This window comes from Idiotropiscis lumnitzeri, chromosome 4, assembly GCF_059441095.1.
Source record: "Idiotropiscis lumnitzeri isolate Australia: NSW breed Sydney's pygmy pipehorse chromosome 4, RoL_Ilum_1.0, whole genome shotgun sequence".
In the NCBI taxonomy this organism is placed as follows: domain Eukaryota; kingdom Metazoa; phylum Chordata; class Actinopteri; order Syngnathiformes; family Syngnathidae; genus Idiotropiscis; species Idiotropiscis lumnitzeri.
The window spans coordinates 22,881,554-23,168,778 of NC_142394.1; the positions used below are offsets into that span (position 1 = coordinate 22,881,554).

Sequence of the window (287,225 nt, forward strand, 5' to 3'; positions counted from 1 at the left end):
GCGGTCCTAAAATGTAGTCGAAGTAGAACATTTGTCGTTATTGGGTCTGTGCACTTTCTTTTTGCACTCCTCCAATTCCCCCAACTCCTTCTTTACCTTGGAGTTTTCTCTCTGAGTCGGATGGCTTTATCGCGCTCGGGCTCCCACAAGTAGTTTGAAGCCGAAGCAAAGATACGAGAGCAGCAGAGGCGGTCGCGAGTGTCACGCTCGCCTGTGCGACAACAGCCCCTCCAAGCCCATCACATTTCCTCAAAGGTTACAGCGAGTCGCGGTGGGGGTGAAAGAGTTTCTTAAGAACAGGCCACGCCAATCAATCCCTAACATCTGTTCTCAATGGGAAGCAATATTTCCCCTTTTACCTCGCGATAATTGCGCTTAATGCCGTGAAGTACCTTATCATGGAGCCAACGGCAAAAGACAGGCCTGTTGCCGTGGCGACGCCGAAAGCCATTGGTTTCCTTTTCAGACGGATAATGAACTTCCCTCCGCGCCGTGTCACTCCCTGCACTCCGCCACCGCATTCAGCCGAGCTCCGGGCGTCCTTGAGATGCCTCGTCTCATCCGCCTCAACCCTGGAGTCGGGAGAATAAATAAATAAATAAATGAAAGAGAGGAAAAATGTCCAATAAATGCATCACTTAAGGCCAAGGTGTGGGCTTTTTCAATATCATTACAGTGTCGTTTTTATTAATAGGATTACCTGATTTCTCAGGGAAACATGCAATTAGAAGCGCTGCTTCATGATAAAAAAAAAAAAAAAAAAGAAAAAAAAAAAGGAAATGCTCTCAGCCCAATAATGCATTGCCGGATTTTCGATTTGAAGAAATAAAATCACTCTCTGTCATATTTGTTAACACTGCCAGAATTATCTTGACAGCAGAACATTGTGATTTAAAAAGATCTGTGAAAAAATATTCTTTGTATCTCTAATTTGATTTTTACGAAACCACTAAGCCTGAGGAAAAACTACCAATTAGATATTAGAAGGCAGCCGTGCACTTGCCGGCACATCAATTGCCGGTCGCGGGGACAACCCCGGGGCCTCGCCCTAACCTGTTACCTTGTTCCTCCGGAAAATGGAGTGTTACGATAACACTTGGATGCGATCTCTTTGAAGTTGATTTACAACCCGTAAGTGATGCCTTCTTTCTGTGATTGGTTGTTTTTCTTCGAGCACTGTTTTATTTCCCAGCAGAGTCACAAATTCACTTACTGGTGGAGTTTGGGTTTTTTTTTGTACCTGAAGCATGTTTTTTGCAGAAACTCAGGTTTGTTCACTTTTTTTTTTCAACTTGATCGCATTCTTATGTTTCATGGCACTTATAAGGGAGCGCCATTTTTTCCCGTAGATTTTTTTTTTATTCATAGACCATATTTATCATGTACTACGGTCAAGGCATGATTGTTTTAACAAAGATCACCCGAAAGAAAAACAAATAAAACAAAAAAAAAACATTTTGGGGTAAATTGAAAACCCGCTAATAACAGATTATTAGAAATCAGAATTTTTTTAACACAAGGAAGTAACCTTTAAATGTTTTATTGATCGATGAAAAAACTTTTATTTTCTTGTATGAATTCTATGAATTTATCTTACTGTCAAATGGATGGACTCGAAATCTCCAGCAACAAACTTTGATCAATTTTAAAGAGGGGAAATTTAACTAAAATTAAACCAATTCAAAGATGTAAATGAAAGTATTGACATGTGGACAAATTTGTTTGATTTGTTGTGTTGAGTCAAATTATTGACATAACTATCAACACTTTAGATTTTAACGTTTTCGCACCTTAAATTGTGTTACGCCAACATTTTTTATTTTTTTTATTTTTATTTTTTTTTTACCGTGTGTAATAATAATGCAGAGGATGGCATCTGTGTTCAAATATGAAAATAAAGTATATTTACTTGCACAATCTAATATGACTTAATTTAATTTTTTGAAAAAAAAAACATTTAATGTAATGTAATGTACATTTCCATGTTCATAAAATGACATTGGCCGCATTATAGTTGACAATGATTACATGATTTCTTCTCATTACATAAAATACAGACAATAAAATAATAATAATAATACAAATAAAATAGATATTTTCTGACGGAGTTCACAACATAATTGACATTTATTGGCATTTCTGTAGCATAAAAAAAGTGAAAATGCATCTTGAAGGTCCTTTGACAAAATGGACTTAAAGCTGATGGAAATGTATTTTGCTGTGAATACAGTGCTGCGCGGCGAGGCGAGGCTATTTGCGATGAATAGATGTGTGACACGTCCTCCGCACAGCCAATTTATTTTCTCATACTCGTGTAAGGACACAAAAAGGAAACATGTTTTTTTTTCCCGCAAATGTCACGAATCAAGTTTTTTATCATAATAGCCCTTCATGTCCTTGAGCGCAGAAATCTGAGAACATCACATCCTTTTCTCACTGCCATCTACAGAATAATAACAAAATACTAATACTAAAGACCAATGAGAATCCAAAACTGAGCCTTAAAGAAAAACACTAATTAAAGAGAGTTATCTCGATTTTCTAGCATTCAACAGTTTATTAATGTGTGATTACGCATCTACAGTACAGTCTAAAACCATTCAAATCACCTGAGTGAGATTAAAGTGTGTTTGTGGATTATTAAAATGCATTTAATGGTTATATCCTGCCTATTATTAAGAATAACTGTAATTATATAGTAATATATGTGTAATAACATATTCAGTAACAAAGTATTTGATTTGAAGAATCATTTGAAAATTTAATAACACCTGCATTCTGTAACAGCCAAGGAAAAAATAATTAATTGATTCAGAACAATACAAAATACTACTAATAAAGATGAATGTGAAACCAAAAGGATATACTGAAGAAAATGAATGAAAGAACAGTAATTTAATATCAAGTTAATCAGTTCATGTAGAATTTTAGAAGATCCGAGACTGGATTCAGCAACAAGTGACCTAGAATGTATTTCAATTTTATTTTTTATAAGGCACCAATAAATTCATCTTGTAATGTGCCGACATGTTGTGATGAAATGTAAATGAGCAATTGCACCTTGGTCTACAAAGATCCCCATCTCTGACATTGTTTCCAAATGTGTAATTACACAGTAGTACAGGTGTAGTTACCCAATCAGAAACAAGGTATTGGATTTAAGTATCATTTGACCATTTTAATGACATGGTATTTTATGCATTCATGTCAAATCATAGATCCACATGCAAAGGCAGTACTCACTTGTGATTGACACTGGTATGGAGGCATTTATTGAATAAAACGTGTATCATTGGGGTTGTGACTGCTGTTCTACCCAACATGTTGCTCACTGTATTTCAGTTTTCAGCTACATAAGTGGAAACAATATTACCAACATACGAAAAGTGTGACCCTTGGAAAAAAAATGTGTGCTTGGTAGAGAAGTAAGCTGCTTGTGTATGATAAGGTTTGACTTACAACAAAACTTGTGTTAAAACTCAAAACAACATACACGTGTATGGTGCAAGTCACACTATGGCAATAAATTTGTGCCATCTATGTTTTAATTTTAAATTCCACCGCTGCTTTATATTTTTAAACCATCAAATGTCAAACACTCTGTGTAAAAATCCACTGTATTAAATTTAACGCCTTAAATTCAAATGTTTTCTTTCTTTCTTTCGTTCTGGCATTTCCATTTTTCATGGTGAAAAAAAAAAACAATGTCAAATTGTGGTTGAATTAGAATTTATAATGTCTCTTTTTTGGTGGTCACTTTTTGAAAGTGCAGGAAATTTGATGGTTAAAAAAAGACCCTCACCATCTTAAATTAAAATTAAATTGTGACGGCACAAAAATAACTCAAAATAAAAACAGTATGTTTTCCACATGAATTAGATTTTTTAATTAAAAAAAAAAAGCAGTGTTAGATCTCGTGATATTTTTGACCCATTTTAGCGTGAGGTGAGGGGTGGAGTAATCACTGTAAAAAAAAAAAAATCTTACATTGAATTAGAACTTAATTGACAAAAGAAAAACAATCACATGATCCATCACTGAGTCGTTCACCATCCACAAATTCAGATAATTCATATAGTACATGTACTTCTACATCACACCACAAGGGGGTGGGGCTGAGCTGCTATTGCATCCATCCATCTGGAGAATTTCTTAGAGAATTTCAAATAGTGAAGACAGTGACTGTGTAAGGGAAATTCACGCAGACAATATATTGGAATACATTTGTCCAGGTCCTATCAAGAAACATCTTGGATAATCAACTTTTTGAGACAGAAATAATTTATTGGGAAAATGTCTGAGGATGTGTCACATCTGATGTCAGTTCAGAAAAAGTTAGAGTGAATAAATTACTGTCCTGATGTATATCTTTTTTTCAAGTCAACGATTAGTAGATCCGTTTTATTCATCTCTGTTGTCTGATTTCTTGACGTACTTACGATCTGGGGCGCTCAAATATTTACCCATTTTTTCGCACATCATATAACTGGAATACAGTCAAGACCATCACAAGATGCAAATTTGCAACCTTAAGGTCAGCCATTCAAAACCAAAAGGTTTATTAGGTGAATTTTCTCATGTAAAAAACATATTTGCAGAGATTGGCCAAATACTGATATTTCAACACTGCTTTCCCGAGCAATTTCAAGTCCCAAAGCTAATAGAGGAATCGTGTGTGTGTGTGTGTGTGTGTGTGTAGGCGGTTTGGAGGAGTCAGTTCCACATACTCGATGTTCCAACCCCCGTTTGCGCCCCTCGACGAGAGAGGAAATGAACAGATGTCGAAAGTGAAAGACAAAAACAGCTGGCAGCTGTGCAGCAAGCATTTTGTGCGGTTCACAGGTCACAGCATTAGGTACACCTGCAAAATATGTTCCATCCAAAAATCAAGTCATTACAAATGTATTTATGTTCTGACACAGTCAGGGCGGTGTTCGGTTAAATATATGATTATTATTGTGGTTGCATTCTAATGAGATGTGCCGCGGCGTTTTCGTTACCAGCTTCAGCTACAAGAGGATGGGAAACTGCGAGAAAGTGAGATTAATGGCTGGATGGAGAATCAAATAAAACCAAAATAAATCATTTCAAATCAATGCATGAAGCTTGTGAAATAAATTGGCAAAAGTGAAAATGAAGGACATTTGACACATTTGTTTTGGTTTTGTGAACTTACAAAGTAGTTTGAGTTATTTTTTCCATGTCTTGTGTTCAATTTCATTTCAGTTGACCAAAAATGTTACTTTTCATTCGGTTATATTACAGTCCGGTGCAAACTGAAAATCAACATGTCTTGTAAAATTGACACAACGCACAGTAGTGCTAGCAACTGCGCCAAATTTGAATGATTAAAAACATTATCAAGTTTTAAAAAAAAGTTTCAAAATCATGAAGAAAAAAAAAAATATATTGTCTCTGCTCTCAAATTCTGTGCAATGAATACATAAAAGCACAACCTGCTGAACTAGCAACAGTCCATCAACTAGCACTAATACCATCTGGAAAAATCTTAAGCCTTCGCATAACGACATGTTTGAGCTGCAAAAATACGCCCAATTCAAGTCTTTGGCGGCTAGAAATTCCACCACTGGTTCCTTGTGACAACGAGGCACTCGAAAGTCACCACGCCGTTTCAAAGCCCTGGTTTACACTGCCATATGGGGACCAAGGGAAAATGTATCTTTGATGTGCAGGCATAGCTAGCTAGCAAACTGCAACGGGGGCGGAGACTCATAATGGGACCCAGTTGTGTCTTTGCTCCATTTAGCACAGCCCCAAAAATCAGCAAAACTTAAATGATGCATCCGTGATCTGAATCGCTTCTCCTCACGAGGGTCGCGGGGTGCTTCAAACTACTGAGTCAAAAGCAAACTAAATTGGGTGAAATAGCGAACCGAGCGCTGGAGCCAAAAGTATGGCCAGCACATTGAGTTGAGGAATTCACCAAGAACGCAAGGTCAGGATTTGGATTTAACAAGGTCAAGACACAACAATTTGGGATCACACAGACCATATTCCAGAAGGTCAAGCTTGGAACCAGACGGGGATCAACTTCCAGAAGATAACCAACCTCGGGATGACCTGCCCTTGGACGTGGCCCCGTGCGAGGGGAGGGAGCGAGGAAGACTGATTTCAACCTACATGAGCTCTCGCAGGAAAAACCTGTCTCGTGAAATGCTATATATGTAAGGACGGCATTTTAAAAAAATTTTCAACTGTACACGCTTGAATACAGTTCCTCGTGAGGATAAGATATCTGACGTGTACAATTTCCTGAACTCCAGAGAATTTGAGAAACTATCGGAACAAAACTTGGATCAGTTGTTGAGTGTTTATTTAAGATCTTATATCTTGAATCTAAAAAAACAAACACGCATTGAGTACATTTAGTTATTAAGGGTTTATTACCTAGTAATTAGCATCTATTTGGCGATTAATTCCAACATTAGCAAGAAATGGGTTACCAAGTTATTAGTGTAACTTGGCTAAAAATATAATACCCATTTTATTACGAAAAGAAGCAACTTTCTCCTTTTAGGGGTTACCACAGGAAGTCACTTGTAGGATTTGGTTGGCACAGTTTTGATACGAGATGCCCGTCCAGACACAGCCCATCCATTTTTATCCAGGGGTGAAAGCAGGTGTGCCCACGTCCAGTCCTCGAGAACCCCGTTAGATGTCTCTCGCCTCAAACACACCTGCTTTGAATGATCCACTCGTCAGCAAGCTTCACCGAAGCCAGATAACAATCCCTGTGTGTGAAGTTGACGATGTCGCCCGCCCACTGAGTCATCCATCTGCCACCAATGTTTTCAAAAAAATGTTACATTAAATTGACTTCAACTGCAGTTCACAAAACTGTCCAAATCCAAATTTCAACAAAATCTGCTGGGTTAAAAAAATTAACCCAAGCTTGGGTAAAAGTAACCCAATCTGTTCAAAATCCAGAGCGAACTTGCGACCTTGCCAGGGTAACTGCAGTCTATCCTAGCTGGTTACTCGGCTGTCAGTGCAGAACAAAAACTCACATCTCCATTTTCTACAAGATCCGTGCTTCGCTGTTGACTTTAGCGTCCATGCTCTTGTAGACCAGAGCGATGCTCGTGTTGTTATTGGCCGGAGCCTGAGCGGGCGCTTGGCTCCTGGTCGTCTGACTTCTCCCCGTCAGCGCTGAGAACAGCTTGGCGCGGTAGTGGTCGCCGGCCAGGAAGTACAAAATGGGGTCGATGCAGCTGTTGACGCTGGCGAGCGGCCTGGTGATCTTGTAGGTGAAGTTGACGATGTTGAGAGTGTGGCAATCAAGCTTCAGCACGCGGGCGTAGTAGTAGACGGTGCGCGTGACGTGGAAGGGCACAAAGCTGACGGCGAAGACGATGAGCACCACCACGATGAGCTTGACGGACTTCTGCCGCGACGCCGGGTTGGCCGACAAACCCCGCCTGGGTCGGCACAAGGTGCGCGCCATTTGGCAGTAGCACGCTACGATGACCAAGAAGGGCACGCCGAAAAGGAGCGCCATGACGGCCGAGCTGTAGTCCACGTACTCCTCAAAGGAATCCTGACTGGTGGTGTCGTGGCAGAGCGTGTCGTTGTCTCGCCTGGACGTGGTGACGAACACCAAGTTGGGCACCAGGCAAACGACCACCACCGCCCACACGGCGGCGCATGCCAGGTGGGCGTGGCGGGGTTTGACCAGGCTGAGCGCCTTGATGGGGTGGCAGATGCCCACGTAGCGATGCAAACTGATGCACGTGAGCAACAGGATGCTGCAGTAGAGGTTGGCGTAGAACAGGAAGCGCACCATTTTGCACGCCGCCACACCGAAGGGCCAGTGGCTGCGGTTGGCGTAGTAATAGATGAGCGTGGGCAGCGACAGCACGTATAGGAAGTCAGAGAGCGCCAGGTGGAACATGAAGACGGCGCTGGGGTTCCACGGGCGCATCTTGACGAAGGTCCACAGGGCGGTGGCATTGAGCGCCAAGCCCACCACGAAGACCAGCGAGTAGGAGACGGGCAGCAGGATGTATTTGAACTCCTCGTCAAAGCGGCAGCTGGCGTTGAAGACGGACGTGAAGGTCACAGACTCGTTGAACGCCGTCGGGATGTATGCCGGCGTTGCCATGGTGACCGCTGGTGTCCCGCATCAGTTAGGAGGTGGTGAGGGAAACATCCGAGGATGAGGAGGCTCTGAGGTGTGCACACGGAGAAAATGTTTGCGTGGATTGGATCAAAGTTATTAAAGTTAAAGAAAACTAACGAAATACTGCAACTAAAGTTAAAAGTGAAGAATCATATCGTGCTTTTTACAACATGAAAAATAACAAACTACATTTTGTTTATAAAAAAATAAAATAATTCTATATAATTATAGCAAAAGTAGACTGTTTTTAATATAATCATATTAAATCCAAAATGAGAGAGAAAATAGCTACAATGAAAATGAAAGTATTATAATCCTTTATTGGGCTGGATAAACCAGTATGCCTTTTTGTTATTCTTTCAAAATCTCTTTGCCATTGACATGGCTCAACCTTTTAGCCTACATTTTAACACATCTAAGGAGATTGAAAAATTTACAACATAGCTGAAAATACCTGATGAGGATCACACAGAAAGAAAACTAGTAGAAACAGTCTACAAGTCTTTTTGTCACCCATCTCCATGTCCAACATGGTGGACGAAAATAAATAAATAAATACAATAAAACAGTCACGTGATCAAAAACTAACGGTAAGATGTGAGCAGTTTTAACAATACTGGTCTTGGAATTCTCCGGAATTTAATCAGAAACCACTCAGAATGGAAAAACTCAAATAATGTAAGTATCTTTACTTATACCTGGTTTTAAAATGTCTTAATATAAGTAACGTGATGAGGTAACAAATTTTAAATAATGGAAACAGTTTTATTTAACCGCGCAACTCCGCATGCCCCGTGAATATCTGTTTGACTGCGCCAATCAAAATCGCATTATAATATATGTTTTCAATGGCTTATCAATTGCAACAAATCTCGTATTGTAACTTGTTTATAACGCAGGTGTTACCAATGGACTGCTCGTGATTGAAAACCAAACTAGGCGACAACTTTAAAACAATATGCCACTTATTTCATGTCGAACTGTAGTTTTGAAATATGACTGTGTATAAAATAACTGTAATCCGAAAAGTAAGTCCACGTAACTTCTCATCATTAGTACAAAATGTCCATGTTCCAAAAACTACCCCGAGATTGTTCCGTACATTCCACGTGTATAAACACGGTGACAAATTTAAGTCCGACTGAGAGCGTGAGTCTTAACGCGAAACCGTGAAAAGGTTTTGCTTGTTCATCGAGTGCTGGGAAAGAGTTGTACCTGCACAATTCGGAGTTGGTGCTTTCCATGAAGTCCTCGTCACTTGGGATGATGGCAGGGGACCTCCACAGGCGCCCTGTGGTGCTCCTTGACATAATCGTTCTTTTTTTCCGCCCCGATCACTGTTCCGTGCAAAAGTCAAGAGCTGATGTTCGCAGGCCTGGCTGGAGTGTATTAGTCACGCCGCAAAGTTATTTGGGGGGGGTGGGTGCGGGTGGGTGTTTGTATGCGCGCTCTTGTTGCAGAGGAAGGCGCCCCGTGCGCGCTCACGCAGGAGCTGTGGAAGTGCTGATAGGACAAAAAAAGAACACGCAATTATTTGACTCACTTTTTTTAAATGAGCATCTCGGCGTTGTTCTTATATATGCTGTAGATTTTCAAACTCATCGTGTATTGCTAGAAAGTGGAGCTCAATAAGAGTAGTATGGGGAATAAACAACGAATACTGGAGATTAGCTGTAATTATCTTGTGTATTTATGTTTCTGAAGTATTACTAATTTTGCCATGGAATTAACGAAAAATTGGACAATGGCAAAGAGAAAGTTGTACTCCATTTTTAAGTGTGAACAAATGTCATCTGGAATGGTGTTAAATTCAACTCTCAAAGATGTAAACTGTATACATACATTTGCACAGTGAGTACAACTCATCTTCAGAAATGTTTCCATGTGCAACACTGCAAACTACACGTTTTATGTAATCCTTGATAGAGAGGCGTCCAAGTAGAGACATATTGAAACCGCATAAGAATAGAACTTTGGGATCATGTCCAGAGGTCATCTACTTGAAAGGCAACGTGAATGCAACAGGGTGACTTACGTTGTCATGGTCTTCCTCATCGTCGTACAAGAACGTCCAAAAGCTCCCCAAAGGCGTTGAGTAATATATTTGCACAGCTGCAACATTTCCGTCTTTAAAGTCTATTGTAAAGTATGTCCTCAGTGGCCAGTCCATTTTTGTTTCACCTGTTTTGTTCTCATCACGAGTCATGAGAGAGTAATGTATGATCGTAAAGACATAACTGTATAAAGACTCCTCTTAATAAGTTACCGCAAACTTACTTTAAGTGTCTCTTTGGCCCACATGAGATGACAACGAGCATAAAGCCAAAGCCAATAAAACCAAAATTGAGCACGATAATCTGTGTAGACAGAATGCCGGTTGTAGGATGTGCAGGTGTATCTACTAAAGCAGGTGTGGGCAAACTATGGCTCGGGGGCCACATGCGGCCCGTTAAACGTTTTAATCCGGCCCGCCGACTTGACAAAAAAAATAAATGAGTAAACCTTGTTAATGTTTTGTTTTTTAAATACTGTGGTGTGTCAAAGACATATATTTTATTGTAACTCGTTTGCTCACTTTCATTTAAAATGAAATGTTTTTTTTGTTTGTTTTTTTTATTCAAAACACTCCATCCATCTGCTCCTGGTCCGACCCCTTTGTCAAATTTTAGAACCCGTTGTGGCCCGCCAATCAAAAGGTTTGCCCACCTCTGTACTAAAGTGTCTGTTGAGCGTTTACAGTATTGCACTGGTTTACAAAAAGAGATTAGAGGGAATATTTTGTGATGCGTTCTCCCCTTTAGACTTTAGTATACGTGCTACCAAAAAAAAAAAAAAAATCACGTCCAGGTGATGACTTCACGGCCAAAGCAGCTAGAGGTCAGTAAACAGACAAGATTTGTTTGGCTGTGCCTTAATCAGTAACTACAGCAGCAAAGTACACACAGTCACACACTGAGGGAAAATGTGGAAAGCAGCAGTGAGGACTTATTTCACAGCCAGACAAAAAAAAAATACAATCGAGACAAGAAAATCTGTCAAATTGAGTTATGGTGTGTCGCCTAGTGTTGTGCGATATGGTACTTTGCTCACTCAAATGGAAGAAACATTATCTTCTGCCCCTACTGGTCAACTACAAGACAGACAAATGAGATCTCTTACTGGAGGTCATCTTATGCACTTTACTTGTGGACAGACAGCGGTCACGAGCGCTGATTAAGTGACATGATAGAAAGAGTACGAGATGGTAAACAGAGCTGAATTCACTTGACGACGTATGTACAGTATGGATTGGAGACCACTATGTTCGTTTATTTGTGTGCTTTTACAAGCTCGGACGCAGGCTCGATAGTAGCAGTAAGAACACTCAGTGGGGCGAGGGTGGATGAAGAGTAAACACTTTTCTTAGGATAATGCAGATCACTGGCGGGGCTAGAAGGGGGGCCGTAGGGGCACTGCCACGCCGACCGCCCCGTACCCCGTAGGGGTAACATCTAATGAATGTTTATCAGCGTTTTCTGAAGAATTTTGGGGGTTTGTAATTATTTTGGGGGAGGGTTACAGACTCCCGGAGAGCTCCTTGCCCCCACAAGGAAAATATCCTAGCTCTGCCAGTGATGCAAACAAAATGAATGAGACCTGGAAACAAGAATGGTTCACACTTTTGCATGGAATGACTCCACCCAACATTACGACTTCAAACGCAATTAATTCCAAAGGGGATCATTTAAACTTAATTACAATGTTATCCCACATAATCGTGATTTGACTAAATTTTAGAACTTATTTTCCATTCATTGCTCCTATGTGGGTGCAGTAAAAGTAGAGCTTTGGCACCAGTTTGTGGTATTTTGGTGCCAAGGAACTATGTTGAAATGACTTGAGGAGCTTCATTTCGGCATAAGTAGCGCTTTTGCCGCGATCTTGTGTCCTCTCAGTCCCAAGGGACTACTTTGAAGTAATGTGAGGAGCTTTATTTAGATAAAAGTAGTTCTTTGCTGCCAATTTGTGGCATCTATTGTCGATGATGAACTTTTTTGGGTGGGCAGGGAGGTGGACATCATTCGCGCTTTTCAACTATTGTCAGGTCTTGTCCGGAACTGTTGCATATAACGGGAACACTACAATCCAATTAAGGGCTTAACATTCACTCAAAAAACTTTAAAGTAACATTTTTCCTTGCTGTCAACACAACAAAATGTAGCAAGGATTATATTTTGATGGTTAGTCCTCATTTTAGTTGCATCAATGCTATAAGCATTTTCCTCAGGCTTGTTATCACTGCCATTTTTTATGGGTATAATTCACAGACTGTAAAAGAAAAAGAAAAAACACAGTGGTAAAAATATGAATTGGAAAACAAGTGAGATTGTTTTTATCACCATCTGTTTTCGAGCATATTTTGAATTGTTCTTTGATTCTTGCACCATATTTTTGATCGGATTTTGGGTTGTTTGACTATCGATGCAACGGATATACAAGTGGCCGAATGTTGATGACAAAAAATGCAAAACCCGACTTGGTTCTGATTCAGTGAAGAGAAAAGCACAAAGCGATCATCGACGCGCAGCAAGGAACATTAGTAGAGCTATGGAAGAAAAGTGTATTGGAAGCAGATGTCTTTTCCTTGACTTGTTGCTGCTTTATAGAGCAGCGGTTCTTGAAAAACTGAAGAAAATCATCCCAAAATTGCACACGACAGACATCTGGAAATCAAGATGTCGCTACTTACTGTTCCTCAAAAACTCTTGCTGGACGGAGGCATTCATATCAAGTCAAGACAAAATCCCTGAAAAACTGAAGCTGGCTCCACAATTGCCACGAGTGAAGTGCTGAAATGAAACCTGACTGATGTCGTACTTTTGGAGCAAAATGTGTTTTCTTCCTGTCCATGTTTTTTTTTTTTTAATTGAGCGTATGTCAGTTCCAGTTCCTGGGCAGGTTCTCCAAGATCCTCCGTCGGTGGGAAGAGTTGGTCACTCCAGCCGCACGCAGGTCATCTTCTGTGATGCCGCTGTGGAGTAGACAAATGCTACTGTAGCACTTTGGACACAACAAGCTTCTTTTTTTTTTTTGTCTAAATGAAAGTCAAATGCTGATCGGCTTTGCCACGCAATACGTAATTTGGTTTTCTGGTGGGAGGTAAATGGGATTTGGTGCACTGCCATGTAATATTTTTAAACAAGAAAAGGACACAAAGGGACCACACAGTTACACAATATGCTTAATGACATTTTCATAAAAATATTTTTTTTTAGGAAAAAAATAGACTAATGACAATAATTCTTAAGATAAACAAAATTGTCTGTCAACAGAACAAGAACATTTTACGATTTTGAAATATAAGAAAATAATACCAGGCTCATATCAACCACAGCAGTGTTGTAATGAGTATTTTTAAACTTAATACAAGTAATATTGACATTTTCCAAGCTGTAATATTTAGAAACTTTCTTAAAATAAAGAAATATCCACTAGTATTTGTTTAACTTAGATCACATGACAAGAACATGACATCTAAATGACTGGTTAACCCTGAGTTTTGTATGATTGCATTCTTCTATTTATCTAATTACTAGATAATGCAAAATCCTAAAATACAAAAAATTGATTTATGAAACCCCACTTCAGGTCCTTTGATTGTTGGTTAGTCATCTTAAAATGTTGAAAGCGTTTGTTTTAAGCCTCAAAATGACTAAAATAAAAATAAGACAATTAACAAGTGTCTTTAAAGAAACAAAATGTATTTGTTTGGCAATTTCATTTTAAGCAAAAAAAAAAATGCCAAAACAATCACATATTGGTTACATTAAAAAAAAAAAACTATATCTTACTTTTAAAATTAAGTTTTTGCAGTGTGAAGTCAAGGAAATTACTGAGACATGTTGGGGACATTTAAAACAAATGTGATGATGTGAATGTGTTAGTGCAGCTAACTAAAATAAACAGAGACACTGAGTGCAAAGTGGCTAACGTGGGAATACTTGCGGAGACCGAGCAAGTTTGTACGACTTGATTGATGACTTGTTTAACCCAACACATGATTGTACCCAACTTGCTTGAAATTTAGTTGGGGCTCGTCTTGACTTGCTCGAAACTCAAATTTTAAGACTTTTGAAACAGCTAAGTTGCGCATGTGTGACTTCTTCCCACCTCTTAATATAAACATCTGATGATTCATGAATCGCATCACCTAGTGGTAAACGTGGCTGTCGTGCAACAGTCGCATTGTAAGAGCTTCCCTACGTTAGTGAAAGAAAAGTGGCAGTGTTACCTGAAGTAATCCAGATCATCCCAGCCATTAAGGCTGAGCCCAAGTGTGTATTTCTGAAGGCCCAGGGCACTGAGCAGCTCACAGACGGTCTCGGGAGCTCCTTGGAGCACAGATACCTGCGTTGATGAGAAACAGACATTCTTTTATTCCTTTTTTTTATGCATATTTCTCAGGTCAAATTTGACCTGTTTTGACAGCAATAAAAATATCCTCAATGTCATCCTTTCCACATGGAATTTGATGACCTTTAAAAATGAGACTCAAAGGTAAAGGTGGGGATCGAAAAGTGGTTCTTTTTAAGAACCCGTTTTTATTCAAATTGATTCCTTGTAATTTGTTTGTTCGTGTGCCGTACAGTTTCACTTTGATTCATTTTATGTCACAAATGAGTAAATTGCGCCACATGCAAGAAGTCTATTTTGGTTCTGAACTTTTTCCAACGTGGTCCTGCCACACGATATATAACCCATAACATTATTTTTAATGTGTGGGGTTCTGAGTCAGGGCTGTTGCTACTCTAATAGAACAGTCACTTTTCTATTATGTCATCTGACTGATTCTGACTCATTCTCCAGGCATGACCAATCAAAAAAAAAAAAAGTGATCTGACAGCCTCAACATAAAGCCAATAAGAATGAGCAATCATACATACTCAATATTAAAAGGAGTAGTAGGATTAATCACCTGTTTATTAGTGTCAAAAAGTTCATTAGCACGTTTTGAGAATATATTCAATACCGAGGTCAAAATAGAAGAAATACAGTTAAAAAAAAAAAAAAAAAAACTTTCCACAAGTGTGGTACCTCATTCTCCCAGCTTTGGCGCCTCTCCATGTGCAACGCGGGACCATTCCTGTAGGCCGACCTCTGGCTCGGATAGGACGGAGCGCCCTGCTTTGAGGGGAAGAAGTCAACCTCACTGAGCGATTTGGCAATCTGCAGAGCGGTGAGGGAGTTGTCTCCCATCCGACCGGGATGCTGCTGCTGCGTCTGCTGCGTCTGCTGCTCCGTCACCCAAGGAGCAGGCCGACAGTGTCCCAAAGGAACGGGAACGGGTGTGAATTGGAAAACGGGCGGGGCTTTTGTTTTCCTGATGGGATCGCTCCTCTCCGGGAGATCCCTCCTGGATTTTTGCCGCATGATGGCGGATTGATTCATGTACAGGTTCCTCAGGTTCTTCTCTGGTAATATGGAATCGTGGCAAATGTTTTTAACGTGATATTTAGGCTTTGACAAGTGCTCCGAACACTGGGAGATACTTTTACTGGAGGGCGGAGATATGGGAGAAGGCTTTTTGGCGGGGAAAAGCTCATAGGAGGAGTTGGGTGGAGGCGTCTGAAGTTGAGTGGACGCAGCGTACTGGGGAAGGACGGCAGGAATTTCGATCTCGGTAAAGTCTGATCGGCGACAGGGTCTCGTGTTGAAGACGTGCCTCCCTGAGATTTTGGGGAGCTGCAGAGCCTCGTTCCCGGCCCAGATCACCTGTGGGTCACTTCGCTGGGGGAGAGCCTCTTCTATGCCGCGGACCACCGACACGCCTTCGAAGATGAAGTAGGCCGGGTTGGTGTAGCTGCTTGGAGTTGGCTTGGGAGGAGCTGCCAAGGACCTGCAACACGAGAATGCTCAAGTTACTTTCTGTACAAGGGAAGTTATTACTTCCTTCCTAACATGGGTTTGGATTCGTCAGAAAAAAAATTAAGTCTGGCAGTCTTGGCATCTATTCTACTCAATATAATGAATGACACATTCATTATTGTTCGTTTTTATATCATTTTACTTTTCCTTTTTTTTTTTAATTCTGTTCATTTTAATTATGTCTTTAACATGTTTTTATTTGTTTTATTAGTTTTTTAAATGTGTCATTTTACTTAGGTTTTACTAGTCATAGTTTATATATAAATGTACAATTTATTGAATGCAATATAAAAAAAAATAAAAAACAAAAGTATTCTGTAGTATACCGTTAGTTTCATGAACATAAAATTTAATTTTAGTTAGTTGTATTTTTTTTCAAGAACTCTTATGTATTTTTTTAATTTTAGTTTTAGATATTTTGTTAGTTTCCATGACCTATAATAATCTTGGTAGTGACATTATTCCTGTACTCATTGTAGCTTCCTCAAGCTGTCGGGACATAATCACCATCTTATTACCACATGACTGGACACCTTAGACGTTCTACATCATTTGTTGCACACTTGTTGTATCAGTATCACTAAACAACTGGAAACTTCATATTGCTAAATGACTCATTGTACGGTACCGTGACTTTGTCCAAAATTTATATTTCGTTATAGTGGGTTGTTTGTTATAAAAAAGTAGCTCCTACTACTAGAGACTAATTATTTTGTTTTTTTTACATACATCGCCAATAAACGTTCATTCTGATTTTGAATATGGACGTTTTAAAAGCCTTTTTCAATTCTGAAATCACAAATACATCATCGTGCCTTGGCTCACTCCAAATTGATTTATGTGATTGCATGAAAATTTGTAGTGCGAAATGGTCCCCAAAAGAAAATGATTACATTTAAATCCAGATCCACATACAGTAGTGGAAAAACACCGTGTAAATCACAGAATGACAACATACATCCTCACCTGTCATGAATTGTATTTGTTATTTTTGGTTTCGTATTTGGTTTCATGTTTTGGCCTTGTATATGTGTCTTGTCTCGTCTTGTCTATTGTGTCCACCTGTGCTCGTTTACCCAAGCCCTAGTGTCAACCAATCCGGTCCTTCCAACCCTCCATGTCTTGTCCAGGTGCTCCTCGTTGTCTCGTCAATTTGTGTGTATTTAGTTCCCTGGTTGCTTTCAGTTCTTGTTGGTTCATTGTCATTTTAAGTGTCGCTTGTCCCTGTCGCTTGTCCCGGTTGCCTGTCCCTGTTGCCAGTTCCTGTCGCCTCTCCCTGTAGTTGGTTTCCTGTCGTTAAGTTTTTCCAAGTTCCTTGTTTGCCTTAGTTTTCTGTTTAATAAATGCCCTTTAAGTTACCCCTGCCTGGCTTCCCTGCGTTTGGGTCCTCATCTTCCTCAACTCTGACAGAATGAACCAACCAATACTGGACCCAGCAGGAAGCTCACGGCGACGAGTTCGCCGTCGCCGCCCAAGCTGGTACCCCCCTCAGCCTGCCGACCAACCCCTTCGTGTGAGTTCCATATGTTCCGCCAAGCCAGTTTGCCACTCTTCTTCGTCTTGTGTTAACATCTTTGATTACGACACCATTTTGTCCCCCCATGTTTTTGTTAATTCAGATTTAGATGATGACCCCTATTTTCAGTTGTCTGATTCCGAGTTTGACCCAGATTTTGATTTTTCTCATGAGTTTTCTTCTCCCAGTCAGTTTTTGTCACGGTTTCCTTTCGAGTCCTTTGAGTCCACACCTGAATCACACCCATCAGACCTTTACTTGGGCACCCGGTTGGCCATCTATCCTGGACCTCCGCGAGGTGGTCAACGACGGCGCCCGAGTAAAGGATCTGCCACCTCTCGTAATAGCACCCACTTTTTACACCCTGAGTCACGTTTTTCCAATTCACTTAGTTCACTTCGTCCGTCTGTTTCTGTACCTCGTCCACAGTCGGTTTCTGCACCACCTTCCGTTCGACCCACGTTTTGTAGCGCACGTTCACCAGCCCCTCTAGTCCCGGTCCCTCGTGTCCTTCGCGTCTCCCGTTCCCCTGAATCCCTATGGCGGCAGGCTGATAGGGATCCGGCCCCCGACCCAGCTCCTCACGAGCTGCAGCCTCCAGTGCCGGCCCCTCGCCAGCTGCAGCGTCCCGTCCCGGCTCCTCGCCAGCTGCAGCGTCCCGTCCCGGCTCCTTGCCAGCTGCAGCGTCCCGCCCCGGCTCCTCGCCAGCTGCAGCGTCCCGTCCCGGCTCCTCGCCAGCTGCAGCGTCCCGTCCCGGCTCCTCGCCAGCTGCAGCGTCCCGTCCCGGCTCCGCGCCAGCTGCAGCGTCCCGTCCCGGCTCCTCGCCAGCTGCAGCGTCCCGTCCCGGCTCCTTGCCAGCTGCAGCGTCCCCTCCCGGCTCCTCGCCAGCTGCAGCGTCCCCTCCCGGCTCCTTGCCAGCTGAAGCCTCCCGTCCCGGCTCCTCGCCAGCTGGGGCCTCCCGTCCCGGCTCCTCGCCAGCTGGAGCCTCCCGTCCCGGCTCCTCGCCAGCTGCAGCGTCCCGTCCCGGCTCCTCGCCAGCTGCAGCAAACCACGCAGCCTCCAGAGTCCCACTCGGGCTCACCGCCAGCTGCTGAACCCTGTTCCGGCTCCTCCCCAGCTGCTGAGCCCCGTCCCGGCTCCCCGCCAGCTGCTGAGCCCCGTTCCGGCTCCCCGCCAGCGGATGAGCCCCGTTCCGGCTCCCCGCCAGCGGATGAGCCCCGTTCCGGCTCCCCGCCAGCGGATGAGTCCCGTTCCGGCTCCCCGCCAGCTGATAAGCCCCGTCCCGGTTCCCCCCGAGCTGCTGGGGCCCGTTCTGGCCTCCCGAGAGCTGCTGACCCCCGTTCCGGCGCCTCGCCAGTGCTTCAAGTCCCTGTTCCGGCGGAGTACGTCCTGCGTCCGCCACAAGTCCCTGTTCCGGCGGAGCACGTCCTGCGTCCGCCACCAGTCCCGGCGGAGCACGCCACGCGTCCGCCACAAGTCCCTGTTCCAGCGGAGCACGTTCTGCGTCCGCCACAAGTTCCTATTCCGGCGGAGCACGTTCTGCGTCCGCCACCAGTCCCTGTTCCGGCGGAGCACGCCCTGCGTCCGCCACAAGTCCCTGGTCCGGCGGAGCACGCCCTGCGTCCGCCACCAGTCCCTGTTCCGGCGGAGCACGTCCTGCGTCCGCCACAAGTCCCTGTTCCGGCGGAGCACGTCCTGCGTCCGCCACCAGTCCCGGCGGAGCACGCCACGCGTCCGCCACAAGTCCCTGTTCTGGCGGAGCACGTCCTGCGTCCGCCACAAGTCCCTATTCCGGCGGAGCACGTTCTGCGTCCGCCACCAGTCCCTGTTCCGGCGGAGCACGCCCTGCGTCCGCCACAAGTCCCTGGTCCGGCGGAGCACGCCCTGCGTCCGCCACAAGTCCCTGTTCCGGCGGAGCACGTCCTGCGTCCGCCACCAGTCCCTGTTCCGGCGGAGCACGTCCTGCGTCCGCCACCAGTCCCTGTTCCGGCGGAGTATGCCCTGCGTCCGCCACAAGTCCCTCTTCCGGCGGAGCACGTCCTGCGTCTGCCACAAGTCCCTGTTCCGGCGGAGCACGTCCTGCGTCCGTCACCAGTCCTGGTTCCGGCGGAGCACGCCACGCGTCCGCCACAAGTCCCTGTTCCGGCGGAGCACGTTCTGCGTCCGCCACAAGTCCCTGTTCCGGCGGAGCACGTTCTGCGTCCGCCACCAGTCCCTGTCCCCGCTGCGCCCGGCCCGCCGCCGCTCCAAGTCCCGGCCTCTGGTGCGCCCGGCCCGCCGCCGCTCCAAATCCCTGCCTCGGCGGTGCCAGACGGCCCGCCGCCACCCCAGTTCCCTGTCCCGGCGGCGCCCGAGGACACGCCGTCGCTTCCCGTCGCTGCCTCGGCGGTGCTCAACGATCCGCCGTCGCCCCAAGCTCCTTTTTCGGCGGGACTCGACGATCCGCCGGCGCTCCAGGTTCCTGCCTGGGCGGTGGATGACGACCCGCCGTCGCTTCTCGTCTCTGCCACAGCGGCGCCCGACGAAGCGCCGCCGCTCCCGGTGCCTGTCTCGGCGGGGTTCGACGACCAGCCGCCGCTCCACGTTCCAGTCTCGGCGGCATTCGACGATCGGCCGCCGCTCCACGTTCCTGTCTCGGCGGGGTTCGACGACCAGCCGCCGCTCCACGTTCCTGTCTCGGCGGGGTTCGACGACCAGCCGCCGTTCCACGTTCCTGTATCGGCGGGGTTCGACGAACAGCCGCCGCTCCACGTTCCATTCTCGGCGGCGTTCGACGACCGGCCGCCGCTCCACGTTCCTGTCTCGGCGGGGCTCGACGACCAGCCGCCGCTCCAAGTGCCTGCCTCGGCTGCGCCCGCCCCGTCGCTGCTCCAAGCTCCGGTCTCGGCTGCATCCGGCGTCCAGCCGCCGCGTCTCGTCTCAGCCTCGTCAGCGGACTCCATGCGGTGTTCGGGTCATCCTGGACGTCCGCCTGAATGGCCGCCCTTGGACTTATGCGTCTGTCCTCCCGGACGCCCGCCTGAATGGCCACGGCTAGACTCCCTGGTCTGGTTTCCCGGACGGCCGCCTGAAGGGCCATGGCTGGACTCGCTGGTCTGGCCTCCCGGACGCCCGCCTGACCAGCCTTGATTGCGGACTGTGGTCCCGCCTCCTGGCCCCCTTCCGCCCACCCTGATTTTGGACAATTTTCTTTTGTTTGTGTTTGGGACGTCTGGGATCCGTCCCTTAAGGGGGGGGTACTGTCATGAATTGTATTTGTTATTTTTGGTTTCGTATTTGGTTTCATGTTTTGGCCTTGTATATGTGTCTTGTCTCGTCTTGTCTATTGTGTCCACCTGTGCTCGTTTACCCAAGCCCTAGTGTCAACCAATCCGGTCCTTCCAACCCTCCATGTCTTGTCCAGGTGCTCCTCGTTGTCTCGTCAATTTGTGTGTATTTAGTTCCCTGGTTGCTTTCAGTTCTTGTTGGTTCATTGTCATTTTAAGTGTCGCTTGTCCCTGTCGCTTGTCCCGGTTGCCTGTCCCTGTTGCCAGTTCCTGTCGCCTCTCCCTGTAGTTGGTTTCCTGTCGTTAAGTTTTTCCAAGTTCCTTGTTTGCCTTAGTTTTCTGTTTAATAAATGCCCTTTAAGTTACCCCTGCCTGGCTTCCCTGCGTTTGGGTCCTCATCTTCCTCAACTCTGACACTCACCTATTTATTTGGACTCGTGTGGATGCAGGAGACATGTGTCCCCTGCTGGGACCTTTATCGTCTTTCTCAAAACGAAACCACTCTGAAAAAAACAAAACAAATGCCATAAAGTGACAAAATCAGTGATTGTGTTTCCAAATCTGCTTCCGCAACATGTGCAAGACAGTTTCGTTTTGAGCATGTATAGCGTTCCAGCACAGTGGAGTTGAATGAAGTATGCTGACCTGGAGGTATGATACCCATGTGTTCCGTTTCACTGTCTCAGGATGCATCTGGTCAGGGTCAGTCAATCGGGAGCCAAAAGAGGAAGCGGAAGTGCAAAGCTAAGCCGGGGGAGAGTCATTGAGGAACCAAATAGAGGAAGCAATGTGAGACTGACAGGAGAGACCGAGAAAGGCAGTGCCAGTGCAGCTAAAAGCTGAGAAGGAAGAGAGCGTGCAAGGAGGGCAGAGGGTGCAGGGAGGCGGAACTGTTCCGTCTGACCCACCGTAGGTCTTCTCACGGGTTCCTCGTCGGTCCTTTGGCACGTGAATGCGGACCCGCCCTCTGATGGAGCCGATTTCCTCACCCCGGTGGCTCAGGAACGTCTCAAATTGTTCCGATGCACCGACAAGAGAGCGGAGAGCGACACAGCATTCACCTGGAAGAACAAAACACAGGCTGATTTTAAGGTGCATTTTAGTACAATAACATTTACAGATCAACATAATAATGTCTTAGGGATTGGATGGATTTTTTTAGATTTTTTGTTTGTTTGTCGATAATCATGTTTAAATCAATTAAGATAAAAGGCTCATTGAGATATTGCAGGCCCACTCAAGGCTGACGACAACACACTCTGAAGGTACTTCACCAGCCCAAAGACTCAGTACACTCTCAGGCTGTCATGTAGGACGACTGTAGTATCACATTCATCCCGCAAAGGCAACATGGTTTGGACGTTATGAAGGAAAACATAACTTTACCGTACGACTCAAAACCATCGCACGACTTGACAGAGAGAAGCAGGTGTTGATCCTGGAGGTAGTCCATGTCAGACCTGTATGGGAGAAGCTAACACAAAGACACACGTGTCACGAGTTAGTTAACGGCGGTGCAAGCAGCCACAAACAGGCATGCTAGCATCTGAAAGTCGCTCACCTTGGGTAGCTGTTTGAAGGACCAGGCCAGTTTGAGAAAGCCGGGCACGTCACAGCTTTGCGAGTCGTTCTCACTTGAACGTCGTGTCTCTGAGAAGGGAACCAGCATGTTGATAAACAGCTGACAGAAACACATCATGGACATCTGGGTATCTGCAAGCTGTGGCTTGAAGGTCCGCGAAAAAATTCGCAATACACCATGTTGTATAATTTGTCTTTTTTTTTTTTTTTGCAAAGTAAAATGTGTGCAGTAAACAAACCTCATCTTAGTCGCAAAATAACATAAGGGCTCCAAAATGTTTAAGACAAGCTGCTTTATATATAGCACATTTTTATCAATTAACATACCTTCGAGACAAGAAGAAGAAAAGTCAATGAAGAACTTTTCTTTGCTGGCCGTCTTCACAATGGCCTCGATGCCTTCCAGCTCAACCCAGGCCCTCTCCACACCCGCACCCGGATCTGTTTGGCATGAAAGACGAAACTGTTCACGTGACGAGGAGAGCAGCTGGAATTCCAACCATGTGACACACGTCTTCAACAGCGTACCTGCTTTGGAGCTAAAATGAGATGTCACGCCCACTTGAAAGGTGGCAAAAACAGGTGAGTGGTCACTGGTGAAAATGTCATCTGTGCACCCTATTAGGGAAACACATTTTCCCCACTTTTTAGCCTTACAGGTTTGTGATCACACTTTTGAAGTAATGCCTTCAAAATTGCAATTCTTACCATATGCCGTGCACATTACGTGCGTGTCAGGGTAAGACTTCCACAAAATCCTGTCGCACCAAGACGGCACATTGACTCGCACCTACGGGGAAAAAAAATTAAAAGTAGTAGTAAGTGGTACACGAGTCAAGAAATAAAGCATCCTTTTTGGTTGTCTTATTTTGCAGTATGGCAATGGAAGATATTTCCAACTATGCCAGGCATTTCTGTTTGAACTCATTTAAATGCTATTTTTAGAAGTTGCGGCAGCTGCTGTTCAATTCACGTCCCGTCACTGGGATTATGTTACACGCAAAATAGTCCGAGAAGCGAGTCCGTGGTATTTTGTAATTGAGTTGTGTTTGTAGTTTTTGCAAGGACTCTTTAAGCCGGAACTCAGAATTCTCTAAGTGGGATATTTAGATCGAAATCTTGCTTACTCACCCCTGAAGTCTTGTACTTTTGCCACAAGTAGCAGTCTCTCGAGCCTCTTTCGTACCGGTAGGTGGGTGGAAATGCAATCTTCTCTTCCTCTTAAAAAATAAGGATAATATGAAGAAAAAAAAGGAAGAAAGGATTATAAATAATAAAAAATAATTCCGGAATTAATGCAATACAATCTGTGGCACAAAGTTAAAAATTCCACAGCAATTATCCATCCCACCATCTTCTATTGCTTTTTTTCTATTCGTTTAATCTACAAGATAACAGGATTGTTTTTTTTATTGCATCATAGCCTTGTGTAAAACAATCACATTTAGAGCAAATTCAGTTGAATTTTTATGATGCAATCAATGAAGGAGGCAGCTAGTCGCAGAGTTCTGGGGTTTTCAGCTAAATAAAAGTACGACTCACTAAAATACAGAAAGCCTTTCCTCTTGTGTCTCTCTCGGGTCAGTTGGTCCGCACACATGAGCTCCTCAAACTCCCTCTTAGATACATGCTTCAAAATGTCCTGCAGGCAAGAGACGCAGTGAAAAAGTGTCATTGTGTGCAATCATTATTTATTTTGGGACCATTATGTCAGAGGCAAAACAGTCACAACTGTAAAATAAGCAGAATTTGTGTTGGGATGTTGAACTCATGCAGAGATTTCAGCGGCACCTGAACGTCCAGGTCCAGCCGGTAGTTGAGGTCTCCGCACCAGAAGAGGTGAGTGAAGCGCAAGCTGATGTCGAAGGCACCGAGATGTTTGTCGCCGAGCGAAAGCAACCTGAGGATGTCCACAAAGTTCTGGTTCCGCCTGAAAGACATGGGCGAGGTGAATACAAAATGCAAATTTTAGAATGAACCTAAATTTTACTTTAACCTTCACAGGTGAACCTACTTTGACCTCGAAACTTTTGAACTCATGCTCCAACTGTTCATTGTTTCAGGACTTTGTGCACAATTTGTTCAGAGACAAAGCGCGAAGGGCAACGTTCATGTACCTCAGAACTTTCTCACTTCCTGAGGTCAGGTGGCAGTTGACAAACCCAAAAGATGTTCCGTTGAAGTGAAATGACACACCGACCGCTCCCTTGTTCCCTGCCGCAATGCAAAAGCTTCCTTGCAAACTTCCATTTTCAGATTAATTGTATGGAATGTTGTGTAAAAATAAATTAGTGGCGGCAGGTAGTTTACCCAAAGTGTTGCCCAGGCCGGTCTTCACACTGGCAGTGCTCACATTTCTGATACGGCTCTCATGCTCTGGCTTGACGAACACAGCCAGGCGCATGTTCCAGAGGGACTGCACTGCCACCTAGAGGAAAACTCGCAGCTTTACAACCAGGGCCAACATTGGCTTGAAGAAGAACCCAACCAAACAAAGTGTTGGCGGATTCTATTTTAATATGTGTGTTGATCGAACAATCTATATTGTAGCATTAGGTTGCTCGCTCATCACATAACATACTTGTTTGAATTCAATCTGTGTTTGGCTGCGAAGGGTTGCTTTAATATGTTCCGCCCACTCCTTCTCTCCCTGAGGGTTTTCCTGCGTGCCCAAGGCGTAGATGTCATGAGGCAGTGACGCCGTAGACTCGTCGGGGATGTGCCCCAAACCGCAGCAGGTGACCCACGACTGGAGGCTGCGAGGCGGAGGGGAAGCGCCTGCGGACGCAAAGCAGTGAAATTAACAACCCAGATGACAACGCCACTTAAATGAAGCCTGTTCGCGAGAGGTCGAGGATTACCCATATTCCAGGTGCCGACGAAAACAGAGATGACGTCAGGCTCGCTTAGTTTGGAGTGCCTTGTTTTCATCAGCTGGATGAGTTGGCAGAAGGCATCGCCCTTCTGAAAGGGAAAACAGAATTGTGGGTTTTGAAATCAGAATGAAACTGAGAATTTGGTGAGCTGCTGACTCAAGTCAGGGTAAATGTTTCAGGTTCAACACAATAAATAAACTATCATCTCATAATATTTACCCGTGTACTCGCAAATATCATCTCCCGTGGTGCATTGTGGTGGCTGTCGATCACCACGCGTACCTTGGCGGGACTACTCTGGTACTTGACAACCTGAAGGACTGACGCATAAAATGACGTAAGCCATTTGACAAGCGACCAAGCGGCGCAATTCCGCGTGAGCACACAATGATACCTCTGTCATGCGAGACCCGCTCGACATCCAACGAGGAGGCCTTCCTGTCAAAGACGAGCACGCCCGCATCCACATCCACGGAGACGGTCTGCCTGCCGTAGCGCAGCATCTTCACCTATAAACACAAACACGTAACTGACACAGTTTGGCGTATTGTTGGGAAGGTTAGAGTAATTCAGTGATTGTGTTTTTCATCTGGTTGTGAGACGACCTGTTTCGTTGGCTTGAATGTACCTTGTACACTGTTAACAGTGAAAGTGAAAATAGGTGACATAATAAGATTCGCTCGTTTTCGTTCAAATGTCAAAAAGAGTATTTCATGACGGTTTGTGTTAAGTGCTTCTTCTTCCTAAAAAATAAAAATAAAAAGTGCTTCTACTACCTCACATATTTAATATTTAAAAACAGTCTTTAATGGAAACAAACAAATGCCAGACATTCTTCTTCCGCTTATTTGCACAAGCATCTTCCCCGCTGCCAATCAAGCTGTCAACGCCGAAGATCTACGCAGCCTCCTCACACTTGAAACTGACGCTGACTGACACGGTTAAGCCGCTGAGCACACAACAACCCTCGTGTTGGGAATTGCACATTTATTTGATAGCCTTGATATCCAGCTTAAGAGCGATGAACACTAGTATGCTTTTTCTCCTCGCGAGTAACAAAATTCAGCACTAATATACTGTGAGGTGTTATGAAGGCCATTTTCCCCACAACTAGTGGCACATTTGGCTTACTAGTACACAACCTAACTAGTAAACTACTGTGCTACACGAGGAACAAAATTTGGTCCAACTAACAGGCATGTGTCAAGCTGCTATTGAAAGCAGTTTTAGTATTTTCTTTTGGTCATCACTGGCAGGAGAACATTGGCATACTAGTAGAAGAACTAGTGAGGCAAAACCATGCACTAGTGGACTTCTTAAAGGGAGGCGCATGAGGTTTATGAGAAGAATTTTATGTCGCTATTGGTCACACACAGTTGTAATTTAGAGTAGATTTTTGTCTTACTAGTAACATGCCGTTACGCTACTAGTAAGGCCAAGTTCTCCTACTAGTGAAGTCAAACAGCTTACTGGTACATGGACCTTAACCAGGATGTCAAGGATATTAAAGAAATGCTCAAATGGAATTTCATATTGCACTTGTCTCAGATTAGTATATATCACATGTGTCAAACTCAAGGCCCGGGGGCCAGATCTGGCCCACAACCTCATTTTATGTGGCCCGCAAAGGGCAAATCATCTGCAGCAACTTCCTGTTTCTAGCATATTTTCTTCACTTTTAACAACACTGAGACATGAGATATTGCCATTTGTTTCTTACCAATCCTCCCCTTTTAAAATAAATTGAAAAATTGTTGAACAATTACTTACTGGCTTCTGATTTCAACACTGGCTTTCCAATCAATTTATATGGGTTCACAGTCATACCGGCCCTCTGAGGGAAACCACAACTACGATGTGGCCCGTCCACAAAAATGAGTTTGACACCCCTGGTATATATCATACATGCAAGAAAGGTTACCTGAAAGGAGTGGACCGGCAGTTGACGACATCCGAAGCTCTTGCCAGAAATCGGAACGGCGGGCGTCGGTTCCGGAGGAGGCGGGTTCGGCTGCGCAGCCAAATTGTGATTGGTGACTGCATCTTGTAGAGCCTTGAGTACCTGCACACACACAAGTCATCCATGGGTTGAGTCAACATTGTTAGCAACAATATATTTCTGTTATGCGTCAGTGGTAGAACATCAAAAGTGCAAACCTTTTTCTCCAAGGACGAAAGGAGGCTGACCAAGGCGGAAATCTTACACAGTAAGGTGTCCATCTCCATCTCGGGGCCCTTGTTGCATGCAGACGTGACAGTTAATCAGATGGAAACGTCACAAAAGGGCAAAAAGTCACTGTACCTTTGAATTTGTGCACGATAACGAGCAGCTGGGGTGGTCAAAAACCTTGGCCAAGGTTTCCAGACTTGAAAGAGTCAGGTCAATCTCGCTGCGGATCAGAACCACGTTACTACTACTACTACTACTACAATAATAACTCACAGATTGTTAAGTTACAGCCTCAAACTAAAATGAAATCATTTATTTTTCCCCTAAAATTGTACAAACATCACCCCAAAATGACGAAACTTTTTCTTAAATTGCAAATGCAAAAACCGAGATGTTGAAAATTGGAATAAGGCTTGTTCTGGAACAAAATAGCAAAAAGTGAACCGCTGAATACTTTCTTCATTCGCACCTCCCAAAAATAACCGAGCATCATTGTCTTTGCAAATTCTCAAAGTTCTCGTGCAGCTCTGAATTTGTACTTGTACAATAAACACAAAAGTTAACAGTGTGTCTGGCATTTTTTCCTGCCGCAACAAACGCTAACCTGCTGAGGCCCTGGCAGGCAAGACCCAGAGTCCGCCTCAGGTGGGAGAGGCTCGTCGCTCCTTTGTACACGTCTTCAATGTCCAGTGGCAGTTGGCTGAAGAGATAGTCGTTGAGCAGTCCGATCACATCACTGGCAGTACTGGAAAAACAGAGCGAGAGATGTCGGACATTTTGTGCTCCTCTATCCTCTTCTGTGAGGTGCTATGAAGGCCAAAAATAACAATTATCTCTCACATTTATTGTTTTTTTTTTTCCTCTCTGGGAGGGTATTTTTGGTTTAGTAAGAAGGATCATGGTGACTAAAATAACTTTTTGATGTGTCTGATAGAATTTTGATTAGCATGAGATATTTTTTTTGAGTGTGTGTGAGATTTTTTGGGGTGAGAATGTATCAGTGGTTTTGGTTCATGATAGAGGTTATTTGGAGTGAATAAGGGTTCTTTTGTGCAAATGAGAAGCTTTGGCGTTGTGTGGGTGTATGTTTTTTTTTGGGGGGGGGGTTGTGAGTGAGTTTTTGATCATGCGAGTGTGGTTTTTTTTTTGGTGCATGTGAGATATCTCTTGGTGTGCGTTGACTGCACGAGATATTCGTTTGGTTAGTGTTTTGGGGTGTGAGTGAGACGATGTTTGTCAAGCGAGATGGTTAGTAGGGGAGTGAGAGAGGTTTTTGCAGTGTGTGAGATATTTTGGTTGTGCCTGGGAGGTTGTTTGATGTGAGTCAGAGTATTTTTGTGAGTGTGCGGGTTTCTTTGACGTGTGTGAGACCTTTTTTGTTGTGTGTCCTTTTTGGTTGTGCCTGGGAGGTTTTTTCTTTTGGTTACAGAGGATTTTGGTCATGTGGGAAAGGTTTTTGGTGAGTGAGGCAGTATACTGTATTTTTTTGCGTGACTATTTGTTTGTGTTTAAATTTTTTTTTTGCATGTGTGAGAAAGATATGTTATATTGGATGTGCCATATATGCCATCTCATACTATTTCCTTTCATCTTTCACATGCTCAAGTAAAAAATGAATGATACCTGGATGTGTTGAGCTCCTGTAACTTATTCAGGAATAACGCATGGGGCTCTGGTTTTGCCGGAGGTGTTGCGAAGGTGACCGTGGTGACAGGAGCTAAACTTTGAGGCGTCTTCTCATCATCTGCGCACGCATACACACAATCAATCAGAAACATTTAGCTCTCTGTGCCACATTGCATTCATTCCATTTCGAAGGCTGTCATTTCTCGTAAGTTTCAACATTGCTGAGTTCAAATCTCGAGGGCCCACCTGAGCTCTCATCACCGGTGTCGGCGTCACGAGGAACCGGGTAAAGCAAAGGGGTGACCAAGCCTTTGTGCGGGTGCTGGTATCCCAGAACGAGGTCCTCCAGTGTCCGAAAACAGTTGACTTGCACTCCCTGTGTGGTCTGCTTACACACAATCGAACACAAACGTCGTCATCGTTCATGTTTGTCATTAATTACCTTTGTTTTTTTAAGTCACCCTGTACTTATGTGCAAAGACAATCAATAGTGATATGGTCCATTCTTTTTATATTGCTCCAAGTGAGCTGGAGCCTATACCAGCTGACTATGGACTCGTCGCTACACGACATATGCTGTATAAACAAAGAACCATTGACGCTCATATTTACACCTAGCAGTTAAGAGTCGTCAATGAACCTAATGCATGTTCATGGAATGCGGGAGGAAACAGGAGGACCTGAAAGGAACTCACACAAGGAAGGGGGGAAAATGAGTTGAGATTCAAACCTGGGATCTACTGACTATGCAGAAGTGATAACCACTTGAAAACAAAAAATATTATAAATTGAACTTTTTAATTCTGGTGTGGAATTGCATCAATCAGTCAGTTGAACAAGGTCAGTAAATGAAACCATAATCGCAGACCGTTTTTTTTCTTCTGGTCTCTTTTAAGTTGGTAAAATAAATTGATCTTTTGGTCTGAGTGGTCTGGCTACAAATAGTATTTCATCCCACAAAGATATCTTGAAACACAATTAAACAGATTTGAAGAGTAATACGAGACTGGGCCCAAAATAGCTCAGCCGTTCACTCGGAAAAATGAAAAAAAAAAAAAAAAAAGGAAAGCATGGGGCTTGCGAGTTAAAGGAGCAAAATCAGGGAGAGAGAAAAGAATGTCTGGGAGCTTTGTATCGATGCAATGGAAAAACTGAAGCAGCAACAAAGTTTTTGGTCATCACAGAAAATGACTGCCAGGGATTTTCTTAAAAGTATGTTTGTCTATAAAAGGGTTAATTTCAGACAAGATGCTCCGAATTTGTGAAGAGACTCATTTATGTGGAGTGCGCACTGCGTTGTATAACAATAACAATACATAAGCACACACGCCCACCAGTCATTGACCTCGTGTGGGGGTAGAATTTGTGACACATGAAAACAAGTCTTCACTGAGCTGCTGAGCTCATCCGACAAGCATGCGGCCACACGGCGGAGATGCCGTCGAAACAACGGAGCTACTGCCAGGCCACACAGAGAGGAAACACAACGTGTTCCTGTTCTCCTTACAAAAGGCGTAACAAACCATTGTTTTATGAAATACAGTACATTTATTTTCTCACTCGTGACAGTTTCGACACTGGGGGACGATGCTTTTTCCGTGGTCAAGTACGCTGCGGGTGGAGAAATCACGAGAACGGGGCAATGATGTCACTCACCTGGACTGCAAGGAGGCCATCTCCATCAGGGAGGATGCGATATGTATGAACATGGCGTTGAAACCTAGAGATGAACGAAAACAAGAAACAATTAGGACCAGATGACATGAAGCTGTAAAAAAACAACGGAGACTTTATCGAAAACAAAGACAAATGTGCTTTGTGTGTGCTAATGAAAGTATGTGAAGGTTTAGATTGACTGTGGCTTCTGTGCTAATTTAGGCAAGCCTGTCTATGGCGTTTCACAGTATTTGTTAGCATTGAGCTAGCAGAGTGCCAAATGAACATCTTGAAACAAGTACACTCTTAACTTCTTTGGAAATCTGTGCAAGCCAGAGATTGAAACGGTGCTTAGTAAGACTTTAAATTTTTTGTTTAAAAAAAATATATATATATACTATATATATATTTTTTTTTTCTTTTTTTTCTAATAAACTTTGTGACAGGATAGGCAGTTCAGAAAATGGATGGATGGATGGATGGATGAAATTGTGACAGTAAGCTATTAGCTACTCTTAATGACTGTATATTGTCTCACTACTGTTTACTGTGGATTTTCGCCAATTGCTGGTCTTGAAAGCATCCTCCACGATAAACAGGAATCACTGTAGAACAAAAATGCTATCAGTATATATAATGCTCAGCTTTTATTGACAGTCAGTCATTAACATGTTTATTATTATGGATGTAGTTTGCACTAGGTGATCGATATCAATTTAATTTATTTGGACATCAGAAAAGAAAAGGTGGTGTTTTTTTTTAAAAACGGTATCATGTAAGCTATTCCTCGAATACTTTGGTTGCCTTAGTTAGCTACATGAGAGAGATCATCTCTATTCATTATGACGCAGTGCAGTTCCACAACACTGGAAACAACCACCACGGTCACAAACACATTATTAAATGATAATCTTCGCGACAGATCTGTACTGTTTCATTTCTTTGGGGTGATCCAATACCCAAAATTAGCTAGATGAGAGAATACAGAGGAAAGGGGGGCGGACAAGGGAGCGGTGCAGGCGGATCGGCTCAGTTTTCAGGAATGCGTCTGGCGCAGGCTGAAGACCAGTCAGCATAGTGTGGTCACTGGAGCTCCCGCCCTCCTCCATGAGGCCCGAGGAAAGAAAGAAGCAGTATGATGGGAAAAGGGGAATCTTTTGCCAGCGTTTAAAAGCGGCTGACGTTGACAGTGATGATCTTGTAGTTGTCGTGGGAGTGACGTCTCTGAATTATTTTGTAATTGGGGTCAGTGGATGAGTGGTTTTGAATCTTTACAGCTTTACAAGTTCTTGGTACATTAGCTTACTACCTCCGCTTTGAAAGTGGGGCGGTTTTATGTGGGTCGTGTTATGTATTCAAAAATCTCTGACAGCCAGTGGAATAATACAATAGTTAACCCTAATGAGGAAAGCATTTTGGGGCAAGCCTGTTTATAAATAACCTTAAAAAAAAATAATGGAATAAAAAAAAAATTTAAGACAGCAAGCATATGACCGCATTTGTTTTGCCTGAATATAAGACCTGTTGCATTTGTTGACTGGCAAAATGTCTTCGGATAATCTGAATGTTTGCATGTATTTATCAAAGGCTACAAATCCATAATATCAACACTAAAAATAATTGTAGCTGGAAACTGGAAAATTACAAGATAAATTCACATAAACAGCCTATAATGAAAAGTTGATGCGAGGCAACCACACAGTTCAGTTAGTAAGCCAACTTCACCTGTACTAACATTAGCTTGGGCCTTTGGATTGGAATGAATAATAAAGTACATGAACATTTTTTTTTTAAATTCAATTTTTTTAGAATGTACATTTTTAAGATCTTTTCAGTCTTCACATAATACCACCATTTTGCTGGAGTTACACTTGAGTCACAGTAGCATTCAGGTGAGTTGTTTTAGCTAGTTAGCATCAGGCCAAGACTGCTCAACTTCAAGAACCAACCGCAACCTGAAATAATGTCACTGTTTGACTCAAGACCTTGAGTTTGTAAACACAGGTGAGTGTTTGAACTGGATGGAATATGTACCCTCGGGTCACGCGTCAAATCAAACAAATACATTAAAACCGAAATATTTACGCCATATAGGGGCCGAGCCCGACCAGAAAAACAGTGACTAATTTACAGAATACTCTCAAAATTTTCGTAATTGTCTTAAATAATTATTAATCACGTTTGTATGATCCCATGTTCGGCTGAGGTTTTTAAGAACCGAATGAGAACACATAAACCAGGCTAAACTTAACTCCTCCCTGATTTACTATGATCTTAAATAATCATGAAGTAAAACTTCAAAATACTTCCTTGATAAGAATTATTACTTTCTGATTAGCCTGAGGTTGTGCAGCATCTTGTGGAATTAAAAATACAGTCGAATGCCACAAATTGGTGAAATTTTCAGCAAAGAGCTAAAGATAGGTTTCACAGGGAAACAAATGCTAATTAGTGAATTTGTGTTAATGGTACAAAGCAAATGATTGAAAGTAACCCTCTGACTTTTTTTTCTGTACCGGATGTATTATGAGAGAATTCCATGTACTACATACATAATTGACATCTGAATATTTAAGCAGTTTAATATTATAAAACAAATAATATTATACTTCCACATTTTGCTCACATGATGCCATCATAGCATTTTGGGCACATTGTTTACATTCAAACTGATCCGTATCTTGCCTCCAACCGTCTAAAATAGAACCAATCTTCAGAGCCACACCTCACAAAACTAGTCGCATGAACGTACAATTTAGCAGTCGTCATTCAGGTGATTCTAAGTATGTGATGTACTCACAGGAGGCACAGAGCAAAGGCTTCCGGCACAGATTCACTGTCTCTGACCAGGAAGCTTCCATCCCTCCCGGCTCGTGCCAGCAAGTCCTCTGCGTGCACGCGGCTGATGTCACGGTGATACCATGCAGCTGTCGCCATGGCAACCGATGTTAAGAGACAGTCTAATGAAGGAGATCCACATGAGGAGAGAGTATTGACAGTAAAGCGTCTTCAAAGTCTGTCACTCTGGTACCGCGTCAATCCAGTCTGTGTTGACAAGTACTTCCGAGGTCCCCGTTTGCTCCCAAAAACATTGGCTGCATGGGAATGAAATATCAACCAATGATGGATGTTCAGATGGATCTCAAAGTCGTCTTTGTATAGAGAGGCTGTTCCGCTTCTTGGCTGCCAGGTGTGCGTTTGCCTATTCCAGGCGCGAGGAAGAGGGAAAAAACAGCAGGAGCTGCCAACCACAAACACAAGCCCTCCTCTTGTTGTCCCAAAACAAAACCTCCGCATGCAAACAGGAAAAGAAGCACCAAGAATGGCAAAACAAACAAACCAGGCCTCATACACACAGACAGCCAGAAAGCGCCCACACACTCCCAAGAAAAGAGCAGCGGCGGAACCGTCCCAGATGCAACTCAGTCAGCACTAAAAGCAGACAGGCAGGCATACAACCAGAATCCAGACTAATTCAAATGATTTCCCAGCTCTGTTGCCATATAAGGGAAAAGGAACAGCCTCCAAAATGTTCAGCTGATGACTGGACTCCTCGTTTTCCAGATCCAGATTCCATTTAGAGGCAGTCTGGTCAGATGTGGCTTCCTTGTAGGATCTCACTTTCATTCCGGCGTGTGTCACAAGTGTCCTGTCCGCACTGGTTGTGTCGTCCAGTGGTTCTGCAGTTGTGTCGACAGAGCAGGCGGGAGGTGAGGAAGGGGGTGGCGGTTGAAGACAGGAAGAGACGATCTCTTTGGAGCGTAGCGTAGTCGGAGGAGGTGACTTTGCATTCCAGATGACCGAGACCGTAGTCGGGAGCTGAACTTCACCAGCGGTGTGTGAAATAGCAGATCACTTCCTCTGCCTCAGGCCCTGCCCAGTCTCTTTCCTGACATTCAAACAGAAAAATAAGTTTGCAGATGTGCTGCCTGGCAAGCCCTCACTTTTGTTCAATGTTCATTCAAGGATTTCATTTATGGATTTGTCCTTACTTCATATTTTCGTTTTGTTTGTTTGAAGTCTCCCAAAAGGTCCTGTCCCTTATTGCTTTTCACTTTAGGGGAAAATAGCAGCCAGCATATGGTTATGATCAACCCTGACATTTCTTATTTTTGCCCGCCTTGAACGTTGCCCATTCAGCCCTCCTACTTTCCTCCTCCTCCGCGAGTCGGAGTGCAGAACTCAGTGGGACGCTACTTGGCTTCATATTTGCTCTTCAGACTCGTGCTGTACTCAGCAGAAATACGGCGACCGCCAACACCAGCCCCCCACATAAAACAAAATAGACATGGGCCCCTGCCAATGTAAAACATCGCGTCCTCTGACATTCGCGAGAAATGCATTTCCATGTGCTCAACCTGGCAACCTTGTATTGTTTATAATACTCTATATCTGGGAATCTGTTTGAAGAAGATTTAATTGTTCTGCTTGTCACTATACATCACTGGCACAAATGGATAATAAATATTAAAAATATTAAAAAATATATTAAAAATAGTATATATATATATATATATATATATATATATATATATATATATATATATATATATATATATATATATATATATATATTATTTTTTGGGGGGGGCGGTGGGGTACTAAACCAATTAAGTGAAAGTGGATGATTTCCCGCAACGCACCACATTATCTCTTTGGATTATACAATTAATGCAAATTTCCGGTATGGATTTGAAATTGTTCTCTCGCATTTCCATTGTGCAAGATTATAAAGTTGAGTCGATTTGATAAGTATGTATGTATTATGTGTTGTTTCTGTGACTTTCAGTTCAGATACCAACTTTAGTTGTATTACAAAATGGAAAATGATTACACGGCTCACCAAATGTCAGTGATTCATGTTTACGGGAATGAATTCACATCAAGCCGTCGTGCTCTTTATCAGTTTATATGCCGATGCGGTGGCAATACATGATGTAATTTACTTGTGGTTTGACTCTTGTGGAGGAAGCAAATTTCTAATTTGGGTCTTGAGCTGAGAAGGCGTGGGAAAGACTGGTACGACGGAAACCGACAATTCTGTGGTTTAAATGAGACATTGTTTTGACCACACCAAGTTCATTGTCTTACATTATGATAAGTGATCATTAGAAAAGACCCCTTAGTCTAGACTATCTTGAGTGAATGCTCAAAATCCAGAATACATAACAGTCTCGATGTATGAGAAAGTGAGTATCTTTTCTCTGCAAACAATACAAGTGCATAAGTGTGAGGCCCTTGGGGAGAGCCGAGCAAGAGGAACAGTAGTCCATAGTCTTGAGACAACAGACAGGCGTTCATCGAGCAGATTTCTTAAACTTAGCTCAACCCAAAAAGATTTTTCAAAACATTAAAGATTTTTTTTTAAATTTGTGACAGACCTAAGATGGGAAGATAATAAGGCATTTAATAGGTTTGGCTTGATCCGATAATCTCAAGAAAGAACACCAAACACAAAGATTCCGACTCACAATTGAGCTCCAAACTTCCTCAGAGACAGAAATCACATGTTTTTCTCCAAAACGAACTTGAACAGAAACTATGCACTGATGTTATCCGAGTGTTTCTGAAAAGAACCAGAAGCGGGAATTTTATAACGTGGCGATGCCATCAAGAAAGGACTGACTTTGGAAGATTTTTGACACACTTTTACAAACAAATAAATAAATAACATTAGATAGCACTTATTTAGTTTAATTTACCACCACTTCCTTGTTTAACGGACAGTGCGCTTCTCTGATTGGCTAAAGCCACAGAATCAAATGACTGGAGAGTTGTTGGCTTTCACCGCACACAAACGTTTTTGGTCGCAAATATTGAACATTGAACACAAATAATAATATTTAATTTTGTCAGCCAAGACTCATTTTGGACCCTTTTATCAGGACAAATCCAGTCTTAACACACCTCAGAAATAAGGATAATCTTATCAGAAAATCTTACAAGATACAAGATAGACGGACATTTACGTCCTTGGTTGTGTTCACGGTTTTAAATGCAACTCACGATTACCAGCCTGAATAATAGTGAAAAGTAATTCAAGAATTGTAATTTACACTATTTATCGCAAATAATAAAGAAGAACACTTTGGTTTAGTGTAGCAACAGAATTTGTTCCTTTTATAGTAACAAAAGCTACATGACCGCCTAAATTCAACATGCTGAAGACCGTGCTTACGAAGTAAGACAAGATCATTCCACTCGTCTGAAATGTGTTGGGAACACCCAGCAAAGTTGACGTCTAAATTCAGCGTCAACCTAAAAGAGCACCGGCTTAACCATAAGGGGATTAAAGGACTATATGTGACCTCGTGCAGGCACACCAAGGGAAAGCAAATTCAAACAAAACAGCAGGAAGGATACTATTAAAAAGACATACTTTGCGTAACACTTATACCTCCTCCTGAACACAAATATTCTTTTATTTTGGGAAAAAAAAAAATCTTTCCCAAGAGAAGTAAAGAGACTTCTTGGAAAAGACTGACTGACAGTTTTAAATTTAGGTAACAGCCTGTCTGCTGTTTTTCTGGCAAACTGTACACAAGACTTCAGTTTGGTAAACGCCTCATGCGGTGAAATGTTAAAAGGCTTCCACTTGAAATTGTGATTAAACAAGGAAGAGCTTTGCTTTGCATAACAATTTGTCTGCAAAGAGAAGGCTTCTCTTGCTTTCCAGGGCTTCATAATCGCCCAATGTTCCACATTCAGCAGCCAAAATGAACGATTTGCCTTCAGGTTTCTGAAATTCTCACTGCTTTGGAATTGAACGCAAAGTGTTCCTTGGCTTGAAGATTTGGATCGCATATATGGTGAGCAGTTCAAACGACCCTGCTCCACTGTATGTTTCTCACTTCAAGCAGCTCGCAAGCCTTGTTGCTGCAAATCAGCGGAATGGTGGCCAACATTTTCATTATCTTCGACTGTCAGGGTGTTAAAATCTTCCACGCAATCCACCTCAGTCATTAATCAATCCATTACACTTGGCTGAATAAGTGTGAAAATCCGGCACCGATCCACCCACAGATTTACCCCAGCGGCCTTGCGCCAAGTAAAACAGCTGATGCACGGGCGGATCACAAGAGGCGAAAATGGGCCCTACTGATATGTAGCTATCAAATCGAATGATTTCGCAAATCACAACGGTATATTGTGCCTACATCAAGACAACAACTAATTATTACATTTGTGTTAAACACTGGTTTGATGATCAGACAAATTCAACACAATTTAAATTTCAGTGTTTGTGGGAGGTTTCATGTATAGATTTATGCTATCAGACTTGTACTCTAAAAATAAAATTTGAAAAAATGTCATATATTAGGACGGAGAAAGGAAAAACAATTGATTTGGGCATTTTTAACACGATGACTTCTGTAAGCGGCATTTCACAAATATATCTATTTTTATGGATAATAATTGCAAATATTTACTTATATTTTGCTATTTGTATGTTTGTGATAAGAAATTATACATTTTTTTTGTCTTTTTAATTATTTAGATTTTTGGATTGAAATGTGTCAACTGTAGAGGGCGCAATTCTTTATTTACTGTTTTTCCACGAAGAAGAAAGTGTTGTTTTGTCGGAAAAGAAATAAAAACGATGGCGGAGGAGCAACACGGTCTTTTTACCGTGCTGCGACCATCAGTGTTTGTTCACGCGTAAAAAGTTGTTTTTTGTCCGTCATTACGTGAAGAGGTTGAACAACGAAAATAATAAGCAACTAAAGAAATCAAAAATAGCCGCTACAACTTCCATCTCAAAGCATTATCATATTTTATTTACATTGTGGCTCTTTGATTCCCTCGTGATGAACGTCAAACACCATCAATTGCGGCGTTGTGGAATGAAAATATTGCAGACTGAATTATATGAGTTGCAGAGTCTCGGTACAGAGCATTTATTTCTTTAAATATGGGCACAGATTGTCCGCAGCTTGGTCAAGAAGCCATCTGTTGCTTTGGCTGGCATAACAACCAAATCCACCTAATACCGCTCTTAAAAGAAGTCCTTATTCCAGTCACAATCTTTGAAGGGTAAGCGCTCGTAGCGCTTAAAAAGTCCTCAATAAATGCGAGGATTAGAATTACATCTATAAATGATCTCAGAGTATTTTTTTTCTTGCATTATTGTTATCGTTATTGAGAAATAATGACAGAATAATTTAAAATGTGTGCCATAGAATTGAGCAGCACAATTAAGCTTCAGAAAATCCCAGCCATAACCAGGTAACCAACATCTTAAGAAGAGGAATTGGCTGTTAACCAAAAGGAAAGTCCAGGCAGGGCCTTTTCTTTGGAAGTCACATAACTCGTAAATTATTTTTACACCCAGCGAGCACCAAAACCGCAGCGTTGTAATCAATTAATCAGATTTAGTCGAAAACAACCTTCTTTAAAACACGCTTTAAGCTGACGAGAGGGCTGTGGAGGTCAGAGGTCAAACTATAAAGGCGACAGGCAGGGAGTGACCGACTCACACTTGCACACTGTTAACAGACGACGACAGAGGAGAAGACTGACAGCGGTGAGTGAAGCGCTGCGATGAGGAAATGATCATTAAATGTCATAATGTGGGAGAGACTGATATTTGATACCATCTTTTTTTCCATGTACAGACTGTTTTTTTTTTCACCTTCAACATGTCAAAGTAAGTTTTTTTGCTAATGCTAATGGTCATGATTATCTTCTTAATATATTGCATTGCTTGAGACATTTTTACCAGCCGCTCATCCAGTTTAATGATGCATACCGTTTAATTAAAGGAACTAGGGGTGCGCAACTCTCCTCAGAAGACGATTCGACACGATTCGTGATATATGGGCTGCGATAAGATTCAAGGATATAACGATTTGAAAATGTAACGATTGAATTTGGTTTGATTCAGTGGAATTGATTTGATTCAATATATGGCTGTAGATTTCGTCAATAAGCAACATGTAAAAGATCTCCAAAACCCAAAGTAATTTTAGTTCACTAAAATCAAAGAAACGACAAATCATCTACAAGATCAGACTGATTTGTATCTGGTTCACATCTCTCGTAAAAGAATTTGATATCTTGATAGATGGGGTGCAAAAGCAAAATCATTTTCCGATTTAAATTGTTATTTTTGTTACACACCTCAAAGGAACCAAACATGGTAAATTACATGACCCTTTGGGAATGGACACAAATATAATGCGATATAGGTTTCCAGTATGAAAACATTGTCTGTAAAAAAGGGTTGAAAGCAAACCAAGTAAGCTTCATCCAAGATCTGTTTTCAGATTAACATGTTGACTCGTGGATGTTACTGCAATTGAATCAGAAATTCCTTCACAAGAATAAGCGGATCTGTTCCAGGATTAAACACCTCTGTGTTGCCAATCTAACACCCTGGTGCTCTCGAATATGGATTAATCCTGATTACGTTGGATTGTGGCCATTTGATTGATTTCACCGGACATGTTTACAATACAGCGGGAAAAGTTTTAACTCGATTAAACGGCACACAACAGACAAGAAGACCGCGCACAAAAGATTGCCTTGTAAGGTTATGTCATAATCTTTATAGTAGGGTGATATTGAGGAATAATAATAAAAAAACAAAAAAAAACGGGTATTCAATTTCCATTAAAACAAGATAGCTCTGCACAATGATTTGAAGACAAATGATTTAAAGGATTGCATTGGTCGTTATAAAAGTGTTTTGAATAACTCTGTTTCCTTCTGCTCCAGAGTTTTCAAGAAGACCAGCGGCAACGGACATGTAAGTGGCCTCTGTCAGATAATTATTACTGAGCACTCTTGGGGATAGGAGAAGTGCCGTTGCACTTTTGCAGCTCCTTAAAATAACCTGAAAAGTCTTGCGACCTAGTAGAGTAGGAACTTTTGTTTTTCCATTTCCCTCAGATTGCCTTGTACTTGGGGAAGAGAGACTTTGTGGACAATGTGGATTCGGTGGAAGTGGTTGGTGGGTGTCAAAGTTTGTACGGGGTCACTTTACCTCCCTGGAGTCTAATGTCAGTTCATCTTTTCTCAATCCCAGACGGAGTTGTTAAAGTGGATCCCTCTGGACTCGATGGCAAAAAAGGTACTTCATTACGACGGGCCGTACTTCCAGAAGCGGCGCTCTAGATTGTGTGTCTCTCTTTTGTAGTATTCGTATACCTTGCTTGTGCCTTCCGCTACGGAAGTGAAGACTTGGACGTGATTGGGCTGTCCTGCAGGAAAGACATCTGGATAAATCGCGTTCAGGTGTATCCGCCCACAGAAGGCAATGCAACAAAATCACCAATGCAGGAATCCCTCCTGAAGAAAGTCGGAGAGCAAGGGTGTCCCTTCGCCTTCCAGGTGACGGTGCATTTTACTCTCGTAAACCGTCAATCACAACTTAATTTCGTCATCGTCTTGACGTGTCTTGTTCTTCTTGGTTTCAGATGCCAACCAACCTCCCCTGCTCCGTTGCCTTACAACCTGGGCCGAATGATGCCGGCAAGGTACTGAAGTTGACGTCTTGGTTTTCACTGGCATTCCCCGTTTCAAACTTCACTCCGACTTCCTCCCTTTCAGGCTTGCGGGGTGGACTTTGAGGTCAAAGCGTACATGGCCAACGAAGCAAACAATGCTAATGAAACCATTGAGAAGAAGTACGTATGCCCGGAGTTGCCCAATCAAGACAGGATTGTGATAAATTAAAGAGAACTACATCTGCCATAGGGACACCTGTCGGTTGATGATTCGAAAAATCCAGTTTGCACCAGCCAAAAACAACGCCGGACCGAGGGCGGATATCACCAAGCAGTTCATGATGTCGGACAAACCCATTCACCTGGAAGGCTCCCTTGACAAAGAGGTGGCTGCAAATGATTTGAACACCTGAACCTGATGAGAACATTCAGTCAGGGTGTTCATAAATCTGATGGTGTTTCTGTTTACAGGTCTATTACCACGGAGATCCCATCACTGTTAATGTAAAAATCAACAATGAAACCACTAAAGTTGTGAAGAAAATCCAAGTCATAGGTGAGGAGAAGGAATTTGTTAAGCCTAAACACGCATTGGACTCCAACCATCACCCACAATTGCCGATGCAGCAGTTTTATTGACGACTCTGTGATCAATGTCTGCTCTACTTTTGGTCGATCTGTTCAATGTCTTGCCACAAACGACTAGAACACGCTGTCACAAAACAGCGCATTTATTCCACTATGATTGTTCAAAAAGTTGAGGATGTATCTTTCATTCAACATGTTCTATCATTTAACATAATGTAAATATCTGATTATATCACATGCATTTATTTTTGCTTTGTTTTATTCTGCAGCCAGGTCGGCATTGCCAATCCTAAACTGTTCTTGATTGCCTAACCAGGCAAAATATTGGTTTAAGAAAAAAAATTGAATTTGATCCTTGAAGGAAAGGCAAGAAAGCCCAGGGACAATAATCATAAATTTATGTTTTGCGTTTTTTTGGGTTTTTTTTTTTTTAGTTGAGCAGCTGACAAATGTGGTGCTGTATTCTTCTGACACTTACACAAAGCCAGTCTGCATAGAGGACTTTGGGTAAAGCTTGCTCACGCAATCCCATCACATCTTAAAATGAAAATATCGTTTTATCCACATCCTATGTTTATCCTACACTGTGCTCCACTTTTCAAACACACAGGGAGACAATTAACGCCAACTCCACATTGGAGAAATCCTTCAAAGTGACCCCACTGCTGTCCAACAACAAGGAGAAGCGAGGACTGTCAGTGGACGGACGGCTAAAAGACGAGGACACAAACCTGGCGTCCACTACCTTGTAAGCCACATCACAGAGCTTTGGGCTGAGGGATTACGCTGAGCTCAGGACAGTCTTTTCATCCTCTTATTGGGTGGCGGTGATACAACGCCACCTTGTGTCATCCACTTATCGGGTCTTAAGAGTAAATCCTCACGGTGTAAAAGGTCAGCTATTTCTGTCTTCCCGCAGGAGTCAGGATAATAAGGAGATGCAAGGAATTCTCGTATCCTACAAAGTCAAAGTCAACCTAATGGTGTCTGGAGGAGGGTAAGAATTTATGGTTTGTGATGTAAATTGATTAAGGCTGTGCCTCACTATGAAAATGTGATTGTTTGTTTCCACAAAAGCCTACTGGGAGGCCTGACATCAAGGTATATATATAACTCGGCTTCATTTCTGAACATAAATACTTGCATATGCATTTTTACTGATTTACATAACTTGTTTTCTAGTGACGTCACAGTGGAGCTCCCTTTGACGCTGATGTCCCCAAAGCCAGCAGGTGAGCTCAGCTTCAATCTTCCCATTTTCTCATTAAAATACATATCCATCACAATTCATTGTCTGATTTTTTTTGCCAATGCTGCGCATGGCAGAAGTGTAAGTTAATCCCGAACACGTCCACGCGGTATTTTGATGCTTGCGATGCGTTGTTTGATACATTTTCTCTTGTGTGTTTGTGCATTTTATGAACCACAGCCAATTGGAGTAAAGGCCTCTTTAGTTCAGGTGAGGTCATCATAGGTGTCGTGCATTCTGCTACAGTGCCAAATATCCAATTTTCGATCTATCTGTTTAACAACACAGCACTCATTAGTTAGATAATCTATCTGGCGACCAATCTGTTGATGCTCATGTTTTTAATGGTCATACAAGACCAAAAATAAACATACTACAGTTGATTATAAAACAGTAACAAAGTCTCAATATGAGAGGCAACTAGCAAAGGTGTTTTGCGATGTACAGCACAAAAATGAGTCTCATTTGCCCATCAGGTTTTTGTAATAAACACAAGTTCTACAATTCCTGGTTTCCAAGTTCAATGTATTTGATGCTTGTGACTCAAAACGCTTGCATCTCAAATCATCTTTCCCCTTTGGAATGAATGGAAATGCCATTTTTCCATTCCAGCCCACATTGTGCCTACTCTGGTGTGTATAGGTTTCACAAGTGACTCAGTAAGCTGCAGTATACTTACTCATTTGTTGAAAGAACTTGTGAAAGTTTTCTTATAGTCTGTCTCCATGTGCTGCTGCACCTTTTGTGCTTAAATGCCCGCAGCTTCAAGAGTTTAATTTGTAGATAGCGTAACAACACGGGCACCGTCTTGAAACATTTCAAGCGTAGACAGATTAACAATTACAGTACCTTGGTGTGGACTCCAAAAAGGCTTAGTATGCCATTATTGTGATCACAGAACGGATGTCGCCATCGAGCCAATGGACGAATAAGACGTCGCCAAGATACAAACAGCAGAACAACAATGGAACTCGACAACAGTGAAGGACAAACGATACTGTGCCCTCACTTCCTGCGCACACATATACAGTATTTTCCTAGAGGTATTTATCTGCGTGACATTTGATAGCTTTGGACAGAAATAAACACATTCAATGTTACTTTGATTCTGGAAATGTCTCCTAGTACAGAATGTGAACTTTCGTTTCAAATTGTTGTGACTTCAAAATATGTTCTTTAGCACATAAAGACAAATATGATGAGTGAACGCTCATGTGGAAATGAATGCACGGATGTTTTTCTAGAGAGACAATTTTAGGAAATAAAACAAAAGTTTCCCCATTACCAATCTTGCTGCCTGTTTTCTGTTGTCTACACAGCTACTGTTTTAAAGGTCATGTGACTTTGTACAATAGTTGGGTCTTTGGAGTGTCTGCGAACCAATTAAGCATAAAACTAAACAAATACGCACATTTTTACCTGCCCAATTATAAAAACACGTCGGTGAGTGAGTTGTTCTGCCCTTCTGTCCCACTGTTAAGTAACGAATATTTAAAATTAGACATTGGTGTGTTCGTGGAAGGTACGAAGATCTCCACAGTGAGTTTTGCTGCATGTACTGATCAGAATTACCGAACAGGTTTTAGCATACAAGTGTATAAATAGGTTAAACACTTACACTGGCTCATTTCCATATTGCTCATTTGCGTGATTGGAAGTTGGGTCTCTAGTCACTGCAGACAGCTATCACTCACAGCGAGACGGCAGCAGTCCGAAACTCTGAGCAGAGCGAAAAGGGGAGATGGAGCAGAGTCGAGATTCAACTAGATATATTTTATATTTCAGGGGGCAAGCAAGACATTGATACAGTAAGAAGTGGAGTGGAGTAGAGAGCCCTAAAATTTGAAAAATATGTCAAATATAATATATTTTGTGGGATTTAGTTCGGGGGCACAAAATTTATTCGAGGGGGCCAGACCCCCTCTTGCCCTTGCCTAGACCTGGCCCTCTGTGGCTACTTGATCCGGTTAAGGACGATTAAAGGTTTGGACGAAAAAACACTTCCGTCCTTGCTTATTCCATCCATTCATTATCTGTACAGTTGTCTCCGTCCTTTAAAAAAACTTCCCGTCCTCCGGCCGTTCCAAATGGTAGGAAAGCGTTGCCCATTCTTCTCCAAAACCTCGTGGTTGCGCTGTTTCACCTTTGTTAAGTATGAGGGAGTTTAAAAAAAAACGAAAGCAGAGGGCTGTAGTGAGGGGATGACGATCCACTGCTGTGCTGTGCCTGCTCTCCTCTCTCGAGTCTAGACATCACATCACAACCCAAAGCCGGATAGTTAGCTGCTTCTTATTTGGTTTGGGCCAACATGTCGACAACAACCGGCGGCGGGGAGTTCGGCAACCCTCTACGGAAGTTTAAACTCGTCTTCCTAGGCGAGCAGAGCGGTGAGTTTGGTCGCCGTTTGCCAGAGTTGGTGATCGGTAACTGGAATGTGGAGGAGACTCATGCTAGCAGCCGGCTAACTCGCTCGTCGAGTTAGCTTGCGGCCCAATGAGAGAAAATGAACTGTAGTCATACACGGCAACAATTCCAAATGTGTGCATTTATTGGTTTGAAGGAGACAGCAATGTCTGATTTTAAGTTTATCTCGAATTGTGATGATGTCATCGGACACTCAAAGCTACCGAGTCGCTTTTCACATTTGAGCCAACTGTGATTTCAAATGACATCACTAAACAGTGGTACCAATTAATAATCCAGACTTACCTTCAAATGAGTGAAGAGGACATTAAGCGTCTTGGTGTGTGTGATTCGTGTCTACATTGACATTAATGAATGTGAAATGTTAGCCAACAGTAGCTAGTAGCTGTTGACTTTCTGCTATGCGAGCTGTACATTTTTAGCTGGAATTCTCTTTTATTGACACTCAAGATACCGAATTGACACCGCGATATTAAACCGGAATACTGTAAAATAATATTGCATGCAGGAAAGGAACCGTGTAAAAACACCCCGCGTTGTTACCTCCCTTAACGGCTGGACCTTGCTTAGCCACGTCGGCCAGTCGAGGTTAGGACCAGCCAGCCGGCCTTCCTCGACAATTTCACACAGTTGTACATTAAAGACGAAAATAAACGGATTATTCTAACATGGTTATAAACTGTGTTTATGTGCCAGACATGAAACACAAAACAATCTAACTTGTAAGGCAATTTGGCGACAATTTGAATGTCTTTTTTCGTCCATTTTAGTGGCTCCACCCATATTGCCAGCTCAGCTTGTGGGCTCGACAGTTCACAACAGTGAATCACGTCTTTGTCCCATTAAAAACCGATTGAGCCTTCAGTCAGAATTCTTGAACTCTTCTTAAAATTCCGCATACTAGTACACATTTTGACTTAACTGGTAAGACAATTCAGTGCGCAAGTAGAGCGAGTGTGTCGAACCAATGACGTTTCCACTATAAGTGGAGTGACGAGTACACAATTCTTACTAGTAAGCTACAATGCTGTACTAGTAACATTTACTATGCTCAACTAGTCGGCATGGCAAGCACTAGTAACACTCCGATGAAGAATGTTAACTAAATAAGCCTTTTGAACATTTTATTCAATATATCATATTTAAGGTGCATGCACTAGTGCTCTCATTTGGCTCACTATTAAGACAATCTTGCACACTAGTCGTACGACTTGGACCAACATGCAGTAGCGGAAGTCAGTAGTTGGCAGTGGGGGTGATGTCACTACTAGAATACAATTGCTGCTATTACACTTTTAATTGCTCTACCTGTGCATCAGTTGTGTCACGAGTAGTGGTAATAGCATCCAGTTGTCAACCAGCGCAGTTTTGTCTCACTAGAAATGTGTGGCATTCCTAAAAGTATGCTGTTGTAAATTGATTTACAGAAAGATGATAGATTATTCGTTATCCTTGATATCAAGTTAATCAACAGTGTAGCACTACTAATATTACAATCTACAGTGTAGCACTACTAATATTACGAGGCCCAACTAGTAGACGTGTCACTCACTCTTAGCCTCTTTATCAAGCATATGAACTAAATGACCTTTGGAGCATTTATTCAATATCCTTCATAGCTATGTACCGTATTAGTACACTCTTTGTCTTCACGAGTAAGATAATCCTGTGCACTATTAAAACAACTGTTGTCTTACTAGTAATAACTTATCAACATACTTCTGCTTCCCTTTTGGCCTTATAATGTTACTCGTGCAGCACAGTTGTTTACTAGTCAGGTTTAAACATGCACTAGTAGACCGAAAGGGGCACATTACATACATAATTTTGTTTTAGGTTCACATTGGGTACTATAAAAAATGCAAAACAAACTGCTTAGCTATCTATTGTGCAAACAGTTTTTCTGACATTTCAACAAAGCACAAACAGAATCACGCTTTTCTTTTGTGGGCAAAGTGCCACATCCGAAGTATGTCTTCTGTTTAGGGAAATGAAGGTGCAGAGGAGTGCAACCGTAACAGTTTAAAAAGTCACTATAATTGCGGCATTAATAAAGATGTTAAATTGTTAGCATTTTTATGGCTCCTTGGAGGAGAAGTCAATGAAAAATTATGGCAAGCTTTTGCACGCTGCGTAATACAACACGGTGGGCTGTGTTCTACGCTTTTACTCACTTTGGTGCTTATCTCCCATCTATGCATTGCTGACATATTTGGTGTGAGTTTCTTCGTAATTACAACTGAACTCTTGCGTCTTTGTTACAGTGGGAAAGACCTCGCTCATCACCAGGTTTATGTATGACAGCTTTGACAACACCTATCAGGTAATTAAATACGAGCAGTGGCTGAGTACAGTGGAAGACAGTGATTTTGATACACATGTTCCCATCGGAAAGAATGGATAAGTTGGAAGAATTGGCGGACAGCTACAATTACTGCAGTACTCTTACATGTCATCTCTCCTCTGTTACGACGCCGATGCGACCGATTGGAGGCTAGACGTGCCGTTTATACAGGATGGCGACGCATAAAAAGCTTTTACAAGCAGTGTAAAAAGGGTCTCAATGGAGCTGAGCTGTAAAAGCAAAGCGCTGCTGATTGCATGCGTTTCAGAGTTGTGTATTATTTGTTCTTTTCATTTTCAATTGGTAATTGAAAATCAAAACACAAAAGCCATTGATTATTTTGCTATCCCACCTGTCATCTTCGATATCACATATCGTCACAGAGGCCACAGGAATTTTGATTCCAAAAACTTCTTTATCCTCTAGGGCAGGGGTGGGCAAACTTTTTGATTGGCGGGCCACAATGGGTTCTAAAATTTGACAGAGGTGCCGGACCAGGAGCAGATGGATGGAGTGTTTTGGGAACCTCACCTCATATGAGAATAAAAATACATTTAATTTTAAATGAACATGAACAAAAGCATTACAACAAAATATCTGGGTTTGACACACCAGAGTATTTAGAAAATAAAACATTAACAAATGTTTATTCATTTAATTTTTTCAAGTTCGGCGGGCCGGATTAAAACATGTAATGGGCCGCATGTGGCCCCCGGGCCTTAGTTTGCCCACGCCTGCTCTTGGGGGGATATTATGTCTCGCTTGACGGGTCATAGCTAATATCTTCACTTGTGCTCTTGAGCAAACCTCAGTGAAACATAAACACAGCCAATTACATTTTAAAGTCAAACTCCTTCTTGTGACCTGTTTTTAAATTTGCTATTTTGGATCCCAGCATTAAATTGGTCAATGTTTTTTTTTTTATTATTATAGTTAAACCCAAATAAAACAATGAGTCACTTTTTTGATTGCCAACTAAAAATAAAATGGAATGATTTAATAATGCACTGACTATGATGAATCATGCTTTATGACATTGGTATATTTAGCACTGACTGAGCAACGATGCATTTTTGTAACGCTTTTTTGTTTGCATTTTGTGTTGCCTCCTGTTGCTGAGATGTCAGAGTTTTGATCCAGTGATTGTTTTGCAGGCAACAATTGGTATTGACTTTTTGTCAAAAACCATGTACCTCGAAGATCGTACGGTAAGCCATACTGTTCTTAAATATTTTTAAAAGGATTATTAAACCTAGAATGCTTAAAGCATGTTTTGGCTTATTATATATAGCACCCATCATTTCCACATTTTTTTACCCAATCCTACAGTGTCAACATTAATTTTTTTATCAGTCATGGTCATACTTTCAGTTCCCTTTTTTTTTTCCTCCCTTTTCATCCTCTGTTTGGGTCACGAATTCCCTCCCTCCTGTTCCCTACGCGTGCGCATATGTGTCACGGGCGTTCAAAGATTCGGCTGCAGCTCTGGGACACGGCAGGACAGGAGCGTTTCCGCAGCCTCATCCCGAGTTACATCCGAGACTCGGCCGCCGCAGTTGTGGTTTATGACATAGCCAGTAGGTATCACGGCCTTGCCTCGCCTCCTTGTCCTCTGCTTGTACAGTACCGCGTGCAAGGGCATACGATGCAAGAGCATTTGGTGGTGTGGAAGCCCCACTGGACGCCACAGTGAGAGCGTCTCGCAGCATGGCTGCAAAGCATTTCACCGGTAGTGCCCAGCGGGGTGTCCACGCTCTTTAGATGCTCTTTTATGAGAGGCTGCATTGAAAATAAGAGGCTGATGGAATGAATCATGCAACATTTCTTCCGATGTCTCCTTGTGGGCTGAGATCCTCTGAATGGGATGTGACTCAAGAATGATTCAGCAGGGCCTCCTTTTTTTTTCTTTTCTTGCATTAAGCTGCTCACCTCCACTTCATCGTTTCAATTATTTCTCCCTTCATTCCTTTATTTAAAAAAAAAGCTTGGCTTGCAGTTAGTCTTCTATTCCTAGCTCCCCTTTCTTATTCTGCCCCCCCCCCCCTCTTTATCTCCCATCTCCCTCCCCTACCGTTCCAACCCCGCAGGTGCGACTCCAGCTTTGGGACACTGCTGGACAGGAGCGCTTTCGTAGCCTAATTCCCAGCTACATCCGTGACTCTACCATTGCTGTGGTTGTGTATGACATCACCAGTGAGTCAGGGCTGTTCACTAACATTGCTTTTTAGGTGCCGGGAGACGCTTAAGATACATTAGGTACACCTGTGCAATCGAAAGTGAGATGCGTGCATAACATTTTTTAATATCTTTACTGTTTTTTAAAATATAATACACCACCACACGATGGAAAACAAAATCACTGTGGGTACTGACTGCTGTTATGGTGCGTGGACTATTCCAGGTGACCAACACAGCACACCAAACACAAAAATTACCACGATGTGACAGTAACAAGACTGACCTGTGGAGGCAGCACAGTGCCACAGGCGATCCAGACTACCAGAAAATGCAAAGAAGAAAGAAAGAATAGTTGGAGAAGAGGCTAACTTACTGTATCTGCAAACTCAGTTGCCATTAAAAAGCCAGCAGCCAGCAGTTTTGCTGCAATTCGGAATTTGAATTGCCGGCTCATGGTGTCCAAATGTCGCAGATACGTTTATGGATCTTCAAAGTGAGCCAAACTTAAGTCGACTGGTAATGCCACCAAGCTGTAAAAACATTACATACTATCTTGTATTGTGTTTTTATTCAGAATATTGGATAACTCTTTTTAATTTCATATGCACTGGTAGCTAAACAGGAAAGTCGAAATGCACTAATGCAGTCAGTGAATGGGGCGATCAATCATTACCGCCCCTCAAGAGATCCACTTTCCCGCCTTTATTCTAGCTAATTTCCTCTCTTTGTGGCAACCCACATCGAACATAACGGGGGAAAAATACAATTGTTGTGGCCTACAGTATATTAATGTGGAGCCTCAAAGCCAGATACAAGATTGCATTTTTCAACCTAAATCTACGCTGGTCACACACAACGATCAGATTTATTGTCGCCTCTGACAGTTGTCCGAGCACAACTAATAATCGGGCCTTTTCTGACTTTGAGCACGAGCTGTAAATGTTGAAGAGGTTGCCTGATCATTTCTATGTGTGAACACCACTTCGGTGGGATCCGATTGAAGGGCTGTATTTACAATTCTGGAAACTGTCCAATGCTGCTTATTCATATTATTAAATCCATTTAATGATATGCTTATTTTTGTGATAATGCATTCAAATCAGGAAACCAAAATATTTGACCGAGTGCAGTTCTCCACAAATGAAAACTACAACCACAAGGGTAGACATATTGCTAAATGAGCTCCTTTTAAAGCTCTCGGATTGATGTTGCTGGTGTACCTAATGTTGTGTCCACTTGGTGTATTGTCGCTTGGAATTCTTCCGAAATTGTAGAACCAACTTTTTCATTTCCATTTTCCAACTCTGAATACTTTTGCTCACTAACACAAGTAGCCAATCGGACATATGTGAAACTAATATTTGCTTTAAAGCAGCTTTAAAATATTTAGAGGGCTACATGCATCTTATGTGCGTGTACTGACGTCTGTCATTTCCTTTTACTTTCAGATCTCAACTCCTTCCAACAAACCTCAAAGTGGATCGATGACGTACGGACGGAGCGAGGAAGTGATGTCATTATCATGCTCGTTGGGAACAAAACAGACCTGGCCGACAAACGGTATGACCTTGTGTTGTATGTGTGGATGGCGTTGACGTAACATTAGAATCAGAATGCCCTTTATTGTCATTGTTCATTAGAGTCTTGGTGAGAATTATTATTTTACATTGGGTTCAAATAATGTGCGGTGGAGCCTTTGGTCAAGCACACTCCGTTCAACTTCCATTATGTTCAGAATTGAAGACACTTTTCCCCATAAGGAAGCACTGCTCGTCTACTGTGAAGTCCCATAAAAAATGTTTTTATTTTAACAACACCCACCAAATTCAAGCTGGTGCATGTTTCGGAACAAATATTGCAAATAAAACCTCACAAAGTCAAATAAAAAGCAGAAACCACGGAACGCTCATTCCCAGAGGCTCCACTGTTGTTAATTTTTGTGAAACCTCTGCCAGAGCGTCGAATCCCACATTTCCCCCTGAAAGTGCACCTCATTCATCTTTGTTTGTCTTTATAATTTGCCACTTTGAATATGAGTCAGTACTTTTTACAGTGAACCCCCGTTATATCGCAGTTGATTTTTCCCACCTGTGTTATAATAGATTTATAAGTTATTGTTCTTTTTTTATTTTTTTTATTTTATTTTTTTATGGCTTTCTGCAGAATACAAGCTAGTCTGAATTCAGAGTTGCATGCCTTTGCGTAGTAGTAGTTGTCATTCCCGCGGAACAAAGAGAATATTTGCCCGTGACTTTTGTTGTATGCTTTGTACGTGTTGCTGCGCCGTTTGTTTTTAAAATAGCATTTATGATTACTTTAACATCGTTAAATCCTGTTGGCCCGTCTAGCATTTTACATTAGCATTAAGCTACCGGACCTTTGCCAGATAAAATTAAATGGTTTGGTTGGTGTTGATATTTAATTGTAATTAGTTTTACAGTAAACTCTAACTGGAGTTGTCGTTTCCCATTTCTTGATGTGAGTGTCAGAACAGGTGTGAAAATCCTTTTCACACTGCACTTAGCAAAGAGCAGCATGTCATCAATGAGCACATTTGCTGTGACAGCGCAAAGACACAACAAAATTTAATGTTGCACTTAGTGGGCAATTGGTTGAAAAACGTTCAATACAAGAGCGTCGTCGCTGTGACGTCAGACGACGGCTCCTACAGCAAAGGCGTGATTTCAGAGTGCAAAAAGAAAAAGATCTTGGCTGACTTGTACAGTAAACGGCATTGAGAAAATGGAGTAAAGATACATGTGGTGTCCCAAGCTTTGGAACAAAGTACGTCATGTTGAAACAAATGGGAAAAGCCACCAGGCTACTTCCTGGTAGGCTGGGAGCTAACCACTTCCAAATATGGGCAATCTTGTGCATGCGCCCTGACGCTCAGTGACTACCAAGAAAACCAAATGGATTAGCTACAGAACTTTCTTCTTTTAATAGTTGCTCTATATTGTAATCGTTCACCTACTGTGGGTGGATCTGGAACATATTCCCCTTGATAAACGGGGGTTCACAGTTTTTTTTCTTTGCTTCAGATTTGGGTTATTTCCTCAGTTTCATTACATCATTTTGATTTGATTTCATTTCTGCGTGTGTGTTTGCATGTTTTTTGGATTCTCCACCTTGTCTTCTCCCCACCCACCACCTTCCTACACCCCACCACCTCCACCACCACCTTTCCCGGGACCACGGGCAGACAAGTCTCTGTTGAGGCGGCAGAGAGGAAAGCTCGAGAGCTCAATGTGATGTACATAGAGACCAGCGCCAAGGCTGGCTATAACGTCAAACAGGTTGGTGGTGGCTGGCAAAGCGGCCATGTTGTCTTTCATTGTCAGGGAGAGCGACTCCTCCATGTAGTCATTCCCTGGATCGCAACTTAATCAATGCAATGAGTCATTTTCCTGCAAGCCAGCTTAGCGTCGTCTTCGCGCTTGCTTTCTGTCTGTTCTACTCAAACTAACCTCTCTTCCCTTTCAAACAAAAACTCAGCAAGCGTCTTCTCTTTTCTCTCTGCCCTCTCCTTTTGGGTCTGGTTTCTTTGCAATGTTTCTCCCTACCCGTATCTTCCTCTCGGTCCGTGTGGCCTCCACCCGAGCAGACAGATCACCACGGAGGAAGGCGAGCAGAGAGCTAAGGAACTCAATGTCATGTTCATTGAAACCAGCGCAAAGACTGGCTACAATGTCAAACAGGTAGAGATTCCGCTTTCTCTGGCTACTCACTAACTAAATTCTGATTCTGCCCTTTAGCTTCCGACTTTCCTCTTTTATTCCCCTTTTCACTGACTCTCCCTGCGATAAACACAAATTCTCTGCTGGTGGCTTTGTTGTCCTCTAAATCAAAGTTTCTTCAACTGGAACACAAACTCGAGCTCACCTGTTTTCTTAAGCAGAACCATGATTGGTCGTTATCTGAGCCCTGAGAGACTTTGATGTCATTTTCAGTCGACATAAGTGATAAAATGGCCGCCCAGTGAGATCACAAAAAAAACGGGTGGATTTTTTTGCTGCTTAACTCGTATTCCACAAACACAATATTAATCAGAATGTCATTATTTGGATTAGTGAAGGCGCATAGAACATTTTATTGCAAATAATTATTTTGGGGTTGATTTCAACTTTAAAAATGATAACAATGACATACTAAATCAAAATTATAAAATATCGCAATTATAAATTACCATCTCATAATACTAAGATAATAAAGTATGTATTACGACTCAGTATCACATAATTCTGACTCCTCTCCTCATTTTTTATGACTAAGTATCTCATAATAACGACTTAACTTTTTTTTTTATTTCTTAACTCATATTTTTTAACGGACTGAAATGGGTCTATATAGTATTCTTACATAATTTTTATCCCTCAAAAAATGGGAATTTATTAATTACTTTACGCCGCTTTATCGTGAGATTCGCTTCTATATAGATTTTGGATAACGTCACTGCCCAATAAACGAACAACTCTGTAAACCAGTGGTCTCCAACCCTTTTTCCACCGCGGACCGGTTCATACAAGTTCGTTTGCAGAACGCCAACGGGGGTGGGATGGCGGTTGGGGGGTAGTGCTCGCCGCATATTGTGCAGAGCGAGCATTGTAGTCTGCTAGTTTGTGGGTTAAACATTAGCATCATGCGACCGAGAGAATTAGCATCTTGACGTGCGTCAAGAGTCAGATGTGAGAGGGAGAGAGAAAGTTCCCGGTGACTCTTGACTAAAAACGGTTGTTGCTCTGTTGTTGGCGTCAGCGACGGCCCGCAGTAGTGTTATAATAATAAAAGAGAGATAATACTAAACTAACATCTTCATCGTCTTTGGAAGACATTGATCAGCCTTAAATAATAAATAAACCACAAGTACTGCAAGTTTGTTTTTTTTCCGCGACCTGATCCAAAGTGGCCCATGGACCCGTTCCCGGCCCACTGCCCGGTGGTTGGGGACCACTGCTGTAAACCACAGGATGGCCGAGTGGCTGCCAGGATGGCCGAGTGGTCTAAGGCGCCGCGTTCAGGACCCAGTCTCCCCAGGAGGCCTGGGTTCGAATCTCGAATTTCCCCATTGTGGGACTAATAAAGGCAATATTATTATTATTATTATTAAACCCATTGCCTGACTAAACTGTGATACATTTCTCTAAAATCTGAATATGTTTTGGTTTGAAATGCTTTTTATGGTTATGGTATATTTATTTCTGCATCCTGTTCTTAGCTAATTCTTGCGTATTTTGTTTTGCAGCTGTTCCGTCGTGTTGCGGCTGCATTACCTGGAATGGACAGCACAGCGGAGAAAAGCAAAGAAGACAGTATCCTTTAAAAGTGACAGTGGCTCTCAAACTGGCGTCTGACATTTGCACCTTGGCGGTCGGCAAAATAATTTGCCATGAATGATGTTTTGTAATTACGGCAATAAATACACATGGTAGTCATGTTTAATTGCTGTAAGTATTATTAGGGGGACCTTGAATATTTTGTGATATTAGAAGTTTTGTTCATGAAATTCAAACTATGACTATTATGTTGAACTTTGATCTTAATATAATATTACAACTTTACCTTGATAAAGTTACAACTGTATCATCGTAAGATTACATTTTATCTTGACAAAAAATTCTCTTCTACAAAAAAAAATATTTAGAAAAACTGAAATTGAATTAGTATTAATAGACCTCAACATTTTGAGAACCCCTGGTAGAACATAATGTTTTCTTATCCGTTTAAAAAAAAAAAAAGCCAACTTACGGCGGACATTGCTTAACTCCAACTCCCCTCAGTGATCGACATCAAACTGGAGAAGCAGCCAGAGATGACTGTCACCGAGAGCAGCTGCTCGTGCTAGTACACGACACTCAAAGCCAGCCCATCAAGCCTGTCTCAACCACCGCCCGCCCACTCCCACCCCCCTCCCGCCACCTCCCTCCACCAACAGCTTGTCTCTCAGTGGCCACTCGGGGAACAAACACTGGAGAGTTAGCGCGTGGATGTGCGTTACTGAATCCAAACAGTCCACGTTGAAATCAAAGGGATACGTGAGCCAATGCGCGTTTTCTGTTTGATGACTTGCATGGCATTAAAGTAAATTCATAGAAGCGCAGACTGACTTAGCTAACGGCTTTTTGGGTTATCGCACAACCTCAGAGTCTTTGTGCTGTGACTATTTTTTTATTTACGTTTCTTTTGTCATTGCTGTCACGTAAAACTGCTTCGGATTGTTTAGGTCACTCTACAAGTTTTACAATAGAGAAGTTCTAAGATGGCTGCTTATTTCTTCACTGATGTATTTTAAGGAAGTAAAGACAGGATCTTACTAATTGTCACACAAACTTCACACTTCAAATTTTTGCCACATATTAACACAACACAGCAGGAGGCATCATTAGGTGTGTGATTAAGCTTTGACATTTATTCCATATCCTTTCTATCTAACGTAAGGTCCATGTACTATTCTGCTCTTTATCCTCACTAGTAGGACAATTTAGCACACTAATAGAGTGACTATGTTACTGGTCATGTTTTTGTTTTTTTTCACTAGTAGTGCCACATTTAGCCTACTTGGTCCCAGTTAAACCTTATTAGTAATCTACTGTACTGCACTAGTAACATTACTCAGTAGAACTAGTAGGCATGTGTCACACACTAGTATCCTACTAGTATATCAAATATAAGCAAAAATGGCTTTCCACAAAACCGTTTGAGCATGTATTTGATATAGTAGAACAACTGTGTCGTGTTTTATTCCTCTACTAGTATGCAACTAAACCTTATTGATAAATTATTGTGCTGCACTGTGAAAAACTAGGTGATAATGACTAGAAATTCATAGTCAGTCGGAGTACTATTAGTCAATTAGTGCACAGTTTTGACTCACTAATAACATAGTTGTCCTAACTGGAATGCCAAATTTAGTCTTACTAGTTAGGACGGAGCATGCAAGTACATATTGGACAAAAGCTTGTGGAGTTTTCAATATCCTGGTGAAAAAGGCTACTAGTGCCTAATAATGCTTGTTTGGCCTAGTAAGGCAGCACAGTACTTCACTAGTATGTTCTATTTGCTTATTAGGAGGCCGAAAGTGACAGTCGTTCTGGAAAAAATACTACTCAGACAATGGTTTTACTAGTGCGCTGAATTGTCTTACTAGTGAGGACAGAGCATACTACTAGATTGATCTTACGATGACTATCAAAGAAATGGAATAAATGCGTAAACAGATTAATGGTCTGAAGATCTGCAAAATGTATTGACAAACTTGAGATTTTTTTTTTTTTCGTCCAATCGCAGAGTGAGCAAAGCAGTCCCAAACTGCGATTCACTCTCCACCACATCTTATTGCACTGTGTACGTGTGCATCACTTTAGACCAAGCGATTTTGTCAAAGTAAAGCTATCTCACGTAAACCCAAGCTGTCCTGATAACACCCATAAGCACCTAAATGCTAATTTCACCATACTAACAAGGACGTGAGGACTAGTTACTCTGTAGGTTACACTTTCCCACACAATTGCCATGCCATCGATCCTCCGCGTTGTGTTTATCACACTTCCATCGCAGCGCATGCTCGCCATGCAGGATTTCTACGGACGACGACACAGATGCCTTGCTTGTTTTGTTCACCAACGTTGTGCACTGAATCAAGCCACAAATATTGTAAAATAGATGAAAAGGGAAGCCGGCAGACAGGTTGGTGGCTTCGACTCGTTGTTTTCTAGAGCCGGTCGACGAGAGCATGTCCTCCAAAAAAAAAAAAAAAATGCTTACTAACACTCCCGCTGTAAAAAGGCCACGTTAGTCGCAGTATCCTTCGCTGTATTGCTCTTATTGCTTGTGTAGGACTGGTGTTTTTATGTGATTATTTATTCAGTAACTTGGACATACACATGAAAATTGTTCGCTTGACCAAAAGTGCAAATGCTGAGGCGCATGTCAAAAAGCAGTTTTATTTATTTGCGTGTCTGCCGAGTAGCCTCACTCTTTCTTCATGGCATTCTCGTACAGCTAGAAAGGACTTGGTCACACTGTTTACAGTCAAGGCCATAAAGGCTGCACACACACAAACACACAGAGTGAACCACAAACCAATTCTTTAGCCATAGCGTAAATGAACACATTGGTCCTTCTTGGCTGTCGCTGATTTTAAAAGTATATGTCGATATTTTAAGGAAAAAAATGGATTTAGAGCTCTTCTATGACTTGCCACAACTTAATACTCAGCTTTGTGCTCTTCGGAATCGTGTCTGTCCACTTGAACTATGCTGTCTACTCGTGTTTAGCAATGTTGTGTGAATACTATTACTATCTGGTGTGTAAAAAGGAGAGTTAAAGGCACACAAGTGTAGGCCTATCACATGGAATACAATAAAGATTATTTCACCAATGAGTGTTCTTGGAGCTTCATTTTAGTTTTTTAATGTTTTGTACCCCAAAAAAAAACACGTGCTACTCTAACCCATTGGAATTACAGCACGGCGTATTAAATTGAATGAAAAGGGTTTGTTTGGCTCCCTCTTGTGGCATGTATTGGAATTTTTTTATAGCGCGTAAATTGTACTCAAATTTGGCTAACTCGTAACTTGGTTTAGCTCTTGGAAAATACATTAACCTAAGGAGTCATTTTCCACCTAGAATCTTTTTTTTTTTTTTTTTTTTACAAGGTGTGCAATTGGCCAAAAAAAAGGGACTTCATCACATCGAGCTCTGGTACTGATTGTCAATAGCAACGCTGTTCTTTTTTTTAGCCCCATTCATTCATTCAATGGAATGTTAGATTTCATCATGACGGTTTCAGCACTTAAGTTATGGGGAGTTCGTTACACACTGTTCATGCGTGTCACAATGACAAATCATAGACCGAAACTACTGAAAACTTAAACACTATGTAACACTATTACGGAGTGAAGGTGTGGCCAGGTGAGAAGGTTACAGTGACTAAGCAAAAAGCATCGATGGCAAAAGTAATCATACTACTTATTTAGACGTACTAAAGAAATAATCTGGTAGAAGGACTGATTTGACTCCTTAAGTAAAAGCAAAGAAAAGGACAGGTGTGTGTGGGGGGGGGGGGGTCCCACTTTGGGACAAATCCGAAAGGCCTAAACAAAGATAATGTGTTATTTCAGTTTTGTATTTTACATTTTTATAATTCATTGAATTTCACACTGCTATGGAGACTCGGATATGACATGGATATGGAAATAAATAGTGGCTACAAAGAAAAGGATACAGCATAATTGGTAAATTTACGATGATATCCATTAGCAATTTTGGTCGGCAAATGGAGCACACCTTGGCTAGAAACTACGCCGTTGTGTCCCACCTGGCAAGTTGTAAGAAAAAGGTGCGCTCGATTTGTGTACCCAGAAGAAAATAATATTACACGTACTAAATCATTCATTTGTACTTTTGACGCGTTTTCCAAAGTACCTACTTAATGGCTATTATTAATATTCCATGCAAATTTTATTTCAAATACGTCGACATAAATTAACACTGTGCCAACGAGAGAGACCTACTCGAGTGGGGTGGGTGGGTACGTAAAATGGTAAATATATAGGCTTGCACAAAGTATTTATATTCAAGTTGAGTTTGTGCGTTTTGGAGGGTGGTGCCTTTTTTTTTGTACTTGCAGGTGTTACGACGTCACCAATGGAGGTGTGTTACGAGTTCCTCTTCGAGTGCGTGCGTGAGTCATGGCAGGGCTCAGGAATTTGGCTTCAAGAATCCTGCTCGACTCGATCGGCGATTCACTTCTCTTTATATTCAGACAGCAACCCGCAAAAAGCTCAACTTGACTTTGGAGAACTTTCAATAGAAAAGACACCTCGTCCGTTCTCTTCTTCTTCTTTTGTGCTTGCGTGCTTGTTGGGAAATCGGCAGCATGTCTTTTGCTAGCATCCTACCGGACGACTCTGCGTTTGCTGCTTTCAAGGATCAGTGTTTGTCTACCGCGGGGAATTGGCACAAAAAGTACGACAAACATGGGATGCAAGTGTGGATGGAAATCCCAACGGACACGGGGAACAGCTCCGGGCCGAAAGTGCACAAGATCAAGGTAAAATGAAAAAAAAAAACACACACGTGTACACTCTACGACATTAGAATGTTTTTTTTTTTACACCAGCACATTAAAACGAATTTCCAGCTCTCTCAGTACCACCATCATGGCCAACATGAAAATGCAGTGGTAGGCCTTCGTAGTCTTCATCAAAAGTAGCAGTTAAGGACTACTTTTTGAAATATTATTCTGAGACATTGTAACGTTATAACACGTACTGCGCTTAATTATCGTGTACAGTATGTATTTCCTTCCCAAAATGTTACCGACAATTAAAAACAAACCAAGCAACTCAAAAAGATTAAAAGCAAATATATTGTAGTTCAATGTTAAATACAACTGAACTGTGCTAAACAAATTTACTGCAATGGATTTTAAAAAGGGGGAGGCAGCATACCACATTTTAAGAAACACTGCATCAAAATATGGTTATTCGTTTCATTTGGTGAATGAATAAATAGTTCACGTCAAAAAACAAAACTCTGACGTTATACATAATAATTTAACATAGGGAGAGATACTTTCAAGAAGATCAATTCCCCGTAGTTTAGCAGTAGTATTTGAATGTCTGGTTGCAGTTGAACAAACGATGTTACGAGGTCAATTGCTTCCAAGGGAATCGGAATACCAGTTGTAGTTTATATAATATGTAAAAGTGGAGTGTCGCAGGGTATACGTGTGTGTTGGATTTTCTTTTTTTAAATATTTTTCATTTTGTTTTTAACATTTGTTTTTAAAAATCAGTCAGTTTTAATTCATTTTTAGGGCATGTTTGTTCGTTTTAGTATTTGAATTGTTTTACTATATGATGTAATAGTCACATGCAAGATTAAAAAAAGTCACAGTTATGTGTAATTAAGTAATCTACAATTATTAAACAATTTCCTCCTTCTGGACAGACAATAATACAAAACAAATAATTTTAGATAAACCCTGAAAGCTTATGTATGATATTAATTGACAAAGATAAAAATAAAGTAGATTTTCGGTACAGTTAGTTTTATTAATTTCAGTTATTTTTCATTTTTAAAATAATTTTATTTTATTTAATTTATTGTGTTAACTAATATATTTTTACTATTTTAGTTGTAGTTGTTTCCCTTCATTTTCGTTTACTATACTAACCTTGGTGTGTCTTCCAGTGTAAACTCACAACCAAAGAAGTCTCTGCAGAGACCATGTACGACGTCATCCACGACAGCACGTATCGGCAGAAGTGGGACTCCAACATGGTCGAAGGCAAAGACATCGCCCGTGTCTCTGACTGCGCCGATGTTGGCTACTACGCATGTGAGTGGGCTTATCTTTCCTGGACTGACAAACAACCTTCCATCTATCCAACCATTTTCGACAGAGCTTGTACTTAGTCGTGTAGTGTGTTAAGTGGAGCTGGATACACTCTGGTTTGGTCACCAGACAATCACATGTGACATACAATAGACCAGGGGTGTCCAAGCTACAGCTCAGGGGCCATTTGTGACCCCTGCTCCATTTGTAAGTGGCCCACAGTCTATACTAAAAATGACATTTCACACGACTTGCAAGCCTAGATTAAAACAAAAGGTTTTGGTGGGCAGAGTGAGAAGGCAAGGTGTCAAAAAAATAAATGTCACTACTAATAATGAATTACTCATATACTGCAGGGCTTTACTAAATATACTAAGACAAGTAAACTACTTACATCCACATTAATAACACAATTTCCCTTCAAAACACTGGTGAATAAAGATAATTGAATTTTAGAAACAAAAATACCGTAGTTTCTTCTGACTTTCTGCTCTTTAAAGGTCCAATTTACGAAGATTATCACACAGTCATAGTCGTCTTACGACAGTTTCTAAATGTGGAGATGGAATTTGTTAGCTGTTCACTGCAGGGGCGGATCTAGTGCAGTTGGACACAGGGCCGTTGGCCACCCCAAAAACTTGAAATATCCATTTGCTATATCACCTTTAACATAAGGCTGTTACGTAACATTTTGTCAAATTAAGTAGAAAATATAAACACTATTTCGCAACTGACTTTTGGTGAAAGGGGTAGACCCTGGTTTTGCGTGGCGAATCCTGAAGCCTTGTAAGGAAGTCCCTGATCAGTTCAAGTCATGGGATTCATGTTGACACAATGAAGAGGATGCAGGAGGCCCCTGAGTCGCGTCCAGTGTGTTTGTCGTCATAACAAGGCCGACTTCGAGAAAGACAATTTTAGGGGAAACCCACAAAACATCTCTAAGATCGCCCTGTCTCATTTGTCCCGTGCAGGGAAATGTCCAAAGCCGATTATGGAACGGGATGTGGTGACCCTGCGCTCGTGGCGAGTGACAGACGACGAGTACATCATCATGAACTTCTCCGTTAAACATCCGGTACGTACTCACCCAAAAAATTCTTTGGAGTGTGGTGTAAAACTGAATTTGTTTCAGGAGTTCCATTCAACGAGGGGAATGTGTATAAAACAAATTCATTAGACACAGAGTGGAATATTTAATTCCGTTCATAATTTAGGAACAAGAAATAAAACTGCTTAAATTATGAGTCAGTAGTATTGAAGACATAATTAAATATAAAATGTGCTTAAATCTGTTTTTAAAAACAAGTCTTCAACATTAAATGCAAATGCTTTGTACTAAAAAGTTAAATACAACTGAACTGTACTTATGGCAGTAATTAATGTCACAAAAGCACATTTTAAGAATTACTAAGAGCAAAAACAAAGTAAAGAATTCCTGGATAAGAAACTAAGTGATTTTCAAAGCCGAAAAGTTCCCTGGGAGGTCATTTGAAATTTTGGGCCCTGTGACAGAAAACACCCTCTCTCTTCTGATCTTTCGTTTACACTTCGGTACTTCCACAAGCAGCAGAGCAAGGCCATTTGGATATTTAAGATTGAATGAACTCTTGAGGGCACATGATGCCAGTGGAGGTAGGCCAGAATAGGAGTCATGTTCCAGTTTAGAAGCAAGCAGCAGCATTTTGAACCCACTTGGACACGTTTGAGGGGGGGCTGGCTGGCTCCAAAGTACATTGGATTCTTGTAATCCAGCTGGGATATTCGACACTCTGCTAATTTTTCTATGATGCCTCCAATGAAGATTAGTTATTTGAATTGTGACACATTCTCCATTCCGTTCCAGAATTTCCCTCCTCGCAAAGACAGGGTGCGAGCCGTTTCCATCCTCACTGGTTATTACATCAAGGCTACAGGGCCCAGCAGCTGCATTTTCCTTTATTTGTCACAAGCCGACCCAAAAGGTGAGAAAGACTTCCGACACAAATGAGTCAACCTTTGTTGTGTTTGTTTCGACCCCGTGAAGTGAATGCGGAGATGTATTTCCAAAGACGTTATAAACGTTTGAAGATGAGCGGCGCAATGTGCGACTGGTTAGCACATCCACCTCACAGCTCAAAAGTCGTGGGTTAGATTCTGGCTACGACCTTCCTTGCGTGGAGTTCGGATGTTCTTCCCTCGCCTGCGTGGGTTTTACTCTGGCTTCGTTCCAAAAACACGCATGTTCAGTTATTGAAAATTTGTAGAATGTCCCGAGGGTGTGACTGGTTGTTTATCTATGTGTGCCCTGCGATTGGGCGAGAACTCGATACTACTCAATTATGGGGCAACAATGTTACACTGAGGCATGTCAAATTCGCCCCACGTCAAATACTTTGAACGGCCATAGGGAAATGTCAAACAAGTGAAACAGCAAAAGATTGACTGTTATTTTTTGTATGTATTTTAAAATGAACGTCTGTAAAGATTAAGTTGCATATTTTGCACTATTCTCCTTCCAGGTTCTCTTCCAAAGTGGTTAGTAAACAAAGCATCTGAAGTCTTGGCGCCGAGGGTAAGTCGTGACACGAGCGGAGCTACATCAGGGGTGTACAAAGATTTTTTCCGAATCACATTACTCGGTTTGCGAGCAAAAAAATACAGTACAGTGTTCAAAAAAAAAAAAAAAAAAAGAGAGATTTGAATATCCGAATCACAAACATGTCCTAAGGCAGGAAAAACAAATCAGCTTTGTGTTGAAGAAAAAAAAAAAGTAAATTTGTTTATGAAATTTTTCCTTTGTGCTTCGCGTGAGTACAGTAGTTGTAAAAAAATACTGAATAAAAACCGTTTTTGTCACACGTTTCCCTCGTCTTGGCTAGCCGGGGTAAGTTTAAGACAGACATAAATTTAGTGTATCGTAGTCGTAGGTTTGTGTCTGTGTGTAAAAAAAAAAAAAGAAACTGAAAGGTTTTGTGTGTCTCAAAGGACAATGGTAACCATAGAAACTGTTTTGAAGGGCCTGTTCTTGCTGACAAAAGAGCTGTTGACGTCTCAGCCGGCGCAACTCGTTCACCCAGTTTCACATGCGCATGCCGCACTCTCAAACTGTTCGCGTGAGGGCAAACGCGTATGCGTGTGCGCGCGTGTGTGGCAATGCGCGTGTACACTTCTGAGAAGCACACAGTTACAAAGTTAAAGGGATTTGTCGGGACTGAGACATGAAAGGTTTCCAAGGGCGTGCCTCGGTAAACGTTGACGGCAAATTAGGTAATGACAAAGACGAGATGACTGAATTTTGAACTTTTCTTTTGTGAGAATAGACGATTTTCCTGGAGGGGGCAAAGTAGGTCACAAATAGGCAGCCGTGCATTTACTTTCTCGAGAGTCCTGTAATTAGAAGTAATTAACCTGACTTTTATAGTGTGGGACAAATTGACCCATGTGGAAATTTAAAATGATGAAGTAAATATTTTTAAAATATATTAATAAGAATAATAATTAAGTAGGACAGCCTTTTTTTGTGGCGGGATTTATGTATTTTATTTCATTACTCTACTATTTTTGCATTTCGCTTGAGTCTCGCCAAAATGTCACATTTTGGTGAATTTCTTATTTTTCAAAAATCGATACATTGGTCAGTCCACAACCGTGGGAGTTGCTTTTACTCATTATTGACCAATCTACAGTGTTGAAAATGGCTTGCTCTCGCTCAAGAAGCAAAGCTCTCTTTTTGGGGTCTCCTGAAAAGTGACTATTTCTGAGGTTTTGGCACGACTCCAGAAATTTACATGAACTATTGAATTTACTGACCCCGCAATGACACAAGGGACTAAAATTGGGTCTTAAATGTCAAATTAACATTTTTCTAAAAACACAGTAGGTCTTATCGACCCATGAGAATGTGTGACGTAGGGCAAATACAATTTTAAAGATACTTGGAATACAAATTGCTAAAAGAATATATGTAATAAAGTTTATTAGTAAAATAATCCATTTTATATTTACACTTTTTTAACCTCATCTCCAAATGCCCATTTGTCAATTTTTATTTGAAACATTTTCCCACCCCTGCCACAGACAATAGACAAAAAGGTATTTCATGTTTCCAGTTCCGACTGTTTGAACAAAGCGACTTCTGCTCACAAAGAAATAAACTGCTGCCAAAAGGAGACAAATACAATAGTGCAATCATAGAACGGTGTCAGATGCTTATTCATATCTGCTGCAATTATGAGGTTGCCACGGTGATGCAATGACAAGGATTGTGCTCTGAAACACTTTTCAGAATTAACCACTCAGCTATAGAGACCTCCGAAAAAATATTGAACTACTACCCCTTCCCTCACACTGGAAACACATTTAACTTAATAAAAGACCATTTTTAAAGCATGTCCACGCACCTATTTTTACTATATTGCTTTCAGGAGACGATTATATAACATCACTTAAAGGAAAGAAGACCGGCTCGCACAGTTCCCCAAATAATTATTTGCCACTCCCAGATGAAGAATTAAACAACAAAATGTTCAACCTACCAAACCATTGTCAATAATTCCAAAAGTCAATTAGCTTAATGCTAACGTCAAATACGAAAACCCATAGACAAGCTAACGGAAATGAGTAACGATGTATTTGAAAACATGTCCCTTTTTGTGAGCAGTGTTGATTTTAAAATGACTAATGATTGTCCCACCACGTCCAGGTGTTGAAGAACGTGCTCAAAGCGGGTCAGGACTACCCAAAGTGGAAGGAACAGAACAAACCGGATAACAAGCCGTGGCTGTATCCCGATCAATGCATGCTGCCCAAGATGAACCCGGACAATCTGGCCATCCAGCGGGGCGACTCGCTTGAGAACATGGACGAAAGTGCCATGGATGAGGATGAGACGTCGCAGAATAAAAAATGAGCTGTCCCTCACAAATGACGTGTTTACATATTTTTAAATCACCCAGAAGGTGCTCTAATAAGCTCAATTCAAGTCTTTTTTTAATTATTTTATTTTCTAAACCTGCAGCACACCGGTTAGACACTGTTTTTTTTTTTACAAAGGTTTTTTTTGTCAGGCCGTTTCATTGCTTTTGTTTATGAAAGTTTATTAATTAAAGAAAATACAAAAAATATTTTTTTAAGGTTTTTATTTTTGGTGACGCACTAGCTTTTTTTAAACACACTACTGGAGGATTGTTTATGCAGTTGAGTAATTACATTTTTTTTGGTACTGTGTTATTTTAATATTTGCTTACCTGATTGATTAATGTCTTTCACAGCTGTTTTATTTATTTAACGTTTGTGATTGAGGAAAAGAAATGAAGCCTGCTGCCAGACGGATTTTTTTTATGATGCTCAGCTGATGTCTACTTGTGAATTTTGGGAGGGAGAAAAAAATTAAACTTAGGTTTAAACCAAGATTAAGTTTTGTGGTCATTTGTGTTTTCCATACAAACATTGACTTGGATTGTGACATCCTTAGACAGGATAGCAAACTATATTCAAAACTCAGTGGCGGGCCGTGCGTTTCACACGTGGGCCTTCAGTAAAGACTACTTAGTCTGACTTGAATAAATCCCTCTCATATTGCCATCTTTTATGACGCTACAGCTGGAGAAATAATATACAGAAAGACTTACACAATGAGTGTTGGACGACCTAGCTTCTCTTGAAAGCTCCGTCTTGAAAATGGCCTCACAAGTGTATCGCCAGTTAAAACCACTTTTCCCTCCTTCAGTCATTATGGTTTAAAAAAGCAAGTATATATTTTAGATTTTCGAACGGTCGCCAGTTACAACTTCCCGGTGTGTTGATTGCGCATAGGGCAGCCCCCTCACGAATGGGTGTCCAATCACAAGCCGCGTTCATCGCCTTCGGCGTAAGGCCAGCGAGAAGGCTCACAGTAACCGACTCGTGATCTGATTGGCTAACGCAATTGTTTATCAACTGTAAACATCCCGCACGCAAACAGAATCGACGCCCGCACGATTGTATCTGAGGACCTCCGAATAGTGCGTGGCACTGGTATTATGAAATCTGCCTGGCAACACGAGCTAGCTGAATTTTGATTGGATAAAAACTCTAACCTACAAATTCAACACTCGGATATAACATGACATCAATGTGAAGACTATGATCATGATTTTTTTTTATTATGGTTCGGCCAGCAAGAAGACCTTGACGTCCAACTACTGTCAAAACTCATTTGGAGCCTTTATTTGTTACCCTACTAGTGCGCATTTCGCCGCTTGCTGTCAACTGGCTTAGTGAATGGCAAAAACTTCTGAACAGTGTGTACATAGAGTACTTCATAGATTTACAAATTTCACACCAATGGGAACATTGAATCCACACAGAAAGCTGACATTAGAAAATGCATTTTGTATATATATATATATATATATATATTTTGAAGAGAACTAGAACAAGGGAAAATCATTATATGAGGGGTTAAAAAGAAAAGGTGGTACAGCAACAAGACAGAATCTGTAAAAAAATATCCAGTGGCATATCAATCAAATGTGACATGACAATTCATAAATATTTATAATCATGTATTAAAGCTGTCATCTATTTACAATACATAAAAACTGGATGTAGAAGAGCAACGTGCTTGACATATTGGATTAGTTGACTTTCACAGAAAGCTCCTGCTGTCTTTCTTTACATATTTTTGTGCGTGACATCTTGATATTTCCCCACACACATGCATTTCTACATAGACATTTCTGCAAATATGAGTGAGTCTAAAACTGCAAACTTCTTTTGACTTAAGTGACGCTATTTGACTTCATCCATTTGTGTGAGTACGTATATGCAAATGAGCTACATTAACTGCACCAGTGAAACGGAGTCAGTGTTAAGATGACTGACAAAGGCTGTGAGTCACAAAAAGATTTTTTGTGTGTGTGTTGAGGGGAAGGAGGTGTCAATGGCGTCAAAGTGACATCTCCTGCCACAGTCCATCTTTTTTGTGTCTTCGATGCCACCTAGTGGACAGTCCTCTCCTTCTGCCTCTGGTAGTCTGCAAGGATTACGACAGAACTTTTGTCATTCATTTAGAACACTGACAATTAAGCTAATTGCATCTATGTATGACAATTTAAACAAAAGTCATTGGAATGTACACAATAGGACAAAGAACCTCTACTTTTCGGTCTTGCATAAAGAAAGACAATTTAAATTAAAAAAAAAAAAGCAGGCTCTACTGTTATAGGGCAAAATATTGTGCAATTTTATCAGGTATAATATTTATTAACATCAGCAGGATCCATGATGACTGTTTTGTTTTTTTGTGTAAATGTAGTATCTTCAAATTAGATTTGTAATTGTCCTTTGGCATGAGGCATGTCAGACAACTTACTGTATGGGAAGAAGCGGACCCTCATCAGGATTTCTCGCGCAGTCTTTAGAATATCCACAGCCTGAAAACAAGCGCAAACACACGCGCATGCACGCACACACAATTCGGCTAAGTGAAGACTTCTTCAAAATGGTCAGTGATGAACTAAATACAGTGTACCCCTGCTTTACTTTAAAATTTTACATCTCCTACCCCTTGTAGCCTGTGAAAATTGAATACATATCGGGCTCTAAGTGGTCCTCATGGCTTAAAAAAATAAAAATTTAGATATTCATATAGACTACTTTTACACTTAATTTCATTATAAATTATATACAATACCTAAAAAAAAACTGATGCTACAGCAATTTCAATATTATCAGACACAATATAACATTGCTCCCCGTATATATTTTGTGAAGAACTACTGCTATTACTGCTAAGGTATACGAGGCCTGGGAAACTTTGTCGTAATACAGAAGACATTTAATAAAAAAAAAATAATAATAATAATTTTAAATACAGATCATCTGCACCTGCTATCAAAAACAGCAGTTAGACTTCCACCAAGGAAAAATTAACGTCAACTTACTCTGGAATGTTCAATGTCTTGGAAGTCCACCTCATTGACGGAAAGAACTTGGTCGCCTTCCTGTAGTCCTGCTCGGTGGGCGTCAGAATCCGGAACCACCTGACAACACAAACAGAGAAATGCAATTGCAATGCAATTAAGTTGAGTTTTCCAGGAGTTTTTTTTTTTTTTTAGCAGCTTCCATAGTTCCAAAATTAGGCTCCATACAGCAACCTGAATGTACTCGATATTGTAGAGAACATGCAATATGCAAACTTGAAAAGCCTGTGTTTGGATGAGATCTAAAGCGAAACTAAATACTTGTTTTGAAACATTACAGTGCCTTTTGCTTTCTCCTTTTATTGAAAGTTGAAAAAATATATTGTTTAAAATTTTAAATGGGATTTTTGTAAAAACTCTGTTTCTATTTTAAAGCCAGTGAAACACACGCACGCACACACACACACAGGTTGAGGGATGCTCACCTTGGATATGAAGATTCCCAGCTGCGAGGCCTTGCCACCGCGGATGTTGAAGCCTAACTGAGCTCCCGGAGGTTTCTTCAAGACCACCGTGCGAGGGAGGAACTGGGTCAGCTCATTGTTGTAGTCGGGGTGGCGGACCCGCTGAAACAACACAAAATTAAAAACAGTTAAATATGACGCAATATTTATTTGGAATGCACTAACTCAGGAGTTGTTGACTCCAATTGGTGGATTACATTGTATTGGATTGTATTGACGATTGGCACGGTGGGCGACTGGTTGTTGTTCGCCCTGCGTTTGGCTGGCAACCACTTCATGGTAAACCTTGCCTACTGCTCAAAGACAGCTGGGCTAGGCTCCAGCACCCCTACGACTCTTGTGAGGAGACGCGGCTTGGATACTGGATGGATATAATCATGACCGCACTACAGTGGCATACAAAAGTGTGGACACCCCAAAGGTTTTGTGAATGTGAATATTTCAGCAAGTGGACAATGAAATGAAGTTACAGATTATAAAGTCCCTTTATATCTTAAATATTTTTTTCATCATTTACATTTCCAAATCACAGAAAAGGAAAAAGGACCATGGCAAAAAGTTTGTGCAGCCTTTATACTTAATATCTAAGATATTAAGTTATTTTAAAAAGTGTTAGTCTCTCTGGCAAGTAGCATACTTACTTTACTGCCCTCGCATGCGGGATAGGATTGACAGAGTGGCTCGCCATTTATTAAATAGTTTTTTTTAAAATAAATGTCTTCGTCAAAGAGCAATAAAATGCATGTAAAATATTGCGTTTGTTTGAGCCAATGGGGAAGCACAGCATTCACACGCATGCCAATGAGCAGCTATAATTTGTTCCAGGAAAAAATTGCATTCAGTGTTGATTATTTTACAATCTCGCAAGTGGAACATACAAACGGTAACTTGCCTCTTGATGAGGAATCCATGCTGGTGGGTTCTCATAAGAGGGAAGGAAGACCACGGGGAGCTGGTAGTCGTCATAGGGAATCTTCTGATCCATTGTCGCTGCTCAACACATATAATGGATTAGATAGCATTTCAAAGTTAGCGTTAAGGTTTTAAAATAGGGTTTGTAGTCAAGACCGGTGATTGGGTTTCAAGTGTATTGCGCTCTCCTCCTCCATACCTCCTTCCTTCTTTAACTTTTTTGTTCATTTCATACATCTTTCCTTTCATATATTCTTGTTTCATCTTTCTCACATCTTTCCTGCTTTTTGTCAAGTCTATTTTTCCTTCAAACTTCCTTGTTTCCTTCCTTCCTTCCATACGTCCTCATGAACTTCCTTCCTTCCTTCCATCCCTGCCTTTTGTTCGTCTTTTTCCTCGGATCTTCATTTCGTAAAATCTGTTTGTTTCCTTCCTTCATTCTACAACAACATTGTGTCCTTCCGTCTTTCCTAAATCATTCCCCTTGTCCTCACATGCTTGTGGCATTCCAAACCCATTTCCCGTGTTCTACTTTCCAACCTTTTTCATTTCGCTGTTCCGTTCTTAAATGAGGTTATTTTTTAAAGGTGGTAGCATTTTGTATGCAATCAAGTGAAGACGATCGAAACAAACAAAACGACCCTTACATCACATCGTCAGCAACGTTAAATGACAGATCGACTCAAATCGGGGAATTTGATAGTTTCGTAGTTTGGGTGCAACACGAACGAAACAAAACAAAAACCTTGGCGTATCACTTGTAAACAAGACCACAGACAGCGCTAATGTTAGCTTAGCTGCTAGACGCAGCTGGAAAACAAACGACAAACAATCGCGCTTTGTCGGATTTAAAACACTTTAATTCACTAGCATAATCACCGGAAATGATACACGTGACAACAGCGCATATATAAATCGTGTAAAACGAATAAAAGCTGTCAATATCCACGTATGCTCTCACCCAATGGCTCTGCCGCCGAGTGACCAGCACTGTCTTCCTTTGACGTTATAATCGGGCGTCACGCCGAGTATTTCCCCCTGTTGACTGGAGGGAGAATTGCATAAACGTCACCATTCACGAGGACGACAGTCCGGTGGAAACTGGGACCACGATGAGGTATACTCGAAACAAACATGACAACAACGCCCTTGAACTACGTCCCTTCGGTGATGCTAAAATTGGGAACCTGTTAATCTTTGGGACACTTGAAACATAATTCCTGCACAATGCACGTTGTGCTTAATAGTTGCAGTCGGGGGCGTTTCTAGGCACATAGTTGCCCTATCGCCCCCCCCCCCCCAAAAAAAAAAAAAAAACAAGATCATCATTCAATCCAGAAATATTTTATTTTAAATAACACAAGTGCTCAGTCATGTAAGAAAATTGAAATACAATAAAACATAACAAACGTAACTGAAATATGGAATATTTGAATGGCAAAAACACAAGCAAAGAATAACAACATTAAAAATAGATACATAAAAAGTGTAGTAGTGGTTATCTTACTGTATAGCCTAAGCAGGTGCAGTCAACACGTCATGTTCAGTTGTGCTTCGAGAGACTATACTACAAACTGGGACAAAGTAGTCATGATTAAAAATAATGTCAGATTATACAAGTTTTGACTTAGCACTTTGCCGCTGTCTTTTTTTTTCTATTTGCATGCCCTGACAGACACGCTCGCTTCATTTTTCCTTGACAAGTAGTACCGCAGAAAGCGAACCAAGGGCAGTCGGGGCCTCTTTAAGGGGGTTTTCAACATGTCGCTGCGGCGTCTATGGAGCTTTCAGTTTACATGTGTCATCTATACGGATCGATATTGGCCGTGTCTTGGCCTTAACACACTCGGCAGTAACAGCTAACGGGGGCTACGTGCGTTTTTTCCAATGTGTCGACGTTACATGTCTAACATTTCTGTCATTTTGTCACTGACATAAGGACCGATGTTGGCGCTGTTCTGGGGGCCCCTTCCAGTTCGGGGCCCTAGCCAATTGCCTAATTTGCATGTCAGGTTGCTGTCTCTGCTTGTGAGGTGTGATTAAAGAAAAAAAAGTGGTATCAAAGTTTCTAGCGATCCTCCCTCCCTGTCTTAGGTTACATTCCTCCCTTGCCAAACTGCACCTATTCATCGGAGACTTCCCATTCTCTTCACGGGTACATGCAAAAAAAGTGCTGAAAAACACAGAGTGAGTCAGACACTTTTCACAGATTTGTGAAAGCCAGGTGGGATTGATGGTGAGTACATGGCATATTCAACTTTAAAATGAAAAATTAATGGAATTGCTGCATAGTTGAAAATCTTTTTAGAGATCAGTGTGCGCGTGCACATGTGCATATTAACAGCAGTCTGTCTTGTGGTATAGTCCAACAACATTTTAAAAATGCCAAATATGGGTTAAGAAACCTGGCCTTGATCATGTTTTGTCAAATATGCAGATTGCCGTTTATTTCTAAAATTCTGGAAAAGGTGGTGTACATGCAGTTAAGATCTTTCTCGAATGAACACAATGTCGTGGAGGTTTTCCAGTCAGGTTTCACAAAAATGCATCGCACAGAATCAGCCCTGCTATGAGTTTTTAATGATATCCTCCTGGCAAACGACGCTGGTGACTATGTGTGACTTGTCTTGTTGGATCGAACTGCATCGTTTGATACGGTGGACCACAGTATGCTTCTGGCTCCTTTTCAGCATCAGGTGGGCATAATTGGTAGCACTCTAGAGTAGTTTGGATCGTATTTGACTGTCAGCACCATTTGTATTTGTCTAGGTTGCTCTGAGTCCCGCATGTCCTCCTCTTTCGTATGGTGTTCCACAAGGTTCTTTTTTGAACCCATTGTTTTTTTCGTTTTACTTTGCTGCCACTAGGTTCCATCCAACGAAAACATGGAATTTCCTTCCATTCCTACGCGGATGACAGTCAGATGTATGTCTTGCTGAGCAAAATAGACCTCCGCCCCGTGACCACTTTTGTCCTGTCTCTGGGAAATCAAGATCTGGATGTCAATTAATTTCTTGTATTTCAATCAAAAGAAAACAGAAGTTATACTTGAAGTTGATTTGTTGTTCAGTCGTTGTAAAAAATATATTTGGGTGACAGACCAAATCAATTCCTCCAAAAAATTGACCATATTTGGACAATAAACGGGGTTTCTGCCGGACAGCGACAAAATGTAGGTCAGTGCAAGTTGTGATAGTGTTTATTTAGGCCAGCAGAGAAGGCCTGACTGGCCCTCGGTTTGTGCTGTGACATCATTGTGCACTCTCAAAGCTCCCGTGGAGATTCCATTGTCAGTTCAGCGAATGGCTCTCACTTACAGCCCGGTTCTATTGACGGCCTTATTAAGCACGGATTGCCCTGAAACCTCTCAAATCCTCATTGGCTCTCCCCCACTTTTTTTCCTCCTGCTCGCTGCCGATAGGGCCATGCCGTGAATGGAGGCTCAGTTCCCATTGTGGGTAGCAAGCAAGTGAAAATGCTTTGCGATCCCTCGCCATCCTCTTCGTCCACTTGCTTGCCTGCGAATGAGGAGGAGGAGGAGATGTCTCTGTTCACCGCTTGCTGCCGAGGCTTTTACAGCTGCCGATGGAAGCGATTGAGGAAAGGCGGAGAAAGTAAAGTGAGGCACTTTTATCATTACTTTTGTCATGATAGCTACTATATTTTGCATGTTTACGACATATTTAACTCATTCACTACCAACTGAGTAAAAAAAAAAAGACGTATTTAGCCGTCAATGGTATTGAATCAGATAAGCAGAATTGAGTATGCAGTGAACGGTTTTGGGTAACGCGTTATCAATTTCATAATCTTAACATAAATTTAATCAAATACTTTGAAAGGAAGTGTAACTTACCTCCAGACTTACTGGGTAAGCTACGAAGTGAAGCAATCGGCACAATCAGACTTCCTTGACACCCTGCAATCGTGTTGGGTCGTTCGCCAACGATTCGTTCTAAAAGAATCTTTTCAGTGCACGTGAGTGAATGGAATACTTTGTGAAGTGATTCGTTCTTTTCTCATTTCGATTGAGCTCAGCCACGCTCACCTCGTCAATATTTGCGAACGACCAATCAGCAGTCAGCGTCCGATGTCAGTGTCAATGATTGTGAACTAAGTGAGCGAAAGCACGTCCAGGGGGTGAAATTAACAAAGATGGTCACTTCAATTTCAAAAAGTATCAAAATATTTATTATATTTTAGATATTACAGAAATTTTGCATCGCGACAACCCTACAACCATTGTGTTTATTACGTAGTACTACATAGTTCTCCCGTTTGTTCGATACGACACTTCTGTTTCTCATATAGTGTAATGTACCAGTTGTATTGTTTAGCATTATTCTGAAATTTTTAAAAAGTAAAAGCTTCGCAATGGCCAAACCACGACATTCCCCACTTTTTTTCTGTAGCGCTACTATAATTTGACTCCAATAATAATTTGGAGTGCTTTTGAAAAATCCCTGTATTGCAATAATATTGAGAATTTGACAACAAAATATTTTAAAAAAAATTTTTTAAACTGTGTTTTAACTATTTCAGAAATAGCCAAAACATATTTTTTATCATAACTAAGCTGATGATTTAATCCATCTGTGTCACCTTTGAGGCTGAACTCATATATTTGGTCATCACTGTACATGTTAATGTAATACTTTTCTTTTTTTAAACTTCCCTGTCAAAATAGATGCTAAATAACAATGAATAGATGTCTTAAGTTAACCAGGTCCTGGTGAAGTTTAGAAAGTTTTGCTCAAAGTGTCCTCATTGTGGCAAACGGCGGCTCGGATAATGGATGGATGGATGGGCTTGTTATTGTTTGTGTGCGTAGTGCCTGCCCAGCCATAAAACCACTTACTGGGTTTTCCTTGCTTTTCCCACCACAGCAACCGTTGGAAATCTACCGGCATGTAATCACAGATTAACATTCCAGCCTGTCCAACTAAATCATGTAGTGACTTTTGCCAAAGAACAACTTTGCGCTATAAAGTTTAACATTTAGTGGGAGACTTCGGAAATGGAAAAAAAAAAAATAATAATAATCTGCATTTAGGTGTGCCGGTTGTATAATTTCATCTCAGGTTTGTCTAGGGTGGGGAACATTTTGAGGCAAATACGATATTTACAAAAAAGGAACATAAAACTAATGCTTGAATTTTTCTGCTGCTGCAATTAAATCCAGATATTTTGAACTTGGTAGTTTCAACTACAGTTTACAGTTTACAGTCTCTTTCCCCCCCAAAAAATAATCACCACAAAAGTTGATTATTTGTTTCAATGACATATTTACAGTTTTATCTGGTATTTCGGGTTAGGGTGGTTGCCCGGGAGATGTTTTATAACATGTTTGTGGAATGATAACAAACATCCTCAGAATGAAAGGGCAATGGAATTTTCTTTCTGACTTTTTTTTAAGTCAAGTGAGCATTTTTGTGTGCAGTCTATTTGTCTTAAAAGAAATCCGAACATAACAAAGCAGTTTTGTTATCATTTTCTTTACATGATGTTACTCATTACATTCCTATACCTCGCTCAAATTCTGCTTTTTGACTCATGATATAATAAATAGTGTTGCACACCACTAATGATTACAAAGAAGCAATCATGTGTTCTTTTGATGGGAATATTTTTATCATCAACAGTGGTGGAAAGTAACAAAATACTTTGTTTCTGTACTTTTGTAATTTTTCCGCAAACTGTATATTTATGACACCTTTTACTTTTACTGCCTTTAAAAACAGGATCACCTTAGCTCTTGTCCTCCAAACAGATGGATAGGTGTGATACATAGTAGTCATCCGATTGCCCTTTCCTCCACTTTAGTGTGCGTGCTGGTGGTTTTCATTCCTCACTCTGATCACCCTGCTGTCGGTGTCCTGGATGTACATCTGTCTGGTCACTTCAAATGACCAAGAGGATGTCAACTGGTAAACAAAATTGAGCACGCTTGAACTTTCTTGTTTTTTTTTGGCTATATTGCGCTGTTGTTCTTCCTCTAAGGAATGGCTTTGTCAAACTGAAGCGCTGGGTGAACTGGTTCATGGTGTTGATAATCATCTCGGCGGTTTTAACCAGTTATTGTGTGCTGCTGCTGGTGAGAATACCATTAATCATTAATTAAAAAGAAAGGGCCCCAGTTAAGATCCCTGGGGTACCCCGTTTTTATATTGCTGTATAAATATGATATAATTGTATTTCCAAGCTGACACTTTAACTATAATTTCATTTTTTAGCTGTTTGCTTTGTTCCAAGTTGCCTTGAGAGAACCACTCAACTTACATTGGCTGCATAAGGTAAGTTGATTTTTTTATTTGCTCCTAATTAGATTGCGTTATTTACATTACAGCAAGTCATTTTTATCTGCTTTTTTTTCCCCCTTAAAGTGCCTCCTTTTCCTCGGTTTAATTTTTATCTCTTTTGGAATCATCGGAATAAGTCTCCAGTGGAAGCGAGAATGGCCAACTGTTCTTCTCTCACTCCAAGTCGGTACACCTTTAACGGAATTCACAATGTCTTGGACACCAATCCCAATAGCCAGATCGCAACTGTATGTTTTATGTGTTGCAATTAATGCGGTTAATTTGCTTTATGCTTTGGAAGGCGACTGCTCCTTTCCTGCAGTTTGGTGCTGTTGGAGGTTTGGTTCTACTGAGTCCATTTGTCTTCGAGGGATTGCACGTGGCCAAAACCAAATGTATGCGATGCAAATCATTAAATTATCAAATCACACAAAAGAAATGTATTATTAGTTAATTTTGTATGTGGGGAAACACTTAAATTAGTCAAATATTAATCAATACAAAAATAAAACCTTGAAAGCATAACAACGAATTGTGGCTTCAGTGAGATGTGGAGCCTCATTAAGTCAAAAGTTCAAAAGCGGTGCTTTTTGTGACCTTTTTGTGTTTTTTTTTTTTTTTTTTATGTAAAATATGCGCTATAAATCAATTAAGGTTGGCAAACAAAAAAATGCATCAATCCAGAGAGTCAGATTATTGCTTGGCTCTTTTTTTCCCCTTTGTCCAGGCTCCTGCTTCCTGATGGCGTCGTTGTACACCGCAGTGTCCGCAGCCGTCCTCTTGTGCCCTTTACTCATCCACTCACCTTGTCTGATCGACCACAGCGACTTGCCTCCAAAGCCAAAGCTCATCGGCCACCGAGGCGCGCCAATGGTAAGCGTGCGTCCTTGAGTTTTCTCTGGATGTAGAAAGCAGAGTGACCAAATATCGGCCTGCACACTTGCCACACAATGTCCTCCAATCCTGGCTCAGGTGTGAAACCCCCAATGTGAGATTATGCATGGGGGTGTATTAAACACAATGGCGGGTGTGTTTGCTGTTTGCTCACAAACAAGCTCAGATGAACACGCCGCATGGCGTTGTGTTCCTTGGCACAGCTTCTTTGTGTGGGCGTGTGTGCGCAGGCGTGTATCTCACCATGTGTGATGTTTGCGTTCAGCTGGCTCCCGAGAACACGATGATGTCGTTCCAGAGGAGTCTTCAATGTGGCGTCACTGCCTTTGAGACAGACGTGCAGATCAGGTACTGATCAGCAGAGCAGAACGTTGTTATATAATTGGAGCTTTAACTATTATTTAGGAATCTTGTTTTTTTCCAAACATAATTGAGCACATATATGTGGTTGGGATTCCGTTATTTTATTTTATTTTATTTTATTTTATTTTATTTTATTTTATTTTATTTTATTTTATTTTATTTTATTTTATTTTATTTTATTTTATTTTATTTTATTTTTCTAAATTTCATTGTATTTAAAAATATATTTAAGAATGTATTGGCCATTTCTTGAACAAATGATCTAATAAAAATTTGAACTATACTGTGCAATATTTTTATCTTTGTAATCCACCTCACTCGAATGTTTACACTGTGCAATACCTTTGCAACCTGCAATACTCAAATAGCCGCCAACCTGTTTTTTTTTTCATTAAATTTTAAACAGTAATTATTCTTATGTTCATTTCCTATTCCCTTTTTTTCTTCAGTATTTATTTGTCATTTTCATTATTTAAAATTGCACATCAAACATCTTGTATCTTGAATATAATTTGTGCCTATTAACACCAATGCATCATTCTGATTCTTTTTCTAATTCTGTTTTGTAAATTAGTAAGGACAGAATTCCATTCCTAATGCACGATCAACACTTGGGCTTCCTAAGGAGAACGACAGATGTCCAAAAGAAGTTTCCGCACAAAGATTTCAACGTAAGCACCGAGCTGACCTGGAACGACTTGCAAAGTCTGAACGCAGGTGAATGGTTCCTACAGGTGAGTGCTCACCTTTAAAGCAAATGTAATGCACAGTTGGGTTAAACATACCAAGTGAGTCCATAAATGTCATAGGGATGAAAAAGTTCACTGTTTTTTCAAAAGAAAAAAAAATCAAGACGTGAAGCTGATAAATTCGTATTTTGGAGCAAAAAAGATCCAAACAGATTGTGTCTTAAAAAAAAATTGCAAACCACTGTTACACATCTGCATTTAATGTTTTCCAGATGGATCCTTTCCGCTCATTGTCCCAGCTCTCTGCAGAGGATAAAGAAGAGGCTCGGAATCAGAGCATTGCATCTTTACAGCAGCTCCTGCAGCTCGCCAAGAGCCACAACGTCTCGGTTATATTTGACCTGTACAGTCCCGAGCAGGAGACCGACACGGTGGATGTGGTCAGAACCATCCTGATGTCTGACGTGGACCCAAGCCTGGTTGGCCTCGCGCTCATTTTGCCCTCACACTTGGAATTATGCAAACGCCTATTTTTCCACCTGCGTCCTTGACAAACCTGAGACTATGGTAACAATTTCATATGTGATTGTCTTGTATGTTTGTACAGGTCTTGTGGCTTCCTCCTGCAGAGCGAGACTATGTGAAAACAGCCGCTCCGGGCTTCATCCACGTCTATAACAATGAACACGACATGTTTCAAGACGGAGGCAACCATCTTAATCTGCCCTACAACAAGTTGAACACAGCACAAATCAGGTAACTGATGACTGGAAGCCTTCATCAAAGTTTTTGTAAATCATAACATGATGTCATGAGTAAAATAATTTATTTCATAATTATTTTGATGATCAATTCATCGTTTAGACCAGGGGCGGGCAAACCTTTTGATTGGTGGGGTTCAAAAATTTGGGGCCAGACCAGGAGCAGATAGATGGAGTGTTTTGGTAACCTCACCTCATCTGAGAAAAGAAAATGTATTTAATCTTAAATGAAAGTGAACAGAAGCATTACAACAAAATATATGTCTTTGAAAAACCACAGTTTTTACAAAATAGAACATTGACAAGGTTTATTCATTTAATTTATTTCAAGTTCGGCGGGCCGGATTAAAACGTTTAACGGGCCGCATGTGGCCCCCGGGCCGTAGTTTGCCCACGCCTGGTTTAGAGACTTTGTTGAACTTAAAATTGTCCAAATTGTCTGATTCAAGCCCGTCAACAGAAAATCCGCTTTGATTTCTGCAGTACTACATGAAATTAGACATTTGTTGTGTTGAAATAAACGTCTGCTTTTAATTTGGAAAATAATGAATGTTTTTTTTTCCAATTTTGACATGTTACAGAGTAAGCCACTATCTAAATCTTAATTGATTTGTTTGTGAATTTTCCACTCTGTCAATTTGAAATAATGTCCTATTTTTCAACATAGGGATCAAAATATGTATCCGATTCATTGATCATTTGAAATATAATTTGATATTTGAATCGATGATCGAAATCATAATTAGTTGCAGCCCGAATATTTTATGGAATATGGAAATTACAGAATAATTATGAAAAATACACCGTAAAAAAAATTAAAGAAAAATAAAATTTTTACAAAATATACCTTTTCTCAAATTTTAAACTATTTGATCTTCAAGATAAAAGGACAATGAATGGAAACATCGCAAACTGAAATATTATTGAGCCAAACACTGTGAATTGCAACCACAATCCTTTTGACGTTTTCTCTTTTTGGTCCACAACAGGGATCTCGTGGGTCGAAACGTGACGGTGAACACGTGGGTGGTCAACGAGTCGTGGCTCTTCTCGCTAATGTGGTGCGCGGGGGTCAGCTCCGTCACCACCAACGCTTGCCACCTGCTCAGGGACGTGCAGCGGCCCGACTGGACCATGGTACGAGTACTTGTGCGCCTTTCGGTCACGCCTCCAGCAGCAGATTGCAACAGAGAGACTTGAGGAGTCACAGAAAGGCACATTGCACTTGAATGGCTTGGAAATAGATGTGGCGGTAATCCTAATCTGTGTGTTTCAGCCCCATCGAATGTACACAATCTTGTGGATTACAGTGGATGTTGTTTCTATTGTGTTGATCATTGGAGTCTACTTCCTCCATCGGTAAGCAAATAAATGCAAAATTTATGTGGATATGATTAATTCCGTTGTCTCTCTCTCTCTCTCTCACAGGAAAAGTCATTGCTGCCAAAGGAAAGGTAACATTTGTTAACAATTTTCACTTTTGTTTGTTCAAAGAAAATCGAAGCAATTATCATACTTATGAAATTACCATTACAAAATGTGAAAGACTGTAAATATAAATGCTTCATGACTGCTTAACATATTGTCGCTGTCCTGCGAAAATAACGCACGTCCACTATTGTACATTTTTTTTTTCTTTATTTTCACATTAATGAGATGTCTGTAACGCAGAAAGCACATTCACGTAAAAATAAAAACTTCTCCTGCTCCTTTTGCCAGTGTCCAAGAAAGATCAGGAGAACTTGTTGGCCTGGAATGCGAAGGAACTGTCACCCTTCTTACCAACCGTGTAGTCGCGCTACGACAACTACAACCCAAAAACTGTACTATTGTGCTGCAAGTGATGAAGAAAAGCACAGATGTCGTCAATCCAGATGCTTCCCCACAGTCTCATTGTCATCCCGCAACATACTGCAGTTGATCCTGCATACAAAACACGACAAATATGTTTTGTGTTGTTGTCTTTTTGTTTTTGCTCCAATGAGGTTGCATAAACTAATGTCGTCACAACCGAGCAAGCTCAACCTGCCTGACCGGTTCACCTAATACTGCCTTAGATTAATTCTCTCGCCAACTGTTGACATGATATCTCATTGTGATGACTTTAATTGCATCCCGTTGATTTTAAATGTTTTTTTTTTTTAATTCTCTCACTGAGGCATGATTGAGTTGAACGTATTTGTGTGATGTGATTCAAAAGTATTCATGTCCATGAATTACTCAAGTAAGAGATTAAGATATTTGGGTTGAAGAAAAGGCGGCACTGATCTTCATTTGCCATTCAAAGGGCAAATATTGCTCGTTTGTATTAAACAGGTGTTCAAATAAGTAACATGTTAAAGATTATTCATTTATTTGTTTTTTTTTTTCAATCTTGATGTTGAATGACACAAATGAAAACAGTCATCCGAGGTCAGCCTGTGAGAATTTAAAGGCCAGTGAGTTCCTATCCAACATCGCCACTCTTCGTCCATTTAATTTCATAACACCAAAGACGTCAAAGCTGTGAATGACTTTATGAGGTTAAAATGTCCAGTAAAACAGGTAAACCAGCTGTGGATATTTTTCGAATGAGGCTTGGCGTTAATGTATTTTTAGGTGTGGTTTAACTGATTGTAGGCGCAAGAGTCTTCATGTGCAATTGGAAACCTGTTTACTCGCTTACAAAGTGTCAAACATCACCGCACAAAATAATCCTTACGCAGATGCTAACTCGTATCATACTTGAGTTGATACCAATTAGATGTTGATAGTTAAATTTAAGAGGGGGAGGAAAATCAGTCGTTTCAGTTAAATGTGGAAACTGGTGATAAGCAAGGAGGGAAGTGTTATGAAAGGACGATCATCGACTAGTTTCTAATAATACAAAATATAAAGACAGGGATGATGAGGGAAGGGTCACAGGTAAAGTGCCAATCTGGTCACGTGACATCACGCATGTTCTTGCAGCACGTTGCAGGCGGAAAGAAGTCAGCGGGCAATCCACGGCAAACAACATTCATGCTTCGCGTGCGTGCACTTTTTTTTCTATCTTCACCTCTTGAATGTATTATTTAACGAGTGGACACGTTTTCATTAAATGTTGAGTTTTTCAGTATTTTATGTTTTGTGGCGTGTACCTTTAAGAGGGCACAAAATATTTTCAACTATAAAATGAACAATGAAGCATGTATTCATTGTAAGATCCTTTATTCATTGAGGTAGTTTTAGATGTGGGCAGTCTCCATCGTCATATCATTTGTTATACATTTCTGTAGTGTGTATATACCGCTATGTTTAGGATTCCCGGAAGTTGTTACCTTACAGCATTTCTCATAAAGACCAGGAGATGGCGCCTAAAGACTATGTAGTGTTTTGTCACGCGCCATCCATCTATCCATCCTTAACGCCACAACCTGGTTTACAGGTGTGGTTGCACCGAAGCTTTTCTCTTAAATGGGACAACGTCCGTGACTATCAGAGCAAGCTGATCACGTTCGAGGTCATCATGAAAGACCCCGACGTCAAGGTGGTGTACCTCTTCTTTTTCCAAGACCGGAGGGAAGCATCTACGATGCAATGACGCGCAGACCTTCCCGTCCGAGTGCCGTCCCAAAAAGAACACGTGTGGTCGCCTGATGAATCGTTCCAGGAAACGGCACAATCTGAAGCCCCAGCAGTGAACGCTCACAGTGGATGGCGAGGAAGGACCCTCCATCCTCTTCAAAGCCTTGAAAGACATCAAGGTGGATGGAGAGCTTTTGTTTGACTATGGTAGAAATAGAAAGCCCGGAGTGGATCTTGAGGACTAGAATGCCATTCGCTACATATTTTTAAGCAAATAGTGTGTTATTGAGATAATTTCTTTTCTGTACAAAATAAATCACAGATTCCACTCCTGGTATTGCCCTCCCACCAATTCATTTAAGTTTCATCTTTGCAAGTGACTGAAGAATTATCCGAAGACACACAAAGGTTGCAGGGACTGACTGGCACACAACTCGGCATAACACAGCAAGCCAACTTCACCATGCAGCAACCGAGTTCTTTTTTTAACTCATTACTGGTGGCGCACTTGCAACCACTGTCTACTAGTGATGGGATGAGCAACACAGGTGCGTCAGTGGCGGCCCATGCATTTCACACCTCTGCCTTCAGTGAAGTCCTAATTAGTCAGACTTGAATAAATCCCCCTCATATTGCCATCATTTATGACACCACAGCAGGAGACATAATATACAGAAACATGCTTATGCAGTACTGAGTGCGTGTTGGACGACCTAGCTTCTCTTGAATTGGCCGTCTTGAAAATGGTCTCGCAAGTGTATCGGCAAATAAATCCACGGCCATTGTGGTATAAAAAAACAAGAATATAACTGTGAGCGCCCCCTGTTATTCTGAAATCTGCCTGCCAACACAAGCTAGCTGAATTCTGATTGGATAACATTTCTAACCTAAAATTTCAACACTTGGATATAATACGACGTCAATGTGAATAATATGATCATGGTTTCTTAATTATGTTAGACCAGCAGAGAAGGATTTGGATGCCTTGACCGCTCACCACTGCTGTGCCAAGTGCGCAAGTATGAAACCGCGTGTCGTTGAGTACCGCGTGAAAAAAAAATCACGAGACCATTACAGGAAGTGTGTCGTTTGGATGTGCAGCACCTTTGGAAAAACAAACTATTTATACGTTGTGGGGTTGTGTCAATTTAGAACTGCTTGCTGTTACTACACTTGTGTCATACCTACCTTTTGTCTGTGTCTGTGACACCGGCCCTCGAGCAACAGGATTGAGGACCCCTGATTTAAAGCATAATCAAAAGGAAGCCTAAAAATGTCCCCTTTAGGCTACGTGGTTCCCTCTTGGTGGAAATGTGACGACGCCCAAGTCCACTCTATGATAGGTACGAGGGAACACGAACTCACGCACACGCACGAACACACGCCCACACACTTCCTCGCACACACACAAAAGACAGTTCGTATTATGCCTCCAGACATTCATACTCTTTAGAATGTGAGTCACCGCAATCAAGCATTGTTTTATAATCCTGATTGCAATGGTGCCAGAGATCACAATAACAGAAAGACAAATGTCGAATACCTAATTTGTAAATGCAATTGCATGATGATGCTACCATTTGTTACAAACGAATACAGCAAAAAAAACAACAAAAAGCTTTTCTCAGGAAAATGCTCATTCCAAAAGACACAATAAATACATTAATAATTAGTCATTTATTTATTAGGGAAATTATATCACAAAATAAAAACTGTAACATAAAATAATCAAATACAATATCCAATTTAATAATTTGGATGGCTTTGCAAAACCACCACCAAAAAAATGAACAGACTAACCCAGTAAAATACACAAATGATAACATGAATTAAAACAACAAACACAGTATATAGTAAAGAAGATATAATAATTAATGAAACATAATAAAATGCACTTTTGACTAACATGGGGAAAAGCTTTCATACAGAGGTTACACCCAAAAAAATAGGGAAAACAAATAAAATCGAAAAATATAATGAAACACTTTCAGACTATATGAACTAATATAATATGCACATATTTTTGATTTGTTAAATAAAAAGATTTTTCACAGGAAATTTCATACAGATACAAACCACAGAACCAAATATAAAAAAGACGTAATATATAAATAAATAACCAAATATAATGGACAAACATGTAGAACAATTGAATATAGCATACATTAATATATAATTTTGGCAGATTTTAAAGCTTTTCGCTGAAAGTTGCACCCCCCTAAAAAATGAAAACATGAACCAAATAAATTGGAAAGAATGTTATAGTTAAAGAAATTAGTCATGTAATACAGTATATTGTGCAACATAATACATCAATTGCAAACTTTGACGAATTGAACAATTGAACACAACCACAAACCATTCGCGAAGCCTGACATAATGCAGCGTAATATTGTACAGTATAATCCATAAAACCCTGAACAGATTAATCAAATAAATGACACAACATAGCCCATACATAATTAAAAAATGACCAATTTAAAGCAGCCCAGACATTCCAAAGCCTTTCCCAATCTCTCCTTTAGAGGGCGCCAAAGTCAGCCATCAGTTCAACTCCAACGCTGAGGAGGATTGCGACAGGGAGTGGGTGGGGGGGAAGCCTTCATTGGACAAAAAAGGGGAAAAACACATTGGAGCTGCATGCCGTAACAAGAGATCTTCTTTGCGGTCTGTCGACGACGACGTGTCGGCGTGGGGCTCCACCACCACAAGGGCTGCTGCGGAGGAAGGTGTGGACCCGTTAGGACCGGGCAGGATCGAAATCCTCTCCCACGGAGGCGCGGCATGACGAGGAGGAGGAAGAGGAGGGGGGAAGAGGAGGGAGAGGTGGAGGAGGAGGAGGAGGAGGAACGCTATCGCACAACAACTCCCAGGCGGTCTCTCTGGTCACAAACTTAGGCAAAAAGTTGACATAAGCTCAATTCCTCTCAATTGTTATAAGAGGACGTCTGCACCAGCGAGTCACGTTTTTTTGGAGCGGAAAGAAGAAAGAGATCTTTTGTGACTTGTCTGCGTAAGCTAGCGACCGTTACTGACTCATTTTGGACTCCTAAAAGAAAAAAAAATCAAAAATTTGACGCGTGGGGATTCATGAAGTTGGAGACGGCATGGTGCACAAATACGGTTAGTGGCGGTTGACAACTTTTATGACAGGTTAACTAGTTTTTTGTTGTTGTTGCTTTTCTCGTCCAAACTAGAAATGTTTATAGACAAGATGGTGATGCGTTCAGGTGTTTCGGTAATGCGTTCAGGTGTTTTGGTGGTGCGTTCAGGTATGCTCTACGCAAGTAAGTGAAGTGGAGGGAAAAGTGCGGAATCTGCCGATGGAGTTCACAGCTACTGAGTTCTACAAGCAGATGTGTACTTTTATGTTGATTCTTTTGTGGGGATATATAGACTGTGTGGCAATATACCGGTATATATCCACAAATTACACCGCTAATGAGGCGTCAACAAGTTGGTCTTTTTTGTGTTTGTTTTTTGTTGGTCTTTGTCCAAACTTTTGGAAACGTTTAAAGACATGCTAGTGATGGTTGTGGTAATGGTGCGTTCAAGTGTGCTCCGTGCAAATATGACAGGTGAAGGGAAAACGTGTGGAATTTCCCGATGGATTTCACAGCCTTTGGTTTCTACAAACAGATGTGTACTACCCTGCTTTTTTTGTCTTTGTGGAGGTGTATATAAATATTCCGTCTGCTAATCTACAGGGATATTTTAGTAGATTGGAACTTTAATGACGTGTGAACAAACCCAAACTTTAGATATGTTTAATAACAGGACTACTTGCAGTAGTAGTAGTGGTGTGTTCAGCTGCGTTCAGTACTGTGGTTGTCATGGCGCATTCATGTTAGAGATGTATACCGTTATATTTTTCAATTGCAGGTACCAACTATTAGTGGTCAACAGGCCAACATCCCTTTTCAGTAAAAGGGAAAATATTGGTCAAACAACAACTCTTAGCTTTGTTGAAAGGCCTTACATATACTGAAGGTTGAACATTTGTTCAGGTTTGCAAAATGTTATTTTTTTTTCAATTGTAGGCAATAGACTTTTAACAAAAATGAGCATATCTTCAAACGTTAAATGAAAACTTAAAGCAGTATAAATATTGCCCTTTGTTTTTCTACAACTTTCACTTGCCTTTGTTTTACTTTAAAACACAAACGAAGGGTGCAGAGAGTTCCTAGTTTCAGTAGCATCTCTTAAATTAACTGAAAAGTTAAATAAATAGTTCCTAGAAGCTAACACAGTTTTAAATTGATCTCTTATCGGCCGTCAGATTTTGTAGAAAGGCGGATGCTGATATTTGTCAAAATGCAGAATATCAGTCCCGATGATCGGCCCAGTGGTGCTTTCAGGTACTACAGTGGTGGCACTTGAAGTCCTGGAAGTGGTGCGTTCAAGTGTTGTAGTGGTAGTGGTGGATTTAACTACTGTAGTTGTGGTGCAGATTTAATCTTTTTAAGTGGGATAATTTGTATTCCTAATAGGAATATGTTAATATACAGTTGCATCGACAAAATTACTGAAAGGTTAACAAACACATAATAGGAATTGCAACTCTCCCCCAAAGGAACAATGCTAACTCTGAACTTCAATTTACAGTTAATTTAAAGTTAACTGTAAAAAATGTCAATGTATGTATTATTGCAACATTTCAACAGTTCTCTCTAAAATAGGCTATTTTTAATCCCATTTGGGATTACACATTTTAGGTATGCTTCAGTGACGTGAGGGTTGTGTAATTTTATGTGACTTTTGTTTTGTTGCTGTAGACACCGAGCGAGCAGCAGGTCTTCTCAGACGCTACCAGGCCAGCTTGACCAGTCCTGACGAGCAGGCCCTCAAGACCAGCGTGGGCAAAGTGTCCGCCATCCTAGGCAGCCAACTCTTCCAAGCACTTCTTGGTAAGGAGGAAAAAAAACCCATCACATAAACACATCACTGTCCTGAGAAGTCATGCAAAAAACTGCAGCAGTTCTTCCCAAACTTTATTGAGCCAAGGCACTTTTTAGAATATTCCTTTACCGTAATAGTATTAATAATATAATGAGTAGGATTTTTTTAAAGCATTAATTAGTACTCGAGTCCTCACTCGCATAATTCTTTTTTGTTAATCCTTGCTGAACCTTCCTGTAAAACTGACACATGAAACAAAATAAAATTTAAGTTTGTCGATTTAAGCAGCAAACTATTCAACGAAACAATCTAATAAAATAAACCTACTAGCTGGCTTACAATGCGAAAGTCAATCGACAGGCTAAATGAGATGACCTTAGATGTAATGACAATTTTAAACCTTCGAAAACTGCTATTTCAAAACAGGCGGCGCAGCAACGCATACAAGCACAGCATAAAGCAACACTTATTGCCGTTGGGTTTGGATTATTATTCCCCGCAGGGGTCACAGTCAGTAAAGTGTAAAACTGTGAGGGCACGCTTCCTTGATATGGGCAGTCACAGGATGTCAACGGGGGTTACATAAAGTTAGTCTACATGTCTTAACCTTTCTGAAAGAGACCATTCACAAGATTGTACAAAGCCTATGTGTATGTGCATTGCCAATTAACGCAGTCTATCTATAGAATAAGCTCAGACTTTTCACGTCATGATTTTTTTTCTTTCCTGGACTGGGTGGTGGACAACAATCGACCTACTTTGTCGGACCACAGTGTTGACTCACCAACTTCCAGAAAGCGATAGTCATCCTTTTGATTAAATGTGACTAATCGCTCATATGCATATGAAGAGCTTCTACAGAGGGCTTCTTTTAATATCCAACATTTTTCTTACAAGGGCTGACATTTGTCACCTTTGATTTATTGAACACGCTGAAATCAATCCGTCTGTTTTGGTGAATGAATGCAAGCCAAGCAATTACGCATTTGTATATTTATTTTGAAAACGGTGATAAAGCAAATATTTCTGAAACTGAATCTGAACCAGAACTAAACCAGAAACAATCGTGAATTGAAAATCTGCAAGTTGGTGCAATAGCCGCAAGCCAGGAGGAAAGGGTCCATAACAGACAGAGAATGTCTAACGTTTGGACTTATTTGGCACTAAACATGGAAGATAAAGTGCACACAAGTGTAACACAACACCGCAAAGTTGCGCAGGGATGTTAGATGATTAAATATATCCTATTGTTGCTAATCAGGATGCATTGTGACGTTCCTGTAAGTGGTCTACACATTTACTCATTGACACCCACGTCACTCACCAGGAAAATCTGTAACTTTTAAAGCCATACACTCCTAAAGTCACAGATATGCGGATGGTGACAAAGTGGACAAGTTCTAAAATATTCGCTAGTTGTTGCCCTTCATGAGGGTGAGCGATATGTTTCGGACCTCAACACTAAGCAGAAAGGCAAATAAACAATCGCGATTTACATTTCAACTAAATTGTCTTTATTCATCGAGGCAGTATGAAGAGAAACGGTGATTCTACAATGGTACCTTGACTTATTAATCGGTTATCAGAATTTTACTCGCCAAATATTGGCTTTGTATTGTCTGTAATATGAGCAGACGTAAGTGGCAAATAGCGCCCGTTGGATTTAACCAACAGTCAAGCAATCTTTTTGTAATTGCTCCTCAGTCGACTAATGTTCCGCCTTGGGCTTTGCTGCGTTTGACTCATCGCTTCTCAACATTCCTCGTCATTACTACTGACTGTCCACACTCAAGTTTTTCAGACTCGACAGATTTACGCTAACATGATTTAAAATGATGCGTTACACGTGGTCGGCAGCCGTTGGGAGCAAGTGGGTTGAAACGAAGGCGCCCACTGCTTTCCAAAGAATTCCTTCATTGTGCTCTGTGTTCGCTAGAGTAGAATTGTAATTGATTTTTGACTTGTCCCATTGGGGGGTTGCCACATTGATAATAATTGAAATAATTGGCTTATTTTCATTCAGATACGTCAAGATTTCTTTATGGATTGATCATGTATGAATTTTCTAGCGTCACCTTGTGTTTGTAACAGTAGTTCAGCCAAAAATTGAGAATGTGACTTGAAGTGATGTTGGTTCATTCAGCATCATGGAGTCGTGGTTTTTGCACATCTGTCTTGCTACAGTGAGGTTCTGGGTTCAACAATTCTCACGATAAGAATTACAATGACAATAGATATGCTGATATAAAGATGAGCTTGGAACAAAGCCCAGTTGTGAACAGCAAAATATTATCCACTTGCTTGAAGTAATGATTCAAATAAACGTGTAAATAAACCAGAAACTATGATTCCAAAACCCTTTGATATAATTTCAAACTCCTCTTAAAATCTTACCCTGAATAATAAATGCATGTCTACATGCCCACGTGACTTACTGACTAACTGATTTAATAAATAAATACTTTAATCTGTTGAGCATACTACCGTGACACCAATTTACTACTTTCTTTTTGGACAAGTGCTTTGACTCCTTCTTCTGGCATCTTAGGGCAAAGGATATGTTGTGATATCTTACAAGTATGCATTTGCACCGTGTGTGTGTGTGTGTGTGTTTTTTTTTGTCTGCAGTGTTTCTTTTTTTGCCACTCATACTGTTGCTACATTTGCTAAACAAAATATTGTTAATTTCCTTCCTTGAAATGTTCAAAACTGGAAGTTAGACAAAAAGCTTGTGTGCTCACCTTGACCGTGTTGGCGCGTTTTTTTTTTTTTTTTTTTTTTCACCATTCGTGCCACATTGGCTGAAGTGTTTTGCTTAAATATTATGCTTCAATTCAAAATCAAATTTTCACTTTCATTAATTGCCTGCCAACAAACTAATACAGAAACATGGCACAGCATAATTATTTTCTTTTTGCAGCATTGTCGTTATTTTTTTCTCCACTTTTTTGGTCAGAAACTAACCCTCTCATCACATTAAAAACAGTAAGGTAAAAAAATCGTGTAAAAAGGGTCAACTGAACCTACACTTTTGAGGGGTTAGGTTTATGTAAAACACATTCTTTTTTTGGAGTTGTGGGATTCCTTTTTTATCGAATTTCAGTTAGTTTTGGCCAACTGTTTTAGCGGTGCTTTTTCTCCTGCTGTTTCCCAAAGAAGGCAAAAGGCTAGCTTTTGCTTCTGGTAAAAGAAGAGAGTCTTCTGTATCTTTTGGGAGGATTCATGTTGATATTGTCCCAAAACACAATCATTTGTCGGTCTAAATATTATTTTTGAGTTGCACCTGTTTTTATTTATTTAGAACGAGCAGATTTCAAGTTTCTCTATTGGATCTCACATTCAGTTGCGCAGGTGTACCCACTGATGCATTCAGGGAGGGTGAACAGCGATTTTTAAAACTCCCATTTAATAGTAAAAAGTCTGTTTTTGTATCTTAAGCCTTAACTTCCTGTCCTGCCTTTTTTTTAATTTTTTTTTATTGACACCCGTGGCAAAGATTTGGGTTCCCATCTAGGATTCCAAACATTCTTGACCAAGAATGTTTCATTAGAGAACAGCCCAAGGCAGGCAGATAGACAAAAATAAATATACCAGTTTTTGGCAGCTGTGCCAATCACTGCCAGGGCTCCGGTTTTGGCCTGCTTGGGTCGTCCGGTTCTGTGTGAGGACCTTGCGGTGGCATCTTCTCTTGACTTGCTAGACTTCAATGAGCTTATTCCTTTTAATGGACATGTGGTTTGCCACGTGGGGCGGCTCTGTTTCAACTGCTTCCCGTTGCTTTTGGCGCCAACTGATAGCAGGGTGGTTTAGATTTGCCATTGTTTCTTGATGTGAAATTATATTTCAGTGCAGTATATATTCACGATTTATTCATCACAAATTCACTAATTTGCAAAAAATATACTTCCAAAGCTATGTTTACCCACATTTTTTTGCTCCATATGTGACACTTATCAAATTGTTTTTTTTTGGTGTCTGAAGAGTGCAACTTTTGTTCGCGGTTAGAAGTCATGGTGGTGATAGTCGTGGTTCAGCCACGCAGACGTTTCATTTATTATGAGTGGCAATGATGTGATGTCATCTTCAGTAAACGTCTCCATTAAATGAGGAGATCAAGGAGCTCTGCTTCATATGCCCAAAATATTTCTACCTCCTCCCGTCTTCCCACTCTAGCGATATGAAATGATTTCTGCGCATGCATGTTACATCACGCTGGAGCTGAGTACACTTTAGAAGTCGAATTTGGTTTTGTAATGTCAACGATTACATAAAAATATCGGATTTAACAAAAAATCCAAATTGGCTTTCACACCCTGCAGTGGCCCGAAATTGGTGTCAAGGAAGTACATTGAAGTGACTCGTTTTCGACTGAAAGATTGCGTGGCAAGGAGGAGCCAAGTTTAGCCTGCGTTGTTTTTACAAGTCTTTAATGCAAGTGTGTGTACGCACACAATTCTGGAGTATTTTTTTCAAAATTAAATCATCTCTAAGTCTATATTTTGGGGGGGCTTCTCGTGGCATCCTCATGAGGTTAAGCGGATTGGATAATGAATGGATGGATGCTTTATCATTAATAGTTTTAAAATTTCTGGTATTATTCCTTTATATTCATTGAGTTGTTTTAATTGTGTAACTTTTATATTTTATATACTTACTGCATTTATTTTGAAATGCTTTATGCATTTTTTTCAAGATTATTTTATGAATACATTTTGATATTTCTCAAAGATAAAAAAAACATTCCATGTTATTCATTGTTTTTATTGTTTTTTTTTTCCCTCCTGTTTTTGTCAGATATTTATTTTTTTTCAAATATATTTCGTTGTGAAACGAGTGCGCGCCGTGTGGGAGGCAGCACTTGTCCACTTGTTGCATGGTTGCACTGTCAGGAACAAAAGCTGCCTTAACTGTGCATACACTCTTTTGTTCCGGCAAAAGTGTGGAGGGAGGGAACGATGCTTGGGGGATACCCAAGTTAAATTACTCAGGACCCTCAATGTCCCAGGGAATACTTTATTGAGGGGGTGGGTGGGTTGCCTGGTTTGTCCTGGCTTGTATTTGTGACCTAGTTTTCCATTGAATGTGTTACTCCAGTAAGCTCCGTTATATACGTAGAGGACGGGGTCACATTTTTGTTTGTGTAATTCCTCCCTAACAAGCAAAAGAGAGTTCATTCCAAATGAACAGACACACGACAACAAGTGGAGGCCCAGTACATGCAAACGCGCTAATCCTGCTTGTAACGTCTTTCTGAGGAAACTCTTAGCCCTGACTGCCCTCCTCATGACTGCGTGTCAACAACTTTTCACCAGTCGTTGCCCTAAACATCAAAAAGGTCTTCTGGCTAAGATGATGTTATTTTTCCTCCATGGAAAGGAATGCATGTGGTCTGTTGGGTTTGGGAGGCTTCCCGTTTATTTGGGAAAGTTTGTACTGTATGTGCTTTCTGATGTCGACGCATGTGGCGATAACCAGAAAGAGTACTCCCACTCTCTTCAGAAGGTGACGTGCAGTACAGATACTTGTAGAGTTGTTAGGGTACCAAAATTCAGACTTGGATAGATACCTTTTTTACTATTTAGTATTTACGTACCTCTCTGCTGGTTCCTGTTAGGTCCACTAGCACAGACCATGCAGCATCAGGATGAGAGACAATATAACTGCTCACAGTCATATATTCTTTATCCTCTTAGTAGAATGGAAAATAATAGTGCTGCTCTGACGAGCTGAGAGGAGTTGGGATGTGTAAAAAAACATTTTTATTGTCGGCAGAAGGTTGACTTGGTTGAATTGATCATTTTCCTGTATAAACAACACAAATTTTAACCCTTAGAGGTTCGTATCAAAATCCTCTTTTACGTTAACCTGTGAAAGCTGCCCTTCCATTATTGAAGCGGACCCATCTGAAGCATTATATAAAGCCTTGGCCTGACATTGAACTTTTGGAAAAAGTTGACGTGGTCTCCCGCTAACCTCTTTATGTCAGCGCCGTAACGGCTCCCGTGTGTGACATCAGCAAAATTGTCCGAGTGCGTTCATATCAAAGGACTGCCACTCACCGGCCAGGCTGCTCATTGAGCCAAGTACTGATGCACACCAATAATGGCCTCCGTAAGAAAGAAAAAAAATTACAATTCTTGCAAAAAAGTACACCAATGACATCAGTCTCATTGTCATTTGTCTCGTGGCTTGTTCAGCTGCCCACAAGCAAGAATTCTGGGTTTGAATCTCTTTATTTACTAATTAAGTTATTGAATGCCAAGTCGTTCGAGATATTAGCAGTTTTTTTGGGGGGGTAGTGCTGAAACTACGAAAAGGAATAGTCATCTCTTCTTTCACCACATTAAAAAAAAAGGTTTGCTTCCAGTTTTTTTATTCTTTGGAACATGGCTTGGGTTCACCAATCAAAAATCTGCATATAATTGGGATCCATTGAAAAAATTTGACTTGGGGTAAAAAAAATTCATTTTTAAAATAAATAGGCCGATTATTCCGTAACGATATTTTTTCCTGCCAAAAAAAGGCATCGGCCTTGGCCTTAAAAAAGCCATATTGGCCGAGTTTTACTTTCTACTACCTACGCCGACATATATTCCATTCATACCATACATAACTTTACATACTCTGTTCAGGTGTGATTTGCCTTAACATGTCTGTCTCCCAACATGTTAAAATTTCTCAGCCTCATAATCGACGTGACAAACCAAGATCTATTACCTAATCTTTATCTTCTACTCAAAAGCTGTGCTGATCTCGAATCCCAAGTGATACACGCGGCTCCTGACTGGCGTCCCTTCGTTATTACAGTGGTTTACAAACGTGAATTTCTCGCTGCACTTTGCAGCTGAGTCATCTCATTCAACAAGCCAGATAAGAGTGGCTCTTGATATTGTGGAACAACAGAATCCACGTAAGCTCCCACTTGTACGCTTGCAAAAAAAAAGAAAGACTAACGTCATGTCTTGCTTGACGCGTGAACTATAACTTCTCTGTTAAAAAGTGTACATGTGTAATGTTGTTATATAGAGACTACAAAGGTTTTTTTCCCCCTCTCTTCTCATAGATATTCAAGAGTGTTACGAGGTGACCTTGCAGCTGAATGCACAACAAAGTGCGCTGAAGGAAGAGGAAGAAAGCGACAAGGAAGTGTGGGAGGTACGTTTGCTGCCACCTGTTGCAGTTGGGAGCAAAACACGCTTAAATGTTTACATCTGCTGCCACATGTGGTGCCTGCGCTACCTGCGCCTCTCGCTCACTCCTACGAGGCGAGCCGAGTGGGACAGCCGTTTTCTCGTGGTTATGAAGTCAGCCAGGCCTTTCATTAAGACTCGGTGTATTTTTAGCTTGGTTCACACATGCACGCACCGGCACGCACGTGAAGAGTTGTGGATTTAAAGAGAAAGACTGCATGTTGGCTAGATACTTGACAGAATGCGTCTGCACGGTTCTTTGAAACACACCACCAAATAAGAATGTTACGAAACGTGTACACTGTATCTCCGCGGTTTGGCATTCGCTAATGTTTTTGCAATCTATCCTCTGTTATTTGTTGCGAAAGACTCAACAATTTGCTCATTTTGAAGTCAGCTGCAGAGCTTCATTCAGACAAAACGGATGCTCTGCCGCCATTTGTAGCATTTTGGTACCCAGGAAATATGTTGACGTCAATTGAGGATTTTCACTCTGACAAATGTAATACTTTGTTGCCATCGAGTTGTATCGTGCTACCCAGGGAATAGTTGTAAGTCAATTGAGGAGTTTCAGCAGGACGATAGTGGTTTGATACCAATTGGTACCAAGGAAGGAGATTGGGGAGCTTTATTTAGACAAAAGCGTTTTGCCACGATCTCGTGGCATGTTGGTACCATGGAACTTTGGTGAAGTCATTTGGACAAAACCATGTTGTGGCATCTTTGTACCAAGGAAATATGTTCAAGTAAATTGTCTGGATAAAAGTATTGCTGTGTTGGTATTTTGTGGAATCCAGGTGCCAAGGAACTGTTAAAAAAATGAGTAGTAATTAATTTCGAGAGAATTAGCAGTTTGGCACCATTCAACTTCGCTGAAATAAATCGAATACATTCTTTGAGACAAGTGTACAGTAGCTATTAGCTGCCATCTTGTGGCATTTTGGTGCCGAAGAACTGTAATGGAAGAGTTTCTTGAGCCGTTTAATGGACATGGAAATTTTATTTTATCTTCACTGCAAATTTCCAAAGTACACAGCAGCGAAATTAATTTCACAATTTTAACCTGTCAAAGAAGAATCATTTAGACAAAAGTAGTGCTTTTCTAGAGGCATTTATAAACCTTCTTTTCCCCAAAGTCAATCGGTAAGATAAGAAATATATGGATGGATAGGTGGACCAATCAGGAAGCGGGCACGAATTGAATTTGACGGCCTCTGTGCTGGACCGTGTGAGGCATTTTATGTCAATCCAAATCGGGCTTTTATGTTGATCATGTAAAGGTGACGGCGAATGACGTGTAGACCGAGAGCTCAAACTTCAGTCTGACGTAATTCTTCCGTGCTTCACCCCCCCCCGCCCCCGTCTGCCAATCACTTAATGGCAATATGTTGTTTGACTTTCATGTGCTAAATCGCAGCTGGATTATGTTCAGTGTTGTTGTTTGTTTTTCTGCATTACAGTGGAAAGTAAAAATTAAACTACTGGGAATCGAACTTGAACTTCTGTAAGCTTGAACAGCACAAAATGTTGTTCACTTCATAAAAGCATCTTATTTAGTAAGATCCTCTTTTATTCCATTTTTATGTAACGCTGTGCTATTTTTATTTACTAAAAACTATCCACCAGCTTGTTGGCCCATAACGTCAGAGAAAATCCTGTGCCGCTAAGTTTGACTAGAAATATACATATACATATTTTACTATATGCAAAATATATTACAAACTGGTTTACCTTTGTTCCCATCTTCCGTAATCAGCCGTATAACGTATATAACAACAGTTTGTGAGCAAAAAGCAGAGAAAACAAACTTTAGTGAAATGAAACATCAAGCAGCACCGTGACTTTGCTGCTGATATTTTGATCTTCTGGAACACCTCTAAGAAAGGGCTTTTGATGTCAAGGTAATAAGTTATTATACCAGCCGTAAGCACTTGGTCTGAACAAATAATGAAATTCGAATTGATATTGCAATGTAGTAGAATGAATGCTATTTTCAAATTGCAAGGAGTATAATTTTGGGGAAAAGAAGCAACAACCTTTGCTTCATTTTGGTCGGTTGTTAAAATGTATTATTTATTTTTTTAGTGTTTTAAGAAGTGGAGTCGAGTCCGCATTTTTATTTCATGCAAAGTTGAAGTGAAGAAGCCGCAAATGTGTGCGCATTATTTTTGTAATTGATTTATGATTTATTTATAAACTGATTTCTGTCTTATGTTGGCACCACTCTTGTTTTGTTGACTTTTGTGACGATGTCATAACGAACACTTAACAGACTGTGAGTCAAAGTGTTTAGTAAGTTAACAACACTAATTGAAGTCATATGATAAAGTCTCTTTCATGGTTCATTTGCCTTTATTTTAGCATAAGCCTATCCTGTAAAAGTTTTTTTTTTTTTAAATCTGATTTTGCTGGCAATATTTTATTGGGTGTGTTTGTTAAAAAAATAATCGAAATAGGGCCCGGAAAAAAAGATCATATTAAAGTGCAGTATTGACGGGGAAAATATATATATAATTAGATTATCTTTCAAAGTCATTCATCCTCGCTGGAGCCAATCAGGGGCTGCGCGTGCGGCTCATTTCTTCCGCGCCAGTCATCCGCCTAAGATTGGAACCATGTCAACCACCCAAACTCGAAGTGCGCCTTCATTCTGCCTCGCTAAGCTTTTTTCTCCCGGCTTCCTTGTGATCTGCCCTGTTTGCCGCCTAATTCGCTGCATCCATCCATCCATCCATCCATTCCCGGCTCAGTCTCTGGATCCCATCTGCTGCTTGTGGGGGCCCAGGCAGCGCCAGGCTGATAAGAAGCGATGCAGCAGTGCTGGTGGGATGCCGGAGATGGAGAGCAAGCGAGAGACGGTAGAGAGAGCGGGCTGCTTAATGGGCACCCAGCGAGCAGCTCATCATTATTCCGGCCGTGTCGTCACCTGGGTGGAGGATGGGAGGGAAACCAAATGAGTCTGCACATTCCTTGGTGTGCTACAAAGAGAGGCAAATAGCTGTGCTGCTTTCAAATGCAACATCAGGCCTTTTCCTACCTCAAATGGCGCTACGAGAGTTGCAAGGGGAGCTAGGAGCGAGGAGGAAGCGATTATTCAGTTTTATGAATGGCAGCAGGTGGACTCACAGGTTCATTGTAGCTTCTGACGTCTAATGGAAGATGTTCTGCCTGTCATTATATGTCACTGGCATGGATAGATACTAGATGAACTAGGAACTTGAGCCCGAAAGGTATGGATTTTCGAGGCGGATACAGATTCTAAGATTTGGGAAAATAAAATTGCGATTACTGATTAATGAAAACTATATAATAAATCAAACAACTTTCACTCACTTAATGCTCACCACAACAAACATTTAAATTACAGACTGGAGATTTGTCTGCTTTATACTACTTTGTCACCAAGTTAACTGTTTAGTTCTCATGTTTTGTGACAATTGTTTCATCTTAATTTACAAAATTCTAAATTCCCCTTTTACATTTTTCCATATCTTTCCAAACATTCCAACACCAAAATACATGTTCACTTCAGTCAAGACCTAAAAGGTTTTTTTGAGATTTCAACATAATAATCTTTGCGTCAATTCCATACTTTCCATGATAAAATTCCCCAACGAATGTCGACAGTTTAGCAATTCAATCAATTCCGCATTAGTTTTCAATGGAAATTTCACACCCTTCATTTTCATGCAAACACCCAAGAATTTTAAAAGAGCAAGCACAGATGGAAATCTCTTTGGTTGAGAAAATAGTATTCACACTGTGACACACTCCTGGCTTGCCTTGCTTTGTCTTTGTGTAAATACACACTCCCCCTCTTTTCCACTTCCAAAAGGCACCTTCAACTCTCATGTCAGCACACATGAGCGAGCGCCTCACCCAGGGGCCACTTTGGCTTTTTTCCTAAACACTGCCCTCTGCTGTGCTTTAAAGGGCATTGTTGTTAATTATTACATTAATGAGCCCAAGTAATGTTAATGAAGGTACTGCGTCTTTATGAGAACAGTAGATTTTGGAAAATGAAAAATAGATAGCTTTGTACGATTGCTGTAGAACTGTAAAAAGAAAACATAAAAGACCGATTGCTTAAAAAATTGCACTGTAGCGGAAGTGTGAATCATGAAACGTGTTATAATGTCATTTAAAAAAATGGGGAAAAATGATAAGTTGGATCCACATAAGGAACACATCCAAAAATTGTTTATATTAAGGGGAAAAAATAAACAGAGGTTAAACTGAAAGGATTATTTAAATAATGAAACCAACTTGTTTTTTTTTTCTCAATTTTGGACCACTTTAATTATTTTGAGACATCTTACGAAATTAGTTTAAAAATTACAAGATGCCCTACATTAATAGTTACATGAGTTGAAGCTGAAATATTAGGTGTGACTGATCACCCACTTCCCCCCCCCCCTAAATTCATCCATTTTTTTTTTTTTTGCAGTGTAGTTAATCCAGTCATGCTAATGCAATCACGTGTGATTTCTTATCCTTTGTGACTCACTGCAACGAAGCTAACATGTTTATTTCTCCAAATTCCCCCAAAACGTTTATTGATTTCTTGGTTAGGTTCAATCACATTTTATTTGTCTTCTCTAAGAAACCGGAGGAAGCGGGTGAGAAGAATGATCAAGAGGAAGGCGTTACCCGTGTCAGAGTGACATGCAGAGGAAGTGATCACAAGGTGGAGCGAGTGTGTGGCCTGGTGACTCGATCACATGTTGACGCGCCAACGGTGAGTTGCCAGCTTAAATTGTTATTTTTTTTGTTAAATGTTGATGACGAAGATGATGATGGTGATGATGATGGTCCCCGCTCTTGTGGTGCTTGGAAAATGAATTAAATGTTCAAACTGGGTGTAATGTTACAGTTGGGATAGACCCGGCAGTTGATCAACACCAATAATCAGAAATTTGACACATGTGGGCCTAAAAAAAAAAAAAAAAAAATCCAACTCTCAATAAGCAACCAGTTTCAAACTGCGCTGTTGTAGCTGTCGAAGCTGAAATGTGATTTAGTTCAAATATTCTAATTAAAGAATTTCTGAATTAATTATAATCATTTAAATTATTAATGATATCATGAACATGAGGATGGCTCATTTATCATACAATAAACTATTTTATGTTTTAATGCAATCATTTTATAAAACATACAATTCCAATTTTTTAAAAACGTTTTCAAGTAATTGCTTTATTACTAGCAATTATATTGATTATAAAAAATATTTTAAATGAGCATGGATTACTATTTTGCTTTCAAAATGAACAATTTAACTAAAAAAATACCCAAACGTAAGTAAAATAAGAAATTTACAATTAAAATTTAACAGTTTAATAATTTAATAATCAGATATTTGTTTAAAGAATTAAAACTGCTTCATATTCTACTACTCAAAGCACATGTTTATAAAAATAAAAAAATTCATACAAAATTTAAAAAAAAAAAACAACAATTACCTTATCAATTATATGTAATAATAACATAGGAATTGAGAATGGATCATTCATTCGTTCAAATAAAGTCTTCTATCTACGCAAATATTGACAGTGTGTGTAGCGGGGTTCGAATGTACTATAAATAAAAAAGTTGTTTAAATAAATATATCGGTCCAGCTTCTGATCGGATCGGTGATTGGTTGCTGTTTTTTTTTTTTTTTTTAAACTCACTTGACGTTGATTGAATTTGATCGTGTAAAGCTCACAAAATACACAAATGTACTGCCTCTTTTTTAGAGTATCAAAAAAGCCCCGCCCAAATGGGTTCCGGCTACATTTGTGTGAATTTTTGTTTTTATATTGCACCAAAGACATGATGAGGATGAAGACCTTTTTTTAAAATTTTTTTTTTCCTGTTTAGTGGTGTTAAAAGGCAACGCCACACGTGACTCATTGCACATTGTACACGCTTACATTCCTAGATGGATGTGCTTGATAGTGAGGCGCTGGATTGGGGTGTGTGTGTGTGTGTGTGCGTGTGTGTGTGGGGGTGTGTAGGTGTGCGTGCGTGCATACATGCATGCTTGTGTATGAGTGAGACTCCCTTCTATCGCGTGAAGGAGGGAGTGGAGGATGAGCAGGCAGTGAATGGGATGGAGGGATGGAATGGGGGAGTCTGAAAAGTGAGAGAGAGAGAGAGAGAGAGAGTGGGTGCAGTGCGGAGCTGGAACGGACAGTCGGCGTTACCATGGAAACCACATTCCTCCCCCGCCTGCATCCCCACTGACTGCTCTACCTCTCGAGCTGGCTTTCTGTGCTTCCTTCTTCGTTTTGCTTGTTTTTTTTTTTCTTTCTTTTTTTTAATGCGTGTGCTTATTTGTCCGAACCTCCACCTTTGTCGGCCCCGCATTTCATCAGGTTATTTGTCTGAGCCTCCGCCAAAATAGTACCCCCGCATCGCATCAGGCATGCGTCCAGGCGCTTGCAGGCGGTGCAAGGTGAACGCACAGAACAGAGTTTGTTCTTTTGCCTTCTCGTGCACCGACAGGCACATTTTGTTTTCTCTGCGTCTCGTCTATTTTCTTCTCTCTATTTTTACTCCCCCCATCCCGCCCTCCCCCTTCTTGCTTCTGTTGAGCAGCATGCTTCACTGATGCCCCCTCTAGTCATCGCCATTCTGCCCACACACAGGGCACCTTTTTTTTTCCCACCTCACTTATGGCGACTTTTAGCATGTTTATTAGGAGGGGTCCGATGTAAAGGGGGGGACGTGGTTTCTGGTGAATTTCCATGAAAAGTTACACTGGGAATTTTGTGGTTTAAATTCAATCGGAATGGAGGTGAAAAGTGGGTTCGGGAATGGATATTTTAAGATTCGGACCCAACATCAACCTACCATGCATGTTTTTGGAATGTGGGAGGAAACCGGAGTACCCGGAGAAAATCCACGCAGGCATAGTGGGAACATGCAAACTCCACACAGGAAGGCCGCAACCGGAATCGAACCTTGCACCTCTGAACTGTGAGGCCATCATGCTCACAAGTTTCCACCCTCAGCCATAACGTAATGTCTTTAATTCAATGATCAATTAATGATGTCATTGATGACGCTTGCATTGTTTCCCACATATCCACTTACCTTAGGAGGGCTTCCACAATTTAATTTTGGCTACTACTAAAAGATTTTGGTGCAAACTGTCTGTGGTTAGAATATGTAACTGTTCATTGCTGCGCGGACAAGCCACTCTGCTGCTTGTGTCAGTCTTCTAATCAATATAATGATTTCCTTTGTGATACCATACAGCATATACATTGCCTCAGATCCCTCATCAACTGTATTGATGTTTAAAGTTTGGGATTCAATCTTAGTGGTATCAGCTCAAACAAAGAAAAAACAAGCAAGTAGTTTACTGACTGGTTGCAGAGAATTTATTTTTTAGTTTTCAGAGCATTGTAGCAGCTTATATGCAAGTTGGTTTCTTTCAGTAGAGAAAAGTGACGATTGTGTTGGGCTCTCTCCTGCTTGCGACACCTCCTTAGACACACATTTACAGCTTGGCAAGACGTGTGAAGACTTCTCCCAGAAAAACGTTATTTGGACCACTTCTCTATCTGCCTGCGCGGTATCCAAAACCCTTTAACTTTCAGCATTTAGTCTATATCCATCATAATGTCCAGGTACTAGCTTGCTCGTAGTCCTCACTATTAAGACATTTCAGCACTCTAATAAAATGTCTAGTGCTAGTATGATTAGTATATGAGTGCGTCTTAGTTGTGATGTTTTTTGATGTCTAGATGTTAACTACTATAATTTTATCTTGCTACTAGTGCTAGTAGCAGGCAATTGTCACTCAGTGCACACTTTTGCTTCACTAGTAACTTGTTGTCCAACGAGTATGATTTTCTATAATGTGATCAGTAGTACTAGTTTGGAGTGGGAGGATAAATTTACCTCCAGATTAATCACAATAGTTGAGTGACGATTAGATTTACATCTCGATTATTGATTATACTGCGATTTGCCATTAAATATCACGATTATAGCGATTTTTCCCAAACATTGTTTTGTTATATTGTAACATTCATAACTATCTGTTTTGCTCGGCTGCGTGGCTCAGACACTGGCTCATTCAGATGACGTAGTGTGACTGCTGGATGCTAAAGCCCGCTAACTCGCCACAAAAAAAATAAAAAGTTTCAGTGCTGCCATCTGCTGGTGGAAGGTGGTAGCTTCGCCTTTGCTTTTTGAAAAATTGTGAAAATCAATTATGAACTTTGACATTGGTTTATTGAATCTTAGCATATAAAATCCAGATAGTGAATTGAATTTATTTTTTTTTGCACACTCCTTGTACTAAAAGCATGCAATTCTCAACGAATGCCCAGTTTTGGCTTCCTACTAAGATGTAGTCCTACTAGTATGCCAGTTGTTTTATTTGATGTAGAGGTGCAACAATTCATTGATTAATTGAGAATTAATCAATTACCTAATTAATTGATAATTATTTTGATAATCTATTAATGGTTTTGAGACTTTTGAAAATTGTGCAAACCCTCAGAATTTCAGCGAAAACAGACTGATTATGTTTGTGGTTTTTCAAAGTAAGACAATTAAAAGCATTTTTGACGATGTTACGGACCAAACCAGTAACTGATTTAAAATAATGTCTTGTTTGTGAAGGCTGGAAATATTTCAATTAATCGGCAAAAATAATTTACAGATTAACCGATTATTGAAATAATATTGACGTTGCAAACCTTTTTAAATGTTGATTAGTAGTTTTTTTTATGTCACTTGTCCTACATTTAACATGCAGATAAGTAATGCTCGGTTTTGCCTTTACCAGTAACACGTAGTTACCCTGTTAATGAAGATAGAGTTTACTACTCCTTGGATCTAGAGCTGGAAAGCAACAATTTCAAACAAATGCTCGAACGGCATTGTGGAAAAGCCATTTGAGCATTTATTAGTCTCGCTTCACAAGGAGGCTACTAGTATATGTATGACACGTGCCTACTAGAGGGACCTAGAAGTGTTACTAAAGCATCAGAGTAGTTTACTAGTAAGATGTGATTGTATACTAGTAGGCAAACAGTGGCACTAGTAGTGACAAAACCTGTGTAGTAAGGTAGTAAGACAGTCATTCTTTTAGGGAGTGCAAGTTGTTTTATTAGCTTGTTGAATTGTCTTACTAGTCAAGACGATGCGCTGACTAGTTCCAGGATCTTAAAAAGGATAACAAGAATGTGGAATAACTGCTCAAATGGCCTTCCATACTTGCGAGTCTTGCATCCTCAACCGTCTCCCTGCTCCCCACTTTTTTTTTCTTTTCGCTGCAAGTGAACTGCCCCTTTAAGCCCCCCCCTCACTACCGACTTGCCTTATAAGGTGTCGCATCCGGTCAGGTGACAAAGGAGTAGTCACATGGCTTGTCATAGAAATGCCTCGAAATGACTCAATGCAAAGGTCTGCATCGGTTGGGGGGGTGGGGGGCAGCAACGCTCATTACGATACCCGTGCGTGCGTGCGTGTGCGTACGAGCGTGCGTGTGTTCCATCCAGGGTGTCCAGGTGGGTTTACGTAATAAGGCAAGCTGATGCTGAGCGGATTGTGCGGAGCTTTGCCCGCCAGGCAACGAATGCAGAAAGAGAAAGAGAAGGAGAAACGTCTCTGCTGAAGAGCGGCTAGATAATTCTGTCCGCCTTGTGCCATAAATCACACGCCAAAGTCTTTTCCCCTCGGATCAGAGGTCACCGCTTTCATTTTGCCAAGATAAATCACCTAGCGCTCGCCCTCCCGCGTCCCCAATCCAAGGTGTTTAATTGGGCGCAGTGATCATCAAGGTTTGTGTGCACGTAAAAAAAAAAAAGAAAAAAAAAAGAGGAAGCGACTGCAGTCTTGCAGATTGTGCAGAAAAGCGCGTGAGGTGACTGCTGTGAACATTTCTCAAACCTGTTGTGAGTCACACAGGAGGATTTTCATCATAAAAAAGCGTAGGATCATCGTGCGTCTGCATACACATTAGTCACTCGGAATCATCCTAGCCGTCGAATGCAATTGGGAAGGGTTTCAGTTCACCTGGCTAGCTAGCCGGCATGTGAATCTTATTTCTGCCATTCATGAAACCAGCGATCATCAACTGGTGGGTTGGGACCCGAAAATGCGTCACAGTACAAGTGGTAAAAAAAACTACAGGGGGTCTTCGGTTTACGATGGTACTGATATATCGTCACCCTCTTATAATAATGGCCGAAGACAAAATTGATTTGCCTTAAAGGGGAAGTCAATTAAAAAATTTGCTTGACAAGAATGTATTCTATGCAGCTCCTCGAGTCTAAACACGGCTTTCTGATTAATATTGCCTTTGTGGAATATGACTTAAGCATTAAAATCCACCTGTTTTTGTCCATCTCAGGTGGCGGCCATTTTGCCACTTGCTGTCGACTGAAGATGACATCACAGTTGCTCAGTGCTCAGGACCAACGACCAATCATGGCAAAGCGTCAGAAAACAGGTGAGCCATGATTGGTCGTTAGCTGAGCCCTGAGCAACTGTGATGTCATTTTCATCTGACAGAAAGTGGCAAAACGGCCGCCTTCTAAAATGGTTAAAAATGGCTGGATTTTTCAGTTTAAGTCATAATCCACAAAAGCATTATTAATCACCAAGCAGTGTTTAGACGAGTGGAGAATAACACATACAACACGTATTCGGGTGCCTGAGTCACAACCGTTGACATTGAATTGAGGATTTGACCCAGCATGTTGGTTATGATATTTATTCGATAAGGGGGTAAAAACGACCCATACTGATGAGTTAAAGCCACCAAGAAATGGGTTACCAAGTTTTCACACATGAGCTGGTCCTCGTCGCTCCTGACACAGAGTCACTTAACGTTCAGATTGGCTAACAGGTTAACACGCCGCCGACTTTACGCTCTCATTTGTTGACCAGCCGCCACCTTTTAAAATGTGAGGATGGCGACCCCAAGTAGACAAAAATCATGTATACACCTCACATGCACATTTGTATTGGTATTATGCATCAAGTTTTAAAGTCTATATACATATATATATACATATATATATATATATATATATATATATTCTAAAATAAATATATGGTTGCTACTATGTGGATTTTTTTAACTATGTTTTATTTATTTGTGTTTGTAATTTGCATCACTGTTTATTTTTAGTCTTGATTTATGATTTTTTATTTTATTATTTTCATCTCTCTATTTAGCATGCAGTTTTTATGCTAATGATTCTGATACTCATCATCCATTAATGAGATCGGCCAGTACTGATTCGGATACGGATCACATGGAATAGCTGCACATTCTTAAATTTTAGAAGTACTCACCAACAATTATTATAATAATATATTAATCTGTCAATTATTTTTTTGGACTAATCAAATTAAAAATCAAAACAGTTTTGCCTCAGCCAAGGCATATTTTGAATTTAACGACAAATTTAGACGCTGCGCTCTAATGCGTCTTTGCCTCCTTTTATTACGTAACCCCGAGACTATTGTACCGCTGTGCTTCTTCATCTGACTGCATTGAGTGGTAAATTCACAAGAGCATAGAACATTCCAGATCCAGGCCAAGACATCCAGTGTTGCAACATGTGCTCGCTCATGTGTGCCGTGATCAATATGCTTACATCTTCCTCTCAAGCTGCTTTGCAAGCCCCGCCCCAGTCCCGCTCTGATTGGCTCCAATGGAGCTTTGTGGATTGCCATCCTGCAAATCCACGCACTCAAGGCTAGATTGTGCTCTCTTGATTTTTAGTTCCACTCTCGCTACTTGGTAAACCTCTGTAGGTTGTAGTGAGAGCATATCATTAATAGGAGGTGCGCTATTCTTGCATGTAATTAAGTGTGGCGGAGCTTGCTGTGTGTGCCTCCTGGACGGACTGCAACGCATTGCAGATACTGCTCGCTTATAGCAGTTGTTGCACCTGTTTAATTGGTTTATGATGTTTGTATTATTGACACGCGGGTCCCCATAAATAGGAACGCGCCATTTAAATTAATGCATACGACATATTAATTTAGTGGGAATTATTATTTACAATTTTTTTTTGTTAAGTATCAGCTAGTGATCTTTCCATGCAGACAAGGTTTAGTACTTATATCTGCCTCCTTCACATTTCTGACAAACCCAGATCTACCTCTGTCAGATTCTATTAATAATGCATACATGCAGGGCTTTAATGGTGTCATTCCCTCTCTTTTAAAAAAAACAAAAAAAAAAAAACAATGTGTCGTGTGTATGTAACTCATGAGCGCTTCACAAGCAGTGTCATTGCATTACTGCAAAAAAAAAAATAAACGGCTGGCTGGCCAAGATTCACCGAGCGCATTTCTCTCTCTCTCTCACACACTACATCCATCCATCCAGCCGTCCGTCCGACCACCCACTCCAGAGCGTGTAATCTTGTTGCTTTGTTACACGTGTGTTGATGTCATCACTGTAAAGCGAAGATATCCTACCCACTCGCTTCACTGCGTATCTTCAAGCAGGCTTCGGAATACTCAATTTTGGCACATATTTGATGCAATCGCGTACGCAAGCAGAAATCTGATTTTATTGCAGTGCAGCTTTGCAGTCCTTAACTAGTTATGTAGATTATTTACACGTGGCATGTTCACATCCTCATCATCACGTTCATTTTTTTGGACCCACAAATAAAGTGTGTCATGTTTCTTCCTGCCAAGTGGATTTATTTTCAATTGTTCGGCACTCTTTTACAATTGTTACAAACATTTTTCCAGACGAAATCCCTTCTTAAATAGATAAATAATGTGAAAAAAATGTTTAACTTCTACTAAAATGTGGTTCATCATGCAGTATATTGCCTATTTTTGTGTGAATGCTTCGATGGGGTTTGAACAATAAAGTGTAGTACCACAATTGGCCACAACATGCCTAGCAGCACTGAGCCTTCCTGTATGTGGATGATCTACAATCTTAGTTGTTACCAGAGAGAGAGAAGATAGTGGTGCCCCATCTGCAAAAATCCATACATAATTGACATTTTTTCCCACAAAATTTGTGAATAATTTTGGGGATCCAGTTAAAAAAAATGCGAGTAAGCAGAGGTTTTGCACGAACAAATGCCGGATCGTAAAAAAGAAAAGTAAAGAAGTTGAAGTTTGTGCACATTCTACACTCGACACTACGAGATGACTACGGAGGTGAGATGCAACCAGTCAAGGGGGCGGGGTTCTTTCCTAGGCACACTGAGTTGGAGTTTGGCCGCATCTATAGTGTGGACTACAAGGCTTAGTTTTAGCAATTAGCGGATTGCGCAAGGGAGAGTCTGATTTGTCTTGCCTTCGGTAAAACTGGTTAACAGGTTGTTTTAAGTAGATGTATTTTTAAGAGTGGCTTAAAACAAAAACAACAAACAAAAATGTGCTTTGCATTTCCACTGCAGCACTGATTAAAAATTGTTCATCCATTTATTAATTTAGACAGGCTATTTTTACACTTTCAAAAGTAATTAGTTCATAATTTGGTAAAGACAATTATTAACAAATTGCAAATGAACACTTTGGTACAGTATTAAGAGGCATCCTTTCTTTTTTGGGGGGGAAATTCCTGGTTCCTTCTTATGAATCCCCCTGTAAGGTTTCTTCTTTCAAGCCCCCCCAGAATCATTTTGCCTGTGTGCGTTTACGTGTGTGAGCCTTTTTCAGTCATAGCAGTGACGTTAAGGTGCGCCTGTCCCTTTAAGAGCAACTAGCGGATGCTCTCTGCTGCTGCCACTGCTGCTGATGGCTGCACTTGCATCTGATTGGCTGAGGCCGTGGGGGTGGGGGGAGGGTGAGAAGGATGCTGCTACGTAGTTGAACCTCCCCCACCCCCTCCTACCCTCCCTCCTGGCTCTCTCGCTCTCTCTCTCCCTCGTCACAATCTCCTCCCTTGCTCGCTCGCATCCTCGGAATAATCCACATCTAGGGCAAGCTGGCTGAGAGGCGATCACAGCTCAGCTCCTCTCTGCAGCCTGGGAGAAGAAGAGGCGGCACTAACCCTTTTCAACGCAGGGGGAGAAAAGAAGAGCAAATTTTGAGCGCACCGGCAGACACGGAGAGTCGAAGAGCAAGATTTTTCCATCAGAGGACACTGTTTATTTATACATATTGTTTATATAGCTATATATATTTGTACACACGCTTATAGATATTTATATATAGATTCAATTATCCTTGTACATATCCGTATTTGTGCTCGTCTGTTTATATTAATATTTTTATATGTATTTGTGTGTGTAAATATATATAATGTATAAGCAAATCATATATATCCATATATATGTCCATATATATGAATTTATATGCGCATCACTGTGAACCAAGAGGATTCTCATCTCATCGGGGCTGGTCTCTGATTGTGATCGTATACAATATTTTCGCTATTTGATCTTCTACGTCAAGAGGACAAAGACGCCGTGCCCATTTTGTATTTTTTCTGTTGCTGCATCCCGTCTCCCTCTCCATCTCCATTTTTCCCCCCCTTTGCTTCGCATCCGAGAAGCCGAGAGCGACGGGATTTGACAAAAGAGGGCGGTAAAAAGTCTCTCGAAAATTCCTGTGATTAGTGCGCTTTTCCGCTGGCATCTGCGCTCCGTTTAGCTCATCGCGGCGCCGTGTGACATCAGCCCAGCGTCCGCCCAGCCAGCATGCACAAACACCACCACTGCTGCAAGTGCCCAGAATGTTATGAGGTGACCCGCATGGCGGCCCTGCGCAGGATGGACGCCCCGGCCTACGGAGGAGACTGGCAGGCCGAGCCCTATGGATACCCGCCCGGGTACGGAGGAGGCCAAACCTTACCCGCTCCGGCCTCGGGGGGAGGAGGCAACATGGGTGGAGGAGGAGGAGTAGGCGGCGGAGGAGGCGGTGGTGGAGGAGGGGGCACCTTAGGAAGAAGTAAGGGCAAGATGATGTCTAGCGGTGGGCCTGGAGGCCCCAATCCAAAGGGCCAATCCAAAGGGGGGCCCAAAGTCAATGGCAACAACTCAAGTGGACAAGGAGGATGGTGGCCTGAGTGCACCTGCACCAATCGCGAGTGGTATGACCAGGTAAGATATGCTTGGGGTCCTGATACCTATTCATTAACACGCCTTCAATCCAAACAAGCTTAGATTGAGGTCTTTGGGTCCTGGCGTAGGGAATGGTTCTGATCCAGAGTCATTGACACTTTTTCAAACTGAACAATATGAAAAGCGGAGTAGGGTTGGTTGGTTGGTTCTGACTCGCTAAGATTGGGGTTTTTCTTTGGGTCTATGTGTAGGGTAGGGTCCTGATTCTTGCTCTTTAGCCCTTTTCGCATTGAGGCTAGGTGAAATTAGGTTTTGAAGTTGAGAATAATGGTTTTATGATACTTGTTCGTTAAGACTCTTCACATCTAGACTAACTAAGGTTTTTTTTGGGGGGGGGGGTCTTTGCGTGGAGAATAGTTCTGATAGCGATTCGTTAACCCTCTTCAAATCAAGACTAGCTAAGCTTGAGGGATGTTTTGGGCCTTGCTTTTGGGAATGATTTTGATACCTAATCATTAACCCACTTCAAACGCAGACTAGCTAACTCTGAGGTTTTCTTTGGACCTTGGCATAAGGAATAGTTCCGGAACCCATTCATTAACCCTCCTCAGTTCTAGATTAGCTAAAATTGAGTTTGTCTTTGGGCCTTGATGGGGAATTTCAAAACATACTTATTCCTACGACGTAATGCCATTTATTATAGCTCACTGTTGCGCATCTTTTTTGGCCTACGTAAAATTGTCCATGTATTATTATTATCCCTCCAGTAAACAGAACATAAACGAACTCTCGTCCTTCCAGTTTGTTATCACTTTAGCCTTCCCGTTGATTGTGACTGTGGAAGGCAGCAGTGTGGGAAGGACAGAACAGGACTGATCCAGTTTGAGTGCACACATGGAGATCATGTTTGTGCATTTGATGACTAATGCTTATAGATTGGAACACGCCTTGGCTTCTGTTGCTGATTCAGGTGTCGTAGGCCCCAAAAGAAAATGGTGCATTTTTGTCAAGAATGCAGTTATATAAAGATGTCTCATCATAAGGTGAGAAACAGAAACACTTGACTGTCGCCCCGTGTCTGGTTTTGATGAGATGATGAAAACGCCATCGCTTGCATTCGGATTGATGGACTCCATTTTATACAGCACGGATCCCGATTTAATGAACGTGTCCTCTGCAATGCTCACGCCTGTAAGCCTGTCATGCATCCAGCACAGATTATGAATGAAATCGCCGCGTTACATGCGTTACATTTTGGGTCAGGGTGTATTTACATGAATGACATTACAGTAGAGGGGCGGTCGAGGGGATTAAAAAAAAAAACAGTCGACGCTGCCTCTGAAGCGTTAATTAAACAAGGTGCACGTATGTGAGCTCCAGTGGGGGGAAGGGCCGCGCTTGTTGAGCATGAGATTCAAGGAACGGCTCCTTGCCATGCATGAGTATGTGGCAACGTTGTGTGGAGCCGCCGCATCGTCCGTGTTTTTTTTTTTTTTTTTTCATCCTTCGCCGCATTTTAAGCTGTGTGTGCGAGGCAGTAGGAGCAAGGAGGTGAGGAGAAGACGAAGAAGAAGAAGCAGCAGCACAGGGGCAAAATGGAGGCTGAGTTTTTCAATGATGCCCCTGAGCAGAGACGCAGCCTGGATAGAGATAAGGAAATGCAGTGCCTTTTCCCCCCTCTCCCCATCTATATACTCTGCTTTCATTTCACACAGTCGCCACAGTGTGCGATTATGTAAGCAATTACTGTCACTTTAGTCAAATCTATAACTAATGTCTATTGCTCGTTTCAAGCCAACATTATCAAAAAAATTTTAGTGACAAATATTTATCCTAATTCACCTCAGACATTTTATCTGTTCTCAAAACCAACAAGTAAACATTCAAATATCCTCCTAATTTCTTACACATTTAAAACATAACCTACCAAAATAACTTTCTTTGCCAAATCCTGATCCTTGTGATCATAAACATACGCTATCAAGCTTTACCCATTGTAAAAAAAAACAAAAAAATACAGCAATCAGACTACATTTAAAAGCTCAGTTTTCATTCAACATATCTATATCGTCGGAATTCATTCAGGATATCTGTAAACCTAGTCGGATTTTTCAGGATTTAATTGTTACTTGTCGGAATTTCATTCAGGATGTCTGTAGCGTAATTGTGTCTCGTCTGAATTTTCATTCAGCATATCCGTCCGAGAATTTTCATTCAAGAATATCTGTAACGAAAGTGTCGAATTATCATTCACGATATGTGTGACGTAATTGTGACTAGTCGGAATTTTAATTCCTGTCATGTAATTGTGACTACTACTAATATTGTTGTGTGTAAGTAACAAAACAAACGGAATTAAATTTTTCATTCGAGATATCTGTTACGTAATTGTGACGAGACGAAACGTCAGTTGGAATTTATTTCCATTCAAGGAAGGAAACAAATATGACTCGATGAATCGACAACTTTAAAACATCTCTAATTCTGTTTCAGACATCCTGATTTCCAGACATCTGCTACACCATTGTAACGGATTACTATGGTTTTGACTTGGTAAACTACGTTACATGGATGCATTTAAAAATTTCCAATGTTTTTATTATGGCTTGCCACAAATCTGCCATTGAATTGTAGCTATCGGTAATTCATCCTTTGCAAAATTACATCATATCTGAAATAACAATTGTGAATAGGGAAAAAAATATTACGCATATCTGTAGTCATGCAGTAATAAGCCAACCCAACTATCTTGCATTAGCCATTTAAAGAATACCCTATAAAAATGTTTCTTTAGCATAATCCTTATGTTGGTGTGGAATATTCTATCCACTTTCTAAAATGCATATAGCAATGCCAACTTGAGGATATAAGTCAAGTACGTTGGACTAAAGCGTGTTGGAATTGTGTGTTGATAGGAGGTTGGAAACAAGAGAAATAAGCCAATAAAGGCAGGCAGTGTGGCGAGGGGGAGGCGTTGGCGGCGGTGGCGGTGGTTGTGGTGGATGGGGGGTGTTGGGTTACGTAAGAGGAGGGAGTCGGTGGTGCTGTCAGAGAGGAAGAAGGCCTCTGACAGCGTGGACGAGCATCTGTCCCTCCATCCCTTCAAACCAAGCCAACCGTGTACGAGCGGGATGAACCCGCCCCGACAAACTGCTCATCCTTGGGAAATGTGGCGAAGAAGGACCCCTCCCCCCTTCTTCCACGGCTAACCTATACCAAGCCTGGAGAGTGAGCTCAAAATCAAACACGCCCGGGCACATCGAGTGCGCTTTGGCTTTCATAACAAGTCGTGTGGCGAATGCGATAGGAGGTAATAACCTTGCACCACCATTCCCAACCTTTAGAGCAAGACGTTGATAACATCATTGTTGTTGTGTTCCGTCGTTTGTACATACTGTAAAATGAACAGTGAAGCCCTCTACCATTCCCACATGCTAATAGACATGATTTTTTTTTTATTTCATGAGGTTTTTTTTTCATCAAATAGTCCGTTTTGAAAAAAAAAAAATCTTCACACCTTTTCTCACTCTTACGCTATTAAGAGTTGCATAACATCTTTCTCATTTGCGCAGTTCTTCAAATAACAGGCAAAGTGTACTTGCTTACTGTAAACAGTGACATAATAGGAAAAGCTAGCTTGATGCTGATATATTCCGTAATACGAAACACCAAAGACAGGCTCACGGAAATTAGGATGGATAACGATTCGTCTAAACCTTCAATCAACATACATGGCTCAGCTCAGCTTTCCACAAAAGAGAATTAAACATTTTATAAACTCCCACGTTTTCAAGCAAACAATAGAGTAACATAAATCCACTGGCTCGATGCTAACATCAAGCTAAGCTAAATTACGCTAATTCTCAAACTTCAACCAACTGCTATTGAAGACATACGGCAAAGCATTGCTTGTATAGGTATAATCCTTCAAATAACAGCTTTGCAGCGGCAACAGCATATGCAAACAAAGCATATCACATTGTTCATTTTTTTCAGCGTATCCAAGTCTTGTTTGAAGCAAAATAAATTTACCGAGCAGCACTGAGCAAAAAATCGTCGCTATGTACCTTGTGTACCTTGACCACTCTGGAGCTGGTGCACTCATCAGTCAAGGTACGGCTGTGTATAAAAGAATAAAATAAGCCGACAAACTAGCAAAAATTTGTAATAAAATAAATATGGGTATATGGCTACAGGTGATTCTGGCGCACCAAGTCCACTTTGCTTACAAAACGTCAACAGGCTTACAAATGAAGTCATGTGAGGCTTTTAGGGTTATAAAAATAATAATAGGGTTGTGTTCATAATTTAAATCAAGGCGGAATATCCAGAAGTTGCCAAAAAAAAGCAAATAATTCCTTTCTCCCATTTCCATTTGGTAAGCAGGATTTTCTGCAATAAGCAAAACAAAATGGGAGTAGAGAGTGCACTCGATATAAGAAACAAACTTTAGTTGTCATTGTCTGTCTTTACCCAAACATTGGCCCGGCTAATCTAAACAACAACCAACTACATTCAGCATAATGGTTTCATGATTTCATTCCTTTTCTTCTATTTGTTTCAGTGCCGGTCTGTTAATTTATTGCTTTACACAATACCGGTCCATGGTGCAAAAATGGGTGGGGTGCTTGGATTGCTGATTCAAAAGACAGGCTTTTTGAATGTAAATTGAGACTCTATCTGCAGCTTCAGTTCGAAATCTCCCCTCGTTTCCCCCCGCGGCCGCCAATCTGTCTTTGTGCAGCTCTGTAGCCATGATTGCCTTTAAACATTCATGAGATTTTACTTTATTTATAACCAGCCAGGCTCATTCTCTCCTCCAAAATCCTCTTTTGTTTATTACAGGTCCTCCGTAGTGTTTGCACGTGGCTTGGTTTTCGATTAATTCACAGGCACAGTGGGCGTTCCGTGTCGAACACTCCCATAGGTGATTACCACTTGAAAGCCTGGAGGCCTTGATCAGAAATGCTTGTGCGCGCGCGCGCCTCTTCCACAGTCACATTGAGTTATCATGTCACTGGTGCGTACATCCATCTGATGAGATTTTGTCCGCACTGATGCCATTTGCCCTTCCTTGTAACAGCATCCGGGGGTATTAACAAACGGGCTTGTCGTGTGCTAAATGTGCCGACGTCTTGCGCTTCCTGCTATCTTGAAAACGGCCATTTGTATTGTTTTCTCTTTCCATGGCATGAGCAGATAATACGGATGTGTGCTGTAATTTAATATTTAATCACAGCTTCGGAGCTGATTTGATTAAATATATAATATCAGTATTTATAGTCGTTATTAATTCTGCTCTTTTACAACCCTATACAGACGTATCATCTTGGCATACCTTTTATTTAAATGGGAAAAAAAATTTGGGTATGGTCTCCCTTCTCTACTCGAGAGCAAAAATTAAAATTGGGATCATCCCGAGTATATATATCGAGGCTCACGAAACTAGCATCAATATTCCGCTTTTGAATAATTATTATTAGTGAAATATTTGAACACAAACAGGGCAGGAACACATGTAGACAGACATTATAACAATCTAATACTCACAGGCATATATTCTTTATGCTCTGTTAAGTCGGCCTTGATTGATTTATGCACTTTTGTTTTAGTATTGTATTTTTTATTTATTTTTTGACACTTTCCTGATTTGTTTGCGTTATTTGGGGATTGAACCTCATGCTGGTGTTCTATGGCCAAGGTGGCATCCTGTAAATACAACCATAGTCATAGTATGGAAAGCTATTTTGCCATTTATTCTATACCCTTGACATCTTGGCATAATTGTACTTGTCTTAACGAGTAAAGCAATGTCAAGTATATTGAATAAATGTTGAAAAAGCTTTTCATAAAATGAGGCGGCACCACACTAGTTGATATCTGTGTGCTACGAGTCTGCCTACTTCTAAAATACTACTCCTTCAACTTCACTATTAATACAGGCAGCACATAGTTTTGCCGATTGTCCTACTTGTATGCCAAAGTCATTGTACCAATACCTTCAGTTGAGGACACCGAGCATGCTAGTGTAGTCGAATGACGAAGGAGCACTAACAGAACTGTGTCTTACCAGTAATGCCTTGTCTACTATTCAGCCTTACGCGTTTGAGAATATGCTAAACTCGTCGTGACACTAGGCTCAACTAGCACGCATGTCATGCCCTAGTAGCCTCCTGGACCCAACCAATTGGACCAAAATATCCGCTAGTAGTTTTGCTTCACAAGTAATGTAGTTGTCGTAGTAGTGTGCCAATGTTGTCCTTCCAACAATTGATCGATTTGAGTGATCTTATTGCTGACATCTGATGTGAAATGCAAATCAGCTTCCAACCATTCAATAGACTGCAGCACATATATGCGGGCATTTACTCGCTCTGTCCTGTGGGAACTATTACTATTGGGGACTAAAGTATTAATCTAGTTACTCAGAATGTGGTGTCAATTTAATTGGAGAAATATGGTATTTTGTGTACATTTATAATTTTCTCATCTCGACTACTGCAAATATTACCTTCGCCTCAATGGGGACCCTCACACACACACACAGACATTGATGCCCGACAGTGACCTTTAGCTAAAACCAAAGTGTTCCAGACCCACGAGAATAAAGAGAAGCGGCAGAATAATGGTGAGGCAAATGCACTGTGAAACAAGGGAGACAAGACACTCTGCAATATTTATTTGCACTTTGACAAAGGTTTGCTTTTTGTGTACTGTAAGTGAGCCAGTGACCATGAAAAAAAAGAAAAATAGTCAGACGTACAGTACGTGGTCGGCGCCGCCATTACGTGAGAAAGATGGCCACTGACCCGAGCGGCGTTCAAACTCCCACGTCGCACCTCTGCAGTGCTAGCGCGGAGGTGGCTGTGCGGCGAAAAAGCAGGAGTTCCACGGCTCTGCCGCGACGTTCTCTTTGCTCATTAGCAGAAGTGGCCAATGTACTCACACTTAGGGCTGGACAGTTATAGAAAAAAATATAATGGCAATTTTTTTTGATTGAGTTTAAAATCATGAATATTGCGATTATTGAACACATTGAAACCACAATATCAGTTGATGCAGAAAAGTGCACCTGTTGGTCTCTCGTGATATATGGAAGAATCTCAAAACAATAAAAAGTCCAAATCCGGTATGTTTGTGATCATGGGACAGTTTGAAACAGTCCGTGAATTCTCTTGTACTAGTGCGCTTACCAGTTCCACTAGTGCTCACTCGTCATTCTACTCTTGTGGCCGAGTCTTTCCACTGTGCAGAAAAGTGATACCTAGTCATTCTACTGGTGCACAGAAATGTCAAACAGTAAATAAAGCAAGTGGTGGGAAAAAAAGCATCAACAGTTAAATAGTCATTTGTACTGGTGTGTCTTAGCTGTTTCACTAGTGCTCACGAGAGTTTTTTCAAATGTGCCATACTCTAGTTTGTGAGAGGTCGTGTTGGAAAAACATTCACTTGTATGACAGTCATTTTACTAGTGTACCCGAGTTGATCTACTAGTCTCCCATACTCATGCTACTAGTGTGTGAAATTTAGTAGTGGAAACACACTCCACTAGTAAGACACAGTCCTTCTACTAGTATGCCTTAGTCGTTCCACTCGTGCTAGTAGGGTGTGGAATAATTGCTTTGTGTGATCATATGGTGGCCCTCCTCCCTGCCAGAAATGAGAAGGGAGGGCAGCACTGCTGTTTGTTTGCTTGCCGCCTTTGTTTTATGATTTTTTTTTTTTTTTTGCTGATCACAGTAGCGACTGGCCTAGAAAAATGACAGCACGCCGGACTCCTGAATCAGCGATGGAGGTGGCAGGAATACGAGCTGCACACAAGGGACATTGGGTGAAATTGTGGGACAGCGTTAAATAAAATGTGACTATTAATTAAAAGAAACTCAAATAATTGCTTATTGGGCAATAAAAAAAAAAAAGTAGGGTACACAATTGGACTCAACTAAAGCTTGTTACCTTGGCACGATTCTTGGATTTGTCTGCGAGAGATTATTGTGAGCCATTATGCTGTGAGTTGACAATCTTAAATGTTCTACCTTTTTTAAGTAAGCTTGGCACACACATGAAGATACAAAAAACACATTTCTCTTTTCCTGCTAATGTCAACAAAAGCCCAGTTGCCAGACGTTTTTGACAGGTTTTTCTTCATGATGATCCTGTGGTGTGTTTATATATTTTCTTTTTTTCCCCCCTCTCCACTCTCCTTGGAAAATTTTCACTCCCGACAATTGTCGATGATTGTGACGCAAGGCAGCTAAATGACCGCGATACGCACGTCATGAAAATCTGGCCAAATTTGAGCTTTTTCCCAATTTGTGATTCTTGAAAGATTATAGATGATTATTCTGATTGATTATCATCTGGTTTCAATTGTGTTGAGAGGTTTTTTGCTAGGCCGGCAATCATAAATGTTAAACCAGTTAAATGTCTATGGTTGCAAGTTTTTAAATGTGTGGTCATCGCTGAGTTTGACCAATCAACAGACTGCGTGACGTAATGACAGCCACTTAGGAAGCAGCATGAAGCCACTTCGCTTTACGACTCTTTCGTCTTAGTATTTTCTGAATTCCCTGAGGTACTACGCTGCCTCTCGCTGGTCAGTCCCGGTACTACAACAGACGCGCTTTCCCAAGGACTCACGACTGCGTTGGCGATATGGTTCTGTGTGTGTGCTCTGTTGCCATTTGAAGAACTTCACATATGATCAGCGATGTCACTTATTCACCGATGATTTTCCTCACGGTGTGCAAGGTGTGTCGCGTTTGAAAAATCACCCGAGATGTTAAAAGTCGCTACACGTTCTGTTCCAGCAAGCCAAACGTGAGCATCCTCTGCATGGTAACATCCCCCACATGTTACCAGGGCTTGCATGGAGATCACAATCGATACGAGTGGAGAGCTCCTGAAGCTTTCTGACTCCTCTTCATTTCTGTGGGGGTGTGTGGGTGCTTTCAGAGCGGCTTGTGCTTTTATTGCTTTCATCCAGCCATTTTATCCGCTCGTATTTCGGTCACAGCGCAACATCAAGAAGAAACATCTTATGATCGCAGCTTCTGGTTCATTCCAAGCAAACTATTTGTTTTTTTCCCCCCATGACTAATATTAACATTTTAATTATGATCAGTCTTGCATTTCCAATGTGTAAAACATAAATAGTGAGCTATATCATATTTATGACCTCACATTTATTCCACACATCTTCATTTAAACTGCGCCATCACTTAAAACATCTCAGAAATGCTGTTACAAGTTGCAAAGTTGAATCCAAGTTGAATGTTGTATCGTCTTATTAATGTCTACATACCTTAAAGAATTCAAGCTGTAAACTAATTATGGTTATATAAGAGCAGCTGCTTGCTGGTGCGACATGCCACAATTTACATCTGATCCGATTAGTCGACTAATCGTGACTTCTCTTCTATTTTGCTCGTTTACTAATCACCGTTTGTGGCTGCCTGAATTCGCAGCGGGATTTCGTCTTCCGAATGGAAATAACTATTTGGTCATACAATTACAAATAGAAATAATAAAACTGTTTCGCCATATTTTTTGCTTCAGTTCAATAGACACTCTGCTGCTCCTTCTGATGTATGATGTCCGTATAACACATGAAATCGTCATTCAGTGAGCTTCAGTGAGATTAGTTGTTCTACGCGGATGAATAAAAATTAAATGCATGAGCTCTGTTAACTGTCTACATGTGTTGCTCCATCATTTGTGTTTAAATATCTGTTGCTTGCAATGATTCTATTCTTAAACCCATCTATGTTGCTTCACATTAAGCTAAACAAATTTACTAGCCGAAACTGTGGTGAAGTGATTGTTTTAAATACACAAAGTGTAATATTCTTTTCTTATGTTTAATTTGAGAGTGAACTTCAGATGGGATTAACATTTAACCTAAAACCTCTTTTTGGAATAATTGCTCACTGAGTTCATTGCCACCATACAGCGCGTGTGTCTTGGATTTTCACGGCAAAGAAATTGACCAAACAACAGTTCGCATTTCAAATAACTTGTCAGGCAGGTCACTTGTATCTCAAAGCACCCTTGTGTGCACCTTTATCCCGATCTGCACCAAAATGTAATGGCTTCTTTCTTTGCAAATGACTCCTCCACAGTTTCACAGATGTCCATTTGTTGTCTTTGTTGTGTAATCCTGTTAACAAGAAAAATAAGAATGAATGAAACAGAAGCGCATATCTGTTTGCCAAGTTTGTTACTCACCAAATTATGCAAGTAACAGTATTTCGCTTCAATATTTCTCTCGTGTCATAACATGTGAAGTACATTTCTCAAATTCATGCTTTGGCAAGTGAGCGTTCAGCAGTTTAGCCTCCATGAAAATGTAAATGGATGGGTTCTATTTTTAATGCTGTCACATCCACCTGTGACGAATAAAAGAATGAAAGAAGAAAGAGCTTTTAGGGCCCCGTCACACAAAAGTGCTTACTTGCTTTCCATCAGCGCGCTGGAATATTCCGCAATATTGTGACTGGAAAAAGGAAAAATGTGAAAAAGCTTAAATGTTTACCGTCATCCACAATTAAATGTAAGAGATTGTTGCAAAGCTGTATAAAGTTTAACATGAAGAAAATTACAAATCACCTGCATGTGGCCGAAACCTCTTATGTCACAATTTGGTGCGTTTGACATTTTTCCCACAAATCCATAGTATGGGTCAGTTCACACGTGTGAGTTTTTTTTAATTAAATTAAATTTTTTACTTATTATTGACTAATCCAAGGCGTTGAAAACGGCTTGCTCTCTTTGATAATTTAATTTTCATGGTTGAACAACAACATCCATTTTCTTCAACTTATCCAGGGTCCGATCGCCGGGACACCAGCTATAGCACGGAAGTAAGGCCAAACTTCCCCAAGAAGGCTCCCTAAAAAGACACTAGATAGTGGCACAGCACTCCTTCAACTCCTCAATTGACTACTAGACAGTTCCTTTGCACCATGATGATCACAGATGTCATCACAACACTACTTTTGTCTCAGTGAAGCTCCTCAACTCACAATCCCTTATCACCAAGATGCCACTAGATGGCAGTAAAGTAATACTTCGTGCACATCTATCCATCCATCCAAAAACAAATGGCAGAGAAAATGTCCTAGCTATGACGATTTTCGAGCGAGCAGGGACGGCTTGGGAATGTCTAAACCTATGTTTGCAATCTCCCCACTGCATTTTTCATGTCTTGCTGCAAGTGTACAGTACATGACACACATTTCAACATTCGCCGTGAACTCATGCACACATCTTTAATTCAATGGAGCATGTGCGGTGCGCTATTCTGGTTCAAGAACATTGGCTTGGATGGGACCAACATGTACTTATTTTAGGGTAAATATTTGTACGTTGAGTGAAGGTGGCTGAATGTGTGTGTGTGTGTCAGAAGAGGACATTTGGCGTGGCTGTTTTGAGTGCCATCTCTGTCTAATGCATTATCCAAGCAGCCCTTCAGCCATTTGGTCTGGCCTCTCATTTGTGTGTGTGTGTGTGTTTTAGAGTTCTTCCTTTCTGTCATCTTCCTCCTGTCTCCCACTGCCCTCCTCCTTCTAACCACCCTCCGCCCCCCTCCTACATTTTTTATACTTGGTCTGGATTCAGGAGAGGAATCGGCAGCCGCGGCAACATGCTGCGTTCAGGGTGATTTTGACGTTTTATAATATATGCATGTCAGGGTGTAACGCTTTTACACTGATGTACTTGTGTATCAGTTTTAATGAGAAGCACTTTAATTCTGTAGTTTTTGTTAGATGTAGAAAATACAGGGTACAATGAACCGTGGTTTATCGTGCAGATTTATTGCAGACGATTCACGATATAGCTCTCACAAGCTTAAAACATACTTAAATATATTAAACCACTCTTTTCTAAATGTTCCTTATTGTTTGTTCTTTGTCATTGTCAATAAATGGCAGATAATCACACAGTCTTTCGGATAAGATGTTTGCTGTAAAACTGACGCATCAAAGTGAATAATATTTAAGTCAATATTAGTCATCAGTGCGACAGCAAGCGAAGAAATTGCCGATGCGATGAAAGGTCACAAAGCTAGTTTCATCATTTCATTGTTTTGTTTTAAGGTGCTGAAATGTGTCCGATGCTAGTTTGGTATTTCTTACGTTACGTTGCAGCTGTTATGAAAACCTCAAGTTTATTTTGGGTTCTATCTTTACAAAATACTTTGCGTGTTGAACAGGTTTTGAAATAATGTGTTTGGAATGTTCATATTTTGATTTGCATGTTAGATATGTAGAGGTATTCATTGCTATTGTTGACAAAATCAGAATGCAAAATACACGTTTTGTTTAAAAAATGTTTTTGGGACTTTTTTTTTTATAGCTGTGCTGACCTCTTATTAAAGGTTAAATACTGGATTTAAAAATAAAATTACATATGTTAAGCCCAGCCCCAAGATATCGATCAATATTCAAACACAAAATATGTACTGTAAAAAACAATTAAAAAAAAAAAAAAACCTTGATTAAAATATCTGCGACATATCAAAGACATGAATGACCAACTGCGATACAGCACGGCTACACCTAATCTGGAAACCTAAAAACAACCACATCTCATTTCTGTTGTTTGGGTTAGAAAATAGAAGCAATCCCAGTTTAATACCATGCACGATTACACCCATGATAGTCTCTGTCTGGACATGGCTTTTGCGGGGTTATTGCCTTTTTATCCTTTGCTTGCCACTCAATGCTGGACGTACATCAAGAAGGCTCTCAGTACTAGTGACATTTGCTGACTGTATTTAGGTTGGATCTTTAAAATCGACGAGTCACCAGAGCTATGATATATATTTTCCACTACGGGATCTAGGGCTGGGCGATAAACCAAAAATTTACCGTTACCGAAATGTATTACAATGACCGACATCATTTTGCCCATGTCGGTAAATTCGGTGTCTAAAAAAAAAAAAAAAAAGAAGTCTTTTCTGTCTGCGGCGATGTTCATGCCTCTTTAAGACGGCTCCAGCGCATGTAGTCACGTGACTCATGCGCTGTAGAAGAATGTAAACAAGACGCGTTCGTAGCTGTCGATTCAAATCCTGAAGCGGCTGACACGGCTGCAGACGAAGTAACGTTAGTTGAAATTGTTCCTGTCGCGCTTGTCCCGAAAAGAAATTCGACATCTGTCGTTTGGAAATGTTTTGGGTTCCATAAAGACGATGTTTGAGTAAAAGAACATGAGCTACAAAGTGCGTCGTAAGCACCTGGAACAGCGCGTCCAACCTTTTCTTTTTCACCACCCACAACACAACCATGCTGTTGACTTGAAGCTTGTGCTAAAAGTTCAAAGTGAGGAGCAAGTTTGGACAAGTGACAACAGCCCATAACGGAGGCGACACCATACGAGAGAACGTCTCAGTGGTGGACGCGATAGCCGAGCACATAGCTCGAAAGATAGAGCTCCTCTAGTTACAGTGGAGCGCACAGGATTGAAACGCCTCATGAACCTAGCCGACAAGAGGTACGAAAACATTTGTTGCAAACCCTACTTCCCGATATGGACAACATCGCGCACCAGAGTACTCGAGACAGCACATTTGCCTGATGAAGCATACTTGTTTATTTGGCATTGGCATTCCATTGACATTTTTTTCATTTTATTTAGCATTTTGTTTGCAGGCGACTAGCTCCTTTGCACATGGCATTATTTATATTGTTTACAAGATACCTTTGCACAAATCTAGGCCTTTGCAAATGGCATTACAGCATCTCGGCATAATGTATTTACATAAAAAGATTTTGTGAGAGGTACCCTTTTTCTCCTGTTCTTTGTGACATTGTTCAAGTCATGCAAAGCATGCTATTTTGAATGTTTATTCAAATGATTTTTGTACTTCTATTTTTCATTGAAAGTAATGTGTACCAGTTGGTCAATAAAAAAAAAGCAGTTAATATGCATTTCCTGCATTTATTTTGATTTTGGTCCTCAGGGGGAATTTATCGTGCATTTATCGTTATCGAGGTAAAACTGCCCAATTTATCGCAATATTGATTTTAGGTCATATCGCCCAGCCCTAACGATATCATAATATTGCACCAGTAATGAAAAAAATGTTCAACTGACCGCGTCAGTTCTATCCGCGATGAGGAGTGTTGTGATCCTGAAGTCGAGCTTCTGACGTAGGCTGCAGTGACGTCACAGGGTGCCTGTCAAAGAGATTTTGGATAAATGTGAGCTTGACTGACAGACAATTTGGCTGTGGGATGTCCAGCACACTGGGCCAGAAGCACATAGTTGGATTCATGGGATACCATTTTTTTTCAAACTGCGGTAAAATAAGATTGGAGGCTGGGCTAAAGTCATAAGTAACTTAGTTGTTTTTTAAAGGCTTCAGTATAACAAATGACTTGAGGTGCTGTTGTTTTTGTTTCTTACCTTTGAGTTGCACTTTCAGTGCGTTGAATTGATTTCAACTGCACTGTCCAGGTTGTCTTAGCTAGGACTTTGCTCGTCTTTGAGCATGAGCGGATGTTCATGTTGTCTGTTGAGAGGTGAAAACGACACGTGAGACAGTTGCGCTCGAGTATGCCATGACTTGGATGATGAACGGCAATTTCCGCAGACCAACCTTGCATGTTGCCATTCTCATTATCGAAAACATAATTCAAGTGTGATAATCGTGGGAGCTGCCACCATGGCCTCTTTAAATGTGCGCCGTAACATTGTGGGAACTACACAGATATTATTTAAAGTTTTCTCTCCCAAAAAAAAAAAAAAAACAATCATTCACCCTCACGGAAATACAGATTTTCTCATGTCAAGTCCAATGACACAAATATCAAGTCCAACTCCAGTTGAGTCTCTTATTTTCAGTTTTAGCTAATCGAGATTTAAAATAGGTGATTTAAGTCTGTCTAGAGTACATCTCCGAGTTTTGGGCTGTTTTACTCTTATATATCATGGAGATGAGTAAAATGAGTAAATCTTTAACCAGAGGTTTTTTTTTCCCTTTTTTTTTTTGCACAAGTGCACTTTTGCAAGCCATGGCGGAAACAGGAAGGAATGAATAAAATGGAGGTGTGGAGAACGGAAATGGGTGAGCTGCAGTAATTACCCATAGACTTCGATGTGGGTTTGTGAGAGATGTTGTGCTGACATGTCATTGCACATTTCTGCCTCTCATGGGGTCAAATGTGCTGGCAGATCCATGCTGAACAACACTATGAAGCACAGTAGTGGGCCTCTTGTATATCAAGAGCTTCATTGTCACTACACTGCGAGCTGAGAGCCCGTAGATCCCGATCAGCCTGCTTATAAAACCCAATATGGGCCGTTGCGGATTAATATTCGCCATTAAAATGTCCAATTATGTAATCAGCCAAATCCAAGCTGTGCATGTGCTCAGTGGAATATCTCATCAGCCGGCAATGATCGAAAAGGACTGACTTGGTCTGATTTGCAAGAACCGTTTGAAGATATTTTGACTTACATTTATTCCAATGCCGTGTTGATTTTTCCCTCTCACACATCATGCAAATGAATCCATCCAAAATCTGTGAGAACGTGCGGACATGTCGTGCAAATCAGGGCTTCCCAACTTTTATTGAGGCAAGGCATGTTTTTTAAGGTAGAAAAATCTCACGCTCTACCACCCTCAAAAATAAAACTTATAAAAATAGATTTATTGAAATAATGAATAATTTCATTTTACTCCTCTCACACACTTAAAATACATTTTAACTTATTTGTGACGATCTACACAGACATAAGGTATATAAACTATAATTGTGATAAGCATATTGAATTATTATTATTTTTTGATATTGTGTCAGTAAGTTAAAGGTGATATAGGCAATTGCACTTTCACACGAATGAAATCTAAAAATGCAACGAAGAAGTCTTGTTCGGTCATGCAGTTCAAGTTAAGGCTCGTGTTTGTTTCGGGTTCCAAGTCCTAAAACCGGCAATGTAAGTCTGACTCGAGTCAAGTCATGTGACTGGAGACGAACACTGCGAGGTAGTTGACCCTGCCGCGCTGACCTCCCATGTTGGCGAGGGCGGAATGGCGTGACGTCATGAGTGTCTCGCCGCGTTGATGTGCTAACTTTCGCTGGAGCTGTTATTTTGTGACTCACTGTCCTGGCTGTGGATGTGCCTTCTGCATAAACACTGATTGATCAGCAGCATTGTACTTGATGGCCGCACTATTTGGGTTTCTTCAAATGCAACAAGGATGAGTTAGTTCAAGTGGTAAAAATGCCTGGCTCACATTTTTGAGGTTCGGGGTTTGTTTGCATGTCTGCTATCCAGTGGAAGAGATTTATTTGTACTTCTCCTCACTATATGTCACTGGCATAGATTGATGAACAAAGAGAAAAACAATACTTTCACACCAAGTAAGTACAATTGGATATTTTTTCACAACATACATATTGCAGGGGGGGGAAAAAAGTCTCATCTTTCCTTTTTCTCCTTTTCTCTTTCCCTTGGAGGTGACATTTGCTACCCAGTAAGCCACAGCGTGCGTTTGCCACGCCGCATGAAGATGAGGGCGTCTTGCCAACAGCTGTGACAGACTATTAATTAATTACGCTCTTGCCGATGTGTGGTGTGTTGGGGAAGACAAGGTGTGGGTTTGGGGGGGGGTTGGGGTCAATGAGGGGCGGGCTACAGTCACAGTCACAATGCTCAATCACGGCCACACTATCGGAGAACTTTAGCGCTTTAATGGAGCAGTTTTACGGGCGTAGTAATTAATTTCAGCGCGGCTGCTTATTGGAATAAATAAATGGCTGATTTGCGCACGTGTTGCAGCGGCAGAGACGGACGGGAAGGGAGCCGGTGACCTTTATGGTGAAGAGATTCTCGGCCTATCATCTCATTAGTGCGCCTTTTGTTCTTGACAACCGACACATGGTTGTTCACCCATCCTATTGCGAGGCGTCCTCCGCCGCACACCGGCCTCCACGCCTCATCATGAATGAGATGTTTGCTGCATGGTAATTGATTGGACTGCAGCGTGGCGTGCAATGGGCCAATGACAGCCAGAGGAATCGAGCGAGCAACGCTGACTGCATACTGTCGTAAATCAGTGTTTCCCAACCTTTATTGAGCCAAGTCGCATACTGTATTTTACTGGAGGAAAAAAAAATCTCACGTGGATTGAGAAGTGGGTTTGAGCCCATCCCAGCTATCTTCGGGCAGTAGGCGGGGTACACCCGGAACTGGTTTCCAGCCAATCGCAGTTGTTCAACTATTTAGTCTTTTGATTCTCATTTGTTGCTCTGTGTATGTTTAAGTAACACTTGTTTAAAGTTTTATCGTTAACCTATATGTTAGCTTTAGCGTAATGGACTTTTGTTCTTGTATGGTTCAATTTAACATGTTGTTTCAATGCACACGATAATTTGTTTAGAATTTGTTTGTCGTATGTGCCACTTGGACCGTAATCTTCTAATTGGGGTGTCAAATGTATTGCTTGAAACACGGTGATGTTATACAGAAGCCTCGCATTTTTTGACAGTAAGATATGATATGGTTGCTGTATCGCAATTAGGTCTGAAATGGTTATTGTATATTAAGATATAAAACAACTTAAAAGCATGTTTCAAATGGAACAGTGAAGTTAGTCACAATGATGAGGAGACATCAGAGCAGGAATGGGGAGAATCAATTACTCCAAAATAAAAGCAGACTTGATAGCTTGGCAGAACTAAAAAAAAAACAAAACAAAACAAAAAAACAAGCAGAACTTCTTGTCGGTGACCTGACTTAACATATAAGGCCTAGCAGTGTTTTCAATTTAAGTATCGTTTCTACAGACTTCACTATTTCATGAGCAAAGTTCGTAAAGCGACAACTTCTTGTCCTACAACTTGTGAAACCTCGTGCGATTTGTTCTTGCTTGGTCCAACCTCACAAGTTTAGTTGCAGATTTCATGTCCTATTTCCTTGGAAAATGTTGATTCTCAAATTGCTGTCAATCATTTGGGCTTTGGGTTGTATTGGAATCGCACAACACCGCCGCTACGCTTCTGGTTGACTCATCCGCTATCAGCTGTGACTTTCTGGCCGTTTGGCTTCATTCCTTCAGCGTCGCTTGCATCATCTGTGATGGTCCGACTGTCATGTTTGGCAACACTGGAGACAGAGTTGCCATGTTGAGGGGCTCCCAGCTCCACTCTTTGTGGTTTTGGTTCCTCGCTGGGCTCTACTTATGAAGAAGGAGCAGCAGGTTAATGAACAATGTGGCCGTGCGGGACGAATTTGACACTGTTTCTGTTTATTGTAGCAGCAGTTTACAGTAGTGTGAGCGTGAGAGGCGTTGTGTGCAATACTGCCGTTATTTCATTTATCAAGCGTAAAAGGAGTAAGAACACCTTCCTACTATCTTGACTGCAGTTTTTGAATTTTCAATGCTCACTCGGCGGCTATTGCAGCTTGGTCATCCTGGAAGGGAGATGCCACCCGTCTATAGTGCCTTCTCAAGTTTTCTTCTTCTTTGGTAATATCATCAACGAGGATCAATGAAAAATTTGGGCTGAATTTGAAGTCGGAAATGTTTGAATGACTGACGATTGGAAGGCTTAGGTCACCATGTAAACTGTGTGCATTGATTTATGAACGTTGTCACGGTAAATGTCGATGACATTCAAACGTGTTGAGATTGGGAATTTGAAAAATAATTTCTTTGCTAAAATGTCCCGAATGAGCTGAACAATAAAGTTGAAATGGTTTGCAGTAGGAATGGTTCGACTGACTTGAAAAATGTTGAAGGAGGAGGTCGATATATAAAATGTCTGCCTTGGTTTGCGACTGTTGTCATGGCAAATATGGAACACCAAAAAAGCACAGACATTATTGATATGAAAATTCCTGTGCTTTCTCAGATGTCCTGAATGAGCTTAATAGTTTCAAGTGTGCGTGATTTTAAACAGTTGAGAATTAGGGAAAGCTGAATTATATTTGAGAAAAAGTCGCCATTCATTTTAATGGGAATTATACACGGAAAATGTGGAATTCCGGGAAGAGTCGGAGTTCAATTGAATCAGCTTGACTCTTTTGAAATGTGGACGGACGTAGGGTTGGTATTGATCTGAAGGTTTTGTGTAATAAAGCTAAATAAGTGTTGGATGTGTGAAGAGGAAACACAGGCAAGGCGAAAAGATGCGCTGCGAGCGGCGAGGTGCAGCAGGGGGATGCTGCAAAGTAGGCCTGCTGGCCAATGCTGTGAGCAGGCAGCGGTTGCCATGGCAACGCATTGATTATTTAACAATTGGGGCGAAGCTTGTGCCCTGCATTCGCTTCTGGGGGTGGCGTCACTGTCTCCAGAGTCAACCACACATTTTCCACACATTCACCATCTTAACGCGATGGAAGGTTGAACGTGTCGATTACTTCTTTATCATTGTGAATTTCCGGGTTGTCACTGCCTGCTCATGAGGCTTGTGGAGTTACTCACGGTATGTACAATTTGTTTCATGGCGGATTTCAGTGCGTGGGAGCAAAGCTTTTGGGCTTGCGTACGATTGGCCTTTAGCATTTTGTCATTTTTTAATGTTGTATTGCCCTGACAAGCTCTGCTTTCTACCGTAGATGCTAGTGTGCCAATTATTATTTTTAATTTAGAAAATAGTCAAAGAAATAGCACAGTTAACACAAACCATTTGTCAGAGCAACAGTACAACATATTTTTTTCTCCCTTTTAATTCTATTGCTAGCCAGAGTTTATTCGGCTTATTCTTAACTAATATATACATATACATAGTAAAACAATTATATGCTATTCATGCCCACAGACTTCAAGAAGTTTATCCTGTGTACAATCCATTTCAAGGTTTACAAATTCCCATAAAATCAATGATAATTTCCAATTTGCCGTTTCACTTGATATATTAGCTAGCGGTCTTGCTTTATTAGACGTTTTGGTCGAACAGTTCGATGTTTAATATTCGGTGTTTAATTATTATTTGTTGTATCCTCATTAATATGTGCTGCGACTATGTGTGTTAAAGTAGCAGTTGTTTGAATCTTTATAACATTAGCATATATGCTAATTTCTGTTAGCCTATCAATGGTGTTTCACATTATATGTTAGCATGAAATTAGCATATTTTCATTGTTTCATTGTTTATCCCGTGTGATGAACGGCGTTCAGTATATATCGATTGAAGAAAAATTTTGATTTGGGATGTTGTGTCCAAGCTCTTCATTATGTATTTTAGTTGCAGTGTTGGGGGATTAAATTTATAGGATAACTTTCTTGGCAATAATCGATATTCTTCAACAAAAATAAACAAATTAATTTGAGGTTTATTGATCAATGTCTCCAGCCTGAGGAGTGTGTGTGGCCAGGCGCATGTGCAACCTGGATTGCCATCAATCTGTGAAATGCCGTTGACTTGACCTCTGTAATCCGTAACCTACTTCCCATCAAAGGATTATCCAGATGCCTTAAATTGCTATTTGGCCTTCCACGGCCTTTCTGGTGCACAGACAGCCAAAAATGTGCGCTAAGATTTAGTGCTTCACCACGCACATGCTCTCAAATTGAGCGTATTCGTCTTCCTCGAGGCGGCCCACAGATAAAAGTGGATGACCGTTCTAGGAATTGAGGGGGGAGGAGGGTGCTAATCCGGTCTAATCCCAGGTACTTGACTTGTTTGCTCAATGTTAAACAAACGCATGTTGAGATTACTTGGATTGAGATTATCTTGTTTTGTTTTTTTTGTTTGCTTCTGTCATGTCAGATGGCGATAGGCCGCTTATAAGACTGCTGTTTTATACCACTTGTGGACTGATTTAGTACCTTACAGTCACCTTTCTGGGTTTATTGATTTGTTCGTTTCTTGACTCCAAATCTCATGATGCAACTGGTGCTGTGACAGCAAACATACAATTTGTTGCAGTAATTCTTTCTCGGAACATCAAAAAAAAAAAAAACTTTTTTTCTGATCAGTTAATATTTCATCTTCATTCTTGTAAAAATGTACTTCTTTCCTGTTTCATGGTGTAGTCTAATTCTATTTTTCATGTTAATATTCAGTTGTTTTTTTTCTTATCTTTTAGGATTACCATTTATGATTACAAAAAAAAATGTAACTTTAATCTTGCCAATGGCTTTTTTTGTCTCGGGACATAATGTTGCGTTGTGGATTGCGTTAAATTTAAATTATATTTTGACATTGGAAGTGGGCCGGGGTCATTGCACATCAACTCAGAGTGGCTCCCCTTTTTGTCAACCTAAACAATCAAATCTGGAGGAAACGTGTTGACCTCTGGCCATAAATAATGTGACCTCTGTCATCTTTGACTTTTGATGAGTTTATTACTTCAACTGCAGACACACGTGCGAGTCAAACATTTTCTCGTGCATTTAAATGAGGAGCTGTATCACTTTTGAATGCTACTCATCATTAGTTGATTGATTATTTCTAGATCCCGTTACTTTCAATACAATGACAAAGTAATTATTTTTATATTCATTCATACTTTATATGATATTATATGATATGATATGATATGATATGATATTATATTATATTATATTATATTATAGTGAGGTGAAAGGAAGCTTGCTTAAAAATCATCATCATCATCACATCATTGTCATGATCATTTTCAGTGTGAATATTACTAATCAAGTCAATTTTAAAAATGTTACTGGTAAATGTATGTGCAAAATGTTCATTTTAACTATATTAATCAAATGATTTAATGACAAATATTAGATTTGCTTAATTTTATTATTTATGAGAACAATATTTACAATAGATTTGATCACTCTCTAAATATAAATATTGATTGAATGAACTGTGCTGTAGTTGATTTTAATTTACATTTTTTTGTTTAATTATTAAACAATAAAATGAAAAAGTTAATTTATCATTCATCAGATTCTTTTAAATCAATGAAAAATTATATATTTTCTTAGTATTTTTTATTATTTCCAATAACTTAACCAAATATTTAATAACATTCCATTTTATATTTTATTAAGATTTATGTTTTGTAACATTTTGCGTGCAATATTTTGGATTCAATTAGACAATTATTTGATTTAAAAAAAAAAAAAAACAATTCCAAATTGTTAAATATTCATGTGACATTCTTTTAAGCTATTATTTTGCTAAAAAGCGCAACTGCTTTCCCCGTCGTTAAGTGTGTACGCCTGTGCGTGTTTTTTCGTTGGTGGTCTCTGGGCACCTGTGGTCATTTTCAGCCCCTCACACCTTCCCGTCTTCACTTGGCTCCCACGTGATAATGTGTGTGCGTGCGCATCCACCATCATCAGCCGAGATAATGTGTATCTCTTCATATTCACAGGCCAACCCTCCCCCCATCATTGTCAACGCAGACTCACTAGATGCAGGCCCTTATGTAAGTATCTCCTCCCTCTCTCACTCTCTCTCTTCTCACACGCCCTCTGTTTCCACTTGCGAGTGTGTGCGTGTGTGTGCATGCGTGTGTGTGTAGATGTTTGCCATGTGGACATCCACATCCATTATCCATTTGACCTTTGACCCGGCCTTTTCTTTTGCCCTGGCGCCGCAGTGCACATTTAGTGTCTCGGTCAAAATAAACTCAAATTGGGTTTTACTTGAGTGTGAACTGAAATATAAAGGTTGTCATTAGGAAGTCAAATCAAGCCCAAATTTTTTTTTTTCAGAATGATAAATGATTTTCCTATTTTGAATTAACCCGCAAATGCAGGTGTGTTTGTGTGTTGAATACGAGCCGACCATTCTAAGCAGCTATTGTCTTCTTGTGTGACAGGTGAATGGCAGCGATGGCATGTACAAGTATGAGGAGATCATCTTGGAGAGGGTAAGGCAACATGATTTTTCTTAGCAGATAGCGCTATATCCTCTTAGCAGTCTTCCAACTTTGGAATTTTTCAAGATGTACGCGGACTAATGTGTTGTTATTTTTGAAAAAAACACACATTAATTTCTACTCCTATCTCATATTGTTTTTCTTGCTGAAAAATACAAATTACATTTGTTGTTATTTACTATTTACACATTTATCGTTGTAAAAAAATAAAATAAAAATCCTTACAAGTTTGTCTTTTTTTGTGTAATATTGCAACATTGATTTCCTAAATTTTCAGGGGAACTCAGGCTTGGGCTTCAGCATCGCAGGAGGCATCGATAATCCGCACATTCCCGACGATCCGGGCATCTTTATCACCAAAATTATTCCGGGAGGAGCGGCTGCCATGGACGGAAGGCTCGGGTAATGGCTCCATTAATTTACTCATATTGTAATTCATTTTTCTTAAATTATGTCTTCTGCTATCAAAGAAATTTGATTTTCCCGCTTATGATGCAACTTTGCCTTAAAAATATGTATTCATTGTAAAATTAGAACCATCTTATCATGAAGTTACTATTTTTTTTGGGCATGTTATTGTAAATTGAGTCGACTGATGTTTTTCATGATCATATTTTTTTTATTTTGCTAACTATTCGAAGATGAAATTCTGAATTTGTTTGCTTAATATTATTTTTTTCTATTAATATTTCAACTTAATTGTATAATACTTTCTCTCCACTTTATAACTTCTTTTCTTAAATGCTACGCTCTAAAAATATTTGAGCTACTTTCTCAAATATTACAAAATTTTTCTACTAACATTGCATCATTGGTATCATAAAATGACGTCTCCATGCAGGGGTGCGCGTGTCCTTGAGACCCTTTGCATTTTCCTAGTAATGCTGAAAACTAAAGCGAGGCTGGAACATTTGTAGTAATGATACGATGACGTTGCGCACCCCCGTACGCTTCCGCAGGGTTAACGACTGCGTACTGCGTGTGAACGATGTGGACGTGTCGGAGGTGGTCCACAGCCGGGCAGTGGAGGCCCTGAAGGAGGCGGGGCCGGTGGTGCGCCTGCTGGTGAGGCGGAGGCAGGCCCCGCCTGAGACCATCCTGGAGGTCAACCTGCTCAAAGGGCCCAAAGGTAACGTACACGCCACCACTTTAGGAATGCAAATATCAAGAAAGTTCCCAAGGCTGGTAACTTTAGCCCTTTAAATATGTCAATAATATACAGTTTGCATCAAATTTAGATAGATTTCCGTTATTGTATCACTTTCACTTGGACCGTTTACCTGGTTAAATGTCTATAATCAAAAACTAATAATCCATAGTAATAATTAATTAACAATTAATGATTATGTTCCCGCAAGTGATGTCATAGGTGTTTGGTGCTTTGTGTTTTCCACTTCTCATCTGACACAATTTCCATGTCAATGTTACAGGACTCGGATTCAGCATTGCCGGAGGAATCGGCAATCAGCACATCCCGGGCGACAACAGCATTTACATCACCAAGATCATCGAAGGGGGAGCCGCCCAAAAAGATGGACGCCTGCAGACGGGAGACCGCCTGCTCGCTGTGAGACCCGCTTCATAGTTCTTGTACAGTTGAACTTTGACTCATCCAGAAAATGGTGCAGTTAAAGAAAAGAATCATGGATGCACTTTTGGCAGTTTAATGAAATGAGCAAATGGTCAAACCCACAAATACAAAATGAAAACACAGACAAGGACCTGCTGTATGACGCAAGCCACAACCAGATACTGAAACCACAGTCTTGTATAATGTAAAAGTATTGGTATGGTGCCATCTTGCAGCGTCCTGGTGCCAAGGACCTAATTTGAAGTGAGGGGAGGGGCTTCATTTAGTCAGATCACAGCCAAAAGGAGTGCTTGGCCACAGTCATTGTGCTATCTCGAGACACTTACAGTTCAGCAAAACCATTTTAAGTTGCACCAATGACTTGTGGTTGGCTAGGACATATTGATGACATGTCAATTCATTTCAATGAGCAATATTGATTTGCTGCGCATGTAAATTGGGTTACTGACTTAGTCCCGGACGGAATAAAGTCGTAAGTCAAGGTACTCCGAGGCTACCTACTGCTTTTGACATCACTACTCACCACTCACGCACCAACAGAGGCAACCTTGGGCTTCTCTCACACGGTTACAATATGCCCAAATCTCACTTCATCCTCCGAGCTGTGATCGCGTTGGCTGGTGCGTCACACGAATGCCACATTATTTTTTTCGTTTACATCTTCACTAATTGTTTTTTTTAACGTGAGAGACCCCACACGCCTGACATGAAGAAAAAGTGAAAGTCCCCCCCCCCTTGTGCGTAAGTGATAAAAGGCTAATAATATTGTGGACTATCAAATGTATATTGAGAGACTGAACAAAAAAATTGTAGTAAGCGCTGTAAAGCCTTGCAGCAGGAATATTTATTGGCTGATTATGTTGGCTCACCTACAACTAATCGCTCAGGATAATCTTTCAGAGTAAGATAATCAGGTATTTGCTGGATCTGATCAGAAGGGAAGTAAAATACAAAAAAGTAGAAACATTATCGGTATGTATGTATCCCGCTTAACGATTATCGGCCCTGACTTTATACACCCCGCACCAAATCACAGGTTAATTTTTCAGAGAAATCCAATTGAGCTTCTCGCTTTGATCTGAATTGAGGTAAGAGGCTCAGATTCGGCCCGATTGTCAATGCATGCACCGCGCTTAACGATTGTCAACCCTGACTGTTTTCTGAGCAAATCCCGAAGGAAAAATACAGTAACTCTTCACACCCCGCATCATAGGATGGTCACTCAGGGTAATCCTGGCCCGTTTATCGGCATGTGTGTAGCTTGCTGTCTGGCTGTCATTCTGCCATCATAAATTTGGAACAGGTATCAAATTTACTTTTGTTTGATTTGTGTCACTGGCCATCTTCGGGTAAGAAAATTCCCTTTTTACGCACGCCACACCACAAAGATAATCACTCAGGATAATCTTATCGTTCTGCCTTCATGAATACTGAACAGGCTACGAAAGACAGCAAAAACCGATTATCACATGCCTCAAAAATATTATCCGGAGTCATTATCCTGTGGTGTGGGTGTTGAGAGTGATCGTTCCTCTTTAAACACAGTCTGGCTCAAATAACACACTTCCCACACCCCACATCAAAGGATAATGGTTCGGGAAAATCTTTCAGAGACATCCAACAATCGGGGTCTTGAATTAAGGGAAGAAAACTGGACAAATGTAGAGATCGATTGACAGATTATTGGTGAGTCACGACTTGTTTCTTGTTTCAGGTGAACAACATCGTGCTTCAGGATGTGCGTCACGAGGAGGCGGTGGCCGCCCTGAAGAACACGTCCGATATGGTTTACCTCAAGGTGGCCAAGCCAGGACCCGTGCACCTCAATGACATGTATGCCCCGCCCGACTATTCCAGCAGTACGTATTTACTTCTTCTTCTCTTATGCAACTTACTGGCGATAGTCACAATACTAATAGATTGTTCCATCGTTGATTTTGTAGAATTAACTCCTTATCTTTTTTCTATGCTGATTATAAAATTAATAAAATGTCATATTAAATGGCCACATGGAAACGGTTGTTCAGAACTTTGAAAGAAATCCCAACCTTACAAATAATGTCAAATTACATTCACATATTTATATTTTTTTTTATAAAATATATGGTAGGGGAGCACTATGAATGTTATGAACTCCTTTTTCCACACCAATGTTGTGTGCACATTTCAATTGGGGAAAAAAACTGCCAGTTTTTCAAGATACAAACTGTCGTTTTGCCATTTTTTGCTTTGACTTACGAATACAAATTCAAAACCAAACCACAAAACTTTGCATTAGTAAAGTTCACTAGCTTAATGGTAATATGTAATGCAAAATGCCATGGAGAAACATTGTCGAGTGTTTACCATTTCTGCAGAATATTTAAACACAAACAGTGGTGAATCACTTGTAGATAGTACTCACGCCATATATTGTTTATCCTCCCCAAAGAACAACTAAAACTACTGCGGCTTACTGAAGAATTGCGATTGTCTGACTGTATATCTATATGTCTGTATTATACTGCACAGAAATGCGTCAAAAACTCTTCAGTTATGGTCACAATAAAGTCATTATTTTTTTATGAAGTTGAATATCATAACAGTAGTTTTCTTATTAAAAACAGAATTCAAAATTGGATTTTTCAGCCTTGCTGAATGTCTGACTTGTACGTTATTCCACCTAGAATAAGTAATTGCAAATTTAGAATATTGCCAACTAAGGGAAGAGTCTTTGATTATCATGATAGTTTCTATACAAAGCTGGCATAGAAATATGAACAAAGCTACTTTATTTATAATGAAATAATTTTTGGACCAATTAAGTGAGATTGTATTGGCACTTTGTTAACCAAGTGGTGGAAAATAAATATATATTAGCTCCAAATGTGTTCCTCCTAAAACAAAGACTCACTTCTGTACAAATACACTTTACATAAATCTAACATTACATAACACAATGGGGTGATTCTTCTAAATAATATAATACTGTCTTTTTTATCTTGAGGAGTGATGAACCTGCATGAATGTCTTGCATTGGATCACTGCTCTCTTGCCCAAAAATGCTCGAGACACCCACATCGTGACTACTACGCACACACGCACACACACGCAAAACAGGCATACTCACGCACACAGGCAATTCTTCCCACAGAAACAACAAGCTTAGTTCTCTGCCTCCCACTGAGTGTGGCCGGTTTCTCACATCCCACCTGCGCATGGGAGCCCACAATCTCGAGGCAAAGTGTCTCCAAATTCTTCTTAGACAAGCCATTTAATAACCACGTTGGCTTTTCAACTCCGTTTTTTTTTTTTTTCGCCTTTGCCTCCGTGTCACATGCTCGCATGATCAGGATTTAAAGTGGATTTAATAGTGGATGAGGGTTTTTTTTTTTCAAGCTTGTCTATTATGAAGTCTTCATGTGAAAATCATGGATGTGGAAAGTTAAAAATGAATAGAATGAAAATTAAATAAAAACTTGGAACTTCTCCATTATTCACCATGGAAAGAATGAAACAATTTTGGCATGATATGAGTTCTTGCTTCAATTCAATGAACATTGTGACACTCCTTCTGCCACCAGGGGGCACTATAATACCTACTGACATACAATATAATTAAATTGATGATGATGAAGAAGAAAATTGTAGCTAAACTGCAGTAACTTTTGTCGTTTTCTGAAGGATAAAGAATATATACCTGTAAATGTTATATGCTCTGTATACATGCCTTGCTCCAGTTCATGTTCAAATCGAAGTTGATTCATATTATAGAAGTACGGCTATAGCAATAATAGTTCCGTTATCACCTCTATGGCGTTTTCCATTAAGTCTTCGAATTAAGCTGGTAGACTTCCACAAGACAGTTATGCGGTTTGGTTAGATAGATAATGTGTGATTCCTTTTTATTTTTGGTTATTACTTGGATTGGAACCAGCTGTGATTATTCTTATTATTTCTTTCTCTTTTTCACTAACTTCCTGTGTCCTCTATGGTTTAATCATTCTTGCTTTCCCCCCTACTGGCCTGGCCCTCCCTCCAGCCTTCCCCACCATGGTGGACAACCACGTGGGCCATAACTACATGGGCGCCATGGAGCCCAAGCCGCCCTACCCGCCGCCCCAGGTCACCCCGTCCAGGTACTCACCCGTCCCCCGCCACATGCTCGGGGAGGAAGACTTCACCAGGTATGTCGCAGACCATAGAAAGCACTTATTCCATTCTCATTATCTAGCTTTAGGTCCATATGCTGGTACGCTCTTTGTATTTCAATAGTGAGACAATTCAGCATACTGGTAGAATGACTAGGATGCACTAGTGGAACTTTGTCGTTTTAGTAATATTTCTTCCTCTGACGTATAACATTACTGCACACTAGTAGGACAAATTTGGCACATTAGAATGAAAACTCCACGTTAATAGAAAGGCTAAACTACTTGTGAACATGTAGGTGCTACTAACGGGGTCCTGTTACATTTGCCTACTAGTTGGGCCTAGTAGTGTCACTTGTGCAGCACAGTTGTTTATTAGTAAGGTTTAATTGCATGCTAGTAGGCCAAAAGTGTCACCATTTGTAGGGAAAAAAAACATACAGTAGTGGGAGGCAGTAGGATACATAGTGTTCTACTAGTGTGACCTAGTTGTTGTACGAGTGCGCCCTAGTCATTCTACTCATGCACAGAAATGTCATTCGCTAATGGAAGACAATAGTTGACAAAATGTTGCTAGTACGACAGCCATTCTTCTCGTAGACCGTCGGCTTTCTACTATTTAAGCTTTAAGTCCTAGTTCTTTGCACTACACTCTTGGGAAAAAAATCGATGCACTAGTGGGATGACTTGCACTAGTAACTTTTTAATTACTGTATGAGTATGACATTTCTGCTCACTGGCAGGAAATCTTTTGTCCTTAACTAGTAAGGCAAGTCAGCAAACTGGTCGAACAATCATCTTACTCGTTATGTTTTTGTTTTTTTTACAACTACTAGTGCCGCTATAGTTTGACAATTCTGCACTCCACCATTGTAGAACATGTATTAGCAACGGAAAACTGTGTTCTAGTTTACATCTATGTGAAGCTAGTATTAGTATTACTAATGAAACACTTATGACACTAGTAATACCTATAGTGCAGTTTTACCTCACTAGCAAAATGCTGCCGTACCACTAGGATGCCGAAATTGTCCTGCTAATGAGGATAAAGAGCGCACTAGTACATCGACCATGACTGGATGACTCCCACCTACCCTCCCTTTGCATTATTTGATACTCACAGTCATTTTGTTCCGTCTTCAAAGATTCAAGCACATAAATTGCATGGAGACAGAGGCAGAGGGTCTTTTTTGTTTAGTTTTGTTTTTTTTCTTTGAGGGGCGGGGGGTGTTGTGGAACAAACATGTCTCAATACGTACTGTAAAAGCACTTTCTCTACCCTTACATACTGTTCCTTTTCCATGCACATTGTATGTATTGGTCAATTTTGACCCAGGCAAAGAATATTCTCTTGTCTGTGTCAGATTATGGGCTACAGACATCCTTACTAAATGAAATTTTAAACACTAAGTTTCAGAGAAAAGGAAAATGACCTTTTTTTTTTTGCAAGTGTAGATCTTGCACCTGTTCCAAGGCACCCTCTGACCTCTGTATGACTGCACGTCCTTACGTTTAGTCTCTACAACCATTCTTATGCTGTTTTACTGTTTCCAGATCCCCACCCCCCCATGACCCTTCAAAGACCAACAGGTCAATTGTGGTGGGAACTCATACAGTTCTCAGACTGTTTCAAATTCCCCAGTGAACACGTACATGACTTGGACTATTACTGTTTCGAGATTTCCCCCCATGGCCCGTCAAAGACTGGCAGGTGCATGTTTCTGTCGATACCTGTGCAAATGTGGTGGTTACACAGACAGTTCCCTGGACTGTTTCAAGCTGCAACTGTCCCATAAATTGTATGCATATTTATAATATGTACAGTTTCAACTTTATTCTCACCATTGTCACCATTTTCCTCGATTTAACACATACTGGTGAATCACTGTACAAAAATGTAACAAAAGAAAGAATTGCATTTACATTATCTTTGGGGCTATTTTGATTGCTGGAAAACATCAAAATGGGTCAAATTAGACCCGGAAAGTATGTAAGGGTTAGGAGTTTGAGTCCTGCATGGGTTTTCTTTTTCGTTGCCGTCGTCCAGGTCTTGTCACCGTGTGGTTGGCGTGAACACAAGACACACATGTTCAGTCACCTCGTGAAGCCGAACAAATGTGGATTTACATTTCTAAGCTCATCGCGGGGAATTGACACTGAGTTAAAACTGGACAGTGTGTGGTGCCTTTGACCTCCTATCCCAAGAACTGAAAGTAGCGTCGTGGGGGGGGTGGAGAGTGTCCCGCGAGGCCTTGAGTCATCTTAACCCACAGCTCTGGGGAGGAGGCCCCCTGTGTGTGTGTGTGCGTGTGTGTGTGTGTGTGTGTGTGCGTGTTTCTGGGGTGTTCTTGTCCCGTGGCCCTGTAATGTCCTTTTGTGCAAACTGTCTACATTGTATGTCGCATCTTTTGTTGGTATACGTCAGAGGTGGGGGGGGCTCTTGAGTCACATGACTTGACTCAAATCGGATTCAAGTCACAAATCGTGGGACTTGGGACTTGCTTGACTAAAATGTACGATATGACATGACATGAAAGTCTTGACTTTGACTTAGTATTTCATTCATGACTTGAAAATCAAGATTGTTAGTTTTGTTGTTGAAATAAAACATTTTTGTGTTGTGCGCAAAATAAATCTCTGATATAAAGACCTAAAAATCCCTCACACATGTTTTGTTTAAACGTAACTTACGGTTATGTAACATCTGATTCATTTTTTTTAATGTATAATAGGGTCATTTAGCTGAAATGGGTAACTATAGAGTTATATGTAATTTGATTATATTAAACTTGAATCGATTTACCTGCTGATATCTGTTTGATTACTCCAAAAAAAAAAATAATTCTGACAGCTTACATACATTGTGGATTGCGTGCAACTCTTTCTACGGCAAGGAACATAGAACTCAAACTGAGCAGGAAGGTTGAACTGCGACCACGGCAGTCTCTTGTTATTTCTCAAATTCCAGTTGGAGTTCTTGTAGGCTGACATGTCTTTTTTTTTTTTAGTCCGTCCAACTAGTTCTGGAGTCTAACTTCCTTGCTTCTGTGTCGGATCTTGGCGATGTGACTGCCTAGCTTCGATTGATGACTAAAATGCAATCAAACGTTTCACGTAGCAAAATTAAACACCTGTGGAAAAAGTAGCAAGCCGAAGGTATGTCAATCGGACATTGTAAAACTGTGGTTTCGTCTCAGAAATTATGTAAAATTTAAAAAAAAAAAAAGATAGGAGTAAATGTAGCCGAATAAATGTAGCACCTACGACTTGAAACTCATTTCTGACTTTGCACATGCGTGACTTACTCCCACCTCTGGTAAGCGTGCTTTTCTTCCTGTCCTACACTTTGTCCCGTTCACTGTGATTCCTGTACCCCCACAGCCGGGCTGAGCCAATTTACAGTGTCATCCACAAACCTGGGGAGGGCAAAGGTCCCCAGGCTCTCTTCAGAGGCTTCTGTCCTTCCCCTGCACCCTTGTGCCAAGCTCCACTCCCCCTCTCTGGCAGGTACTAACCTAGTCTGTCACGCCTTGCTCAGCTAACCCTCCTCTCCTGAAAACAAGACAACAGACCTTTTCACCATGACGTCACACTTAACTTCCGTTGGCGAAAGCAGTCGTGTTCTCTGATGCCACCACTCGTAAACAACGTTTATATATATATATATTTTTTTTTTTGGGGAGAGTTGGTGATGCAGAAATTACTCAAAAAAAGCCTTTCACAAAAGGACACACGCAGAGTTGAGGTCTGCTAAATGACATAATATAAACAGTGCGTAACATTTGTGCGACTAGAGGGGTTTTTTGACTTGAAAGGTTTCACTATTCAACGATGAAAAAGACACTCCAAAAGGAGCGCCTTTTCCCCTTTCGTCTCATATTTTTTTTTCATAAAAGCAAGCCGTACCCGCTCTTGGCAAGCACATCTCCGCGGGAGGAGTGCAGCCGAAAGGGCTTTCGCACTCCCACAAGCTGCTCCTTTCCATCTGTCAGGAGGCGTTGATAAACCTAAAGCCTCTGTCTCTGGCCAAGTTCCCTACTGAAGGGGGAAAGATAATATTCAACTGAATTCTACTTCATATCTGCAGCAGTTCCTACCTGAGTTTGACGTTAACAAACGTTTGTACATTAAATTGCATGAAGTCATTTTTCATCCCTTTTGTAAACCTGATGTCTCTCTTTGTCTGTGTGTGCATATATGCGTGTGTGTGTGTGTATGTGTGCGTGTGAATGTGTGAACCTTAGCTTTAATAAAATATGTCTCAAAGTATGTAGAGCTGCATGGAAAAACGTTTGAGCAGTCACTTTTTTTTCCCCCTAAAAAAAAAGACAATGCACTCAACCGTTGGGGCATTTATGCCACATTTTTGATGTTCAGCCGAAGTCACATGTACTAGTGCACTCTTTGTCCTTACTAGTAAGACAATTCTGCGCCATTAGAATGAATTGGTGCTCCTAGTGGAGCACACACGGGTAACATGAAGTTGCCATCCTACCAGTATGCCAGACTTATGCTAGTACATAGACCTTAAGATGGTTATCAAATAACTCAAACAGCTTTATGGAAAGTTGTTTCGGTTCAAAATGTTTGATTAGTACAACACAATACAATTTTATTTATATAGCGCATATCACTAGTGTACACTAGTGCCTGATAGTGTTACTAGTAGTTTAGTCGTAAGGGTTAATTGCAGACTACTAGTGCCACAAGTGGCGATGAACGATGTCACAAGAAAGATCGTCATTCTACTAGTTCACCCTACTCATTCTACTTGTGCGTTGAATTGTCTTACTAGTGAGGACAAAGACTGTGCAAGGGTTTAATTAATATATTGGAGTCTATTTGTCAGTCCCCTGTTATTCACTGAAAAACTCACCCATTCCCTGTTTTTCATGCTGAGTCCAAAGCAATAAAAATGTTGCTTTGACGCCATCTTTTTGCATCGTAATGCTAAGCGACTATGTTAAAGTGAGTTGATGAGCTTCATTTAGGCAAATGTGGTGCTTTGTCACCATCTTGTGGCCTCTTAATGCAAAGCAACTATATTGAAGTGAGTTGTTTCTGTCGTCTTGTGGGGGTGGAGTTGATCACTGGTAGATTTCATAAAGCTTGAAACCTACAGCCGCAACAGTCCATCATACGGCGTATAGTTGGCTGTAAGGGTACATGCAGCAGATGAGCAGCGGCCTCCATCTCGGTACAAGCCCACAGTGGCGACTCTCAGAGCTGAGAGGCTAATTTTAGATGCCTGCTATAGTAAGCGCTCAAGTGGAGCAGGCTGATTGTGACGGCTGAGTCAGAGTTTATAGAAGCCTTCTTCCCATCTTTGTACCATCCTGACACAGTCCAACGTTGTCGTCGCCCACACGTGACCCTTCTGAAAAGGATGTTACCCCCTTGTGGACTGGAGACTACTGTTGATACAATGAAGGCCTGTTTATCGCCGGGGATATGTTCCAGACCCACCCGAGATAGGTGAAATCCACAAGATAGAAAGACAGTGTAAAGAAAAAAACTTAAATTCATTTAAACATATTAAAAAACACTTAAACATATTCAAATATTTTTGGGGAAGTATTACTTTACTGTTATCGTTCATTTGCTGTCAATAAAAAAAATGAGAGACTGAGGTATAACATCCCTTTAAGAAAATGAAATGAAGATTTGCACAGTTATCCAACTGGAAAGCAAAGCATGTTTATTTGTCTCTACCAGTTGAGGTTTACTGTTAAACCGCCTCATACGACAAAAGAGAATTAAACATTGCATATAAACATCAAAATGTTCAAACAAATCATGGAACAAAAGCCCATTAGGCTAGTGCTAACATATAATGAGAAATGCCATAGACAGGCTAATGCAAATTAGCATTGTTGTCGCGGTAATTCTAAACCTTGAAACAAGTGCTACTTTCATACTCAAAGAGCAGCAACACATACAAATAGAGCATACAACAAAAGAGACTAAAAAAATGTTTTTATAAACAACAAAAGCCAAAGATTTAATCAACGAAATTGTTGCTCCAAACCATTTAACTTTGTCAAATGAAAGTCTGCTTTCCTAATGCTAACGTATAATACGAAAAACCCTAAACGGGCTAACGGACGTAATCATCGATTATTTGGATGGTACATGGGGGGGAAAAGTTTCGTTATTTAGCCTGTTTGGTCAGGCTCAAATCACAAGAAGCACTCAGATTGCGGCAGCGGGTGAGCTAATCAGTAACTTTAAGCGCCTCGCATCCGCACAAACACAAAAAGCTTTGACTCGACAAATTCATGCGTGGATAACGAGGAACACTTTGACCTTTTGCTTGGCGTTTGAAAAGATGGAAAAGGTGGGAAAAAAAAGAGGCGCCGAAATGAACGAAATCACAGCAAATTAAGCCGAGCCCTCGTCTGAGGTGTTAATCAGCCATCGCGCGATATTTTTAGTCACAGCGAGAAGCCTGAAATGTAAATTAGTCAAATGTCAAATTAGAAGAAGAAGAAGAAGAAAATGGCACACTCCTAAGGAAAGCCTTTTGAGTATTTATTTGATATTTTGATATCCAGCTAAGGTCAATGTACTGGCAGACGGAACTAGAGTAGCCACAGATTGTAGTCAAGAAAGAAAACTGTTTTTGTAGAATAATCAAAGTAAAACGTAGTTCACAAAATACTTACTTAAGTACATTCAGTGAAAAAATACAAAAAAAATACTCAAGTAATTATGAATAACTTCAGATGTATTGAAATTAAACATTGAATTCTTTATTTTGCTCTTCGTTGCCACTTGTTAAACAATTTTGGGATATTAGTCAGCCATGTTACTAGTGAAGCAAAACTGTGCACTAGTTGGCAACTGTGCTATTAGTACTACTAGTGACAGAACATTCTCTTAGTTGACATCTAGTGCTTCCTTAGCTTCTCTAGCAGTGTGTAGATGACAACTAGTGCAGAACTTTGCCACACTAGTAACTTGTAGCTGTCCAATGAGTATGTACAGTGCACCCTAGTAAGTCTTTCTACTAGTGCAGTGAATTGTCTTGCTTACAAAGCCTGCAATTGTACAGGAAGAAGGCAAATATCCTTAATATCCCATTCAGTATTCTTGATATAGCCCAAGATTCATGTACTAGTAACCTCTTTGTTGCTCTTTAGGACAATTCAGTGCAGTTGTAAAACGACCAACTGGTGCACACTAGAATATAACTTCGTACAATCTTAGAACAATTACTATTACTGGTGAGGCAAAACCGGACTAGTTTAAATCTATGTGCTACTAACGAGTAGAATTTTATAATGCAAACTGGTGTCAACCTGTTGTTAACGAGTGCACAGTTTTGGCATTCGGCATTCTAGTAAGACAACTACAAAGTGAGGCAGAACCGCACTAATTCTACTGTCTGTGCATTACTAGTACTGACATAACAAAATTGTACAAGTTAACAGCCAGTGCTTCACTAGCGGTGCTCTCAAAAGCATTTATTCGATATGTGTGATATTGGCCATAAGGATGTGCTAATACGCTCTTTGTCCTCACTAGAAGGACAACTTGGGCATACTGGTAGAATAACTACATGCTGATAACAAATTTTTGATGACCAAGATGCGCTAGTTGAAATCTGCCTGCTACTATTACTGCTAGTCAAGCATTAGATGTTGACTAGTAGAATTTGAAAATGCCATTAATACTACTAATAGCATCTACGGAAAGCACCGATGCACAGTTTTGCCCGTTGAGTTCTTCCTCGGTTGTTTGATGACACCCTAATTATTTATTTGTTTACATATAATAAAAGTCATGTTTAGCATAGCGCCGCAAAGTGTAAAAGTGTCACATTAAAGGTCTTAAAATTAGTGAGCGTTGTTTACACACTTAGCAAAGGAGCTTCTGGGAATCTGCCCACCTGCCTAGTCTCATTTCTTTTTCTCTTTTGACATGACAGATATTTTGTGGTTATAGTCCAGCTACCACAGGGTATAATCGGATACATTTTTTTTGTGGTATTTAATTGACAGTTTGCATTCAGTTGATTTTATTTTTTTTTTGTAAGCCTCACTTGGTATGCTTGATGATTTTTTTTTTTGTTAACAACACATCTGTGCGGGGCGTCATATTCACAAGACATTTATTTTCACTTGACAAGGAACTTTTAAGTACAGTAAAAAAGTATCTGCATTTGGTTACTTTCCTCCACGGGTGTTAGGGTTAAATGTTAAGCCTCTCTGGTAATGATGATGGGCAGCGAGTGTTTGGAGCTGGTTCCTATCACACAACACGGTCGTGAGATACAGCCGGGACTAGTGAAAGTGACGCGCCTCCGAGAGGAAAGCCAGATCGCAAGAAGGCGAGCTACCGCCGCCATGTTCACCGTCAACATCTCGTCCTCCATGTCGCTGAGGAGGAGACTGCCTCCAAAATGCTCCTCCACAACCGGCCGTCAGATCGGAAGCCGAAGGTAACGCGCGTTGAATCTGGATTACGACGATGAAGTCACATCAGTCTCGTTTGAGGGCTCTGCTGGGTAATTGATTCGATGAGTTTTTCAAGTTGCGAGCCGTCACTTGGTCTTTTTTTTTTTTTTTTTTTTTATACTTGTGTGCTTAGATTTGAAGTACGAAAAAAATTCTGCCATTTCATAATTGACCCTTTTATTATGATTTCTATGATGGATAACCAAAAAATCTAAACAAAATATCAGTATCACAAAAAGGTTTTTTTTGCACCAATTTTAATAGATGTGTCAAAATTAATTCCTTAATTGACAACTAATCTATTATCAAAGCAATCAACTATTATAAAATTCTGAATCGTTTCAAATCATCTGATGTCAGCCTTTTAAAAGTAATTCTCTGATTTCAGTAGTCCTTCATGAAATTGTTATTTGGGCTGATTCAAAATAAGACATTTGCAAACATCTGTTTTTACTTCAAAAAACAAACAAATAGCAAATTACAACAACCGGTTACTGAATCGCTTTCCAAACTTTGTTGATTCAAACATCAATCCCTCTTCTGCGATTTTGCTTAACTCCTTTTTTAGTTGTGTTATTTTTTTATCACTGAACAATACTAAATTAAATAACAATGATTGCTCAAGTAAACAGTAGAAGGGGAAAATGGATTTGTAATACACTTAAATGCAAAATACTTTTTTTTTTATCCGATTATCATATTAAACGATGGAATAATCAATAAAATAATTGATTCTAAATGCTGTACTAGACGACTACGATACTATACTACTGCAACTGCTTATGCCTGAGTTTGACACATGTAGTCGACTAGACTTCCTGTCCATCTATAACTCGTCCTTTCCACACACAATTTGTACTCTTTTCTCTGAATCTCTTTGGCGTGACATAATCGAGGCTTTTCCCCAGCATAAACCTTAAAATTGTGGAATGCTGTCTCAGTGGCAGGGGGGGGGGATAAAATGGCCTTAATCGCAACTTAGAGCGCAGCCAGGCGGGATGGAGATGGAATTGTTCCTGTCGACTGCAGGCAAAACCACTAATGGGAACCATGCAGTGTTTTTTGTAGCGGAAGGAATGCACATTTTGCGTGTGCATGCATACAAAGGAGCATGAATGTATGTTGTTTTCATTGCCGTCGCTTATTAAGTGAGTGCGTGCAAGGACAGCATTGCAGGGGCCTCCTTAATATTTCTGCGTGCATGTGTGTTTGTGTTTGACAGCAGCGGCGCTCCAAAGCGCCCTAAAATGGAGGCCGTTCGAAAAGCCTATCTGGAAACTGAGTCATCGCAGTTATTGTAAAAAGCGGAGATTGAGTGGGGGAGGGATAGGATGGCGGTGGTCTATGGAGTAGGATATGTGTTATTCTGTCCGCATACGTTCTTTTGAGTGGGTGGTGACGTGCGTGCGTCCAGCCAGTGGATTTTAAAGCGCTTGTGTGGCATCTTGTGCAATTATGTATGTCAAAAAAAAAATAAAAAGACAAACGCATTGTAATCCAACATCAAGATGAAGTGGAACGTGATCGACTTTCCAATTCCCAGTTCAGATCAATTGTATTTGGAAATATTCATCCCAGGCAATGTTTCACATAGAATTCTAACATTATAAACCGTCATAAGTATTATAAATTAATACTGTCACACTGGAAGGGAAAAGAAAAATACACACTTCTCTTTATTAATGATGTACAGTAAAGTCCCATTTATGGCCGGGATACTTTCCAGACTCACCCACTATACTTGGAAATTTGCAACATATCAAAACATTTTCTTATCGGCTGATATGCTTTGAACTCATTTCAACTCATTATAATACATTTAATGTATTAAGAGGCACTTTTACACAAGTATTTAAAAAGTCAAGAAAAAGAGGCTTTGTCACGCTCATTTGAGGTTTAGTATAAAACTGACATATACAACAAAAAAGTAAAAACATTGTATCGCAATACCAGCATGTTCAACGAAATCATAAAATTTTGTCCAAAAAAAAAATCTGTTCTCGTAATGCAAAATGACATAGACAGGCTAACAGACATTTGCATGGATGATGTGATGATTTAAACCTTAAAACAACTGCGACTTTAACGGAACAGCAACACGTATTCTCTAATCGAAACAAAAAAATGATTAAAATTGTATATTTATACACCGAAATGTTCAAACAAACCATGAAACAAAAGTCTTTTATCTTATTGCTGACATATAATGTGAAATGAAACGACTATTACTGCAGCTTAGTAGGGGACCTTCTCTGCCTCTTCCTCTCTTCTTCTATTCCACTGCATGTGTTCCATTGTAGCTCAGTGCTAAACGGAATGTTGTGGTACTCCAGTGAACGTGTGAAACTCTGAATTCGATCTTGCTTGTTTACTGTAAAGACGCTCAAAAGCAATCATCTAAAAAATTTGCAATACAGCGAGGGGTTCACTCTAGTGCCGTATCAACACAAGTTTTGCAAATTAAGTGCATCATGTTTCATGTTTTATATTTTTATTGCTCCATTATGTGAACTTGTATTGTCAATTCAAAGATGGCTGTCCTGGAGACCCTTCTTTATTTTCATTTTTTGTCATTATCAGCCTGACACTGTGGCTCTTCTCGTTTTTTTGTCTTGGCAGGGAGCCGAGAAAGGTGTTGCTACACAAGGGCTCCACTGGGCTGGGCTTCAACATCGTGGGTGGGGAGGACGGCGAGGGCATCTTTGTCTCCTTCATCCTGGCCGGGGGGCCGGCTGACCTGAGCGGCGAGCTGAGGAGAGGCGACCGCATTCTGTCTGTGAGTACACGCACACTGAAGCTCTCTGATTGTCTGCCTGTCACAAACATAACAACTAGCCAAAGTACTCAGACTCTGTACTTAAGTAGAGGTACAAATACAATTCAAGTGATAAATATAAATATAATAATGAAGGAAAAGTACAAGACCATTTAATGGCAACAAAATTCTAGTGAATCGAAATGATGTGAATGATCCATTGAAATCTTTATTTTGGTCGCAGGTGAACGGTGTGAATCTAAGGAACGCGACGCACGAGCAGGCGGCCGCCGCCCTGAAGAGAGCTGGACAGACCGTCACCATCATTGCTCAGTACAGACCTGAAGGTGAGCCTTGAGTTCTTCCTGTTTCTACATCACTGGAATGCGAAGTGGGCAATGCAGGGGGAAACCAAGAAAACGGTTGGGTGCATAACTGTATTGTTGGGCTGCATGGTGGACTAATGTAATGGTTGAACAAAGGCACACACTCTAAATCTGAAAATATCTAATTGCATGTATTTTTGTGTGTGATGATGCATATGCCAATTGTTTCACTTGGACCATTTAGTGTAAATGCAGCCAAATCCAAGGTGGCATGTTTTTTTGGGGGGCTTCGTGTTCCCCGAATTCTGCCCGGCGACTAGTGACTTAAACGTGTAAAGTGAAGCTGAACTTTTTACGTAGTTTTAAAATGAATAACTATTGTCTGTGTGATTTAGTGCAGATGATCTTATTTTTTTTTTTTCACAAATTTACTTCATGTGAGATGTGGTTTTATTCATGGTATTATTCGTTAGTATTAGCTGCTAAATCAGCTAAATGTATTGGCAAAATGATGATATAATGGCCAAATGCATTGAAACGTCATTCTTAAGTCAGCAAATGAATGAGCCTTCCTCAACCATCACTCTACTTTCCACATTCAATATGGTGGCGAAGTCTAAGTACAGTTGTGCCCGAAGGCGGGCAGGCTCTTTTTACAGTTCTCTTTGTTGGTCACTACTGGCACTTTTTGTCAGTGGATAAATTGAAGGTACTAAATAGGGTATTACGCCATGATGTTGCATGTTCTCCAAGGTGGCAAAAGCCAACGCTTCTCCGATGCACCACTAATAAGCAAACACTTCCTTGACTTTTGACCAAGGCAGAATCATTGAGAAAACAGGACAAAAACACTTAATCCTCACAGCATACTAGTAAAATGACTACTTGGGCATGCTTATGATATTTTTCTCCAACTACTGCCACTTTCAGTATACCATTATGCGATGCAACCTTACTCGTAAACTACTGTACAAATACTGAGCAGTTCGACAGCTTTATGGAAAGCCGTTTGTGCATTTATTTAATATCTTGAAAGTTAGGCTACTAGTGGATGACACATGCCCTCTAGTTGGGCCTAGTGGCATTACTAGTGTAGGACAGTAGTTTACTATTCATGTTTAATTGCATACTAGTAGGCCAAAATTAGCACTTAAGAGTCGTGGAAACATTTTACCAGTAAGCTATTTTTCTTTATGGAAAGCGATTTAAGCTTTTACTCGATATACTTGATAAGGAGACCATTAATATTTAAAGCATGCCTCCCATTTAGTTTTAGTCGTGTTTCCATTGCTGCACTATTAAGAATTAATTGCGTACTAGTGGGCCAAAACTGGCACAAGTAGTTGAGGGGGGACTTTACTGTTACGACACATTTGTTCTAAGACTGCGGCAGTCTTTTTCATTGGCAATAGTTCTACCTGGCTTGGCCGCGGAAGTGCGCTCGTCTCTGGTATGACGAGCTCCCAATAGGCTCGCGCGGACGGATATTGAATACGAGAGGGGGCGGTGCCACGACTAGCATGCAGCCGGGTTAGCCTCATGTAAGGCGGGCAAACCAACCGCGGTTGGCCGGTCGTTTCCCCGCTCTCACTGTCGACTGGCTCCCCCGGTGAACACTCACACCAGGGCAGACCACCGCGAGAAGAGCGACTAAACTCAAGGAGGGAAACGTTTATACGTCAAAGCCTGAAGGAAGAAAAGAGGTGGAAATAGGCCAAGTGAGCAAGTTTAATCGGACTGCCAGCCCGGTTGAGAGGATGGGGGATGGGCTAGTGCACAACAGCAACAGCCCAGTACAAGCCGCGTGAAGTCGCTCATGGCCGGCTGAAGACCCGACAAAACACCGGGGGAGAACAGCGAAACTTCCGTCCTTTTGAGGTGAGACGACGCGACGTTTTAACACTCAAAAGGGAAAAAAAAAACATCAAAAGAGTCCTGTGCTTATAGAGGCGCTTAACAAGTGTATTTCGGGAGCCCGGTACTCTATGCGCTACTAACCTGTCGTCTGTCCACTTCCTCGGTCAATGGAGTTTAAAGCTAGTTAGCCACTAAAACACTTAAATTACCTCCTTAGTCCGGTTTAAACACACGTTTTCGGTACTAAGGTGTCATATTGTTAATAATCACCCAATTATCAGTTTTGCCCAAGTTAGTGTATTAATGCCTGCCACTTGTTTGTGATTAAACCACATCGATTGGATTTTAATCTTCTTAATTTGGTAGTTACTCGACACGGTTGAGGCTGGATTAACTCGTGCTATGTAGTAGGACACGGCGGGGTGCATTGTTATGTGGCTAAAACTCACTTCTGTGTGGCTCTTATGTAACGCCAAGACTTGAGGTGGGGACGCACAGGTGTGGTCCAACAGGTGTGTATGCAAAGACGTTTGAGCATTTATGCCATATCTTTGCTATCCAGTTGAAGGGCCATACACTTGTACGCCCTACGTATGAACTAGTAAAACCATTCAGATCACTATTAGGATGTCATAGTCTTACTAGTAATGGTATTTGTGTAGCACAAATTGTGCCACTTTTGGCTTGGTAGAATGCTATTAAACTTTAAAACTGAACTAGTGTACTGTAGTAGTAACAATAGGCCAACTAGTAGGCATGTGTCAAACACTAGTAGTTTCCTGGAGCCTATTCATATCTCCAAGAAGCTCACCACCTTGTGCCCCCACTAACGGTCGTCCTACAATTATGCCAAGGTGTCTTACGAGTGTGCAGAAAGGTCACACAGTAGTGGAAAGCAGTAGCAAAGGTTATTTTTTTCTCCCGAGTAACTCATAGTTGTCTTACGAGTATCCCAGAGTTTACTTTATTTGTGAGGACGGCAATATAAATGGACATTAAACAGGGTTTATTCTTTTTTTATTTTATTTTATTTATTTATTTATTTTTTTTACATAAAATTTCCCTTACAACAGACTTAAATGCTGACAAATAAATGCAAACACACCTGACGTGTTGTCACGACTTCTGCTTTGCGATAACACAGTATGACATGTTTACTTTCTAGTTTTTCTAGTTTTTGTGTGCGTGTTTTCAGCATGCCACGATGACATAATGACAAAGAAGATATTGTGAGCTCCCGTCAATAGGCACAAGTTCAACCAGTAGCCCCACTTGTTTATCCTGGAGCTTGATTTATTACTTTACAAAGGCTTTTTTACTAAAGTCTTCAACCGGTTAAGGTTTAAAAAAATATGATCAGGTGTGTTGATTTGATGACGGTACAACCTAATCTGAGATTATCTACTGTTGAGAGGCTGAAAAAAGGATCTGGGCAATTCTGAGTTTAATAAGTTCTCTAAACAATGAATCCATAATAAAGATAGATTATAGTAGTTATTATTCGCTATATAATTCAAGTAATTTGTTAATTGATTAGTTGTTGATTAACTGTTGCACCTCCAAACATTACTTTTAAAAACAAATGACCTTTGAGTATATCCAGGAGGTTTCCAGTCCCTTGGAACGTCGTAACTTTCTTCTACAGCCTTCCGAGGTGTGGGCCAATTGGGGCGTTACACAATTTTAGTCATGTTCTACCAAAAAATTCACAAATGGGTGAGCGTTGACTGTAATACTGTACGACAGCCGCACTAAAGTTATGCTGTCGGGTCACATACTCGAGCGTTTGCACCGCTTTATCCTGGCAAAGGCCGCTTATCTGTGTACAATATTTAACTACGTACTTCAAACATGCAAGACGAGTGCTTGCTAATGATTGACTTCCTGCAACCCCTCCGGTGACCCGAGGCCTCTCCCCAGTAACACTCTGCCATCCCAGACTGGTATGCGAGTGTGGAACATTGTTCCTTTTGGATTTTGGCAAAGGAGGAACCAATTCACCCGCCACCCCCGTGCGCTTTCAAGGACAGTCTGCAAAGGAAGTGGGGAGTAAATATGAATGAATGTGTGCTTTGATTGACTTGCCGAAGGTGTGTAATGAGACTGAAACATTGTTGTGAGGGAAATATGAGGAAATGCGGCGAGCCTGTTTGTGCAACATCAGCACACTTGAGCTCCAAAGGAAAGGAAAGCCAACCCCAACTACAGTATTTGCCATTACAAAAGGGACCGTGATTTACAAGTGCAAGTAAATTTTTTGGGGTGTCTGTTGCAAGACATTGCTTATTGATTACCAACTTAATCACCTACTATTTTCAAAATCAATTAATCATTTAGAGGTATCGTTGGACTAGAAGTTGTCCAACTCTTCAGAAAATCAGCCTCCCAAGATTGAATGTCAGATTTAGTATTCCCCCATAAAAGCAGACGGATTTGATTAGCTTTGTGTTGAATTAAAAAAAATACATTAGCCAACATCTGCTTTTACTTTGGAAAACATTTTTGATGTTCTTGACGAAAAGAGTCAGTGAATCATAACCAGTTTGCGTGTGCATTTTCTGCATTGTCATTTTGATGTATGGCGCAAGCGTGCAAATGTTTAGTGCATTTTAAATGGAACCAAAAATTATACATTATGCTGAGTTGCACTAATACTATGAACTTACCTATGAATACTAAGAGAGATTCTTTTAAACATATTTCACTTTTCTTGGATATTTTTCTTTAATGTAGAAGGGGGTAAAATTAGGGAAATGCACTGTGCTAAAGAAAACTAAAATTAACTCTTGAATTGATTTTTAATTTTGTTTTCATTTAACCTTAATTCAGACACTTTAATTCCATTTCAAATTCATCATGCATTGCTGTTAAAAATAAATGGCTTGCAGATGATTTGATAAAAAAAACAAAGGTCTCATGGTCTCTTTGCAACATTTAAAAGTGGCAAAAGTCATGCAAACCTTTTAGATAGCTTAACAGCAATATACATTGGAAAGCACTCGATAATTTCCTTGAGCAACCCAGGCTAAACTTGGCTCCTCCCTGGCATATAAAGCTCTTCAAACGGTCAGGATGATACTTCCTTGACACAAATCGCGAGGTAAATTTTAATCAGCGCTTTGGTTCCATTTTGTAGCATCTTAGGGCATTATAGAAAGAGCACAAAAACACATCTGTAAATTTTTTTTATTACAATAGACTTAAGTTTGCTGTCGTCATTTGTCGGAATGCAGAGTAAGGTCATTGTGCAGTGGAGCCTGTGCGTCTGCGGGATTCACTCCCGACAAACAAAACACACACTCTTATTACAAGTACATGCCGGACACATTTCGTAACTGGATCAAAAGACGAGCCACTGTCCTCCCCCCAAAAATTAAAATGCGAAAAAGCTCTGCGACTAATGAGGACACGCAGCTTCAGAACAGTCCCAGTTTCTATTAGCTGTCTCTTATGCCTCCCGTTGGGCCCACCGCTGTTGCTAAAATCTACGCTACACTACCTCTTGTGTGTGTGAAGTGCTTTAAAGGTCTGAATTGGAATAAAAGGGCCTCATGTTTCTCCTCGCAGCATTTCTGAGCCGTGCTTGTGCATAATTGATGCGCTTTGGATCACACGTAAATGCCATGCTGCTCGGCTACGCTCGCTGGTCAAACCATTAGGCACATGTGTGGGGATCAGATGAGATAGCGACAGATTACAACAACTGTGTCACATTGCCACGAGGAGAAAAGAAAAAATAGGATTGGTGAATTGTGGGGAATTTCTAGTAAATTTTCACAGGACTGTAAAATGGGGACTATTCTAAAATGGAAACTTCTTATGGAATTATGGTAATTACCTGGGAGTTGAGGGAAATAAAGGGAATGTGTGATGTTATTCGTTTATTATCATTATGATAATTATCATTATATAAATTAATCATAAACTTGCTATAAACCTTTTTTGAAAGTAGACATCTTGGTGAAGTAGATAGCTCTCCTTGCTCACGAGGGCATCACAGCACCTTGACAGCTTTTTTTATTTTGCACCTAACTCGAAAGGCGATATAGCACAAAGATGAACAAATGACAGTTTGTAATTTCCAAAACTCATTGGTCAAAGCACCATGAATGCATGTTCCCCAACTGCAGTTTTTTTTAATTCAGGATTGTTCCAACTTTGAAAGAAATACATTTTAAAATGCTGTTTGCTTCTGAGTATTGCATGAAGCGACACTAGAAATGACAAGGACAAAAATCTTGTGGTGGAGTCAGTAATCTTATCTTTTCACAGCCATCGCTGAAAGTGCATATTCAGTATGGTTTGCACTGATAAGTTCCTCTCAGCAGGTTGCTCTGTCAAGCAAAGTAAATGTTTAAATTTGACATCAGCATAGTTAATAATAGATATATGGATTATTAGGGAAAATGCACAAATCTTAATTTAGTCATAAAAACCCCCAAAAATGTTTTCACTGAAAATAATTGAAATGCCATTATTCTGTTTTGCCCACCCACCCCTAAAATACCACAATTTTTATTAAAGAAAAATCGCACTATTATATAAAACCTAATAAAAGCATGTAAACATATAAACTGGTATTATAAAGTATCATTACTTTATGTACTTAAGGATTTGTGTGTCGGATGTGTGCCTTTATTAAGGACCGTGGCCAAGTGACTGACATCAGAAGCTGCAGTCTAGTTGCCTTAATTAGTTGAATCCGTCTGCCTGGTTGTTGTTGGACGGCGGCAATGTATCTGCCTTTGCAAAAATAATAAGCCCTAATTCTGATTTTGTCAGCGTGATAGTCATTGAACACGACGTTTCTGGTTGTCATTAGTTTGCACTCAGGTCGGCTAGCTAAATTTTGCTTTAGCAAGTTATAATTTTCTGCATTACAGTGTTTTCAATTTTGCTAAAATCGACCTGTCAGGGGATCTAATGTTGACTGACTGACGTGTTTCCTTTTTGTTATCTGTTGGGCAAATATTTGCACTCATCGACTCGTGTCAAATGGTGGAATTGGGGGACAGGAGTTGTTGTGACTTGGACTCCCAAGGCATGGGCCCATTCACAGTTTCAGGGGATACAGCAGCTAAACGTTGCGTCAACAGTGTGACCTGTTTTTATTCACTTTTTTTTCCCCCAAAAGAAAGGACGCTTACTAAGAGTAGCTACTAGAAGAGACAATACTTCCGATACAATAATGCATTTACGAGAAAACCACACTTCACCCTTCAACAAATTCAAGGTATATTCAAGCCATTAACAGTAGCCCGATGGTCTTGTTGGACCACTACAACTATTATGGACGCAGGTCGAATCGGGCCCGTATAAATTTCATAAATTACAGCGGAAAGATTAAACGACTAATAATCATTGAAACTTATCAGAATGATGTTGTGAATATAGAAGGCCAGTACCGGTTCTGAGAGGGCCACCTCAACTTGGCTCATGGTGGACCACCACTCAAAGAGGCTTAATATCGGACCCTAATGTCTCATGTCTACAATTGATGATATAAATGCTGTAAACTTGTTTTCACTGTTACTTTTCAAAGTAGAGAAGTAGTTGAAAAACAAGTAATTTTACTCTTGTAAAACATTTTGATTTTAGTTAGAAAAATCAAATTATTTTCTACATTCACGAATGTCCCAAATAATGTGTTGTTTAAGCATAAATTTGATTGTTACGCTAACCAAATATTATTTAATACATTTTAGAACTGCGATTTCATGAAACTGATCTTTTTACTCAAGGTTATCATCCTGTCAGAATCTGATACCGATACATGCCTCATAGTAGTTGTAGTGCAAAAATGTCATCTGTTAATCCTGGCTGTGTGTCGGTCGTTTATTCCAAGTCTTAAGTGCATTTTCAGCTGCCTACATGCTGTATAGTAGGTAGTACCTGCAAGTACGCTCCAGTAGTGTTTAACCACTCTTTGAATTTCAGGTTGTTGTTATTTTTTACACACAAGCCCGGCAGGATAGAGCAACATTTCTTTCCATGACTCTTCCTGTTTGTTGTGGGCCAACAAAAGACTACCTGTAAAGTGCGTTCAACAGGTGTATTGTTGCTTTGCCATCTAATCTCAGTGGACGTTCAAATGCAGAATGTCGACCCTTCTCCACCCCCTTCTTCAAAAGGGATCCTTTTCTTTTTGACTGCGCTGTGCAGCTCTTGTGATGTGTCGTACAGAGACAAGTCTGTATTGTGATGTTGTCATTAGTAGCCAGGGCTTGGCAGCCATTCATAGTCGGGAGCCGAGCATTCCCTTCCCAAACTCCCCTGGGGAGTGTGCGGCCTGATTGCGGCTCACTGTTCTTCCTGCGCCGCTTGAATGTCCACAGATGAATGACTTTGGAAGGCGGGGAATGTGAGGCGCCGTTTAGCCAGCCTTCAGGTTACGCATTGCCGTTTAGATGCTCTTTTTCTTGTCCCACCCCCACCCCCAAACCCCGCCTCTTTCCTCTTCGAGCTTCTTTCCGTCCTCCACTCTCCTTTGTCTGACGACCAAGTGTTCATGGATGGAAAAAGCAGTGCAGTGGTGTGGATCTATAGTAGAGTGGTTGTTTCCCAACCTAGATGTTGTGGTTTCGATCCTTGACCTGTTTGATCATGTCAACGTATCCTTGAGTAAGATGCTCAACCCCCGGTTGGTCCTGATGGTATGTCATCATTTGGTAGATGTGGCATTTACAACACTGTGCTTAAGTAGAAGCACAGATACTTATAGAAAAAAAGTTTGGTAGCAGTACAATTACAGGTTTCATGCCTGTATTCGAGTAAGTGTTTAAAAAAATGTACAGACTCTGTACATAAGTTTGGAAAAGAAAATTGTCAATTATATACATTACAAGCTTCGATAACTTGGCACGGTGATTTAAAAAATCCTATAAAAGTTGCATAGCTTGTATAGAGGAAAAAGGGGAAAAAAATAAATGACTTTTTTTTAACAACTAGGTTTTTTTTTTTCTCCCCAGGATTGGACGGAAAATTTAGAATACTAGAAATTGTGGAATTTTAATTTTTGTTTTTATTTTTATTTTTTTATTTTTAGGATCGCTGAATTGACAAATAGTTCTTTTAGTCCTGGTAAATAAATTGAAACATGATTTGGTCTTGTAATCTTCTTGACACACCACAGAAGAGTGTTGTTAACAGCGCTGATAAATTTAAATGATTAAATAATTGCCAAATATCGAAAGTGAGGGTTCAAAATCATGAAAAATAATTTTTCGCGAGTTCATTTATTGCGGCAGCTGGGCGGCTGATGTCGTATGCCGATGTGCGACATCTGGTGTTGTTTTTTTTTATTTTTTTTTTAGTCACACCCAGAAAATAATTAAATTAAAAAAAAAACAAAACTTTGATTGGGGAACTGTTGTCTTTTGCACTTTTAACAATCTTCAAATAAATTTCAAATTGACTTTACAGAGTCTTAAGTACAGTAACAAAGTACTTCGATTTGGGACCAGTCTGAGTGGGCTTTTTCTTTTGCCTGCTGTATTTGAAGGTGTTGTCTGGGCTGTGGCAGTCAGCAGGTGTCTTGTTACTTCACCTTGGTGCCTCCTGTTGCTCAGACCCGGGTGGCGATAGCAGCAGCCCTCAGGGAGGTTTGCCTTTTATCCCCCTTAGGTTTCGGCTGGGGGGGGGTAAGAGTTCACTGACCTCCATTTTGTTTATGCACCTGCTCAAAAGCGTGTGAGTAACTCCTGTGAGGTCATCCTCTCAGGCGTGCATGTTTGCTTTTTCGAGGCTACCTGTCTGTTGGTTGGCTGCAATCTGGACTTTGAGCTGTACAGGAAGTGTCGGCGGCTGTTTATGATTACACTGGAAGTGTGTGTTTAGCTCCTACAAGGCGCGTTTTATATACAGCGGCCATGTCACCCGAGGTTATTCAAAATCTCAAAGGTTCCTAATTTCACAAGGAATTAGTTGCACTAATAACTAGGCGTATAAAGATTCATGGAGAATCGATTTAATATCAATGAAAACTGCTTAAAATATGCTTAGATGCAAAAAAATGAAAAAATAGATTTGCAACGCCATGTCTCTGCTGTAAACAAACTGCATATGCTCAGTGCCATCTAAAAAGGTAAGCACTTTGCGGCTGGTGCCCGATTTAATTTCTGATATGGGGACAGTGGCGTCTGGAAGTAGTTAGCGCACACACAGGCTATCATGTACATCTGATGAAACACAGCCTCGACGTGCTGTTGAAGTACACGAAGATATTGTGGCGTCTACTGTGGATTATAGCAAAATTAGTCAGCGAACTCATATTTATTAAAAAACGTAACACAGTTTTGTAGCACAAAACTACTAAGTAGCGTATAGTTTTCTCATTGTTGTCATGCTAGCATGCCAACGTTTTATTACAAGTGTATGGGAATGTCATGCAGAAGTGGAAAAATATGTGACTAGTACGACAGTTGTTCTATGAATGTGCTGTTTGGAATAAATGCACAAACCGTATGACCCGGTGTGCCGGTTCCAGTGAGAGCCTTATTAATGAGCCGGCTCAGGTGAAGTCATTCATCACCAGGCATGACTGGATATGTGTTCTTATGACGAATGATCATGCTTGCAGTGTTGTTGGTGGCCTTCCTGCTTCCCTCACTCTTTTTTTTTTTTTTTCTCTTCATTGAACCACGCTAAAGAGCCTGTGTTGAACTTCATTAATTTGTATAATTTGTGTAATTAATTACCTGTTATGAGACATCGGCTTATTCTTTAGCCAGATCTGTGATAAACCATCTGTTCCGGAGCTCATTAATCAATGCAAGGTTTCATTCAATTTTCCATTATTCATGTTAGGCTCCATTCCGAGACACTTTTTCCATTGAAACCAACCACAAAACACTAAATTCATGGCGGCTTTATATCACACATGATAATCACAACCACTTTTTTGTTAATGCTATCCATCCATTTTTCTATGGCACTTGCCGTCATTAGAGTATGTAGATAACTGAAGCCCATCCCAGCTGACTTTGGATGAGAAGTGGTTTAACCCGAGACTGGTCGGCAGTCATTCAGTTAATCATCACACTCATCCATAGCTTTGGGCAATTTTGTCTTGGCTCCAATCTTTGTATTTTCCTGTGTGTGTATATTATGTGCACCTAATTAAATATTACATCCTGTCAAGGTAAAATAAATCAACAATGTTGGAGTAGCTTCTTCCAGGTGAGTTTTGGCTAACATTTGCCCCTTTTTTTTCTGCGCACCCCCAGAGTACAGCCGCTTTGAGTCCAAGATCCACGACCTGAGGGAGCAGATGATGAACAGCAGCATGAGCTCGGGATCCGGCTCCCTGCGCACCAGCGAGAAACGCTCCCTCTATGTCAGGTAAGATGGAGGATGCACTCTCGACCTTGGCTCAAAACAAAACAAGCCTAATCTTGCATTAATGAACCCAGGCTGGCCTATTGGGAACCCGAGTGGGCGAAATGCAAGCTGTCAAAAGCAGACGCACTGTTGCCTGGCGAGGATTAAATGGTGAAACCCCTTGCTTCATGCCAGCCTCCAAATAGTTAACTAGAGAGAGGATATTTGAGATGCTATTGGCAGTTATCATCTTATTCATAAACTACATGCGTGACAAATACTCTCCCCACTTCACGTTTTAGCCCCAAGTACAAATTAATAATATAGTTAAGTAATTGTAAGACAAAATATTTGCTCTGGCTTTCCATCCATAACCAAAAGCATTAGGCCCTTTTGTGGGGTTGAAAATAGGGAATGTTTAGGGAGTTGTCTTTATTTGGTGGATTTTGCGGGTGTGTTAAAGACCTCTTCTTAAAGGCCAAAAGGCACACAGACCACGTGTAAAGTTACAAAACAATACTTTAATCAAATGTATCAGTCTAAAGACAACCACCGCTCTACTTCCGTAACGTACATGAATTCAATAGCACTGTCAGTGAATGTCATTCCGGTCAAATTGAAGCCCCGCAAGGCCACAAGCCCCCACCTCCCAGTTAAAAATAATCGCTGGATGAGCGACTGAGCCGTTGCATGTTTTGGGAACAACACCTCTCCAATGAGAACATTCCACAAGTGTGTGCTGGAAAGCCAGTCCAAGCTTGTGTCAGGCACTTCCACAATGCATGCGCGTGGATTAGAGCGTCGGTGAAAAGAGGATCAGCCATCCCCGACTTGAGGCGATCTAGCCACAAGCGTTCTTTGGGAAACAAAGCAACATTTTCTCAAATCTATGAGTTTATTTAGCCTTGTTGCTGGTCAAGTGCTCATTCCATGTTTTCTGGACAATCCCATAAAGATGATGGCCGCTTGTCACATTACTATTTTCATCAATCTCTGAGGACTCCCATTTTCACATTCTAATGCACTCCATTGTCGACTGAAATTGACGTCAGCGTGCTCACGTATTTCTGGGTTTGATTATGTGACGTTTGTGGATGTCCTCCCTTTACCTATTTCCTGCTCAAAATGCATTGCCCCTCCTCCCTTTCAAGCCCTCATAGATTACAACTTAGTATTGTCGAATGACGGCGGTTGCTGTCATAATACAAGGCCTTCGACAGCAACCAGAGGCTGTGGAAGCAGTGAGTCACGCCGGAGTCAAGGTGATCAAAGTGAAAAAACGCTGTGTGATGTAACTCCACTACGCCCAGGTTATTTGAGTCCCAACACTGGCCCACTACATACAAGGCTAGATTGCTTTGGTCCAGGCTTTGTATGCAAGCTTTTTTGAGAGGCAAGCTGGGCCTAGCCTGCTCCTGTGCGGCTTACTAAGAGCGCAGCAATGTTGTATAAGCCGTCTCGCTATCCAGCCGATGCATGCCCTCCCGGCCCAGCCTCAGGAATGTGGAGGCGTTGAGCCTGCAAGGTGAGCTTTGAAGCGGGGCGAAACGCAACAAAATAGTCCAGCAACAAGCACCATGAGTCGCCTTATCACTCATCGGCCCGTGGACAAAGTGGAAGCCGCAGGGAAGGCGGGGTTTGTAGTAACGGAAGTGGCTTGAGTTGGTGACTCCAGTTGCCGCCTCTTAGTTTGATTTAATATTTTATAAAATGTCACTTATGGCAAATAGTTACTCTATTGAGTGTACTATTTGAGTAATACATGTGCCATGCTCAAGAAAATGTTTTTTTAAGGATATGGGATACAATTGGAAGATCCATTGGCGTCATCGAGTTTTGATACTTGGTTATCGACAAGTACTCAAATTTAAGTACTTTTCCTCTCTTAAAAAGTGATATTAGTGCATCCCTGTTAAAAAGGAATTGTCTCGCTCTTCAGTCAAGCTTGATGTTTTTAAATAAATTGGGATTGCAATGGAGCTTGTAGTAGCCTCAGGTATGAAGAGTGTGCTCTCTGGTGACATAATGACACGTTTGGACACACAAAAAAAAAAGTGTAGACTTAAGACAATTCCAATGCCAAGCAGGCAGTTGCATTGTTTTGTGCTTCATAAATGGCTTCTGACACTTTTCCAAATGCTGATTACATCCTTCACGGGACTTGTGATTTGAGCACCCACCACATCCAACCAAATGGTTGCAGCGAGAAACGAGTGCGACAACACCTGACGTGGATTATATCCCACGTGAACATTGCAGATACCCGATCTGCCAAAGCAGGCCCGGAACACCAAAAACTGAAGGCTCCTTTTTGTGTTTACCTTTGCAGAGCTTTGTTCGACTATGACCGGACGAGGGACAGCTGCCTGCCCAGCCAAGGGCTGAGCTTTTCTTATGGCGACATTCTCCACGTCATCAATGCGTCCGATGACGAGTGGTGGCAGGCCAGGCTGGTGACGCCTCACGGGGAGAGCGAGCAGATTGGGGTCATCCCCAGCAAGAAAAGGTGCGTTTGAAATGGAAAGATGAAAAGCAGAATAAATGAAGTCATGAAAATGTCATCACAGGTAGATACATGTCAAAACATAAAAAAAGTAAGGAGACAAGACAAATTTACCTAAAAACCCAAAAATGTACCTTAACCTTTAACATCTCAACTTATTTTGTCTTGTAAACTTATAAATTTACTATTAACTATTAAATATTTTTCGAATCAAGTATGATAATTAAATATGATAATACCAATTAATCAAGTAATCAGACATACATTGATTTTGTATCAATACACACAATGTGCATGTGAGGTGTGGCTATTTGTTCACTTTCTACTGTCGTATCTGTGACTGAGTGCATAGCTCAAAAGGAGGAGCCTGACCCGGTGAGTGACGTGGGTGTCAGTGAATGCAAGTGTAGCCTTTGCTCACTCTTAACTGGCAAATACGTTAGGTTGGTTCAATTCTAATTGTTTTTGTACCCGTCGTTTCAATCGTGCTGTTCACATTTTGGCATCATGAGGCGCAGATGAGCGGTTGAAAATGGCCATTCAAAAGTTTAGTGAAAGTCAAGTAAATTCACTTAAGGTTATAGTGTATTCTGGGTCCGTCTGGAAATCTCACCCAAAATATTTTCGTATGTTGATTTAGCTCCAAGCCCAGTCAATGCTTCTTCGACCAAGATTTTAAAATCGCTTCTTCACACATTTGAAAAGATTTGGATAAAATGGGTTTCTATTGTCCAGTTCTTTACTAGATCACTTGCTGCTGTCAGGTTGATTTATTTTATTGTTTGGTGTAAAAAAAAAAAAAAAAAAATCTAATCTCCCGAAAATGAACAAGTGAACCAGCTCTCTTGTGTCTTGTTTGGACAAAAATCATTTGATTTTCTAGACTTTTTTTTTTTCAGGCGGTTACAAGACTTAGTCACAGCTTTTGTGCTCTTAATGCCACGTGACGGCAGTTTTTCTTTTTTTGAACTTATTCTGTCCAGAGTGGAGAAGAAGGAGCGGGCCAGGTTAAAAACAGTCAAGTTCCACGCCCGGACAGGCATGATTGAGTCCAACAGGGTAAGTGGAGTGGAGGAGCCGCGTGGCAAAGCTAGTAACGTCCTCACGAGGAGCCATCATGTTGCCACAATACAACAACGTGACAGACACCAGCCACACTCGACACCAAAAACATTTTGCACTCTGTGGATATCTAAATATCGATGCTTCCTCAAATAATGGCCTATGGTCGAGTAGGCCCTGTGTCTAAACTCTGTACCATCCATGGGGGGTGGGGGCATAGTCCTAACCGCCTCAGTTCATGGATGCTCCTGCAAAAATGGACAGTAGTTTACAAATAATTGCATACTAGTTGGTCAAATGTGGGACAAAGTGAGTCAGTCGTTCGACTCGTACACCAAATTGTCAAAGAGCGTTCAAGTGCAATAAGGTTCATCTTGTCTTCTTTTTTATGGTAGGTTTTACATTTCTTTTGTTCAGGCAAATGTTTTTTCTTTACTGGCAAAAAACAAAAGAAATGTAAAACCCACATGGCGTACTCGTATGTTGACCATAAGCTGGATATTAAGGATGGTAAATACACGTTCAAACGTCTTTCCATTGCGCCCCCGGCCGGCCACTATATGAGGAAACGTGTTAGATATCGTGTGTATTGTAATGACAAGCTATGTTTTCGAAACAGAAGCTGCCTATGTGTTCATTCTCATCCATTACCTGCTTCTCATTTTCATCATTATGATTTGAAATTTGCCGGACATTCCATTTTATTGTTTTGCATGAGTGTTGAGTACCGTCATTGAAATCCATTCTGGTTTTTTTTTGTTTTTTTGTGTTTGCCCTCTCATCTCCCCCTACCCGCCTCCTTTCCTCCCCCCACGCCTCCCTCGCCGACAAAGCAGCCGGTCAAAGTAAAGCGCAAAAAAAGCTTCAACCTGTCGCGAAAGTTCCCGTTTTACAAGAGCAAGGAGAATATTGTGCAGGAGTTGGTGGAGTCCGAACGTGAGTACCAGCTGCGCCACGCAAACAAAGGGGTGGGGGTGGTCTCGTCGCTTTCATCCTATCTTTTCCTCCTTTCACACTTTAAGTTCTGTCTGTCCATCCGTCATCCTTCCTTCCTTCCGCTCACCTCCACGGACGCTTTGCTCTCATCCCTCTCTCACGGCGCCACAGAGGTGGGCCGCGAGTCATGTGGCAGAGGGGGCACACTTTTACCACTTGGGACTCGCTCTGTTAAAACTTGCTCAGACTTGACTTGACGTTGACTTGAATTATTTTGACTTGAGTCCTGCACGACATGGACAAGATTTATCCCGATATTGGTCATTTCATATCCTGTTAATGATGCATATCCCAGTAAAATATTTTCCTGAGCATCATGTAACATTGGCCATTAACTCTATGTAATGTTACTAAGTGCAGAGTGGCTAGCGTGGCAAAATATGTCGTGACTTGGCGAGATTGTATGATTTGATTGATGACTTCCTTAACCCAATTCATGACTTGACTCCACTTGCTTAAAATTCAGCGTCGACTCGACTCCTTAGATTTTTGCACGGTAACCTCAAATGCAAAGTCTATGACTTGAGAGTGACTCTTACTAACCTCCGTGCACCTCTGCCTCACGTGCCCGCCTCTCTGGTGTCCTCCAAGAGGAGTTTGTGGCTGCGTGTGTGTGTGCGCGCACGCATGCATGCTTGTGTGTGTAGTTGTCGGCTGCACTAACACACAGCAGGCTTCCTAACACTCTGCTGCTAGTCGACTTGAACCACGACAAGAATGTCACAAAGCACTGATGTACAGTACATGAATTTTAAAGTGATTTTTTTTTTTTTCTCCCGCCTCATTAAAAAGATGCTTCCAACACACGCACACAGAGCACTCCTCTTCCTCTCTGCCCCGACTATCACTAACCTCTTCTTCTTCCTGTCTGCTGTCTTCTCTTGTCTTTTTGTTCTCTGCTCTCACCTGTCGGGACACCTAGGACTTCCCGGGGTTAAGCGATGACTTTTATGGATCAAAGAGTTTGAGTAAGTGTCGTGGTTGTACCCCAAGCGGCGGACGAGCAAGGGGGGGGGGAGTGCTGTGTTACAGCGGCACACAAAAAGCAAAATGGACAAAAGTATTGGGGCACCGAATATCGAATAAACAAAGCTTGTATTCAGTTGTATGAATGGCAAGGCAGCTTTATTTTATCTTCTGCCATCGAGTGGAAGAGCTTTTAATTTTTTTGGTCCGACACTGTTGCTGGTATTGATGATCAAAGAGGTGAGTATAACGTCTTGAAGAATTTTAATCGGCTTGTGGTCAGTGTGTGTTCATGTTAAACAACGCGGCCCGACTGATTAATTTTGTTTGCTCTAATAATACAAAAAAAAAAAAAAATCCTCCCACATAACGTCTATCATTAAACTTGTTGGCCATGACTGTTTTCTGAACTGCTTGGGTTGGAAAAATTGCTCTTTGCACACCCCACACCACAAGATGATCTTTCACAGTCATCCAATCGTAAGGTCGTTGTAGACTTTCCCAGCAAGGTTGAGAAAAATGCTTGAATTGGCTTGATTATAAGTGTTTCCGAGACGCAGGTGAAAAAGACCAGAGCTCTCGGTAATTTTATAACGTGATAATGATAAATCTTCGAATAGTCTTTCCTTAGAATTATATGAAATGAATGGAGAGCTCAAGTTCTGTTATTGCAAGTCCCACTTTTCCTAAGCTTTTTTTTCTACCAATTTGTGTCTATATTTTGCTCCATCCTCTACATTATTTCCAATGAGAAGTGATTTGGTTTTAGTCAGACTTTAGGGAACTAATGAATCTCAAAAAATCAAAATTGCACTGCATTTACGAAACACGATAAAACGAATGGCCGAATAAAGACTATTCACAATATCTGGTCGAGCATATTTAGAGTATTTTGAAGGAATGCAATAAAGTGCAAAAAAAAAAAAAAAAATCAGCAGGGCCGCAACTAATTAATTTAATAATGGATTAATGTGTCAATTATTTTTCCCCATTATTTGATGAGTCTGATTTAAAAAAAAAAATAAATAAATGTAATTTCTGTGTTTAAACACGGGACATTTCAGCAAATCGACACCAGGAAATGCACAAATTAAGATTATTTGACTTGTCAGAAAACAGACAAACATGTTGCTCATTTTTCAGAATAAAGGCAGATGTGTTATGTTTATTTAATATTCAATAGTGTGAACACACCCTGCACCACAGTCAGTGTGTCCCAATACTTTTGTCCTTAAGCCCATGCTGAGTCAACATTTTTGCAATTGTGGGTGAGAATGACATTGGGAGTTGTGCCAAATAAGGTGGCATACTTAGTAGTATCCTTGTTACTGGAGCTGGATGTTGCCATGGCAACGTGGGCTCAACTATGAGCCAGCTGCTGCCTCTCTCCCGCAGTTGGTGGCGTAACACGCTCCCCGTTTTCTTTGGCCCGCCCCCGATGTGATGACACAGTCTTCGGGGCACTGCGTCTCATTTGGGATCTCATGGCAGGAAAGGCTTTCTTTCCGATTGCCCTCACCAAAAACTGCTTCCCCAATATTGACGCTTGCATGACTTCTTTCCTTCTTGACCACTTTTTTTTTTTTTTTTCTACTCAGAAGAGTGGTTCTCCACCACTGGGCTGTAGGAAATGATCAAATTCTATTTAGTTGGACTGATGCCCACACGATTTAAACGGTGATAATATTCAAAATTATGATGCTAAAAGACAATTTCAAACTCATTGACAGTATTACATTAGCAAAAGACTTCTACAACAGCTGAACTTTATCTAGGGTTATTTAGATGCGCTTGGAAAACACCGGACTAAGACTACAACTATGTGGCATGGAAATGATTTTGATGATGTTTTTTTTTTTTTTTTTCGGCTAATGTGCAACCTTTGCTCCTCTCCTCCCTTTTCAGAATGTCTGACTTCCAACACGAGCGACAGCGAAAGCAGTTCAAGTGAGTCGCCTTCCTCACGTGTTCTCTACGTGCCTTCTCTCCGCTAGGTTGCAACTTTTGAGGGCGGGCTCCAAGTTCCCCACATGTTGACGCCGCGTATTTCTTTCGTTAAAGCGACAGGACAGAGAGTGTACCGTTTGTCCCACTAAGAATCAAAACATTCAGGCGTGTTTTTTGTGTGTCTCTCTTTGTATTACCACAGAGGGCCAAGAAGACACAATCCTCTCCTATGAGCCAGTCATTCGACAAGAAAGTAAGTACTTTTTTGGGAGTATTCAAATTGTTTTGTAACTTGCATAAACTACAAGGGTTGAACAGTTAGTGGAACTCCAAACTTTATCAATGTACTGGAATGCAATTTGCTTTATTTCGGCCAGTCAGTTGGCTTTAATTTATTTTTTTAAAAATGTATCCATCCATCCATTGTCTGCTTATCCTCACCAGGGACGTATATTTTGTTTTTCTATAGCGTCTAAATAAGTTGAGTGCTTAAATAGTGCAGTCCACCTGGTTCCATGTCATTTTTTTCTGGAACATGAGAAGTTCAAGTGATAAAGCAACAATTTTTTTTCCCATTGTTGGAATCTGATTTATTTAATGACTTAATTTTTTATGCCACGGTTGTTTGGTACAATTTTGTGAAGTTGTCATCGTGCGCGCTTAAAAGACTGCAAGTCAACATATTCAGTTTGTTTGCCCTTCATTGTAGCAACCTAACTTATAAGACCAAACATATGACCATTTTTTGTGTAATCTATTAAATAAATAATAAAATTTCATATTGATTTGTTGCTTGTTAAAATAAAAGTACATAGGAAGAGAATATGAACAAAAATAATCATATATTAAATTGCAATATTGAGGAGAAAGGATTGCAATGATTATTTTACAAAATAGTTCAGCCCTCTCTGGTATGCCGACATGTAGTAACACTCGTTTGACAGGTTGTTTCCATCAAAAGCAGTCCAAAAAACGAGCAGTTCTTGCTCACAACATCCGCGGGTGGATTTTAAAAGGTTGCTATTTAGACTCCTACTGGAAAACTTTACTGACCAGTTGAATATGTTCCATGACTGCATTTGCCTTTCAAATCACCTTTCATTATTGAAAGAAATGAATGTTTCATTATTAATCCATTGCAGTGCCCCCTTGTCCCCAAAAAAAGTGCACATTTTTTTAAATATAAAAATAGCCCTGTACAATATTTGACTTCATAAAAACATGCCGTTAATTAAATGTAATGTGAAAAATTCAACTACATCCATCGTGGCAATTCAATGGGCTCATGCAAGTGCGCACGCTTCGGCCACCAGGGGGTAGTATAGTACATACGTCGACATAATACATAATGAAACAAAAGACAACCTTCTCAAGCAGCAGCAATAATATGTTGTTTTTCAAAGGTTAAAGAATACATGACTGCGTGTATTGTTCTGTCTGCATGTGTTGCTCCTGCTCGTGTCCAAATTGTATTTGCTTTCAGGTTTACAATTACAACATAATTAGCCATGAATGATGTTTCACATCTGTTAGCATTTAGCCAGCAGACCTTTCAAAGTGGTTTGGTTCCGTTTGGATGGTGGCTCAGATGATCAGAGAAAAATTCCTTGAAAACCTTCCAATAAATAGGATTGTGATTCTGATTTAAATACAGAACATGCAATTGTCCTGAAGCTTCTCAAAATGATCATTGACGCTTGTGTTGCTTTTGCGTCCTCAGTCCACTACACGAGACCCGTGATCATCCTGGGCCCCATGAAGGACCGTGTCAACGATGACCTCATCTCTGAGTTTCCTCACAAGTTTGGCTCCTGCGTACCCCGTGAGTTGACAACACGCACACACAATGAATCCCCACAAAGGGTCCAAACGAGCCTGTCTGCCTTACTGCCCGCCAGACACGACTCGTCCGCGGCGAGAAAACGAAATGGACGGTCAGGACTACCACTTTGTGGGCTCCCGCGAACAAATGGAGAAAGACATCCAAGACAATAAGTTCATCGAAGCAGGACAGTTCAACGAAAACCTCTACGGGACCAGCATCCTGTCTGTCAGAACTGTGGCTGAACGGGTATGTACTGGAAATGCCAAATGTACTAGTACTACTACGCTCCTCTTTGTCGTCACTTGCAAGGCAATTCAGTGCACGATAGAACAACTTATTTTCCACTGCCAGTGCTACAAGTTGTATTTAAACTGTACTGCACTAGAAACAGCACAAGGCTCAACTCGTTTTCATGTCATGCACTTGTAGCCTCGTCAACGACATCTAGTGAACAGAAACCCGTTTCAGCATTTGTTTGATATCTCTGATATCCATCGTAAGGTCCAAGTACTGGAACTTTGCTATACTAGGATAACTACTTGTTACAGTACAAGACAGGCAAAAAGGTGCACTACAGACATAAAATTCTACTAGTTAACATCTCGTGTTTCGCAAGTAGTACTATTAGTAGTTTTTCTTCACTAATATTTGTTGTTCTACTAGCATGTCAAAATTGTCCTGTTAGTGTGTGAAAAATGCAACAATAGTGTCTTATGTTGCGTGTGTGCGTGTGTGGCATCCTCCACAGGGGAAGCATTGCATCCTGGACGTGTCAGGCAACGCCATCAAACGACTGCAGCAAGCACAACTTTACCCGATCGCCATCTTTATTAAACCAAAATCCATCGAAGCGCTCATGTAAGTCGTTACTCTGAGTTATCTCAGTGGTGCCGGCCTACGCTAACTTGCTAACTTCCCGCGCACCGCAGGGAAATGAACAAGCGGCAGACGTACGAGCAGGCCAACAAAGTCTTTGACAAGGCCGTCAAGTTGGAGCAAGACTTTGGAGAGTTTTTCACAGGTAAAGTCCGCCCTCACTTTCACTTCCGGTTTGAAATTCGGGGCAAGCTTGACTCGACTGAACGTAACCGTGTGGCACGTCTGTGTGTGTGTGGGCAGCTATCGTCCAGGGTGACTCGCTAGAGGAAATCTACAACAAAATCAAGCTGATCATCGAGGAGCAGTCTGGCCCGTACATCTGGATCCCATCCCCGGAGAAGCTCTGAGCTCGCCACCCACCATCGCACCGCCACCACCTCGCATCGCTGCAGAGTCCCACCCACGACCCTCCCGAAGCACCCACCATGCCTAAATGCCCCCGACCCTCTCCCCGTACTTCTTTTTACAGCTATGTTTCATATAAAGTTTTAGTGTCATCATTCTGTTACTCTCTAAATGGAAATGAAAACAAAGTCTTATCACCATTGATTACTGTGACTGTGCACCCCCTGCATGAGTTTCTCAACGCCATCCATTACAGACTGGAACGGAGAGCCGTCATTTTTGTTTCTTTTTTTTTGGGGGGGGGGGGCATACAAAAAAGGGGGTAAAGGGAATCGCTCCTTTTTGTCAACGGACGGAAGATCGGAATATTTTCATGAGGACCGAAAAAAAGAGAGGAGTCACAGGGGGAACAGAGACAAATCACACCGAGTCGAAACACTTTGTAAATGTTCATCCAATCACGTTGAAAAAGACAACATGCAATGATGAGACGTTTTTTGGGTTGTTTTTTTTTTTTGTTTTGTTTTTTAAGTTTTTTTTTTTTGTCTTCTCCCCCAAAAGTGACTGGAGGAACGGAGCCTACTGACGGTACTGTTGTTTCTAAGGAATTATTTATCATCTCCACAGGAAGAATCCCTGCATTTATATTATGACATCCCAAGATGAATAAAATCCTACAGAGATTTTACTATACATATAAATATATATAAATATATATATATATATTGAGAGCGAGCGTGAGAGAAAAACAAGTTTTACACTTCACTAGAATGGTCCATTTGGAGGGCTTGTTAGGGTTCGTTTTCTTTGGCTTGTGCTTTTAATTTGTATTTTTTTTTTTTCCTGAGCTGCTCTTGTGTCAAGGTGGGCTGTGGGGGGGAGGGTAGAGACGTGTAAGTGGACTCTGCAAAACACCAAACTGCCTTACATCCAATACTGACTGACTACCAGTTGTCCTCCTTTGAGTGCAATAGCGCCCCCACACCAGAACCGCTACTACAACAATCGATCCATCCAATTAGGATTTAATGGACCACCCTCTCCAGCTAACTAAAGAGTGTGGAGCTGCAGACCACCCTCTTACACTCTCTGCCTTCCAAAGAGGTTTTTTTGGTTTGTTTTTCTGGTTAACTGGTCACACGGTACTGTCCTATCTGCTGCCAAGGCGGCAGCCTTATAACGGGTAGAACAAGACAATAATTGTATTGGATGTCATGCCCATTAAAAAAAAAAAGCTGTTTTGGATTGTCCCAAAAACACTAAAGTTGAGCCTAATTAAAAGCTTTGTGTTATCTATATGAATTATTCATCATGTGCTTGGACCACTGTGTACGGGGGCGGGGCTGGGGTTAAAAAAAATAAGAGAGCTCTTTGGGTTTGGGGCTGAGCTCAGGAATCGCAAACGTAAGACGACAGCGAGGCTCCACAAACGCAGCATGACAAGGATGCCCGCGCGCACGCAAGTTTATCGAAAAGCGCAACTGTGAAAGGGATCTCTTTTTTTTTTTCTACTTCCTCAGAGAGCCAAACCCCCAACAGGAAGTGCCAACTCAGACCTCTCTGGGTCCCGCCCCTCCATTTGTCTTCTTTTCTCCTCCTTTGCCAGACAAGCAGCTGTCATCACCTGTCAAAATCCCCTCCGCCGAGTTCAGGGAATAACTGAATGGAACACAGCCATTTACAAACTGTTTGCAGACTGTTTCAAAGGGTGTACGAGCTGTACAATGTAAATAAGCCCCCCACCGCCTCACTCGCATTCCTCCAGCATATAAACCCCCACCCCTCCCTCACCTGTGCTTCATGCATGTGTGATTCAAACTGGGACAGAATATGTTTTATAGACCACAAATGTCAGGTAAGTCAAGTTTGAAGTTATATTTTACAAACGGAACAACAACAAAAAAAAGTGCTGTATTGTTGCTCTTAGTCTTCACATGCCTGTGGAACACGTCACCAGTCAGTCAAAGGGAGTGAGGGAGGCCCTCTTTCATGTCAATACTTGTGGAATGTGTTTGGGTGTATAGAATGAACACATCTATATAAATATACATGCACACTACCCACAGAAAGTTTGTGAGATTGGGCTTTAGGATAATTTATCGAGATCAACGTTAAAGTTGCAAATGCATTTTCCCCTCAAATGTATTTGTGGATTTATGTGCTTCAATTCTTTAGAGGTGTTTATAAAGAGGTGCACATAGACACTGAAAATAGTAAAGGCACACCCGATTCAAGTGCTGAGCATTTGCATAAGAGCCTGCTTTTAGACGGTCAAATTTCCGAGAAAAATCACTTGATAAAAATAATCAGATTATGTTCTAGGGATGAATGAATTTGAAAAATTATGTAATTGTTTTTTATTCTTACATATTACAGATTGCAATTCAATATGCAATATTTTTTTTCAAGGTCCTCTTCCCATGTGTTGTTTTTGTATTTTTAAACAAGCAATAAATTGATCTACATTACAATCAACAATATCAGATTATTATACACAATTTTTTTGGTTTCATAGCTTGGGCAATGGCAAGGCTTCAAACAGGATGTTATAAAAATAAAAAAGTGGTTAGAACATAGTGCCATCAGCAGGTTACAACAGAAACTAGAGGCGTCACAGAAAAGCATCTCAAACGCATTTGAGGTTCATGCTGCAATTTCATGCCAAAGCCCAATCTTCCAAACTTTTTGTGGCGCCATTCTTGAAAGATGAAATGGAAATCCAAGCCGACTGTTAATGAGAAAGCGTGCGTTGTATTTCAGACCTTAGTCAGCCATGTCCAAGCCCAAAGACTTCACTCTCTGCTCTTTCCATTTTGAGGCTGTGATGTAAAAAAAAAAAAAAAAAATCAAGTTGGCCACTTGTGCAAATCATTAACGAGGCTGACTAATGGTGACGTCATTCTCTTTAATTTTGTGGGGTTGGGAGGGGGCTCTTTGGGTGGGCTGGGTGTTCTGTTTATGGCACATGTGTGCAGTAAGTGCTTGCAAACATGAACCCTTTTGATTGTACAGTCCAGTAGTCTCCTTGTTGTGGCCACAGACGGTTTTGCGGCCTGTCGGGACACTCGGGGGGCCCAATCGGTCTTCCCTGTCCTAGTTACCGGGGGAACGCCGTCCTGCTATATATACAAATATAAAACAAGTCTTTTTCTTTGGGCTTTTATTATTTGGGGGGGACTTGACAAGAGTTCATTTGTTTGGAAATAAAATGTGACTCAGTTACGATTTTGGCATGCTTTTTATTACACAACGGCACAGGTTTCAAACTCAAATCTGAACCACCACATCATGTTTTGTGGCCCACAACAGTAAATTGTCCACTTCATGTGATCTGCTCTTTGAATATATTTTTTTTCATTCTTATTTAGATACATTAGAAATGAGTGAGAATGAATGAATGAGACCGAGAACTATGTATTACTTAATTGTGGTGATATTGAGTTTTTTTTTTTTTTGGACCACTAATGAGTAAACTGTCGCCAGTTTAGAATTTAGCAGGATTTCTAGCACAACAGCATGCAGTTAGCTCGTTAGCTATGCCCGGTGTCGCAAAAGATTATTTTAAATCCACACTCCCAAGTTTTCCTCAGGAAAATACACGCACTTTCCCAGCTTTCTTCGCCCGTGTTAATGCATAAACGTGGCAAAAAAAAAAAATCAAATGTAATCAAATGAACACGATAGCCTTTACTTTTTAATAAACACATTTTTTTGTAATATTTTTTAAATTTACTTAGATACTTGGACCTGGAGACGACATAAGGGACTACACGGAAATGTCAAATGTATATACAATAAAAACTCTTGTTTTTAATCCTCAAACAGAGCGAATCACATTTTTATTTTTTTCCAAAGAAACAAACAGAAAGGGTTAATTCAGGTTCATTGAAAATTAAATTTAAAGAAATATTCCAGATTGCCATTTGTTTTAAATCTCCTTCTTGAACGACCTCTGCTCTCTGTCACTTTTGAAAAAGAAGGTCCTTGAGCGCAACCATTTGCAACCTCCTGGCGTAGAACATCCACAATACATGTTGCACAACAAATCGTGTGTAGCTTTCAGTGTAATAGTTAACAAAAAAACTTGTCGCAAAGCCAATTCTGAACCGGCGCTTTACATTACCCGCATGAAATGCAACCTTTGGCCTCCAGTGCGCTTATTCTTCCATTAATGAGGTGTTGTTCTTTGCGCTATCCAGTCGGTCCAGGATTTTGCTGTACAACTCTGACATCTGTGGACAAAGAGTAAACGCAGGTTCACAAATATTGGCCACCGTTGTCATCAAGGCACTGCAATTTGCTTTGAAATCTCAGCCTTGGGTGTTCTCCCAACTTACCTGCGTCTTGTAGCTGTCTTGCAGGGGTCCCAGGTGGCGCACGAAGCTCATGGCCAGGCCGCACCACTTCTCCGCCTCCATGTAGCGCGCCAGGCTGTACAGCAGGATGCCCGTGTTCCAAGCACGGGTCAGCAGCCACAGGATCTGCGTTTCCGGAAGGCCATCCGGCTACAGGAAAGAAGATCCAGAAAAGAGCCAGATGGGGAAAGATTTGTACCTTCATTAAAGTGAGTGGCAACTCCTTTCAAAAGCCCCCAGGCCTCCTTTGGTAGTCACAGAATTTCTGCGGCGTGCTTCGAGTGGCGGCTCTTGGAATGAAAAGGGGGGAAATGTGCAATCCCACTGATAATTTGCCGGCTCTTTCAGACTTTCCAGTTGGCAGGAAGGGGGGCGGTGAATGAAAGCTTCCGCTAATTCAGGGGTCTCAAACTTGTTTGGGAGTCATGGTTGGTTATATCGGTGAAACCACGTCAATGTTTCCTCACTCAATATGCCAAAAAAAATAAAAAAATAAATAAAATCAGTTGGGTACCAACTTTGGTTTGAAGATCACAGTTCAGCTCACATTAGTTTCAGTGAGGGAAGAAGTTGTCTTGTGTTCCGAGGTAGGTGCAGGAGCCACAAATACTTTAACTTTACAATAGTATGACTCAAATAAATGTTGGGCCACATACAATGAAGTGAGAATGTGTCAACTAAATTAAATGCATGTGGAAAGGCTAGAACTGTTTCAACATCTCAACTATATCTGTCCTGTACTTCACACTTCCTTCTCAGGACATTGACTCGATCGCAGCCGTACTGTTCTGGCTCTCTTGCAATTTACACACAGCATGTTGCGGGTGGAGGCGGCGCGCTGACTCACGGCGGCGGCGGCAATGACGGCCAACGCCTCCTCGTAGTAGTCCCAGGCCTCGTGCAGGAGGCGGGCCTCCATTTGAGACGCACCGTTCGGCAGGGAGAGCTTGATGAGGCTGTGGATGCACTTGCTGAGGAGGAGACAAAAGTGAGGAATGCCGCTTCAGGCTGGGGATTGTCCAGTCCGAGCGGCGGCCGTGCCTGCACTGCGTCGGGTCCACCTGAGGTTGTTTCTTGTGAACGGACAGCGCCACCCTCAGGGCCTTCTTGCATAGCAGGGGGAAGTGGGCTGGAGGCTCCATCGCTAATGCTGCAGGTGCAAGATTGTCGTGAGTTCAACAACAGCAAAGGTTTCTGTGTCGGGGTTTAATCCATTTGAGTTTTGAGGTCAGGGACTAAAAATAAAATGCGTTTCAATTCAACAAAATGTAACCAAAACGACATCGTATTTGTTTAGAAAACTAATTGTAGAGAAAATGTCCTTCATTTCGTGTTTATCATATGAGCTCTCAATGTTCAATTTAAATGTGTTTATTTCAATATCGCTCCACACACAGCTACAGAAAAAAAAAAGAACAGTAGTTTGAAAATAATAGTTTATATATTTTCTTTTTGTATCTTACAATGGATAAATCTTCCATATTTGATCAAACTAATAATACTAAAACTAATCAAACTAAACTACAACAAAGTATTTGTGAAAAAAAAAAAAACAAATGAACAAAGTTGCAGCAAAAATGCAAAATGCAGAGTCAGTGTAGACATTTGGTTGATAAAATTTGAGACTTTTTTGAAAGGGTGACTTGCAATTTCAACACGAGCGGAATTATTTTCATGTTGTTTGGCAGAAAGAAAGGAGCGCGGTGGTAGGCGCTCAACATTGGCAATATCGCCCAGCCCTTTGTCTTTGTTGTTGTGTTTTACCTGCAACCGTCTGCAGCACTTTGGCCTCCACCTTGTCCTGCTCCAGGATGCAGTCCAGCACCCTGGCCACCTCGGAGTCGTTGAGTTTGGCACGCGCCTCAAACTCATAGAGCAGCAGCAACGTGTCTGTCGGGTCCTTCGGGTAGCTTCCTGTCCATGTAGAAATTCACCATCTTCAATTAGTAGTGACTCTCAGTTGCACAAACGGCAACTCATATGTTACCTGTTGCCTTGAGGGTTTTCCACACCTCTGCACATAATGCAATGTGCTCCAGAGCCTGACTGAGATCTTGTGTCTGCAAACCACAATTTTCAAATGACATCCCAAAATGTTTCTCAAACCATTTTGCAGAGCCTCAAGCCAGTTTGAGAAGCACTCGAGAAAATCGAGTTCATGTGGACCGAGCAACAAACCCGGTCGGCGTGAGGAGCGGTCCTGCAGAATTCGAGAGCCGCGGCAGCGGCCATGAGCAGACACGTCTTCTGCGCCACAAGAATGGCGCGATCAGGACGACATATGTGGGACAACTGAAAAAAAAAAGCATGTTCATTATTAATACACCGACAATACATGAAGTTGAAGAGCTCCAATGCTCAGTTTTCTTTGGTCACTGCCAGGGAGGTGTTAATTGATGTTTATTACTGCGGTGGCATTTAGAAGTGGACTCCAAATGTCATACATTATATTGACAGCTGTTTTGAATATATTTTGGTTCTCTCCCCCTTTAGTTACAAAACTTTTTTGTTCAGGCATTTTACTGCATGTGCGCTTACCTGGTAAGAGAGCACAAAGAAATCTCGCATTCTGTCAGGGTTGCTCTCACACTGCAGCGCCGAGTTCCAGGCTGTGATCACCACAAAAAGAGGATGCACATGACTCAAAGTATTAGCATTTCTCATCAGATAGCGACAAGCAGCGAAGGAGTCTTTGGTACCGATCTTCCTGAACCAATTGGCTTCCTCGGTGCACTGCTCCGCTGTCAGGCAAAGTCGCTGTGCAAGCTTCTGCAGCGCTGAAATAACGGCAGACAAAAAGCATTTGTCGCTCAGGAACGCGCTCACGACACGACAGATTACGCGCATGTACGTACCCATTTTTAAATAACGCAGCAGCGCATCCAGACTCCCTCCCCTGATCAGAAGTTCCAATGGTGAATTTGATGGAAGTGTGAGAATAAATCTTTACAGTGTGTACCTTTTCTCATCATTAGATTCTTCTACAGTGGTGAGGACGAGTCGAACCAGACACCTAGAAATGGATCAATAATCTTCACTCGATTGTTTTATATATCATTGCTGTTGTTCTCATAAGTCAAATGAGATGTAAAAAAATTTAAAAAGGTGACCAGTTTAATAGGTAGAAATGAATTCCTGGCTGACGAGTTCCTTCAGCATCCAAGCATTACTCGAATGCATTTGCTTAGCTTTTTTTTTTAACCCTGGATATTTTCATTTTCACCAACCTGAGAGCCTTCAGAACCAGAGGTTCATCTTTGCAGTTTTCACACAAATTTTCTAGCACCTTCATGGCCGTGTCCTGCTGTTTGTTCTGGAACGAAAAACGGAAAACATTCTCATCAGACTCGAGAAATATACAGTAGTCGCACCAGAATAGGCGAACAATCTGATACGGTGTTTTCCACCCTTCATTGAGTCAAACAAAAAAGTCACAAATAATACCGTTCACACACCCGCGAACTAAAGTACAACCGCACTGCTAGCAAGCCTATTGTTCCATGCATACCTCCAAGGCGATCTGAGCAGCCCGGCAGAGCAGGTTGGACGTGGCGTTCTCAGACACAGGCCCGGTGGCTTGGAGATCCTTGGACAGGAGCGTCATCTTGTTCACTGCCTCGGCGGCTAAGTCACACACAGTGCGGGATGATGATAATCGAATGACACCAAGTGAACGTGAGCGCATTTTCAATGTCGCCACCTCTCTCCACATCGTTCTCGTGCATCGCTATCTTATAAATGCTGAACTGTGTGAAAATGCTGTCGGGGTCGCACCGCGCGGCCTCGTTCACGGCTTCTTTTGCCTGAGAGAAACACACAGTGAGGACAAGAAAGAAAGAAACACGGTGATACACGGAGCTCAAATCTTCAGTTGAAAGGAATTGAAAGGTGTCTTGCTACCTTGTCCATTTGCTTAAGCTGCATGAAGCAAAAAGTTCTATTCCTGTGCAGTTTGGCCAAGTTAGAGTCGATCTCTCCGGCTTGGAAGAAACTCAGAGAGTAGTTGTACCACTGCAGCGCCTCCGAGTAGTCCGTCGCCTACGATGAACATCAAAGCAATCCTTTCTGTGTGCATATTCCAATGTGAGTGATCATGAAATATTGGCAAGTAACTAAGTACAAGTACTACAACTAAATACTTGTGTGGTTGAGTTGTAGTTGATTTCTTAAAAGCAAAATACAAATAAAGTTCGATTGATTGATCAAAACGTCGTACTGCAAATCATTGACAGTAAACGTTCATTTCTACTTTTGTACTTGAGTGCATTTCAGTCCGTCTTTTTTTTTTTTTTACCTTGACTCACAGTGCCCCAGTTGAATCACTACTTTTACCATCTTTTTTTTTTTTTACAAAACTTTCGTACAAGTGTAAACATTTCTGCCACCTCCGTTCACCTGTCACAATATTGGTTACACCTACACAAAATGTCAAGATTTTTAAATTTGAATAAGGTAAACAAAATATTCGATGAAACTTTCAGTATGACAAAATTCTCACAAATATATTGCATGTGCGTACCTCAACGTATTTTGCTGCTTTATCCCACAACAGGGCATGTAGGCTTGTGAGGTCCTGCGGTGCCAGCTGCTTTCCCGTGTAGTGTGCTGCGCACACGCAAGTCATTCCACTCGTTACTGTTTTTTTGGTTTTTTTTTAACACACGTGACATTAAGACATGTCTGACGATGTGCATCTGGCACCGTTGATGACGTCCTCTATCTTCTGCTTGCCCAACAGCTCTTTGTCTCTGTGCAACAGAAGCTCGATGTGCAGGACGAGAGCGGTTCCCAGGGCGGGCGACGACTCAAACTGCTGACACGCACGTTTCAAAAGCTCGAATGCCGGCGCTTCTCTGGGAGAATGCGTGGACAGCAATTTCAGATTCTTGATATCTAGATTAAGTTCCATGTACTAGTATGATCTTGGCATTTGTTAATTGAAGGTGAAGCTGTTTGCGCATATATTTGCTATCTCCAAATGCATGACACCAATTAGGTTGGCCGACTTAGTTACTAATAAAGCGCAGGAGAACTAGAAAGGGTTAAATGCATATTCGAAAGCCACAAGTGGCACTCGTCGTGAAAATAAATGCTAATAGTAAAGCAGACCAATTAAAAATAGTAAACTGCTCTGAAAATTCCTACGAATGAGAACAAAGAGAATACTCTTACATGAGGACCTTAAGGTAGTTGTGCCAAAAATTGAAAATTGTGACTTTGCATAAAAATCCCAACAGCAGCACATGCATGCATGCATTTAATGTATGTATATACAGTATGTATGCCGTATATGTTTGCTAACCTGTTTTCGGACAGGAGCAGCTTGACTGCACTGAGGCAAATTTCAAGGGAAACGTCGGCTTGCAACATCTCGTCCAGACCTGCCAACGCGTTTGAGTCCAACCATTTGCATCTCAGGAGTGAATGTTTTCAAATATAGAATGGCGGACAGGATCATTTCCGTGTAATGAACTAACCTGCCGTGATGCTTTCATCGGAGGCTGCGCATCTCAGGAGTATTGTGATCTTTAGGAAGAGCCCAGAGGTGCTCACGCAATCCTGACAAGAGCAGCACACTGTTGCTGTTGTTGTTGTTTTTCACTCGATTTTGTTTTCATATCTGACCTTGTTGGCCATGTCCACAGCAATAAGGGCCTCGTTGTGAAACTTCTGAACGTCCCATGCCAGATAAGCAGTGGCCAGGAGGCGCAAAACCTTGGCCTGGAGACGAGCGAAACAAATAGATGTTTGAACCACATTGTTTGTATCACTGCTGAAAAACCTCGTACGAATTGTTAACCGAGTTACAGCAAACAAGATCTACAGTCTGAGAAGTGATTTATAAAAGTAAAACTTCCCCCACTCAGGAGGTGTGTGGCCTCGATGAAATGCTTCAATCCTAATCGTAACCCTATTTTGAAACCCCACTTTGATACTCTAAGACTGTTTTGAAACTCTAACCTTAGCTTCAAACCCTACTTTGAAACCATAACCCTACTTTTCGTGTGACCCTTGAAAAGGCCTTTGTGAAGCTGATGTATCCCCAGTCTCGTTTGTAAATGAGTAAGTATTTGAAAGTATTAAAGTATTTCATTTTTTTCTGGTCTTTGGGTAAACATTAGCAAAGACTTCAATGTGGACATCGGCTGGTGACTGCCTGAGTAAATGGGCAATTGTTTTTTTTAATGCTACAAAATAGTGACTGTGTGCTGCTCCTTATTAGCACATGACAGCTACATAAAGTCCAACACTATCTAGAAAATAAGATGGCTTTTTTTCTCCATGTTCTGTAATTTGTGATTTCGGAAAAATAATATTCATGCATTCGTTCATCTGCTTTAAATATTTACAGGACTGTCTTACCTGGACTTGGGCTTCAGGGGCATGGTTAACATGAATCTTGCTGATGTCATAACTCTGCCTAAAAAAAAAAAAATCTGTAACTCCCCAAACTCATTTTACAGCATGGTATATGTACTTGTACACACTCATTTCTATAAGACAATTACAAGTACCGTAACCAGAAGGTGCATTCTTCAAACTTTTGATGGTGGTAAGTGTCGATTCCGAAGTTGTAGCACATTAGGGACAGGAAGCTCGTCTGCAACGGAGAGAAAACACTGACATCCTCCTTTCTTTCATCCTTCCCCCTGAGCATTGACTGTCTCAAAAGTCCTGAAATTTCTAGTGCATTCATTTAGACTTTTTTTTTTTCTCCCAAGAATTTGTGGATTCATATGCATTCATTTCTATTGTTGGATTAATTATGAAATTCAATAGTGTCAATTGATTATGAAAAAAAACAACTAAAATGTTAATATACTGCACATTCATTTTTGCATTTTTTTAATGATAAAAAATGAATTTAAAAATATTTTTTTTTAAATATGAATCCATTATTTTTCAATTTTATATCAGTTGGTTAGAATATGTATTCCTTTTTTATTCATGGGTTTAGCTATTCGATGATTTATTCTAAAATATGTAAAACATTCAAATATGATGTACAATTTTTTGTAATCTAATTTATGATGAATTTATTTACAAAATATTCTGAAAATATGTTTTCCATTGTTGAAAAACTATTTTACATCATTCATTTTAATGAAGGTCTGAAAATACATCAGCAAATTTTTGATTTTTTTTTTTTCCCCACTTCATTTGAGCAGCGGAATATCTGACGGAGGTCCTTGGAACAATGTTTCCAGAGTAGGCACAAGTTGATTATACTGTACTTGAGCGGGAAGGCGATGCAGCATGTCTTTGCAACGTTGCATGGAGGCCACAGCCTGTTGGTGACTCCCTTGAATCACGGCCTGCAAGGAAGACAGATGGCCTGTGTCGAACATCATTTCTTATCCACTACGTCAGGGCTCTGCAACATGAACGTGACTCTTTATTCTATCTGCTGGGGCTCTCTTTGATTTTGGAAAAGCCAAAGTTTTTCATTTTGAATTGTTCTAAATTTGAAGACAATGGTGCTCTCGCAACATAAAAATAACACTTTTGCCCTGATGTGCTAATGCTGAGGTTCAAGAGCAAAAATCCAATTAAAGATAAAGATAAAGATAAAGATGCTTAACCAGGTGAAACAAATATTCGAAATGGCTATTAATTAGCAAATACACAGTATAGAGTGAGTTGACCATTTTGCAGTTTGCTGATTCATGCGCTAGGTAGTCCACCAAAACAAAAACTGATCCACATAGTCCACTAAATAATAATCCCTATTAGGGTGGATGAAATGAGTGAGCAATTCTGAAGACAGCCATGCTTTCAACTAATAGTGAAACACATCTCCATCAATCCAGTTTCGCCCGCTCATTGTTTCTCACTTGACATTTTAGCGGTCTGACAAGTCTGTCGTCACAACACCTCCTCGGCTGCCAAATCTCACAAGAACAAATGTGGAAGGTGTCGCCGCAACCCACCGATTCTGCCTGATAGGAGAGGATCCGGAGCAGGTCTTTCTCCACGTCCATTTTGGATGAGTCGCTGTCTATCGTGTCATGGCCTCTGGATGTCAGCAGGCTGAACAGGGTTTCCACGCTCTGGAGAACATCGGACAATATTAGAGGACACTGGACAGCTTGTCTCCACTTTGGTGTTTATTGTGAATCCTTACTATATTACAAGTCATATTTACATCATTATGCATTTTTAAGCCACCGTTTATGATTGTAATTTGTTATGGACTTAGAGTATACAGGTTAGTTCAACATTTTAGTGTTCAATATACTGCTTAATTTCCATTTCTTGTATGTTCTGCTAATCCATGTGTGGTAAAGTAGCAGTTGTTTAAAAGCTCATGATTACCACAACATGTGCTTATTTCTGTTACGACGTCTAGAATGTTTCACATTATATGTTAGCATGATGCGAGCCTTTATATTGAAGATTGTCAACTATCCCGGGAGGCCTGGAACGTATCCCCATCAAGAATCTGGAGTTGATTTATCTTTTGTCACCTTGACGGCAAGTCTGAAGAAATGGTCTGCCATCTCTGAATTCTTGCAGTCCAGCCAGGTCCTTCCAGTTCTGCCGGCCATCTGAAAGGATTAAAAAAATGGCAATATAAGTTTGATCCTCTTGAGCCTTTTTTAAGCAACCTCAGGTGCTCACCAGGATCTGCTTTCGGATGGTGCCCTCTGGTGGCTTCTCAGGCTCACTGCAGTACATCAAACAGCATGCGGAATGGCGTGCTGCAAAATTGGATGAGTATAAAACACAGCCAGTCATAAATGCCAATGTGTCATGTCATGTCATTATCCACACCGCTTATCCTGTACAGGGTCGCGGGAGGGTGCTGGAGCATATCCCAGCTGACTACGGGCGAAAGGCGCACTACACCCTGAACTGGTCGCCAGTCACAGGGCAGATAAATGCCAATGTATATTCTTATTTTGTAACCAAATATCCAAATCATTGTGTGCTCTTGTACCTTTGGCTTTCTGACTTGTACTGATGGAGTCACCCACATTCTTACTAACAGCCCAGTTCCACAGCTGGATGGCACACTCTTCAAGCTGTGACACATAAGAATTGAAACAGAGCGTCAGTCATGTTATACACGGCATACAAATGAAAACTGACGTCACGTTTGAATCTACCTGAGGATCGACAATTTTCGCATCATCCTCGAGAGCAGACACTTCAGAGAAGATCAGGTCAATCGCCTCACTGAAATTTGTTTGCTGATTCTGAATAAGAGCTGCTGTGAGGCCTGAGAACAGACAACCCAAATGATTTTGGGGCCATTTTTTTCTTCAACTTTCAAAACAAGTCTGAGTCAGTGAGTGTATAGGTTCTTATTCCATTATTGTCATTGTACTCAGTGTACAATGAGATTGGAGAGCTCCCCTCTTCAGTGCAATATAACAAATATTTTTTTACAAATGTATTGAAACAATTTATCCATTTTCTTGAATACATGAGAAAAATAAAGTAAAACACGCGTAAGCACCAGTGGCATCAACCAGTTTGCTCAAATGGTCTGGGATGGAACAAACAACATTCTAAAGGACAATAACAAATAGGAAAATAAGTTTAAGACAATAAGAAACCATTAGTATTGTCTGAAAACTGTTTTCATAATGACTTCAGTGATACTAAAAAAATCTATAAACAATGTCTAATATTATATCCAATTAAAATGAAATTGATAGAATATGATAACATTTGACTTAAAGTCAAAGTCAAGTAATTAAACAAATGATGTATACGGCCAAATTGAATATTACACTTAAATTCAGACACATTTTTTAGGTAAAATCATATTAATTTTCCAGTAGTTGTAATTGAATAATATCATTATGTTTTGTTTTTCTGTAAACTACTACAAGTATTGTGGTATAATTGGGTTGGGAATGTAATAAGTATTAAGAGTTAGTTTACTTTTCGTGTTACTTGATTTAATACTGACAGCATCGGTTAGCTTTAGCCACGTTAGCCTAGCCATCTTTTAGCCAACAAGTGAGTTTATTTGCGAACCGTTTAGTGCGCGATTCGTCAGCAAAACTGCCAAAAAAACTATAATAGGCGTAAGACGGGCTTTCTGTCGGATGTGTTATAGATTCTTACGTGTCACAGATGAAACAAAGCGCTCCATTTCGCGTTCTCGCAACCGGGGAAAAATACTAGCACTAATTAGTTTAGACCTTGATTGACAGGCAGCCCGGACTAGGCGTGCCACAGGTCCTTGAAGCTAAAAAAAAAAAAAAAAGTCTCGCTTTGAACCTCGTCAGCTCCCGCCGTGTTTACTAATTTTCATCTGATTGTTTTCATTTGAAGCCTGGAGTGTTATTTTTCCATCCATATATTTACAAAATGTAATTATTATTGTACATTGGTAATCATGTTTAAAATGTTCATGTTTGATCTTAAACTGGCGCATAATATGAATATGTATACTTTAATCCGTGATAACGTCATAACAGCAATAAAAATCAGTTGTGTGAATCTACTGCTTGCGTTCAACCAGTTCATCCTTCAGTGTGTTTGGAGCACCGGAATAATCCAAAATAAGACACTTGAAAAATTCTCCCATCTAGGTCAGCAACTTCCACCGATTGTTTCTGAGGCGACTTATCAGATGGGACTGTGAGGACACACAAGGAGCGTCCACAATCATTTATTTTCCAAATACGGTGAATTGTTTCAAATCAGGATCATACACTGGCGTAAGGCCCATTCTCTTGCTTAATACAACAAGAATCCTATAATAATTTGTTTTGTTCATTTTGATGATTTTTCCTGCAGGCGATTAATTACATTGAATCGAAGCAAATGTTTTTTTTAGGGTCTGTGTTTATATACACATATCACTATAAAAAATCTAAAATCAAATTTCAGTTGACTCTTGTTACAATCAAAGTCATTAAAGATCCGAGTGTTGGGTCTTTAAAAGTTATATTCTTACTCCAAGTGTAGAATCTTGAATTTTTAAATACATCCCATGTGAGTACTTATCCTGTGGAAATCAACACTATTCCAGATGTTGTTCATGGATTATTACCTTCATGTTTTTGTGCTACAGTCTTGATATGGGCGGAAAGGTGAGGGCAGGATGTTCTTATTTACTTTGCCTGTATGCTACTGAGGCCTACTGCAGCCAAGTGTTCAAAGAAAAGTGTCTGCAGCACATCCACACCCTGCGGGGCGGTGCTGGACAAAAGGAGATTATTTATATTGATATAAAAAGCACCGCGTCCTGTTTGCTAAGATAAAAATAACCGCAAATAATTCCGTACAACAGTGAGGCACATGATTGATATTGAATTTCCTCTTAAGTCAAGACATTGTAGGAGCGGCTACCTTTAACCTCCCAAGCATGGGTTTGATTTGATCAGAGAATGTCGCACAAAGGTCCCTGAAAACAACAAGGTTACAAAATGAAGGGAGATTCAAAATTCTAAGTATTTCTCATCATATGAACATTATGAAATATTGTTTGCCTTTGGCAATGTAATTTTAATTTCACACTAGGAGCAGCACAATCTGCACTGAATCCAAGCTAAATGAGGCACCAACTGTATTTTCTTATTACAAAAAAAAACAAACAAACATGACACATTTTTTTATAGAATTTTTTGGGGGGATTGTTTAATTCTTTTTATTCTGATTAATTGTCATTACTATAATTGTTTATAGATTAGTAAAAGTGTAAATATACTTTGTCATTGTATTTAAGTAGATTTTTCAGGCATCTGTACTTTATTTGAGTATTTATTTTTCAGACAAGTATCAAGTAACTGAAAAACAATGACTGTATTAAATGTCAAATAATAACAAAAGTGAAAAAAATCAATTTTGGACTTTGCGCCAACATTTCACGAGTTGGCCCAACCCCCGCCCAGTCACATCAATTTGTGGTGAAACCATCTTAGCCTAATCCGCCTCCCACCAGTGAAATCCTCCTTGGCAGAAGTAAAACAAAGACAACAAAACAGCTCCAACACAAGATTGAAACTGAACAAACTCCCTGACATGCTATATGTTGAATCAACATGCATTGCAAAACGTACACAAGTAAAAAGAAAGGCAAATTTGTATTTCTGTGCTTTTGATGTTGTTGTTTGCATGTCATTGTTGTATGCGGTTTAAGCCAAAATTGGTAAACTAGGTCTGACCACAAGGCACTTGAATGTTGGCCACGCCAGATTGGAGGCCTGCTGGTCTACATGCTGGCTGTCACGTCTGACTTTAAAAAAAAAAAAAATAATAATTACCCTTCTCTCCATGATGTGTGCACACTCACATACAACAAGGCACTCTAAAGAGGCCACGCCAGCAGACATTCCAAAGGGAAGACACATTTTTTTTCATAGCTAGCTATAAATACTCGACATGAACTAAGGTGCTTAAGTTCTTATATAGTGGAGGAATGGGGAATAATTCTAGATGTGTGTCACTGATTTTAGCATCAGCCCAAAAATGTGGAGTTTGAAATGTTTAAAACCACACTTTTCTCAATTGTTTCACATGTTCTCAGAAATCATCGTCAAACATGTCTAATGTATTTGGAAACAAGTCTCTGAATTCAGTAGACACGATCTTTAAAGTTTGTATGTTTTCATTCAGCGAGTCGCCATATTCCCACCAGATGCTGCTAAAACAGGACTCGCGTACATCTCCATCAGCCCCCCTCAGACCCCCCCCCCGTCATCTTGCTTGTGTTTGAACTGTGAAGCTCCGAGGCAAAACAGTAGAGGAATGCCGCACGCCCCCCGCCCCCCCCCTCCCCTACAAAGTGACGTCGCGCGCTTCCTCCGGCCCCCCCCCATAAAAAGGTGCCCGACGCGCCTGCTGCTCAGTGAGCACACAGACTCGGAGAGGTCGTCCCTGGTTCATCTTGGCTCTTTTTTTTTTTTTTGCGCGCGGCACGCCATACAAAAAAAAGTAAAGAAATCTCTAATTAGAGCCCCCCAACGCCCCCATCCTCTCGTGAATTCATCTGTCTGCTCGCAACGGGAGGGAGCACCTGCCCGGAGGATACGGAACCAGAGGAGTGGGAGTCAGGGAGGAGAGCTCCCCCGCCGAACGCGTCATGGCAGCGGGGAGAACCGCGGCTCCTTTACGCGCATCCACCTGAGGCTACTTTTGGTTTGGCTTGTCTTTTTGGAAACCTCTCAATTGAGGGAACTTTTGTCATACAAACGGAATTAGAAACACAACTACTACCAGGGACTGTTACTTTTCATTTTTTTGTAGGGGGGACTTTATTGAAGCTTTTGAAAAGGATGATGCTGCTGTGTGCCTGCGTCAAGTTGGCAATCATCTTAAATTGGTCGTCCCTCACAAGTGGTAAGAAACAATTCATTATTCATTTGAAGAGCTATTGTCAGAACAGTTATTCACACATATAAGATAAAGAAATAAAATAAAAATTATACAGATGATTAGAGTAACTGCCTTTTTTTGCTGTTTAGTATCTATTCTTTCTTCTTTTGGAAGCTAAATGGTTGCAAAAATGGATACAATTTAGCATCCATTCTGGTTATGAATGCTAAAAGCAAAAGTGTGTTTCGTTGACTTGCATGTACAAAAAGAGGAACCACTTAAGGGGACGATTTACAATCCAAAAGTACTATTTAGTGCCTGTTTTTAGCGGTTTTGGGTGCTACATGGTAGCCAAAACGAGTTCCACTTTGGTTACTTTGTTCTTTTGTTTGTCCCCCCCCCCAAAAAGCGAGAAGAAATTAACTGCAAAAACAATCCATTGTCAACAAGTCTTCATTGAGATGCAAAGAATCTGAATCTTTCATCGTCCCTGTAACTGCTCCTCAAGACCAGGACAGTTACAATTCCTGTAAACTAAAGTCTTTGCAATTCGGATGCAAGCCATTCTTTTGTCTCGTCTTACAGTGGTCTCATTTTTTCACAGCATTATGTACAATTTACACCATACCAGGGTTTTGATCTTCTTTGGCTTTCTGTGGTCCAATTACATTTCCAAGCTGACTGCATTGCTGTCACTAAGAGCGTCTTGAGCTTTTCACTTCTTTCCCAATCCACTAGAGGTAGCCCTGTCCCATTGTAATGTTTGTTGATTAATTTAATGCATTGTGACAGTCAGCAATGTCTAATCTTTTCATGTAGGACTATTTGTTTGAATGCAGTATTGATTGATTGTGGCCGCACTTGTTTATAGAGACATTTCAAATCAACACATTCCACACCAAGTCAAAGTTTGTTCCTGCTATTGTTCTCAAGAGGATTAAAGCCCAGATAATGTACAGTATGTTTCTTCTCCATGGGCCACCACTCCATGTCATTGTCTCTGGGAACATGCGACTAATGATAAGACAGATAGCGAAAAGGTGGATGTCCATTCAGCGGGGTCAGCGAGAAACGCACACGACGTTTCCAAATAAACAACACATCCAAACAAAGGAAACTGCGTTCCTGCTCACACCTTCCACCGCACTCTGTGGGTTACGTTGTTATTTGGAAGACATTTCCTTCACTGTCCGCACACAAAGCCGTGGGAAAGACACAAGGAGGAAGCGGACGTTCGGAGCTGAAGGCAGGCAGACGGCAGGGAAGGTCACGGATGTGTGACATGCTACCTGAGCAAAGTATTCATCCTGGATGTACTTGTGCTACTCTCAAGCCGTGATTGACGGAAGCAGAGCATTGTTGTTGCACAGGAGGAGCCGCTGACTGTTAGAGCAATTAGTGTAGGAGCGGCAGGCTGTCTCAAATCCATTTAGTGCACTGCGCTGTCAGTGATGCTGATGTGTCTTGATATTTTGCTTCCATTAGAGCAGAGGTGTCCCAGGTTGTCCGGGGGGGGGGGTCATTGTGGCCTGCTGCGCATTATTAAAAAAATGTGGTACAGAAGGGTTAGAAAAAAAGTTATGTGCATGTGTGTTTATATATTTATATTCCCCCCCTCTTAAAAATATCACATTAAAGTAGAATGTTACAAGATAGAACACATTTGAATTCTTTCTTTAAAAATGAATGACCGTGTTACATGAGGTTTTATTTGTTTGAAAATGGAATGTTACAAGATATTGCGCTACGCTTGATTTACCATTTTAAGTTGAATATTTGACCATAATGGCTATTTTTAATGAATATTAAAACATACTTATATCAAAAGGCAATATCTTACAACTAAGTTGAATAGATATTGGCTATTTTAATTTTACAAAATTAAATAGAAAAAAGGTATGTTAATTTTAAATGAGTTCATAAGACGTTATATTTTCGTTATTGATGTTTAATTGTCCAGTATTTAAAATGTATTCTTAGGTTGTGTTTTAGGGCCACTTTCTACAAACTTTAATCATGTCATTGCAGATTTTCAGCAAAAAATCAATTAAAAATCGGAAATGTGATTTTTTTTGGGGGGCGGGGGGGGATTTGGGATTTTATTGTCATAACTATTTCAACCAACCCTAAAACCAAACCAAACACAAGTATGACATTACACACTGCCAATAATTCTCTCTGGTTAATTGGGGACCTTCTCTGCTTCTTCTTTTCTTTCTCATAATTACACAACTCAACCACTGTTTTCTTTTTTCATTTAACCTTTATTTAACCAGTAAATCCCATTGAGATTAAAAAACTCTTTTTCAATATAATCGTGTCCAAGAGCCGTCTTCAAGCAAAACACATTATTTAAAAACACTACAACTTGATACTCCACAATCGATCCAGGCATTTTTCTTTGAAACATTTCTCAAAATCAGTTTTGAGAAATGTTTCGAAGAAAAACGCCTGTAAAGATGTCTCCATTTAGATTGTATTCAAGAATCAACGAAAGCCATCTTTGAATTAAATACACTGCACATTCGGTGATTTTTGCAACAATTCCAAGATATTATTCAAGTAAAGATCTGCTCCAAGCGTCGCAAAAAAAAAAAACGGATGTTAAAAAATTTGATTAATCGCAATTAATCTTGGAATTTTTTGTGATTAATTAGTTAAAAAATTAATCACTTGACAGCACTAATATATATATATATATATATACATATAGTATGGGGGTGTGCGTGTGTGTGTGTATAAATAACCTGTAATACAGCATACTATAGTTTGTAACTGAATCTCTTTTTTTATTACTCAAATATTTGCTATAATAATGTGAGAAGCTGACTTCCATGTTGTGTCTGGCTTGTTTGCGAGTGTTTTTGATTTGCTCGCTGGACACTTGAGATGGTGGAGTGGAAAATGGGAGTAATGAGAGGTCATCCAAGTCCAATCAAGGCTCATTGCTCACCGGCAAAAATAAAAAAAACAGACACGAACACACACAGACGTTTTCCTAGACTGGGATGTGTGCCAGGAGGTGCAAGATAAAGTCGATTCCACAAGCTGCGATGGTGAATACAAATTGCTCTGCGCTTCTCTTCTTATGGGATGATTTTAGGCATCCGCTCCAAACTGGGCCTGCTATATATTCTTTATAAACCCAGCATGAGATTTCAATTTTAAGGAGCTTCCGTGTGCCAGTGAGTTGCGATTATTTACGATGGTAGCAGAATCCTTTAGGTTTGGCTTTTAAGAGCTTCATCCAACAGATTCCTGTTTGTGGCTTCATAGAACCCTTTTTGGACACACTTCACGGCCCCCAGGTATTTTTTTTTGCCTCTAAATCTCAGAAGACTAGTTTCTAGCTAATAAAACAGAGCTCCGTCTAACTGTTGTCTTAACCTTGCCGCTGGCAAAGTGGGAACATTTCAGATGAATAAGAAGGAAAAATCCAACACACGCGAGTCGCACAGATTGAGCAGTTTGGCAACTGATCTGAAATTGTGTCCAGGTCTCAAATTTGAGTATTGACCTCGTTTTCTCTTACTGCCTGTTTGAGACTCTCGGCCCAAGGTAACTTGGCGTGAGATTTCTTTGGCCAGAAACTGCTGTGCCACCACCTCGTAAAAGCTCCTTGAGTTGTCAGACTATGTGAGTTTTCTTTTAGAAACTCGTGGGGTTTTTTTTTGTTTTGTTTTTTTTGTAATAGCAGAGGTAAAATATTATTTTTTTTTTTTTAGCATAAAGTATGATTGCACATTCACGCGTCCTATTTGATAGCCAGTGTGTGGACTTGTGCTTGGAGCTAAGGACGCTTTAGAGCAGCGGTGAGCAAACTACGGCCCGGGGGCCACATGCGGCCCATTAGATGTTTTAATCCGGCCCGCCGAACTTGAAAAAAATTGAAATGAATAAACTATGTTAAGGTTTTATTTTCTAAATATTGTGGTTTTTCAAAGACATATATATTGTTGTAATGCTTTTGTTCACTTTCATTTAAAATGAAATGTATTTTTTTTCCTCCAATGAGGTGAGGTGACCAAAACACTCCAACCCATTGGGGCCCGCCAATCAAAAAGTTTGCCCACCCCTGCTTTAAAGAGCTTCGTTGTCGAGCATAGAAACGGCCTGTGATGACTTGGTGGGATATGATTTGAAAGCCTCATTTTCTCCATTTCGCCGTTTTTTTAATCATGCAGATTGTACTTAACAACATTCTCTCTTGTTGGTATGTCCAATTTAGAAGACGTTTCTTATCATTCTTCTGGACCTTTAAGCGTATCGCAATGCTTCCAAAAGGTCCATGAGGCTAAGACAGGATGCGGATTGCCATTTGCTTTCTCGCCAGGCATCAGGGTCACCTTTTTTTTTTTTTTTAATTCTAATGACTCTTCCCTCTTTTGTAAATAATGTCACCCAGGCCCCCTTTTTTTTGTGTCTACGCTTTGAAATGAGTGGCATGCCTAAACAAAAGCGTCATTGTGCTGCATTGTTCCATTCACCTTGACGGTGCCGTTGGAGACGACGTGTAAAGGAGTGACGGGAAGTCCTGACATTATTCCCTATTCTTTGCGTTTCCCTTAACAGTGATAGTCATCTCATCGTGGGCAATAATGGCTTTTACTGGAGATAACTCAGCTGACAACTCCCTTGACATACTGAGTTGTTTCTTTGGGAAAAAGATCCATGAAAAAGTTGTAAACAAAAAGGGCTGAATTGAAAAAAAGGTAAATTTAAACTAGGTTGAGGGTTTTAAATTGTGTTTTTTTTTTACTAGGTTTAGGGCTTTAAAACACGGTTATAAACTTTTAAACTGTGAAGGGAAAGATCGTTCCAAGCTAGCGAACGAGTTGTACGACCTTTTTTCACCTAGATGTGAGCAAAACTTTTCATTTGGGATTGGTCATCACATTCTCTTGGGTTATCGAAATATATACAGTCGTTCCCATTCCTTTCTCATTTTGTGTTATTACGGAATAAATTTATGTATGTGTTGATTGTTCAGTTCAGCCTTCTTACATTGTGCCAAACAACCCCAGAGGCATAAATGGGCACTTTAACCGATTTTGCCAGTCCATCCTCCGTTTTCCGGCCATGACCAGGAGACCCTTTCAACAACGCCCCCCTATCCTTATTCATCAAAAATAATCTTCCTTCATCCACATCCATCTTCGTCCTTTTAGAGCGCTCCCATCCGTGCATTTTGTCTGCCCAGCCTGGCTAAAAGAAATGTCCAATGCATGTTGATGCCGTGGGAGTGAAGCTAACAGCAGAGGTTTCAAAATGCATAAATAAAAATTATTTAATGCTCATTAGCTGGCTAATTTCTTATTCACATCTACTTTACCATCATTTCCGGACTACAAAACACACCTGATTAAACACCACAATAGCAAAATTTAGTCCTAAAATTAGATTTGTACTTACATTAGCAGCTTCACACCAATAGCCGTTGGTCATGTGAGGCAAATTCACAGATGAGATTGGACCGGGGTTGCACTGTTAGGGATGGCTTTATTTGTGGCGCTTTACCACTATGCTCACTTTAAATGCAACTGACTTTGACTCTCAATTGCTTCTTCACACAGCGGTCTCTTTCTCTCTCTCTCTCTCTCTCTATTTAATGATAGTTGTTTTCAGGACAAATTACACGAGTAAAAAAGTGTGACAACCAAATGTATGAAGACAAATATACACAATAATTGGCAAATATATACAATAATCGGCCGTTTTTTCCTTTTCAAATTATAGTAGTGTTTCTTATGAATAATGACATCTCAAGACTCCATCTGTAGAATAGACAGAAAGTGAAGCAGAGGTCATTCCTCTCTCTTTCGTTGGCCTTCTTCATGTTTGTTGTGTGCCTGTCCTCTTCCCTAATGGCTGCTAATGAGAACCAGCTTCAGGACTCTTTGAACCAACACGATAAGTGCAATTTCTGGCATTTTCCTCTGGCCAGAGGAACGTGGGGCACGCAGCTGTTGCGGGGGGGCGAGAGGGCAGGGGCGTCTGCTCCCTTGTGGAGGTCATTGCTGACTGGCGAAGCAACGGTCGGCGCAGGTCGGGAGTTGGGGAGGTGGGTGTTGAGAAGCAACCTCGGGGTGTTTTCTTTCTTGCGTTTAGCGCGCTCCCATGGGCCCCTTGCTGATTCATCCATCTGTAGCCAGTTATTTTGGAGGATCGTTTGGCAATTGGCCTGTTTTATGAAATGAGCGAGTGCACTTCAAGGTCAAGTTACTTTTTTGGTTTGGTTACGTATGCAAGCAGATGTCATTCTTTGCATTCTACTTGAACAGCCAGATGTGTTCTTTTTCATATTCGCTTCCAGGACCCAATTATTGTTTGAGTTGCTCTTACAAAGTTGTCATTTCCTGCCATTCTTGAATATGCAGATGTGAGTCAACAAGTTTGTGTTTATCGCAAGTAGCAGTCAAAAGAAGATTTTTATGAACTAGTGAAAAGTATATTCGCTCATTGTTTGCGCAGACGAACGCACCAGTTCTTAGCGCACAAACATCTCTTTTCCTCTCCGTGCCCTTGGACAATAAAACAATAATGTTCGAGAATTTAGAAGGGAAACCACCGCTGAGCTGGACGACCGGCATTGGCACACTCAGCTGTTTTGTTTTTAGCATGACAGCTGTTCTGAATAATATTCCAACTCAAGACAAATGTGCGTCTGCTGTTCTAGCTGCAGGTGTACGTGTGCATGTGCGTCTATCAGCTTACTCACGGGTCAGTGCACGTCAGTCCTATTGTGTAACTATTTTCATTCTTGAGTCAAGGGTACGACTAACGGCTCTCGCAGGTTGATAGTTGACTCAACTAAGTTGTTTTGTCAAGTGGAAGGCTCCGTGAAAACAAGGCAAGCTGATGTGAAGGTCTGGGACACCTTCTGGACCTTCGGGGAGAAACATGGTGATTCCTAAAGCGGGGTAGACGCGCAGCGATTTTTAAACCGCAACAGACCTCACACATGGCGAGGAAAAAAAATTGGGTGGGAAAAAAAAAAGTGTGTCCTGACTGTTATTATAATGTGCGGTGCACAGGATCCACTTTTCACTTCTTCATAAATTAAGTGCGTGCAGACAACAGACATGCAAACAGCAAAATATTTGTGCGTGTTGTCAGGGTGGACATTTCATATTAGCATTTGATAAGCACATGGTGGACCTTCACGGAGCAACATTATTTACTTGGCAAGCTGACTGTGCACTGATGAACAAATTTAGCATATCCATAATTTCTGAAATATGATATTTGTTGATATGGCACGATCACAGAGGGGACATGTTAAGTTTACAGACTGAAACCAGCAGAAGGTTATCTTAGAGGGGCAGGTATCCTGCAACGACATAATGGACAGCAATTTCAGGGCACTTGCAAAACATTCAATATCAATGTGAAAAAAAGAAAACATGCAAGATGACTCATTTTATGAAATGACATTGTGAACCTTGTAAAAAAAACGATCATTTAGTATCACTTAACCACTTCTTACGCTTTGTAGTTAGAACTGCGGATGTTTGTTTGATGAAACATTTTAAAAGACTCCTCATTGCAATGGTATGTTTGTGAGTGTTTGGCCACTCATAAGATTTCAGAGTTTTGTTATTCGTTGATGACAGCAAAGGATTTTTTACAGCGAGGTGGCTGGATTATCTTGGGAAAGGAGGATTGCTCACTCGCGCAGATGTCGACAGATTTGTGAACACTTTTGAGAAATAGGCCTATTGTTCAAATTTTCCCCCCCCCATCTACATAAGCAACAAGCCAAATGATAGTGCCTGTGCGTGTGTTCTCCAGGATATTTGGCAGCAGAGCGCTTGCCAAAAATATGGCCGTCCGAGAATCCCATCGTTGTTCACCAAGGGGACCCTCTTCATCTCACGTGCAGGTAAGTGTCAAGAGATTCCAATTCCATTGAAAATGGAGTAAAATCTCATATGATTCTTGTGCTCAGTGACAAGACGGTTTTTTAAATTGCCTTTTTTAGAATCATTTGATGACAAAAAGGCCCCAGGGAAATGACTGAAACAAGGCCGTAGGGCAAATAGCTTCAATGACACTGGAACATTTGTTGGCGCTCCAACATTTATCAGTCTTTAGGACTGCTGGGACCGCTCGTATCTCTGAGCCTCCATCATTTCGCAGGCCTGCAAGGAATGTCCAAGAGCATGTGCAGTATCTATCTCTGTAATGCAACGCTTCCCTATAAGGCCGTATGCTTGCACAGCTGTCCTATATTTTCTGGTCTTCTGTCACTGGATGAGAGGTTGCTCGACCCAAAATTCTGTAGGCAATGGCCGTGGTATGCGAGACATGTTTGATGTTCCTCTGGGATGGCTTTAATGGAAACGTTAAAAGTGGGCGCTTGTGTGGAAGGAATGTGTGAGCTGGAGCACGTCGTTCGAAAAAAAAACAACAAAAAAAAAACGCGTTCCCATGTGAAAGTTCACCTTATCAGATGACTCGAAATAAAGCGAAAGCTGTCGCGGGGGCCCCCAGGGGAGATGCTGATGCTGCCATCCTGAACTAAAAAGCGTGAAAGTTCATTGCCAGCTGTTCCTTAAAATAGAGTTTGTCTGCAATGATAATGCGGGATTATTTGTTTCGATGAGCTGCCTTTTTATTGTTTTAAGAAGTAACTATATACAAATACTTCACTAATGTACTCGTGTAAGTTTATTTTCCTGATGACTTTCTATATATATCTATATTTTCTACTCTTGATCAACATGGGCTTGTTACTTGCGCTTGAGGCTGCCCGGTCATGATATCTCATCCAAGCGCAGCAGCCAGTGGACTATGTTCTCATCAAGCGTAGATATCCATCTCAAGGTCGCTAGATTAGGCATTGATAGATGACGTTTTGTGCAGTCTAAAGGTCAAATCTACACACATATGATGGTGTGCCAGCAAGACCTCAGTGGAATTTAGCAGATATGGGCATTCCATCCCAGGGATGGAACAGTCCCAGCCGGATACCCATTTTTGGGATGGAGGATGAGATGTTTTTTTTTTTAGAAAGGACGAACTAAGCATGGTTGGGTTTTTGTCCATCTGGGTCAAGTACCGCGTGTATCGAATACAAATATTTGTACTTTGAGCAGAATAAAGTTTTATAAGGCTGATACGTGTGCTGGCCCTTTAACTCAGAGTTCAAATCAAAGAAAGATAGAGTGAAAGAGCGATAGAGCGAGCGAGAGCTAGATTTGATGTGGGCAAAAATAGAAGCGATACATGCAGTTGTGTGAAGAAGCAATTGAGAGCCAAAATAAGCACCCTAAATCGCATTTAATATGAGCAAAGGGATCAAGTGCAATAAATACAGCCATCTTTATAGGGGCGACCGACCGGTGAAATGCAAGGACGGGCCGAGCTTTAAAATGACGAGGATGGACAATGTTTTTATGAATAAGGACGGAGGGTTGATAACGGAATGATGCCCAAGTCACAAATGGAGACTGGAGCGGTATAATTAGGCACAAGCGCCCATCTTTGGAACTTAGGCGAATGAACTTCAACTAGTCCTTACATGAAATTCGGTTCCAAGTGGGACTAATTAACATCGTAATTTCACAGGGTGAAAAATAATGCATGCGAGCTTTTACAAAAAAATAAATAGATAAAATAAATAATAATAAATATAATAATATTGAATTAAATTGTGATGCTTGAGACAAGGAGTTGAATCTTTTACCCGAGTCTGTTTTTAAAAAGGAATCTGGACTTTTACTAAAGCACAAAATGTAAGTACTTTTGCCCCCACTCGCATTTAAACAAAAAAAATGTCTTCTGTCCTCTACCAGGGGGCACGGCCAGCTGCACTGGACACTTCCAAAGCCGGTTGACTCCCGACGGATCATTACTTGGGAGAGCATGAAAGTGCAACGCTGTGATTCGAGACATGGGTCGCACTGCAGCAAACTGACAATCACGCACTTGAATGCTAGTCACACGGGGGAGTACAGATGCGGTTACTCCAAAGGCGGCTCAGACCACGTGGCGTCCACATATGTCTACGTCACAGGTGAGATGTTAATAATCAGCATATGCGAATGACAGCCCTTGCAAGTCTTTTTTTTTTATTTTTCACCACTGGCATTATTTCCCTAAGTCAAATAAACAGAGGTAATGTTCCACCATGAGAAAGTCAAATCCAAACTGAGGCATGGATAAGAATCATTTCTTGAATTGTTTTCTTTGTTGGGAGTTTTGCCCGTTTGTTTTTGTCAAAGTCATGTAAGAGCCTCGATGAAAGAGTAGTGTGAGGTTCTCACAGGGCGATATGGATCTGCTGACGCCAGTCGAGAGCCTCACGGTGTTGAACTGTGCTTCTTGACAAATGGTCATTGTGTATATCACAACCTTATGGCAAAGAAAACGGCTGTGAAATCCTGACTTATCGTTTTGCCCAAGCATAACATTTAAGCACATGTGCAAGTAGATTCTCTTAAATGGCTGAAGAATAAAGACTTAAAATCAAGATTATTTCTAAACATTTCCCACATTCCAAAGAGCGGATTCGGCTCGAGATTTAGATTGAGAATTTTTGTGTAAGCCTCTTTTTTCATCTGTCTACCTTGACGTCTTGTACTGTATGGCCAAAAATATTATGTATGGCAGGAAGACCAAATATTGTGATTGCATTTGTATTTTCATGTATGGACTGTAACAAAATTATTTAAATTTAGAGTGAATTTAAAACAGTATAGTACTGCTGAATATCATCCATAGCACGTAAATTAACAGCTACATCAGTCAGTTGACAAGGACAATATATAACTGTAATTTAACATCATAAAACTATGGAATGAAAGTTTGAACAGAATTTTACTGTATTTAGAAAAAAGAAAGTGTAAAATACCGATAACGATTCATCACGACATGTTCATTCGTAGTAAATGCTCGGTTAAGAATAAATTGATAATTTAACAGTATAAAACATTACCATCTCCACCGCTTGACAGAAAATACATTCTGCTTCTTTAGTAATCGCTGGTGACGGGAAAATGAAGCTTCAAATTTGCTTCATGAACCACTTTTATTTTTTGATTCTCTAGATGGCACACACCACTGTCATGGTAGTAATATACTCTCATTCAAAATACATTATTATACGGTTAAAATAAAGTCGTAGAAAAGAGTAAAATAACTGCGAATGTCTTCCCCGTTATTTTACGTAAAAAGTCTTTACAGTGCGTGAGACGAGGTGAGGAGGCGTGCCTGATTGCACGGGAAGCCGTGGTCGCTGATTGTGGTTTCCTGCTCGAGCTACTGTTTCGCTAAGGCTACCCGCAAAACGACACATGGAACAAGTTAGCGTTTAAACATTGTTACAAAGGCAATTGTGCGAGGCAAAACAAGAGTACAATTTTAGTTCAGAATCAGACAGTTTTCCTTGGATTTGCATGAAAAGCCTGGTGGACAAATAAGCAAGCAACACGATTTTGTGATATTGGACCAGGTAGACTAAACAAATGAATCTTTTAAATGCGTTTCCTGATGACAGTCACGCATCTTCCGGTGCCTTTGTTTAGTCTGACGGCCTTTTCAGCTGTTTGTTACATCATACATCGAACCTCTGTCTAAAAACATCACAATATAAATGCTTTTTTTTTTTTTTTTTTTTTGCCTCACCTGCCTTTCAAATCTAAAATTTGTAATCCTATTCCCGCCCTTAGATCCAGAGCAGCCATTTGTGGAGCCCCATGATCAGACACCTTACGTCCTGTTCGTCCACAGAGATGAGACCAGCCTTGTGATTCCTTGCCGTACGTCGTCTCCTAGTACTGTTGTGAGACTCATTCAGGTAAGATCGCACGCAATTAAACGTATTGAAACACACTTTGTTTAAAATTAATGACTCGTTTAATAAAATACATGCCTTTGAATAGGTCTGTGTAGATCAGGGGTGGGCAAACTCTTTGATTGGCGGACCTCTATGGGTTCTAAAATTTGACAGAGGGGCCAGACCAGGAGCAGATGGTTGGAGAGTTTTGGTAACCTCACCTCACCGGAGAAAAAAATAAAATAAACAAATGAAAGTGAACAAAAGCATTACAACGATATATATATGTCTTTGAAAAACCACAGTATTTAGAAAATAAAACATGAACAAGGTTTATTCATTTAATTTTTTTTCAAATTTGTCAGGCCGGATTAAAACGTTTAACGGGCCGCATGTGGCCCCCAGGCCGTAGTTTGCCCACGCCTGGTGTAGATTGTCAGTCATGGTCATCTGCAAAGGTTGAATCAAGGCAACTGGACTTTGCTAGTTTGTTAAAAAACAATTCATTCGCCTCCTTCAGTGGGAAGAGCGGCCCTAACGAGCCGTTTTGACACACGATAAGTCAGCGACTGATTGACATGTAGGAAGTTTTTTTTAACAACCACGCTGAACAACAACAGCAAGCAACATCCTATTGTTAAAGTCTCCCACGGACCACACCCACTGAGGCATAAATAGAATGACTCCTCCCCTAAATTTATAACTGAAGACACGTTTTGGATGAAAGGTGAAACATCGTCAACGACTATGAGCAGTGCAGTTGCCTTGACTCAACTTTTGTGACTGCATCACATTTGCATGATTTATATTGCTTTGTTAGTTAACATATTCAGAGTGCTGCAAAAAAAAAAAAAAAGAGCCGTTGTTCACTACAAAGAAATTCATTTTAAAAAATCTGGCGCAAAAGATGCAGTGAGGATTCACCGTACAAATTTGTTGAGAATTCAATTTTAGGAGCAGCTTTTACGCCCACGTTATTTTCGCCTTTACTTGTCACTTTGTGGTTCCCACAAAACCAATCTTAAAGAAAAGCACAACAAGCATCAGGGGAAACTAAGGGAGTCAATCTGTCTGCTTCTTGTACGAACAGGAAGGTGCTCCAAGAGTACTTTTGCTCAGAATAGAATCTCCTGCTAAATTTGGTCCTTTCAGGAAATACAGGACAAAACCTGTACACACTGTTTCCAGTCACAGGAAACAACAAGGTAACCTACCCTGAGTACTATTTGGTACCTTGGATGCCAGAGGAAGAGAAGTCCTCCGGTGAACGTCTGAGCTTGTCGGTGTTCGGTACCACTCGGTTCCTTCAGCTGTAAATTTGCCAATCACGGCGTTATTTGCGGCACTGATTTACGACTGTGTGACTTTGTGCCCACTCGTGAACAAACAAACTGTCTGAGATGGATCAGATAGTGGTGACGTGGACCTTCCTGCCATTGGTAAATCAAGGGTTCTCCTCCTTCCTGCTCCCTTTACTTCCTTCCACTTTACTTGCCTCTTCTCCCAGCCTGACTTCTGGCATGAGAACAAGCAACAGCAAGCATGTACATCTTTTTCTAAGTCATGTGCTACAAGTTGTAAATGATTACAGAAGTCCTCTTCCGCAATTAAATAAATAAATAAATACATAAATAAATAAATAAAACCCCTGGTTAATAAAAGGCAGAAAAAGTTGAAAATCCGCATTACAGAGACACTATATAAAAGCAAAGACAAGAATTAAACCTAACAAATAATGTGAAACGCCACATAGCGTCTATGCTAATGAAAATTACCTTTGTGGATAGCGTAATTGTAAACATTCACAGCCGCTATTTAACACACATAGAGCAGCAACACATAGAAGCAGAACAAAAAAGTAAGAACCACGGTAAATTTATACCGCAAAATGTTCAGGCAATTTTGTTTCATCATATTTTGTTTTGTCAAACAAAAGTCTTCGGGCTCAAAGCTAACATCTAATATGAAACGTTGTATCATGTTGATTTACAGCTCTCATCGTCAGAAAAGATCGTCAATGAATGGGATCCAAAAGTTGGCTTCAGGATTCCCTACAGCCCTGAGACTGTGTACGATATGTTAATCTGCACCGCCGTCGTCAATGGTCATCGGTTCACCTCCATGTACATGCCCAAGAGACTGTGTGAGTGTGTTGTCTTTTTCAGATACATTAACTAGTAAAGACCGGTAGGTCGGTGGGAGGTGTCTTAGTTTCTGTCTTGCACATCCACAGCACTTTTTCTTGAGAATGTGACCATCACTCCAGAGCGGGTCAGGTTGTTGGTTGGCGACACGCTCTTCCTCAACTGCACCGGAGTGACCACCTTTGGTGAAAGAATCAGCTTTACGTGGGACTTCCCGAGAAAGAAAGTAAGCTAGGCAACAGTCAACCTGCAGCTCAGATGGTATGAATGCGCAGATGGGATTTTTATTTATTTATTTATTTTTGTCTTCAGGAAAACCGTTATTTCACAAACAAGACCAAAGACAGCCCCGCACTTGCTTTTACAATGAGCAAAGCATTAGTGTTGCAAAACATTTCAATGGAGGACAAGGGCTTGTATCGTTGCAAAGCTGAGATTGCACCCACCAAACATAAGAACGCTACAGCGAAAGTGATCGTCTACGGTGAGCATGTGCTGACCCACTGTTTGATTTGAACTGTTAATTATACAATAAATCCACCTGCCCTTGCCACCTTCCCACTCTCTCACTAAAAAGTGAAAGAAAACTCGATTGCAGCTCTCTAGAATAAGAATCCTAGTGTGCTTGCTTGAAGCGGTACATTTATCACTCCCAGTTGACGTTTACTGTAAAACTGAAACACAAAACAAAAGAGAACACACACACACACAAATCGTTTATGCTAATGACAAAATGATGTCTGCTAGCTTAATGCTAACATATATATTTGAGCTAACGGAAATTAGTATCCGGTAATTATGAACCCTCAAACAACTACTACATTAACACACAAGAAGCAGCAATACATACAAGCAGGCCGTCTACAAGTTCCAATTCCATTCATGTTTTGTTTCAGAACATCCCTTCCTCAACATCTCATACAAGCACCAGGGTACAGTGGTTGTCAAGGAGGGCAGAAAGAGGCTCGTGTTCGAGCCCAAGGTCAACGCTTTGCCGGCACCAGATATGTTGACATGGCAAGTTGAGGTTACAACGGATAACGTAGACTGCAACCTTCTTTGTTTTCCCAGAATTGACTGATTTGTTTGACTCCCAGGTATAAGGACGGAGTCCCCATTCTGAAGAATTCCACCTGTTACAAGATTTCCGGTTACAATTTGATCATCTCTGACGTGCAGCAGAAACACGACGGGGTCTTCACTATAAGCCTCGGCAACCAAGCCCATCGCCTGTACCGGAACCTGAGCTACACACTGGAAGTCGACAGTAAGATGGGGGGCGGTGGTGGTGGGGGGGGGCGGGATCTAGGGGTGCTATAAGTTGGAGGGGGGCAGGTTAGGAAAAGAACAAATATTTTCTAATATATATTTCAAAATTCTATTCATTGTCTTCAGCGGTGTCTAACAGTTAAAGATCTGCAGGTTAGTTAATGAGTGAAATTAGCTAGTACATGTTAGCTTGGCCATCTTGCTAACCATGCGTACACAAGCTCGTGAAAATGCAAAAAATATTTGTTTTGACTCCACTGGATTAATTGAAATAAATTAAATTCTTCAATGTGCTTCTTCAGTTTGGACAGGAAGCTTTTGAATACTAATATATAATATTATAATATACTAATGTCGCTTTGGGTAGTCATGAGAGGTGCTGCCTGGAATGGATGCGTAACGTTTTCCTCATTATCACATTCACCGCTGAGGTCGATTTGGTCATCATGTTTTGTGAGCAGCGAGTGTCTTCAGCTTGTCAGGATTGCAGCATTACATCAAGTAACAAATTCTTCTGTTTTGATTTTGTCCGAGCAAAGATCGTTAGGGGAAATTGGAGTAAAAGTATGCATTTTAATCAGAAAATGTAGAAGGAGGAAAGTAAAGGTTTCCACAAATAGACAATTCTACTTCAGTACAGTAACAAAGTATTTATACTCCGTTACATTACAAAAGCGACTGGATGGCAGGTAACAGCTTTAGTATGAGAGGAATTTGTGTGCTTGTTGATTCCAGAGGGAGATTGACATTGATGCTGTGGCAGCTGTTGTTGATTAGTGGGCCTCTTTAGAAGGGGCTTGGCGCAGTGTGTAAACGGGCCCTGGCTCCATTCTGCACACGCAAGCGCTCCAGACCCCCCTGAGTTCACAGCCTTTGTTTGCATCCTCACCATGTGTACACTGTACAATACATACAGAACTGTGCCGCTTTTATAAACATAATGTAGTCAACGTGGCCCGAATGGGGCTTGTAGAAAGCAAGAATGGAAAATGTTCACATTAAACACATGCATTGTTTTTTTTCTCATTTGAGTGTCGAATACCACAGTTTCCGAAGTGATTTTGAAAACTTTTCAGGGCACAAACACCTCACAACTAATTAAATAAACAAGAAGAGTCTCATTGTCTTGTTTCAACCTTTGCCAATGACCATGACCTGGATGAGTAACAATCTAGACCAGGCGTGGGCAAACTACAGCCCAGGGGCCACATGCGGCCCGTTGAATGATTTAATCCGGCCCGCCGAACCTGAAAAAAATTGAATGAATAAGCCTTGTTAATGTTTTATTTTCTAAATACCGTGTTTTTGTTGTCATGCTTTTGTTCACTTTCATTTAGAATTTAAATCCCATGATGTGAGGTTACCAAAACGCTCCAACCATCTGCTCCTGGTCAAATTTTAGAACCCATTGTGGCCCGCCAATCAAAAAGTTTGCCCCCCCCCCCCGATCTAGACAGACTTACAGTTGAAAATTAATAAATAAAAATGCTCAGACAATTTTTAGCAGGCACACTTACTTCCAGCTTTTGATGATATTGTGACACTAAGTTCAAAACTGGCACTTACACCAAAATGTTCGCTCAGCCAATCGTTCCAGATAATTTAGTCTTTCGGTCTATCAACATTATTTAAATCTGCTATTTTTATGCTATAATGCTAACATGCATCGTGAAATGCAATAGACAGGCTAATGGAAAACCGTACAGACGTTTCAGTAATTTTAAATACACTTGATTTTGAGTATTTGCATAGGCTGAGTCCTTCGGCAATTCATTAAAAAAATGACAGAGAAAAGTAACTGTTATTGTGGTACCGTCTCGGAAGCTACATTAATGTAGCAAAAGAGCTAACACAAATCCCCACATATCAAAATAATGATTTGCAGGAGGGTTATATCAGACGGTAGATGTTTTAACCTCGCATGTAAACATTTCCCAAGATGTGATCGGGACAACCCTCGTTACAAACCTTCAAACAACTACGACTTTAACACACGTAGCAGCAACACATACTTGCTTATGTGTCCTTATTAGGGTCACGGCTTGAAATATTGTGGGAGAATGCAGAATGATTTCCTAGCATTCTACAGACATTAAAGTGCCAAAAATGTGAAGGAAAAATTTATAGCGTACCATGTCGCATCACTAAAACTTATTGGAGTGACATAAAATGAAGCTTACAAATAAACACTGCCAGGAGGGATTCTGGTTTGAATTAAGAAACTATGTAAACGTCGTTTATCAGCACCGACATAACGGTGCACACACTCCGAGGTGACTAAACCACTCACGTTCTGTACTCCTGAGTTGACGCAAATGCGTAAAAAAAAAAAACATTATGGAAACATACGGCTGCCATGTGAGAAAAAAAAAAGCAAGATTCAGTATCTAATTATTACGAGAATAATTTAAAGAATGCCTTACTCCTCAAAATTGGCTTATGTTTTCAACAACCAAGGAAGATGATCCCAAATAGAGTTAAAAGTACAGTAAATACAGTAATTAAGTATTTGAATTTCATTATTTACCACCACAGCCTCAGTATAAGGACCCTTCATCAGAAATCTCAAGAAATAATTCACATCTGTTTGTGATAAGAAGTACAAATATTAAGTTGCTGCACATTTTAAGATAACTTATACTTTAGTTGTGGATTTTTACGTTTACATCCAACGCAAAACGGAGGCCTTCTTACGACTTTAAAAGCTTGATACGCAAATAACAGCGCAATGTAAAAAGGTGTGAATAGAGTCCATAAGTCGAGTATTAAGTACTTGTAGTTGGGTTCTTCCCACCACTGTCTCAGTTTAACCACCCTCAGAGCCTTTATCATAAACATCAAGAATTGCCTGTTTGTGATAGAGCAGGCGTGGGCAAACTACGGCCCGGGGGCCACATGCGGCCCGTTAAACGTTTTAATCTGGGCCCGCTGAATTTGGAAAAAATTAAATGAACTTTGTTCATGTTTAATTTTCTAAATACTGTGGTGTGTCTAAGACAGATATTTTGTTGTAATTTGTTCATTTTCATATGAAATTAAAAGTATTTTTGTTTACTTCGATAATGTGAGGTTACCAAAACACTCCTGGTCCTGGCCCCTCTGTCAAACTTTAGAACAAATTGTGGCCCACCAATCAAAAAGCTTGCCCACCCATGTGATAGAGAGGAAGGAAATGTAAATATGACTTCTTGTATTATTAGTAATAATACATTTATTAATTATTAATAATTTATTACTTGAGTATCTATTTATATGATGGTATTTTACTTACACTCCCAGCACTCAGAACAAATTTGTACTTTATATACCTTACTACTCAAGTTGTCTTTCTTCACGAATGACCACGAAACGTAAAAAAGACGCAAATCGAGAAAGGTAAAGTCCAGTAATGGAGTATTTGGACTTGGTTACTTGGCAGCATTGCAGACAATGAACATGGTGGTCGTTGGCAGTGATGCTGCTGGGCCGGCCACAGCGAGGGAGATTTATGTTGACTGTTCAAGCTGCGAGAACGGCAAAGGCGAAGGAACAACGTCTGAAGTGACGCGAGAATCTTTGTGTGTTGCTGCTAAAGAGCTCGTGTCGAATCACTCGGCCCGCGGCGGGGTCACGCTCTGACCCCGCAGCCCCAGGCTTGCCTATCATCCTGCCATTCTTCCCTCCGCACACTGTCTACAGGACAAATGGTGTCAGTGGCACCTACTTCACGGCTATCCATCATGACTGTTGTTGCTCATTAGAAAGACATTATGAGATTCTGCAGAGGGTTGGGCTGAGGCGTCACCTAACACAGGGATGGCCAAAGTTTTTATGTGGAGAGCCGTATACGGAAAAACCCAAGGAAGGAAAGGGGAGGGCATTTCACATTGCATTTATGAAAAATGTTCAAACAAAGTTTCAAATGCAATGGGGCCACATATGCAAAGCAGTTAAACATATATATAGTTTTTTTATTTTCATTCAAGAAAAATGTCCAAATCTCAGCTCGGCATTAAGCAAAAACTTTTTAGTGCATTATAAAACCCCTACTTGGAAAATTGTATACACTTTATTTTTTAACTGGAAAATTTTTGACATTATGTAGTTTAATTTCATGTAAGAATTTAACAAATTTCCTCTGAAAATAGAAATTTTCTTCTTGTCAAGTTTAACTTTTTAATTATCATAAAACATTTAAATATAATAAATATTTTTTATGGAGTAGTCAGTAATTTTTAAATGTGTTAAAGCTTGTAGTATTCTATTTATGATTTCAAATTTTTATAACGTGACTTTTTAAAAAAAAATAATTGCCTGATATGTTGTATAATTTAAATTAAAAATGTGACAAACAGTTTGACAATTTATTGGATATTTTGAGATTAAATTATATTTACAAAATAATGTCCACCAAAGTTTTTGACAAAGAAAAAAAATGATCTCAACTTCATTCATAGAGCACTTCAAAAATGTCTGCATGAAGCTGTATGTAAAGTAAAAAAAAATAATAATAAAAAAAGTGAAAAAATAATAACGCAATAAAACAAAACCCCCAAAAATGCCCACTCTCATACAAATTGAATTTCAATAAATGTTGGACAAATTGTCACAAAGCGTCATTCCTGCTTTTATTCTCTTAGTGAAGCCAAGTATTTCCGAGTCAGAGTTTGCACCTGTGGACATCCAGCCGTTCATGTTTGGCCAGCGCCACAAGCTGACCTGCACTACCTACGGCAGACCGGCGCCGAACATCACCTGGCTCTGGCAACCTTGTCACACAGACCCCGTCCTCAAACAGTAAGTGGTCATATAGCCTCTTTTTCTTGCAGGGATCTTACAAAATTGCTGCATCCAAAACATTAATGGAATCCGGCAATAAACTGCACTAGTTTTTTTTTTTTTTTTCGTTCGTGACCCCTACTATAAACTATCCAGATTTTGTGAATGGCCGTCCCTCTCTGTATGTGCCATTTGATTGTCTGGCGACCAGTCCAGGGATATGTGATGCAAGAGAAATGAACGGACGGATAGACTTGGTCCTCATACCTGGTGCTCATGCCATTTATCCAGAGCAGCAACACAAGTACAGATGATGGATGGATCCATTAGAGGCAAAAAAAAAACCCAAGTTCAGTCCTCAGTTGTATAATTGAATGCATGGATAGTTTTTCCAGTTTATGCAGAGTCTCACAGTTGCATTCAAGGCACCCTGGAGTCACCGTAAAAAAAATCCCCAACACATCTCCACTGACTAAACTGCCTCAGAACACAGCACATTAATCAAAGAAAAGTAGCCCTGGAGAGGTGCCCTCCTATTTGAGGTCAGCGCTTTTGGATTCCGAAGAGGAAACAGTGGGGAGATATATTACAGCCGATCCCCAAGTAATTCTTCACGCACGATGAGTGACTGCTGCTGAATACCAGCCTGCTAGTGAACCCACAAACAAGATGAACATTCCCCAAGATCCCGGCCGCTCTGTGACAGCAGGAGACCTGCGAGCCGTAAGATCAGCAAAACAATAGGCCATTAGTCCCGGGTTATCAGGACACGGCACCATTAACAAAAACAACAGCGTGTGAGTGGAGAAGGGACGCCTCACTTATTCGCGGAAATGCTAAATGTACATTATGTGTTTAGCTGGGGTGGGGGGGATGCTTTGGGGAATAATCAGAGGGTCAAGGTTAAAATGGTATTTAATTATCTAATTGAATCAAAATATATAACCAAAATTCACACACAAATTCCGACTCAGTTTGAGTGAAAAGATCACAACCAAAGGATTTTATACATGTAACTTGTGATTTCAAAACAACACAAAAATGCAAAATGAAAACACGCACAAGGCGCATGAAGAAGACGCTCACGCTAAACTAATTGTGTGGTAGCCAACCCGATTGACTCCGAACTCAGTGTGTCACTCACTTGGCCCCACCCCTTTTTTCAATTTTTCATGTCAGTTAACAAAAATGTTTTCTTTTCACTGTTGTTTTTGTTATTTTGTTCATAAATTATAGTAACATTGATGAGGGTTAGACAAACTAGAAATAATTAAGGCGGCACCTATTTAAGAACTGGCTGGGCTGCCGCCACTCGAGCCTAATGGGTGGTTAATTGTGTAAAAATGTTTTGTTTTATCAAGACTTGACCCCGCAAGTGGTCGACACTGTAAATTCATTCGAGATTATATCTCATCTATGAACAGAAAGGGAAACAATCCATCGGAGGAAGCTGACAGTGGTGGGAGGCTGAAAGGAGCAAAGTGTACAACAGAGGTGTTCAAACTGAACTCCGATGGCTACATACAGGAAAAAAAATTGTCAGAATGCTGATATCTTCACAAATCAGAACCTGGCTCAGAACAGACGGGAAATTAATTTAAAGTCCATCCCTGGTTTTCTTGAACTCTATGCCATCTGCGGGCCACAAATGGCCCACAGGCCGGAGTTTGTCCACCCCTGCCGTAAAACATTGCGGGGGGGGGGGTGTCATTATAGATTGCCAGGTTGCGAAGTTATCAGCGGTCCCCTGCTGACTGCCAAGGTCTACGCATCAGCCTTATCTCCTTGGAGCAGATCGCTCTGGCGTTTCCTGTTGGAGGTGACGCACAGCCAGGCCCTTCCTGTCGCTCTGGCCGTTTCCTCCTCGGCCTCTCATCTCATCAGCTTGATTGTTTGCCACCATAGGCGGCAAAGCCGTACGGTCTTTAGGTGTGTGTGTGGGGGGGGCATGAATCTAAGCTTGCGCTAAGGATGGTTGAAAAGTAATTTCAAAATGTTGCAGATATCATTGATATGATATTGCCCTCAAATTCATTCTACTAGTGTGCTCTAGTCATTCCACTTGGGCACAGAATTGCCTTACAAGCACATCAACCATAAATTGAATACCAACGATATTGAATAATTCCTCAAACGTTTTTGTGGGTAAGTCGTTTTGAGAATTTATCACATTTCTTTTACAATGATGCTACTCATGGGTGACACATGCCTACTAGTAGTGTTACTCATGCAGCGCTGTAGATTTCTAGTAAAGTTCAATTGTAAACTCTTGGGCCATGACACACTTGTTCTTCTAGTATATTGCTTTGCAAGTGAGGACAAAGACCTCACCACTCGTATACGCAGCTTAAGATGGATATCAAGGAAACAAAGAGCACTAGGGCAGGATTGTGCTCTCTCTGGGTCGTTTCTGCACGGTGACAGCTGAGAGGCCATTAGAATGAAATACAATCACATAACCGCTCGACTAGTATTCATTCCATCTGGGCAAGCGTTTAATACAAATACGTGTTATATCGTTCAAGGTTTAGCACATGTACATTTGTTTTTCTTCATACTTGCAATGTGACATGATAGCCGCATTTACGGCCATTGTTGCCTCGCTCGCAGATGTATCGTCTACTCGGAACCAACGGTGGTCAACGTTATGGAAAGGGGAAACGCCAGCAACTGGATCGAGAGTATAAGTACCAAGCCTGAATTGGCTCAAGGAAAAAACAAGGTATGCCTTTGTTGCATTGTTTTCTTTTCTTTCTTTTTTTTTTTGTTCTATTTTGAAATACTGTTGATGGCAGGGGTTTTATGAGCATTGGAACCGGCCAATATCAAGACAATACCCAATGGCAAGGTCGGATTCAAGTGGAATTCTTTCACGAGGAGCACATGAAAGTTATATTCCTCATCTGAAATGAATAAATCCGTTCCAATTCGCTTCCAATGAATGTGACGCGTAACTCTTGCATGAGGAAATGTGACCAAAACACATGAAAAGGCACATTCATGGCAAATCCCTTCTTCATTTATGCACTTGGAATTATTTATTCCTGGAGGGAACGACCAGGAAAAATGGGATACAAGTTTGTTTTTCTCGTTTTGTTGACTCGCCGATGGGGCCCCAAATGTGAAAAATATTAAATTGTTTTTAAACTACAGAATAATCATACAAGCACAAATATAATTGCTTTCTTTGGGACTTTCCAAATAGGGAAGTGCTCAGGAGGTCACAGACAAATTGCAAAAAACCATGAATAAAAAACGTAAACAATAAAAGGCCAATTTGTAAAGGATGACTCAGATGTCGGCGTTTCATTCAAGTAAAAAAATAACGATAACAATATGAAAATATGACGATTTTGCAAGTTGCAATGAAATATTGTTTTACCTGTCGTCAAGAAATTATTTTAACAACGGCGTTTATTCTTGCCAGATAGCATTTACACCAAATTTGCCGCTCTTAAATTAAACAGAAGATATTTTTTGTTTTTCAACCGATTAGGCAAATATTGAACTACTCCAAATCTATAATCATCTATCTCAGGTAACTTTATATTTTATGTCATTGTTTTATTGGACTGAAACACCTCATTTGAATAACAGGACTGAAGTTTGTTAGCATAGCATTAGCAGATATATGAAATATAGCCACATAGCATTTATGCTAATTGTAAGTCGATGCTATATAATGGATATAAACGAACGATACACTGTTCTATGTTAACTAAAGACCTTGTTGGCGGTGAAAAATGTAAATTAGAAAGATTGTTTACATATTGTGCATGTACATCTATATTCAATTGTATATGTTCAGACAGTCAGCGTACTTATAGAAATGTGATAAAGGTTGAAATAAGATAAGCCTTAATCAGATTGAGTCAAACAAATGATTGTATTCCTTCAGGCTGTAAAGTCATTTCAAGAATCTAAGAACTAATTCCATCATGTAAACCTAAAAGACAGAGAAGAAATTGGACCGATTCCTGTTCGCGTCTTTTCACCTCAAACATAATTAAGAGCAGATTTGACTGCATCGTGTGGGCCTTTCCATAGAATAAACATTTAGAAAGTTGACTGAGTCCAACTAGGGCACAAATTTATTAACCCAGAAAAAAAAATTTTTTTCCTTTTTATTTTTGAATAGTAACATTTCGGCATTTACGGTTGAAGTTGGCTGTCTTTTTGAGGATGAAGATAATGAAGATATATATATATTTTTTTTTTTTACAAGGCTAATAATAGTAAATGTTGCCATTTTCACAGGGCATCGGCTCTAATACATGACCGTCATAAATAGTGGAGCCCCACTTGTTTACAAGTACCTGCGGCCGAAAGCGCTTGCTTTATGAGGGTGACGACTAAGGGTCAATGATAACAAGCGGGAATTTAAAAGGCGAGGGATTTGCTGGCAAATTCCTTTCTGTCACTCCACATAAATCGCGTCGGCCCGTGAATTAGACGCTGGTCATGACGGGGGGCCTCCCAGTCGAGCTGCTCCCCCAGAAAGCCAGCGAGAGAAAAAAGGCAGTCTGCTGGGGTCAGCACTCAGACTACAGTACAGTAAAATGCAGTTTTTTTTGCAATTGGGTTGCATCATCTTGAATGTAACATAATTCATTGTACGTGTTTGCATGAATTTTGTTCCATGTCTCTTTTTTTTTTACCTTTTAGAGGAGCGCTCAACATAAACGACATTAAGTTGCAACAATTTGATTGTTATTGTGCTTGTAAAATGAATGCTCTAATATTTTCTAAAGAGATCTATGGGAGGACATTAATTCCATATATCATAAGATCAATTTACTGGTACGCTCTTTGTTCTTACTAATAAGACAATTTAGGATGCAACAACTAAGTCGCACTACTGCAGCCTTCCATCACGGTATTTGATTCGATTTACCATATTCGCTCACAACATGCGACTAATGAGGCAAAACTTTGAGGGGACATTCAGTAGGTTCCAAGAGGCTACTAGTACATGAGGTTTTTACTTTGCACCTGCACACCACTAGTACGACAAGTGAAGCTGAACTGGTAGGACGTTATAATGTCATTAGAAAGCATGCAGACGTCAACAAGTGCAAAGTTTCGCCTCACTTGTCGTTATGCTATTGCACCCGACTGTCTTCTAAGGCAGCACAAAGCGCGTACTAGTACATGAATTCCATATGCTTCACATCCATCTTCGGTTCCATGTCCAAATACGCGCTTTGTCCTTATCGGTAAGACAATTTAGTAGAATGGCGCAGACGCACTTGTGGAATGCCCATGTCTCACTGGTAAAGATTTTTCACTGCTGCCTTACAGTGCTATTCTAAGTCTGAAGATTAAACAAAAAACACTTTCATTCATGCTGTGCTGAACTCTCCTCTTGGTAAATGGTGATTCACTCTTATGCGGCTTTTTTTTTTTTTTTTTTTTAACTCTAATTGCCTTGTTGTTCCCATTCAGACTCTGAGCTCCCTGGTGATTGGAGATGCCAGCGTGTCGGGAAACTACTCCTGTTTGGCCCAGAATGAATACGGCAAAAGCATCAGGACCATCCCTTTCTTTGTTAGCGGTAAGTAATCGGTCGCCCCCATACTTCTTAATTTCGAAAATATGTCTGTGCAAATTAAACCACATGATTTTCCTGTCAAATATTCCCGAGGAGTAATTATAATAACCTGGAACGAGCATGTTGAGTGTACATGGGGCAATAAAGACACCAGAGGGAGCGTTAATTGAAACCACGCTCACTTGTAGCTGAGCAGCTTTTGGGGTGTAGGGGGGGCAAATCTATCTCAAGCCATATGGAGCGCCATAATGGCACACATTAAAAAAAAAAAAATGCTATGAATAACTGCATTCTTTCCAGTGCAAGCAGGTCCATGTTTTTCCCCCTTTTTATCTGTGAGGCCTCCGTTATGAGAATTTGCATTTTATGTGCATCTGAGCATTTCCAAATGTTCCCATATTGACTAAACCTTAGCAGAACTGGCATAGCAACGTAAACTCAAATTGGCGACAGGCGAAAAAAGAGAATCACAATTGAAATTTTAGGGGAAATGGCTGAATCGTCACAAATTATTAAACCCAATCATTGGAGAGTTTCCAAGGGGAATCTGATTCTTGGTCCAGAGGTGGGGAAGACGAAGGATGGTGGAATGCCGCTTTTAAAAAAAAAAAAAAAAAAACAGGACAGAATTGTAACAACAGCTGTCTTCTGTTACGGAACAACGAATGCTTCCCAGCGATGTGAATAAACAAGCACAGTCTGGTCCCCCTGGGGCCTGCGCTGAGCTTCCCTGCAATTGGTTGACTGCTGCGGCACCATCAGCGACGCCGTTGTGCGCCAACGTGCTTCCAATTATCGGTGATGAAACAGGAAATAACTCACATTGGACATTCCTGTCCCTGCTCTGTGTCTTCAACACTGGCCGGAGCGGGAATTTGGTACCTGCGCCCTCGCAGGCATTTACTCTGTTGGAACTATTGCTGCAGCTTAGTTGGGGACCTTCTCTGCCTCTTTTTCTTGCTCTTATTTACGTTACGTCTTCCAGTAGCATTCACCATTACGTCAAATTCCAAAACTTGCTTAATTAAATGTAATAATTGCGGGGAATCACTGCATAGTTTATGTACTGTGAGCCAGCACGACTGAATATAAAGGCCCTGGGCAGATTACATTGACATGGCAACACATAGAAGCTGAGATCCGATTGGTCAAAAGAAAAATCCCGCATCCAATTACATGTGTTGGCAGCAGTTCAGCCAAGAGAAATACTCATAAATGAGCATAAATTTGGGGAAAAGTTGAAAAACCGGGCACTGATGTGCCATCATCCTTCCTTGTTCCACCAGATCACCCCGAGGCCATTTCCATTCAGCCTCATTCGGCCGTAGAGAGGGACGACATCACCTTGAACTGCCGGTCCTCCCGTTATCTTTACACGGACCTGCAGTGGCTGGATTCCTGGAATCGAACCGTCACCTCAAAAGTGTCCCGTCTCAAGCTTGACCGCTACTCAATTGCCATCTCTCTCCGTTTGCAAAACATCAGCAAAAACAGCACGGCGGGTTACAAGTGCCGAGCCTTTAAGCTGCAAAATAAGTTTGAAGTGAAGTTGGCCGCTTTGAATGTGATCGGTAAGTAGTACGCCTTTTGCCATTCATTCGATATCCTACTTGTTTGACCATGTAGTCGTAGAGTTTTTGTTTTCACCCATTAGAGAATTCATCGCACTAGTAAAATAATTTGGGTGAACTAGTAAACCAACTGTACATTATTAATAACGTTTTGACCTCCCTTCACTTCCTACTCTATGCACACAGGAAGGAATTGGCCACTCTACTACTATGTCTTACTAGTTTTCCACTCCTGCCATCCACAAGTGTATGACATTTCTGTGCACTAGTAGAACGACTATCTTAAAAGTAAATTTTTTTCCACCATTGCCTTTCACTACTACATGACATTTCTGTGCACTGGTCGAATGACTACTAGAGACTAGTTGACATCTGTAACTTGCAAAGTCAAATATAATTTTATAAGATAATCCTTTAATGATCCCTAGAGAGAAAAATAGGCGATAAACATAATGCCACTAGTTGTACTAGTAGCATGAAGTTGTCAACTAGTGCACAATATTACTGCACTCGTCATATGGAGGTGGTCTACTAGTGCATAGAAATGGCCTACAGTGATGGAACGCGGTAGTGGACTAAATGTAACTATGAAGACATTGGTATACTAGTGCACTGAATTGTGAGGACAAAGAGCATACTAACACATAGACAATTTAGCATATGTGCAGGTACTAGTAAGCTCGAAAAAATAATGCCCAATAGCAGTTGTCCAAATATTCTTAATGGGTCATAGCACCGTACAGTAATGCAATATTGTAATTCAAAGTGTTTTTGTGTCATTCAGCGAGAACGCAGCCCTGGCTGAGTCAAAATCTTACCGATCGGGACGTGAATAGTAGCAGCACACTGATGCTGACCTGCCTGGCTCAGGGGGTTCCTCACCCCAACATCACATGGTACAAAAACAGTGTTCAACTGAAGGAAGGCCCTGGTAAGCGATTTCACACTCTACTGCTACAATATCAACTGGGGTAGTTATGATCAAACCCGATAAATTCTGCCTAGCAACAAGTGATTACATACAATAAACAGCCATTCACACTCAATAAAATATGGTGTGGTGAAGTTATGTAAAGTCAAGCTGGCATTTTAACACCTGAACAAAACGTTGCCACTAACTAGTGTGTTTTATATTAGGGGGCCACACATTTTTGCAAGCTCAAGCACCTGATGTAAAGGATTTAACACCTTTTTTTTTTAATGAGCAGTCCTGCTAAAAGCCACGTTTCACGCCTGCGTGCAGGAATCACTCTGAGGAAGGATGGTGAGCTGATCATCGAGAGGGTGAAGAAGGACGACGAGGGTCTTTACGAGTGCGTGGCCGGCAACAGCGAGGGCGTCGTCAAGACCAGCGCTTTGGTCACTGTGCTCGGTAAGGCTTCGTACTCTTCTCCGATTTACATGAAAAAAATAAAAAAATAAAAATAAAAAAAGAAGGTAGAGGTGGCAAAAGTATTCAAATGCCCAGTCAATGTCAAATTAAAAACAATTTCACTCTGAAATGTTTTACGTGTGATAAATGCTTACTGTCAGCTCTGTTCAGTTTTGATAACTTTGTAAAACAAAAAAACTTTGACACAAAATATTTTTCTTTTCCTTAGCTCACCATTCATAGACAAGAAAAATCCAAAATAATTTACATAGGAAAACATATTTAAAACAAGATCCAATTAAAATGTGAAAATCAGGATATATCACATTGTAAAAATGGGATAATTTCAATTAAAAGCATAAAATTAAAGATTAGGATAGTGAAGTTATATTTTTGGAGTAAAAAAAGTCTGATTTAAATCTGGCTTTCATTTATAAAAGGAAAATAAAGCTAGCGTTGGCTCAGGCTTTTATGCTATCAAACATTGCTTTGCTAACATGGTAAAGTTGCAAACAAAAAAAACATGCTCAATAAAAGCAACCAAAATAATCCACCCTACCTGTTTGTTTTTTTGTTTTTTTTTTAAATCTCAGGCTAGCACAAGACAATGCGACACCAAGCATTAGCATTAGCTTTAGCATCTAACCAAAGGTGGAGAGGGAGCAGAAAGTGCAGAGGTTGGAAAAAGTAACTAGCCTACAGCTAACAGAAAAAAAAAAAAACATTAAATCAAGTAACAAAGTATTTGTACTTGTTCACTTCCAAACCCAGCGAGCAAGAAGATTCGCTTGATGTTTCTGATCAAGGTTGTGGCTGAGGGTCGTTACAATGAGGACGTGACCAGTGGAAAGTGTTAAGAAGTCCACTAATGACGACAGTGAGAATTTGACAGTTTCAACGGCTGGAAGGACCCTTGTGATTGTTTTTGGATTAAGAATGAGAAGAAGGCGGCCTTCAGGCTTTTTTCGCAAATATCCACATGATGTTTACGGGAACTGATCAACCAAGTGTCATGCAGTTGAAGCTATTGTTTGACTGTTTGATAAACACACAACCGCATCGATGAGTTGAGCCACTGACAATGAGAGAGGGCTAGCACCATTTTTCCTTTTGCAGGAGAGTGATAATTAATGGTAGTTTTCATCTTTTGTTTCATAAGCTGGATCGCAGTCAGTATCATTGAAGTTGACTGAAAGAAAAGAAACAAGGATTTGAAAAAAAAAAGTAGTCTGATTTGAAGCAGTCAAAATCAATTAATATTTCATGAACGATGATTAATTCTATCATTTGGCACCCAACCTTTCCTGGGATGTTGGCCCGTTATTGCACTGATGAATCATCATGAAGGTTTTTTTCCAAAATGACAAACAGTGAGTTAGCCCACTCAAGGTGTCAGAGAATGAGTTGTTGTCTCCCTCTCTCTACAGGGGATGAAGGGAAGCCAAACGTGGAGGTTATAATTCTGGTGTGCACTGGAGCCGCCGCCACCTTCCTCTGGCTCTTGCTCATCCTTTTCATCCGTAAACTAAGGAAGGTAAGATGCTACAGAGAATTTTTGTTGAAAATAATTTTTGGGTGACATTTTTGTTTGGAGTTGATTTTTGTGGCAAAAGAATGACCTCTGGTACTTTAGGTCGGTTTGCTGTTCAGCAGTTTTGTGCCGTCCTTAAACGGTAAATTTTATGCAAGAGAGCACTTGGAACCGAAAAAAAATAAATAAAAAATCACATGCTTCAAACCCTTATTTTAAACTCGCATTGAAACAGGTGTTAAGAAAAATTAAATATATTAACAGGAAATATTTTGTCCATTTTTTTCCATACATCTTGTTATTAAGTGCATGGTGCTCTGTGCACCCCCCCCCCACTAGCACTGCTGAAAAATTGCGGCCCCCTCCAGTATTTAAATTGGCAATCCTTGGTCTAATTGTCCATTAAAATAATCCTATTGCATTTGCGCAAATAAGTTAAATACAACTGAACTGACATTTATTCAGAGATTTTTTTCAAGTACCACTAAAGTTAGCCAGAGTAGCACACATTTGAGAATTATTGCCGTAAATTAGGATACACTGGCTTTCGGACTAAAACATAACATTGTTTTTCATCCTGCCCCACCCAGCAACAGCCCGCACACTACAAAATGGGTCCGTCCATCATCATCGACCCCGACGAGTGTCCTCTGGACGAGCAGAACGATCTCCTCCAGTACGACAGCAGCAAATGGGAGTTTCCCCGTGATCGTCTCAGATTAGGTGGGCACTGTGCAAACAGAAGAGAATACGCACCTGCCCATTTCTAACATCTAACCTTGACGTCGTCCCACATTAACAGCTGACGCTTCTTCTCCCTTTGCCAGGCAAAACTCTCGGCCACGGCGCGTTCGGAAAAGTGGTGGAGGCGTCTGCCTTCGGGATTGACAAACTCTCCACCTGCAAGACTGTTGCAGTCAAGATGCTGAAAGGTTTGGACATTTTCATTCATTTATCTTAATATGACACCACGCGTGGGATATATACCCAACGTAGGAATTCTTGTTCTTATAACACGCCAACCCTGATGGCCCCTCAGGTTCAACTTGGGGGTAACACCGACACCAACATGAACCGTCTTGCATTAAGCTCACATGTTGGACCATTATGGGGAACGGATGATCAAATCCATCCATCCTCGGGATGGATTTCTGCCGCACATGACCGACACGCGATTTAGTTCAAAGCCAAGTGGGGTTTTCAACAAGTGCGCTTCCAAGTATGAGCAAAGACCTGCATCCATGAAGAGATTTAATGCAGTGATTCTCAAACTGGGGGCAACAAGCTGCAGCTTGGGGGTCTGCAAAAATATTTTGCAACCAGTTAATACGTTCAGTCATTTAAAAAAGTGCATATATACATATATATATATATATGTAGACAGGAACGCCAGTAAATATAATGAGATAAAACAATGACTTGTTATTACATTAGCTTCGGGCCAATTAAAATATCTGATATGATTGTGACATATCATCATATAAATATGACATTCATAAATTAAGTCTCTGACTTTAGGGGATAATGTAGAAATAAAGAATAATTATTAATTTAATGATATATTTATTAGAAAATAGCAGCGTCTTTTCCGAATAAAACTTTGTGTATGAGAAAGTGTTTTTGAAATTCAAATAACTTCCCTTTTTCATATGAAAAGCACATTGTTACAGCTCCCGTAGTTGTGAAATGCGCTACATAAATAAAGTTGTATTGTATTAAAGTTTATTATTATTATTAATTCATTTCAGGCATTTCAAAGCAGAACACCAAACACTAACACGAACGATTACATAAGCTGGTTTTGTTTCATACCTAAAAGAAACCAACATCTAAAAAACGGAAACATTGAAACTTTGTTCTTTAAAACATGATTAACTGTAACATTTCTTTTTTTTCTCCAAAAAGTCTACTTTGATTAAATTTATGTTGGGATCATGAGAAGGCAAACATTTTCCCCTGTAATGGGTTGCTTGTCTCCAAAAAGTTTGAGGACCACTCCTTCAGAAAACACAGGGCTTGAACCCAACCTCCAATAGTGAAAATCGGAAAAAAAATTACCCTTAAAACAAATTAAAAAGGGGCCTAAGCAGAGGTTTTACACATCTCATTAAAAATCATTTGAGTAAGAATTATCTTTAATAGTCTACAAAATGTGGTCAAATTTGAAATTTATACGCATCACACCACTGCTTATATTTGGAAACTAATCGTCTGCATTCATCATCAATATTGTAAGGTGAGTACATAATGTATTACTCCAGATAAGAAAATGAATAATTAGGCCTGCGTGTCGAGTGTAGCGGCTGTTGTCGAATTAATCATGTTACCAAATACAGAGCGTTCTCGCTGGCTTCCTAGCCGACTCGTAGCTCAGCTTTAATGGAAACCAGCAGATTGATTCGGTTTGGTGCAAGACTGGAAACTTCACGGCTCATAAATTTCTGGCAAGGCCAAACAACATAAAACTCTACAAAGTCGAAATCCTCTCTAAATCAAGCTTATCTGCCATTTCACATCATTTTTAATTTAGTCTGCGTTCCGTAAAAGATAGCGTCTTGTGTTTTGAATCAGCAGTCCCTTTTGTCCATGATGACTTCACTACAAAACATCATGAACGCACCGAAAGCCGTTTGTGAAGTTATCCCTCATATCCACTTGCTTAATGTCCATGTAGAGGACTAGTGTCCTCTTTGTCCCTCCCCTAAGACAAGTGCACTCACAGAACAACTCTCTTACCTATATTTTTTTCCACTGCAATTTAATATTGCACTCAAAGAAATAATCCATATATTGAAAAGCTAAAACTAAACAAACTAAAAAAAAAAAAACTCATAAAAACTAACTGCTATGCTATAAAAATGAATGACAACTAACTGAGCTATAAAAAAATGTCCAAAAAGTTAAAACGAAATAAAAACTATAATTAAAAAATCCAAAACTATTATCGAGTCACTATTCAATATTATTGTGATCCATCCAAAGGTCATTGTACTGTACTGGTACGCACTTGTATGACAAATGTGGCCTACTAGTAGGACAACTGCTTGTTACTAGTAATTGTGAGGTAAAATTGTGCACTTGTCAACATCTGCACACTACTTGTACTACTCGTGAAGCACTAATTATATGATTTCACTAGTTGTACTAGTATCATGCAATTGTGAACTAGTATAGTTGGGCTGTGGAGTGTTAATTGTCTAGCACAATCAAATAGAGTTCTTATGCGTTATGCTCAACCTGCCTGGCTTGCCTTTCCCACAGGTGGCGCGACATCCAACGAGCGCAAAGCCCTGATGTCGGAGCTCAAGATCCTGATTCACATCGGCCATCATCTCAACGTGGTCAACCTGCTGGGTGCTTGCACCAAGCCTGGAGGTGAGCCTCAACCACCACTCTCATACACCAACTTGAAACGGACACATTTGCTATCCCCTCAAAATAATTTACAGCCGTTAATGTCTTTACCTGAGGCAACAAAAGTGAGTAGACCTCAAAGTGAAACGGCCCAGTTAGGGGCCATTTAGCCGGTTAGATAGGCTCCAGCTCACTCGCCCCTAATGACGATAAACGCTAGCTACATTATCCATCTTGTCGAAACAGGGCCCTTGATGATGATCGTGGAGTTCTGCAAATATGGCAATCTGTCCAACTATTTAAGAGGCAAGCGAGAAGACTTTGTGGTTTATAAGGTGAGTTTCCATCTCCGTTCATGAGACTTCTTTGCAGCTTGAGCCCCCACATCACCTTCATCACGGATTTTACGTTCAGAGTCAGGACGGCAAGGTGATGTCGTCAGGAACGGCGTGCGAGCTGAGCGAGTTGATGAAACGCCGCCTGGAGAGCGTGGCCAGCACGGGAAGCTCGGCCAGCTCCGGTTTCATCGAAGATAAGAGCTACTGCGACTCAGAAGAAGAGGAAGACGGTAAAGGCCCTGCATTCCTTGCGGCCCATTCAACCTCACCCCGCCCCTCCCAATCCGCTCTTCCGTTTCTGTTTGTTCCTCCCATGTAGTCACCACCCCCCACCACCACCTCCCTGCTTAACACCAAACCACTCATTCTCATTCGACTTCTTTCTGAAGGCACGTCGTTTAAATGTGTCACATGTTCTAACCTGTCGCTCTTTGAACTCTGAAGCCGCCGCTCAGAAAGCTGCTGGTTCTGCAGACTCAGTTTAGTTTTGGCTTGCCCTGACAAAATGTTTCCACAGCTCACTCCCTTTCCCAAGCTGCGGACGAGTGTGACGTCCAGGGTCCAATTGACCCCAGGAAATAAGACACAACTTTGGTAGGACTTCAAATTTGTCCTCACAGGGCCAGTGTGCCGGCCCCTCAATGATGTCATCGTTTTTATACCCACTGATTGGCAGTCAGATCAAAACTTGTTACAGCTAATCTGAATTCACAAAAGACGTCTGCAGCCACCCTTTAAGTCCTGCGTAGCCCCCTTGACCTCCAACTCCACCTCCCTTCCACGCCATTGCTCCACCACTCCCACTGAGGGACAAACACTCCCCCTCAGATTGTTTTGTAGTCTCCGTCCGCTGGGACGTTTCCTCCTCCTGTTCTGCCGTACAATAAGTCCAGCAGGCAGCCACCGTCACCCCACTGGGCCTGGAGGCGGCTTGGTTTCCTGTACTGACCCTCTCTCTTTCTCTCGCCACCCCGCACGTCAGACGTGTTGTTCCGGTGGTGTTATTTTGGTTTGATTAGTTGTTTACTCAGGTGGGGCTTCTTTTGACTGCCTCTCCGGACCCCCGACTTGCACCCTACAACCCCGAGCGCACATTTCACCTGACCCATTGTGATTTATTCTTCCCTCTTATAAACTACGTCCAAAAGGAGACGCACAGTGACTTATGAGGGCCCACACTTCCTAGTGAAGACAACAATTCACACACTACACTGTGTGTATGTGGCGCATAGACACGAAGGACAGGACTCGAAATTTCGATTTGTTTGCTTGCCTGACGATTCCACGTATAGATTCCTCCGTGTCTGAAACGCTTAAACAACAGTTGGTTTTATTTAACTTCATGTAACAGTTACAGTGATTTGGGCATTAAATAAATCTCAGTGCAGCTTTGCTTACCTTTGGCTTTAGCGCAATAACATAAGCATCAGGGGCATGTGGACGTTTCCGCCTGATAGTGCCTCGGCATGAGTGTTTTAGACAGTGCACATGTTTGAAAGTGACTCTGGATATTCACCCAGCCTATGTGATCATGCCATGGGCGCAGAATCGGCGTGGGAAGTGGTTATTATGCAAATTAGTAGAACGGCCTGCTTGCAGAAATGTTTTATAAAATGAGCAGAAAAAAAATTTACTTTGTTGTTTAATTTTATATGTGATGGGTTGGCAGGGATTTCAGGAACACAAATGCTTGTAAATAATTTTCCAGAATGTTTCCAATACTTCCTCGTAAGAATAAATGGTTTCATCGGATTTCATATTAATCCAGATGGAAAAATGTCTTTCACTAGATGACTGTTTGTTCTACTGGTTTTGCAGAATCCGAGGATTTATACAAGCGGGTTTTGACTTTGGAAGATTTGATCTGCTACAGCTTCCAAGTCGCAAAAGGCATGGAGTTCCTAGCCTCTCGCAAGGTATTCAAATATCACTTTACGTAATGTGTTGCGCAACAGTTTAAAACGTAATTATATCAAATGAATAATTTTAATTCAAAGGTCATGTTGTTTTCATTCACATGTTTGATTGATTAAAATGAAGTGCCGGTGAGCTCGAGTCCAAACTTTAAAATCCTTTGCCGTCGTATTTTCAGCACACCTGTTTATTGCAGTCCGGCGCTCGTTCATTCTTCCAAGTTAAGTGGCTGCGACTGATTTAGAAATGCAGCCATTGTTGTAAATAATCCCATACAGGCCATTTTTATCCTGGATATGGAAGACATCATGTCCTTTTGTGCAATCACTGACGTCTTAACCATGTGTTGCTTTTCAAGCTGATATGAATTACAACACCGTTGTCAAACTGCCGCCTCCAATCACAACTCGCTTTCTTTCCCCTCGTGCCACTTAGTGCATCCATCGGGATTTGGCTGCTCGAAACATCCTCCTCTCCGAGAATAATGTGGTGAAGATTTGCGATTTTGGGCTGGCCAGAGACATCTACAAGGACCCCGATTACGTGCGCAAAGGAGATGTGAGTATGTGGCGGGTGGTGCAATTAGTACCTGGGCCACACACTTGTTAAGGTCACCATCACTTTGCAATTATGGAAAACATCAATACTACCGTATACAAAAATTCATTATACTTTAATATCAAATATGCAGTGAATGATTCTGAATCTTAATTTTCCGATTCTCCAGGCACGTCTACCACTCAAGTGGATGGCTCCCGAAGCCATTTTTGACAAGATCTACACCACTCAGAGTGACGTGTGGTCCTTCGGTGTTCTCATGTGGGAGATCTTTTCGTTGGGTAGGTACCACGACCACAATTGATCGCTTTTAATCCTCCCAAATTTCTTTATTCTCTTTAAAATTGTGATGGTCGAATAAAAATATTTTCTTGAAGTACTAAGGGCAGATATATGGTACTAAAAAAGAAAGAATCAAGGGCCAGCGTTCTAAAGAAACAGTTATAGTTCCGCCTATCTGTCTGCATGGGTGGAGTTTTCTTTCTTTTGCGATTTTTGTGGATGGACACAGCTAGAAAGGGATGTTTACGCCGTTGAGGGAGTGAACACAACTGACTTCTTTCTTAGTGGAAGTGGCTCCGCTCATTCCTTTCAATTCAGTTTAGAAGAGCTACTCTGTTTACGTGGTTGAAGCATGCTTCCTAGACTTCCTCGTTGGACATTGCCGTGCGTTAAATAAAAGGATCTGTAAGAAAACCTCCACTCGCTGATGCATAAAGTTGGCCGCTGTGAAGTGGGCACTTGGAGACCCCAAATCAGGCGTTTGTTGTGTGACAAACGCCTGCAGCCACCCTTCTCATAGTTGTGCAGCAGTCTATGGTCTGCTTTTAAAAATATATTATAGCTCATTAGAATATTTTTTTCAATTAATTGATTTTTACAACGATTCAGTGGGCTCAATGCAAGTCAATGTCAATTTTATGAATGACATGAACCGCACATATCGGCTGAACGCAGGATCTATTTGCTAGCACTTCAATCAAATCAAGCAAAATCGCTTTACACCACCTGTGCCACAACTTAGACCAGCTTTTATGTGATAGAAAGAAAAAAAAAATGCCTAGCCAACATGGTGTAATGCGGTGGGCCAAATTCCCAAACATCTTAAATAGGGCTGGGCGATATGACCTCAAATCAATATCGCGAGAAATTGAGCAATTTTACCTCGATAACGATAAATGAAGCGTTTAAATCCTGTGCACGTCACTAACTAGAGGAGCTTTATCTTTAGCTATGTGCTAGGCTATCGCATCCACCTCTGAGACGTTCTCTCGTATGGTGTCGCCTCCTAATGGGCTGTTGTCACTTGTCGAACCTTGCTTCTCACTTTGAACTTTCAGCACAGCATGGTTGTGTTGTGGGTGGCGAAAAAGCTTCTGGATTTGAATCGCCAGCTACGACAGCGACGTCTGTTTTCCTTCTCGATCAGACGGGTGGAGTCACGTGACTAGAGGCGCCGAAGCGGTCTTAAAGGGGCATGAACATTGCCGCAGACAGAAAAGGCTTTTCTTTTTTTTTTTTTTAATACCGAATTTACCGACAGGGGCAAAATGATTTCGGTCATTTTAATGAATTTCGGTAACGGTAAATTTTCGGTTTATCGCCCAGCCCTAATCCTAAACTAGACTTGCCCGGCAACTAAAATGAAGTGCCGAGTGCAGGTGCGCCTATCTATGAAGATACAGTCAAACCCATAGAGACTGAAATATGATTGGTCAAAGAAATCTAACATCCACAGAACCCTACTGGAAGCAGAGCAGTCAAGAGAAATATTTAAAAAAATAATAATAAAGACAACAGACGAGTGGGAATAAATTAACAAATATTAGAAATTAGGTTGTCTTTGTAAGTCGGGACGTCTGATAGTGTCCACCACTGCTTCAATGCAAGCTTGCCAAACGGCGTTGCCAAGCAGCCGCGTCACGATGTAAATGCAAAGTTGCGTAAACCCCGCTATTAAACTGCGGCGTGGGCATTGTGCATTGCTTTTACAGCTCCAATGAACATTTCTGTTGGCGGGCGGATTCAACATGAAATAGTACACGTTCAAAAGTCACCACGGGAAACTGCAAAAACATTATAGCAAATGTAAAAAGAAAGAAAAAAAAAAAAACAAAGAGGCTAAAACACACTCATTGGAATGCTTTTGAGCGTGCACATTTTGAATGAAAACGTGTGACCAATCATCTTTAAAACAAAAAGCTGCACGCTGACATCATTTTGACACATTTGTCTTTTCCCCTTACTTGACCAGAAACATGTACACATCTGGCTAGCGTTAGTCGAACAAATAAATCTTGAAAACAACAATACCAAATGACCGACTTTGTAATGGCGTCATTTGCGCGGTGATTGAGTGCGTAGAGGAAATCAAATGGATGATGGCTCGTTTCCATGAAGCACTCAGAAAATGTTCAACAATAGCAATTACGACAGCTACCTCTGTGGCGGCACATGGAAAAAGTAGGTCATGTTCTAGTTTGGATTTGTGGGGGTAATATTTATAGAATTGTTTTTAAAAAATACAAAAACTGTGTTCATTTCTACAATAAGTACGTATCTGGGTGTCCCCAGCTATTCTTTTTTTCACCCATTCTTCTTTATTTTCATCATGAGTCATTATTTTTGGGATCCAAACCGGTCCGACAAGTGCTCGTGAAATCTTTCCGAGTGTCTAATGCATTTAAAAAGCTACAATAGTTACACATTGTCTCCGAGGATCGACTTGGAAATATTCCAAAAGGCTGCCAAATATTTATTTGACTCAAAATGTTTTACTGCTCTTTTCTTCGCAAGTACCCGAGTTTGAACGTTCGTGTTTCAGTTCCAGCCTTAACATTTTGGAAGCAAAGCAATTGCTGGTGCTACTTTTGATTGATGACACTCTGAAGTAAAACACAACTCCGGAGTATGCTTGATGTATTTTACATTTAGTGACAGGTACACTGCAACTACTGGAAATGTTTTTGTGGAGCGGTGGGCAATAATTTCATTTTATGGCCACATCAAATATTACTTACAGAATACTGGCAGCCTCCATCATCATGTTACTAGGAAAACATGGAAACCTGTTCAATCATTTATTCCATATCATACTAGTGCTCTTAATTGTCCTTGTACTAGTATTACGCCCACTAGCAAGACAATTCAGCTTACTAGTTAGTTTTCCACTCCAGTATATGGCATTTCTGTGCGCTAGTTGAACAACTACATCACAAGCCATGCAAAATTTGCACTAGTTGACAACTGTGCGCCACTGCACTACTTGTGAAGCACTAGGTGTTAACTGGTAGAATTTTATTATGTCAATAGTAGCACTAGTGGCACACAGTTGTCAATTGGTGCATAGTTTTTCCTCATTCAATTAGTGTGCCCTAGTTGATATACTAGCACACAGAAATGTCATACAGTAGTGGAAGGACTAGTGGACTAGAAAGACAGTTGTTCTACCAGGGAAAAAAAGGGTACTAGTGCAGTGAGAATTCAGTGTGGTATAATATAGAATATATGCTTGAATGTTTTTTTCCTGATGTCATTTTGTAACTAGCGTGTTCCTCTCGCCTCGTTTAGGTGCATCGCCGTACCCTGGCGTCCAAATCGACGAGGAGTTTTGCTGCAGACTGAAAGAAGGCACCAGGATGAGAGCCCCGGAATACTCTTCTTCTGAGATGTGAGCGTTTATCGAGTAAAGCAGGGCACACACACATTCGCACAAATTTTAACAGCCTAACTCAGAGGCCCCACACGACAAAAAATAAATAAAATAAATAAATAAATGTCTGTTTAGGTTTACTGCTTTTATCATAAGTGGAGGAACAACACAACACACTACACAATAAAAAAAAAAAAATCGCGCCACATGCAACCTGTTGTAGCACCAAGGTTAACCTGTGATAGGAAGTATAGTGGCACAGGACTGAAAAAGAAGAAAGAATAATAGTAGGAGTACAGTAAGTCCAGTAAAGCCCCTCCATCGCAGGTTTCGGATTTGCGTTCTCGCTATTTTGTGAATTCTTTGGGAGAATTGCAGCGCAGAATTATTTTGTTCTGCCTCTCATTTATTTGGGACGAAATTCCACAGTCGGCCACTAGATGGCGAGAACCAATTTTGTTTGACACCTAGTAAATTTGAAAGAAGAAAACTATTTCAAGTTCAGGCCCGTTTTCACTGGAGATTAGAGTTGAGTAGAGTTCCAAGGGTGAGGAGCATCTTTTAGAAAGTGAACTGAACATTTAAATAAACAGTTCCTTGACGTTAACACCATTTGGAGTTGATCTCATGGCTGGCATTAAAAAAAAACGCTAATATGATAGGATGCTTCATATCTGTGCAAATAATCGACCAACCCGATAATTAGTCTATTCCAAGTAAATGCGATTAAAAAAAATGCCTAGGGAGTATTTAAATAGGTCATTTCTCTATCGCAGATTACGCTTCTTGCGAAGGTGGTCTGGAATGTAACACCCGTGACGGAGGGGGTTTATTGTAGTAGTCTGTCAATATCGTGGATATTCACCAGTGGCGGGTGAGTTTAGAACATATCCTTCACGATAAATGAAGGTCCACTTTATTGTCTTCCCACTGAAATAAGCCGCTCCATACCGCAGTAATTCATCACTTTAGCAGCGTAAATCCCCATTGCGAGAGGTTGTGGCTCAAGCTGTCGCAGAATGGCTCCAAACACACGCAGCGGAATTAACCTCAAGGACTGGAACCGCATTCATCAAGATATCAGCAGGTTTCATCTTCCTATCGGAGACAGGTCTCACATAGATCAAGAGGGAACGCGCAACGAGAACCTCTCGGCACCAGCCAGTCTGCATCCGCACATCCGTTTCGGATTTTCGGCATCATTTTCAATCAAAGTCTCACTGCAAAATCGGTGGATTCACTTTGTTAGTCTCAGTTGGCACGACACGGTCGTAAACGTGTTGATGCTTTGATACCGGATCGCCGTTAAACAGAAGTTGAAGCAATCTTGAAGCAAGATTGATGGACTATGCGAGCGCTACAAATGAGGCAGATAATGAAACCCTTTCGATATTTATTCCATAGCCTTACTCATACTAGTGAACTCTTTGTCCTCCCTAGTCGGACAACTAAATATTAGCAGTGAGGAAAAACTATGCACCTCCGCCATCTGCATGCCACTGGTACTACTAAGTGACACATACCTTATGGTTAACAATTGGTAACTAGTCAGGTTTAATTGTGCACTAGTAGGCCAAAAAGATTTACGACTACCGGGAAGAAAATACCTGCAAGACTCAGTTCTTTTACTTGTGGGCTTTATTCAAACTACTTAAGCTTAAGGTCCATGTACAATTAAACTAGTTGTCATACTAGTAGAACAATTCAACAAATCACTAGTAGAATGATGAAGGGTACACTAGTAATACGACTTTCTTACCTGAAATGTGTTTTTTCTCCACCATCTGTACACTAGCATGACAACTTTGGCATGCTAGTTGAACCGCTACGTGTTAATGAGAAAGAAATACTGCGCACTAGTTGATAGCTCCAGGTTACTAGTACTAATAGTGAACACTCGATTAACTCAAAGTATTGTATAGTTTCCATATCATTTTTAAGCATATTCACAGTGGTTTTATTTATTATTGGTTTTCTACTAGTGCAAACAGACAGCACACTAGTACACGGACATTTAGCTTGATATCAAGGGTAACGTGTGAATCCTCAGATGGCTGTCAATACTGCAGTGAGAGTAAACGTGCGATGGCCAAATGTGAATTGTGAAGAACTTGGAACTCCATTCTTATTCTTGAAAACTGATCTCTAGTGGCTGATCTGCCAACTTTGGAAGCGTATGAAAGAAAAACGTATCAAGTACCACACCCCCCCCCCCTAAAAAACTGTGACAGTCCAGACTCTCAAGTGGTGTCTTAGTTAAGCCATGACATTATTGATCACAGCAGCTTGCTTTCGCAACTTGGACAAATATTGAGGATCGGACCAAATTTCAGCATATTCCAAAATCAGCAAAGGACTGATTGACACATTGCTCTAAAACAGGTGTGGGCAAACTACGGCCCGGGGGCCACATGCAGCCCGTTAAACGTTTTAATGCGGCCCGCCAAAATTGAAAAAAATTAAACATGGTGAATGTTTTATTGTCTAAATACTGTAGTGTGTCAAACACAAAGATATTTTGTTGTAATGCTTTTGTTCATTTTCATTTAAAATTAAATGTATTTTTTTTCACAGATTAGGTGAGGTTACCATAGATCTCCATCCATCTGCTCCTAGTCCAGCCCCTCTGTCAAATTTTAGACCACCAATCAAAAAATTTGCCCTCCCCTGCTCTAAATGATTATCCTGCAGTGCACGTGCAGTGTGTTAAGAGATTTTTCTGCTTTAGTCTGACAATGGTCAGTGTTAAATATGTTGAGTATTAAATGATCTCAACACTCAAGTGACAGGGGACACAAGGCGACAGCTCGACCGCAACGCCAACTGCTATGTACCCTCTGCGCATGCGCGACAGGTAACTTTGGAATGTAGCGGCTTCCTCCAGCGAGAAAACAATAAACGGGATGCCGACACACATTCCGCAGAGAGCTTTTTGTTCATCATTACGTTCCAGGCAGGAAATGTGTTTCACATTGTGCAGTGGGTCAAAATCTGATGACTTCCCCCTTTGTATGGTCTGCATTAGAGTTGCGGTGACGGCTCCCACCTGTTCAAGATGTGAATGTCTAAAATCCCCCTGAAAAGCCGAGTGCAACACAGGTGGCGAGTAGGACGGTTCAATATTGCAACATCTGGTTCTCATGTTCATTATGAAACCAAATGGGAATGACAGAAGTGCAAAGTAATTAAATAGAAATACTCTGTGATTGCAATCACGTACGGTTTTTCAGCTATCGGAACTTGTCTTTCTTTTTCTGACGACTTTGTACTTTAACACCCGGCTTTGTCCAAATAAGCTTGTTATTTTTTTCCAACCTCAGTGGATGATGACACAATGAAAAAAAGTTACAACGAAAAGGAGTCAAAGTCAATGATTGTTGAGATCTTGATTTATTGAAATCTTTGATAAAACACCCAAAACAGGTACAGCAGCAAAATTAAGCAACACCAGTCAGGGAGTATGAACCGAAAATAAAAATTCTCTGATGAGTCAAGTACCAGAGCTTTTTTTCTTTTTTTTTGGACTACCTGCGAGTACTTTCCCCATTTCTGGGGATGATAACCACGATTGCGATCAGTCACTGATCCCGATCACAAACTTTTGCTGTGACGATCATTTAAACGGGGGCCACCAAATTCCTGCATGAAAGGAACGAACCTCACACAAGGTCTTTGTGAGTCTTCCCACATGGCCCCCGACGCTGACAGCTCGTCGTGAGGCCGTCGCAAGCTATGCGCGTCTCACACCCGAGACCTGAGATCATCCCATACGGCGCCGAAGCTCGGAGAGCACTTAAAAAAAAAAAAAAAAAACAAGAGGAGATTCAGGTTCAAGATGACAGGCCATACGCACAAAGGTGGAAAAAGTATTCACACCCTGTACTTCAGTTAAAGTACAGATATTTGTGTGGGAAAACAAAGCGCTGATTTTACTTCCTAAAGTAAAAAAAAAGTACAAACTGGGAAATATACTACTAAAAAATATTTTTGTGCCATTAATCTGCTCCAGCCCCCACAAGCCACCACCATTTTTTTGGTAATATATTTTCAACAAAAAGGCAGCGCATTGTATTATAAACATAAATATTGAAACATTGTTATAGAGAATGTAGTTTCAATAATCAGAACGTCACACACAGACAATAGCAGTTATGCGTAGAAATGCATCTTCAAAGGGGCGTGGCCTTTTGAGTGACGTCAGGAGCCCCCCTGGCCATTTTTGGCTGTTTATCATGCAGAAGCATCGTCTGCATGCTCCTTGTGAGTGCTTTCATTTTGCATTGTGCGCTTCCCTGTTTGTCCCATTCAAACTGTCTCGCAACTCAAAGCAAAAAAAAATTAAAATAAAAATTGACAGCGAGTAACTTGTTTTTTTTTTTTCATTTGGGGTTCTTGTGGGTCAACTGTACTCGTTAAATACAGCTAGCCGAAAGTACAGTAACCAAGTATTTGTACTTCAACAAAGGGAAAGAGCACGGTATTGTGTGTATGGCCTGTCATCTTGAACCAAGTATTTGTACTTGGTTACTTCCCAGCACCGCTTACAGAGGTGCACCAGATGTTGCGCCTCTCTGACTAAACACGACCCGCTATATTGTGCATTGAACGTGTGAACTATTTTGGCACTGTGAGGTACCATGTTACATGACCTCAAGCCTAATGTATGTGGTGTGTGTGCGTGCGTTGTAGATATCAGACCATGTTGGAGTGCTGGCAGGGGGAAGCACAGGAGCGGCCAAACTTCACCGAACTGGTTGAACAGTTGGGAGACCTTCTTCAGGCCAGCGTGCAGCAGGTACAAAAAAAAAAAAAAAAAGAATAACACGGCAGGCCGACGCAAGCTTTTTGGGCCCACTCCAGATCCTAATGCCAATTAAACATGACGACAAGTATTCACAACAATAAATAATCAATTATAAGATGAATTTTAAGTTTTATAGTAATTATGCTGATGACGTAAAAAATTGTGAAATCAAGATCACACACAAATGGAAAGTATGTGTTGGGACACAAGTTGTATCTGAACTTTTCAATACTTTTTAAAAAATTCTCAACTGGTTGTGTATTGTTTAGGCTTTTTTAACCAAATAATTGTGATTTTAATTTTAGTTTTGTATTTCTTTATTACTTTTCTTTGTATTTGAGTTATTTAATCAATTTAGTCAAATTTTAATTTATTTTTGTATGCATTTGTCAATATCTATTTAAAAAAAAAAAAATTTTAATTCATTTTTAATTTCATTGGCATTCCGAAGAAATCAAAGCGAGTGTGGAATGACACGACAAGGTCAGCTGCGTTTGCATCACAAAAGCGAGTTGCAAATGCCGCAAAGCAGCAGGAAGTGGGCGTGGCTTGTCCTTGTGCTGAGGCTTGAGAAGAAGCAGGCGGTCGGTCGGCTCACAGTAGCCGACAAGAGGAAATCGCACTCATCGCGAACAAATACTTGGCGCACATGACGGTGACACCATCAGCCTTTTATTATCGCTTCGGAGGAAAACCAATGAATTCCATCAGTGTGACTTGAGATAATGTTACAAATATTTGACAATAAACGACATTTACCGGAAAGAAGCTACAGTGAAACCTGGCAATATCTTAAGGAGGATTTTTTTTTTTTTTTGTTCTTTGACCGAATACAGGCAAGCCCCAATTTGACTTGCCTTCCTTCAGCGTAGTACCCCATCTGGCCACAAAATGCTGGGCAGCACTGAGCCCTCCTGGGTGTAAATGCGGGAGAATAAAGAGCAAGAAGAGCCACATTACTTGTAGTCGTTCGCGCAGAGCATAGGGAAGAAATGTTAGTGAGCGTGATTGTATGCTCCGTTTGTGTGTGTTGCTGCTCGATGTGTGTTGACGTAACTCACGTTATATGTTAGCATGAAGTTTGGTTGAACATTTTTGTGTTTAAATGAAAGGTTCAATTTATTTTTTGTTGAAAATGCTGCTGCTCCGTGCGTGTTCAAGTAGCGGCTGTTTGTTTAGCATAACATTAGTGTTAATTCTGTTAGCCCATCTATGGCATTTTTACATGACACAAATGATTAGAGCAAAATTGGACAATATTGTATGGTTTGGTTGAATATAAAATCTTCAATTTTCTTTTGTTGTAGTAAAAGGTAGCAGTAGTAATTACTGCAACGTGTATGCCAGTCCTGGAAGTTCACATTATATGTTAGCATTAAGCTAGTGGATGACGAAATGAGAATGTTCTATTAAAACATTTTGGTGTTTATCAATACAATGTTTAATTCTCTTTTATTGAACGTCATTCGGCTGCGCGTGTGTCAAAGTAGCTAATATTTAAAGGTTTATAAATACAGTAATATTCATTTCAATTTCTGTTAGCCGGTCTATTGTGTTTTGCATACTTTCATCATTTTGAGGTTAGGTTGAATATTTTGCCGTTTAGATATTACAATATTGAATTCTTGTTTTTGTGGGTGACTTTTAAAGTAAACTTCATCTGAGGGTGACAAAAAGCTTGAAGCAAGCATGCTGGACCTCTTATTCTAAGTACTGAGTCCTCTTTTCGTGTCCTCAAAGTGACGTTATACGACGGTCTCACATTTTTCAACAGCGAGAGTGAGGGAACACTTTAAAAAGTTTCAATGTTTTTATGTGTGTGGGAGGGTTTGTTGCATTTGAGTCTGGAAGGTGGCCTCGAGGTTTCACCGTAATCTTAACACACAAAAGCTGACTTATATCACATAAAACTTCTCATTAGCGACACCATTGTTGTGGTGCAGGAGGTCCTTCCATACGCAACGATGTGTTTGATTTACGAGCCGTGACCCAGCTTTCGTTGGCCGCTCTCCACAAGGCGTGCGAGCTTTTGTATGTTTAACATCCACAGTGCATCGCCCATGAATCTGCCCGCCGCGCGCCTCCTGCAAATGTTGTACCCAGATGCTTTTGTTTGTGTGTTCACTTTAGGGGGGGAAACACTACATACCCATCAACACCGCCCTGCTGGCCAAAGTCGGAGACCTTGACGGTGGCGAGATGACGGAAGAAACGCCCACCCGGCCCATTTCGCAGCGCGACTCGGGTGGCACCTGGTAAGGAAGGGGGGGCATCGGAAAGCAACCAACACTTCCTGGTTTAAAATTCAATCAATTATATCAATTGAGTAGTGTTAACATTTCAAGTAATTGCCATGAACTTATTGCTGGTTGCCTTTAAGAAGTCTGCAGACCATCAACCTGCGTTCCCGCAATTTAAATTGTCACAACTATGATGATGAGATAATGCAACACTGTCTTCAATGACATTCATAATTACAAGTCTCTCAAAATCATACATCGGGTAATCAGAGTGTATTTCCATGTTTAACATCATCAGCGTGGTGTCCAATGTGCACTTCAGATTCAACTCCAAAAGATTGTGCTGAGCCAACATGTGCACAGCGTGACATTTTTTTTTGGACCCCTGAAAGACATTCTGCCTGAAACTATATACAGCCATTTTGTAGATGGATGTAGATTCATGTAATAATTCTGAAACTCTCATGAATCCATGCATGTTCAAAGTATGTTTTACTGACGACGTGATGAAAAGCGGCGTTGACAGATGAAGGCCAAAGCTGCTGAATTATTCCGATCGTCTTTTAGCTGCCTGGCGGGTGGGATGGCGTGGATTCAACACATTGTTGCTCTAAGTCATTAAGTTCCAGCAGTTTTATTGCCGCTTGGCTTCCCCAAATGCAAACACTAAGACGTCCTTTCCTGGAAATCTTTTTGTGCTTTAGGAACATCAAGATCAGACCAGCCAGCGTCAAAACCTTCGACCAGGTCACTGTGGATGGCGACGCCAATCACACTCACCAGGTCAGCAGCATGGATGGATGGAAGGAAAGTGCAAGAGAGAGAGAGCGATTGAAGGGTGCATTGGAGAGATTGCTGGCTGGATGGATGGATGGAAAGCGCAAGAGAGCATGGGAGTGGGAGTGGATGGAACGGCGATTGAGCGTTTTGATGGATAGAAAGGAGAAAGAGAAAGAAGGATGGATTGAAGAGATTAGATGGATGGATGAAAAGCAAGAGCAAGAGAGTGAGAGAGATGCAAGGATGATTCTGAGTGATTAGATGGATGGATGAAAGTGCAAGAAAGAGAGAGATGGAAGGATGGCTGGATGTTTGAAGCAATGGATGGAAGGCAGGGACGATCAGTGGATTGATGGATGGCTCGATCTCTGGGAGGATAGATGGATGAGTGAATGGATGACGCAGATGTAGATGGTTGGTTGTTGGTTGGCTAGTTGCTGTTGGGTGGATGGAGTGATGGAGACAATTTTAATTTGAAGAAGTAATATAAGCAACACATATATTGATGTTTTTTTTCAAACATGGAATGACTATGGCGTGCGTGTGCGTGTGTGTGTGTCCATGTTGAGCAGGGCGTGCAGTGTGACAGCGGGATGGGCCTGTCGTCCGACAACATGAACACTCTGAAGAAGCTGGAGTCACTGGCCGGACGACCTCTCAGTATCATGGCTCTGGCGTACGTTAACACACACACACACCCCGCACACACACACACACACACACATATACAAGTGGCACTGCTCTGGTCAAAATAGTAAGAATTATTTTACTCATGCATTTATTTGTCATATTAGTGCAGACACAAGTTCTATTGTATTGAACAAATGTCATGAGAGCCTTTGTGGTCAAACTGAAGAGTTTTTAGTTCAGGCATGCTGAGAGTGTTCTTGCTTGGGAATCAATCACTCACAGCGCCCCTTTGAACTTTTGACAAGGATCGCACCACTATCCCGCCCTTCTCCCGGTTCGCCACCTCCTTCTCTTCAAACGCCGTCGACCTACTAGTCACTGGCACAGCATGCCCAAATTTATCCTCATCATCATCGAAATATGAGGGAAAATTGTAACATTGGAAAGGCAACATTTCAGTGAGTTTTCACGCCGCTTAATTTCATGCTTCCTCATTCTGATGGCGTGGAGGTTGGGCACGCGAACCCCCCGATGAGCTGCGACCCTTTGATTGCTCTGGGAACCAACGCCGTTGAAAATTTGTCATCAAGTGAAGCAGAAATGCGCTGGATGATTAATGACATAACACGGAACAAAAGGGGCAAAGCCTTGCGATTGCGCAGCTTGCTTGAATCCATCAGTACGTTTCGAGCATACATAAGAAGTTACAAAGTTACAAAAAAAATAAGTTGACAAAATATCATCCGTGAATAGTATAAAGCAGTGGTTCTCGACTCTTGTCCTTGTTGCAAGGTCACAACACATTTTTGTGGAAGAACAAGATAGCATTTTTTTTGTCTAACATTTACAATATGTTCTCTTCTTAAATCCTGTTTCAAATGGATGTGACTCTACCACCAAACGCATTTTGCTAGCTCTGACCTCCGTGAGGCAAAGGGTGAGCTTCATTGTATTTATTTATAGAGTAAACTAGTGACGAGAGCACGAGCGAGCTGGGTTATAACAGTTTGGGATTTTGATGACAGTTTTTCAATCCCATTAGTGCTCATTAGATTTTATTTTTCCCCAAATGCTTCATTTTCATTGAGTTTTTATTAGTCTTAGTTTTAGATTTTAAACATAAGGAGTGTTTGTGAAAATTAAATAAATAAGATCACCAAGCATTGCGCAATAAAGTTAAATACAATTCCTAAACGACCGTTTGACCTTTCTTCATTCTTTTATGAACTTACAATACCCCAAAAATAGATTTTTTTTTTTTATTTTAACTCGAAAGTTGATTTATCAGATTAATTGACAAAGACAACATAAAGGACATTTAATTACTACAATTATAGTTAATTTTTGTTTGTTAGTTTTTTTTAAAGCATTTTCGTTTCATTTAGACTTTTTTTTCGTTTTCAAACCAGATTTTTCAAATTTAGTTAGTTAATTCGTTAACTATAATCACCTTGCAAGTGAGTAACATCTCTATGTAGGAACTTGGCACACCTCCATACTGTACTTGAAAAAATTAAAATAATGAAAAAAAAAAAAAAAATCAAAATACAAATGCAGTTAACTTTTTACTGGCTTTCCGCAACCCGTCCAAAATGAGTCCAAGATCCACTTTTGGGTCCCGACCCACCTGCTCCAAATCACTGTACTTTACATACAGAATAGGTAATAAAAAGGAGAATTAATTTAGCCCAAGGTTGCCTAATGAGCGCATTGTGCACAACATCCAAGTCAAAATAACACCTGTGCTCTTTTTTGCAGCATGAAGGCAATGAGCAAGAGCAAAGAGTCAGTCCTGAGCGAGCCCGACAAGGACAAGTACACACCAAGCGTCCCGCCTCTGGACCTCAACCTGGACGACTCGGCCTTAGACGCCGATCTGGAGTGTCACAGCCCGCCACCCGACTACAACTACGTGGTGCGCTACTCCACGCCACCCGTGTAAGCTTTCACCTACGGCAAGCCTTCGAGCATGCCCAGAGGGCCGAGCAAGGAGAACATTGGCGAAGCTGTGAACTGTGAAATGAGCGATGGGCAAGAGGTCAAATTGCGTCGTCTGGCCGACACGCCGGACTGACTTTGCGGAGCTCGGGCGTTAGTTCCAAGTGAAAGGTGGCTCAGGTATTTCATTCAGCTCCATGTCAGGCTTTTCTACTGTGAAATTGTTCCACAAGCTTCAGCGAGTGACACGCAAGAGGACAAGACACGCCTCATGTTCAGCTCATGTCAAAAAGGAACGATTTTGAAATGAGGCATGTTAATTAAGCTTTTTTTTCACATTTCAAAACAGTTCACAAGCATCTTAAAAAAAACAAAACACACTGCTGACAATTTTTTCCAAGCATCTCCTCGTAATCCTAACGCCATTTATTTTGCTACTAACGACATAGCTGTGAACTCTTCACCTCAATTCAGATCTTTGGCGCCAAGATACCACAAAAACAACAAATGGCGAATAGGCGTGGTTCATCATAGTTGTAAAAAAAAAAAAAAGTATTTTTTTTAACATTGTTAAAGCAGCTCTGCTTATCTTAAGACTGCCATGAAATGTCACCCCTTGTGCGCAGACTCCATACGAATGGTGCTTGCAACCCAACTACTTGTATACACAAAATTAAAAAGTCCAATTTTCAACACTTATTGCAGCTCTGCCTACCTTATGGCTTTATGTCGTGAAATTTCGGCCTAGAATTGGACCATTATCCCCTCCCCCGCTACACCACATTCTAAAGACAACTACTTTTATGCCGACGACAAAAAGTATTTTTATTCGTCGTTAACGTCTGCTTACCTTTTGACTATAAAGTATTAAAATGTTGCCCCCGCCCGACTCCAAAGAACCCGCTCTTTACATACAAACTGTCTCCTTTAAATCCCTTTTTCAAAAGAGTGTTCTGAAGAGCTCTATTTGGCAAAAGTCTCATTTCTAAGATGTCCAACGTCAAATTGCTCAGGTTGTCTCATCAAGTCACGAATGAATGCAAATTCACATAGAAACACAATTAGAATGTCATAGGAAGCTTCTTTTGTTTTTTTTCCCCAAACACTAAGTATGTATTTATTTCAATCGCAAACACTGTCAACTAGGAAGTTGTGTGTGTGGAGTGATGTTTAAGCAAAGCTGACATGCACAGTGCAGATGTTTATGCTGCTGTGTTCACTGACAGGATTCAGCGGGTTTCCACCTCCTCCTCGTTTTCCTCGTCGTTGTCGTCATGCTAACGAACACTTGCGGGGCAGGCGCCGTGGCAACCGCCTTTCATCTGGTTGCATTTTGGCAAACGTCTTTTGCTTTTTGAAAGAATTTTCAGGGGGGAGGTCAGTGTTAAGCCCTTATCACTGTTCGGGGCATGGGAGAAGTGAATATCAATTATCATCCGTCATGAAAATGTCAAATGCCAAAAGGAAAAGGAAAATAAAATGTACCGTGGACCAAAGGTTAGCTCATCAGATTGTTTGTGTTTCATGACCACTATAGAAAACCAACAAGAAATAGATCCAAAAGCAATGAACTGTGGAATTTGTTTGTTATGCGCAGAAGAAATGTTGATGCACTGATACTTTATATAATTTTTTTTTCATATTCTAATTGTATGTATGTTGTATTTTTATTCAACAGTATTGTGGCTCACGTGTCATAAATTTAACATCTAACTCCTTTATTATCTGTGTTCATTCAACATATGTTGTAAAATTACAATTGACCAAAATGTTTGTCAATGCAGCTTATCTGGATATTTTTTTAATGTATGTAATAACCTGCAGCAGTTAAAGAAAAAAAAAAAGTAGTTTGTCATTCACCTTCATTCTTGTAGTGTAACATGTTTTATAATTAATGTTCCACAACACTGTTGCTGAGCATATGAAACAAATAAAGAAATATATATTTATACTTAAAATGCTGTCTGGTGGTGTTTGTGTTGTAAATTTAATACTTGATAATTTTAGTATCAATTCACATGCAAAACTATATAATTGTTTGTATGATTTTAAAAACTGGACTTTGTCTACGAAAGTACGCATTATTTATAACTACAGGCGTTCGAGGGCCACCGGTCATACAAATGATCTATCGTGAACTAAATTAACTTTGCACGTTATGGATCCTCTCCGCCATTTTACTTTCTCATCCTGACTTTATGTAGTAATCCTTTTGTTTATTAACTTATGTGGTGTAGTGATTGCAACCTGTGCAATTATGCCCAGACTGGCCTCAAAGTCATTTTTTTGCGCCTGGTCACGATTATTGGCTGATTACTATTATATAATTCTGAATAAATCCAGACGACTGAACCAATAATGTCATTTAAAAAAAAACATCCTCCAAAACAGCATTCATGTGGCGTGACTCAAAACGCAGCCACAGTACCCCTCAAATATATTCGGCAAAAGTAAATTTCTTTCATGTCTGTTGGTTTAATCTGCTACACTCCCTTTTCTTCAAATTTTAGTTCTGTGGAAAATTACAAGATGGCCATACAGCCCAGCCCAACTACTCTAGTCCTGAGGACATTGTGAATGACGAGGTCGAAGGGTGCAAGATTTCCCGCTCTGCCTCAATTTGTTTAAACCTAGACCTTCCTGTTGATTCACATGTTTATTCTCGACTCATTCATGCTTTTCTACAGGAATGCGGCGCTCTTCGGACGGTGTGTGACGGCGCTTCCCGGTCGGGCGAGGTGTCGGCAGCATGTCTGTTCTCCGGGACACAGGAAGGAACTGTTAATCACGACGGTCCGACTGAAGGACGCCACACATGGGGCTTCCTACGGGATCCAAGCGCACTCGGATGGAAAGCAGTTTTACCTCAATAATAACTAGTAGGAGCGTACTACTACATGTACAAAACTGGATGTCAAGGATATCAAATAAATGCTCAAATGATTTTGCTGTTTTGCATTTCTTCAATATCCTTAAAAAAGAGGCCACTAGTGTGTGTGTGACACAGGCCTACTAGTTAGGCCTTGTGGTGATACTAGTGCAGCACACTCGTTTAGCAGTCTCTCTGGATACTACTGAGCCATAAGTGGCAGAAGTGTAAAACATTCATTTGCAAGTGCGCCCTAGTCATTCTACAAGTATGCTCACTATCTTACTACTGAGGACAAAGAGTGTAATAGTACACAGATCTTAAGCTGCATATCAAGGATGTGGAATAAGGCCTTGCCGTGTCCCCAGTTTCAGACTGGGTGTGTCAGAGGCATACACGAGTCTCCTTGAGGGTCCTGACAGGATCCGCCATGTTTACATGGAGGTGAGTAGCAAAACACGCAACGCAGACAAACAAGGGAAGGATGTTGGTGGGGAAAGGAGGTGGAGGTTGGGTCGAGATGGGGGTGGGGGTGGGGGCCGTGACTATCATGTTTTTTTCATTTGGCAACAAACAACAGGCTCGTGTTGGCAACAGTCATTTTCCGTGATGAGGGCCATCCTTTTACCTTTCCTGTCTTGGGCTTGAACTGATTTCCTAATGACAAAGCCCACAGCAGGACATCCGAAAAGCACAATCATTCTCAACATTTGGAGTGTGTGTCAATTACTTGCGGATTTTCCTTTGTGGCATGGCTTGGTCCTTGTGTAACATTGAATTCAGATTACTGTACATCATGGTACCAAGGAACTAAGTGGGCATGAGTTGAGGAACCTGATTAGCAATACTTTGCCGCCATCTTGTGGCATCTATAGGCAATTAAAAAGCTTTTTAGGGGGCATCAATTTGTGGATTTTTGCTATTTGTGGCAAAGCGCCATTGGAACACTGTAAGCAAATTACAAAGATAACAATTGATTATCATTAACAATAATATGTTGGTTTTTTTTTTACCACATCCACAAATGAACTGTCCCCGTGTGTCTGCCATAAACACCACATGAACACCCCTGGTGCAAGTGAAAGTTCCCAAAATGTTCCCTCACCGGCTACGGAATGTTTAAATTCCTCAAGAGTGCCTGCTGGATTGAATCAATGCTCAGCCTGACTCGGCACGCATGTCTCTCTGATCTATTTTTGGGCACGCTTGGACTCAATTAGTAGAAATCTGAAGCGGTTGCAGGATCCCGCCTGGCATGCCAAGAGTGCAAATCTGTGTTGTGTTGTTTTGTGTGTGTCGGTCTAAAAATAGAAGCAGATGTTCCTGTTTCGCACGCCTTTCCGCAGAAATGTGCTGCGGTCACTTCGACAACATCAGTGCAAGTTATGCAACGCCATCAATCCACACGTGGGACAAAGCACCGGATTGGAATTTTTGTTTCTCATTTGAAAGACATTCACCTCCACCAGAAGATAGATTCATCCTGTGAGGCAAAGCCGATAATACCATTTCTCACGGATTCACAGAAAGCATTTTTACACATCCCATACACACATTTAAACTTACTAAAAAGTATGACTTCAAGCCTATTATCACTCTCGCTGACATAAATTGAGAGATTATATCATATAACATCACTTTCAGGAAACAAAAGACTTTTGCTTGCACAGTTCTCTAGCTGCTTCAAGCTGTTTATTTGTCATGACCAGTTGGAGTTGACTGCAAAACCGATGCATATACTAAGAGAATTAAACATTGTAAACTGTATTTAAAAACCAAAATGTTCAACCAACCCTCATAATAAAAGTCCCCCAGCCTAAAGCCAAAATATAATGCCAAACACCAAAGATGGGCTACGGGAAAATAGTGTTGATGTTATAATTACAAGTATAAACCTTCAAACAACGCCTGCTTGGGATACAAACAGAAGTGCAGTGCTTGCTTGCACACTTCTCCAAACAATATGCAGATCATGCTTGCTTCAAGCTGTTAATTTGTCACACACAGTAGAAGTTGACTGTAAAAATTGATCAGCGCTAGAAAAGAAAGCCAATCAAGAAACACAAATCTGTTCAACTGAATCTTATAATGACGTCTGAATCCGCTAACTTAATGCAAAACACCATAAACTCATTAGCATTGGCATTACTACAATTCTAAACTTTTAGAAACTACTACTTCAAGCGATCGGACCAAAGCCTTCAGTGGGGAGTAAGAGACCAATTCCATCTCTTAATGACACCATCACATCACAAAATAATAACTCCAAACCTCCACATTAAAATCTAACAGCTCACGACCAATACTTCGCTAATAACGGGGCTAGGGAGGGGGGGGGTCTAAACTTGAAAGCAAATAAATTGTACTCACCAGAGGTGCCGATGCACCTCTCCTGACTGTCTGGGTAAGCTAGCAGTAGCGCTCAAATGTGCCACTCGAAAAATGCCCAAAATTCCTTTTTCAGGTTGAAAAGAGCCAGCCAGCAATCCTGTTGTTTGACCGACCCTCATAAAGTCCAATTTTTCTTGAAAAGTTCACCTTTAAGAATGTATTTTAAATCATAGCCAACGTTGGTCTCCTTATTGCTCTGTCAGGTACAGCTAATTATGAATCGCACTTGAGTAGATCTGATCAACCAATCAAAAAAATGCTGACAACGCGGAGATTTGTGAATCTGAATTCTGATTGGTTCACATTGGTGGGTTGTGCTAATATAGATTCCCAATCGGGATGCATGTGCCTGCTACAAAACACAATGTTCGTTCATTTGTCTTTTTTAAACAAATGCCCAGGCGCGGAAGTTGGGGAATTAATTCATTTCTGATGAATAAATGCAACAAATTAAGATATAACACTCCCAAAAGTACAAATACCCCATGGATTGGAGACGGAAAAGTCTGTATGTCACCTGGGGAACATTTGTTGCCCACCCCTGGTTTAGAGGCTCTTCTACTGTAAATGCACATGTGGAACATCTGGAAGAATTCTTGCTAAAAAGGAAATGTGCACTAAATATAGCCACTGCCTTCCCACAACTGTTGTTCACATCCCAAATGACAAATTAAGATGACAATGCGGAAACCAAATGGTTTGATCAGACCCGAAAGCACCAACAAAAGAAGATCCGGAGTAATGAATCAGTCAGGGACAGTTATGTTTGTCACTTTCGGCTCGTTGTGGTTTTATCTTGCACCGTTATGATGACTGCATTTTATTAGAGCTGCGTTCGTCATCATCGTTCTTGTTGTTGTTTTTCAAATGTTTTACAATTCAAGTTGAGCTGAGTAATGGTGTCATTACATTACTGCATTACAAACTGTTGGAGATAGGTTCTCTTCATTTCTTTAGGCAAGAACTGAATGCTGTTGCTGTCTTATAAAAAAAAAGCAGCAATTTTAATACTATTAAATGTACCTGACAGTCTGTGATATAAATTTCAAATGCTGACGCCTTCAAGCACTTTCTCAAGCAGTAGTTTAAAAAAAAAAAAAAAGTTCTCACGCAATAGTCAGCCAACCACCAGGGGGCAAACGCATGCTAGTGCCTACAATAAACTGCCGGACTAAAGACGCGAGGGCCTCTGCAGCGGGAGCTTTAGTCGGCATTAAATCGAAAGATGAACGGATGGCCAAAATTGGACATGAAGAGGAGCTCGTGTCACCAATGGATTCATTTATTTTAAAATGTTTATTGAAAAGTGGTGCAATTAAAAATGGGATTTTTCTCTTGCATGATGATTTTTTCCCCAGTTTTTTAAATTACAATATTGATCATAAATCACGATTAGCATTTTGGCCATAAACGTGCAGTCCTAATATGGGGATTCCAATGAAACAAACATGCTAAACTAATTACTTGAGGAGACTTTATTTTTAAACAGCTAAAAGCTCTTTTATCTTTGTGACGTGCCTTCAAATAAATCTAATGTCCCCAAATGAAATGAACGATGTCATTTGTATAGATCAAATTGTGTGTTATTACAGGAATAAACTTATTGTTTAATAAATCAATCAATCTAAAGGGATAGTACTACAAGGATGCATTATTATTTTTTAAATTCAACATTTAAAATAGGACCGTCTTCACTCATTTGAATTTGACTTATTTTGTTATTTAAGCGCTGTTTTTATTTTCTTATTTTTATAGTCCAATTTTAAAACTCAAACTGTATAGTTTACAATGGCTTGCAGCTATACTAAATGAGTTGTAGTCTACTAGCAACTCTATTCAAATATAGGACTCTCATCGTTCTTGGAGAGCTACATTTTTAAGCGTAAAAAAATGTTTTGACAAGCATTGTCTCATGGCGTTGTGCATGGAGCGACGCTGCCCCCTTGTGTCCAACCATGTCACGGCCGGTAAAATGAAAGCAATGCCTCCAATAGCCACCAGAGGACAGCAGTGCGTCGACAAAAGCTTGGAATTTTAAGCACGAACTAAAGCAAAAAAAGTGACAAGTTGTAATACTTTCAATGTCATGTTTTTATTTTGTTATTGTTTTTTTAATTTTATGTTTGTTGTTCGTGATTGCTTCCCTGACCCCATAAGTGACAACTTTACAGGGCTTTTAATTCCGATCTCCTCAGTACCAAAATTAGGTAAAACACCACAAACTAGGCTCACACTTAATAAATAACTATATATTAAACGCCTCACACTCAATAACTATCCTTCTGTTAAAAAAAAGACAAATGTAAAAGAGAAAAAGTGTTGTCTGTCATTGGACACTCATAAATATTTTGTTGGCAGTAAAGAGACATCGTCAACATTTATGAGCCAATTAGTCACCTGGCAAATGAATGAGCCCTTGAAAAGACTCCAAATAATATTGAAATCATTCGAAAGTGGTCCACGTGGCTCATTTTGCATGCTGTATTTTGGATATGCACCAGGCGGATTTGCAATAATGATCCTGTCGCTCTCAAGGGGTGAAGAATTGGGGGGGGGTCTTCATCCTTGTAACCGGAATTAGCTGTGAAGTGCGACCTTGAGGTGTGAATGTAGCGCACGGTTCTTGGGGAGGGAGGGGGTGTTCTGGGGGGGGGGCTATACTTTGCACCTCATTTGCAAGTGAATATGCGAGCAAATATTGGAAGCGTGGAACTTGCAAACGTGCACAGTACGCCCGTTAAAGAAGACATTTTGCGGCAATCGTTTTATCAGATTGCAGAGTTTCGCAGGCAAAACTGAAGGAGTCATTTTTACTGACGTCAGACGTTTCACAGTGAAGACGCGCAAAGCTCCTCACTGAGAATACACGAACACGAAATTTAAAAGTGAACAGAAAAAAAATATATATATAGATGCTTAGCATTATTTTTTTTTAAGAAAAGCATTAGTCAATAGATGGGCCTTAGTATTTTCCTCTGTGCAATTAATTTGCTTATATGTGTTATTTTCTGCCATTTTTAACGAATTGGATTCATGTCGATAGAAGGCTAAATAGAAGTGCAAATAAATGAGTACTGACCAGTCAAAGGGTGGGTAAATTTTTTTTTGGGGGGGGGCGCATTGTACTCTAAATGTATCCGTAAATACAGTATCTACATACCACTCACGTTCGTTTCAATTGGATAAGAATTTATTTTACATTTTTTTTGCCTGTATTCCTGATTAATGTTATCGTCTTCGGTAGCACTACACTTGTCTTAATAAAAAGTCTAAAACAACTAAAAATAATTTGCAAACATTTTGCATATATGTGGTAGCTTAGAAGATAAAAGCACAGTTTTTACCACATTAACAAAGTTGAATAACTGATATATTTAAATTTTTCTTCGTTTTTTCCCCAAAAATCTAATTTTAAAAAATTACATAATATTTGGATTGTAAGTGCCCTAATATGTTCAGTAAAGATATTTCACCAAATCGAAATGCAGACAAGTCATTAAAAGAAAGTGCTTTCCTTTATATAAAAACAACATTTTGAGAGTTATGTAATTTTGTGCTTTGTGGCCTGTGGTTGGCGCCTCCCATGTTAATGACTGAATTTGGGAAGAAGGCCCACTATCACCTGATGACGCGCATGCCCCCTCGCAAGGGTGTGTGCAAGTGTTAGATGCAAGTGTAGGGGGGGGGGTCACTTTCATTTGGATGCAAATGTGAAAAGGAGTTGACGTCAAGGCGGCTGGCTTGCAGACTTTAGTGGCATCTTGTCAAGCAACAGCAAGCACATGATGTGAGAACGCCAACAAACTGCCAAACTGCACGGACTACAACTAACAAAAAAAGGGGGGCCCCTCATTTTGGACCACTTTCACGAGGATTCTCTTCTCTTTTTCCCCCCACCCTCTTTCAAGCATGTGCCCTTAGACTCTTCCCAAATCGAACCTCCTCATAGCGCGAGCCAAAGCCATGTATGTGGGCTACCTCCTGGATAAAGAGAGCGGCATGTATCACCAAGGCCCCGTGCGGCGATCCAGCATCAGCCTGCCCCCCCAAAACTTCGTGTCCTCGCCGCAGTACCCCGACTTCAGCGGATATCACCACGTCCCCAACATGGACTCGCACGGCCACAGCCAGGCGGCGGGCAGCTGGGGGCCTTCGGCGTACGGAGCCTCCCGGGAGGACTGGAGCGCCTACGGCATGGTGCCGCCGAACGCGCTGGCCACACCCGTCAACAACTCGTCGCCGGCGCAAGTGTCCTACTGCTCCGCCGAGTACACTCACATGCACCCGCCGCCCGCCTCCGCCCTCCTGCAGCCGCCGCCGCCCACGGACGACGGCAGCGGCGGCGGGGCCGGAGGCGGCGGAGGAGGCGGAGGTGGAGGTGGCGGAGGCGCAGGCGGGAGTGCGCACATGTCGCCCGATCGAGAAAGGCGCAACTCATACCAGTGGATGAGCAAAACCGTGCAGTCCTCCTCCACAGGTGAGACACTCACCCCCCACCCCCCAAAAATACAAATCTGGAAAAAAATGACACGCCAAAATAATTTGGATCAAATTAGTTAGCATGACGTGGAAAAAAAGGTTGAGTTTTTTTCCTAATCATCGATACATTTTACGCCATCAAAAGCACGTGACATTTTTATGTGTCCTTTGCACTTATAATCAGGATAAGGATCATATTTGTTTCCGAAAAGTTATTTTCCCCTATTCGAGATTATATTTTACAGTTAGCAAGTGGGGTAGCCTATTTGGGTCCGTGTGATTTATATATTTATTTTTCTAAATAAAAGTGTGTAAATGACACTTAAAAGCCCATGGAACCACATTTGGTTAAGAAATGTCTCCTGTTAAAGAATGGAACTTATTTGTTTCAGAAAAGTTATAATTTTCAGTTACTAACGAATGTAGTTTACCTTTTACTCTACAATATTTGGTTCCTCAATGTGATTTTTCTTTTAATAAAACATTATTGTGTAGCCTTAATAACCCAAGGAAGCATATATTTTTAAAAGTATTTTGGGGCCTTTTTTTGAGAGTGCATTTTACATTCTTAATATGGAAGGGTACCATATTTGGATCACACAGTGAATGCTCTTTTATTCTAGAATTTAAATGGCACTCTCAATATCGCAAGGAACCATATTTGGTAACTAAAAGTCATTGATCAACAATACAATATAATTTTATTTATATAACGTTTATTTTTGCACACTTCCTTAAAAGTTATTTTCGTTTGTTGAGTGTATTTTGCAATAACAAGACAAAGATCCATATTTGCTTTCCAAAAGTCTTTCCCCATTTCTAAACAGGGTATTTGACATTCTTCATAGAATGAGTTTCCATATTTGGTTCCAAACAGCCCCCTCTTTCTTAAAGTGTTTATTACACTACTTTTTATCACACTTTTATTAAAATAAGGAAGCATACTTTATTACTAAGTGCTTTATTAAAATTCAATCTTATCAAACTTTGTATTTCGCACCCACAAAAGGCCAAGGGAATTTTTTTATGAAGTCAAGAACCCTATTTGGTTCCCTAAAGTTCCCTAAAATACTATTTTTAGATCTTTTAAAATGAGAATGACCAATATTAGGTTGTCATTAAAGGGTGCATTTTAACACTGTTCATATAGCAAAGGTACCATATTTGGTTCCTCTCAGGGAATTTTCATCTTGTTTAATAGTGTGCCTTACACTCGTCATATGGCAACACATCACCTTTGGGTCCTAAATATTATTTTCTCATTTTTCTTTTATTAAAGACAAAGTTTTTTTTCGATTAAACAGACAGATATTTGGTTCCTTGAGATTATTTTCCTCATATTTTACACCACAAATAGGGGATGTACCCATATTTGGTTACACTTTGGTCATTAAATTTTCGTCATTTTTCCTCTGTGTGTTACACGTCAACCCTCAAAAGAGGAAAGAAACCATATTTGGTTCCTAAAAGGTATTTCACCTACAAGAAAGTGTATTTCAACACCTTTGATGTAATGGGGAACCACTTTATTTGGTTTCTATAAATATTTTTGCCCTATTGTTAAATAATGCATTTCTATGTCCTTAAAAGGGTAATGATCCATACTTGTTTCCTAAAAGTTCTTCATTCCTGTATTAAAAACAGTGCATTTTTCCACTGTTAATAAACCCACAGACCCTCCTTTTCATCTCAAGACCCAATTGAAATTTGCTTCCTTCCAGAGATGCAAACTTGCTCAAATAAATCAACTATCGGACATGAACTTTACATACTTCATAAACGCAAGGTAATAATTATTTGCAAGAAAATGCGCCTATAATGAAATCCTTAACTGAAGTTTGCAAGTGTCTCCACCAAGTTTGGGAACCAGACCATACAAATCTGTCATTATCATTTTGAAGCAGAGAAACCTTTTCCCCCCTTCTAGTAAAATTGTTAGAATATAAAAAATGTATTTAAAAAAAAATAAAATATTTTAAATTTAATTTGTTTTTAATATGAAGTCACATATTCTGTACAAAATGATGACATTTTTATTTCTGTTGTACGTTTGATAATTGTGGTTTTATTTTGATACCAGAATATATTAGCATCAACAAGAGAACTAACTATAAAATTTACTGAATAAATGTCTTGAATGAGTTAGAAATTAATTGTATATAAATAAAGCAGAAAATGATACTAGATAATTATTTAATCCTTAAAATAATGCATTTATGAATTTAACATATTTTTTTCAGTTTAATTTATCCCACCAAGTAATTTCTTAATGTAGTCATTCTGAAGTAAACAAAATGTAAAATAAACCCTTTGACATACCGGCATACAGTTAATATATCTGTTTTTATTTTATTAAATTGATTTTAATTGTAATTAAATTAACCTATACAGATTTGAAAACTAAAACGAATTTGGGTTATAAAACTAGCTAACTCTTTTACATGGTTTTCCTTTGTTAATAAAAGACAATCCAAGTAGAATTCTCTCTTTGACACGTACATTTGTTTTATATTTTTTTTTTATATTTTTATATTTATAACTGGGTATGAACTGATTGCAATTCAATGAAAAAAATAAAATGGAAATTAATATTAAATTAATCATATTGTTGTTTAAATGACTTCTTTTTACGTACATTTTATTGCAGTTTCTTGTCTCGTTTTGTTCTAAACTTCATCGTTCAATGACGTGTCGTCTGTCCATTTCAACAATCAAATGTGACCCACAAAACAAGTTTGTCAGGACTGCTCTCCAAAGCGAAATCATTCGCATTGAGTCAAATCAGCTAGTGACGTCATCCCGCAGCAACCGTGGGAACTTGGCAACGTGCGTGAGTGGAGCGCAGGCCCGCGACGCGTTTTTTGCCTTGGCGCAGGTGTGAGGAAGAGAGGGAAGATGATGGAAGACACGAAAAAAAAAAAAGAAGGCACCAGGCCCCGCTTGTCGTGTTCATGCGTGGGAAGCCTCGTGAGCTGCTTGCGTGTTTACTGTGTGCGCGCGCGTGCGTCGTGGATTGGGCGCTTGTCGACACCTCGTCTCACTTTGATATGCGGCCTCGCTTCCTCTCTTGAGGGAGCGTCGCCTTTCGCACCTTTGCGGCGTGCGCGACACGTCCTCATGACGTACGTTACACTACGTTACGTTACGTTACTTTGCATGAGAAAGGAGGGAGACACGCGTGACATAGCTTGGGTGATAAATATGGAGATGCTTCCTCATAAGGGGAATTTAATCAAATGGAATCATTTGTGGCACGAGCAGATAATTTAAGTAAACCGAAATAAAAAAGGATTATGGCTTGAGAACCTGATAGTGTAAAATAGAAAAACAGCAGCATTGATGAGGATTCAGATCAAATCAATTTCACGCACATATGGCATGTTATGTGATAATTACCCAATTATACAGCAGTGATATTTGCTCAATTAGTGCACAGAAAGTAGCTATAATTTTATTTTTATAACACCAGTTGATAGACCTAATAGTTCAGTTAAACATTGACATTGATCCTAGTCAATTAAAAACTATACATTTAAGACAATTTAATAAAATAAAACATTACTGTAAATAAAGTCCATGTGCAGTTAATTGACAGAGGCCCCCAATCAGCTCATAAAGTTTTCTTTCATTTAAAGTCCACCCCAAAAAATTCTTTGACAAAAAATATTCTCTGCGTATTTGGATTAATAATGCTTTTGTGGAATGTGTGTTAAGCCGCAAAATCCATCACTTTTTAGGCCAGTTTGTCATTCCTGTTGACTAAAATGACATCACGGTTGCTAAGGGCTCAGTTAACGACCAATCACGTTCACCTGTTTTCTGAAGCTGAGCAAATAAAAATGCCACGTTTTGACAAGCCTGGCTCGAACATATTTTGGGGTTTACTTCCCCTTTAAAGTGTTGCTCGTTTTAGTCTTGATCTGTTTAAGTCACAACAAAATTCTTAGTCTGCCCTGATTGTTCTGACTGCCGCCAATTCTTTTCTCATGCAACGGACTAGTCCATCGTTTGTCGACTTTTGAGTCATAAAAACCAAACGAACTTGTTGGCACGATTGTGAGGGAAATCAAGCAGCAGCTGCTGTGCTGCATTCATACAAACACGATAGCTCTGAAGAAAAGCTAAATATGAACGATCCAATATCTAACCTACAACAGTAATACACGGTCATTCTTTGCATGAAAGTCGTAGACCGATTTTATCTGCTGGCTTGTGCGTTTGTGTGCTGCAAGAGTTTAGAAATCCTGACGAGTGACTTGCAAGTCCACATCAAAGAGTACATTTGCATATGTGAAGAGCAGAGATGCGGATTTGATGCTGACAGATGATAGGGTCAGTCCAGGCATGCCAAAGGCCGGACGCCTCTTTCTGGTCCAACCAGGCCTGGTTGTCTATGCGCGTTCTTTCACATCATTAAGTGAGCCCAGGTGGAGGAGAAACATCTCTCGACACACCAACAAACTAATGTCATGAAAAGTATCAACTGAAATAAAGATGTGTGGTTGCAGTTTTTTTAGCCACAGTTCAGGCTTCAGACAAAAGATATCAAATTTGATTTTTTTGTGAAGAGTCAACACAATTTGTTGAATGCAAGTAAATTCATCAGATATTTTAAACATTTGTTTTTTTGGGGTATGTCGCTCTGTTTTGCACATCGAGACACATCTTTGCAAATAGCCATTTTCCAGATCTTTCCACTGATGGTCAAATGGGTTCAGGTTTGGACTTTGACTTGGATATTCTAACACCTGGATATGTTTAGTTTTTAAACATTCCATTGTAGATTTTGCTTTTCTGTTTCGGATCATTGTCTTGTTGGAAGATAAACCTCTGTTCCAGTCACTGCCGGAGCTGGGGGGGGGGGTCATGGGAGACCACCCCCTCCCTCAGATATGGTTGGATCACCCCAGCTGCCAGACCAAATAATTGACTTTTAGCTATTTTCTGATTTATTCAGACCCCCCGCCCCAATTTCCTCCCATCCCTTGTAGGGAACAGATAATTCATGTTTATTCGCATTTTTCAAAGGATTTGTTAGGTTTGTAAAAAAATGTTTTGTTGTTTTGTGGAGCACCTGAGATACCCTTTGGCTAGTTAGGAAAAAGTCCTACCTCTATCAGTGGTCCCAGTCTCAGGTGTTTTGCAGTCTCCAACAGATTTTCTTCCCAAATGGCTCCATCGTTCTGGCCATCAATTTTAAACATTTTCTTTGTCCCTGCTGAAGAAAAACCGCTCCAGACCATGATGCTCCCACGACCATATTTGACAGTGTTGGGTGGATTGAGTGTTCAGGTGCAGTGTTACTTTTACACCAAACATCAATTTGCATTTTGCCCCAAAAATTCAATTTTGGCCTCATCTGACCAGAGCACCTTCTTTCACATTTGGTGTCTCACGGGTGGCTTATGACAAACCACAAACAGGACTTTTTACGGATTTTTTTTGAGAAATGGCTTCTACTGGCCACTCTTCCATAAAGGCTAGATTTGTCAAATGTGTGACAAATAGTGAACAGATTCCCTCACCTCAACTGTGGAGCGCTGCAGTTTATCCAGAGCGATCATGGGCATCTTGGCTGCATCTCTCATCAGAGTTTTTCTTGTTCGGGCTGGAAATTTTTAGGGATGGACAGGTCTTGGCAGGTTTGCAGTGGACTCATATTTGCGCCATTTCTTTATGATTGCTTGAACAGTGCGCAGCTTTTTAATTCCTATTCCTGCTTTAAACTCCCACATAACTTTATCCGGGACCTGCCTGCTGTGTTCCTTGGTCTTCTGAAGCTGTTTGCCCCTCAATATTCTTTTAACAAATCTCTGAGACTACACAGAGCAGGTGCATTTAAACCAAGAATGATTACGCACAGGTGGACTCTATTTATCATCAGCAGTCAACTCGGTTAAAATTGGATCGTTTATAAATCCTCTGGGAACTTCCGGGGTGATTTGGTTGCACTGACAGTAAAATGGCAGAATATTACACGCCCCATTTTTCAGTCTTTTATTGATTAAAATTTTTTAGATTTTGTATGAAATTCATTCCACTTCATGCTTGCATCCCACCTCGTGTTGACTCTTCACAAAAATTGAAATTTTATGGTTTTGTTTGAAGCCTGAAATGTGGCAAAAGGTAAACAAGTTCAAGGGTCTCTCTCTCTCTCTCTCTCTCTCTCTCTCTCTCTCTCTCATATTATCACACGATAATAAATGTTTGGGAATCCCGACTCTATGTTGACTGCAAGTGCGTGTTTTTGCTTTTTATGTCCCTTGAAGGAAAGACAAGGACAAAGGAGAAGTATCGTGTCGTGTACACGGACCACCAGCGGCTGGAGCTCGAGAAGGAGTTCCACTTCAACAGATACATCACCATCAGGAGGAAAGCCGAGCTGGCCGTCAACCTCGGCCTGTCCGAGAGACAGGTGGAACACACAACACAAAGATAAGAAGAAAAGACACAAGAGAAGGAAAAAAAAAAAAATATATATATATATATATATATATATATATATGTATATAAAATTTGTTATTGCATATTATCTTTATTTCATTGCTTTCATGTTTTTTTGTTTTTTTTTCTTGCTTAGTGAGAATAAAAAGAATTAATATAAAAAATAGCAACAAAAACAAATCTTCAATAAGATAAAAACTTTCCACAATGAGACTAAACAAAACATAATGTGTGCGTGTATCTTGTCCGCAGGTGAAGATCTGGTTCCAGAACCGGCGCGCCAAGGAGCGCAAGTTGATCAAGAAGAAGATGGGCCAGTCAGACGGCAGCGGGGGCTCTGTGCACAGTGACCCGGGTTCCGTCAGCCCTCTACCGGTTCCGGGTTCGCTCAGTCCCACGGACATCCACGGCGCCCTGTACCCTGCCTCCCACCCTCATCCCCACCCTCACCCCCACCCTCACCCCCAGCCTCACCCTCATCCCCATCCCCTTCCTCACCCGCATACCCACCCACACCCCCACACTCAGCCCCCTCCAGCACAAGCCATGAGCACGTTGCCATCCATCCGGAACATACAGCAAGTGACTGTGAGCCAGTGACGTGGCGCCAAACACACGGAACCAAACGGAGCACTCCGACATACTGCAACAGGACACTTCACACAACATGCTTGTCATTTTGTTTTTTGTTACAATAGTTCCATTAACTTAGGAGGTGGAGGAGGACGACGAGGGAAGGGGAGAGGGGTTTGAGTGTTCCAACTTTCAAAGCTTGACATTGTTTGTGAATTTTGAGGAGATATAATTTTTTTTGTTTGTTTTGGCTGTGATGTGTTTGTTTGTGAATAAAATGACAACTCAGGGAATAATCGTGTTAAATTTTCAAGTGTAAAAAAACATGTGGATGATTATAGTATAGAATGGTGTTCTATGGCAATGTTAACAATGTATATAAAAGACTTTTTTTGCAGTATTTGTCGAGTTGATCATTACGAAAATATCGATACGCTACACCATGTTTAAAATTGTTTTAAAATATTGTTATGTTTTTCAATTTGCAAAATTATCCTAAATTAAACAATGACATTGATGTGAAAAATCTTGCCAAGGTCTCAGCCCTCTTAAGGCTATTTAAAAAAAAAAGAAAAACACAAAATCACTGGTGCCAGGTGATCCTTGTACCTCCAAAATTACAAAATCATCACTTTTCACAGACCCCAAAAACCGCGTATTAAGTCAACCCTTTAACAATCAACATTGCATCGTTATAGAGAACAGGCAAATTTCAACACTTTAGAATGGTCAATAATTTGTCAAACAAAAAAATAACATCCACACGTGTGAAGTGGCTAATGGAATAAATACAAATGCAATATTTTTGTGTACACGTGTACATGTATATGTGTGTGTGTGCGCAAAATCAATTTTGCGCCTGTTTACCACAGCGAATAACACACTGATTAATTGCCAACTATTTTGCTGTTCAAAGTTGTATGTCATCGCTGTACTGTGAAAAACATGTGACCAATTTTGTCATTTTTAAAATTTTCACATTAACAGGATGTCTATAACAAAGAAACCCCATTGACGTAAAAAAAAAAGAAGTAAAAATAAAAAATCTGGAAAAATGGACATGTTTTTCACAGGACAGCAACGATATTCTCCGCTTTAAGACGCTAAGAGCCAGACTTCTGTGAAAAGTGTAATCGATCAACCAAGGACTGATTTCCCAATTTAATGTCAATTTTAGTTTAGCTTAGCACTTAGCATTGCTTCTCTATCTTTCCTTGTCATCCTATTGTGACAATAATTGTCAGAAGGTTAGCTCTTTCATTTAGGAGCGACCCTCATATGTATTTAGCCGCACTAGTAGTCAGATGAAGTTTGTTGCTAGCTAGCTTGCAGGGGTATCAAACTTGCCTCGACCTCTGACTATCAGTTCATCCAGCCCAGCAAAGCATTTTGGGACCATGCAATTATTTGAAAAAATTAAACAGATTTGCTATTCCATGTGTTAATGTATATTTTCTAAAAATATCTTAATTAAAGCATCCTAAATTAAACCCAGCCTAAATTAAAACCAATGAAAAAGCTACAAAATTATCATTTCTTAATGAAACATTTGGCCTTCAGTAATGTTATATTTTAAAAAAATATATACATTGTTTCTTTTTTAAATACAGCAGATGTCTGCATCGATGAATCTTTTATTTCAAAATGAGTCAAATGTACTTATTTGAGTTTATTTTCAGTGAATTTTGTGAGATGAAATATGGCTGCACCTAACAAATTAGACCCAGTTAAATAAATTGAATCTTGCACCTCACAAGCCCTAATAAATGTGCTCAAGAAATATTCATCATTGTAAATGGAGTGCTTGGGTCAAGAGGGTCACGACACTTGGGATTATTTATGAGAGCACCTCTGTCTTTTCACTCAAGTCTGAACAAACAATTCGAGAAAAACAAAAATGTAGACTTAGAAAGCTTTTATGTATTCATGAAAAACAGGGAATTTAATTTATAGGCATATATCTGCATAATGATTTATAAATTCCATTACAATCGACACTTTTTAAAATATAGCATTTTAAGAAACCACAAAAAAATTACTCGACCGTCTGGTTTATTGTAATGATAAAAGGAGGTGAGTTTAACATATTTCATTATTTTTATTATTCTGGTAAATGTTAATGCATCTCTCCTTCCTGACCCTCTCCCCTGCGTGCTCGCGCTCACGCTGCTACGTCTAAGCGTGCGCGCGCGCGGCTCCGAGAGTGACGTCACGTCTCGCTGCCCCAACATGGCGGACTTTGATACCATTTACGAGTTAGAAGACGACGATGAAGACGAGCGTGTCGTCATCGAGGAACGCTTATCCAGATACTGCCCGGATCCTGTTGTGATGCGTGGCGCCGGACACATCACAGTGTAAGTTTTTTTGTTTTGTTTTTCTTGCGTATGTTTCGTCACGGTGTCGTGTTTTGCTGCGGTCAAATGTGCGTCTTGTAGCTTGTGTAGCCGCTAGGTAGCCAAGTAGCTCACTTGGTAAACAAATAATGTCCCTTGAGGCGTTGTTAGGACACGGAGCGAGCGTCTCCAGCACCTGGCGTCACCATGGCAACCGTTAACCTGACGCTGGTCTACGTTGTGGACCAGCCGGCCGAGGACGACGTTGGAGACATTGGGTGACGTGACGTTAGCTACCGATCTTGTCACGTCATTGCGTTTAACTTGGACATCAAGTAGACGTTATTACAGTCGCGAATGAGCATGAGTGACGTCACTGTTTACATTGAGGAGGTAGCTCAACGCTAAAACTGTTGGATGCTGTCTGTCGTCGTCGTTTGTGTGCCGTCATGTTACTACCCTAAAGGTTTTAAAACGGATTTAGTGTTTTTTTTTTTTACTTATTAAATTGCATTTTATTTTATTGGGTTTTTAAAATTCAATGATTATTTTCATAAAATTATTTCTTTCGTTTTATTTAATGTGTTATATGTCGTATTGGGTAGTTTAACGTTACCCTATTCTGAATTTTTATTTAGAACACTAAAGAAAATCTTTCATGGTATTGGAATTATTTCTTGCATAGTATTTTAAAAATAATCTTGCATAATGGTATTGTAATTTGATAAAATATTTTATAAGTTATTATTCTTTTAATGGAATTTGATTTTAATTGTATTTTTATTTAATGACTTGTCAAATAGATTATGTATTTTTATGTGATTTTATAGTGTTCTTTGTGTTTGTATTAAATGGATTTCAGTTTGTATTAAATTGATTTCGATTTATTTTATACAATGGCATTTTTATTTTATGGCTTATCTTTTAATTTAATTTATATTTAATTGCAGTTTTTATTTATTTAATGACACGATATATAAAATAGTAGTTTTAACATACTTTGGATTATGTATTTTTTGTTTTATTTGTGTATTTTCTTTGTTTTTGTATTTTTTTATTTAATGGATTTCAACTTATGGCATTTTTATTTATTGACTCATTGGTGAGAACATGACTGCGCTTTTTACTTATTAACTGTTTTTATAGATTATTCTCAGACAGTATTTGTGCTTAGAGGCATTTTTTCCCTTTTGAATATTTTGACTTTTTTTCTCTGACACTTGGACTTGTACAGGATGTATCATTTTATTTTTCTTATTGCAGCCAAAAAGAAGTTGCTGTTGTTTATACTTTAATAATGTACATTATATCTATGTGTTTATGTGTGTGCAGGTTCGGGCTGAGCAACAGATTCGATAGCGAGTTCCCCTCCATTCTCACGGGAAAGGTACATTTACACGTTTTGACTTTTCTTGCACTTTCCACCCACTTCCAGTTGGACAATTAAAAGGCACAGCGCTTCTTTTGTCTTCCCCATTCAAACATCCCCGCCAGCGGATTGGTCGCGTGCACGCTGGCCCCGTCAATGAGTAAGCCGCCGCCAGGGGGGGCCCGGGCCGATCGCGTCCGCGAGTCCGACTCCAGGTGACGAAATAATGCGAGGGCGAGAAGAAAAGGGTCCGTTTCCTGGGTCAGACGCAGGAGCACAAAAAGGCTGCCGGGCCGTGCGCGGGGCTGAGGGAAGTGCGGGGCAATAAAGCGCACCTCCGGCATTGTGAGGCTGGCCGACACGTGATGGACGAGCTCACAATTATGATGATTGAAGGGTGCGCATCAGGCCCTGCTGGGCTTTATTCCCAGCTCTTTGCTTGTTTGCAAAGAGACCTTTGCATCCTGTCATAAAAGATTACGACCCCCTTTTATGGCGTACGGACTCGGGGCCAGGAATGAGCAATCCATTCAGCTCGGCGCTGGCCATCCCGCCCGCCCGCCTGCCGCAGCCACAGGCCGCGCTTCTGCTACTTATCTCATCCTTTGAGGTCTTCGACACATGCTCGCAAGGCCAGGGACAACATTGCAAGATGACATCTGTGCAGAAAATGTTACTTTCCACTCCCATCGATCACAAAAAAGAGCTCTCCCAAAGTGTGATATCGTCAACCTATGACCATTTCTTTTTTTAAAAATAGGCTTTTACGGTACACTTGTTTAGTCCCAATTTAAAGTTGTGTTCCTTCAGTGTCGTACGTTTTGCCACAATATGTATATGTAGCGTAATCAAGTCCAAGAAACGGCAGAGAAAGTCCATCTATCCATTTTCCAAACCACTTATCTTCACCGGGGCGTTGATCCCAAAGAGCAGAGAGAGAATCTCATTACCCTAATAGGATTGTCGCCTAAAGTCATATTTGAACATTTCTGGAAAACAAGAAAAACAACAAATTCAACAAGTTTTCCTCGATTAACCTTTTTCACTTTCCTACAACTTGGATGACTGAGAATCTACACTGACGTAAAGGAAAACGACACTTTTTAGCATGGACATTGTTATTCCATTGCGCTTGTGACTGTAAGTTAAAAATGACTTTCAATTACGCTAATAGGCCAACGATATGCACCTGAGGATCATTGTGTGCTCGTTTTGTATGTGTTGCTGCTCCATATGTGTAACGTAATAGTAGTTTAAATGAAATTCCTAAGTCCTGTTAGCCGATCTAAGGTGTTTAGCATAATATGCTAGCATTAAGCTAATCAATGGCATCGTATTGTTGGGCAGTTTCTTTTATTTTTCATGAGTGTCAGTTTTACAGTAAACATTAACGGAGGGTAACAAAAGCTTGGTTATTTGGAGAACTGTCCCAACAAATATTTTAATTTTCGTAAAGCTCAGAAATACTTAAAGAGTGTGTTGTAATGTTTCAATGTGTAAAAGTTTTATATGAGCTGCTGAGAACCACAATGGTCCATTTTGCAACACTTTGAGTATTTCATGAATGATAAATAGGGCTGAACGATATTGAAAAATAATTGCAAAACCACCCAGCCCCAATTATTGTAATTAAATATTTTATATCCTTGTATTTTTTTTTTCACAATGAGGAATATCAGATTTATTCTAGTTAAATGTTTTAGTCATCTAGACTAAGCTTTCTTGGAAACCACAGAAGGCGTAGCGTGGCACTGGTGCATCTTGAAAAGTCCCGAGTGCAATATTTGACCGTCTCCTATATGTCCAATTTGGAAGTAAACTTTACTGCTCTCACAGGTGGCGCCGGAGGAGTTCCGCACCAGTATGGGTCGCGTCAACGCCTGCCTGAGGAAGAATGTGCCGGTCAACGTGAAGTGGCTGCTTTGCGGGTGTCTGTGCTGCTGCTGCACAGCCGGATGCAGCCTGTGGCCCGTCATATGTCTCAATAAGAGGGTCAGACGAGACACAAACTACAGAGCCCCGAACAACAGTTTTCTTTTTGGACTCATTTGGTGTTCTCTCCTACTGCAGACAAGAAGGTCCATTCACAAGCTGTTAGAATGGGAGAACAACAGATTGTACCATAAGGTAGCAAACCTGTCTGTCTGTCTCATTCTTTGGGTCTGCTGCTCACTTTTTGTCTTTGTCTCTTGGTCTGTCTCACTCCCCGTGGCTGTCTTTCTATTTCTGTCTGTGTGACTGTTTTCTCTCTTGACTGTTTCTCTCCCTGGGTTCGTCTTGTTTCTTTGCCCGTCTTTTTGTCTCTGTAATTGTCTGCCGCTTCCTTTTTTGTCAATTTTTCCGTCACTGTCTTTCTCTGGGTATGATTCGCTGTCCGTTACTCTGTCTCGCCAAATGTCTCTTTCTTTGTCTCTCTCGCTTCCCAAAGTCTCTGTCTGTCACTGTTTCTCTCTCTCTCTCTGAGTGTCTTTGTCGATCTGTTTGTCTCTTTCTATGTCTCACTCCATTTCTCTGTCTCCCTCCTTCTCCGCCTGTCTTTCTCTGTTACTGACTGCCTGTTTTCTTTGTCTCTCAGCTTTTTGTCTGTCTGTCTCTCATGGGCTATCTTTCATTGTGTTTCTCTCTCATTCTTGCTTTCTCCGTTTCTGCCTGTCTCACTCTCTTTATCTCTGTCAAACTCTTTCCCTATTTTCCTGTCTGTCAGTCTATCCGACAAGTGTTTGTGCGTGTGCGCGCATGGACATAAAAGAAGCCCTTCAGCATGTCTGGCCACAGATTGACCCCACACGCGCCAGACAGCCCTGCTGTCTGTGTGCGTGTGTTTACTGTGCGTTATTGATCTGGTCTTTTCTGTTCAGCTGGGCCTGCACTGGAAACTGAGCAAAAGAAAATGTGAGAGCAGCAACATGATGGAATATGTAAGTAGTAGCACAGCATCTACTAGTCACATCATGTTCACCAGGCATGTATTCATCCTTAACTTTATTATCCCCATTTATTTATGACATATATAAATTCCCTAAAAAAAAAAAAAAAAGCCAAATTGATGAAATAAAATATGTGCTTTGGTTCAATAAAGGTTGGGATGAAAGTTTACAACATCGAGCATACGGAAAATGTTGTTTAAACCCCTTCCACGCGCTTTAGACACGTTCTAACTTAGAACATACAACATATTTTGTCATAACCAACATAGGTAAACACATTTTTTTTTTTTTAAATCAGAGATGAAAGTAAAATTTTCTAGATTTTCTTTTGCCCCGATCCGGAATGTGCCTTCAATTTTCTCTAGCAAATAGTGAGGTTTTCGTAATAACACAATAACTAGGGGTGCATTACACATTTTAGGTTTTGCTCTGTGCTAATTTTTTTTTCCGACAACCACCGACCACATAACTGAACTTAAAGACTTAACTCATTTACTGCCATTGACGGATAAAGACGTCAATGATCCATTTTTTTTTTTTTTTTAGTGAATGATTTCAGGGACATTTCGGCAAGGTTTACCTGACTTTACTTCGAATTGAAGCTGGCCTGACCTCTTCTGAGTGTGCAAAAGTGCGGTGACAGACTTGAACTGGAGCAACATTCCATTTCAAGTGCTCATCCGCACCACTTATGTGCACCCCTGATTATTACAAAAATATGTAATATAGTAATATTTAGGAATTAAGGCTTAGGTTCAACAACAGGTGACATTTTTTCTGAAACATCATAGCTATGAAATACAACGCATTGTAAAATCCGTGTCATGCAAGATTTTATGGGCCAAACTTAAAAAGATGGGTCATATCCTGTGGCAAACCAGATCATCTCTAATGACATCACAGCATCGCTGACCTACACTACACTAATTACAATCAAGTGTGCAATGCTGTTAAAGGAAAGTAACATGATTTTGTTGTTTGTGTGTGTAGGTGATTCTTATAGAATTCTTACCCAAGTATCCAATATTGAGACCAGACTGAAGATGCAACCAGCACACCCTTTTCTACTTCAGTGCCTTGTCGGAAATGAAAAATCAGCGGCATCTTTTCACCAACACCCCCCCCCCCCCCCCCACAACCCCCAGTGCAGCTGTACATGGAACTCTTGCCACACTGTCACTTTGCTTTTGAGCACATTTTGCACAGCCAGTGAGATACGTCGCCTCCCCGCCGCCCTTGTTGCACTCCTGTTTCATGATGAGGTTAAAACTCATCAAAGTGCATTTATACCCCCAGCAGAAGACGTTACGGCCTTATGTTTTTTTTTTTTTTTCTCGAGTATAACATGGAAGGTCAATCAAATGCTGCGCTGGCTTTTCTGTTTAAATCTACTTCTCGGCAAGTTTCCTTCCCTCTGTGTAAATACTGTTAACATCTCAAATCAAAATGTCCATTGTTTACATATTAGCTGTTTGTTGTTTTTGTTGCCGATGAATTGCTGTACCATAGTTTTTCTAGTTCGTACGGACCCGTTTACCTTGTAAGCCATATACAGTATATGTAGTTCAAGAGAACCTAATATGCGAGACAGTGTTTAAACTGTCATGTTTGCCAATAAGGAATATTGGAACTCTTCATTGGGGTCATTGTTTTTTTTTTGTTGAGTTCACCGGTGTCAAAGTTATGGCCCAGCGGCCAGATGGATCACACTTAAGCAAAAAGTGTGTCTATTTTTTTGTTGTGTTGCTGAAATTGACTTGTTTGCATATAAGCAGAAATTCTAATCCCAAAGAGCAAATTTAGTCAACTTTAATGGCTTTTACTAGCATTTATTTTCACCCAATCCCTTGGACAGTAGATGTGTCTCCTGATTTCAAATTCAATTTGTGTAAATATAATACGATTGCGTGATTATATGATTAATTAAAACAAATATTCGGGTTACAAAGGGATGGAACATTTGTCAGTGTCTGCAAAGTTTTGTGAAATTTCCATGGGAATTTAAATTCAGAATTTTGGAAATCTTGTGCATGAGAAATGTCCTATGGGAATTAGGAGTCATTTAAAGGAAATCTAATCAGGTAGTTTTCTTTGTCCACGTGTGTGGGCATTAGTCAGCTGCTAAAATATAGCTCCCCCAAGTTCCTTATTACATTCAGTTTCGTAAATCTGAGGTTTATTCCCATACATTCCCAGGCAAAGTTTCCAAAAATCCCAGAATAAACTTTGACTTCAAGGTGGCTCATGATGTTGAGTTTAACGCCTCCGGTTTGATCCAAACGTGCTGTCATTCAGGCTCTGTTACTTAGAAGAGCAGAATGTTCTTTTTTTTGTTATTCTCTTCCATGGCTGCATCCATTTATATGAATGAGAGTGCCTCTCCTGCAGTTGAACCACATACCTGCAGGCTGAAATTTTGTCCTGTTACCATTTCTTATAAATGTATGCCCAAATACCTCCTCCATCTTACAAAAAGCAAATAAAACTAATTTGGACTTTTCATTTGTTGTCAATTGTCTCTGCTCCACAAAACACGCCTCGTCCAAATCTTGTTAGGCAAGGCGCGGCGGTGAAATTGTTAACTTTAACAAGACGGCCCGCAATTACTTGGACACGAGTGTAAAAGTCAAGTAGCAGTAGAGGCAGTAAAACCGGTCGACGGACCTCAAAGTGAGTCAAGCTAAGGCTAAAGCCACAGAGTCCCTTTTATGATCCTTTGTCTGATTGTTTTCATGTCGTCTGGCCCACTGGCCTGCAGCACAACCCCCGCCAACATGAATAAGATAAGTCAAACATTTACTGTCACGCGAACCCATAACTACATTTCTAGGTAATGAACAGTTACGTTATATAACACTTTCTGCACATTTAGGACTGAACAGAATATGAATGTGGGCCCTTTAGCAGTAGGCATTTTAGTCCACTAGGGGTCAGGCTGTACAATATGTTGGACAATTTTGTTGGACTGAAGACCAGCCCATGCAAAGCCATTGAAGCGTTTACATTTTTAGTCCATATCCTTAAAATCCACCGAAAAGTCCATGTAGTAGTACACTCATTGTCCACTCTAGTTGTTCTAGCCCCTCCCAGGCTCTTGAGATGGCGTCAAAGTAATACTAAATGACATTTTTAGTTTTTGCATAGCATAATTCACACTGTTCAAACTGAGACTGCATCCTTCAATTCCTCAAAAGATCAGTGGTCCCTAAAACTTTTAAAACTTTAATATTTGTTACAGTTGCATTTGCCAAGACAAGCCTCCCTTCCAAAAAGAGTTGAAGCTGTTGCTGATTCATTTTGAATGTCATCAGATCGGTCCCAAGCAGTTTGTTCCCTTACTCTACCCAAACCAGGACCGTAAAACCCAAGCACTGTACATATCGACCCAAGATTGTTTGGAGAGCCGTTAGACCGGGCTGTGGCAATTATATATTTGTGGTCTTATTGTTATAACCAACTGAAAATAGGTTTGACACCCTCACACTGCAGTCAATAAACATCCACCAGTCACTGTAGTGCTTTTTATTGTATTCAAAGAAATGACCCAGTGCACATTGGAAGCAAAGCCACTCTGACCTGAAAATTCTGCATCGGGGCATTTATTGAGGGATGATTTACATTCTAATGAGCCACCTTTCAATACGTGACCATATGAGGTGCATCTCAATTATTTAAAATATGGTAGGAAAGTCAATTGGTTTTAGGAGCTGAATTCAGTAAGTGACACTCATTAAACAAAGAACAGCATTTTCAGAAGGCCAATTCCTATCTGAATTACTACATAAAAAATATGCTGAATATGGGGTTTTCAAAGCCATAATCACAATTAAAAACAATAAAATCATGACAAAAATTGCTCAGTATGAAGTGAATCTATATACAGTAATATCCATTTCACTTTTTTTTTTTAAATTAAACATCTAAAGAAATAACATTTTCCACTTTAATGAGATGCACCCATAAATGTGAATAAATACAAGGGAATGGACACAGAATAAAAGCGAGAAAAACACAATTCTGATGGCATAAAGATACAAACATGTACATGGGGGAGTCTTGTTGAATGAAGAACCGGATTGTAAGGAACTTTTAAGTCAAGACCCCCATAGTGGCTCGAGCATCCCCCACCCCTCTAAAAGAAGCATTCACTGTGATGGCTTTGAAAAAAGTGCAGTAAAAGTGGACAAAGGACACTTTGGTCTTTACAGTCAGGCGTCATTCAGATTTGGTCACGAGCAGCCAACATGAATCCTTCATCGCGACCGACTGTGTGCGTGCGTGTCTTCCCATCCCAAAAATAAAAAAATAACACAGATGAGAATATGCGCCAAATGGTTAAAATTCCTCCAAGTTGGTGGACGTGGAAGCTGATTGCCATCACATTTTCACCCTGATCTAACTCAAACAGGGTGTTCCACCCCAACCCCCTTCCAAATATTGACTCACTCTTTCGCAGCTTGTTAGTCTGGCTTTCAATTTTTGATTCAAATAATGGTATATGTATGATTAACTTTTCAAGAAAGAATATTTTTCACAAAAGTGATGAAGAGGTAACATACATATGAACTTAACATGTTCTCTGTGAAAGATTGCCACTGAGCTTTGAGGGTCACAGAGAGGAAACAGCAGGTCGAACCTGATACTGGAGGAGTTACAGAAAGGCATAGAAATGGATATGGACTGGTCGAAACACCTGTTGTGAATTTTACCATTTAGCTCCATGTTGTAGAACAGCAAGTTATGTGAATTTGTTAATGGTGAACCGCAAACATGTGGAGATCAGCTGTATTTAATTATGGCCAGTCAAAGAGTGAGTACTTTTTTTTTGGGATACCCTGTATTTATGAGAGCCCATCAAGAAAGCACACGGGCACAAGTGGGGTGGGGGGCGGAGTTACCTGCTGTTGTGTGCGCAGGATACTCCCTAATTATTGAGTCAGGTGGCTAGATCAGACTCCCGGGCCAGCACACCACCGTCAGTGTCACTTTATTCTTCTGCAGCTTGAGCATGGGGATGAGCGACGAGTTGTTCATGCCCACCGTCGTGGCCCCGTTCACCGCCACAATCTCGTCGCCGCACCTGGAAGACAAACATTGGTTAGACACCAAAGATAGAAATGACAATAGGAGGGATGTCCAAACTTATCCACTGAAAATAAGTGTTTGCGTTTGACATAGACTAAACCCATTTGAATATATTGAAGATTGACAGTTTTCAAAGTGTGGTGTGTAAACGCACAACTTTTAAACCATGAAATGTCAGTGTTTTAGAATAAAGCCTGTTTAAAAAAAAAAAAAAATGAAGCACATTAATTCTAATAATTTTTCAAGCACAGCACATTTTTAAGAACGCCTCAGTTGTATTTAACTGTTAATACAACTCATTTGCATTTAATCTTTACCCGTTTCAACACAAAATATTGGGAGCGCATTTTTCATTTAATTTTAAATTGAATATAAGTGCAATATATTCTTAATTAATAAAACGTTGCAGCCGACCTGCACCTCTTTGTCTGTAATAACTTGAACAACGCGCTGTATGGCAAGTCAAACAATATGGAATTTTATTTTACTGTTGTAAAATTGTTATTTTGGAGATGGGAGTATTTTCCCCTACAGCGACGTAAAAAGTCATTTATTTGACAGAGTTGGTTAACTTAAAGTGGATTTCATTTGCTGGCGTAATACTAATCAAACCAGAGTCACATCAAATAAACCAATACTGTGGAACTATCTAAAAGGGCCCCAAGCTACTTTGTAATAGTTGGGCCCTGAAGTAATAAAAGGTTCTTGCTCCAACATACTTGAGGCGGCCATCGAAGTGAGCAGGCGTGCCGGGCACGATGGTCTTGATGAAGAACGGCTGCTGGCCGTGACTCTCCTCATAGCCTCCGACGATGCTGAATCCCCAGCTCTCGTTGTTGCTCTTCTGCAGGACGATGTCCCGGCACCAGTGCATGTGGCTGATAAAAAATAAATAAATAAATAAATAAATAAATAAAACAGCTCAAGTCACACAACACTGAAATCTGATTTATGTGTCTTGGGTCATTAAAGTTTGGAAAACACTATTTGCATCGTTTAACAAATCTGCACGTCTACGTTGTACTCACATTAGCAAAATGTATCGGAGGCCAACAGATGTCAGAGTTTTTTCTCTCTCAGCAAATTGCAATTATGTCGCTCGAAAACCAAAAAATTGCGTCACTTGAACCAAGGAGCTCAAAATTCAGCCTAAGCGGAGGAAGCGTTGTACCTCGGTAAGCCCAGCCATCGCGTCCACAGCGGTGTCCAGTTGTAGGCGTCTTCCCGCGCGTCCTCCACAGAGTCTACCCTGTTTCCGCCGCCAGCCTCAGCGTCCTCCTGCGACTCTTCCGAAATGGTCTGGATGACTCGTAGCGCAACCTGAGGCTGAGCGGCCTGCGCCTTCAGCGTGGAAACGGCCTCGCTGTACGTTAGTTGCGTCAGGTCAACGCCGTTGATGCTCAGCAGAACGTCGCCTTAGGACACACAGAGAATTCAGAACAGAATTTGTGAGCGGAGGAAGACATTTGCACTAAAGCACCGTTATTTGCCGGGAAGTAGGGGGCGTGTCCCTACTAATAGTGGAAACTACAAGTAATAGATGCCCCTAGGTAGCTGAGGATAGTGTCCACAGGAAAAAAGCAAACAGGTGGATTTTTAAGTAGCAAATTGCTGGTAAGCACGGGCCCACCGGAAAGCAAAATTTCTTCTGTGTACCTCGTTTGATGGTGCCGTCTCGATGAAGGCATCCGACAGGCTGCACGCTGGTGATGTAGACGGGCAGGCGGCTGCGGCAGTCTCTTCCGCCGGCAATGGTGATTCCCAGGGAAAGACGAGGATCCTTCTTCAGGCTTACTGTCTTCTCCTGGCTGGAAAATCCACCAGGAGGGTCCTGATGATATAAATAAAATGTGCTTTTTCGCCATTTGAATCACTATTAATTATACATTAAACATCAGTCTTCTTTCACAAAGTAGTAGCCTACTCACTGAGCCTACTTGGTTATACTGAGTGCACTGAACATTGTAAGCATAGTAAGAAAACACTTGCTGACTTTTTTTTGCCAAGGTAAGTTGGCTTAGAGTTTTTCCTGGCTCAAATTGAGACAAATACAATACAAAGGTGGTAACATTCTGGTCTTTCGCATGTTGAGACCACATTCTCTTCAATAATTCTCTGAAAAGACATTTCTGAAAAGTCAAAAACAAAGTGGTACGCTTATTTTTACATTATTTTTCTGCAAAATATTCATTTGGTTACATAAGAAATACGGAAAAATCAATGAAAATTGTCCGACACATTGCAAGTCAGAAAAAAAGCCAGTGACCGGTTTAAGGACTGACTCCTAATTATTTCTGATACAGTTATTAAAAAATATATCTATATATATCACAATCTTGGCAATTTTGAAACAAGAGGTGGCTCAGAATGAGGCAGAGGTGGCTGCATCGCCATGTGTGTATCCCGCTCAAAACAATCAATAACATTTTTACTTTACTAGTTAACGCTCGAAGGAGTGGACTGATTAAGATCTGTGGATCAGTCCTGCCATTTCAGCTAACATTCATGGAGTGGTGCCACCAATCACGCTGAACAATTGCCTTAATGAAAAAGCCTGGAGGCAGTAACAAATGTGGAACATGCGAGTTGGAGGCGACGTGCGAGCTCCCACACGGGTGTCTCGTAATGGACAAGATGTGTGGAAAGTGACAGCTCCCAACAGCCTCCTGGCTGCGCTCTGCAGACTGTAAACCGTCGGAAGGGAAGCTCGGGGGAGGTGGCGAGGCCTCTTCCTCCGCCCGGCGGGGGGTCCTTCCCCCCCAGCAAGACGAAAAGGCTCCACTCTGCAGGCGAAAGCTAACTGTTACCCGCTTTGATCCTCTGCCACCCAAAGAAAGAAGGGCCCAAAAAACAACAAGGCAGCGGCCCCGCGGTAGCAGACTGAGCAGCACCCCGGGCCTTTTGATCAGGACAGAAGGAGGCCCTCCACGGCCACTTTCATCTCCGCGCTGCGACGCAGGTGTCTGCTCTCAAAGCTTTGCACCCCCAGCTGGGGGGCTAGTATTCTTCCTGCTCACGCTGTATGGAACAACTGAGTGGTGCTGACAAAGCGGCCCACGTCACAATTACACTGTGTAAACACAAACGATGTCCTGTTTCGGATACCACTACAAGCTGCAGTGTTTGCGTCACAGGAAGCTGCACATACACGCTGCAATGCAAGTCATTGTGGAGTGGGATGATCGGGAAAACATTTCAAGTTATGGAGCTACGACGTCGCTGTCACAATGCTGTCAAGCCAAGATACACCAACATTTACCAAATGGGAAAACCTTCCCTCTCACAGCAATTAGACATGCACTGCAAAGATTTTGTGCACCACAATTGGGATAGGGCGTTAAAAAAAAAAGCATAAAATCGGATGGATATCTGCAGATTTGTCTTCAAAATCTGACAAACATCATAAATTTGGCTAGCGTGAGTTCATCTGTTCAACTACTTTGTCTCAATTCACGGTAAACTAAATGATGAAAACAGAGTTCAAGCCAGCTATTAAATGTCACATTTTAAAAATCCTTCAGGATGTGCACCCCGTTTCACACACAATGGAAAAGTGTAAAATCGTGCAGCGTGAGGGTTAACATTTGAAGATGAGTCAGGGGACGTGTCGAAACATGTTCCGCCATACCTTCATGTAGGTGGCGCGGCGCCTGAAGTACTGCGGCTCAGGCACCCTCCTGGCCGCTCGGCCTTGTGGTCCGCCTTCGTCCAGAGTCTCTGCCAACCTCAAAACTACAAAGTTGACGCGCACCTCGCTGGCCTGTAAAAAAAACTTTTGAGTCACACACTGGTAGATGAACCAGACGTTTTATCTGAAGCTGGCATGCTCAGCAGAGAAATGAGACGCGTGTGCCTTTTGATATGATCTTGAGCATTTACAGCGTTTCACTTTTCCACAGTTTATCGAAGAGCCTTTCACAATACCACATAATGGCAACATAAACATTTTAGTGGATCTAAAGGTCCCAATGAGCACCGTGGCCTCAATCATTCCTAATGGAAAGAATTCCAAGATTGCCCAAAGATTGTGGTCCCAAGCTTGAGTATATTCATTTTCAAAAAGACTTGTGGCTATAAACGATGCGAAAGGTGCATCAACCAACACATTCTAAATAAAACTATGCAAGTTAAAAATGTGTTTTTATATGGTCAATATCGGGTGTTATGCACAGAATTTTGAGGGACAAACTATACCTGTATGATCTGGGCGGCACTCTCCGGCGTACCGTGCCTCAAGTCCTGTCCATTGATGGCTAAAACCTTGTCTCTGTTTTTCAGTTTGCCGTCTATAGCCGCCAACCCTCCCGACAGCAGATCCAGGATGAACACGCCACTCTCGTCCGATTTGCGGATCAGCTTTATACCGAGCGGTTCAGAGCGTTGACTCTTGGTCAACGTCACCTGCAGTACAGTGCCGGGATTGGGAGCGGAGGCCGTGTTGCTGTGGGCGCCGCCAGACATGACGGGGTGCTGATCAGCGCGCGCCTCCCTCGGTTTGAAACCTTTCTCCTGCATGACAGTGAGTCTGACGAGGGAAGGCTGGCGTAGGACGGCGACGGCGCGGGAGTGAGGGACGGACGCTAGGCTGATGTCATTCACCTGGAAACATGGAAGTACAGACAAAATAAAGATGTGTGAACATCAGGTGGTACAGTACAGCACTGTTTGGAGCAGTTCACCGAGATTTGGCTTGTTGTGCATTACATGGCATGTAGACGGAATGGCAAGATTACAAGTAGGAAACTAAACTGTTGTCCTCCCTCTGGCCTATATAATATATATTGATATAACCAGAATAAACATTAGCCTCAATGCCAGGGGTGGGCAAACTTTTTGATTGGCGGGCCACAATGGGTTCTAAAATTTGACAGAGTGGTCAGACCTAATTTTAAATGAAAGTGAACTAAAGCATTACAACAATATATATGTCTTTGAAAAACCACAGTAATTAGAAAATAAACATTAACAAGGGATATTCATTTAATTTTTTTCAAGTTTGGTTGGCCGTTTCAAAACGTTTAACGGGCCGCATGTGGCCCCCAGGCCGTGGTTTGCCCACACCCGCTCTATGCTGAAGAAACTACGCCACGCAACATTTTGTCACTGACACCAGCATTAAGTTGACCTGAAGTGATCACGCCTGCTGGTAGTAACCACGCCTTGTTGCCATGGAGATCAAACCAGTTTATCTTGAATATCTGCAATCACATTCCCTGCTCTAAGGAAGCGCGTTTACAAAACTGAGGGGAATGTGCGCAAGAGTATCGTACTCCCAGCACTTGACTCCAATACATACATACACACTACGCTTCATGTTTTGGGTTTGTTAGACTTGTGATGGACCCTAATAAAAACAAACGCTATTAAAAAATGGATGCTTGAACTGATAGAATGTTGTCACTTACCTGTCCAAGCTCCACTCATCACTTTCCAATACTGATCTAATGCAGTCTGATTTGTTTTTCATGAAAATATTTGGAAATAGTATGCAATCATTTTCAAGTTTAAAACGTGTGAAATTATGCTTTTCAAGCATATATAGACATGTTCACAATGTTTGTAAACAATAGGCACCAGGGTACTTCCAGGTGTAGCAGAACAAAAGTGACTACCACTGACCGAGACCGAAAACGATGACAAAAACTTGCTCTGAGTGACGATTCTTAATCGCTCTGCTTCGTTAAAATGACTCGGAGCGTACCCGAGAAGCATCAGTCTTGAGACCCAAGACTACACGTGACCTCATGGTGAACGTGTCTATGCATATAAGACTCTCTCTCACCTCCAAGATGTGGTCTCCGGGCGCCAGTCGGCCGTCGCGAGCCGCTTGCGAGTCGCGGACGATCTCCTGGATGACGATGTTGCCCAGCGGCGTGTCCTTGCCACCGACGATGCGCAGGCCCAGCTCTTCATCCGCCTCCTCTCTAAAGAGCTCCACCACGTTGGACTCGGACACCAGGCTGGAGCGCAGTGGCGTGTTGTCTGGCAATGAGAAGGACAAGAACCGTCATAACATCATTAGCTGTAAGATATAATCACCCAAATAACATTTGAAAAAATTTAATGAAATTAAAATCATAAAACATTTCGCTCTGTGCAGTGAATCAGATTTTTTTTCTTTTTAATTTGGAAGTCTTCAACAACACATGATTCAAATGTATTGAGATGCAACCTAGAGTGAGCGCACTCCCTTATAAAAGTAACTGCTGTATTCAATTCTCAGTGAAACCAAGAACAAATATTGATTCTGAAAGGATACTCAAGGTTGTCTCACTAATCGTTGAGCACTGTATAGTACATTGCTATTTATCCTTGATAGGAATGTAACAGAAAAAAAAAACATCTTGATAAGGACGGGAAAATATAATCAGCCTTCGTTTTAACTGATGCCTGTATTGAAGCAGCGGTTGTAAATATATGACATAACTCCGTGTCAATAGAGAGAAGGATGCACGTGATGTTCGATTTTGTGATAGGTAAAACAAACAGGATTGTGTCATCACACAGACCACATTGAACCAATGCACACTGCTGTAGATTCAGCAATTGCTAGAAAGAAAACAAAACGATTTGGTGTTAATTCTGCGGCTGGCAGCTATAAGGCAGATTTTTAAGCAATACTTTTTATGGGTTTTGGTTTAGGCAAAGATGAATTTAGAGTTGCATTACTTAGATGTAGCATCAAATTGCGCCCAAGTAGCAGTGAGCACTACCGGATGTATACCGAGTAAGTAAGAACAAAAAGAAGACGCACAGCAGGCCCCCAACCAAACTCTAATAACAGCCATCCCCAAAGTTTAGGAAGAATATAAGACAGTAAACATTGTTGTGTGCTCTGCATGGTGCTGCTCCATGTGTCTTTGAAATCCATACACATTTTCGTTAGCCTGTCTATGGCGGTTTTCATTTCACGTTGCTGTTACACGAGCTGACCTTATTTAGAAAAAAATTCAATAATTTGGTGGAACAATTCGGTGGTTCAATAACTTATATTCTCCTTCATTGTGTGAGATGCTGCATTTAAAGCGGCAGTTTGAATATTTACAATTGCAATAACATCAGTGCTCTGCTACCTAGACTGTTTCACATTGTTAGCTTTAAACGAGCAGACTTTTGCATGGTTTGGTTGGATATTTTGGTGATTGAATATACATTGTATAATTCTCTTATTTTGTGTATTTTGGGGGTGAGAAACAGCCTGAAGCACACCTGGTATGCCTCTCATTTGGTGAACTGTGTGAACGAGTGTTATCGTCACCTCAAAGTGATGTAAATAAACTCTTGTTTCTTGACAACAACAGAGTGGAAACAGACACTGAGGAATACTTTAAAAATGAGATTGAATTGTGTTTAAAGCATGTGGTAGAGTTAAAACCATGCACGTTTTTTTTAAAAAGCATTTTTCCCATATGCAGTTTCCTACCTACCATAGAAAAAGTACCCACAGCATAAACTGGGGTTTATTGTAGTTCATTAATGAACTAAATGTAATTCCAGACAGACTTGCAAGAAGCTGATAGTAATTTTCCAGTCAAAATGTGTCCGGTTAAAACAGCTGTAATCTGCTGCATGTTCCTGCAGCTATGCTAATGATTCACCCGTGGCAGACCAAGGACTCAACAATCAGCAATTCTTCTGCGTCTACAATCACTCCCCATAGACGGGGATGGGCACACAGGCGAGATTATTTCTTTTCATCCCGACTAAACATTAGTCAATCATTATGAGGGCATAACTGATGCACTAGGAGCTTTGCGATGACAAATGACTCCTTACCGTCCTCGCTTTCTTCGTAGGCGGGGTTAATTAGTCCAGGATCGGGCAGGTCCCTGGAGGCGCTGCGTGGCGGAGTTTCCGAATGTTTGGCGTCAGCAGACAGCTCGTTGTCGCCTTTGCGCCCCTTCAGTTCATTCCACGAGGGCCTCTTCCTCTTTTCTGCTTCCTCCCGGAGTCTCCTGAAAGCGGGACATCTGGGCAAAAACATAACACGATCAGGGAGATGTGATGATGGATCACTGGCTTTAAAAAAAACGTGGAAAGAGCAGTTTTATGAGGTTCAACGTGAGGGGTGGACATGATAATGAAATGGAAAAACATATTTGTGCCTAAAACTAAAAAGTATGTGTGACAGGTTCATTTGAGTGCATTACAAGCTCATTCCGCTCAGGTATGGAAGGCTGTAAGAGCATTTTATTCAATATCCGCCAAAAGGTCCTCACTAGTAAGACAGTTTAGCACTGACCTACAGTTTACCCCTCACAACTACTCGTATGCAATTAAACCTTTGTATTAAACTACGGCACTGTGCTGCACTGGTAACACGACTAGACCAAACAAGTAGACGTGTCAGCACATAAATAGCTTTCTTATCCAGCATATCAAATAAATGCTCCAGTGGCTATCTTATCTATAAAGCCATTTGAGTATTTATTCAACAGCCTTGAGTTTCTTCTTACGGTCCGTGTACTAGTACACTCTTTGCACTCACAGGTAGGACAACTAACAAAACTGCACTAGCACTACTAGGATTATCCAGCTGTCAGCTAGTGACGTTTTACTCCACTTGTAGCATGTAGATGTCCTCCAAGTTTGCCAAAGTTGTCCAACTAGTGAGCTGGATTGTGTTATTCGTTAGGACAATGGGTGTATGGGTAACCTATGTGGACCTTGAACAGGATTTCAAGGATATTGGATAAATGCTCAAAGCAGTCAAATGGTACTAGAAGCATGCAGATGTGTCTCACAAGTAGCATGTCCGAGTATGCCCTTATTGTCCTACTAGTGACAACAAAGAGTGTACTCGTACAGGGGCCAGAGCTAAGATATCAAGGTTATTGAATAAATGCTCGACAGACAACAACCGCATGGAAAGTCATTAATTGGTTATCCTAGGTAAAGAGGCTACCAGTGTATGACACATGCGTACTAGTTCGGTAATAGTAATAGTTACTAGTGCAGTACAGTATCTTACTGTACGGTTTAATTGAATCATAGTCGAGTAAACGTGGCACTACTAGTAGAAAAAAAAATCGGACCTTCAGCTGGTTATCAAGGATGCGGAATAAATGCTCAAACGGCTTTGCATACTTTCATGTGCTTGTTCCTCACGGCCGAACTTTGCCCCCTCTGGTTGTTTGCGCAGCGTGGCTGCTGCCTGCCAACCACAACAGGCTGCGTCATCACGGCCGACCTCGGACATGAGAAGCACCTCGCTGACCATTGGATAATAACAAGGCGACTGATTTACAGCTCGCTTCAAACTCTGTAACCTCAGCTTTTGCGCATCTGAGGGAAAGTGCATTACACAATCAAATATGTGACAGCAGTTCAAGCAGGTCACATATTTTTATACTGTACGTACACCACTCTTCTATTAATGATTCTTCGGTATTCTATGAAGTGGAGCAGAATGAGATACTTTTTATAACACACACAAGGGACTTACATAATCTACAGCAGTGTTGGGAATTACTCCCTATCCATATAGCGCCCTATTTAGTGGGTTTGCCATTTTGCAGAAATGCAGGTACCTAATGATGTGACCAGTGAATTTACTGTATAATATAGGAATTACAAATGAGCTTACAGGGCTGATTAGAGATCAATACTGCTCTCGTAAGCGGCCATTAAGCATTACACGACACTACAGCCATCAACCGGTTATCTTATTATTAAAAGTGCAATCAGGCAGAAGCTGAATCTGTTTGATTTCTCGAATAAATGTACAGACAGCGAAGTTGCCAGGCAACCGTCAGAAAGAGTCAAGGAAGTTACTGTACCCCAGCGGAGAAGCCGTGTGGCTTCTAACTATCCCAGGATTAAACGCATGCATTTAAATGTTTGACTGAAGTGCACCTTAGACATGCTATAGTAGAAAGATTAGCTCAGTTGTTAGTCTTTATGCTAAACTAAGTAGCTGCAAGCTTTGGCTGCATATTAAACTGACAAATCTTCTCACCTAGACATCGGCAAGGAGTGTGTTTTTCCACGAGCATCACTACAAGCTTGTTTTGCACTGGCTCGGCATTACACTTTAACCCATTTGGTTATTATTTGTCATGTTCTCATTCTAAGTTATTGTTTTACTTGACCCATTTTGTACTTTTTGATGCCACTTGACACGTCTGTATAAGGGAACTAACTATGTCACGATTTGACCAAGTTCTGTGTCAAAGGCAAATGTGGAACTTTGCGATGTTGTGCCAACTGTCTTGGTCAGACGTTTTAATTAAATGAGGGAACTTTTGTATGGACGGTTCAAAAATTAGGGATTTAAGCCCCCTCTAGCAGTCACAATGTTTATTATTTTGCCTCAAACTAAGTAATGGACTTCTTGGGGTCGCAACAAGCACAAAAAGATATTTATCCTGGTGAAAGAGCACTGCAAGGGAAAACTGCACCCCTATATCAGGTTTTGAGGCTTCACATGTACTGCATTACTTTTATTGAACCACAAAAACATGGTGCAATTGTCACTCAACATTAAATTCAGTGGACACACAAAAAAATCTAGAGTATTTTGGCCATTTTGTTTTGAAGCAGCCATTGGGCAGCAAACACCAGGGCACATTGATTCCTTTTAATAAATTCACCCAACAAGCGCCAAAGCTAGAAGTTAGCTAGTTTTTCTGACTTATCAAACAACTCTGAGGAATGGTACCTATTGTGCAGGTGAGGCTGAAGTTCACAGCGTTGCATCTGTTGCTGGCACTCTGCGTAGTAAGGACACATCACAGCCAGCTTGTCTAGCAGGTTCCTGACCAACAGGGTGGAGGGCCGACACTGGTGCAGCTGCAGCCTCTGGCGGTCCACGGGGCAAAAGTCCTTTTCTTTCAAGAAGCTGCCGAGACACTCAAAGCAGTAGGTGTGTCCACAGGGGGTGTCCATGGGCCTGATGAGGGGCTGCAGACAGATGTGGCACACCAGTTCGTCGTCCACATCATCGAGATACTCGTACAGGTGGCTTTCCTGGCCGTCGTGCTGCTGCCCGCACTCCTTGCAGACCCTCGCCCAGGATAAGCCTGCAGTCTTTGTTTCTGCTGTGGACATTGTCCCGCCTAAGTCCTCAAAAATGGCGTGTTCAAGTAAAGGTGAATCCGGTCAGGCAGTCAGCGTGCGATATAGGTCCGACTGTGTTACCTCCATGTCTTCATCTTCTGTGAACAGAGGAACACAGTGAGGTGTAATGAGACGGTTAAAGAGCTACTCCCGCTCAAGGCGGCCACAGGAAATGACAAATCAACCGAGCGATAGCAACATGGCAGCGAACTGCAGCTGCTTCCTCTCAGCGGGCTTCCTGAGGGACAAAAGGAATTCTCATTTCTGCTAAAAAAAAAACAACAAAATAAATAATTGCACTTTACTCCATGGGAGGAGCCAACTATGAAATGAGCGAATAGACTGAAGTGAAACCATTGCAAATTATAAGAGACAAAGACACAGTGCTACCAGATGGCAAGCATTTTGAATGTAAGTGGCCAGCAGTGGAGGTCCTGTCACTATTGGTCCCTTGCACGCAATCAGCACCGGTCTAACTCTTTGTGCACCACTTAATCTTCTTAAATTCTCCCCCAGAAGAATTCTGAATATGAACATATTATTGGAACAAACATCTGACCTCTCAGAACATATAGAAACACATACTGTACTTGTCCTGTCATGGAATTCACAAACTGCAAACGTGCAGTCGACCGTATTGGGATATGGGACACACCTATCAACTGATGAATACAAATGTTCCCTCTATATCCTTGTTAATATTTCACATTTCACTCTTATTGTATAATGCGGATTATTTTATTTTATTTTTTACAATACATGACCAAGTCTTTGCCAGCTTTAGTGTAATACCATGTTGTGCCACAACACACCGGGCAGCGCTGAGCTCCACTGAGAAAGATGGGCATGCCCTTTCAATGTACTTCACACGTCACACGTTTTGGCATTGCAATGTTAAAGCAGCAGCTGTTTGAAGGTTTAGAATTTCCCATTACACCAATGCAATGCTGATTTTCGTTAGCCCATCCGTGGTGTTTCACATTGCTACTAGAGTTACATTAGCAGGGTTTGTAGACTAATTGATGTTTTCATTGAACATTCTCTAACTTAAATTTATAACAAATTTTTCTATTGTTTTTTGTATCCTTTTAGAGTAAGCATTGACGCGGCTTGACAACAGCTTAAAGCTAGCCTCCTTTACGCCTACCTCTTCAGATAACTGTGCAAGCTGGTCAGCCGTGTTACGAGATAGTCTCCCACTTCTTAACCACATGAGAGTGAGAACAGGTGGAAAGGAATAATTTAAGAAGTGTGTTATAAAAGCTTTATGGGTGTTAGGATGTGGTTAAATTTGTTTAGGGTATATAGGGAGGGTCAATTTATAAAAGAGCTTTAATTAAATTTCTATATTGTCAATTTTACCTATCAGAGATGTGTCTGGAACATATGCACCGTGATAACCGGGGTTCAGTGCACTGTATTTGTGCTGTCATGTAACACGAAGTGCACTGCAATAGGCGGACAACAGTATTGGAATTTGGGGCACACCTCTCAATCATTATGACATTTTTGGATAAGCGCATGCTTCCAACTCTGTGTGGGAATAGACTTGGACAAATTCAGTGTGGATGAACTGGAACAGAGATTGCAAGCCAGACCCTCTCTCAGGACCAATATCAGTGACCTCACAAATGTTGGTCATGATAAGGCAAACATAACCCACACAAACACACCCAACATCTTCAATAGTCTTCCCAAAACAACCCGTGTTGTTTTATCTGCAAATAAAGTAAATCATATTTTTATTTCTATGATTACTTTGTCTATGAAGGTTTAAAAGACAGCGGTCAAAATACCGGTGTACCTTCATTTTCACAGCGGCGATGCAACTTGACTTTGAAGACAAGTCAGGTTGCGCAGTAGCCTGTCACAAACCTAACATCCATCCATTTTTTGTACTGGGCTTGCGTTTGAGCTACAGGTAATACCAGCTGCCAACCCTGAACTGGTCACGTGAACTAGTCACCAGCCAGTCATAGCTAACCTAACATAATTATAGTAACTATTTGTATAAAAAACATTTCTTGGCCATAAATGTAAATTAGAATCAGAACAGCAGTAACTGAGAGTGCCTTCTAACACCACTCAAACTAAGCAACGGTGCTCTGTTTGTAACCTTGAACAACTTACAGTATGTTGGGACCGTCATAAACCGACCACCTTAAACTTGTGTTCACATAGCGAATGTCAATGGAACCACCATAGAAAACGTTACCTAAAAAGGAACATTCAACCTCATAAATGCTAAATTATGAACACAAGGACTGATAAAGTTGCCGTGAATGGCTTTAGTTTGACATGTGGAGTCGGAAGTATAATGTCGCTTTGTTATTTGTTCAGACTTGCTCACATTGGCAAGAAACAACTACCTTGAGCTCTCGCTCTTGGACTACAGTTTTGAAGATAAGTTGCCCCACCTTGTCTATGGTTATTATCCTTATATTGTACTCACCAGAGATGGTATCTCCGATGTGAAGCGGCGAGTAGTCAAAGCACGCAAACACGAGACTTTAGTCGAGCAGCTGCCTCCAGCCTCAATGAAACCAGAGCCCTGCCTCCCCTGCACGCCGTCACGATAATGTCTGGGCGTGCATATGTGCGTGTGTGTGCGCCTGAGTGTGGATGAATACTTGTGTGCTGCACAGCCGTAAGGAATGCAGTGGTGATTCGGTGTAACTAGGCAGAGTGGCGCTCGGGCCGAGAGCAAAGTGTTCCTCTTGTCAGTGGCCGTAAGTAATGTGTGTGTGTGTGGGTGTGTGTTGGGGTGGGGGGTGTTGTGTGTTGGGTGGAGGTCTGCTGATGTTGCACTTTCTCAGGTGAAGTATACTTAATGACTGATCGCAAACAAACATCTGAATTGGCACACACTTTTTTTCCACTTGTTGCAAGTGATACCTGGCCCTGTAATGGACACTGCTGTTGGATCTTGTGACACACACACACACACACACACACACACACACACACCCCTACACAAACTCACCCAGGGTGTGATCCGTATTCGAGGGGGTGGAAAGGTAGGCACAGTGAACCCCTGTTTATCGACAGGGATACGTACCAGACTCACCCCACGATCAGGGAAAATCTGCGACAGACAGACAACATGAAGTTTTAACCCTCCCACATACTTAAAGATCCCATGCCATCAATATTTTTAGTTCCAAAATGATTGTGTGACATGTTTTTTGTTTATTTGATATCTAGAATGGTGCCTCAAAGCGCACCGTGGCCAGTTAGAATTCTACCAATGGACCGCAGAACTTCAACGAAGCCAACACAATGAAGTGACTTGGCGGCCACAAAACGCCCGAATACCAGCAACTCCCAATCAGAGGAAAGCTGTTTTCCACAGCAAATCAAGGAGAACAGTAACCCAATTGGAGCAAAGGTTGTTAACATATTTAAGACAATGAGAAAACAACGAAATAATAAAATAGCTTGAAAAATAGCACCATCGTCGTCATTTTTCAAACCATCTTATTTTGAAAACCCGATAAAAGGATATCGACAATTATTATAGTTATTATAGAATTTTTAATTGTGCCGTGGGAGCTTTAAATCACACTTTTAACCGTACTAAAACAGACTTTTTAAAAGTCTTTCTTACCCCAGTTCTCACTTTCTCGCTTTCAAGAAATGGGAGACTTTTGTATAACATGACTTTGAGAAAACGAAAAGACGACGACTCCCCCATAGTTATGAGTGGATTAAGTTGAAAACGAGAAATAGCGTGGTTATATATGCGTATGAGTACGAAGAAAATAGTTGTAATCACAAAATAGCGGCATTGGCGGTTATGTCACACAGTCAAGGCGATGACAAAGCGATGTCACTCTCTTAAGACGATGTCATGAAGTGTCAAGCTAAGAGGTTATAGATGGAGCTATCAGACTTAAAATAAGGACAAAAACTTTCAGGATAATATATAAGACAGATCAAAGGTAAACATTTTTCACTTTCACAACAGTTTTGCTCAAGTCCATATACCATGACAGAATTTTTAAAATAATGTCAATTTTTCGGGAGTGAAAAAAATTATTGTTGACTGAATTCAATTTAAATTTGAGCTCAAAAATATTTTCCCCCCATGTTTGGCTAAATAACTTTTTTACATTTAATACACACGATGGGTACGTTCATTCTAAGACAAATTTATGCTGTATTTGTGGAAGACGTTCTCACATCCAACATTGTATTAGTAGTTAACTATTGGAGCTATTCTTTATAAGCACACTTTGCATACCCTTACCTCCACCAAGCCGTAGGACACCAAAAAAATTCCAAAAGAGCCTACTTTTTCGAACAACGGGCGCGGGAGGAGTCGTGTCACTTTACCTGAACTTGAAAATTAAAAAAAAATAAAAAATACAATCTGTGCCAATCACCGATGGAACATTTTTAGCAGTTTTGAAATATGTGACTTTTAAAATCGCGGTAAACCTTGACACATGCCTCACTGGAAACAGAAGTTGCTCTTAAAACAGCCAAAGAAAAGCAATCAATCTTGAATTCTCTTTCCTATGGCAAATCTGTCGGAAAGAGTGTAAATGTTTGTAACCAAGCACATCTGCTTTTTTAGAAATATTTTCTCAAACGAGCACCTTATGTTTTGAGATTCTTCAAAATGTCTCATAAAAAAAGCAAGTATTTTTCAAGGAGAGGTAGCAACTCGAGTAAAGCAAAACATGAAAGTTCAAGTCAGGAAATACGGTCGTACGGTTCATTCGCAGTGTTGCCAACATCAGTTGCTTTGCAATATTAAATTTAAGTCCTGAAGGTTGTTCCAGCTTCCTTCCTATGCTCCTTGTTTTGAATTTCACCTTACAGCGTGTAGTTTCACTCACCGAAGCAAAGACTGTTTTAGCCTGGAGCTGTTGTCTCCTTAACCAGCAAGTGCCTTATCCAATTCAAATGCCTTGCAAGTTTCAATCATGTGACCGTATAAGCTTTTTCCACCGCATGAAAGCGGGAGAATGTTGGTGGCCCGACAGCGTCCTCGGGTCTCACGAAGGATTACGATTCTAGGCCCAATCACTTGCTATGATGTATACTAGTGAGTCACATGTCTCGCCACACCCTTACAGCACGGTGATGCCAAGCCAGACGAATGATTTCACCCGTCCGTCAGACAAACGATGCGTCAAATTCGGGATTACCAGCCAAGGAAATTGCACAATGGAAAGTTGATTAAACTATGAGTACATCAGCATTTGAGTAATACGGTGAAAAGCTTGAAAGTGTCACGTTGAATCAAAGGACATTTCATTTGCCTTAACATTTTATTTAAACGGGGAATTCCATTTTAAATAATGTGAAAGCCGTATACACCCTGCCGTTTGTCAATGTCTTAACACCTCCTTTAAGAACTTTACATGGATCGACTTCACAGCTGTAAACAACAATGCCCAGTCGCTTGTGTTCACATTCGCAGGTCTTAACTTATCAAAAACCACAATAAAATCTGGGAAATACGATTTATATTTAGATCTTAAATAAAGACCCACTTAATTAAGTGTTAAGTCTTAGTTAATCTTTGAATTCGACTGTCTATTCATCAAATAAACGGATTTACTTACCAAAGAAACCCATAAAGTTGTACAATTGGATGCACTTCAAAACATCTCAGATTTATTGTTGCTTGTGTCACAACAATTCCACATGCCAAACTAAGTGGTTTACATCATATCGCAGATTCCACAGCAATTTCTTTATTACAGTCACAGGTAAATCTGAATTTAGGGTCGAGCACATGTGCCACACTGTGTATGGTTTGGTTGAACATTTAAATACACAATAAATAATTATTAGGGGTGTTCCAATCAGGTGTTTTATGCTGCGAATTCCAATATCAATCATTTATGAGTGAGATCTGCCAATACTGTTTCTGATCCCAACGATTAGGTGCACATTTTTCAGTTTTAGTTGCTCACTAACAATTATTTTAATCATTAATCTCAATTAGTTTTTTTCATTCTTCAATTTTGGCTAGTGTATAGTTGGCTGCAGGCTGCTAAGTACGTGCTGCAGGTGATCCGTGTTTGTGATCCGTAATGAAAGGCATTGATGCACATGCTGATCCACGGAAATTGGCCGATCACGATCGGTGGCCAATCAATCGGAGGACCGCTAATATCTGTTTTATGAGTCAGTTTTACAGTTAACGGTGACTGACAAAAACAACTTGAAGGAAGGACACTGCTGCTTGTCTGGAGAATTGAGTGAGTTGAAACACCCACCTGCCCGCAATTTCCTAATGTTGTGTGAAAGTGTCCCATTTCTTGACAGTGTAAGAATAGACACTAAGAGGATACTTTAAAAAGTGATTTTTAATGAGTTAAAATCTAAGTACGTCAAAACTAAACATTTATTGTGTCTTGATAAGATGGATTTTCACCTATAGAGGCCAGCTTTGTAACAGACAAGGTTATTTTAGTAAACAAAAACTAACAAAATAACAAAAATTGTAAAACAAATATTAACGAAATAAAATAAAAACTAAAATGATTTCGAAAGACGAAAACTAACTGAAACAACATTTTACGTTTACAAAACTAACTAGAATTGCGGAGAAAATGTGCTTTGTTTTCATCTTTAGTAATTCTTTCAATATTAATTGCATGGACGTTTCCTGGAAGAAGAGAAGGTCGACCAGTCATCTGGGAGTCGTAGCCCTCTTTATGTTTGCCGCACAGACGCGGCATCATCAAGCAGCACCCAATAAAAAAAATACAGCAAATGACGTCTCTCCTCGGAGACGAGTTTGTGTGTGGTGTTGGCTTGAATGGCTCTCATGTTCTTGACAGTTAACCCAGTGCGAAACACAACGCTAGATAAAAAGTGCTTCTAAGTTTTGCTTCATTCTGAAAAAAAAAAATAAAAAAAAAAATATATATATATATATATAGTATAGAAAAACGAAATCAGTACCCTGTATTATAATATTTTGAAATATATATTTTTTTAATCTGGAACACATTTAAAACACTTGCTTTAAATAAGAACTAATGCTAAAACTAAACTAAAACAAAGTGATTTTGAAAAATCTAAAACTAATAAAAACAAACCGCCCTGAAAACGAATGAAAACTAAGTTCTAAAAAAAACTCAAAACAAAATTAAAACTAACTATAATTCAAATTCTAAAACTATAATCACCCTGAAACCGACAGCCATAAAGGAGATTAAGTGCATTTTGAACTTGAACCAGTAACCATAGTAGGTTCCAAAAAAAGGGGCGCCATAAAGTCATAAACACAGCAGCCATGACATGACATGACATGAGGTGCTTCGAATCACTTTAATTAGGGTTATTCGTGAAAAGTCTTTAGCAACACTAGTTATTTTGCCATTGGCCAAATAACTGACCGTGATACTCACACTTGGAAAATGTATTAAGGCCATAAAGTTACCACAATTGGTCGTACCTAGACACAAAGGCTTCCAAAATGTCAGACTGAACTTCCATGTCCTGCAGTAAAAAGTTCCTAAAATAAGACGTTTATGGCCCCAGCTTTGTTTATTACCCAGCTCATAAATAACTCACTGTCCCCATGTCAACGCTGGCCTCGTTAATCCCAATTGAATTGGAGCAGAAGAGGTTAAACGAAACCAACGTGTAAACGGTGCAGCAGTATCGACCAGCTTCGTAGCAAAAGCTAAAGGAACGATTTGAAGTGCCTCCACCCCAAATCCCCTCTTCCCCCAAATCATAAATGTGATCATAAATGCGTAGTTGGTGGTCTTTGTCTTTCTTTACATACAAAAAAAAATCCTTTGTTCATGTCAGACCGAAACGCGTCTTACCTGAGTTTTTTTCCCCCTTCCACCCGGAAATGACAAAC

General features: G+C 40.7%; 14 protein-coding genes across 31 annotated transcripts; 9 read left to right on the top strand and 5 right to left on the bottom strand.

Moving 5' to 3' along the window:
• Positions 1-5,402: 5,402 nt before the first annotated feature.
• LOC148338604 (P2Y purinoceptor 4-like) lies at positions 5,403-9,518 on the bottom strand. Its single transcript, XM_088294196.1, has 2 exons — positions 9,356-9,518; positions 5,403-8,187 (listed from the first exon to the last, which is right to left on the bottom strand). The coding sequence occupies exon 2, from the start codon at positions 8,120-8,122 to the stop codon at positions 7,040-7,042; it is 1,083 nt and encodes a 360-aa protein (XP_088150322.1). The 5' UTR covers positions 8,123-8,187; positions 9,356-9,518; the 3' UTR covers positions 5,403-7,039.
• A 1,781-nt stretch (positions 9,519-11,299) lies between these two features.
• inppl1b (inositol polyphosphate phosphatase-like 1b) lies at positions 11,300-45,214 on the bottom strand. Of its 2 annotated transcripts, none has more exons than XM_088294057.1 (28): positions 44,640-45,214; positions 33,537-34,625; positions 30,737-30,800; positions 29,327-29,465; positions 29,078-29,198; positions 28,059-28,199; positions 27,587-27,674; positions 27,442-27,519; positions 27,206-27,346; positions 25,679-25,793; positions 25,504-25,604; positions 25,270-25,372; positions 24,990-25,186; positions 24,719-24,836; positions 24,526-24,622; positions 24,200-24,338; positions 23,951-24,050; positions 23,540-23,628; positions 23,117-23,198; positions 22,937-23,026; positions 22,736-22,849; positions 22,389-22,477; positions 22,214-22,301; positions 21,736-21,888; positions 21,249-21,330; positions 15,215-16,016; positions 14,412-14,527; positions 11,300-13,151 (listed from the first exon to the last, which is right to left on the bottom strand). In XM_088294057.1, the coding sequence occupies exons 2-28, from the start codon at positions 33,671-33,673 to the stop codon at positions 13,058-13,060; spliced, it is 3,678 nt and encodes a 1,225-aa protein (XP_088150183.1). In that variant the 5' UTR covers positions 33,674-34,625; positions 44,640-45,214; the 3' UTR covers positions 11,300-13,057. The 2 variants fall into 2 exon arrangements, with proteins under 2 accessions (XP_088150183.1, XP_088150182.1); XM_088294056.1 differs by lacking the exon at positions 44,640-45,214 and adding an exon at positions 34,729-34,825.
• On the top strand, positions 39,149-44,305 carry arr3b (arrestin 3b, retinal (X-arrestin)). Of its 3 annotated transcripts, none has more exons than XM_088294058.1 (17): positions 39,149-39,260; positions 39,352-39,383; positions 40,454-40,484; positions 40,628-40,688; positions 40,764-40,808; positions 40,875-41,068; positions 41,155-41,214; positions 41,288-41,364; positions 41,435-41,570; positions 41,656-41,740; positions 42,207-42,279; positions 42,383-42,520; positions 42,692-42,769; positions 42,850-42,873; positions 42,955-43,102; positions 43,202-43,231; positions 43,920-44,305. In XM_088294058.1, the coding sequence occupies exons 2-17, from the start codon at positions 39,376-39,378 to the stop codon at positions 44,085-44,087; spliced, it is 1,356 nt and encodes a 451-aa protein (XP_088150184.1). In that variant the 5' UTR covers positions 39,149-39,260; positions 39,352-39,375; the 3' UTR covers positions 44,088-44,305. The 3 variants fall into 3 exon arrangements, 2 of the variants coding, with proteins under 2 accessions (XP_088150184.1, XP_088150185.1); XM_088294059.1 differs by having other exon boundaries at positions 39,151-39,260; positions 42,955-43,004; XR_015842883.1 differs by having other exon boundaries at positions 39,152-39,260; positions 42,955-43,004; positions 43,099-43,231; positions 43,920-44,121.
• Positions 45,099-58,344, top strand: rab41 (RAB41, member RAS oncogene family). 4 transcript variants are annotated; one of them, XM_088294063.1, is made up of 8 exons: positions 45,099-45,408; positions 47,710-47,768; positions 48,944-48,997; positions 49,261-49,366; positions 51,416-51,527; positions 53,170-53,263; positions 55,210-55,276; positions 55,745-58,344. In XM_088294063.1, the coding sequence occupies exons 1-8, from the start codon at positions 45,330-45,332 to the stop codon at positions 55,807-55,809; spliced, it is 636 nt and encodes a 211-aa protein (XP_088150189.1). In that variant the 5' UTR covers positions 45,099-45,329; the 3' UTR covers positions 55,810-58,344. The 4 variants fall into 4 exon arrangements, with proteins under 4 accessions (XP_088150189.1, XP_088150188.1, XP_088150187.1 ...); XM_088294062.1 differs by lacking the exon at positions 53,170-53,263 and adding an exon at positions 53,572-53,665 and having other exon boundaries at positions 45,100-45,408; XM_088294061.1 differs by lacking the exon at positions 49,261-49,366 and adding an exon at positions 49,877-49,982 and having other exon boundaries at positions 45,109-45,408.
• Positions 58,345-59,609: 1,265 nt separating this feature from the next.
• stard14 (START domain containing 14) lies at positions 59,610-66,696 on the top strand. The gene is made up of 6 exons (XM_088294345.1): positions 59,610-60,018; positions 61,164-61,311; positions 62,280-62,383; positions 63,152-63,269; positions 63,807-63,859; positions 65,990-66,696. The coding sequence occupies exons 1-6, from the start codon at positions 59,845-59,847 to the stop codon at positions 66,194-66,196; spliced, it is 804 nt and encodes a 267-aa protein (XP_088150471.1). The 5' UTR covers positions 59,610-59,844; the 3' UTR covers positions 66,197-66,696.
• A 771-nt stretch (positions 66,697-67,467) lies between these two features.
• pdzd11 (PDZ domain containing 11) lies at positions 67,468-71,672 on the bottom strand. Of its 2 annotated transcripts, none has more exons than XM_088294229.1 (6): positions 71,589-71,672; positions 70,608-70,705; positions 69,677-69,817; positions 69,213-69,311; positions 68,642-68,702; positions 67,468-68,302 (listed from the first exon to the last, which is right to left on the bottom strand). In XM_088294229.1, exons 2-6 carry the CDS (start codon positions 70,698-70,700, stop codon positions 68,268-68,270), a joined length of 429 nt encoding a protein of 142 aa, XP_088150355.1. In that variant the 5' UTR covers positions 70,701-70,705; positions 71,589-71,672; the 3' UTR covers positions 67,468-68,267. The 2 variants fall into 2 exon arrangements, with proteins under 2 accessions (XP_088150355.1, XP_088150356.1); XM_088294230.1 differs by lacking the exon at positions 71,589-71,672 and adding an exon at positions 70,827-71,581.
• A 1,014-nt stretch (positions 71,673-72,686) lies between these two features.
• Positions 72,687-81,692, top strand: gdpd2 (glycerophosphodiester phosphodiesterase domain containing 2). The gene is made up of 16 exons (XM_088294232.1): positions 72,687-72,863; positions 74,049-74,246; positions 76,451-76,554; positions 76,628-76,721; positions 76,861-76,920; positions 77,011-77,109; positions 77,228-77,321; positions 77,654-77,799; positions 78,086-78,168; positions 78,758-78,917; positions 79,145-79,351; positions 79,480-79,628; positions 80,623-80,770; positions 80,910-80,992; positions 81,062-81,087; positions 81,353-81,692. Exons 1-16 carry the CDS (start codon positions 72,861-72,863, stop codon positions 81,424-81,426), a joined length of 1,728 nt encoding a protein of 575 aa, XP_088150358.1. The 5' UTR covers positions 72,687-72,860; the 3' UTR covers positions 81,427-81,692.
• A 4,314-nt stretch (positions 81,693-86,006) lies between these two features.
• Positions 86,007-105,690, top strand: LOC148338611 (uncharacterized). Its single transcript, XM_088294231.1, has 5 exons — positions 86,007-86,302; positions 87,955-88,086; positions 95,142-95,233; positions 99,872-100,006; positions 105,626-105,690. The coding sequence occupies exons 1-5, from the start codon at positions 86,287-86,289 to the stop codon at positions 105,656-105,658; spliced, it is 408 nt and encodes a 135-aa protein (XP_088150357.1). The 5' UTR covers positions 86,007-86,286; the 3' UTR covers positions 105,659-105,690.
• A 3,481-nt stretch (positions 105,691-109,171) lies between these two features.
• On the top strand, positions 109,172-173,336 carry LOC148338612 (disks large homolog 3-like). Of its 7 annotated transcripts, none has more exons than XM_088294221.1 (21): positions 109,172-110,306; positions 132,570-132,623; positions 133,020-133,070; positions 133,357-133,481; positions 134,039-134,208; positions 134,510-134,646; positions 136,385-136,529; positions 138,674-138,836; positions 149,879-150,035; positions 150,259-150,361; positions 161,422-161,536; positions 163,845-164,021; positions 165,002-165,077; positions 165,914-166,016; positions 168,948-168,989; positions 169,192-169,242; positions 170,710-170,811; positions 170,888-171,060; positions 171,563-171,672; positions 171,744-171,835; positions 171,934-173,336. In XM_088294221.1, the coding sequence occupies exons 1-21, from the start codon at positions 109,905-109,907 to the stop codon at positions 172,038-172,040; spliced, it is 2,655 nt and encodes an 884-aa protein (XP_088150347.1). In that variant the 5' UTR covers positions 109,172-109,904; the 3' UTR covers positions 172,041-173,336. The 7 variants fall into 7 exon arrangements, with proteins under 7 accessions (XP_088150347.1, XP_088150348.1, XP_088150350.1 ...); XM_088294222.1 differs by having other exon boundaries at positions 165,917-166,016; XM_088294224.1 differs by lacking the exon at positions 165,914-166,016 and adding an exon at positions 166,999-167,044.
• A 1,944-nt stretch (positions 173,337-175,280) lies between these two features.
• On the bottom strand, positions 175,281-186,565 carry tex11 (testis expressed 11). Of its 2 annotated transcripts, XM_088294220.1 has the most exons (29): positions 186,474-186,565; positions 185,504-185,616; positions 185,335-185,419; positions 185,016-185,095; positions 184,862-184,942; positions 184,325-184,444; positions 183,629-183,709; positions 182,909-182,994; positions 182,757-182,814; positions 182,019-182,114; positions 181,871-181,952; positions 181,696-181,774; positions 181,095-181,246; positions 180,913-180,998; positions 180,294-180,431; positions 180,094-180,196; positions 179,902-180,017; positions 179,621-179,706; positions 179,353-179,406; positions 179,249-179,289; positions 179,093-179,170; positions 178,932-179,002; positions 178,572-178,685; positions 178,381-178,453; positions 178,158-178,307; positions 177,435-177,543; positions 177,241-177,364; positions 176,376-176,543; positions 175,281-176,270 (listed from the first exon to the last, which is right to left on the bottom strand). In XM_088294220.1, exons 1-29 carry the CDS (start codon positions 186,499-186,501, stop codon positions 176,196-176,198), a joined length of 2,727 nt encoding a protein of 908 aa, XP_088150346.1. In that variant the 5' UTR covers positions 186,502-186,565; the 3' UTR covers positions 175,281-176,195. The 2 variants fall into 2 exon arrangements, with proteins under 2 accessions (XP_088150346.1, XP_088150344.1); XM_088294218.1 differs by having other exon boundaries at positions 177,241-177,543.
• A 2,964-nt stretch (positions 186,566-189,529) lies between these two features.
• On the top strand, positions 189,530-241,812 carry kdrl (kinase insert domain receptor like). Its single transcript, XM_088294082.1, has 30 exons — positions 189,530-189,695; positions 197,463-197,553; positions 199,469-199,689; positions 201,344-201,471; positions 203,443-203,593; positions 203,684-203,820; positions 203,907-204,078; positions 204,491-204,611; positions 204,692-204,861; positions 209,483-209,639; positions 212,232-212,343; positions 215,067-215,175; positions 216,459-216,743; positions 217,528-217,674; positions 217,987-218,115; positions 219,543-219,649; positions 220,237-220,369; positions 220,474-220,578; positions 222,908-223,021; positions 223,247-223,335; positions 223,415-223,568; positions 225,157-225,254; positions 225,688-225,810; positions 225,980-226,091; positions 229,381-229,480; positions 234,152-234,257; positions 236,397-236,521; positions 237,211-237,289; positions 237,859-237,962; positions 239,675-241,812. Exons 1-30 carry the CDS (start codon positions 189,632-189,634, stop codon positions 239,856-239,858), a joined length of 3,927 nt encoding a protein of 1,308 aa, XP_088150208.1. The 5' UTR covers positions 189,530-189,631; the 3' UTR covers positions 239,859-241,812.
• A 7,265-nt stretch (positions 241,813-249,077) lies between these two features.
• Positions 249,078-256,637, top strand: cdx4 (caudal type homeobox 4). 3 transcript variants are annotated; one of them, XM_088294081.1, is made up of 5 exons: positions 249,078-249,447; positions 249,508-249,591; positions 255,863-256,008; positions 256,290-256,491; positions 256,576-256,637. In XM_088294081.1, the coding sequence occupies exons 1-5, from the start codon at positions 249,078-249,080 to the stop codon at positions 256,635-256,637; spliced, it is 864 nt and encodes a 287-aa protein (XP_088150207.1). The 3 variants fall into 3 exon arrangements, with proteins under 3 accessions (XP_088150207.1, XP_088150206.1, XP_088150204.1); XM_088294080.1 differs by having other exon boundaries at positions 256,290-256,460; positions 256,566-256,637; XM_088294078.1 differs by having other exon boundaries at positions 249,523-249,591; positions 256,290-256,637.
• A 2,169-nt stretch (positions 256,638-258,806) lies between these two features.
• Positions 258,807-265,742, top strand: chic1 (cysteine-rich hydrophobic domain 1). Its single transcript, XM_088295060.1, has 6 exons — positions 258,807-258,967; positions 260,279-260,333; positions 262,152-262,307; positions 262,386-262,442; positions 263,174-263,233; positions 264,233-265,742. The coding sequence occupies exons 1-6, from the start codon at positions 258,840-258,842 to the stop codon at positions 264,281-264,283; spliced, it is 507 nt and encodes a 168-aa protein (XP_088151186.1). The 5' UTR covers positions 258,807-258,839; the 3' UTR covers positions 264,284-265,742.
• Positions 265,743-266,749: 1,007 nt separating this feature from the next.
• On the bottom strand, positions 266,750-282,470 carry lnx2b (ligand of numb-protein X 2b). 2 transcript variants are annotated; one of them, XM_088294523.1, is made up of 10 exons: positions 282,369-282,470; positions 278,988-279,483; positions 276,104-276,297; positions 274,110-274,309; positions 272,522-272,926; positions 271,956-272,087; positions 269,984-270,158; positions 269,499-269,742; positions 269,047-269,205; positions 266,750-268,322 (listed from the first exon to the last, which is right to left on the bottom strand). In XM_088294523.1, exons 2-10 carry the CDS (start codon positions 279,374-279,376, stop codon positions 268,187-268,189), a joined length of 2,034 nt encoding a protein of 677 aa, XP_088150649.1. In that variant the 5' UTR covers positions 279,377-279,483; positions 282,369-282,470; the 3' UTR covers positions 266,750-268,186. The 2 variants fall into 2 exon arrangements, with proteins under 2 accessions (XP_088150649.1, XP_088150650.1); XM_088294524.1 differs by lacking the exon at positions 282,369-282,470 and adding an exon at positions 281,838-281,999.
• Positions 282,471-287,225: the final 4,755 nt, after the last annotated feature.

Coding starts and splice junctions, on each gene's coding strand:
- chic1 (XM_088295060.1), top strand. CDS start 258,840: ATGGCGGACTTTGATACCATTTACGAGTTAGAAGACGACGATGAAGAC. Junction 260,334..262,151: donor CCTCCATTCTCACGGGAAAG/GTACATTTACAC, acceptor CTGCTCTCACAG/GTGGCGCCGGAGGAGTTCCG. Junction 262,443..263,173: donor ACAACAGATTGTACCATAAG/GTAGCAAACCTG, acceptor TTTTCTGTTCAG/CTGGGCCTGCACTGGAAACT.
- kdrl (XM_088294082.1), top strand. CDS start 189,632: ATGATGCTGCTGTGTGCCTGCGTCAAGTTGGCAATCATCTTAAATTGG. Junction 220,579..222,907: donor TGCAGTCAAGATGCTGAAAG/GTTTGGACATTT, acceptor CCTTTCCCACAG/GTGGCGCGACATCCAACGAG. Junction 226,092..229,380: donor GTGGGAGATCTTTTCGTTGG/GTAGGTACCACG, acceptor CGCCTCGTTTAG/GTGCATCGCCGTACCCTGGC.
- gdpd2 (XM_088294232.1), top strand. Junction 76,921..77,010: donor ACTTACATTGGCTGCATAAG/GTAAGTTGATTT, acceptor TCCCCCTTAAAG/TGCCTCCTTTTCCTCGGTTT. Junction 81,088..81,352: donor TCATTGCTGCCAAAGGAAAG/GTAACATTTGTT, acceptor TCCTTTTGCCAG/TGTCCAAGAAAGATCAGGAG.
- tex11 (XM_088294218.1), bottom strand. CDS start 186,501: ATGGAGCGCTTTGTTTCATCTGTGACAC. Junction 179,003..179,092: donor CAATTGGTTCAGGAAGATCG/GTACCAAAGACT, acceptor TGGTGATCACAG/CCTGGAACTCGGCGCTGCAG. Junction 178,686..178,931: donor TCTTTGTGCTCTCTTACCAG/GTAAGCGCACAT, acceptor TTTTTTTTTCAG/TTGTCCCACATATGTCGTCC.
- inppl1b (XM_088294057.1), bottom strand. CDS start 33,673: ATGGCGACAGCTGCATGGTATCACCGTGACATCAGCCGCGTGCACGCA. Junction 29,466..30,736: donor ATGGCCTCCTTGCAGTCCAG/GTGAGTGACATC, acceptor GTGTGTAAGCAG/ACCACACAGGGAGTGCAAGT. Junction 29,199..29,326: donor CACCGGTGATGAGAGCTCAG/GTGGGCCCTCGA, acceptor ATGCGTGCGCAG/ATGATGAGAAGACGCCTCAA.
- arr3b (XM_088294058.1), top strand. Junction 40,485..40,627: donor AGACCAGCGGCAACGGACAT/GTAAGTGGCCTC, acceptor CATTTCCCTCAG/ATTGCCTTGTACTTGGGGAA. Junction 41,069..41,154: donor GGTGTCCCTTCGCCTTCCAG/GTGACGGTGCAT, acceptor TCTTGGTTTCAG/ATGCCAACCAACCTCCCCTG.
- rab41 (XM_088294063.1), top strand. CDS start 45,330: ATGTCGACAACAACCGGCGGCGGGGAGTTCGGCAACCCTCTACGGAAG. Junction 45,409..47,709: donor CTTCCTAGGCGAGCAGAGCG/GTGAGTTTGGTC, acceptor TCTTTGTTACAG/TGGGAAAGACCTCGCTCATC. Junction 48,998..49,260: donor TGTACCTCGAAGATCGTACG/GTAAGCCATACT, acceptor GGGCGTTCAAAG/ATTCGGCTGCAGCTCTGGGA.
- LOC148338611 (XM_088294231.1), top strand. Junction 88,087..95,141: donor ACTCTTCCAAGCACTTCTTG/GTAAGGAGGAAA, acceptor CTCTTCTCATAG/ATATTCAAGAGTGTTACGAG. Junction 95,234..99,871: donor GCGACAAGGAAGTGTGGGAG/GTACGTTTGCTG, acceptor GTCTTCTCTAAG/AAACCGGAGGAAGCGGGTGA.
- cdx4 (XM_088294078.1), top strand. CDS start 249,078: ATGTATGTGGGCTACCTCCTGGATAAAGAGAGCGGCATGTATCACCAA. Junction 249,592..255,862: donor CGTGCAGTCCTCCTCCACAG/GTGAGACACTCA, acceptor TGTCCCTTGAAG/GAAAGACAAGGACAAAGGAG. Junction 256,009..256,289: donor TCGGCCTGTCCGAGAGACAG/GTGGAACACACA, acceptor TCTTGTCCGCAG/GTGAAGATCTGGTTCCAGAA.
- stard14 (XM_088294345.1), top strand. CDS start 59,845: ATGTCTTTTGCTAGCATCCTACCGGACGACTCTGCGTTTGCTGCTTTC. Junction 60,019..61,163: donor CGAAAGTGCACAAGATCAAG/GTAAAATGAAAA, acceptor TGTGTCTTCCAG/TGTAAACTCACAACCAAAGA. Junction 63,860..65,989: donor CTGAAGTCTTGGCGCCGAGG/GTAAGTCGTGAC, acceptor CACCACGTCCAG/GTGTTGAAGAACGTGCTCAA.
- LOC148338604 (XM_088294196.1), bottom strand. CDS start 8,122: ATGGCAACGCCGGCATACATCCCGACGGCGTTCAACGAGTCTGTGACC.
- pdzd11 (XM_088294229.1), bottom strand. CDS start 70,700: ATGGATCAGAAGATTCCCTATGACGACTACCAGCTCCCCGTGGTCTTC. Junction 68,703..69,212: donor AAGACATTGAACATTCCAGA/GTAAGTTGACGT, acceptor GCTTGTTTTCAG/GCTGTGGATATTCTAAAGAC. Junction 68,303..68,641: donor GGTCCGCTTCTTCCCATACA/GTAAGTTGTCTG, acceptor TAATCCTTGCAG/ACTACCAGAGGCAGAAGGAG.
- lnx2b (XM_088294523.1), bottom strand. CDS start 279,376: ATGTCCACAGCAGAAACAAAGACTGCAGGCTTATCCTGGGCGAGGGTC. Junction 276,298..278,987: donor CAGCCTCACCTGCACAATAG/GTACCATTCCTC, acceptor GTTTTTGCCCAG/ATGTCCCGCTTTCAGGAGAC. Junction 272,088..272,521: donor GTGCCGCCCAGATCATACAG/GTATAGTTTGTC, acceptor TTTTTTTTACAG/GCCAGCGAGGTGCGCGTCAA.
- LOC148338612 (XM_088294221.1), top strand. CDS start 109,905: ATGCACAAACACCACCACTGCTGCAAGTGCCCAGAATGTTATGAGGTG. Junction 132,624..133,019: donor CACTAGATGCAGGCCCTTAT/GTAAGTATCTCC, acceptor CTTGTGTGACAG/GTGAATGGCAGCGATGGCAT. Junction 133,482..134,038: donor GCCATGGACGGAAGGCTCGG/GTAATGGCTCCA, acceptor ACGCTTCCGCAG/GGTTAACGACTGCGTACTGC.